General features: G+C 41.5%; 3 protein-coding genes and 1 non-coding gene across 8 annotated transcripts; 3 read left to right on the top strand and 1 right to left on the bottom strand.

The window, feature by feature from the left end:
• Nucleotides 1-78667: 78667 nt before the first annotated feature.
• Nucleotides 78668-188614, top strand: NIPAL2 (NIPA like domain containing 2). Of its 2 annotated transcripts, XM_054499919.2 has the most exons (11): nt 78668-78927; nt 117569-117637; nt 119013-119184; nt 142115-142174; nt 155787-155908; nt 165867-165963; nt 173146-173281; nt 175194-175282; nt 182424-182487; nt 183606-183700; nt 185342-188614. In XM_054499919.2, the coding sequence occupies exons 1-11, from the start codon at nt 78793-78795 to the stop codon at nt 185452-185454; spliced, it is 1152 nt and encodes a 383-aa protein (XP_054355894.1). In that variant the 5' UTR covers nt 78668-78792; the 3' UTR covers nt 185455-188614. The 2 variants fall into 2 exon arrangements, with proteins under 2 accessions (XP_054355894.1, XP_054355895.1); XM_054499920.2 differs by lacking the exon at nt 183606-183700 and having other exon boundaries at nt 78681-78927.
• Nucleotides 186126-186230, top strand: LOC129043271 (U6 spliceosomal RNA). The gene has a single exon (XR_008504370.2). It is a non-coding gene; the product is annotated as a U6 spliceosomal RNA (small nuclear RNA).
• Nucleotides 188615-218546: 29932 nt separating the features above from the next.
• POP1 (POP1 homolog, ribonuclease P/MRP subunit) lies at nt 218547-260910 on the bottom strand. Of its 4 annotated transcripts, none has more exons than XM_054499918.2 (16): nt 260786-260910; nt 254645-254788; nt 250359-250526; nt 249581-249756; nt 247893-248141; nt 244232-244319; nt 243609-243796; nt 241551-241807; nt 241335-241428; nt 238103-238214; nt 237406-237525; nt 231633-231748; nt 229310-229501; nt 227715-227869; nt 221968-222330; nt 218547-220766 (listed from the first exon to the last, which is right to left on the bottom strand). In XM_054499918.2, the coding sequence occupies exons 2-16, from the start codon at nt 254784-254786 to the stop codon at nt 220112-220114; spliced, it is 3075 nt and encodes a 1024-aa protein (XP_054355893.2). In that variant the 5' UTR covers nt 254787-254788; nt 260786-260910; the 3' UTR covers nt 218547-220111. The 4 variants fall into 4 exon arrangements, with proteins under 4 accessions (XP_054355893.2, XP_063525467.1, XP_063525468.1 ...); XM_063669397.1 differs by lacking the exon at nt 260786-260910 and adding an exon at nt 258459-258563; XM_063669398.1 differs by lacking the exon at nt 260786-260910 and adding an exon at nt 258463-258563.
• A 64-nt stretch (nt 260911-260974) lies between these two features.
• On the top strand, nt 260975-276393 carry RIDA (reactive intermediate imine deaminase A homolog). Its single transcript, XM_054499916.2, has 6 exons — nt 260975-261144; nt 269987-270092; nt 272398-272452; nt 272718-272786; nt 274176-274231; nt 275820-276393. Exons 1-6 carry the CDS (start codon nt 261080-261082, stop codon nt 275880-275882), a joined length of 414 nt encoding a protein of 137 aa, XP_054355891.1. The 5' UTR covers nt 260975-261079; the 3' UTR covers nt 275883-276393.
• Nucleotides 276394-280190: the final 3797 nt, after the last annotated feature.

The raw sequence follows: 280190 nt of genomic DNA, 5'->3' as shown, positions 1-280190 counted from the left end.
CATTTTCCCCTGTATTCTCATGAAATACAGTTTACACAGTACTTATTTTACTTAATATATCCTGAGTTCTTCCCACATCCATGGTAGAGAGCTAAATTCTGGGAGAAGGTTTAGTTGCAGCCTTGGATCTGTTTTAGCTGATGTTTTACACACACTGCATGCAAAATTCCTGAGGAAGAAGCATTTGCTCTCCAGGACTGACAGCACCCAAGGGCGGGAAGGATCTATTTACTAAAGTGTTTAGCCAGGTACACAGTGCACATAGTTCACTGCCATATGCAGGGCTAAGCTACTGCCAGAAATCAATGTTCACATTTGAACTAATGTTTCAGACTGCCTGGCTTATCTGGTGAATGTTTGTAGAGTAAATGGGTTGGAAGGGAATTCGGGCACTCTATCTAATGCCTGGGCCTTGGCTGTCCATACTGTAAAGCCACCAGATATGAGTGGTTGGTACCTGGACTGTTGGCTTAGACAGATGGCCTCTTTCCATGGCCAGATCAGTTTAGCTGACCTGTACCCACCCCTCAGTTGTTCAGACCAGACAGCCTGCATCTCTGCCACGCTTCTCCCAGGATGCTTTTACATTCCAGTGCTTGATCTTCACTGATCCTCAACCTTCTGCACTTTCTAAAACCTGTAAAACGTTCCCTTCATCACACTTCTAAAATATAATACAAACGTTTGCTTCACATAAACTCTTGATCAAGCCTTGACATGAATGCTACTGTTTTCACACTTCTCCATTGTGGGTGGGTATCTAGATTTTAGATTCTAGACTGATCATTCCATTTCAGATCTAGAAAAACAGAGGCCTCCATAAATTAGCAATATGCAATGGGAGGAGACAGTGTGGTATGGTAGAAAGACGGAAAGAATATAGGTTTTGGAGTCCAATATTCAAAATCTGGGATCAAATCCCATCTCTGCTACTTACTAGTTGTGTGACTTCGGCAAGTCACTTAGGTTTTCTGATCCTGTTTCCTCATGTGTAAAACTCCTGTGTGGTCATAAGGATGACAGGATAAGTTATATAAGACATTCACAAAAAAAAGGAAAGAAAAAAAGCAGATATTACCTTTTGTGTCTTTGGGCAGAAGGAATTTCTACCACCTTCTTCCAGCGATGAGGCAGCATGGTGAAGCGACATGGTCAGGCAAGCTGACTGCCTGGGTTCAGTCCTGGGTCCATTACAGTGTGACTTGGGGCAAGTTAATTATCTCTCTAGGCCTCGGTTTTTAATCTAAAAACTGCCATGAAAATAGTACCTGCCTTACACAGTTGTGATGATCCAATAAGAACATTTAGCTCAATGCCCAGCACACACATGTTCAATAGACATTATCAGGAATATAAGAGAACAACCCAGACCGTAAGTAAATGTCATGACTGGGGACATTTCATTGGCCAAACCAAGTCATGTAGAAAGCACACTGCCCACGGTGGGAGGAAATGCACTTTACATGGAAAAGAATGTGGATCTAGAATCCTGTTACAGGAGGGTAGAGATTGGGGAAAATATCCAATCATCTGGCTCTGACACAAGGAGATGTTAAGGGCACTGATATGGCTCAGAAACAGAAACTCATAAACAGCAATCACAAAAAAAGCAAGAATAACTGCTATTTATGGAGCACCAACTCTGGTGGGAGGGGCTGTTCTCAAATAATCACAATATAGGCCCAACGAATTTTCTTCCCCTCATCTGACTCTCTCTGTCTTTCCCCTCCTACAGTGCTTTAATTCATGGTGAAATTCCATTTCAGGGAAGTTAATTATAAAGAAGAAATAATAGCAACCATTATGACCATAGTAAGAGTGATAATATTTATCGGTTACTTCATGCACATTATCTCATTCAATTCTCATCATCACCCCAGAGCATGGTGTTATTTTTCTCACATTGTAAATGAGGACACCAGGCTTAGAGACCAAGCGCTTTCCCAAAGCCATGCAGCTGGAAGGGAGCAGCGCTAGACCTTGAATTGTTAGAGTTCATAACCCATGCTCTTCTCATTATCCTGCTCTGCCTCCCCATGGTGCACAGCACAAAGTCTCGAGAGCCTCTGTTCCCCAGACTGAAGCAGAGCCAATGTTCTGGACCCTCTGCCTACAATGTGGAAGTGGATAAATAGTAGCGAGGATGTTGGTGCTTATGTTAACAGAAACTTGTTTGTATTATCTCTCACGTCAGTGAAGGATGTTCAGAGCCAAGAGTTAAGGAATAAAAAATGAAGAAAAAAAAAAAAACCATTGGGTATTCAGGTAGAAAAGCCTAGGAACAATAACAACAAAAAACCCCACTGGGCAGAGCTGTGTTTGGAGCTGAAGTCTGCGTCGTCTCACAAGAGTGGGTGGAGGGGCTGGGGAGCTGTGGCGTCCTGGCTGTTGGAGTCCGCGGGCCTCCCCAGCTGAAGGCTGAGGCATAAGGCTCTGGAACTTGGAGGCTGCCCTGAAGAGCCCTCTGCATTAGTTTCCCAGGGTTCCTTAACAAAGTACTGCAAACTGGGTGGCTTAAAGCAACAGAAATGGATTCTCCCACGGTTATGGAGGCTAAAAGTCTGAAATGAAGGTGTCAGCAGGCCATGTTCCCTCTAAGACCCAGAGTCTGAGACTGTTTCCTTGCCTTTGCCTAGCTTCTGATGGCAGCTGGCAATCCTTCATATTCCATGCCTTGCAACTGCATTACTCCAACCTCTGCCTCTGTCTTCACATGGTGTTCTCCCTGTGTGGGTGTCTGTGTCCACATTTCCCTCATCTTAAAAGGGCACTAGTCATATTCGGTTTAAGGACCCCCCTCCCCGCGATCCCACTCAGTATAACTTTATCTTAACTTGATTAGATCTGCAAAGACCATATTTCCAAATAAGGTCACTTTCCACCGGTGCTGGGGGTTCAGACTTCAACATGCATTTTGGGGAGAGACAATTCAAGCCATAACACCACCATGTCCTATGTCCTAGGACTTGGTATAGGGTAAAAGTACTGTCTCATGTGGCCTTAGAGCCCTCAATGCAACTGAGATGAAGGTTCCAGCAGTGGCCCTTGGACAAGTTAAAAAGCATAATCTTGAGGGGTCAGCCTCTAAAGTTCTGTTCTCCTGCAGGTGTGGGGACTATCCCTAGCTTTGTGACTGAAGACTTGCCAGGTCCTGGAAGCATCTGGGAAGTGTTTTTGTTGAGGAGAGTTGAATGTTTGAAGAAGAAAATATCAGAGTGACATTCCTGCTGCTGGCTCCCCTCTGATGTGCCGCCCTTGTGCTGTCTCCTACCGCACTTGCGATCCAGCAGCCTAGGAGGAACATGTGCTTTCAAATGAAAGCCCTCCTCCAGCACTCACTAGCTAGTTAACCTTAGGAGTATTATTTCAAAGCTCTTGGAGCCTCGGTTTTCCTCATCTGTTAAAATGGGACCATAACTACTTAACTCAGTGTTGTGAGAGTGAAATTACATTATGTACAGGGAAGTACACATAGCAAGTATTTGATATGTGTTAATTTCTTTCTCGTCCTTACTGGATGGGATCAGAGGGATGGATAAACCAGTTACCACTTCACCAGTTCGGCAAATGTTTATTGAGCACCTACTACACAAGTGGCTTTATGCTGGGCCCTGGGGATGCAGTAAATAATAAGATCAAGTCTTGTCCTGCAGGCACAAACAACCATGTAAAAATGTAGTAAGTTTTGTTTCTTTTCTGCCCTGGGTGCTCCTCTGGGACCTTCAACATCCTAAGAACATTTTGGGTCCAGTGGTCTGAGATCTCGCCAGAGCTCCCAATCTCTTTCCTTTCCTAAAATACAGTAAGTGTTAAGTGCCTAGTCTAGGCAAGGTCTTTCACATATAATACCCCTACATTTTACAATATTTTGTATGATCCTAGCATCTGCATTTTTCAGGTGAGGAGTCCTAGCATCTGCATTTTTCAGGTGAGGAAACTGAGACTCAGGTGTAAAGAAAACAACCAAAGATCATCCAGATGGGATTTAACCTGACTTGTTTGGATCCCAAGACCTCATCTCCTTGATACCATTTACAATTTCAAAACTGTGACTCTAAGTAGACAAGCTTACATTTTATCTGGCTCTGAAGCCTTACGCAAAGGGGAGCTGGTTCCAAGAACAAGAGACGTAATGTCAGCATTCCTGGATGATGTGTGGCCCCTGAGGCCAGCTGAGAAGGCTGGCACACATTTGTGCTCACACCCCACTGTGTCTTCATGGTTTTATTCCTACTCATCCTTGGGTTTATGTGCACTTGCTGAGTAGCTGGGATATGATGGTCCTTACCTATGGAGCTACCACCCAGTCCTCTCTAGCATATTTCGGCTTTTCAGGCATAAGATGAGTCTGTTCTGATTAAGATGCCCAGTCATTTCATTATGCAAGACTCTGAAGCTTGGGATCAGTGTTAAAGCCAGTGTTCTCTAAGGATACACACGCACACACACACACACTGCAGAGGTCAGGAGGTCTGTGGAGTTAGGATATATTTTTAACAGGCCTCTCTAGTTCCTAAAAGAATGAAAGTTCCTGGTCCACTGGCCTGAGAATGCTGAAGTCACTTCAGCCCCCACCCAACAAACACTAAAGACCTGGGAGGCCCAGGGTTCCCAGGGGCTACTGGTGTTAGGGAGAGGCTTGATGGGTCTTGGAGACAAACTGGATCTGTTGCTCCTTCCCAGCTTGTAAAAAAAAAAAATCTAAATCCCATTTTTGATGTCTGACTGTGAGGCCCCATCCGTCCCACCCCTTCTGCCCCATATCTGTGCAGGTGGGTGAGAATGCCTGGGCTCACCTTCCTTTAGCACTAGCAGGAATTGAAGCCACACAACACATAAACCTTTGCCCACACCCAGGAACCCTCACCCCATCCCCACCCCCTAGGCACCATGAAAGCCCAAGCCACATTTCAGATGTGCTTGGGAGCTTGCCCTGCTCTCCCTAGAAAACCTCATTACACGAGCAATAAACCTTTATAATACCCTCTTGGTGCATGGGTGGTGTCATCAGTCTTAACATTTGAACAAAATTTTGGGTGGGGGTACATCCCGTCTCCATGGAGTGACTCAACACAGCCTCTTGTTTTAACACTGAGGCCTGCACTGCTCTAACTTGTCTAGAATTCCTTCTGAGTTCTTTATTGGGCCCCTCCTCCTCCCTGCAAGGGAGCTCCCAGTGCAAGGCAGGCCCTCATCACAATTGTAGGGCACATGAAACTTATTTTCTGGAATCCCAGGCCTGCCCTTTGTTTTTTTCCCCTTCAGGACATTCATCTTACATCCTCCAGCTGCTAAACCACCTAGCCTTCTGCCCAACCTTCACACTTACCTCCCCTGAACCCCTGTATTAAAAATACACAAAAAAAGATACAAAAAACTCCTTCCTACCAAGGCCTTAAATGACTGCTGAATCTTAATACATTGCTTTTGTGGGGAGAAGATCCTTAATAGTAAAAGAACTTAGTTGCTAATGGTGGGGTTTTAGGCTTCAGCAATAGGATAGGCATCTATGTAGTTAGGGTCCTAACTCCCAAATATCTTCCCCTTCAACTCACCAGCTGCAATTATGCAATTAGGGCTTCACTCCTTTGGTTCAAAGCTTCATTCTGTTAAAAGGTAATTCTTCCTCCTGCTTTAGTAATCGATACTTAGTGGGCACATAATTATCACATCCTTTCCTGAGGACAGAATCTTAGGGGGAAGGGATGGAGATGAAGAGGATATTTGGCAATCAAGGGAGCAGAAAACTTCCATTGGAGAAGGGTTGTAGGACCCAGCAGGAATAGTGAGAGAGTTGGAAATTCTGGTACATCCTCATTTCCAGGGATCTCAGACATGTCCAGTGATGCAAAGTACAATAGGAGCTTGACCTAGAGAATGTTAGTGATGCCAGTGCCCTTGAGGCCATCAGCCCCAACCTCACTGTTTCACAGATGAAGAGCTCAATGTTCTGAGAAGCCCTACCTAAGGTCACCAAGTTACAGCCAGGACCAGGGCTGGAAATCATGTCTGCTGCCTCCAAGATGGCACCATCAGATGTGATGGCACCATCACAATTCATCTGTGACAAACAATCAAGCATGATAATTGTGAGTTCCCTTGCTGTTACATTACTGAAACTTACCTTCATTCTGACACGCTTTTGTGAATGCAGGAGACACAGGTATGGTTGCAGCTGCCATTCCCTAGATTTGACCTAACCTAACCCTGGACATGTCCATGGAGGTGTGGGTGCATATGCAAGTCACCTGCCATGTGTTAGGGGTTTGTGTGGGAACCTGTGTGCCCCCATGTTAGCATGTCAAGGAAAGGGGGCCCCTTTATGATCCTATAATGAACAGCTTCTCCTTCAAATCTCTGCAATCTTAAATGTGTGTTGGATGTCTCATTCTTCTTAACCATATAGACATGTTATGGGGGCCCAGGGTCCCCACCCAGTTTTGAGAAACTGCAGAGACTGTTTCAGCGAGAAGTCCTGCCCTTTCCAAGTAAGTCAGTTTCCAGAGGACTCCCATGGCAGTGAGCACCTGCCTCCACACCCCAGGCCAGATCCCAGCAAAGGAAGATAGGCTATAGCTCTTTCAGATTTCTCTCTCAGTAACTGATGTAGTTTTCGCCTCTTTTAAAATTCAACATATTGCTTCTTGCAAGACTCAGTCAGGCAGGAGTTCCAAGTCAAACAAGGGAGAGAGTGTGCTGTCCTCCCCACTGCTGTTTTTCTCTGTTATTCTGACCCCTGCAGAGTGCCCTGGGGCCATGGCCAGAGCTGTCAATGACACAGCGCAGATGTGAGTGGTGGAGTCAAAGAAAACCAGCAACCAAAGCATTCAGCCCACTGCTTCTGAAATAGAATCAGTGTGCAAGTCCATACATACATGTGTAGATATGTGTTTGCTTTTCCTACAAAAACTTTAATTAGCAAGAAAATTGCAAGTGGCCATAATCCTCCAGCCTTAAAGGCAGCCTGCATGCTGGTGCTGGATTTTTCAAGTCAGTCGGCTTCCTTCATCAATGTGCTTCCCATTAGCCAGAGAGTTGCCCGGAAAGGCTGTCTTCTTTCACCTGCCTCCTCTGAGGGAGGTCTACAGTTGCCTTGCTGACATGGCAGTCACTAAAGAGAAGGGGACTCTGACTATAGCCTTAGTCCAGGCAGCCCAAACAGGGAGGAAGAAACCCCTCTCCAGCCCTGGGTGCCTAGAGATGTGAAATCTGGGTCGTGATGGCCATTCAATAGTCAGGCTTGCTGTGCAAGTCCAGAACTTCAGAACAGCAGTTGGCCTGCAGCCTCTGAGGTTCAGCAGGGACTCAGTATGATTTCTAAGTGTTTCCCATCCTCATCAGCTTCCCATATTCTGGTCTTCCTGTTGCTCTTGGGAGCCTCTAACCAGAAGAAGAGTGGAAGGGGGAGCGATCCAAAGATTACTTCTATCTCTAGGCACTCACCCCCACTGACTCACTCATCTCCTGCTGGGATTCTAAAGCCAGGATAAATGGGCTGGGGAAAGGTTTGACTTTTTAAGAAAACTTTTAGCAACTGCTGCCTGCTTCTTATTCAAATTTGGCTGATGATTATTGAATACTTATTATGGGCTAGGCATTGTGCTAAATGCTTTCACATATCTAATCTCACACAATTCTTACAACAACCCTGAGAGGGAGGGATGAATATCCCCATTTTACAGATGGACAGATTGTAGAGGTAGAGAATGATGGAAAATGGAACTGGAGGGCCACCAACACTTTGGAGACAGACCTGAGTTCCAGTCTCTACTTTGTCTTTTACTAACTGTGTGGCATGGGAAATTTACTCAATTTCTGAGCCTTGATGTCCTGATTGGCAAAATAGGCATTGACTTACAGGGCAGTGACAAACAAATGAATAATGCATGTGTAGTTGGCATGCTGCCTAGCATGCAGTGGGCATGCAATAAATTAGGCAATGATGACTCTTGGAAAGATAGGTCTAGTAGATGTGTGTGGGGCAAAACTGGGGAGGCTGATGTTGGACATGGGAGTCAGGATAGAAAGCCATGGGTTTTATGCGACAGTCTCAGCTGAAGCCAGGTCGGGGTGGGTGAATCAGGAATAGACAGATCAGTAAAACAGAATGGGAAGCTCAGAAATAGATCCACCATAAAATGGAGCTTAGTTTATGATAAAGGAGGCATTATAAATTAGTGGACAAACTGAACCATTCAATAAGTATGTTGGCTTCCTATGTGGAAAGCAAAACAAAAACATTAGATCCCTACCTCACACCACAATTAAAAATAAACTTCAGATGGCTTAAGGACCTAAATACTCAAGAGAATGTTTTTATGGTACAGAGATAAGACAGTAATGTCAGAAATCATAAAGGAAAATGTTAAAATTTTAAACTTCTGGAAAAGTAAAAAGCAAGTTAAAAAGGATTAATGTTCAAAAAATATAAAGAATTTCCTTAAGTCAATATTTTAAAGGACAAAGATTCCAATAGAAAAATGAAGACTATAAGCCAACAATTCACAGAAGAACCCTGAATGTCCAATATATATATGAAAAGATGTCTGGGCCTCAACAGTAAGTGAGGGTATTTGGTTTAAACAAGGAAATTCAATTGCACATTATTAGCTTGGTAAAAACAGAAAATCACAACAATACAAAGTATTGGTGAAAATATAGGGAAACAGGAATTCAGCAGGTAGGAAAAACCATTTTAAAGAACAATTTTGGTAACATCTAATAAAATTGCAAACACTCATACCCAATGACTGAACTCTCCTCTTCTAGGTTATATCTTAGGGAAATTCCTGTACATGTTTTATAAATACTGCTTATAAAAACAAACAAAAAATGAAAACCACAAAATGCCCACAATTGAGGATATGAGTAAAACAAATAAGTCCATATGATGAATTACTGTACAGCAACTAGAAGGCGTGGAGCCAATCTACACATATCAATATAGCTAGATCTAGAATACACAATTTTGAGCAATAAAAGCAAGTTGCAGAATATTATGTGTAGGATGATACATTTTTGAAACAAATTTAAAATCATGGAACAATGTTATATATTGTTTATCAATACATTCACGTGTGGTGAAAATATAAAGACATGAACTGGGACACATGGAAACCATCATAGGGTTGCTCTGGGGAGGGAGGGAGGGGAACAGGACTTGTGTGAGGACATGAGGTATTTTAATTCTGTAATGTTTTATTTCTTTTTAAAAAGATCTGAAGTAAAAATTTACAAGTAAGCGTGTGTTCATTTGTGGTGGCAGGCACATGGCTTCTTTCAGGGTGTTTTTTCCTTTTAAAAATAAGCATACCTGGGGCCACTCTGTCTCACTCTCTTCTTCTAGAGCCTGGCTCTCCCTCCCTTCTCTTCATCAAGGAGTTGGAATCACGAATGTCATCAATCATGGGAACAACTTCTTGCTGTTCTTGTAGGACCTTTTTATCTTGTCTCCCAGACAGTGTCTTTTCTTCCCCTGGCTTTATCAAGGAATTTAACCTTTCTAGCGTTCGTCTTGAACTTGTAATAAGCGTGATACTAAAAGCAAAGCATCCACTCCAGTGATCTTGGTGGGAAAAAATTACATAATTTCTAAAGTGCTGTGAGTCAAACTCTGAAATGAAAGCTAGAAGACTACTGCATCGGTATGGTCATATTCACCCCAGAAGGCTCAGACACGTACATAAAAAGACTATTTACAGCGGTGTGGGCAGGGTTATGGGAACGCACCGGGATGGTGAGGCTCGGGACCCGCAACAGCGGAAGTCATTACTACCCCAAGGCTAAAGGGAGAAGGAGAAAAACAGTGTAATTGTGGCCCAGTAAAAACGGAAACTCCGGAGGAGGGGATGACTGGTGGCAACTGGAGTCATGCAGGGCAGCACCTAAGACCAGTACATGACACCAAAGCAGGGAGAGGGTGGAAAATCGGTGAGAAGAAATACCGTGAGCTATCTTTCCTCCCAGCTGCTAACCTCTTCTGGGTGCCTCCCATTGGCTAAGTCCAACTGGAAGGCAAGTACGAGGCATTCTGGGAGATGTAGTCCACAGGAGTCATCACGCATCCCCAACCTCCTCCCCCACTAGGAGGGCAGAGAACGAATCTGGCATAGGGGTGGGGGAAGATGGAGAAGCAGCAGCCTAAGAGCTAAAGGAATCCAGGTCCTGGCACTAAGCTAGTGATAGCCACATAATTGCGTTTGGAAGAGCAGAGGGAGAGACCTGGGGCATGCTGCCCTTGGAGAGAGGTCACTGTTAAGGAAATAGAAACCAAAGAAGAGGAATATGGCTTGGAATTGGGGCTCTTACTCAGCCTCCAGGGAAACAGACTGGCAGGCCTCCCGAGACCCAGTGTGACAGGCAAAAGGAGAGGGACAGGGGACTTCAAGATGGGCCCAGAGGGAGTTGGCAGCCAGTGGCTATAAAGCACCATCTGCTTCTTCCAAGTGGGAATTCATAGGTAGCCACGGCTGCTGAGTGCACAGATGTGGAAGGAAGCGGGCGGCTGATGGAAAGCAGGCGAGTAGGAGTGAGAGGCGCTGTATGTGAGACCCAGCATCTGCCGGATCCTAACGCCAAGACGACCCTCCAGGCTGAGGCCTCATGGGAAACTGCTTGTCCCACTACCCAGGCTCCAGGCTGTCTGGAGACGCCTCCAGGAACCCCAGGCTCGCTGCCTCCCACAGTGGCCCTCCAGCAGACAGTGACACCCACCAACTCATTAAGATTTCTCTCAGCTCCGGGCTTCCCAGCTGAGGTCTGTTTGGCCTGACTGTGACAGAGAGAACAGCGCTGGGCAACAGCTCAGGCCAGGGCAGCATCTTGACCAACTGTACTCCCCTCCCGTCCTGCCCGGCACTCTTGAGTGTCTGGGGGGTTTTATGAACTTAGAGGCTCCATACTATAGCAATGGCCAGTGGCAGAAGAAGGGGTCCTCAGGCCCTCCTCTGGCTGTGAAATCTCCGTGGTGACATCACTTCCAACCTGAGACTGCTCAAGTCAGGGAGGGATGAGATGAGACCTGGAGGCTCAGCCTCCTAAATCTCAAAGAGGTGGCTGTCACTCAGCCCCCCTTGGGGCCTCAAGCTCTAACCAAGCAGTACCATGGCTAACCAACTGCAACTAGACTGCGTGTTCCTTGAGGACTGGAGCTGAAATTTGGCTGTTGTTTTCTTTTTTCTTTTTTTCATTCCCACAGCACATTTCCCTTGCACATATCTGGCACTTAGTGATTGTTTAAACTGATCTAGCCCTTTCCTTTCAGAGACAAGGAAACAAAGGCCCCATGATGGTAGGCATGGTCCTTGGGGGAGCACAGTAAAGGCAGAGCCTGTACCGGAACCCAGGCCCCTTCTTCCTTGTGCATTGCTCTTTCTACTCCAGCAGTGTGAGTCTCCTTGTTATTCTGCTAAGTGATTTTCTGGGGGTGCATTTCCACCAGGTGAAGGGCATAGCATTTGGCCTCATAGGTTTCCTGACCACTGGCTCCCTACCAGAGATAGATGGACCTTCTCTGGCATTGAGCTGGGTGCCATGGAAAGCTCTGAACTTGATTTGTTATAGAAAAATGCATGCTGCTAAGTCGGTCTCCCCAGGGGACATTTTAGCTACATGACTCATGGGGTCTTCAAAGACCCTGCTCCATTTAAGGGTGATCTATTTGCAAGCATGTGTAGGCTTTGAGAATTTTACAGTGGTTTGTGAAGAGGGTGGAGTATACATTCAGAATGCATGAGCCTTTCCTGGACTGTAGATAACATTGTATGAATGTGTGTGAGAGAGAGAGACTGATAATGATTGTGTTAAAGCTTTTTAGAAACAGATCACTAACTCTTGTCAGATCTGAAATGATTTTCTGCAAATAGGAATTTGCTGACCCAAATTAGACCTGCAGAATATCTATCCTTTTGGGTTGCTGAGGTGCCCAGCTGTGGGAGCAGACCCAGGGAAGAGGTGTGGCTAAGGAAGTGAAGGGAGCGGCCTCTTCTGCATAGCCCTGGGCTTAGCTGTGACTGTGTGATAGGAATTTAGGTGGAAGCATCATACTTTTGCCCCACTTCACCCCAGCTTCTAAGCCTGTGCTGCAGGAATTTGTTTGAGGTCAAATAAATGGATGCTGTCCTCCCATAAGCAGCCTTTGCCCTAGATCTGGGGAAGGATGGACATTCCTGGCAATCCACCTCGGGAATCAGCTAGGTGCTGGGTGGATGCAGATTTAACTTCAGGGAAAAGTGTCCCCCCACAGTGTCCCCCATCACCCTGGATCTTCTAAAGGGCAGTGGATTTGTCTTGACCTTGGGGAGGGTAGCTTTGACCAATAGAATAATAGAAGCAGGACCAGCAGTGCGGTCACAGCCCCCCTGCTCAACCTGTAAAGGGAGTGTGCAGACAGTGGCACGCGAGCACCCAGTGTCTCAAAAAAAAAGTGTTGGAGCCATTCTTGAGCCCACTCTCTCTTACCCTTCACATCCAAGCCATCAATAAGTGCTGTCAGTGTTTGCTCCAGTGAAGATCCAAACCGGGCATTTCCCTTCTCCCCACTGAGCAAGCTTCACCCAAGCTCGTCTCTACATTCTCTCAAAGGGATCTCTTGACTATTAAAACGAGCCTAACTTCCCCTCTTCCACCCTCTTTTGCTCTCTTCTAGGTACACTTCTTTGTTGGTTAACCTACCTTTCTTCTGGGAGGAAGGAACACTTTTGCACAATCCTCCCCAGAGGGACATTTGCCACCTGGAATCCAACCGAATGGAGTCTGCCAGGAGCTTGTGCAGCATCTGCAAAGCCAGTTCCAGTTTACAGAGGACTCAGGCTGTCAGTGAGGACTCAGCTGAGATCACCAAACCCTTGGGACTGGCTTGAGCTCAAAATGCTAGGTGCCCTGAGCCAAGAAGCAACAGAACTCACTTGTGGCTCCATTGTCCTGAAGCCACAGGGCCACATGCTGAAGGCCTGTCCCTGCAGCTCTCTCCAACCTCATCAGACCAGCAAAACCACCTTGTTCCTAGGTCCTTTCTAGAAGCTGGCATGCCTGGGGTGAAAACATCTAGTGTCCCAATGAAATATATGCCACTTATACAAGGTACGCTGCTTTGTCATTGTTAACACAGAGAGGGGACTGGAGGCAGGCATTTTGAACTCATGGCTTCAAGGCAACCCAAACAGATGTTAAAGCCTGACCATCCTTTTTGTTAAGATCATAAATATAGCTCAGTTTATTGTAATGTTCAGAGGTGTCAGGTACTGTTCTAAGTACTTCATTAACCCTCTCAACAACCATGAGATGTAGATATTATTATTACCCCCGTGCCACAGATGAGGAAACTGAGGCACAGAGAGGTTCAGTAACCCTCAGGTTTACAAAACTATCAAGTGCCAGAACAAACTACAAACTATCAGCCCAGCACCAGAGCCTATGCCTTTAACCACACCATAATATATATATATGGCGGTCATGCCTAGTTTTAAAAAGAAGCGCTGCATCTTTTTCTCTGCAGCTACCACCTCTGGCACCGTGGGCAGGAGGCAAGGCCTGGTCTGCAGAGTGTGTGGGCCTTGAACTCCCAGCATGCAGCTCTTCAGCCTCCAAGGGCGCTGGCCACCTCTGAGCACTCATTAAAGTCAGATGTAATTTCCCTGTCGTCCAGTCTGGTTGGGAAGGGGGGTACTCAGTGTAATCTAATACCTTAGTTTGTACATTCTGCAGGGTTTTGGGTCTACAGGAGTGTGAAAATAGCAGATTATCAGACTGACAAAATCCAATTTTGACCTTGTGATTTTGTGTCCTCTGGAGCTTGGGTGCTATAGATGTGGAAGGTGGAAGAGAGTGAACTGAACATTTAGGGACCCTCTGACACCCCTGGAAAATGTTTTTGCAATCCATGATCTCTATTTGTTTATGGATCATTTTGCATAGAAGTAGCTGAGAGCGTGTAATCACATAGCCTCGGCCCAACTGGCCTGTTAACAAAGCTGTCTAATCACTGGTATGCCAAGCGAGCCACTAGCCTTGACTACTTTACTCTGACATTTAGTTAAACAGAGATGATGCCCTTATGCTTTCCAAAATGGCTGCATCATAAAATATTAAAGTAATGAAAGTGTCTGTGAGTGAGAGCTCTCAAGGAAGGAGGAATATTCCTTACAAGTACAAACAACGGCCAAATGTATCTGACAATGAATGCATCATTTACAGGCCAGCTTGTGGCATCATTAAAAACAGATCTTACTGTTTGTTGGGGGCTTGGGGAAATCAATGAAAAAAAAAAAAAGAAAGAAATTGGCTCAAAAAGACATGGTTGTCTTGGTAGCCTGGGAGAAAGGAATATGATCATTCAGGAAATATTATTGAGCTCCCACAGTATGACAGGCACTGGACTAGGCATGGAGACACAGAGGGAAGAAGGTCCCACCTTTGTGGAGCTCAGTTTACAGGGTGGAGGGGATGGGCAGGTCTGCAGGGAGTTACACACAGTGTGCAAATGGTGCAAGAGAGATAAGCACTGGGCCACGTGGGAGAGAGATACCAGGGGTGTCCCTCCCAGTTTTGAGGAATCAGAATAGGCTTTTCTAATGTAATAATTTCTAATTCAAGATTTGAAGGACAAAATGGAGAGAAAAGGATGAAAGGGGAACCCCCAGGTATTTGCAAAGACCCCGAAGGTAAGTGAAAACCATACAGGGATAGAGCAAAGAGGGGACAGAAGAGACCATATGTCCCAGTTTATGGTGGGCCCTCAAAGATGAGAGTCTTGGCAACTTCCAGCCAAGATAAAGAGAAAGGACACAAGGTACATTACAACGTCCCCGGCACTGTTTACCCTTCCCATGCCCCTGAAAACATGGCACATTCGGGGAGCTACAAGGTCCCCAGGACTGTTTACCCTTCCCATGCCGCTGGAAACATGGCACATTCAGGGAGCTACAGGGTTTCAGAATGATTAGAGCAGAAAGGGCAAGACCAAGAAGTGGCAAGAGATGAGCCTCTGAGATTTCCCCAGAGATGAGAGTCTGGAAGGCCTCATGACTTATATCAAAGATTTGGGGTATGGGAGCCACTGAAGGATTGTAAGCAGATCAGATTAGAAAGATACTCCTGGCTGCTCTATGGAGGCTGAATGGGAGAAGGAAGTCAAGACCAGAGGTAGGCAAACCCATTAGGAGACTATTGCAGTGAGGGAGATCACAATGGCCTGATTCTGGTAGAAAGCATTCAAGAAAACACTCATTTATCCTTTTCTTTCTTTCTTTCTTTTTTTTGAGACAGAATCTGGCTCTGTTGCCCAGGTTGGAGTGCAATGGCATGATCTCAGCTCACTGCAACCTCCGCCTCCCGGGTTCAAGTGATTCTCCTGCCTCAGCCTCCCAAGTAGCTGAGATTACAGGTGCCCACCAGTACACCAGGCTAATTTTTTTTTTTGTATTTTTAGTAGAGACGGGGTTTCACCATGTTAGTCAGGCTGGTCTCGAACTCCTGACCTCAGGTGATCCGCCCGCCTCGGCCTCCCAAAGAGTTGGGATTACAGGCGTGAGCCACTGTGCCTGGCACTCATTTCTCCTTTTCATCACTTCCTCTTGGGTGACTCTGTCTTTTAGAGCTCTCTGAAGTCAAGATATTTGCTTTTGCTATTAATATTCAGCAGAAATAGAGGGATGGTGCCCAGTTCTTGCCCCTGGGAGCTCACGTCTCTTCCCTAGAATGTCGTGACTCTGTTCTTCAGCACAGGAAGGAAATACCATTTCCCCAGCTCTTTCTTCAGAAAAGTCACTCTTGATTTGCTTCTGGGAGATGTTTGTCTCTGGACAGAGCTTGGATTCCATGAGCATGTGCGTGTGTGCGCTGCAGTCCAGCTCAGGGGTGGCTCTGCTTTTCTTGGTTTCCTGGATGCCGGCGAAGTTAAAACAGTGTCGTTTCCTCTTGATGCTTATCTCCACAGCCCTTTCTCAAAATGTCTTGCTCATTAACTTTCTAACAGCACCATTTTTGGTGCCAAGCTTCTTGTTTGAAGGCTTGGAGCTTCACTGCAGCAAAAAACAATAGCATTTCTACCTGTCACTCCCCTCTCACTCCCCTAAACCATGCCTACCTTTCCTCTGAGCCAACACACAAAGCTATGCACTTCTTGAGAAACACCCCTAAGCTTGAGCCTGCCCTGGGTCCCTGGATCATGGATCATGGATCATCACTGTAATGCATTTTAAAAGAAGAGCCGAAAATACAGGGAACACCATCCCTGGAAATGGATTCCTCAAAGAAGTCACAGGCACTGGGCAAGAACGACTGGAAGCCCTGATACAACTCCACACATCTCAGAATCCTTCGTGGCTCCCCATTGCCCTCAGGATAAAGCACAAGCCTACTGGGCATCTGTGGCATCTTTTTTTGGACAGCAGGGTTCAGTTCTGTTCCTGCCTCTTGAAACCGCAGCATGTTTTTATTGGGTAACGGGTGTGTGATTGGACCTGCCATGGCTGCCTGACCCAGGGGAAGAGCTCCCCCTGCTGGTGGGAAGGTCTGCTGCACCTTGGCCCCAATTGCCCGTGTACCTCACTTCACGCATTGTGTTCCTGGGGATTTGCACATTAAACTGAATCATCTGCTGTGTGTTCTTGGGGTGTGCACTTTTAAAAGGAAATCCGTGGCAAATTCTTTTTGTGAGGCGAAAAATCCTTTTTGGAGCAAAACCTGATAGCATCTCTGCCCTTGGAATAATCACTGCCCTTCCCCATCCCCTCGCTTGTTGATGTTCTGAATGTTGGAGTTTATTGAAGGGGGTCTGTTGATGCTGGAGTTCAGGATGAGGACCCTGGGCATGGGTCCTGGGGAGAGGCCACAGTAGCTGAAGCTGAGCCCCAGATGCTTGTACATCTGACATTTCCATGCTTTGCCGAGGCTCCTTATATCATGAAGCTTTTCTCTTAAGGGGTTGATGCGTCTCAAAGTCTGATGAGGGGGTGTTGTTCACAGCTTCAAAGGCCCCCCACTGGCAGATTCAGCTGGACCCACAAACACATTTGGAAATGGGTCAACTCCTGTGGGCCTTGGCTAAATTATCAGGAGGAAGCAGAAACGAGAAGGCAAAGAGAAACATGCCCTCCATTAGAAGGGTATCAACTATGTTACCCAAAGGGTTTGTGCCTATCACAATTAGAGTTGTTTTTCCTCCCTCCAGATGTTGTGTGTTACAGAGTCCTTTATTAGTAAGCACACACGTGGCAGCCTCAGCCACATCCAGTGCCAGTGCCAGCCTTACACCTCCAACCATGGTGGCTGCAGTTAAGCATGAGGTACGGTGTGCTATGCACTGAGGTATGAATCCCGTGCTTCTGGGAGCACCATTCTGTGAAAATGAGACTCCCATTAGAGTCTGGACACTTGGCCCAACAGAATCGAATTAAGCTTCAAGGCTTAATCTCTTTTGAGATTAGAATCCTTGCTATGAGAACCCACCTTCAAGGCCAGCATCCTGGTTTTACCTGGAGACCCAGGCAGGTAAACCCTGGGTCATTTCCAGACTAGGCTCCTTAGGAGTCAAAGTCTGGAGACCCAATCTGCATCTCTATAGTTGGTTGGAGTGCTGGATCCCTGCTAATCCAGTCATCTAATAAGGCCGGAACCCACTGGACTTGAAAATTATGTTCATGGCATCTTAAGCTCAGGGCATGAAGGAAAACCCAGAATAAAAAGCACAAAGACTCTTTCCTTCTTCAATTGAGAGGGCAGACAGGCTACGTGCACTTGAAAATGGTTATAAACACCAGACCCACCAATTACAATTTAGGAGGTCTTATATGTAATCTGCGCAGTTCCAGATACTTTAATTCTATGTTGCAGAGAAGTAAGTGCCAGCTGGCCACAGACCGACCACGCTCAGGGTTCAGTTCTAAACATCACTGTTTGGGAAAAGCTCAATCTAAAACAGACAGCTCTGGATGTGTTTAGGTTTTGCTTTCTTTCCACTTTTAAATATTAAAAATTGACTCCAGCTGTGGGGTTGAAAGTAACGCCTAACCTATAAAAACATTGACAAATAAATCACAATGCAATTTGCCGCGCATTTTTGTAAGGTCTAAACACCAGTTCTTGAAAGGAATTTTCCATTATTCCATCTTGGGAAGATAACTTCTTCATGAAAAATTCATTTGACTTTTGTATTTCGTAAAATCATCACATAGCATTCCCACATTTGGGATCTGCATGTACTGGAGCACCCCCGGCTTTCAGCTTAGCTTTCCAGACTCCTCAGCCTGTCTTCCACGAGTTTTGCAGGAAGGTGGGACAGCATTCGGATCCTTACCTGGTAGTTTAGAGCTAAGCTGTGCCCCCTACCCTGGGCTCTGTCCTTTTGCAAACTAAGCTGAGCCTCAGCTAAGGGACAGCTCTCTCTGAGTCTGATGTGAGCACCAAACTCCCCTAACCAAACTCTGTCCATGTGTCCAGCACACCTCTGGGCACCACCCCTGTCCAAGCAAGAAAGAAACCCCCAACTTTATTGCTTCTTGATGCTTTCACTACTAGGAAATAGCACTTTTCTTTCTGAAGTAGGGACAAGGGATTCAAGGGGGACCAGAACAGGGGAAGGAAAAAGAGTCTGTGTGACAGGCTTGGTTGTGAGTTAGAATCTTTAAGTGTCTTCTTCCAGCAATGCTGCTAACCCCAGCCCAATCTGCATGGTATCGCCCATGACAGGATAGGCAAGCTGCAGTAACAAGCACTCTCAAATCTCAGTGACATCTTTCTGCTTATATTCTGTCCATCACAAGCCCATTGCATTATAATATGTACACTAGGATCCAACTGATGGAGCAACCGCCATCTGAAACATTACCAATGATCACGGAAGAAGGAAAGAACCATCTTGGAAGCCCCTTCACCAGTAATTAAATGCCGTAATGACCAGAACTGGTTACATAGCACCATCTAACCTCAGGGGACCAGGAAATAAAATTCTACCCACCCAGAAAGCAGAGAGCTGGAAAGATTTGGTGATTGGCATTGATGGGTATTACATTCATCTTGTCTACCTACAATATCTGGTGGTCCTTCTGCAGTATCTATACTGGGCAGTGACCCTTCTGGGCCCTGGCCTCAGTAAGATCACAGCCTTGGGAGTATAGCTGTGGGGAACAGGAAGCTAGTATGTATCAACTGCAGTCAAGCTTATAGCAGATGCCCTCTTGGGGTGTCTGCCCAGTTCCTGCACTTCTTCTCTGATTGCTACACCCAAACTTCTCATAGAGGTGCCCCCAGCAGTTGCTATCATGTAGGTACTAAACAGCCCCCCTCAACCCAGTTTATTGGATCAGAGGAATGTACTTAACTAAAGCAGAGCCAGTATCACTCTCAGAAATTTAGAATTGTGGTCCAGAAACAGCTAGTCTGTATAGTGCATGTCAATTGGAGAGCTTGGGCAAAGCCATTTTCTGCCATATGCAAAGAAAGTTGTACAGCAGAGCAAGAAGAATGAGCCAGACGTGCAGAGAGGAGTAGGTATAAGTAACCATGTGGAGAGAGAGAAAATTCCAGCCTCATCTTAGCACACAGACACTTAATACCAGAACAAAATTAACACTTTGTTGGCAAGGGAGAAGGAATGCTGTACAGGCAAATAAAAGTGTCTACCACAGAGGTTAATTACCTATGCCTAGGGCATTGAGTGTCTGGAGGATTCCTATTGAAATACTGACACTCTTGGCAGGTTGCAGTGGCTCACGCCTGTAATCCCAGCACTTTGGGAGGTTGATCCCAGCAGGCGGGTCACCTGAGGTCAGGAGTTTGGGACCAGCCTGGCCAACATGGTGAAACCCCATTTCTACTAAAATACAAAAATTAGCCAGGCTTGGTGGCAGGCAACTGTTATCTCAGCTACTCGGGAGGCTGAGGCAGGAGAATCGCTTGAACCTGGCAGGTGGAGGTTGCATTGAGGCGAGATTGCACCACTGCACTCCAGCCTGGGTGACAGAGCCAGACTTTGCCTCAAAAAAAGAAAAAAGAAATACTCACAGTCCTGCAAAAGTAATACCTGCTGCCGTTACTCACCATAGGGCTCTGTGTTTATCAGTTTAGGCAGCCATTTGGGGATGTCCTTAGGGGAAAGACCCCAGGATTTGCCTATTTTACTAGATTGGAATGTATGGGGGTTATAACAATGAGGAAAATAGTCAATTGCATATAACAGAAAACCTCCAAATAACTGTGGCTTCTTTCTGTTTCACACAAATCTAGAGGTAGGTAGCCTGAGGCCAGCACAGCAAGTCAATGAAATCATCACTGACACTGTTTTGTTCCCCTAGTTCTCTGCTCTGCCTTCCCTTTAAACATCTCATTCTCATTTTCTAAGATGGCTGTAGGAGTCCACCATATTCTTGTTTCTGGAAGCTGGTGAAGGAAGGAGAGGAGGGTGTGTCCTCTTCTTTTAAGACTTCTCAGAAGTCTCATTGGCCAGAGCTTAGTCCTTGGATGAGGAAGGTAGAAAAATCTGCCCAAGAAGCCCTTCCTAAATGGTGCTTCCAGTAAAATTAGCTCGATTATCCTGGCTCCAACTAATTGGACCAGGACTTAGGACCTAAATCAAGACAACCATGGGCAGACCAGACTTGAGGAAAGTTAATCTTGAAAGTAAGTTGATTTGAAATTTCACCTGGTTGAGGTTTTCTTTCCAGTGGGGGCTTTCCATAAATGAATGGTGACATAAAGACCAGAACAGATCCTCCCTTCAAGACACCACACAAAGGGAAGGGGGGCACACAGGCTCAGTCCTGCCCCAGATGGTGCTGAGCTATTGCTCCATAGCTCTATGAGTTCTTTTTTTAAAAAAATATATTATTAGAGTTGAGTCTTGTTATGTTGTCCAGGCTGGAGTGCAGTGGCAGTGGTCACTATTATTTCTGTCTGCCCAGAGAACAACAGAAGTATGTTTTTCCCATACCTCTCCTCCTGGTTCCTTTGGTCTCTATACCCATACCTACTATATCTACCTATACCTATATCTACTACATCTACCTATATTTGTTCATTCATTAGAAACTGCAAGTTGGTGATATCCTAATTTTCATTCATCAGCTGGGAAATGCTTTTATAAAGAGACTATTGCCTTCATCTGCTACATGTTGAATATCCTTCATCTGAAATGGTTAAGACCAGAAGGGTTTCAGATTTCAAAGTTTTTTGGATTTTGAAATATTTGCATATACGTAACGAGATATCTTGGGAATAAGACCCAAGTCTAAACACAAAATTCATTTATGTTTCATATATACCTTACTATTATTATTTTTATTTAGAAACAGGGTCTCACTCTATCACCCAGGCTGGAGTGCAGTGGTGCAATGACAGCCCACTGCAGCCTCGACATCCCTAGCTCAAGTGATCCTCCCGCCTCAGCCTCCCAAGTAGCTGGGACCACAGACATGCACAATCACACCCAGATAATTTTTCTTTCTTTTTTGTTTTTGTTTTTTTGTAGAGATGGGGTCTCCCTATATTGCCCAGGTTGGTCTTGTACTCCTGGGCTCAAGTGATCCTCCTGTCTCTGCCTCCCAAATTGCTAGGATTATAGGCATGAGCTACCACACCCGACCTATGTTTCATATACACCTTATACACATAATCTGAATGTAATTTTATATAACATTTTAAATAATTTTATGCATGAAACAAAATGTGTGTGCATTGAATCATCAGAAAGCAAAGAATCACTATCTCAGCCATCCATATGGACAATCAGTGGTTGCTTGGCATCACCATCATTCCTGACTCTGAATGTATATGCTACCAATAAGCAATCATTTTCCCACACTTATTCATGCATAAATACTTAGCAAAAAGTATATCATTGATACAGTGAAAAAATATGTGTTCGGGGTAACTAAGCAGCACAGTAGCATCACCAGAATACAGGCATCAGCTATGAAACAGCAGTAACAACAAAGGTAGATTTCAGTCTCCACCTAAGACGATGTATTTTGATTAAAAGGTTACTGTACATTTTTTTTTTCTTTTAGGTAAGAAGGAACATCAGAAGTAGCTGAGGGACCAGGATATAGGTCTGCTAGGGATGAGAAAACATTCTGCTGGATGACTTTTTAAAATGTTTCTTCAAGAGTCATCTGCCTCATTAATTACAGTTTTTGTCTTGCAAGTCTCTCTTTGATATTATAAACTGCCTTTATTTCTTGTTCTGTTGTGAATGCACGCTGCTGTAGTCCTTCAATAAGCCCACCACACATTTTAACCATGTCATCCATAGGCATTTTTTCTGCAGTGTTAACAATGCCATCGTCATTCACTTGTTGCATCATGTTGGAGCTCAGAAAGCTTTGGATTCTGGAGTATTTTGGATTTCAGATTTTCAGATTAGGGATGTTCAACCTGTATATGTGCTCACAGGTACAGTTCATATGGGGAAAGCAGGATCAGTCAAGAGCCCACCTCCTCTTTAGATGACTAATTCTTTAAAAAATTTTAAAGATTGTGAATTGTGGATTTAAACATGTGTAATGACTTTCAGTCCCTTTAAATTATTGTTGTTGAAGCTAAAATTTTCCTATCTTTTGTTATGGGATTCTCTACAATTTGACTGTTGAGTCCTTTTGTCAGAACTCCAGTAGTCCTTTTTTTTTTTTTTTTTTTTTTTTTTTTTTTGAGACAGAGTCTTGCTCTGTCGCCCAGGCTGTAGTGCAGTGGCGCGATCTTGGCTCACTACAAGCTCCATCTCCCGGATTCACGCCATTCTCCTGCCTCAGCCTCCTGAGTAGCTGGGACCCGGCTAATTTTTGTATTTTTAGTAGAGACAGGGTTTCACCATGTTAGCCAGGAAGGTCTAGATCTCCTGACCTCGTGATCCGCCCACCACAGCCTCCCAAAGTGCTGGGATTACAGGTGAGAGCCACTGCACCCGGCCAAACCCTAGTAGTCTTTAATAGCTTCCTTGCTGACTGGTGTGACAAATTGTTCCTCTTGGACACTTTCTGACTTGGATTTGGAATTAGCCATTTCTCTAAGGAGATTTGCATCTTTTGAGTAAAAATTGGTATTTCAGAATAAGCCCGAATGCTAGAGGTGTCCATTGCTACTAGGTTGATCATTGTTTCTAGACCTTTTCAGTGAATGGAGCTGGGGGTTGCAGAGGGAATACATGTATATAGTCCCTCCGCAGCCCCCAGCTCTGTTATATAGCAGAGAAAGCATATTTGATGACAGAGCTTTATTAACCTCTTTCATCTGTATATCCTTTCTTCCATGCCAAGAATCCCGTTCTCAAGGACACAGGGGATGATAGAATTAGAATATCCCACAATTACTCATTTGTTTTATCCCATATTGCGTATACAGCAGACTCAGAATAAAATACTAATCCTACCATCATTATTATGACCAAAAACATCTTAAAAGTGTTTTACATATGATCTCTCGATCCACTGCACTTAAAAAAGCTAGTTGTACTATATCTCCATTGTCAGGACATGGAGCCATGATATACTTTATCATTAGCACTCATTTAGTCTTAGTTTCACAAGTAACTGTGTATTTAATGCTCCCCACGAATATCTCTCTACTTATTTTGGTTACCCAAGGTTTGTGCTCTAGAAGACTTCTTAGGAGGGACTTATGGAACCAGTTTCCTTAAGTTGTTGATAAACAGTATGTCTGTACCCTTTATATTGAAAGTCAGTTTTGCCGAATACACAGTTTTGGGCTCACATTTTCTGTCTTGAATACCTTAAACATGTTATTTCATTTTCTTCTGGCAAAAAGTGTGATAATAATCTAATCTTCTTTCTCTTTCATGCCACATACTTTTTTTTTCTAGATGCTCAAAGTATTTTTCTTTTTCTGTAAAGTCCTGCAATTTTATTAGAGTGTATCTTAGAGTTGGTCATTGATACAGTTGTGCTGTGTACTCACTCAAATCTCATTTTGAGTTGTAGCTCTGATAATTCCCACATGTTGTGGGAGGGACCCAGTGGGAGATAACTGAATTATGGGGGCAGTTTCCCCCATACTGTTCTCGTGGTAGTGAATAAGTCTCACAAGATCTGATTATTTTATAAGGGGAAACCCCTTTCATTTGGCTCTCATTCTCTTATCTTGTCTACCATTATGAGATGTGCCTTTCACCTTCTGCCATGATTGTGAGGCTTCCTCATCCACGTGGAACTGTGAGTCCATTAAACCTCTTTCTTTTGTAAATTTCCCAGTCTCAGGTATGTCTTTATCAGCAGTGAAAAAATTGACTAATAAAGTAAATTGGTACCAGTAGAGTGGGGCACTACTGAAAAGATACCCGAAAATGTGGAAGCAACTTTGGAACTGGGTAACAGGCAGAGTCTGGAACAGTTTGGAGGGCGCAGGAGAAGACAGGAAAATGTGAGACAATTTGGAGCTTCCCAGAGACTTTTTGAATGGCTTTGACCAAAATGCTGATAATGATACAGACAATGAAATTCAGTCTGAGATGGTCTCAGATGGAGATGAGGAACTTGTTGGGAACTGGAGCAAAGGTGACTCTTGTTATGTTTTAGCAAAGAGACTGGTGGCATTTTGCCCCTGCCCTAGAGATTTGTGGAACTTTGAACTTGAGAGAGATGATTTAGGGTATCTGGCAGAAGAAATTTCTAAGCACCAAAGCATTCAAGAGGTGACTTGGGTGCTGTTAAAGGCATTCAGTTTTATAAGAGAAGCACAGCATAAAAGTTTGGAAAAATTGCAGCCCGACAATGCAATAGAAAAGAAAATCCCATTTTCTGAGGAGAAATTCAAGCTGGCTGCAGAAATTTGCATAAGTAACATGGAGTCAAATGTCAACCACCAAGACAATGGGGAAAATGTCTCCAGGGCATGTCAGAGATCTTTGTGGCAGCTCCTCCCATCACAGGCCTGGAGGCCTAGGAGAAAAAAATGGTTTCGTGGGTTGGGCCCAGGGTCCCTCTGCTCTGTGCAGTCTAGGGATTTGGTGGCCTGTGTCTCAGCTGCTCCAGCCATGACTAAAAAGGGCCAATGTACAACTCAGGCCGTGGCTTCAGAGGGTGCAAGCCCCAAGCCTTGTGGTGTTGAGCCTGCGGGTCCACAGAAGTCAAGAATTGAGGTTTGGGAACCTCTGCCTAGTTTTCAGAGCATGTATGGAAATGCCTGAATGTCCAGATAGAAGTTTGCTGCTGCGGCGAGGCACTCATGGAGAACCTCTGCTAGGGCAGTGCAGAAAGGAAATGTGGGGTGGGCCCCCCATAAAGAGTCCCCACTGGGGTGCTGCCTAGTGGAGCTGGGAGAAGAGGGCCACCATCCTCCAGAGCCAGAATGGTAGATCCACCAACAGCTTGCACTGTGCACCTGGAAAAGCCATACTCAACACCACCCTGTGAAAGCAGCTGGGAAGGAGGCTGCACCCTGCAGAGTCACAGGGGCAGAGCTGCCCAAGACCATGGGAGCCCACCTCTTGCATCAGCATTACCTGGATATGAGACATGGGGTCAAAGAGTAGTTTCACTGCCCTACAAATCCTCTATACCTCTCCTTTTCATCTCTCAATCTCCCAACCCCTGATGACCACTGATCTTTTTACTGTCTCTGTAGTTCTGCCTTTTCTAGAATGTCATATAGTTGGAATCATAAGTATGCAGCCTGTCAGACAGACTTCTTATAGGAATACACATTTAAGTTCCCTCTATGTGTTTTCATGACTTCATAGCTCATTTCTCTTTAGCACCAAATAATATTCTATTGTCTGGATGTACAACCATTTGTTTATCCATTCACCTACTGAAGGACATCACGGTTGCTTCCAAGTTTGGGCAATTATAAATAAAGCTGCTATAAACATCATGTACAGATTTTTGCATGAACATAAGTTTTCAACTTCTTTGGGTAAATACCAAGGAGCATTATTGCTGTATTGTTTGGTAAGAGTATGTTTAGTTTTGTAAGAAACTGCCAAAATGCCTTCCAAAGTGACTGTACCATTTTACATTTCCACAGCATGAATGAGAGTTCTTGTTGCTCCACATCCTTGTCAGCATTTGGTGTTATCAGTGTCTTGAATTTTCAACATTCTAATCAATGTCTCATTGCTGTTTAAACTTGCAATTCCCTGATGACATATAATGTTGAACATCTTTTCATACACTTATTTGCCATCTGTATATTTTTTATGAGATGCTTGTTCAGATCTGTTGCCCATTTTTAAATCAGGTTGTTTGTTTTCTTAATGTTCAGTTTTAAAATTCTTGGTGTATTTTGGATAACTTCCCTTTATTAAATGTGTCTTTTGCAAATATTTTCTCCCCATCTGTGGTTTGTCTTCTCATTCTCTTGACAATGTCTTTTGCAAAGCAGAACTCTTTAATTTTAGTAAACACCAGTTTATCAATTCTTTCTTTCATAGACTGTGGTTCTGGTGTTGCATCTAAAAGTTATTGCCAAATTCCAGGTCATCTAGATTTTCTTTCTTTCTTTTTCTTTTTTTAATTCTTCTAGTTTTATAGTTTTGGATTTTACATTTAAGCCTATGATCCATTTTGAGCTAATGTTTGTGAAGGGTGTAAAGTCTTTGTATAGATCCACCTTTTTATATATGGATATCCAATTATTCCAGTATCATTTGTTGAAAAGACTGTCTTTTCCTCATTGCATTGCCTTTGCTCATTTGTCAGATTAGTTAACTATATTCACGAGGGTCTATTTATGAGCTCTCTATTCAATTCCATTGTTCTATTTGTTGATTCTCTCACCAATATCAGTCTTGATTATTGTAGATTTATAGTAAGTCTTGAAGTTAAGCAGTATCAGGCTTACTTTTTTCTTGTCTCTCAATATTGTGTTGGCTATTCTGGGTCTTTTGCCTCACCATATAAACTTTAGAATCTCTGTTGATATTACAAAATACCTTGCAGGGACTTTTAATTTTTTTTGAATTGTGATGAATCTTTACAACAAGTTGGAAAGAACGAATATCTTGACAAGACTTTGTCTTTCTATCATCCTTTTACTTTTAATCTATTTGTATCTTAACGTTTAATGTATGTTTCCTATAGGCAACACATAGGTCAGTCTTGCTTTTTTATCCACTCTGACAATCTCTGCCTTTTAATTGAGATTGTTTCAACATTTATATTTAATGTATTGTTGATATGGGTAGACTTCAGTTCATCATTGTATTTTTTTCTATTTGTCCCAGCTGTCCTTTTTTCCATTTTTCTCTATTTCTGCCTTTTTGGATTAATATGTTGTTTTTTTAAAAAATAATTTTATCTTTTTCCTTGGTTTATTAGCTATAACTCTTTGTTTTGTTATTTAGTGGCTGCTATAGGGTTTATAATATACATCTCTAACATTTTACATTCTACCTTCAAGGATATTATAGCATTTTTATGTATAGTATAAAATCCTTTCTTCCTTTTCTCCCTTTATGGGCTTTGTGGTATTGTTAGCATACATTTTGTTTTCACACATATTGTAAACCCTACAATACAATACATCATTATTATTTTTGCTTAAAAATATAATTATATTTTAAAGACATTTAAATGATAAGGAAAAATTTTATACATATATACATGTAGCTACCGTTTCCAATGTTCTTTATTCTGTTGTGTAGACCCACACCTGTATGTAGTATTTTTTTTTTTCTGCCTGAAACTTCCTATAACATTTCTTACAGTGTAGGCCTGCTGGAGATAAATTCTTTCAGATTTTTTGTCTGAAGAAGTTTTTATTTCACTTTTGTTTTTGACAGATAGCTTTGCTGAGTATAGTATTCTAGATTGATACAACTGTCTCACTTGTATTGCTCCCAAGGAGAAATCTGCTGTTATCCTTATCTTTGTCCCTTTGAATGTTGTGGTCTTTTATCTCTGGATGATTTTATGATTTTCTCTTTATCAATGGTTTTTGGAACATTTTATTTTGATGTGCTTTTATGAAATTTTATTTTCATATGCTTTTCTTCATGTTTCTTTTACTTGGTATTCATTGAGCTTCTTGGATATATGAGTTTATAGTATTCATTAAATTTGAAAAAAAAATTTGGACATTATTTCCTCAAATATTTTTTCAAGTCTCCTACTCTCCCTCCTCTCCTTTGGAGCTCCAATGACAGTTATATTAGGCTGTTGGAGTTGTCCCACCACTGATGCTCTGTTAACATTTTTTTCTTTTTTTTTTTGAGACGGAGTCTCGCTCTGTCACCCAGGCTGAAGTGCAATGGCGTGATCTTGGCTCACTGCAACATCTGCCTCCCAGGTTGAAGCAATTCTCCCTCCTCAGCCTCCTGAGTAGCTGAGATTACAGGCACCCATGATCATGCCTGGTTAATTTTTGTATTTTTGTGGAGATGGGGTTTCACCATGTTGGCCAGGCTGGTCTTGAACTCCTGACCTCGGGTGATTAGCCCACCTTGGCCTCCCAAAGTGCTGGGATTACAGGCGTGAGCAGCCACCATGCCCAGACAGCTCTGTTAACTTTTGAAACTATTTGTTCTCTCTGCGTTTCATTTTAGGTAGTTTCTACACCTCGATCTTCAAGTCCAATGAATCTTTTCTCTCCTGAAATGCCTAGTCTGCCATCAATTCCATCCAGTGTATTTTAAACTCAGGCATTGTAGTTTTCATCTCTAGAAATTCAATTTGGATCTTTTACATTTTCCACATTTCTATTTAACTTTTTGAAATATAGAATAACTCAAAATAAAAACTATTTTGGGGTCCCGCTCTGCTAATTCCAACATCTGTGTCAGTCTGGGGATGGTTTCTACTGATTAATTATTTTCCTTATTATAGGTTATGTTTTCCTGCCTCTTTCCATGCCTGGTTCAGAACAGACACTATTTCCAGCCCTACATGAGCACCAGATACTGTTCCTTCTAATATTTTCAGACGATTCTTTCTCCAGCCTTTAGGTGGCTCTTTTCTGGACTGCCTTTCCCTAGATGACATCACTCCAATTTCCTCCAAATCCTGTATCTGGTGTCCAATATTTTGAAAGGGTCTCTTCCTCACTAGCAAAGCCTGAGGCTTACCAAAAGCAGAAAAGGGGAGTAAAAAGTGTGACTCCTACTAGGATGAAATGGAGAAAAGCACTCAATAGTTACCTGATGCCTTCAGTGTATTTGGGAAAGGCAGGTTAAAGAGAGCTGCTTTATTTATTTCTTCTCAATGAATATGGGATCATCTTTCCATGATTAAAGTCAAGAGGACCTGCAGTATTTGGGACATACATTACTAAATTAAGCATACATAGATCTCAAACCACTTCAGGCTCAGTAAATTGCAATCTTTTGTTTTGTTTTAAACTAAAATGGCCTATTTCCACATTCTCAGAGACACCTAGGATTTTCAGCTGTAACATTCTGTGCTTCTAAGGGTCTCAAAATATTTGAAAGCTGTTTTATTTTATATCTCCTTTATAAACTTGGAGACAGAATTCAAGCTTTCACCTGCCTTACAACATTACTATAGGTGACGGGATTAGCACCGCAAGGTGAGAAGTTGGAGAGTCCCATATTTTCTACTCATGCTCTTGTGCTCCAGGCATGTATTGCCTTTTCCATCTGAGTTTGCCCAACCCACTCTAAAAAATAAACCCAGGCCATTTGCCAAGGGGATTAAAAGGCACTGGGCAGCAAGGATGCCTAAACCATGCGGAATGTATTGTCCCCTCTTTCTCCTTCCCGGGCTCTTACGCTTTCCTGGCAGCCTGACTTTGTGGGGATTCTCAGAGTTTTGCTATAGGTAAATGTTTGTATTTATTTTGCATTGCAGATACAGGGAACCAAGGATGGAAGGATTCCAGGTGAGGAGGACTGCAGCATTGAAAAACATGGTAGAATTTAGGTAAAATTTATCTTCAGATGAAAACAGTACCCTCCTAAGGACTTGTCAGATGATGGTTTGCAAAACAATTGTGTTTTCTTCAGTGGCCTGGGGCAATATCCACATGGGGTTTTTATGGTTCTGGAGTTCCACATGGCCCAGTCTCTTTTCAAAATCACATTCAAATAAATGCACTTCAGAAACTAAAAGTAATTTTAGTAACCATCCTTTCATTGTATCTCTTAAATATGGGGAATCCCGTGTATAATCCTAGGCAACATGGTATGTAATAAATAATATAATAATGATAATAAATTTTGACTCCTTTTAAATTCTCTCATACTCCAAAGCTGCCTCATAACATCTACACTTCTCAATCTGTTCTAAAACTTTCCCTGACATTCATTGTGAGGGTCTTTCCTCATCCATGATTCTCTCCAGTATCACTATTTCTTACCTTGCTACCGCAGCAGAGAATGCCATAGGAGTTACCATACCTCCCAGGCTGCACTAGGAAAGCTGGGAGACCTCAAGGCTTCATACTTTCTTTGCTCTCCACAGAGGGAAGCTGGGAGGACCTCTGGGAATTGTATTTTTCCCTTGCTCTGAATGCTTTTCTTGCAAGTCAGTGCAAGAAAGAATTACTAATAATTAAAGCTTTTTTCCCTTATATATTTAATCAATAATGGAAAATGCATTTGAGAAAGCTTCCAAGTGAACCCCTGGGGTCAGCAATAGTGATAAGAAACAGCCTAAGAGGCTGGGTGGGATCATTAATTGCCAGCCCAGTGGGTGGCCAGAACTTCCAAAAGGCAGATCTCTAAGGGAAGACTTGGTGGATGGCTCTGGTCAAGGCAGAAGTAGAAATGTGTGGTCCAGACTCCCTGGTGCCCCTTTAGGAAAATTCAGGCTTGCTTGTAGGTCTCTTACAAATGCTTCAGTGGCACCTGGAGTGGTTCAGACCTAGGGGACAGACAGGACATGTTGATGAGGCATTACACAGTGGCTAGGGATGGACAGATGCTTACAGGTGGGCTGAAGATAGGAGCTTGGAGATCAGAGAGAGGCAGTGTGGATCAGGGAAGCAGACTGTCAGCAATGGGGGCAACTAGTAAGTGGTCATTGTCTATAAATCTAGAAGGTGGCACTGGGGGACTAAGGTCCCAGTAGCTGGGACTTATGGGCAATACTGGAAAGATCAGGGTGAATATTTTGTCCTAGAGGAATGGAGATCCTGGTCATGAGAGGCACCTGATGCAGAGGAATTAGATAAGGATGCAGTTATCAGAAATGAGACCTAAATCAAGGTGACTGGCCACAGGGAACAAGACAGAGCCTTATTGTTAGACTCAAGAGATAAGATCAGTCCTGGACTATCAGAAAACTCAGTGCAAATGAGTCCTTCAAGTACAAAGTATAAGCACCCAAGGTGCCTTTTAGGAGAGGCTGCTGGACACTGGTTAGAGCATGGGGTAAATGAGAATCCTGGCTCTTTCACCTCCCCTCCACCTGTGAAACATTACCTAATCTCTCCCAGTCCAGTTTCCTTATCTCTAAAAGGGTGTCAGTAATTCCTACCTACGGAGTAGTTATAGACATTCTGATACTTGGTAATGCAGAATGGGGTTGGAAAACCTGACAGCTCTTAATACTACGTTTGATACTACCAAGTGGGATTTCATTCTCCAGAGCACTTGATCCTACTGAGCTGGCCTTGATGCTACAGAGCAGGGTCGTAAAACATGTCGGCTCCTCTCCTCCTCATCCCACACTGCCACCGTCATCATCGTGTCTCATCCACCCATTCAGATCGGGAATGGCCCCAGAGCCTGGGTGTGGATTCTGCAGATGAGTGTTGGGGACATGCTGGCATGACATGCACACACATGTACAAACACGATGGCCCCAAATTACTCGCATTTGTTTGTCAGTCGGTCATTTGGCACTGGAAACCCCTGTCCATAAAAGCGATATTATGAACAATGGTTTGGTTGCCAGACTGGCCCACAGTGCCTTTCTTGCTCAGGGTAAAGAGGGTAAGCATAGCGCCACCATGAGGTGGGGACCCCATCTGCATTCTTGCCTTTAGAGCCAACCTTTAGAGGGAGGACTTGATACAGGGAAGTTGTGGGAATCCACCCGGAGCTAAGGGGAGCTCTAAAAGCCACACAAAATCTCTCTCAGGCCCACACCTCTCTTGGTTCCATGCTGTGACCAGCTCCTGGTGAGCTGCAATAAGACCCCCAAAGTGGAAGCCCAGATTTTCCAGGATTGAGAGTGGCGGATAAGGGAGTGTCTGAACCTTGCTTGCTGGTATCCATTATCCTCTCTCTTCTCCACTGCTCCTGCAGAAGCCGCTTCAGTGAGTGAGAGCATCTGTTCCTGCCATTTGCCAGCTGTTGTAAGAGAATTAAAAGTCTCATCTGAGGCTATGATAACAATTTAATGATGAGCCTGTGAATTAGGGCATAACAGCAGAATTGCCGCTTCATTTTCGGGCTTAGATTAGTGGAGCTGACTTTATCCTGCCTGACCACGCAATGAGCCATGCAATGCCCCTCTGTGGATGAGGCAGGTGAAATTCTCCAGGAGGGGGGCAGGAGGAGGAAAAGCAATATCAAACTTGATGAGGTGATACTGAACCAGAGGAGAGGTAACAGAATCTGATGCTCAGATGAAATGGGATCTGCAGCAATATCCAACTCATCACGAGTTGTTGGAGAAAGAGGAGGTTTAAATTAATGGATTTTTTAGACAACTGAAAGCAAATGCTTTTTCCCAAAAATGGAAACTTCTAAAAGCACATTCATCATTGTTCCATGCTGTAATGGAGTTGTGTCCTGAGGAGCTTTTGAGGCATGTAAGGCTATTTGCCCTGGCACTAGATGACCCCCTCCTAATATGTTTTTCTATTTGAGGACTGTTCTCTCTCACTCTCTCGCTGTCTTTTGCTGCCAGCTACCACTTCTCAGTGTGTCATCTCTCAGCATTTCCCCACTCTGCTTGCTTGTCTTTTTAACTCTGCAGGAACTGAAGGTTACCAGGGAAAACCAGAAAATCAACCTGCTAGAGCATAACCTTACATCTCACTGGATTCTAAGGCAATTGAGTTGGATTAAGGTGGATCTTCACCTTTATTTCCCCTATATTTATTTATTTCCCCTCTATTTGCCATCACTGCCACCCATATTCTCAAAACACACAGACACACACACACACACACACACACACACACACACACACACACATTCATTGAAGACCAAGACCCTGACTCATATCCTTTTTCTGCATCTCTAAACCTGTCATTACTACCTTTAGATCTAATCCACCAGGGTTCCTACCCCGGGCCCCATTTTTTAGAGGACCCTGCTCTCTAAGAGACAAGAAATCTAAGGGGCCAAGGGAAGAGTCTCACAGAGAGCCCATGCCCCCTCTTTCAAGACTATGTTCTGGGTACCTAGGACCTTGAAAGTGCCTGCCCATATGGCCCTGAGCCCACTTCCAGGGCCTCCTCCATGGCTCTGTCCTCCAGAGGGTGAGCAGCGCTACTGGTGTGTGCACTCCTAGAAGCATCCAAGTAGCTACTGGTTGGGAAGTTGTGAGTGGAGCTTGGATGTTCAAGCCCATCCCACCTACCCTGTCCTCCTTGTTCCACATCTCAGAATAGATCAGGGGTGGGTGTGGGAAAAGAAGGCAGGCACCTCCATTTGAACTCTTGCAGAGGCCACACAAATCTTAGGGGCGGACTGAATCTCCATTCAATTCTGGGACATGTCAATGCCTCTGTGGATGGTCCATTCAACACAATACCAGCCTTATGAGTTCTTGACTTGCTCAATTCTAAGCACCTTCACCTGCACTCCAGATCTTAGCATTGCACTCCAGAACTTCACAAGTAGTCCTGAATTCACTGGTATTAAGTATATCAAATATAATTTTCTGACTCAGATCATTCCCCTTCCAGCATCTGTCATGTTAGAGACACTAACCTAGGAATCTAGGCCTCTCTTCCTTTCAAAATCTGGACCCTCCCTCTTTTTCCCTCCCATCCCTGTAGCTCTACCCTTTGGGGACACCAGCTGCTCCTTCTGTGATATCCAACTTCACCTCTTTGATGAGCTTAGAGACCTTGAAACCACAAAGGCCTCTATAAGGAATATCTGTAAGATAAGGAATATCTGTAAGATAGCTTCCCTTCTCTACCTAAAATGACACAAAAATCAGAGAGAGAGAGCAGCATAAAGGTAAGGAAGAAATCCTTTTCACATCTCCACAGATCTTTCAAAGGCCACCCAACCACCTGTGGGCTCTCCCTTGTTCAGAGGGTTTCCACTTGTGGTTCAGTCTATTTGGACATCCTGCTCCATTTCTCAGCTCTGCACTACCCACCTTTCATTACTTAGAGCAAGCCTCTGTGACCTCTCTTCTTGAATGTCATGACAGTGCCTCATCTGACCTTTGCTCTTTAAGCCCATGCTTCCTGCTGCACAAGACACAAATCACGTTGCCTCATCCTCTCGCTTAAACCCTTTCTGTGCCCTTCCCATGCAGAAGAAGGCCCCCACTCCCTGGTAGGGGTGTCAGGTCATCCATGACCTGGCCTCTCCATGTCTCCAGCTTTATCTCCCATCATTCCCAGCCCCTGCAACATCAAATCATACATGATGGTCCTTCCATACCAATCATACCAATAAATGCTTTCGTAACTTTGTTCATGCTATTCCTCTGCCTGGACCGTGCTTGCCACCATCCCACCCCTTCAGTTCCCACCCCCTTCACATGCCTACTGTCCCTTGACATAGCTCAAATATTATACCTTCCAACCCTGCTCTCACCTCCTTGCAAAGGCTATGCTGGTGCCTCTCTACTGGGCTCCCACGGAGCTGGTTAAGCCCTTGTGTCTTAGAATGTCCCATATTGCACTGAAATTATCCGCTGAAGTGTTTTTATGTGCCTTTAAGTGCCTTGAGAGTCCCCACTGCACAAAGCACTCAATATATGTCTGCTGAACCAATCTGAACTGAGAAAAGCAGATGTATTTCTGTGATACTTATTTCCTTACTAATGACTCACTCAAGTAAAGATACTCATCTAGAGGTCTATTTGCTTGTTTCTAGGTTTTTCTATGGCTACTGCTTCTACGGCTGAAGTCTAAATGCTAGTTGATCCATCTCAATCAGTTAATCATTATGCATTTATTGAGTATCTACTATGTGCTGAGCATTGTGAACAATTATAATCAGAAGTACAAAACATAGTCCTTGCCTTTAAGGAGATTATAACTTTGACAATTTTCCTGGAAATTAAAAATAATATAATTTGCAACAGAGCATTTTTAATAGGAAGGACATAAAAATTTCTTTTCCTTTTTACTATCTAAAAATGTTTGATTATCAGCTCACCCAAGGTTCCCAACCACAGGGCTCTAGGTTTTGTTCAGCAGCCGTGGTCTGCTTGAGAGGCCTGAGAAAAATCAAATAAAGACAAAGTATTGTAGGGCACTGTATATTTTTGGGCAATAAAAAGGCTCTAGAAGTTAGAAAGCAACTACAGACCAAAGCGGGGAAAGGTGAGGACCTGTTTTTTAGTGTTTTTTTTTTTTTTTTTTTTCAATTTGGATAAAAAACTGGAGTGACCTCCTGGATTATGTGGAACAAGTTTGCTTCCATAGCAGCGAGTTTTGTAGCCCTATGTCATCTGTTCTTAAACAGGGGTGATTTTGTCCCCCAGGGAATATTTGGCAATGCCTGGAGATGTTTTTGGCTGTCACAATCTGGGAGGGGGCATCTGTCCAATGGATGGAGGCCAGGGATGCTGCTAAACATCCTACAATGACCAGGACAGCCCCCATGACAAAGAATCCTTCAGCCCAAAATGCCAATAGGGCCAGTGTTGAGAAACCCTGCCCTGTGTTACAGGATGGGACTGACACTAGCTGCATTCCAGCATCCCACAAAAATAACCAAATGCAATAATGGCTCTTGACAGTCACAAGCTTAACCCCTGGGTGCCTCTGACTCATGCATAAGGACAAAGCTGAGACTTTGACAGAGGCCGGAGCAGAGCACCCTTGGATGATTTTTATGCTATAATTAGTTTTAAAATATTCTTACCTTTCTCTCCCTTCCTTGCTCCCAGCTGCATTTCTTTATTTTAAAAGAAGGAAGTTAAATAAACAAGAACAACTCCCAAAAGACCCTTTATTTTTATCATTGGCATTTTTCCCCTTTTTTCTTTGCCCATGAGGTAAAACACAAAATAATGGAGAAAGAACATCATCAAGGCTGCTGCTAAGATTAGTGGTGGCTCCTGGAGCCTTGCTTAGGCGACCTACTCAGAGAGTCAAACACCTCAAACACAGACGCAGTGCACAGATGGAATATGATCATCATAATTTGTTCATTGTGCTTTCCCCCCAGGGATATTTCTGGGTTATTTATTTATTTAAACACAGTGGTATATGTTTGAAGTAAGAATATCCCAATCCATATTGTTCTCTTTTCCCCTGTGAGGGTCATGTTTCTTCTGTCAATAACATAGGCTCTGTTTTCCTTGAGCCCCAAATTACACTTCCTCGTAAGAAATGAAAATGCCGCAATTTCCTTGAGGTCTTTATTCCACATGATTCTGCTAATGACTAGGGTAAAATTGAGAAGTTCAGGAAAAGGAAATCTCTCCTTCCATCAAAGTGGGTAAACAAACTAAGGGAAAACAAGAAGCTAAATTATGTAGAGGGTTTAAAACATGTCCCATAAATCTGGAGGCTAGCCGAGACCCCCAATGGGACCTCCTTGCCTGTCCACCCAAATAGCCCCACAAGCTACACTCAGCACCTGTTACATGGACCCAGATATATGTGTGTCTGTGTGTGTGTGTGTGTGTGGTGAGGGGATACTGCAGATCAGAGATCAGGAAAATGGTCAAAGGGTTTTGTCAGCATTGCTATGATGACAAAACCTTTTATCTTGGCCACAGCTGCCAAAACGCTTTCACCAGTTTGCTGTGGATTTTGTTTCCCAGCATTGGAAAGATGTAGTGCAAATGTTATCAAGCCTCAGTAGTATCATCTCACCTTGTGTCTCCTTCTTCCCCTGCAGGCTTATCTGTACCCATCTACTTGGGATATTTCACATCAGCACACTAGTTCGCATCTCCAAGCCCTTGTATATAATGTCCCATCTGTCTGAAACACTTTCTATATCTGTCCATCTGGGAGAATGCCTATTGACCTTCAAAACCTTGCTAAGACCACACTTCTATGAACAATTTCCTAATTTACAATACCCTCCCCTTCCCCCACACACATTTCTGTGTCCATTTAACAGGTGTTATTGATGCCTCACTCATATCCCCTGGGACTACCCCAGAAACCATCTGGAGACGAAGTGAGCAATTCCTGTCCCTGTCTATGGCTTCATTTCTCAAGCATTTCTGTCTTGACTTGAGGGCTTTCTCTGACCACAGGAGCATGTCATCTCTACATGGGTTAGGCAAAAGTGCCAGGGAGTTAATGTCTCAGAAGCAACTTTTAACCAATGAGGGACAGGAATTCATTGATAAACACCCCAGCTTCCTTGCTCCACAATGGGACAATTCCGAAGGCTGCCCTCCATGTGTCTCAGAGGGCTGTCAGTGGGACTGAGCCCCAGTTGCCCACAGTGTTCACCTACTGATCAATACACTCCCGATTGGCTTCTCCTTCCTCACTGTTTCACTTTCTCACTCCCTCATTGTGCTTCCTTGGATCACCTCTCAAATAAATGAATAGCATCCACATCCCTATTTCAAGGTCTACTTTTGGGGGAAATCTGTACAATCATCCATGATCTTGTCTTCGCTCTGTGTTGTATCTGCTTCTGTGTGTCTAGGATAGCTCCTTTGAGGATAGGCACTATTTGTTACTCATTTTTATTTATCTCCAGTGCCTAAAACACAGTGTACTCTCTGTAAATGGTTATTGAAGTGAACCAAAGGGGAGACTGAGAAACTTAGGGGACCATCTGCAGAAGACCTGTAGGGGTGAACCATTGAGAACAGGGATGAAGAGGAGAAAGAAGTTATTTAGAGAAACTGTTGTGAGGGGAAACCAGATTAATTAATGGGGATCGAATAACTCTCAGAAACAGCAATTAGAAAATGCATCTGCAGAGGGGAATTTGTCAAAGCAGACAATAGTGTGATAAATGAGTGAAAGGTGGACTGTGGAGTGGGATAGTGTCCACACTGGGATTTCAGTGCCCAAGGAGAGGGGATTTCCAGCTGAACCAAATATGTGGACTGGACTAAACAGAGTCAGGGTAAAGGGGTGACTTGGCTTCTTCTGAGGACAAAACTCCTTGGGATGGTTGAGCCCCAGATTGATGTATTAAATGACACCAAGGTTTAGCCACTCAAGGCTTGCCACCTACTTGCATATACTTACTGCTTAGCACTGAATGTTAACATGGTGGGGGAAAACCCACTATTATTTGCTCTCTAAATGGCTAAGCATATGCTGGGCTTCAGACCCATTGTGAAGGAGTCAGTGGAGACAAGATAGGGGAGAAAGACTATGCTTTGAGACAATGTGCCGCAGGTTCCCCGAGGGAGGAACCAGACAGCCCCAGGAGCAGAAGGCTGGGTGTCTTTCTGGATGTCGTACATTGTTTCATCACAGTGCTACATCTTTCCTAATTTTTCTCTTTGCATCCTTCAATTTCTTCCATTTGTGATGATGTAATCCTAATGAAAAGCCTCAGCTGATGTGAATGGACAGGTGATGTGAAACACAGTATTCAATTCCACAAATGTTTATTGACAGCTTACTAGGGCCAGGCCCTGCACCAAGGACTAAGCTTGAAGTGGGTAAACATAGAATCCTTGCCACTATTTGGTAGGACCATATTTGTAATCCTGCTAAATATACTATCTATCTATCTATCTATCTATCTATCTATCTAATAGCACATTTGCCAGATGAGAAGGGCACTGTTAATTCCACAGAGGGGACAGGACAAGGACAGCTTTAGAGGCAGAATGAGGTTGGAGCCAACTTTTGAAGCAAAGCAGGAATTTCTTCAGGAAGTGAAGACAGAGCAGGCATTCCAGATATTCATTCATTTGTTCATTTGGTCACTTTCTTTACTGGACATTTATTGAGTTGCTATGGTGTGGCAGGTATTGGGGCAACAATAGTGAATGACAGTCCTGCCATTTAGGGAATGCAGAGTCCAGTGTTAGAAGCTGGCAAGAGCCAGGCCATGACCACACAGTGGGACAAGAACAACAATGAGTAGCTGGCATGATGTGTGTGGCCCTCTTTATGGCCGAGCATGCTTCCAGCCTGGAAAACATTTGTAGGGGTGAGTTGAGGATGGTGTCCTAAGGGAGATGACACCCAGCTGAGAACTGAAGGTTGAGTAGGCATTGTCCATGTGAGACTAAAGCAGAATATTCTAGGCAAAAGGGCCTTTTCATGCAAAGGCTGAGGAATGAAGAGGCCCATTTAGGAGGATAGTGAGAGATGAGGCTGGAGAGGTAAGCTGGGATGAGGTCATGAGGGCCGTTTGAAGGAATCTGGACTTTATTCCTATGGCAAGGGGAAATTATTAGAAACCTTAAGCATGGGCATGCCATGTTCAGGCTTGCATTTTAGAAAGATCATTCTGGCTACTGAGCAGAGGATGGTTTGCAGGTGAGAAGGAAGACCAGTTCGAAGGTGGCGGCAGTAATTCAGATGAGAAATGATGAGGGCCTAGGAATGGGTGGTAACAGCAGGCAGGGATGGAGAGAAATGACCCAAGTAGCACCTGCACATGCCCATAGGCACCAGAGAATGCAGTGGAGCTGAGAGATCCCACATAAGGTAGTCATAGCCCAGAGTAGAGAGCAGAAATGGATGAGAACCGAGGCTGGAGCCAAATGTTGGGACCTCCAATGCTACACTAAGAAGTTTGGAATTCACTCCAGAGGCAACAGTAAGCCATTGAAGGCTTGAAGGAAAAGAAGATTATAATTCTGATGTCCCAAAAGGGTAGATTTGCAACAGAAGAAACAGTTGCCATTTTGGTTAATGTAACAGTCTAGATGCAAAACTTGAGCCAAGTTGTTGACTCTTTCTCAGCCTATCAGATGATATCTCTACCTCAACTGTAATGTGGACATAGTAGTCTTTAAAATGGGCAAAATGGGTAAAAACCTATTTTATAAGACTAAAGAGGATTATGAAGATTCATGAGTTAATATGTAAAATGATTAGGATCATGTCTGATACATAGTCTATTAATTAGAGTTCTCTGGAGACACAGAACCAACAGGCTATGTCTATATATGGTCTTGGCTCTATGGAGGCCGAAAACTCTCAAGAGGGACCATCTGCACACTGGAGACCTGGGAAAGTTGGTGGTGTCATTCAAAGGCTTGAAACCTGGAAGGCAGGTGGTGTAGATTCCAGTCCAGACCTGAAGGCCTGAGAACAAAGAGCACTATGTCCCAGCTCAAGCAATCAGGCCAAGAGCATATTTGATCTTCCTCCTTTTTGTTCTATTCAGTCCCTCAACAGGTGAGATGTGACCCACCCACATTAAGGAGGGCCATTTGCTTTACCAATTCAAATGCTCATCTCTTCCACAAACACTCCCTAGATAAATACACCCTGGAATAATGTTTAACTGTGGCCCAGTCTGAGCATCCTGTGGCTCAGTCAAGTTGACGCATAAAATTAACCTTCACACATAGTAAACATTTGGTGTTAGCTTTATTTGTTTACTAGTTGCCATGAGGATTAAATTAAACAGTGTATATAAAATTCTCAGCAGTGATGGTCCATACACATTAATCAATAAATCATAAGTACTGCTATTAGTTTTTTTATTTTGTTATTAGTGTTAAGGTTATGAAGTTGGGCTATGACCCTGGAGAGCCAGAGGAGTGAACCACGTCAGCAATGTCATGCTGAATATAAATCTTGATTTAAAAACACTCCCCAAAAATAAAAGAGAGAGAAGTGTTCTCTTTTCATTATATCAGGGCAGTTGGATGTAAGAAAGCTGGCGAATTTATTCTGAAATATTATGATAAGATTAAGAAAAATGGGCATATGGTGAGAATTATTTGTTAGATTTCAAACATCTCAAATTCCTATATTTGAGTATCCTAAAAAAAATTTTATGCACAGACTGTATTGTCAGTACAAATATTTGCAAAAGTCAGTTACTTCATTCCAGACTAGATTCTTTGTGTTATATGAAAGTTTCAGAGCTTGCCCTTTCTAGGTCAGTGAGATAATAAAATTGGCTGATTTTTTTTTCCTTTACCTACACACAGAAGGGTGTTTACCCTAAAAATCAAACAAAGCAGAAAATGTGCAGTATTTGAAATCTCTGGCTCCACACAGGGAGAGCCTCTGACAGCAGCTCTGCAGCCGGCCTTAGGAATTGCCACCATGCTGTGGAAGTCTGCACCTTCCAGAGTGACGCAAGGACTGTGACCCAGGTTTTGGCATATTCCTCACCAAAGACCATGTTAGAGAAACGAGCCAGGGTAAGCTCTCATCTCCTGCACAAAATATGCAAACGCACAAGAATGAGACCTTCTCTTGCATTGTGTCAGAACAGCAGGAATTTTTACAAGACAATTTTGAAGGCTATAGCTGGGCGCAGTGTTGAAAACCCCCCACAGGACCGATTGCAGAGTGAACACCCTGATCAAGATGGTGTCTTAAACTCCATGAACTTCCCCTGTGGGTAACAAAGCAATAAGTAATACTTGTGCAACCCTGTGAAATTATTTTCCTTTCTACGCTCCCTGGTTACTCGTGTTCTCCGTACACTCGAGAACAAAATGGTGACCGTTAGGCTGTGTTTACTCAGCAAGTGCTGGTGTCCTTAGGAGCCTTTCTAGCCCAATAGTCTGTGATCTTTTGAGAGCTGGCTCCAAACTGGCCCCAGGAAGGATCTTATTACTTTTCCAAAACACTGGGAATCATCATTTGGACACAAAAGTTAGAAGCTGCCTCAATCATCCAGTTAAAAGCAAACAGCTACGTGGTTAGGAAAGGTGTTGATTTCCCATTGCTCCCTCTGTATTGTGGTCTGTACAAGAACTTGGTACCACCTAAATCTATTGAGATCCATGATGAATAAATAGGATGAGTCTTTAAATATGTCAATTTTTTGACCCTAGACTTCTCAATGCAATATCAACCTCACATAACTTGATACTAAGGTTATCTGGGGCTGGGTGCGATGGCTCACGCCTGTAATCCCAGCACTTTGGAAGGCCAAGGCAGGAGGATCCCTTGAGCCCAGTAGTTCAAGACCAGCCTGGGCAACACAGTGAGACCCTGTCTCGATAATAAATAGATAGACAGATGATAGATAGATAGATAGGTAGATAGATAGATAATCTAGGTATATGCACTCTTGTTCCCCCCCCCCCCTTTCTCTTTCTCTTCTGTTTTGGAAATGATGGTTTTGAATTTAAATGAGATAGAGGAAAGATAAGTGAGAACAAGACATTTGGAGTACCCACAACCAACGTGAAGTTTCTGAGTTCATATTCCCTCTTCATGCCCCATTCAGATTGATTCATGAGCACACAGAAGCCTGCTGACCATATCCATGGTGCATCTAAAACCACTTGAATGGCATTTCTTGCTGTGGGTTTGTTTGTCTGTTTGAGACAGGGTCTTGCTCTGTCATTTAAGTTGGAGTGCAGTGGCACAATCACAGCTCACTGCAACCTCGAACTCCTGGACTCAAGAAATCCTCTTGCCCTAGCCTCCCAAAGAAGTAGCTAGGACTACAGGTGCATGCGTCACCATGCCCAGCTAATTTTTGCATTTTTTGTAGAGACGGGTCTCACCATGTTGCCCAGGCTGATCTTGAACTCCTGGCCTCAAGTAATCCACCTGCCTAAGCCTCCCAAAGCACTGGGATTACAGGGTGAGCCATTTCATCTGGCCTGCTCCAATGTCTTTACATTTTGTTTCCTCAGTGATTTATGGACTGAGCCTCTTAGGGTGGCTTACAGGATTCAAGAGAAAGCAAACCTATGATTTAGTTAAGATATTGATTCTGTAGAGTAAATCAGACTGGCAATAAAAGAGAGAAAAAAATGTAGGATGTTGCTGGTTGGTGAGGAGGAGTTGTGCTGTTGGACTTTATTGTGAGGATTCCATTCAAACATACTCAGTGCACTGGCAGTGAGTTTTGTGTCAATTCTATTATCCCTCATCATGTAATTGTGGATAAGTAATTTAAATGGAAACATCTTGGGCTGGACAGAGAATGGTTTTTGGAGTCAGACAGATCTGAGTTTAAATCCTGGCTCTCCTACTTAAGTAGAGAGTGATCTTGGGCAGGTTAATTACCCTCTCTGAGCCAGTTTCCTCATCAGCCAAATGGAGACGGTAATCTTACCTCATACATTTTATGAAGGATAAAAGAGATGATGTATGTGAAATGCCTTTCACTTCCTCCTGTCTTCTTTTTCCAGCTTTGAAAAATCAATTATACCTACCATCTATTTGTCCAACAGCCTCTTGGGAAGATTAGTTATTGCCTAGAAACCAGCTTTAGTGAGTAAAATAAATTAGTTCACAAAATTATGGTGATTAAAAATTAAGTAGTGCAAATGCCCAGGGGCTGAGGAGTGGGTGACAGTCCCTGCATTTTGTGAAATGCATTTTTATAGGGAAGGGTTTGAGGACAAGTAAGATGTGTTTAAGAGTGATTTTTGTAGCACTTGCTTTCAGGTACTAGGTCAAATTTTCTGATTTCTAAGGCTTCACGATTATACGTGAGAGCAGATATTCAAATACAGTAACTTTGGGAAACTGTGTCATAAAACACATATGTTACCAAATTAAAATTTCTTATTTGGCATTATTCCATAGAGAATCCTTAATTATTTGGTTCAATGATCTCTATGTACCAAAGAAACAATACGTGTGCATGTGCATTTTGGGAGAGAGAGAGCTCTGTTTGTAGTGAATTTCACAAATGCCTTAAAATTAGATAAACTTTAAAAAAAATCCAAGTTACCTTTTCACAGACACAATTACAGGTGTACAAATGTTTTAGTAGAGTCCAAGAAATTTTGCAGAACTTTTCTTTCTCTTGTCATCAAGGACCAAGACTGTAACAATTTTTCTTCTACTGAAGATTAATATTTCAAAGGATTTCTCTTCAAGGGTAAAGCTCACAGAAATACCAACTTCTAGGATAAAAGAGGATTCTTTTACTCTGAGGATAAAATGTGCATTCTTCATTATGCAGCAGGAAGCCTGGCTGCCTTGCAATGCTGTCCCCAGGGCCATGCCCAGGATAATCTCCACAGTGAGACTCTAGAATGTGAAGTTCCAACATGGCTCTTGTTTATGCAAAATTTATTTTTCCTGAAAACTAGTAAAGTGCCAGGAACTTTGAAGATTTATAGAGTTTATAGTTCTCAAAATGCACATATACTTCACAATTAAAGGCATACTATTAAATAACATTTTAGATCTTGTCCTTACTACTTCTTAGAAAGCTCCCTGATTTATCCTTTCAACGAATGGATCAGTTGTTGCATAAAACTAACTTAAAATGCAAAATTTTTCCAAGTTTACTAAGACTCAATTTTTAAGACCACTATATCACTTTGTTAATCAAAGTGAAAATTCTAGAAGGCTTGAGAACTCAGTGCTAATAAGCAAGTTTAAATCCTTCCTATTGTCAAAAAGTGGCACACACCAGGCTTTTATACTTTTAAACACGTTAAACTTTTTTTGTCTTATCTTCTTATTGTTTCAGTAGGTATACATCCTAGCACATATCCAGTAAAAGTTATCTCCATTAATAAAAAATTCCACTTATCTAGCTGAAAAGTCCCTTGGGTGAAAGGCCAAATCCAATAAGATATTTCCATAATGGAAAAACAAGGCCAATGGCATCAGCAGATCACAGAATTCGTGGTCTTAGACTAGACCTGCTGAAGCTCTACGCAAGTCAGTGTTCCTCAACATGTTTTAGCTCCACCACCAAGCATCTTTTTCAGAATATGACGTTCTTGCTTTCAAAGCCTCAATGCTGAGATTTATTGGGGAGTTGGGAGTTTGCATCTCAACGAAGGGGGGCCTCTATCATAACAAAACAGTGTTGAGGAATGGGATTTATCATCCCCTAGAGAGCCTTAATTATTTGGCTACAATATCATTTTTATTAACTGGAATGAAAACTCTGGATGTTTTTGAGAACTCAGTAGGAATCATGTAGGATATACTGACATCTGGTGGCATTGATTAAGCAAATCTTACAAATAAATAAGCAGTATTGTAGTTAAAATCATTGACTGAGTTGTTTTTAAATATTCATAAATCTTTTGGCATTTTTCTAATTTCTATTTTAAAAGACTTTCATTTTCCCCCTATAGTATTTAACAGCTAGCCTAGTCCATTCATGTAAGCGTTTGGTAAAAAGTTCTATTTTAACTCGAGTAATTAATCCTAGATTAATAACAATAGCTACAAACTGTTGACTAACTTAGGGCTCCAGTTTTAATAACATGGTCTAAACAATAATCAATTTTTCTGATTTTTAAAGAATTTGTTTTGTTTTCAAGGAACACTTTAACATGGAATAAATGTGATTCTTCTAGTTTCCTGCTTAAAAGCCAAGAGTGGAGAGCTGCCTACAATAAAAATGGGGTGTGGTGTGTACAATTTCATGCTACTAAATCATTTGACTTTTCAAAAATACATCTAATCAAATCTAGGAGAGAATTACCACTGCCTTCTTATTAGCATGACTCCAGAGTTGTCCATCAAGAGAAGTAGAACAATAGTTTCCACCCTGCTTTTCAGAGTGAAAAATGAAGACAGATTTTTTACTTGTCCAAAGTCAGTGTCAAGTCCATGAATAGAATGCGGGAGTTGCTAAATCCTGGTTCTTGCCACCTTTTGATGTGTGTTTCCATTTAAGATGAGTGACATATAGTGAGTTGTCATAGTTTTAAATAGATCTCTGTAAGGTCTGGCTTTTGCATCAAATTCTGGACTAAAATCATGTTTAAATTTTGCTTCCTCTCATCTTTTCCTGGTTTTGATTATTTTTTAAGAGTAGTTGATGGTCGCATGACACGAGCCTTCTCTTTTGTGTTTTGTGTTTTGTGTTTTGAATTTTATGTGAAATTGTGGGCTTGATCTTTGACCCCTGTTTACTCTAATACTGATTTGCCACTAATTTGATAGCAAGCCATAGGGATCTACTGTAAACATGCTGCTCACTTTACATAGCTCTGTTTTACTCTTAAGTGAAGAAATATGTGTGTGGAATATAATTGAGAGGCTCTTGCAGGAGTAATAAAAACCACATAAGTTTTCGACTTCCCAGGTAGCACTCAGATTAATATAATCACTTTCTGTGATGGAAGGACCTAGCAAATTGAGAGGAAGTCATCAATGTAAACAGGTATAACCTAGCATTTAGTTTTAGGTTGGTCAATAAACTCATCCAGAAACACAGAAAAAAGATATAGACCACGCAGCCCTGCCTAAGCTGCCTGGGGCTCTGAACTCAGAACTCTGATTACAGGTGTGGCCAGCATGGGAGGCAAGATCAGGCCTGAATCATTTCATGCCCTAATCCTCGAGGGTCAGGGCAACTGGGAAGGAAATCACAACACAGAGATGTGGTGGGGAGGGAGGGGAAACCATTGGCTGAGTGAGAGTGCAAAAAGAGGGCACCAGGTGGGCTTAGTCAAACCTGCACTGCAAGAGGCACCCAACCTGTGAGGTGATGCATCCCTGAATTTATTTCCCATTGACCAGATCTTCCAAAGGCAACTATGTTTAGTCCTTTTTTTTTTCTTTTTCTTCTTTTTTTTTTTTCTTTTTCTTTTTTTTTTTTTTTTTTTTTGAGACGTAGTTTTGTTCTTGTTGCCCAGGCTGGAGTGCAATGGCGTGATCTCAGCTCACTGCAACTTCTGCCTCCCAGGTTCAAGCGATTCTTCTGCCTTCACCTCCTAAGTAGCTGGGATTACAGGTGCCCACTACCAATCCTGGCTAATTTTTTGCATTTTTAGTAGAGACAGTGCTTCATCAGGTTGTCCAGGCTGATCTCAAACTCTTGACCTCAGGTGATACACCCGCCTCAGCCTCCCAAAGTGCTGGGATTACAGGCATGAGCCACCACACCTGAGCAACTGTGTTTAGTTCTTAATCTCACAGCTGGAGAAATGAGAAGATCTTGGAGACTCTCCAAGGCAGGGTTTGCCTTGTCGCAGATGCAACTTTGGGCACAGGCCAGGGAAATATAGAGCAGTGCTAGCCTTAGGAAGAGAGGATATGGCAAGACCCGTGTTTTGAGAGGAAAACACTGTCTTTCTCTTTCTCCCCATTAGGCCAAATGCCTGGGATTTGGTGGCCTGAGAAGGAAAAGGTACAAAAGGATTCTCTTGTCAATGTATATTCCGTCTTAATTTCTTGTGGGTGGGTTTATGTTATGCCCAGTTTAAGAGCAGTCAGCCTTTATGATTCCGGGCTTCAGCTAAACATGGAGCATCAGTTGTTGCCCTTGGAATACTTCGATTCAATAGAAAAGAATTTGCTATTAAAAACACATTTGTGGTATTCAACTGGTCTCTCTTTTTCAGTTTCATCTCATTTCTCTTAATCATATTCAGAGATTGCATGAGAATGAAATCATTTGTTTGTCCAACAAATGATTATTGAGGCCCTGCCTTCTTTATGCACTATGCAAGGCATCAAAGGAGAAAAGACATATAGAGTACTTAGGTACTCCCTCAAAGAGCGTGCATTTCTGTTGGAGACAAGGAACATACACACATGCAAAGTTCAAAAGCAATTCAAGAGTCTCACTGTGCGACACAAATATCCAGCAGACAGGAGATGCTGCAAAGCGGGTAGGACTCTGAGGAAAAGGAGTGGGGTCAATAAAAAAGATTTCAGAGGAGAAGACGAGCACTAAAGACTGGAGTTCAGGAAAGGTTTGCTAGTAGAGATGGCAATTGAACTAGAAGGGTGGCATTCCATGTAGAGAAGGGGAGACATATTTTGAGAACAAATCTAACTTAGAGGAAAAAGACTCAGGGACTTGTCGTATGGTGCAGGAGACACAAGTTCCAGCCCTGACTCAGTGGCTTGCTGTTGCATGACCTTTAACCAGTCTATTTCATTGGCTGTAACTGAGCTTATGTGTCTATAAAATGGGAACACTAATGCCTCCCCTGACTTGCATGAGCAGTACTGTAAAGATCAGATGAGCTAATAGGCATGAAAATGCTCTGTGATACCAGCATAAGAGACAGATTAAAGAATGCCTGAAATGCCAGTCTGGGTTTGACTTTAATCCTTTAAGTAATAAGAAGTCGCTGAAGATTTTTGAAGGAGGGAGTGAATGACATGATGAACAAGGTGTAAGGAACCGAATTCCCCTCTCCAACTCCCTCCTGTAGCCTGGCAATCAGTCTCTCTTTTCTGCTGACAATTCCCTGTGATGTCAATTCAACATCTCCTGTAGACGCTGGGAAGAAAATCCATCCCAGCCCTGGAGAAGAGCTGTGCACGCCTTGAAGTAATCATACTATGTAAATCAAAGGCCTTGCTACAGCTCAGTCCTCCCATTCACTTAAGCATATCTATTGTTTCTGGAACTTCTTCCAATTTATTCACATTTAAAGATGCCTCATACTGTGTACAGAGCATTCTCGTACTGTATCACCAGAAAGCATCCTTGTTTTATAATGTGCTATCTTTGGCTAGGCAGCCTTAAAAATCATTAGTCCCCTCCCCGTTTTGCTGCTTTGCTGAATTCAAACACACTTCCAAGCCCCTATAATCTTTTAAATATTATCCTAACCTTTTGAAGTCAGTATGTTTCTGAATATATTTACTTTTTCTTATATTTGAATTTTACTTTAATGACTGAGCTACTAAATGTAGAATATTACAGATACTACAGAGCTTAGTTTAGTGATGAATCATTTTGCTGCAACAGGTTGGAAAACCGTGAAATGTTCAAAACCTCCATTGAATGCAGTTTTTTTTAAAAAAGAAAACATATCCAGCTTAGTTTTTTCCCTTGTTTGAAGCAATTGAAAGGTTTAAAGAAAATTTAAAGGCAATATCTACTGTCCTTTTTAACCCCATAAGTGTTTCTAAGTTTTTTTAGTTCCTATTTGTCCAGGCCAATGAATGAATGAATGAATTGAAACAACTGGGTCTGGAACAATGTGTTTATATTATTCATCTAGTTCTGGAGCCAGCAAACTTTTCCATAAAGGGTAGGATAGTAAATATTCTCAGGTTTGTGGTCATATGATCTTTGTCCCAACAATCGACTCTGCCATTGTAGCATGAAGGCAGCCATAGACAATTCAGAAATGATGGGTGGGGATATTCCAGTCAAATGTTATTTACAAAAATAAGCAGCGCTGTGAGAGAGTTTGGCTCTTGGGTTGGTCTAGTTACTTGTTTTCAAATGTTGTTGTGCATCAGAATCACCTGGGCAACTTGTGAGAAAAAAACAAAAAAAACTCAACCCCCAGATTCTGATGCCACAGATTTGAATTGGGGCTGGGGCTGGGGCTCCCCAGATGATTCTGATGGAACAAAATTTGAGAACCTCTGTTCTTTTTCCTCAAGAAATGCAGCTCCAAAGTCTTAATTTAGCTGCCAACATTTTGATAAGGGACTCATGTAAGGCAGGTTTAGACAAGAGAATCAAAGCTGGATCAGTGAAGATAAGCATATTTTAAATGGAAAAAATAAAGCAATTTTTGCATTTATACAAATTTCAGGGCCCAGTAATTTTACTCTATTATTCTACCTAGCATTAATTTTTGTAGTCTAAATGGTGATATTTAAATAAATCATAAAACTATAGCAATAGCCAAATAATATTTTGGATTTTAATGTGTAAATTGAATTTAAATAATCTCAATTGATTTTAAAGGATTTATTAGCCTTCCAACCTGTAAAATAGTTTACTACTACTATTATTAAAACTACCATAACCCCAAAAAATTACTTAATAATAAGAGCTTTACAGCCCATAAAATCCTCCCATTGTTTTAGCATCACATCAGTTGATACTTTATAAATCTGGAATGAGACTTTTTCCAAAAGCTTGTTGAAAGCTACTCAGCAAAGCAACGAAAAAATAGAAAATATTTTTTTCCATATAGAAATTGAGAGGAGCATGGGTCCCGCCCTGTACAAAAGCATTTCTCATACAAAGAAAAGACACTCAAATTATAAACAGATGGACAATCACATGGCAATCAATTAAAATATATCAGGTGAGGTCTGGTTCCAAATTTGAATTCCAGTTTTGTTGGCTAACCCCACAGTTTCCTTAACAGTGAGATGAGCTGCTACGTGGAACTGTAAGCTTCGGTCCTCTCTCTGTCCTCCCCTTCCTGGATGGCAGGGACACAGACTGCTGCATAAGCAGAGAACTTGGCATCTAAGGAGACTTACATTAGTCCCGAGCCCATCTGCCAGCTGGTGGTGATGGATGGAAGAGTGAACTACCGCCCTTCTTGGCTAGTGGATAAGTTTCCATTTGCTGCTCATTTGTGATTCAACTCAAAGCTAATAATTTTTTATTATTTTCCTTCTTCTCTCTTAGCAGTATGCTGCCTGCCTGGCATACTGTACAAATACAGACTAGGTTAAAAAAAATCAGAGCTCAATTCTTGAATTTTAACAGTGGACTGATGAATATATATGTACTTCATATAAACTGCCTCATTTCTCTGAACTTCAAATTTTGATAAATGGGAAAAATAACATTTTTAAATTTACTTAATTACAGGACAATAAACAGGTTAATCTTGGCTGGAAGGCATTTGGCCACTAGAACAGAGGAAATTCAATAATCTGATATTTTAAATTGTTTTTGTAAGTGATACAAAGTGGTTTTAAATATGTGGTTAATGATGCAAGACTTTAATGCCTGTATAATTAAGAAATGATTTTTATATTTGCATTTGGCAAATATAAACTAACTTATGAATGCATACTTAATAACTTAATAACATAATAATAATCCTTGTATGTGTCCAAATCCTCTTAAGACCCAGAGCCCCACTTCCCAATGAAGACATTTAGTACTCCCTGGTTTTTATTTTGAAAAGCTGCTAATCCTCAGCTTGTCCTCACTAATGTGAGTACTGGTGATCTCACCGGTTTCATTAGAAGCAGAGTGAACCACACCAGGACCATTTCTGAAGCCACTGATAATGGCTAACAAAAAAATTCTCGGCAATGAATGAGTCTCTGTCACACACCAAAGCTATTGATCCTGTTCCAATATATGGTCAATAAAGCCCATTGTATTCTGGAACTGATTCTTGGAAGTAAAACTCATAACTGTATTTTCCCAAAAGAGTGGAATAAAATGCCTTTATGCTTGCCTGATTTAATTTTTTTCCCAAAAGAACCAGCATCATGACCCAAGAATGTTGGTTTACTACCAAACTGATATTTATCTTTAAAGTCACGATATTCTAAAACAGTTATATTCCTCCAGATTGTATTCCCTCAGTGTCTCGCTTCATTTTGAAATCAATCCCTGTACTTCTCTCCTATTGCAATCCAGGAAGATACACATTCATATCACATCTAATATATACCTCCCAAATCGCCATGTATGACTTTCACTTTTGTTCTCTAAATTAAATAATGAACTGCTCATTTTTATTCAATACCTCCTACTTATAAAGTGAGGGAATTTTAACATGATTGCTCAACTTTCTACATAAAGTGCTACTAACTTCCTTAAGAATAACCCAAGGAACATCTTTTTGAAAACTTTCAGAGTACATTTCTAAAATGAAAGTGAATAAAGTAAAATAAAGAACAACCTATTCATCCTACAGGAAGACTTTTTATATAAAAGTATGCTTTGTTCCTTCTTTTTCTTCTTACATCAAACATCATACCATATATATATACCATAGTATATCAACATCTCAAATAAATATCTCAACATCTCAAATAAACAAGAAAACAGTTCAAAAACAAGGAAAAAGGGAACAAAGATTCTTTTTCAGGGGAATTTATGTCTTTGATTCTTTTTTCTCCAGATGAGGAATCATCGGTTTTTATGCACCCTCCACTATCGTACCAGCCTAAATCCTATTAATCCTTCTATACCCTACTTGAGTTCTATCCACTTGATAGTATTCTCTAATTTCCTCAAAACAGACAGTTATGCTCTTTCTGACCTGATATAATTCTTGCAGTATATTGCACCAGATTAGACTTCCAGTGTGCTCTAGTGGTTTCATATGTGTATTTTGTGGCTTGCCTAAAGTCATATAGCTAGTAAGCACTTATGAGGAAATGAAAATCCATGACTGCTGGCCCCAAATTCTATGATGTTTCTTTTTCACGTCATGCATCCCTGAGCACTGTTGTCTGTTACTCTTTGCTCAGAAGATGAGAGTTGTCCTTTCCCTAAAGGACTATAACTTTGTATAATATTTCACGTGCTGCCAAATTACTTTGCCTCTGCAAGTTATATTTTTCTAAGTGGTTCTCCTGCTCCTTGGATTTCTCCTTCTGTCTCCTTCATGGGCTCCTCGTCCTCTTACTGTTCTTTGGGCTTTGAAATCTCTCAAATGTAGCCTTAGTTACCTTTTTATTTCACGTGCTCTAAATCAGTGGCTTCATTTATATCCAAGAGTTTAACTCATGCCCTGCATGCTCTCAGCTTCCACTGCAATATATTCTGGTGCCTGGTGAACATCTCCAATATGTTTTAGAAAACAAACTCATCATTTTTCCTGCATGACCTCCTCTTCCTAGCTTATCAATTTCAGCCACAATACATTCTCAGTAATCTTTTTTAACTTCTGCATTGCCAATCCAATCACTAGCTAATTCTTATGGATCTGTCCCCTCTTTTCCATTCCCACTGGCTTCTTCCTAATTAGGGACTCTTCAGCTCTTTTCTGAACAACTGCCATAGATAGCTAACTTTTTCTCACTTTCAACTGCCTCCCTCTGCCATTCCTTCCTACACATCTCTTGAAGCCAGGGCAGTAAGTGAGGCCAAAGCAAAGGAGGCAGGACCAGGCAGGTACTTTGACCTTAAACACAGGGGTGATGTGGTTTGGCTGTGTCCTCAACCAAATCTCATCTTGAATTGTAGTTCCCACAATTCCTACGTGTTATGGGAGGGACCCAGTCGGAGATCACGGAATCGTGCGGGCAGGGCTTTCCCATGACATTCTCATAATAGTGAATAAGTCTCACGAGATCTGATGGTTTTTTAAAGGGAAGTTTTCCTGCACAAACTCTTCTCTTCTCTGCCACCATGTGAGACATCCTTTCACCTTCTGCCATGATTGTGAGACCTCTCAAGCCACATGGAACTGTAAGTCTATTAAACCTCTCTTTCTTTTGTAAATTGCCCAGTCTTGAGTATGTCTTTATCAGCAGCATGAAAATGGAATAATACAGTAAGTTGGTACTGGGAGTGGGGTGCTGCTGAAAAGATACCCAAAAACGTGGAAGTGACTTTGGAACTGGGTAACAGGCAGAGGTTGGAACAGTTTGGAGGGCTCAGAAGACAGGAAAATGTGGGAAAGTTTGGAACTTCCTAGAGAATTGTTGAATGGCTTTACCCAAAATGCTGATAGCAATACGGACAATAAAGTCCAGGCTGAGGTAGTCTTAGATGGAAATGAGGAACTTGTTGGGAACTGGAGCAAAGGTGACTCTTGCTATGTTTTAGCAAAGAGACTGGTGGCATTTTGCGCCTGCCCTAGAGATTTGCGAAACTTTGAACTTGATAGAGGTGATTTAGGGTATCTGGCAGAAGAAATTTCTAAGCAGCAAAGCATTCAAGAGGTGACTTGGGTGCTGTTAAAGGCATTCAGTTTTATAAGGGAAGCAGAACATAAAAGTTCAAAAAATTTGCAGCTTGATGATGCAATAGAAAAGGAAATCCCATTTTCTGAGGAGAAATTCAAGCTGGCTGCTGAAATTTGCATAGTAACAAGGAGCCAAATGTTAATCCCCAAGACAATGGGGAAAATGTCTATAGGGCATGTCAGAGGTCTTCACGGCAGCCCCTTCCATCACAGGCCTGGAGGCCCAGAAGGGAAAAATGGTTTCATGGGCTGGGTCCAGGGTCCTTGTGCTATGTGCAACCTAGGGACTTGGTGACCTGCATCCCAGCCGCTCCAGCCATGGCTAAAAGGGGCCAACGTAGAGCTTGGGCTGTGGCTTCAGAGGGTGGAAGCCCCAAGCCTTGGCAGCTTCCATGTGGTGTTGAGCCTGTGAGTGCACAGAAGTCAAGAACTGAGGTTTGGGAACCTCCAACTAGATTTCAGAGGATGTATGGAAATGCTTGGATGCCCAGGCAGAAGTTTGCTACAGGGATGGGGCCCTCAAGGAGAACCTCTGCTAGGGCAGTGAAGAAGGGAAATGTGGGATCAGAGCCCTGATACAGAACCCCCACTGGGGGACCACCTAGTGGACCTGTGAGAAGAAGGCCACCATCCTCTAGACCCCAGAATGGTAGATCCACTGACAACTTGTACTGTGCACCTGGAAAAGCCATAGACACTCAATGCTAGCCCATGAACGCAGCTGGGAGGGAGGCTGTACCCTGAAAAGCCACAGGGGTGGAGCTGCCCAAGACCATGGGAACCCACCTTTTGCATCAGCATGACCTGCATGTGAGACATGGAGTCAAATGAGATTTGGCACTTTAAGATTTGACTGCCCTGCTGGATTTTGGACTTGCATGGGGCCTTGTAGCCTCTTTGTTGTGGCCAATTTCTCCCATTCAGAATGGCTATATTTACCCAGTGCCTGTACACCCATTGTATCTAGGAAGTAACTAACTTGCTTTTGATTTTACAGGTTCATAGGCAGAAGGGACTTGCCTTGTCCCAGATGAGACTTTGGACTATGTACTTTTGAGTTAATGCTGAAATGAGTTAAGACTTTGAGGGACTGTTGGGAAGGCATGATTGGTTTTGAAATGTGAGGATATGAGATTTGGGAGGGGCCGCGGTGAAATGATATGGTTTGGCTGTGTCCCCACCCAAATCTCATCTTGAATTGTAGCTCCCACAATTCCTATGTGTTGAGGGAGGGACCTGGTGGGAGGTAATTGAATCATGGGGGTGGAGCTTTCCCATGCTATTCTTGTGATAGTGAATAAGGCTCATGAGATCTGATGGCTTTATAATAGGGAAGTTTCCCTGTACAAGCTCATCTCTTGTCTGCTATCATGTGAGACGTGCCTTTCACCTTCTGCCATGATTGTGAGGCCTCCCCAGCCACATGGAACTGTAATTCCGTTAGACTTCTTTCTTTTGTAAATTGCCCAGTCTCTGATATGTCTTTATCAGCAGTGTGAAAACAAACTAATACAAGGGGGTGCAATGATCAAGGCTTTTTAAAAAAGAGATTAAAAAAAATAGCAGGAGAGATGTGGGGGGTGTGGAGAGAGAGAAAGAGAAGGGGAGAGACAGAGAGATCCTGAGAGCCAACTAAGAGAAGCAGGGAGTGATCAAACACTCAAGAGGGAAAAGAAGACATGCATTTATCTCGGATATTCTACTTTCTTACTGCCTCTCTGCTTATATTATCACCAACAAAAAGTAATACTTAACTTTAAAGCAGGAAACCAAAATCGATACTCATTTTATTCTGATTTTTACAATTAGTTGGATCTGAGTAATGATTCTCAAAGGATTGGCAGAGTAGGAAATTAGGGCAGTATCAAATAGAACTCATGGTTGGAGCTGGAGGCCATTATCCTCAGCAAACTAACACAGGAACAGAAAACCAAACACTGTATGTTCTCATTTATGAGTGGGAGGTGAACAATGAGACCACACGGACACAGGGAGGAGAACAACACACACTGGAACCTGGGAGAGGGGGATTAAAAAAAATTAAAAGAAAAAACAAATAGGATACAAACCTAGATCCTGGAAAAGTACTAAGGTGGTTTTTGTTTGTTTGTTTGTTTTGTTTTGTTTTGTTTGTTTTTAAATTAGAGTAATAATTACTATGGTACCAGCCTCAACACAGCCTCCTTAGTAAGGGTTGATTGGATTGTGTCTATTTATCCAACAATGCTGAAGAAAAAGTGTCAGGTTTTAAAAACCTCGGGTAAACATATAGACTTTCTAGAGAAAATAAAATCAAAGACGTATTTCACGTAATAATATACACATTGCATTCTTGAAACTAAGTATTTCTCATTTGACCCACACTCTAAAATCATTTGTAAATGAATCAAGAAATGGCAGAATGGGCAACCGTTAAACAGTCTTGGTTACCTCTGGTTTTAAACCAAAGGCAATCAGCCCTTAGGAGGGTTTATAGTAAGCTTATCAAACCGTGGCCTGTGGGCCACATGCACCCCAGGATGGCTTTGAATGCAGCTCCTCACAAATTGGTAAACTTTCTTAAAACATTACGAGATTGTTTTTAAGCTCATCAGCTATCATTAGTGCTGTGTATTTTTTGTGTGGCCCAAGACAATTCTTAATGTGTCTCAGGGAAGCCAAAAGATTGGACACCCATGGTTTATACATTACAAAATGAAAGCATCTTTATTTAGAGCAATTTTTTTTCTTTCTTTTTTTTTTTTTTACCAACAGTAGTTTCCAACCCATTGGTGAATTGTGAAATCAATTTAGTGGGTCATGACAAATTTTTGTTAAATAAATGAGATAGAATAAAAAAATTTTAAATGTTAGCAGGTATTACAAATTTTAAGGGTATTATTTCATGAAACTTTTATTTCAGTAAATATATCTGTATGTGTATACTGCCTTAATGTAAGAAATGTTTCTTCTTGTGTATTACAGTCAAACCAAACGAGAAACTGATTTAAGGCAGTATAACAGGCTTCCTGCTGCTTAAAATAAAAAAGCCAAACATTTCATTAAATTAGCCTGTCTTACATTGTTCTACCTATAGCTGAAATCACTTCTTTAAAAGGATACCCTGTGTATCAGTTCGTTTTCACACTGCTATAAGGAACTGCCTGAGACTGGGTAATTTATGAAGGAAAGAAAAAGGAAAGACTCACAGTTCAGCATGACTGAGGAGACCTCAGGAAACTTACAATCATGGTGGAAGGCAAAGGGGAAGCAAGGCACCTTCTGCACAAGGCAGCAGGAAGGAAAAAGAATGCAGGAAGAACTACCACACATACAAAACCATCAGATCTCATGAGAACTCACTATCACAAGAGCAGCATGGAGGAAACTGCCCCCATGATTCAATTACCTCCATCTGGCCTCTCCCTTGACCGCATGGTCAAGATGGTAGGGATTATAGGAATTACGAGGATTACAATTCAAGATGAGTTTGAGTGGGGACACAGCCAAACCATATCACCCTGCCTCTCCCCTCTGCCCTACCTTCAGGGCATTTCTTATGCCAGTGATTCTCAAAGTGTCCATGGATCCTTGGACATCCCTGAGACCCTTTCAAGGGAGTCAACAGGTTCAATACTATTTTCATTATAAGGTGGGGCTATTATTTGCTTTTTCACTGTGATGACACTAGCATTGGTAGAGCAATGGCAAAATGAGTAAAACTGCTGGGTAAAATGGGTAGAACTCATCATTCCTGAGGCAGTGGCACCAAATTGTACCGGCAGTCTGTGAATTGTCACTGCCACGTGCTCACAGATTTTTCTTAAAGCACTGATTCATTTAACAATGACCTTGATAAAGCCGTGAAGAGTATTCATTGTATTAAATGTTGGCACTTGTGCACATACCGTTTTAATATTCTGTGTGAGGAAATGAGAAGTTCTCATAAATACTTTGATGCATACCGATTACAATGGTTGACTCAAGTAAAATCATGTGTGTGATTATTTGAGTTGTAAGCTGAACTAGTTGCTTTTTAATGGAATTCCATTTTTACTCAAAAACAAACTATGGTAATTTAGATGTGAGGATTTGGCAGACATTTTCCCTAAAATGAACAAAGTGAGACTATCACTTCAAGCAAAACAACTGAAAGTACTTATTGCCAATAATAAAATGCCAGCTTTCAAGCAAAAATGAGAATTTCTAAAAAAAGTTGGCAGCATACCAATACTTAAAGGATTTATGATAAAATCCGTGGTGATATTAATGAAAGTGATTATTTGATACTGTATAATGAAATGTGTCAACATCAGGAAGATCTACATAACTCAGGGAATCAATGTTTTCCAAATGACCAATGCATAATGCCAATACATGAGAGACCAATGGATTTTAATGCAATGAAGGACAAAAAGTCATTGATATGGTTTCAGAATCTACCAATTCTACCAGATTTAGGAGATCATCCTTGAAGAAACTATCACTTGTTGAGTGTTGATGTCAAATCTAAAAGAAATATCCACAATTATCTAAAAAGGGTGTTAAAATACTCTTTTCTTTTCCAGTTACAGATTCGTGTGAGGCCCAACTTTCTTCATCTACTTCAACCAAAACAATGTATCATATCAGATTGGGTGCAGAAGCAGCTATGGAACCACAGCTGTTTTCTATTAAGCCAGACATTAAAGCAACTTATAAAAATGTGAAACGATGCCACTCTTCTCACTAATATTTTCATTGAAAGTATCTTATTTATATTATTATATAATGGGCTTATTTTAATAAAGAAATAAATTCTTAAAATCTTTCTTAACTTTAATTTCTAATACAATAAACATTAGCTATTAATATAACCCATGAAAACAAAAGCTCTTTGGAGTCCTCAATAATTTTTAAAGAGTATTCATGGGTCCTGAGACCAAAATGTTTGAAAATCATTTCCTTGACCTTGGTTTGATTCCTTTCTAAAAAATCACCAAATCTAAAAATATGAACTACAGAGTTGAACTTGTAAGTCAACAGTCAATTGTACTGCTTAAGAAAATCTTACTAACAGGTATGGATTGGGGATTTTTTGAAGCCACTCTGGGTTTAAAAAAAATGAATTTCTTAACTAAAGACTATTTAACATATATGTCATATAGTAGGCAAGAAAGACCTAGGGCCCAAAAAGGACCCTCAGTGTTTTCTCCCCTGCTGATCTTGATTTTAAAATGTTCACTTCTAGTTACTATACTGTCAAGATGGATGTAATGTACAAACATAACCTTTATTCATCAATAGAGAACACAATTCTAATCTGACACTTTAAATACGTCATCCAGCCTGAGAAGTGTAACACACATGATGCAAAATGCCTACCATCAAGAGCTCTTCTTGAAATGTCAGTGCAGGAGCCCATGTACCCATGCCCCCAGAACATTCCGGAGCAGGCATCATCCTGCAGTGAAGGCCGTACGAAAGCAACATGACTTAATTACATTCATCACACTGAAAATCAAATTCTATGCCAATGACACATGGCACTTGGAGCTTATTTTACAAACATTAACTAATTAATCTGTGAAACATCCCTGAAAGGCAAGACATAATGATATATGAGCTGACAACCTAATTATGTCTAATTATTCCTATTTCCCCCTTCCAAGGGTTTTTTATTGCTAGTTCAGAAAAGTGGGCCTGCTATGTTCTTAAATCAGATACGGAAATCAATTATCTCTTATTCCATCCAGAATTCTCTTGCTACAAGAAGAGAATTCTCTAGCATTCACCTTTCTTTGTGGAACAGATCAACCTGTACCATTTTTCACTGGAATCGTTTATAGAAGCTTGAAAGCACCCAAACTTTAATTTAGTGCTGAACTCACAATTCTACCTCTTAAACTACATTCTTTGCTCCTTTTTCACCTCCAAATAATTTTGATTATTATCCTCAATTGCTTTGACCAATTTTGCTCGCTGTCCTCTTTTCTTTCTATAGTGTCTTCCTGCTGGAAACATACTCACAGGCACAGGCCCTATTATCCATGCAGTTCCTTTTCCCCAAATTTTGTAATCAGAAGGTCAAAGTTGCCTTCTCTGTGCTTTCGTCCCTGTTGTCTCCCTCTTTTGAGACCTTCTTAGCTTTCCTCAGGCTCTCTGCATTCCCTCATTTCTCATTCCATTTAAAATTCAGACAATTTTGTTTCATCTGAGAATTCCACTTTTGCTTCTAAATTTTCTCCTTGGCAGCAAGGTGGGCCTTGAAAGTGAATGGCCCCTATGTTTAAAAACATTGCTAGGCCGGACATGGTGGCTCACACCTGTAATCCCAGCACTTTGGGAGGCTGAGGCAGATGGATCATCTGAGGTCGGGAGATCGAGACCAGCCTGGGCAACATGGTGAAACCCTGTCTCTACTAAAAATACAAAAATTAGCCAGGCACAATGGCATGTGTCTGTAATCCCAGCTACTCGGGAGGCTGAGACAGGAGAATCTCTTGAGCCCAGAAGGTGGAGGTTGCAGTGAGCTGAGATTGTGCCATTGCACTCCAGCCTGGGCGACAGAGTGAGACTCTGTCTCAAACAAAACAAAACAAAAAACAACAACACTGCTAGAAGATGTATTGTTAAAAGGGATGTCACCATTTGTGGAAAAAAAGATATAATTATGTTTTAAAATGCATCAATTATCTCAGGCATTAAAAATAAGTAACAATTCTTATAAGAACCAATTAGAATTCTCCAAAGAAACAGAACCAATAGGATGTGTGTACACACACACACACACACACACACACAGAGAGAGAGAAAGAGAGAGAGAAGGAGGGTTATTTTAGGGAACTGGATCATGTGACTGTGGGCCTGTAAGTCCAAAATTTGCAGAGCAAGCTGAAATTCTGCCCAGAGCTGATGTTGCAGTCTTGGGTTTGAAGGCAGAATGAGGCAGAATGCCCTCTTGCTGGGGGAAACCTCAATCTTTGCTCTTAAGGCCTTCAACTGATGGGATATGGCCTACCCACATTATGGAGGGTAATTTGCTTGACTCAAAGTCTACTGATTGAAATGTTAATCAATTCTAAAAAAAAAAAAAAAAAATACCTTCACAGCAATGTTTAGGCTGGTATTTGACAAACAACTGGGCACCATAGCCTAGACAAGCTGACACATAAAATTGGCCATCACAAGAGCCTACCTTGCTTGAGAAAGTATTTAAGGTGACTATTTTCTCATTGCTGTAATCCTGCCAGCTAACAAAGTGCCTCCTTTGCTAGTGTTCACTTACTCTTCATTCAGTGGCGAAGTCAGTGAATGTGTGTTATGCTTATGTTTCCATTAAGTTGTAAGCTTGAGGAACAATGTTTCTCTTGCATTTCCTGTAGCGATTGCAATTACATAACTAACATTTTCTGGGACAGGAGTGTTTTCAGGTGCTCTGTTTCACTGTCACATCATGTGTCCTGATTTTTAATTTTAGGAAACATTGTCAGCATACTTCTAACATGTAATTGCATGCTGGACATGGTCAGTAAATTTCAATAAATACTTACTGTTTGAAATGGAATTTCCAGCCAGTGGACATTTTGTTTAAAATATGACAAAATACAACTGGAGGAAATTATCATTTCTCTTCTCACTTATTCCTGAGACATACAATGCAATCTGGTTCTTGTGTTTTAAATTTTCCATGTCCAGTTTTCAGGGTGTGGTTATAATGAATTGCCAAACCAATATGAAGTAAGATATTCAGTAATCAAGGACAAGTTCAAACAATGTTGAACTTTTTTTTAGGGTGAGTGAATGTGCAGGTAATGTATCCAGGGAAGGGCTTGTATATAAAAGGAGGGACACAATTAGACAAATAAAAATACCTGTTTATGGTTTCTCTATGCAGATAATAAAACTTTATGACTCCAGGAGGAAGGTGGATGAACTTTATTGTACATAAGAAAATGGCAGAATCTAAGAATAAATAAAACATTGAGAATTTTTTTCCAATAAAAATTACTTGGAGCTTTTCTGGACTGCTGAAATTATTTTTCTACTTTATAATCTGATGCGATTTTTCAAACTGCTGGTTTGTTCCAAACTGATATCTCAAAGGAGTACAAATTATACCGCTTGGAATTTAGATAGGCCTGGTGAAAATTTAAAGCTATTATAGAAAACTGAATGATGAATTATCTTCAGGGAAGCCAGAAAGTGCCTGAACCAAAAGCCTTCAGATACTCAGTCAAAAAATTAGCAAGATTTAGTGACAACTTGGCTACATAGAATGAAGATATGAGAGAGACGAAAGATGTTTTAGTCTAGGTAGGAGACTGGAACTATGCTTATCTCATTATTAGAGACAGAGAGATTAGGACAGATAACCAGTTTGGAATATTTAGTAGTGGAGTGAAGGTGCTGAGTGATTTTGAACACGTGTCGGAGTGAAACATGGAGATGATCCATACACAGCTGGAAGTGCAGAATATGAATGCAGGTGAGAAATCAGAACCAGAGCTGCGTTCCCAGAACCTTTATTACAGAATTTAAATGAAGCCCAAACTATTGACTGTGATTATCTCTTTCACCCCTATGTCTCCCCTAAGCCACAGATTTCCTCTTCCTGGACTCCAGCTAGATGGAGTGATTGGCAGGCCCCCTCCTTGATCTTTGCCCTTCTGGAACATGTGCACACTCTCTCCTCACCTGGAATTCTCTCTCTTTTCCCATCCCACACCTCACAACCCACACCCCAACTTCCACTCAGGTCTCACTTTAGATATGGCTTCTCTGAGTGCCTCCTTATACATACACATGCATGCATGTGCACAAACACATATCTATGTGCAAGTGCACACACACACTCCTCCTGTGTTAGGTTAGTTACCTTCCTATGAGGTTCCAGAACCCGTAGGATTTATTTCCCCCATTACACTATGTTATAAAATTCTGCTCACTCTTCCTCCCAACCAACTTGAGTTTGAGGTTCCCCAGGGCAGGGATTTCATCCTTCCTGCTCGTTATTGTATTTTTAACTCCATAACACACAGTAGACACTCAACAAATTCAATGAATAAATGAATTATCAGAGAGGACTGAATACAGGCAAGATTACAGTGGATAAAGCTCTACAAAAGCATGTGGGGAAAAGAGAAGGGTGATAGTTGCCTACCTCAAATGACAAGCCTGGAAGTGCTTGGAAATGTTAATTACCTGCTGTGTGTATTACCTTATGGAATGACTGAAGAGGTTATGGTGTTGCATTCTGATGTGGTTTTTCTGGTGAGATGTGTAAAGTAAGGCACACCCATGTGTATGGGTGGTAGGCATGTCTTCCAAGAAGCTGGAAGCCATTCTGCAGAGCAGTCACCTGGGAAAGAAAGGTGTTCTCAGACAGGAAGTGAGGTGAAGGGTGGCTTGGGTGGGTGAAAGGACAGGCTTGATCTTGCTCTCTTGGTCTGGAGCTGTGCTTTCCAATAGAGCAGCCACTAGATACATGTGGCTATTGAGCACTTGAAATGTGCTGATCTGGATTGAGATGTGCTCCAAGTATGAAATACACACTAGATTTCAAACTGAGTACAAAAAATATAAGGTATTTTATTAATAGTTTTTATATTGATTGCATGTTGAAATGATATTCTGGGTATGGTGGGTTAAATAAAATCCAATATTGAAATTAATCTCACCTGTTTCTTTTTGCCTTCTTAACGTGGCTACTAAAACATTTAAAATTCTATATATGGCTTGAGTTACATTTCTATTGGACAACGCTGGTCTAGACTTAAGAGGAGATTTGGACATTTCTGAATGTCCTCCTGGGTGTGAGACAGAGCAGAGACTCTTCTTAGGGGACTGCCACCCTGCACCAAGCATGGAAATAAACGAAAATCTGGAGTTCCTTCAAGGGAAATTCCAAACACCTAGCCAGCCCTGAGATGTAAATAAGCAACCTGATAAGCAAGAGGGTAATAATTGCTGAAAACAATAGCAAAGGAAGTTAGAGCCACAAGATGTTCGATTCCCTATAGAAACTAAAGACAGGTCGGGCATGGTGGCTCATGCCTGTAATCCTAACACTTTGGGAGGCTAAGGCAGGAGGATCCCTTGAGCTCAAGGGTTCAAGACCAGCCTGGGCAACATAGGGAGACCTTGTCTCTAAAAAAGAATAACTAAAGATAACATCTTAACATATGTCCCTGAGTTGTTTTTCAGAAACTCACACCCCCCACCAAATGGAAAATGTCGTTCACTGGCACATAGACCTCAGGTAAGGGAGAAGCGAGGACTCAGTGCCATTCTTTGTCCTAAATTTCTTCCTGAGGGGACTTGAAGAGTCACATGCAGAGGCCAGACCTCAACATTCCTTTCTGCTGACCCCATGTTTTTAAGACAAAGCTTTGCTTTCTTAACCAGAGAATCTTTGAATCCCCCAATGACTGGTAAGCCCCTGCTTCAAAATATCCTACCTTTTTAGGCCAAACCAATCTCTAACCTCCATGTGCTGATTTATGATTTCACTTCTGCTTTCCTGAAGTGTACCCCTGCCTTTAAAAACCTTTGCCTGTAAGTCAGCAGGCAGTCTTAAGCACAAGCTGCCCAATTCTTATTCCTTGGTGTCCTGTAAATAAATGCCCTCCTTTCCCTCACTGCAAATCTTGGTGAGGGTGTTTGTCTTTAGTGTGCAGGGTGAGCTGACCCAGGTTTGGCTCAGTAACAGGTGGAGCTATTAAGGCAGCAGTGGAACAAATCTGAAAACCTGAAACGTAAGCATATCTTGTAAAGGTAGAATGATTTATGAGCATCTCTGTCTTGTTTGCACCATTGTAAAGGATTTCTTCCTAGTGCTCTATGTGCTGGACACTGTGCTAGGTGTTGGGGCTACAGGATAAACCAGGCAAAGGTGGTCCTGCCCTCCTCAAGCTTGCTCTCTAGCTACGTGATTCAGTCTCTCCCTTCATCAGGAGAGTTTCTGCTACTGCTGTCCTTGGAGGAGAATGGATAGGGAAGCATGACATTTGATATTTGTTTTTCATCATGATTAAATGTATTGAATGTTTACTCTGTGTCAGCCACTTTTAATTCCTTGTCTCGTGGAATCCTCATTAATCAATCACCCTACAAAGCAGGAACTATTATTATTCCTGTAAAGAGGTGTAAACTGAGGATTGGGAAGTAAAATAACTTGCCCAAAGCCAAACAGCTGGTCAGAAACAGAGCCCAAATTGAAACCCAGATCTGCCTGAATGCAGTGTTCCACAGCTAACCACTATACATATACTACACTGGCTAACTTTCTTTTTTTAGAGAGAGAGGGTGGGGGTGGTGTTGGGGGGCATGGCATGGGTCTCTCACTTTGTTGCCTAGGCTGGTCTTGAACTCCTGGCTTCAAGAGATCCTCCTGCCTTGGCCTCCCAAAGTGCTGGGATTACAGGCGTGAGCCACTGCACCTGGCCTATTGCTATTTTACAACTGAGGAAACTGAATCCCAGAAAAGTGAAATAACCTGGCCAAGATCATGCAGCTACTAAACTGCGGCCACATTATTTGAATCTTAGTCCTCTTACATGTAAAGTTCTTTAAATATTCTATCTCTCTAAAGTTTCCATAAAATATATATTTTAGTGGCACATGCCTGTAATCCCAGCACTTTGGGAGGCCAAAGCAGGCAGATCACTTGAGGCCAGGAGTTTGAGACCTGCCTGGCCAACATGGCAAAACCCCATCTCCATAAAAATGCACACACACAATAATAGCCAGGTGTGGTGGTGTGCTTATAATCTCAGCTACTTGGGAAGCTGAGGCATGAGAATCATTTGAACCTGGGAGGCGGAGGCTGCAGTGAGCCGAGGTTGCACCACTGCACTTCAGCCTGGGCAACAGAACAAGATGCTGTCTCAAAAAAATTAGAATTAAAATTAAAAAAAGGTATATTTTAAACATGTGTGGAAGATAAAAGCTAACCTTCTTAGCTTGGTGTGTTGGTGCACACCTGTAGTCCCCTGTAGTCCCAGCTACTCGAGAGACTGAAGTGAGAGGATCAAGTGAGCCCAGGAGGCTGAGGTTGCAGTGAGCCGTAATTGTGCCGCTATACTCCAGCCTGGGGCACGGAGCAAGCCCCTGTCTCAAAGAAAAGGAGAGGAGAGGAGAGGGGAGAGGGGAAAAGGGAGAGAACAGAGGAAAGGAAGAAAGACAGAGAGAGAGGGAGGCGGAGGGAGGAGGAGAATGAGAGAGAGAGAGAAAGGAAGGAAGGAGAGAAAGATGGAGAAAAAAGAAGGAAAAACTGGGGGGAAAATCTAACCCTCTTTGACTAGAGACTACAAGATATCCCAAGACGTTGTAGGAAGACGGATTAGTACCTTCTAGAGCCATTCTCTCTTCCCCTAAGTAGCCGGGGGTTGAAAAAAAAAACCTGCTATAATGTGAAGAAGATAAAAGTTCTCCTAGACTCGTACTTCAGAGTTGGAAACATTTGGAATGATATAATCCAAACCTCTCATTTCACAGATGAGGCCCAGGGAGATACAGGAACTTGCCCAAGGTCACCCAGCTAGTTGGTGGCAGAACCAGACCTGGAACACGTGCTGCTTTGCACAGTGTATGCCTCTCTTCACAACCCTCCCTGCCCCCAGGAGCACCCAAATGAGGGCCTTGGGGAATTTCAGGGCGGTGTGTGTGTTTGGGGGGGAACTGCTAGGGGGTGCCCTATTGGCTGACAGGAGGCAAAGCTTACTCTGCCTCATCACACATGTAGTTTTCATCACAACCCCAAGGTACTCGTGAAGAACCCAGAGAGGCCACAGCACACAGCAGGGCCCTGCAGAGAGTACTACTGGAGTAGTCCCTGCTTTCCTTATCATCTAAGACACACCAGTGCTGTGGATCCAGATAACAGGACAAATAGTATAAAAACAAGATTCGCCCAGAACCTGGAAACAAGGGGAGGGTTTCGCTTTCCTTGCTTTTCTTCCCTTTAAGCACATGCAAGTCCAGGAGAACAGCTTTTCAGAGGAAGCCTGTATAACTCGGCAGAGCAGCTGTGGGGCTTGACTGGCAAGACAGGTTTAGGAAGCCGTGTTTGGGAGGAGACGCCTGCAGGAGATGCAGATGACACTCCATGCTGATCCTGGAAATTTCACACACAGTAAAAAATTCTAATTAGCAATCTGGGCCAAAAGCTGTTTCTGGGAGTTGCTCTCCAGGCATCAAGCTGTTCCACGGCATGGGTGCCCACCCAGCCACGACTCGCTGTCCCTGCACACATATTTGCACTTCCTACTTCCCTCTGGGTGTTCTATATTCCTGCCATACTCTCTTCTTCTCACACTTGCATCAGCCACACTCTTCTCTAAGCCCTGCTCAAGAACCTCGACCTCCTTGAAGCTTTTCCAGACCCTGTCCAGCCCGAAAATCACTCCTTTTTTTGGAATCCAAGATTCATATCCTCCTGTATTTAGCACTTAGTTATCGAGTTCCTAGTTGATTTATACTTATTTATCTTTTTACGTATATGTTCTGTCTCTTAAACTGGAATTAAGCCACTTACAGCAAGGGACAGATCCAGTTTCCTCCATGAATTCCAAATTCCTTCTTGGTACAGAGCCACGTGAGTGCAGGCACTCCATACACTTTGGATGTTGATGATGACAGTGACATTGATGATGATAATGGTGATGGAGGAGAATGAGGAGAGAAGAAAGAGAGAAAATAAATTTGTCCTAAGGGACAAATTGAATGACTATTGAGATCAAACTCCAGGCAAAGAAAAATCTGAGAAATGCTCAAATTTATGTCTGTGACACTTCTACTTGCCACGTTTGTCACATCTGGTTTCACAGGCCACTGCATCAGTGTTAAATGCAAAGCTGGATTGTCTCTTTCATTCCTTTCCTTGAGGACAGCACTGTGATGGCGACTTTCATGTGTCCACTTGACCGGGCCACAGGGTACCCAGACATTTGGCCAAACATTATTTGGGATGTGGCCGTGCGGGAGTTTCTGGAGGAGCTTCATAGCTGAACTGGTAGACTGGGTACAGCAGACTATGCTCCCTAATGTAGGTGGGCCTCATCAGTTGACTGAAGACCTGAATACAACAAAAAGACTGAGTCAGAGGGAACCTCTGCTGCCTGACGGCTTGAGCTGGAACATGGGTCATTTCCTGCCTTTGAAATCTAACTGAAAAATCAGCTCTTCTTGGGACTCAGACCTGCCCACTTTTGGACTGGAACCTACCCCACTGACTCTCCTGGTTCTCAGGCCTTCAGACTCAGACTGAAACTGCACCATTGGCTCTTTTAGGGTGTTTAGTTTGCCAACTGTAGATCTTGGGACTTCACCTTCATAATCATGTGAGCCAATTCCTCATAATAAGTCTGTGTGCATGTGCATGTGTGTATGCCTATCTCCTATTAGCTCTGTTTCTCTGAAGAGCCCTGATTAGTATATGCTTCTACCTGGACATCTTCATTGAGCAGCAGAAGTCTTGGCTCCACCACAAACCAGCAGTGAACGTTAGGTAAATAATTTAGTTTCTCTAAGCTGAGGTGTTTGCTTTTGCTTTTTAAAAATGCACATTTTCACCAGGCACGGTGGCTCATGCCTGTAATCCAAGCATTTTGGGAGGCCAAGGTGGGTGGATCACTTGAGGCCTGGAGTTCAAGACCAAGCTGGCCAACATAACAAAACCCCATCTCCACTAAAAATTAAAAAACAAAAAAAATTAGCTGGGTGTGGTGGTGCCTGTAATCCCAGCTACTTGGGAGGCTGAAGCATGAGAATTGTTTGAATCTGGGAGGCGGAGGTTGCAGTGAGCCAAGATTTCGCCACTGCACTCCAGCCTGGGCAACAGAGTGAGACTCTGAAAAAAAATTTTTAATTCAAATTTTAATGAAGAGAGGTTGGTTAATAGGTACAAACATACAATTAGGTAGAAGAAATTAGTTCTAACATTGGGTAGGAGAGTAGGGTGACTATAGTTAACAACAATGTATTGTATATTTCAAAATAGCTAGAAGAGAAGAGTTTAAATGTTCCCAATACATAGAAATCATAAAAAATCAGGGTGATGGATACCATAAATGCCCTGACCTGATCATTTCACATTCTATGCATGTAACAAAATATCACATGTACCTCATAAATATATACAAATATTATGTATCAATTAAAAATAAATAAATAAAAATACAAAATACAAACAAAATATAAAAATGCTCTCTAAAAACACAAATGTTCTGCTTACTTTACAGAGCTTTTGAAAGAATCAAATGAAATAATAGAGGTGACAGTATTTGTAAACTATGAACTGGAAGGGAAAGATAATACTATGATGTGGCTGACTACTTCTTTCTTTTTTTTTTTTTTTGAGACAGGGTCTTGCTCTGTTGCCCAGGCTGGAGTGCAGTGGCATGATCATGGCTCACTGCAGCCTCAACCTCCCAGGCTCTAGTCATCTTCCTCTCAGCCTCCCAGGTAGCTGGGACCACAGGCACGTGCCACCACACCCAGCTAATTTTTCTTATTTTGTAGAGACGAGGTCTCACTCTGCTACCCAAGCTGGTCTCCAAACTCCTGGGCTCAAGCAGTCCTCTGACCTTGGCCTCCCAAAGAGCTGGAATTACAGGCATGAGCCACTAAGCCTAGCCCGTAACTACCTCTTGACCTCCGACCTGTGGCCATTTGTCTACCTCTATCTTTCTCACTCCAGGGGATTTTCCATTTACCAATTACATCTAAGATCTGTTGTGTCATCACCCCAAATCAAATATTTTATTTCTAAAATTAAGGTTTTTATCTCATTCCCCTCAATATTTCTCCAATTCACAAGCAGCCTTACCAGTAACAAACCTATTATGTAGTAAGATTTGAGGGGCAATTTTGCCCTTCCCACCTCCATCTACCCAAATTCTTACCATGACTGATATACTCCTTTGGGTTAAGACCTTGTGTTGCCAGAAGAGTCCATTTAGAAAGCAAACAGACACAGAAGATCTATTATGTCCATACCTTGGCATGGATTCATTCTTAGACTCCTCTTTGAAAGTAGAGAGCAAAGGAATGAGAAGTGAGGTGGTATGATTTTAGACAAGGCAGGGGAAGAGATGCTGTCTGTGGCGGACTGACCTGGGTAGGACACAGCCTTGGGAAGTCCTGCACAGCCAGAAGTCAGTAAATGCAGGTGGGATGGGGTATGGAGGGAGGACAGGAGTTGGGGAGGGTTATGGAAAAAGGCTTCACAATAAGTCAAGGAAAGGTCAGTCTTAAAGCAGGGTGGGCACTAGATTAACATTTTGTCCACTGAATACTTTTGTTTAGGGCTGGCTCTGTTCTTGTTTCTCCAGGCCTGAGACCAGATATTCTTATCAGCTCTCTCCTCCCTTGGCCTATTCTACCTCCCTCAAATCATCTCTCACTGCTGTTTTTAAATTCCACGTTGCTTGGATCCTGTCTTTGCGTCTGGTTCCCAAAGATGCAATTCTGCCTCAGGCCCTGAGGGTCACACCAGGACTGTGCAGTCTTGGTACTCCCCTCAATGGGTTTCCCCCACTCTGAGCATTGTCTCCCTTGAGTATGGACTGATCCCAACATCCCTTTCCCAGAAGCCTCCTATGGCTTCAAAGTGATAAAACTCCTGGCTCTCCCCTGATTCCTAACCTCTTCCTTATCTAAGGTTCTTTACAGTAATAACTGACATTCCTATGGTGAATTAGAGTTTTGTGAAATTTTATAGTCAACTATAATCTGACTGTCACCCCAACACTCTACTGAAACTCTCAGGAAAAGATCACCAGTGACCACCTATTATTGTCAAAGCCAATAAACACATTTCATTTTCTGTCTCAGTACCCTTTCTGCAGCTGACGGCTTTATTCAACACACCTTCATTTTTGTAGTTCTCTCCTGTCCAGGTTTCTATAGCACTGCTCTATGCTGGCCTTCCACAATATTGGCAATTGCTTTCATCTGCTCAGCATCTCTTTTCCTCACCTTGGTAATGCCCCATCACCTTGAATAGAGTGGGCATATGATCCAGGTGGGCCAATCATAATACCAAATCCTTCTGTCCTCAGCGATTGGTGCAGGAATGGGTCACATGTCACAAAGCAGACCAATCAGAGATTTTTTCCCTGGACTTTCTAACTGAAGCTGGTTGGGAATACCCTTAATCAATTGGTTTTGCTGCTTAATACATACCTTCAAAATCTCAGTGGTTTTTATCTATCTAAATTTATTTTCTTGCCCAAGAGTCTACAGGTCAGATATGGCTCCATTGAAGACAGCCGGGATTGGCTTCAGGTCCACTTCATAGGTTTCTTTTTCCTCCCTGGACCAGTGGCTACTTGGAGTTCTCTTTTCAGAGAGGAGCACAGGAATGCCTCTAAAAACCTTGGCTTGGAATTGTCACCCTCACCCTATCCACGTTTCTATTGGCCAAAGCAAATCATGTGCCCAAGCCCACCATCAATGGGAAGATGCCTCTGTGGGAGAAATTGTAGTCACTGAGCAATGGGTGGGGATGTACAGGGCAAATATTCCTGTGTCGGGGGCATGAAGAACTGTGTAGTCCAATCTGCCACACTCCCCCTTTCCTTTGTCACTCTAAAGATGGCATCAGGAGCCCCTGTGGCCATAATCTCACCATGTGAAGCTGATCTGAGGATGAAGCCCAGACGGCACAATCAGGTTCCCAGATCCAGTAGTCCAGCTCCAGCCCTGCCTTCCCAGGTTTTAGTTAGGAGTTAATGTATTTCCCTTTGAACTAGAATCCTGTCTCAAATACCGAGAACCCTACAAATCCATGCTCTTACCTCTTAGGCAGTTTTTGTTGGCCTTGTGTTCTGTAATCTATCTGGAATAGGGGTCAGCAAATTGTGGCCTATGGGGCAAATCCAGTGAGCATGCTGTTTTTGTAAATAAAGTTTTATTGGAACACAGTCACATCCATTTATACACATGTTGTCTGTGGCTGCTTTCACGCTGCAATGGCAGAGTTGAGTAGTTGTGACAGAGACCATATGGTCCACAAAACCTAAAATATTTACTATCTAGCCATTTACAGAAAAAGTGTGCTGAGCACTGCTCTAAAAGATATTGGCTACTTGCTAACTATGGCCAGTCTCATCCACCTGTATGCTGGTGAGTCCCAGATCTATTTCCCTGGCCCTGACCTCACCAGCGCACCTTAGAATAAATTCTGTACACCCTTTCCTGCTTGAATATTCTACAAGTTCCTCAAATTCTATGAGTCTTGAAACCAAACTCCGGTTCCCCTACACTGGTTCCTCTTTCCTGTTCCCCACATCAGTGAATGGTGCTGCCTTTTTACTTAGTAGCCCCAACTACAACAATCTTAGACTCTCCCTTCTCCCACCTTTCCCTGCCCCATCAGCAGGTCATGCCAATTTTACTTCTAAACATTTCTTAATCCCTCTCCTTCTCCCCAGCCTTTCTCATATATCCTCATTTGAGCCATAGCAGTCCCTAACTTGTCCCCTATCTTGTGTTTCTCCCTTTAAACCACACCGAGCCACACCTGTGCCTCCAACAAGGGAGATTTTACAGCACTAAGCTTGCCCTGCTGCCTCCTTATCTTAAGCTACTTAGTGGTTCCCCATTAAGAGTCAAGACTGACCTTGATCCTCCAACACACAAAGCCCTCAATTTCCTGGCCCTGTCAGCCTCTCTATCCTTACGTTAGTGTATCACCTAAGGGTAATGTGGAATTGCTTCATGTGGATACATACATACTCTGCTGTCTTTGCCTGTGTTCTGCCTGCTGCAAGCCCTGTTCACCCTCGACCTCCCTTCTTCATGTGGCTAACTCATCTCAGGGCTCTCAATAGTCATCACCTCTTCTAGTTAGCCATCCCAGGCTGCACCTGCCTGCCCAACCTGAGCTGGCTGCTTCTTGTTTGTTTCCTCTCACCCTTGTGCTGAAGTTAACTTGTAACATTGAGCCTATCTATTAGCATGTCTGCCTGCTCACAGCCAGTTAAGCTCCTCATGCCTTATCCAATTTCATGTCCTGGGCTCCTGGCGCAAACTTAAGTATCTGGTGAACTGAGCTGAAATACAGCTCACATTACTTAATGTTCAAAAAGGCCTTTAAGATAAATATTATCATTCCCACTTCATGAATTAGGAAACTGAATCTCAGAGAATTTGCCCAAAGTCATACAGCTGATAAAGGTCAGAAGACCACACTTTAATCCAGGTCTACCAATCTTGAACTTTTCAAACCTGTTACCACAAAACTTCGGTTTTTTTCTGGATGGGTCTTTTTGTGTTAGTTGTAAAATATATTATGGTTATAAAAAAGCACACTTGACATAAGTGTATACCTTTAAGAATAATAGTAGTACAAATGCCCACGTAACACATAACCCAATTTAGAAAATAGAACGTTGCCAAACCTTTCAACCACTATCAGAATTTTTGTGTTTATCATTTTTTGCCCCTTCCTTCCTTCCTTCCTCTCTCTCTCTCTTTCTTTCTTTTTCAGACAAGGTGTCATCCTGTCCCCCAGGACAGAATGCAGTGGAGCCATCATGGCTCACTGTACCTATACAGATCTCACCATGTTGCCCAGGCTCGTCTTGAACTCCTGAGCTCAAATGATCAGCTCACCTCCGCTTCCTAAAATGCTGGGATTACAGGCATGAGCCACAGCACCTGGTCTATCCTTTGCTTTTCATTAGGTCTTCCCACATATAGATAGATGTACTTTTAAACAATATATTGTCTAATTTTGCATGCTTTTGAATAATACTGAATATAATCTTCTATAGATTTGCTATTATTATGTTTGTGGGATTCATCCATGTTGCTGTGGGTATTAGGCGGTTGTCATTCAGGTAATTTCATTGCTGTGTTCCATTATATAAATGTATCAAAATTCATTTGCCCACTATTCCTGCTGATGGACATTTGAGCTGCTTCCAGTTTTTTGTTTGTTTGGTTTTTGTTTTTGTTTTTTTTGCTGTTACAAAGAGTGCTGTTATTCTTATACATCTCTTCTTCTGTCCAGGTATGGAAGTTTCTCTGGGGTATATACGTAAGAGTGAAATTCACATGTACATCTTCATCTTTACCAAATACTGTCAAAGTCTTTCCAATGTCAATAGCATCAGCACTAAATAAGAGTTTCTTTTGCTCCACATCCTTATCAACACTTGGTATGCAAATTAAATTTTTTTTTTTTTTTTGCCAACCAGCAGGTGTAAAATGGTTCTCATTGGAGATATTATTTTGTATTTTTCTGATTACTGGTGAAATGGAAGTATTTTATATCTTTATTAGCCATTTATAGTTTTTCTTATGAAGACTACCTGTTTATATTTTTGCCCATTTTTATACCATGTTGTCTGACTTTTTCTTATTGACCTGAAGGAGTTACTTATATATTCTAGATGTGAATCCTTGGTCAGTCATATGTGTGAGAAATAAAAGTTCTGAGTTTGACTTTTGTTTTGTTTTGTTTTTGAGACAGGGTCTCACTCTATTGCCCAGGCTGGAGTGCAGTGGCATGATCACAGCTCAGGGCAGGCTTGACCTCCCAGGCTCAGGTGATCCTCCTGCCTCAGCCTCCCTAAGTAGCTGAGACTACAGGCACGCGCCACCATGCCTGGCTAGTATTTTTGTATTAAGGTTCTCAGTTTCTGACTTATCTTTTTACACTTTATGGTGCCTATTGATGTATAAAAGTTCTTAGTTTGGCTGGGCATGGTGGCTCATGCCTGTAAACCCACACTTTGGGAGGCCAAAGTAGGCAGATTGCTTGAGCCCTGGAGTTTGCGACCAGCCTGGGCAACATGGTGAAACCCCATTTCTACAAAAAAACCCAAAAATTAGCTGGGCGTCATGGTGTGAGCCTGTAGTCCCAGCTACTCATGAGGCTGAGGTGGGAGGATGGATTGAGCCTGGGAGATCAAGACTTTGTCCTGCCAAAATTGCACCACTACACTCCAGCCTGGGCCACAGAGCAAGATCCTGTCTCAAAAAAAAAAAAAAAAAAAAGTTCTTAGTTTTATTGTAATTGCACTTATGAATCTTTGTCTATGTGGATTGTATTTTTTAATTTGTTTAAGGGATGCTTCCCTATTGTAAGGTTATAGCCGGCACTTATTGAGTACTTTCTATGTTTTGGGTACTCCTTATCATCTCCCTTTTACAGCTGATGAAGACAAGGCTCAGAGAAATTGAGCAACTAGATGAGGTCATACAGCAAATAAGCAGTGGAGTCAGGATTTGAACCCAGACAGTCTGCCTTGTGTTTGCACTTTAACAATTGCCAAACTGTTGTTTATAGAGATGATGTCATATGTTATTCTATAAGATTTAAAGTTTCGCCTCTCTCATCAAAGTGTCTAATCCGGACTTGGCTTATGATGTGAGATACCTGAATTAATCCATACCCTTCTCTACTTTGGCCCCTTAAAAGCTCCTAATTTGAGTAATGCTTATTGTAACACAACTAGTATTGACTGAATTGTGCTAGAGATGAATTTAAAAAAAAAAACAAAACATTTTATTCATGGGAACAATCAACACTGCAGACTACTAGAGAGGGGAGGGAAGGAGGAGGGCATAGGTTGAAAAACTACCTACTGGTACTCTGCTCACTACCTGGTTGCAAGAAACCCATGTAACAAACCTGCACATGTACCCCTGTATCTAAAAAAAAAGTTGAGAGAAAAAAAACTGTTTTGTTAATGCTGCCAGTGACTGATCCCAGGCAAGGTAGGCAAAATCTAACCCTGCTCTCTAAGTAAATGATTTGGCACCAGAGTAGAGTTCTTCAAATTAACTGAGGAAGACAGACCTCCACGTTTCAGCCCTTTTTTTAGCTTTTGGCATCCCGTAAAGTGAACAGGATATCCCCTGAAGAAATCCCACGAGAGGTAGAGGCCGTCACAAAGTACGGAACAATCTGCACAGCTCTGCCTACACTGCTGGGACCAAAATAGTTCACATGGCATTCCTGCCGCCTCCTTGTGAACTGTGTGGGAAGGAACGCTGGTCACGAATTCTTCGTTTCAACCACCCACACACACTAGGACAGCAGCAGCAACAGCAGTGACATCTTGGAATCTAGAGAACAGCACGTGGTAGGCTGTACATCAGATCTTCTCTGCATCATGTACCATCTTCCTCCAAAATTAGAGGTTTTAAACAAATGTAAAGAAATTGAAAATGATTTTTTAAATTAAGAAATAAAATGGGAACAAGTTGAGTATAGCAGAGTATCAACTAAAGGAAAAAAAATCAAGCTTTTAAAGAATTAAACTTAGTTTTATTCAGAAGTCTCACTGAATTGTTAGAGGCCAGGAGTTCTAGACCAGCCTGGGAAATATAATGAGACCCCATCTCTACAAAAAATAAAAATAAAAAAATATTGGCTGGGCGTGATGGCTCACACCTGTAATCCCAGCACTTTGGGAGGCCGAGGTGGGTGGATCACGAGGTCAGGAGATCGAGACCATCCTGGCTAACACAATGAAACCCCAACTCTACTAAAAATACAAAAAATTAACTGGGCATGGTGGCGGGCATCTGTAGTCCCAGCTACTTAGGAGGCTGAGGCAGGAATGGCGTGAACTCGGGAGGCAGAGGTTGCAGTGAGCCGAGATTGTGCCACTGCACTCCAGCCTGGGTGACAGAGCGAGACTCTATCTCAAAAAAAAAAAAAAAAAAAAAAAAAAAATGTGGACTTCATTATGGCAATGGGGAGGCTTCGAGGCATTTTAAACCAGAAAGTAACACAATCCATTAGTATTTTGCTTGTTAGCAACTGTACAACTACTTACAATCTGGCTGATAGAAAAATACTAGAGTGGTTGTACCAGGCTTGACTGGTTCCCCTCCCCCATACCCCCATGGCATTCCCACTCATCCTGGTTGGTAGAGCTCACCTCTCACTAGGCTGGTGATACCCAAGAATCACTTTCCCAGCCTCCCTTGCTGGTAGAACATGGGCATGTGACCCAGCCCAGCCAATGGGATCTGAGGTGAAAGGATGCTGGGAGGATTCTGGAAAAGGCTTTCCTCCCTCAATGGACAAGACCAGTACCTCATGGATAGCAGAGCAGAAAGGTGGAAGTGACGACATAATAGAACCACATAGAGACACATTCCTCTGGAGATAGCAGATACTTATTGTTTAAGCCACTTTTATTTGGATATTCTGTTACTTGCACCCTAAAGCATGTGAAGAGAAAGAAGCATTAATGAAGTCACCAATATCAATGAATGTGATGTTATAGAAAACTTATCAGTCAAGGCATGGCAGCTCACACCTGTAATCCCACCACTTTGGGAGGCCGAGGTGGAACAACTATTTGAGGCCAGGAGTTCTAGACCAGCCTAGGAAAAATAGCGAGACCCTGTCCCTACAAAAAAATAGAAAAACATTAGCCGGGGCCAGGTGTGGTGGCTCACACCTGTAATCCCAGCACTTTGGGAGGCCAAGACAGGGGGATCACTGGAGGTCAGGAGCTTGAGGCCAGCCTGGCCAACACCATGAAACCTTGTCTCTACTAAAAATACAAAAATTAGCCGGGCATGGTGGTGTCCATGTGTAGCCCCAGCTACTCAGGAGGCTGAGGCAGGAGCATTGTTTGAACCCAGGAGGCAGAGGTTGCAGTGAGCTGAGATTGTGCCACTGCACTCCAGCCTGGGCAAGAGAGAGAAACTCTATCTAAAAAAAAAAAAAAAAAAAAAAAAAAAAAAAAAAAAAAAAAAAAAAAAAATTAGCTGGGCATGGTGGCATGCACCTGTATGTAGTCCCAGGTGGGAGGATCACTTGGGCCCAGAAATATGAGGCTAAAGTGAGTCAAGATCACACCACTGCACTCCAGCCTCGGCAACAGAGCAAGACCCTGTCTCAAAAAATAAAATAAAATGTAATATAACAAATAGAGACCTTTTTCCTTCAGATATTTATTTGAAGTAAATCAGCCTGTTAAAATTGGGAATAGTTACCTACAGTTGTTAGCTGTTCACTGAACATCTCGAGTGCTTAAGCAAGAAACTACACAATTTCTGAGACGACATGTCTTGTTTTTTCTGTATGTGAAATGATTTTTTCTCACTCTTTTCTCTCATTTGCACATTTCCCCTAAGAAACACTGAAAACTGTCCCTGCTCCCTTCTAGGCAGCAATTCTCTTTTCTTGAAGGTCTGTCTTTCATGAACTCATGGAAGTCAAAGCACATTATCTAAGAAAAACCTCAGCATTGTGTAAACAAAAGAAGGCAACTATCAGGCTTCAGGCAACAGTATAGAATCATGGTTTTTTTAAAGTGAGAAATACCTTACAGATCATTTGTGGTCACACATTAGAATTTGAATACAGGTAAAACCAGAACATCTCGTTAGAGTTCTTAAGATTAATAACAACATTTATCTTTCATCCTAAATTCATATATACAGTAGCTGGCAATTTTCAGCAATTCCACCTGGTCCTATCTGAAGAAAACCCAATCCAGTCATCGCACACTGGGGTCCTACGGCTACCACATTCCTCATTCAAGGAATATTTACTAAGCATCTATCAAGCACTGGCACTGAGATTTAATCGCCCGGATCTTTTTTTCTCATATTGCTTACAATATTTCTGGGAACTCCTGACTTTTTCACATGCAATCAATTTTTAAAATATCGGTGAGAAACACTACATATGTGATAGAGGACTGGAATTGCCAGGTAGCGATGGGAGATGGTAGCTGCTTTGGGTTAGTCAGTGTCTCCTCCTCTTCCATTGACTTGGGCAAATGTTTACATCGGAGATGATCTGATTCTGGCCCCGACAGGCGCGGGGACCCGTTGCGGACGGCAGCGGGGATTACCCCCTGGGCAGTGCGGCCCCAAGGATGCGGACACTGGCCCGGCAGGAGGAGGGCGCGGTGCAAGCCGGGCGGCCCCGGGAGGCCGCAGACCGCTGGGCTCCCCGCGGACGCCTCTCGCCGGAGGAGGAGAGGAGGCAGCGCCCGGCCAGGCTGGGAGCACCTACGGCCGCGCGGGGGCGGGAGCCAAGTGGCCTCGGCGCGCCAGCCTCGCCCGGGCACCGAGCAGGAAGTGGCGGCGGCGCGGCCCGGGCGCGGCCTCCTCGCGGTGCAACAGGGCGGGGAGGCGGCCGCAGCCCGAGCCGGAGCCCGAGCGCCGGGAGCGAGACCTCATGGCAGCGTTGGCTCCCGCGGGCCCCAGGGACGCCGCCTCGGCCGCCCTGGACGAGCTGTCACTGAATTTCACGTACAGGGCACCAGGCGCCGGCAACGGCTCCCTCTCGGGCGACTGGTACCGCAGGAACCAGGTAAGGGCCGCCCCGCAGCCCCCGCAGCCCGGTGGGGACACGGCCGGGGCGGCTGGCTCCGGGCGCCTCTGCGCCTCGGCCGCTTTCCTGCCAGCTCTCAGGAAGACACCCGGCCTCTCCGAGTGGGAAGAGCTGACATGCGATGTTTCCTGCGTTGACCTAAGTCCGCCTCATCCGGGAGCGCGGGGGTCCACCCAGTCTTCCTCTCCCGGGCACCTGGCACTGGGAGTGGGCGCCCAGGTCTTCGGCCTTGACCTCAGCCACCCGTTCCTGGGCCTCCGGGTCCCGATCCCGCCTCCCCAGCCTGCGTCCGCCCTCTTCTCCCGGAAGGAATCTAGGAATGTGGGGGCAATTCTCCACTCATTTTCACCCCAGGATCCTTTTACAGTTAAAAGAAAAGAAAAAAAAAAAAAAAGTGACACCCTGTTGTCAGAAGCAGAAAACTCATTAAGGGCAGCCTAATGTCACCTCGCGCAGATGCCCTGCGTGTGTCCCTGGTATCTCAACACAGCTCTTCCATTTCCGTGCGAGGAACAAACACATTTGCTCAGGTTGCATTTGCAGGACTCTCATTCTTTCCCACCGGCCCTTTGGGAAAACATTGTTAACGCCAGTTTACACTGGAAATATACATTTAACAAAATCAAAGGGACTTGGAGCCGCCCATTTATTTTTGGCTTGGTTTAAGATGAGGAAGAGCTCTGGCCAGCCCTTCCTCTAGCAGCGTTCATATTGCAACTGAGTTTTATCACGGTGGATTCCACGCTTCCTCCTGTTTTCATTAAATGTGTTACTTTGTTCTTGTTCTTTAACAAAACCATGGATACTTTTACTTTTGCAACAATATAATCAGAAAATATTTGTTGCTGTTGTAAATCGGAGAGTTTAACCAATTATCAAATATCTAGATTCCTTTTATGCCTGAAGTGTTTTAAATATTAATTTCTGAATGCAGAAGACAGTATATTTGTATAAAGAATAAGTAAGATAAATAAGCATGTTCACTTTATTAGTTTTCAAGAGGAGAGAGTATTGCTTTAAGTCATTTCATCATAAAAGATATAAAAATAGGAAAAATGAGGGTACTCAGAGCCTCTTAATCAATGTTTGTAATCCATCCCCATTTCTCCTTTCTTCTACCCACAGGAATTACAAAGAAAAGCATAATTTTTATGGGAACTTGAGTCTATCTGTTATTCTTTTATTAGAAGCATTCCCAATATAAGTTTAAGAATGAGTTATCTATCCCCTCTTGATTAAAAAAAAAAAAAAAAAATAGAGGGTTAGCAGATGTGATCATCCAAAAACAGGACATTGTTTTCACAGTGGAAACCTCTGTAGTCATTAGTTTTCTTTGACATTTCCTGGAATTCTTGATTGTCTTGGCTCTCTGATATCCAAACACAGATTATCATGTGACATAAATGCGAGGCAAATAAATACTGTTTGCAAGGCTTAATTTGCCTTTGACAGTGTGTATTTGTACAGGTTAAAAAGGATGTATCCAGAATGTGCTAATTGAAATTACTGAGCTGACATCTAAACTTTGCTGGTTTGAGATAAGACTGTATCAAGTTTTCTCATTATTGTGCAAATTTAGGCCCTCTTATAAGATGGTGGTATTTTATCTTTTTGGTAATTGCATTTCTGTTAAGCAAAAGTAAAAATTAATTTTTAAAAAGTTCACTCGAGAAGCATTTTATTGAGTGCCTCTGGTGTTGTCCAGGCCAGTAAAAATAAAATTGAGTCTAATTTTTCTTGTCTTTTTTGACACTGAATAGAAATGGCTGAAAATGGGTGTGGCTCCAGAAAAACAAAGTGTGAGATATAAATGTGTCACTCCCACAATCAAAATGAATGTTGGTTGCTAACTAGCCACAGCTTAATGATGCTTATTTGCTTGCCTTCATTGGTTTGATCACAACTAAAATATTTGCACAGTGCGTGTTGGCTGATAGCCTAGTTCTCTGTCCCTTTGTCCCTTCCAAAGTGATTATCATCAAATCTGATCAATTAACCTTACTACATAGAAAAAGACAAACTTCTCTGGAATGCTTTCATGTAATAGATGAATGTTTAACAGTGGCCACTTAGAATCAATGTTGTCTAAGACAAAGGTGTGAGTGCTTCTGGAGGAAGAAACCTCAAAGCAACTTAAGAGTAGCAGTTCAGTGGGGGAAGATGTCTTAGGAGCAGGGAAGTGAAGTCTTTGCCCTTTGCACTACTCAGACACTGTGTGCTTGGTGAAAAGCCTGGCCTATAGAAGTATAGAAGTGATGGAGTTGTGCCAGGTAAACAAAAGGCACTTTATGTTTGATCCACAAGTTTTCAGTAGAGAAGGATAACGTTCCCAAGATGTTTATTGAGCTCCATGCTATGTACAAAGCACTGCAGGGATATTCAATATAGTGCAAGACCCAAACTCTTCCTTCTGTGAATATTATTAGGTGTTTGGGAAAATGAGCTATGTAGGTAATGCCAAAACAAGGCAGTGTGTTGTAAGTGTCATGTGAGTGATATAAAGTCCCATGGAAATTCAGAGCAAAGGGGCATTTGGCTGGGACATCAGGGATGTTTTGTGGAGAGGTGGTATTTGAGCTGGACAGTTAATGATGGACAGGGTTTCATTGACAGGCATGCACAGTGTAGGGCACTGCAGGAAAGGAAAAAGCTTAGGGACCCAGGAGCAGCCCTCATGGCCTGGACTGGTGCCTTTCTGAATATTTTCCTTCCTAGAGTACAATTCAACCATCATTCTGGTTGCGGTGGAAGACGGAGACTGACTATAAGGTGGAAATATGGTTTGGGGTCTTGGATATAGTCATGGGTTGCCTTGAAGGACTGGTGACAAAGTTTGGACTTTGCCTTGCAGACAGTGGGAGCCATTGAAGATTTTTTCAAGCAGAAGTGCAGGAATCAAAGCAAATTAAATAAAAAAAATTTAAATTAAGGCTAGCAGGATTCAGAGTTTTCAAACTGGCCAGCTGTGGACTAAATCCAGCCTACAGATACATCTTGTTTGACTAGCAGAGAGGCTTCAAAGTCTTCAATACATTGCCAACACTTAAAAATGAGAAGATCAAATATAAAATTTCAAGTTTCCATCATCTCTTTAAATATTAGGAGTTCCAGCAATGCTGGGCCTTTTCCCCCACATGATCACTGAGCTGGATCTCATGTTTAAAGCAAGCTGTGCTCCCCGCTGTAGCTCTCTTGGTTCTCTTTTCTTTTACCTACTGAACCCCATATGCATTTATTAAGATTTTTTAATTTTTATGGATACATAATACTTGTACATATTTATGCGGTCCATGTGAAATTTCAAAACATAGGCATTTAATTTGCAACCAGTGCTAGAGTTTGTCACCTCTGCTGTTAACTAGCATACTTGGACAAGTCACTTAATTTCTCTGGATGTCAGTTTCCTTATTGGTAAAAATTAGAGTTGGACCAAAAGATCTCCAGCTTCCCTCCTGCTATGTGGTTGAATAAATAAGAGCCAAACCAGCAAAGTTTGTAGAGAGAATGGACAGAAGAGGGAAAATGTGGGAAATAATGAGAAGGATGATTTTGTTGTTGGTTCTTTAAGTTTATGCATATTGTTAAATGTCTAAATTCACAAGGACATAGTCAGAAAGGTTTATTCTGCATAGGGTGAAATGAAACTTCAGGGTTTTTTATGCCCTTTCGTTGAACTTTTGATTTTCAATGGCTTGGATTTTAAAGTCAACATATTTAAGGGAAAATTGATACAACTTGGCAGGGAGGAGGACAGCGAGGAAGCTGACATTTGTTATGCATTTACTATGTGACACTTTATAGCTGTTATCTCATTTGAGCCCCCCTCAACCTCGTAAGGTATGTATTATCCTCACTGCTCATGTAAGGACACTTGTGTTTAATAACTTGCCCCAAGATCTTCCAGCAGCAAGTGGGTTTAACTGCAAAACTACTTTTATTCCATGCCTGAAGGCCATTGCTAGAAACTAAGGCTTGAAAACAATGTGGTAAGAGTCCATGCGAGGGGAAAATGATTAAGGCTTCTGTCTTGCTGGACTTGAGAAAAATCATGCTGAGTTTTATATTACTCTTTTATTAATTTTGCTTTGCTACCATCTATCTCTTTTCTGCTAGTAGCTGCATATGAGTATCTCTTAAAGAAATAATAGTGCTAAACTTTCAAATAATCAAAGGGCTGAGTAGAGGTTTCTTGCTGGTCCTTTCCATTTCCTTCCTAAGAAAAATCCTTTTTCTATTTTGTTTTGTTTATACTTGATTTTGTTCCCTTCCTTATGTATCCAATGTGACATTTTTTCCTTTATCAGATTTTCTAGGAGATGTATGTATAAGGCAGCAAGAAGCCAAGCATGGTAGCTCGTGCCTGTAGTCCCAGTTACTCAGGAGGCTGAGACAGGAGGATCTCTTGAACCCAAGAGTTCAAGACCAGCCTGAGCAACATAGAACGATGCTGTCCCTTAAAAAGAAAAAAAAAAAAGCAAGAAGAAGGAAGAGGGAGGAAGAAAGAGATTAAGAGATTACCTCAAAGCAACTGTTCAAAACTTTTGTAAATCAATAAATAAGTCCCCGGGGCCCTTGTTAGAGGAACTGAGTTTTAGTATACTTGTACATGTGGCAGACCAGATATTTGCATTTAAATCTACCTGATACCCTCCTTATGGCTTGAGTCATACTACATAGTTATGATATTCGCATTGATGCAATCAGCTGAATCCAGGCTATGGGAAACTGCCAGCTTACAGCATACATGGCCTGGTTTCTTAAAAAATCATTTCTATGAGGAAAAAAAGGGAAAAAATGGATAGTTGGATGACCTATAGATTAAAATAGACCTAAAAGACACAGCAGAAAAAGACACCATTTACTATAGTATTTAGGAGCACACACTTGGGTGATAAAGCTATAAGGAAAAGCAAGAAAGTGATTGCCACAAAGTCAGGCCAGCGATTCCTCTGGGGAAGAGAGAGGGTTGTGATGGGAGGAGGGAAAGGGAGGGTTTGGCTGGGGACCCAATTTCTATTCTTGATCTGGATATTTTCCGTATGACAATTTATTGTAGTAATTTACTCATCAAAATAATTATCTTCACAGTTGTCTATGTAATTTTTAAAACCGTAAAAAAAATACTAGCATTGCTATGACTATTCAACTTGCATGCTTCACCTAGGTAGCATGGGAAATGGTATGTCATATTCATTTTGTTAGCTTATGAGAATTAAACAATTTCTTTTTCCAGTGTTGATGACTGTTCACACTGACATTTGATAACTTACCTTGGAAAGGCTGGCATTCCCCAAAGCTCTCCTTTTTGTTCCTGTATTGTGCTGTCATAAAAGCTTCAGCTCTTTACTGGATGTGTTGCCAAGTTTCTCGATTTCTCCATTTCTCAGCTTTCTCTATATAAATGGAAATAATAATAATACATATGTACCTTATAGAGTTGTTGTAGGCACAAAATAAGATAATGCATGTCAAATAGCAAAATGCCAGACACATAGCAAGTACCCAATAAACACTAGCTATTATTACATTGCAATCAACCTATATTATAGGAAATGTCATAAAAATATATATCTAATAATCAGTAATTTCTGGACTCAGCTCATTGCAAACGGAAATAAGAAAAATTATGTCAGTTATTTAATGTAACTTTGCTTTCTTTAAACCATAACCACTATTTCTCTGCATCTAGTGCCTTCCTCACGCTCTTTGATGTTTGCCTCCCTTTCTTTTTTTTTTATTTATTTTTTTTCTTTTTATTATTATTATTATTATTATTATACTTTACGCTCTATGGTACATGTGCGCAACGTGCAGGTAAGTTACATATGTATACATGTGCCATGCTGGTGCGCTGCACCCACTAACTCGTCATCTAGCATTAGGTATATCTCCCAATGCTATCCCTCCCCCCTCCCCCCACCCCACAACAGTCCCCGAAGTGTGATGTTCCCCTTCCTGTGTCCATGTGTTCTCATTGTTCAATTCCCACCTATGAGTGAGAATATGCAGTGTTTGGTTTTTTGTTCTTGCGATAGTTTACTGAGAATGATGATTTCCAATTTCATCCATGTCCCTACAAAGGATGTGAACTCATCATTTTTTATGGCTGCATAGTATTCCATGGTGTATATGTGCCACATTTTCTTAATCCAGTCTATCATTGTTGGACATTTGGGTTGGTTCCAAGTCTTTGCTATTGTGAATAATGCCGCAGTAAACATACGTATGCATGTGTCTTTATAGCAGCATGATTTATAGTCCTTTGGGTATATACCCAGTAATGGGATGCCTGGGTCAAATGGTATTTCTAGTTCTAGATCCCTGAGGAATCACCACACTGACTTCCACGATGGTTGAACCAGTTTAAAGTCCCACCAACAGTGTAAAAGTGTTCCTATTTCTCCACATCCTCTCCAGCACCTGTCGTTTCCTGACTTTTTAATGATTGCCATTCTAACTGGTGTGAGATGGTATCTCATTGTGGTTTTGATTTGCATTTCTCTGATGGCCAGTGATGGTGAGCATTTTTTCATGTGTTTTTTGGCTGCATAAATGTCTTCTTTTGAGAAGTGTCTGTTCATGTCCTTCGCCCACTTTTTGATGGGGTTGTTTGTTTTTTTCTTGTAAATTTGTTGGAGTTCATTGTAGATTCTGGATATTAGCCCTTTGTCAGATGAGTAGGTTGCGAAAATTTTCTCCCATTTTGTAGGTTGCCTGTTCACTCTGATGGTAGTTTCCTTTGCTGTGCAGAAGCTCTTTAGTTTAATTAGATCCCATTTGTCAATTTTGGCTTTTGTTGCCATTGCTTTTGGTGTTTTAGACATGAAGTCCTTGCCCATGCCTATGTCCTGAATGGTATTGCCTAGGTTTTCTTCTAGGGTTTTTATGGTTTTAGGTCTAACATTTAAGTCTTTAATCCATCTTGAATTGATTTTTGTATAAGGTGTAAGGAAGGGATCCAGTTTCAGCTTTCTACATATGGCTAGCCAGTTTTCCCAGCACCATTTGTTAAATAGGGAATCCTTTCCCCATTGCTTGTTTTTCTCAGGTTTGTCAAAGATCAGATAGTTGTAGATACGTGGCATTATTTCTGACGGCTCTGTTCTGTTCCATTGATCTATATCTCTGTTTTGGTACCAGTACCATGCTGTTTTGGTTACTGTAGCCTTGTAGTATAGTTTGAAGTCAGGTAGCGTGATGCCTCCAGCTTTGTTCTTTTGGCTTAGGATTGACTTGGCGATGTGGGCTCTTTTTTGGTTCCATATGAACTTTAAAGTAGTTTTTTCCAATTCTGTGAAGAAAGTCATTGGTAACTTGATGGGGATGGCATTGAATCTGTAAATTACCTTGGGAAGGATGGCCATTTTCATGATATTGATTCTTCCTACCCATGAGCATGGAATGTTCTTCCATTTGTTTGTATCCTCTTTTATTTCCTTGAGCAGTGGTTTGTAGTTCTCCTTGAAGAGGTCCTTCACGTCCCTTGTAAGTTGGATTCCTAGGTATTTTATTCTCTTTGAAGCAATTGTGAATGGGAGTTCACTCATGATTTGGCTCTCTGTTTCTCTGTTATTGATGTATAAGAATGCTTGTGATTTTTGTACATTGATTTTGTATCCTGAGACTTTGCTGAAGTTGCTTATCAGCTTAAGGAGATTTTGGGCTGAGACAATGGGGTTTTCTAGATATACTATCATGTCATCTGCAAACAGGGACAATTTGACTTCCTCTTTTCCTAATTGAATACCCTTGATTTCCTTCTCTTGCCTGATTGCCCTGGCCAGAACTTCCAACACTATGTTGAATAGAAGTGGTGAGAGAGGGCATCCCTGTCTTGTGCCAGTTTTCAAAGGGAATGCTTCCAGTTTTTGCCCATTCAGTATGATATTGGCTGTGGGTTTGTCATAAATAGCTCTTATTATTTTGAGATACGTCCCATCAATACCTAATTTATTGAGAGTTTTTAGCATGAAGGGTTGTTGAATTTTGTCAAAGGCCTTTTCTGCATCTATTGAGATAATCATGTGGTTTTTGACTTTGGTTCTGTTTATATGCTGGATTACATTTATTGATTTGCGTATATTGAACCAGCCTTGCATCCCAGGGATGAAGCCCACTTGATCATGGTGGATAAGCTTTTTGATGTGCTGCTGGATTCTGTTTGCTAGTATTTCATTGAGGATTTTTGCATCAATGTTCATCAAGGATATTGGTCTAAAATTCTCTTTTTTTGTTGTGTCTCTGCCCGGCTTTGGTATCAGGATGATGCTGGCCTCATAAAATGAGTTAGGGAGGATTCCCTATTTTTCTATTGATTGGAATAGTTTCAGAAGGAATGGTACCAGCTCCTCCTTGTACTTCTGGTAGAATTCGGCTGTGAACCCATCTGGTCCTGGACTTTTTTTGGTTGGTAAGCTATTGATTATTACCACAATTTCAGCTCCTCTTATTGGTCTATTCAGAGATTCAACTTCTTCCTGGTTTAGTCCTGGGAGGGTGTATGTGTTGAGGAATTTATCCATTTCTTCTAGATTTTCTAGTTTATTTGCATAGAGGTGTTTGTAGTATTCTCTGATAGTAGTTTGTATTTCTGTGGGATCGGTGGTGATATCCCCTTTATCATTTTTTATTGCATCTATTTGATTCTTCTCTCTTTTTTTCTTTATTAATCTTGCTAGCGGTCTATCAATTTTGTTGATCCTTTCAAAAAACCAGCTCCTGGATTCATTTATTTTTTGAAGGGTTTTTTGTGTCTCTATTTCCTTCAGTTCTGCTCTGATTTTAGTTATTTCTTGCCTTCTGCTAGCTTTTGAATGTGTTTGCTCTTGCTTTTCTAGTTCTTTTAATTGTGATGTTAGGGTGTCAATTTTGGATCTTTCCTGCTTTCTCTTGTGGGCATTTAGTGCTATAAATTTGCCTCTACACACTGCTTTGAATGCATCCCAGAGATTCTGGTATGTTGTGTCTTGGTTCTCGTTGGTTTCAAAGAACATCTTTATTTCTGCCTTCATTTCGTTATGTACCCAGTAGTCATTCAGGAGCAGGTTGTTCAGTTTCCATGTAGTTGAGCGGTTTTGAGTGAGATTCTTAATCCTGAGTTCTAGCTTGATTGCACTGTGATCTGAGAGATAGTTTGTTATAATTTCTGTTCTTTTACATTTATTGAGGAGAGCTTTACTTCCAAGTATATGGTCAATTTTGGAATAGGTGTGGTGTGGTGCTGAAAAAAATGTATATTCTGTTGATTTGGGGTGGAGAGTTCTGTAGATGTCTATTAGGTCTGCTTGGTGCAGAGCTGAGTTCAATTCCTGGGTATCCTTGTTGACTTTCTGTTTCGTTGCTCTGTCTAATGTTGACAGTGGGGTGTTAAAGTCTCCCATTATTAATGTGTGGGAGTCTAAGTCTCTTTGTGGGTCACTCAGGACTTGCTTTATGAATCTGGGTGCTCCTGTATTGGGTGCATATATATTTAGGATAGTTAGCTCTTCTTGTTGAATTAATCCCTTTACCATTATGTAATGGCCTTGTTTGTCTCTTTTGATCTTTGTTGGTTTAAAGTCTGTTTTATCAGAGACTAGGATTGCAACCCCTGCCTTTTTTTGTTTTCCATTTGCTTGGTAGATCTTCCTCCATCCTTTTATTTTGAGCCTATATGTGTCTCTGCACGTGAGATGGGTTTCCTGAATACAGCACACTGATGGGTCTTGAGACCCATCAGTCTCAAGAGAGTCTTTATCCAATTTGCCAGTCTGTGTCTTTTAATTGGAGTATTTAGTCCATTTACATTTAAAGTTAGTATTGTTATGTGTGAATCTGATCCTGTCATTATGATGTTAGCTGGTTATTTTGCTCGTTAGTTGATGCAGTCTCCTCCTAGTCTCGATGGTCTTTACATTTCGGTATGATTTTGCAGTGGCTGGTACCGGTTGTGCCTTTCCATGTTTAGCGCTTCCTTCAGGAGCTCTTTTAGGGCAGGCCTGGTGGTGACAAAATCTCTCAGCATTTGCTTGTCTGTAAAGTATTTTATTTCTCCTTCACTTCTGAAGCTTAGTTTGGCAGGATATGAAATTCTGGGTTGAAAATTCTTTTCTTTAAGAATGTTGAATATTGGCCCCCACTCTCTTCTGGCTTGTAGAGTTTCTGCCGAGAGATCCACTGTTAGTCTGATGGGCTTCCCTTTGATGGTAACCCGACCTTTCTCTCTGGCTGCCCTTAACATTTTTTCCTTCATTTCAACTTTGGTGAATCTGACAATTATGTGTCTTGGAGTTGCTCTTCTCCAGGAGTATCTTTGTGGCGTTCTCTGTATTTCCTGAATCTGAATGTTGGCCTGCCTTGCTAGATTGGGGAAGTTCTCCTGGATAATATCCTGCAGAGTGTTTTCCAACTTGTTTCCATTCTCCCCGTCACTTTCAGGTACACCAATCAGACGTAGATTTGGTCTTTTCACATAGTCCCACATTTCTTGGAGGCTTTGCTCGTTTCTTTTTATTCTTTTTTCTCTAAACTTCCCTTCTCGCTTCATTTCATTCATTTCATCTTCCAGGGCTGATACCCTTTCTTCCATTTGATCGCATCGGCTCCTGAGGCTTCTGCATTCTTCACATAGTTCTCGAGCCTTGGTTTTCAGCTCCATCAGCTCCTTTAAGCACTTCTCTGTATTGGTTATTCTAGTTATACATTCTTCTAAATTTTTTTCAAAGTTTTCAACTTCTTTGCCTTTGGATTGAATATCCTCCCGTAGCTCGGAGTAATTTGATCGTCTGAAGCCTTCTTCTCTCAGCTCGTCAAAGTCATTCTCCGTCCAGCTTTGTTCCGTTGCTGGTGAGGAACTGCGTTCCTTTGGAGGAGGAGAGGTACTCTGGTTTTTAGAGTTTCCAGTTTTTCTGCTCTGTTTTTTCCCAATCTTTGTGGTTTTATCTACTTTTGGTCTTTGATGATGGTGATGTACAGATGGGTTTCTGGTGTGGATGTCCTTTCTGTTGGTTTTCCTTCTAACAGACAGGACCCTCAGCTGCAGGTCTGTTGGAGTACCTGGCCGGCCGTGTGAGGTGTCAGTCTGCCCCTGCTGGGGGGTGCCTCCCAGTTAGGCTGCTCGGGGGTCAGGGGTCAGGGACCCACTTGAGGAGGCAGTCAGCCCGTTCTCAGATCTCCAGTTGCGTGCTGGGAGAACCACTGCTCTCCTCAAAGCTGTCAGACAGGGACATTTAAGTCTGCAGAGGTTACTGCTGTCTTTTTGTTTGTCTGTGCCCTGCCCCCAGAGGTGGAGCCTACAGAGGCAGGTAGGCCTCCTTGAGCTGTGGTGGGCTCCACCCAGTTCAAGCTTCCAGGCTGCTTTGTTTACCTAAGCAAGCCTGGGCAATGGCGGGCACCCCTCCCCCAGCCTTGCTGCCGACTTGCTGTTTGATCTCAGACTGCTGTGCTAGCAATCAGCGAGACTCCGTGGGCGTAGGACCCTCTGAGCCAGGTGCAGGCTATACTCTCCTGGGGCACCGTTTCCTAAGCCCGTCGGAAAAGCACAGTATTTGGGTGGGAGTGGCCCGATTTTCCAGGTGCCATCTGTCACCCCTGGAAAGGGAACTCCCTGACCCCTTGCGCTTCCCGAGTGAGGCAATGCCTCGCCCCTGCTTCGGCTGGCGCACGGTGCACTCACCCACTGACCTGCGCCCACTGTCTGGCACTCCCTAGTGAGATGAACCCGGTACCTCAGATGGAAATGCAGAAATCACCCGTCTTCTGCGTCGCTCCCGCTGGGAGCTGTAGACCAGAGCTGTTCCTATTCGGCCATCTTGGCTCCTCCCCCCTGTTTGCCTCCCTTTCAGTCACATTTCAGAACACTTCATAATGAGAGTCATTTTCTAATTGGAACACTTGATATCTCGAAGTACTAAGGCAGAGATTCTTCCCATGTCTTCAGCCACTTTCCAGACTTCTAGGTTGGAAAGGTGGTGCGTGTAGCACTGGGAACAGCTGATAGAGGTGTTTGGTGGCAACAGTGTCATCATATTTCATAGACCCTGACTGTAGTTTAACCAACCAGCAGGACCACCACCCTAGCCTAGGAAAGCTCACTTAGTGTTAACATAAGACTTTGTGCCATTTATTTTAGCTTGTTTTTTTTTTCCTGAAAGACCGATATTCCTCTACTCCATTTATAACTTCTGTTAACTAGCCCCTTCCCCATCCTATGTTCCAACAGACTTACATTTTACATAAAGTCAAATCTCTTCACCCAGTCTGTCATGGCCCACCAAAGTGTCCTAATTGCATGAGGCCTGACAGATAGCACTCTACTGCCCCTCCATATAGCTCTCAGGATGTACACACTACACATTTGCCTCACCATGTCACTTTCCCAGCCCTTGGTCACTCTCAACGTGTTTGTTTTTGTTTTTGTTTTTGTTTTTGTTTTTTTTTGATAGAGTCTCACTCTGTCACCCAGGCTGGAGTGCAGTTGCAGTTGTATGATCTCAGCTCACTGCAACCTCTGCCTCCTGGGTTCAAGTGATTCTCCTGCCACAGCCTCCTGAGTAGCTGGGACAACAGCTGTGTACCACCATGCCCAGATAATTTTTGTATTTTTAGTAGAGATGGGGTTTCACCATGTTGGCCAGGCTGGTCTCAAACTCCTGACCTCAGGTGATCCACCTGCCTCGGCCTCCCAAAGTGCTGGGATTACAGCTATGAGCCACCATGCCTGGCCTCAACAAGGTATCTTGCCATCTTTGGCACATATCAGGAGGTGCTGACTGATCCCTAATGTAAATATGGGCTAACATATATTTAGTTATGAGCTCCATGCCTCGCTGAAGATTGCATTTGCCCCAAAATGACTTCTTCAGAGACCCACCCTGAGCTTGGCAGGCCATACCAGGTCTGCATAAGATGAGTGTCTGGCTGCTTGCCTGTGGTCTCAGCACTGGTTCCCTAAATCAGCTTAGTCTTTTTCGAGCTGCTATAATAGTATACCACAGACCGGGTAATTGATAAACAATAGAAGTTTATTCAGCTCATGGTTCAGGAGGCTGAGAAGTCCAAGGTCTAGGGGCTGCATCTGGTAAGGGCCTTCTTGCTATGTCATAACATTAGGGAAAGCATCACATGGTGAAAGAATGTGCAAGAGAAAGCAAGAGATGGCCAAAGTTGCTTTTATGAGAAACCTACTCTAGAAACAAAGACATTGATCTGCTCATGAAGGCAGAGCCCTCGTGACCTAATTACCTCATAAAGGTCACACCCTTCAATACTGTTGCATTGGAGATTAAGTTTCCAACACATGAACTTTGGGGGACACATTTAAACCATTTCATCACTTGACCCCACTTCACCTTCTTTGCAACTCTCAAATTGTTTCCTCCTTCAGGAACTTGGACAATTGGCCTGATTTCTTTAGCTTGCAAGAGGAGTCAGTCTCTCTTCTGGTCTTTGAACTTGGCTTTCCTACCATGAATGTTTTGTAAGTTAAGAGGCTTTAGGTTGCAAGTTACAAAAAAAAAGAAAGAAAGAAACTAACTTTAACTGACTTAAATAAGAAAAGAAAGTAATCCATTTGGATGATGTAAAAGGCCAGAAGAACTCTAGGTTCAGTCAAGCCTCCATCTAGGGAGGCTTTAAAAATATGGTGAATGCTCAGTTCCTCACTCTCATTTTCAACTTTTGTTCTTCAGGGTTGTTGGTTCCACTTTTAGCAGGCTCGCCCCTCTAGGGTACATACTTCCTTTCACCCCCCCGGGAAGAAAGAACTTGACTTTCTCAACCACTAATGAAAAAACATGGGCTTTAGTCTGATTGGATGATGTTAAGACCATGTCCTGTCTCATACCAGTCACCAAGGCTGGAGTTACTTGGCTTAGTGTTCCCAAAGCACATGGGCACCCTTGAGAAGGACTGGACACCCACCTGAAATAGGAGTCCTGTAACCAAGAGAAAGGGCACTGTATGCCCCAACAGCAATGTCCCCACAGGTGGGCTCAAGTCCTCCTCCTATGGATTTTTGTCTTCATGGGACAACCTTGGGCTAACACCACTCCCAGCTCACCCAGGACCTTTCAGTTCTGTGTCCTGGCTCACATGAGCGGCTCCCCAGAATAACCCACTTACTCTGCCTTGTCTTTGTTGGTGGGACCTGAACAGTAATCTCCTTAGAAGCTTAGATTATAGGTTTAATTTCTGAAATATTTTCAAAAGCATCATCCCTAAGCAGTGACTATTTCCAAGTTCTAAATATATCTCTCCTTACCCCAAGGAATTCTAGAAAGGCCTCTACTCATTCCTATTGATAGAAAAATTAAAGGGAATAAATGGCAAAGGCAGTGTCCTCTGCTTGGTCTCTATCTTGCTTCTTGCTTGGCAATTTCTTATCAGCAAACACCTCTTCAGTAGGTAGGACAAGTTTAGTGCATTTAGCTGACTTAGGTTATGGTGTGCAAATATAATACTGTATAGATCCCTAGGGGTCATGTTAGCGTTGTGAATATCTCATTCAAGTTTGAGGTGAATCCTGTGAATTCTGGGGATCTTTATTTCCTCTTCAGCCTCTGGACTTGCAGGGCTCTGATCATTCCAGGGCTGTTTTGGGGGCTGTCTGCATTGTGTTCCCTCTTATCACAGCCCACATTAGGCTGAGTCAGTGAAACAATGAGGGTCCAAAATGTAACCAACATTCCATTCAAGAAAAACTGTAAGCAGAGAGGCCTTCTCTATAAGGCAGTGTTACCAAAGAGTCAGAAAACATGGACTATGACCTCAAAAAGTAGCTGCATTTTTTGTAATATACATTGTGTGTGTGTGTGTGTGTGAGAGAGAGAGAGACAGAGAGAGAGAGAGAGAGAGACAGAGAGAGAGAGAATGCCTTAGAAATACTTGAAAAGCATTTGAAAGAGTGGTTAGAAGTCACCCTCCTTATATAACCTGGTGAGTTATTTACATTAAACTTCCAGAACTAACCTGGTACTGTTTTGTGATTGTGAATAAGAGAGCCAAAGCAGAAGAGGAAACATTGTGATATACATTTGGATATGGCTGCTGGAGTCACAACGGTAGAGAAATGGGCAGTTCGACCCAAATGACAATTGCCATCAGTGAATCCTGTGGGTGTCATATGAACATTGACCATGAGGTGTGTTGGGACCTGGCTGCTGTGCCAGTGGGATATGAGGTTTTTGCCAGGAATAGTGGGCTTGGGGATGTGGAAATTAGCCTGGCTGTGAGGATTGGCCCTTTAGAGGTTGTGAAGAGCCCAAGTCACAATGTCTAAGGGGTATAGCAAACTTGAACTTGATTGTCTGCCTCGATTTCAGAAAGGTCTAATCTGGTGGGTGGTGAGGGCCTCAGGAGTCTCTGGCAGAGATCAGTGAGTAAGTGGCAACATCATCTCAATCCCTCCCCATATCAAGGCAGAAACTCACCCAGTGGCTAATACTTGATATAGGGCTGTAGAGTTTAGTCTTTGGGGAAAGATGCTGACAAAATACTGTTGGAGTTCAAGGCAGGCATTGCTCCCAAATAGAGTATGCACTCCGGAAACCCAGGCAGGTGTGGGGTAGAGCGTTGCAGCTGACAGAGGTCACAGCATCCAGCTTTTGCAGAGGACGCCTTGTTCCAAACCTGGGCTGGGCTTGCAAAAGGTGGCCTGCAATCCTGCTTCTTTGGAAACAAAGGATTATGGGTTGTTAAAACTATTATAATAAACATGTTGTTGTAAAACATGAAAGTTATAAGGCCCTATATTGACCTGGACATAGACAGTGGCATTCTTTTTGTTCAGCATGTCTGCTTTTGTTTCAAAAATTTCCTGCCCAATATTACACAGGATTAAGCTGTTTTGTAATAGAACCAAGTTTAAGACTTCCTTAACTGGAATCTTACCTTTTCTTGACTATTGTTGCTCTCCATTTAACAAAGTGTTAAAAGCCCTCAAAGGGTGTGTTATTAAATGTATTGCTTTTTCCATAAATTTGCTCTGCTGAGACTTACATTTCTCAGAAATGAAAAAACATGGTGGCTTCTTAGTAAAACTCAGGCTTATTTTTAATGAAATTTTGTTTTTAAAAGCAAAGAATGTACAATTATATAAATAAATGTGTTCCCTAGTAAAAGACAAATGTAATCGTTCTTAATTGCATGGGAAGGCAATATGTTGGGGTTTTCTGCCTAGGCTTTAAGGTTGATTAAAAATTGGCATGAAACAGCTTGTAGAATAGCAACGATGTACTGTGTTATGTAACCCTGAGCCTTTATGTTGGCTTTTAAATAACCCGATTTGGATCTGGTGTTGTACAGCTTTCTCAGGATAGGAACACAACAACCCAATAGCATACAATAACCAAGATAACAAATTAAAAATCTGCTCCTGACTGAAAATTTTTTTCTTCTTTTTCACATATAGGATTATAGTTTTAACTCGGTTTGTGTTATTATTGCAGACAACTCAATTATCTACAAGAACAAAGGAGATTAGTGGTAAAAATAGCACAACCCACCCAGTAATCTAAAAAGCATTACCGTAGTTCAGGTTGTTTCCAATGTTTGCTGCTATGAATATTGTTTCTTTTTTCTTTTCTTTTTTGTTTTTAGAGACTGGGTCTCACTCTGTTGCCCAGGCTGGATGCAGTGGTACAATCATAGCTCACTGCAGCCTCAAACTCCTGGGCTGAAGTGATCTTCCCACCTCAGCCTCCTGAGTAGCCGGGACTACAGGTGCATGCCACCACGCCCAGCTGGTATTGTTTCTTTAGGACACTGTTTTAATTAACTATCCTCATTGCCCCTACTTCTTGTCTGAACTCCTAGATCTATCTCCTGCTTGGTCTTCCTGTTCCCTGGTCTCCTTGCCAGTCCATCCTCCACACTGCAGCTAGGATGAGTCTTCCAAAAGCCAAATCTGGACTTATCCTTCTCTAGTTTGTGTCTTTGTGTTCTTTGAGTTCTTTGTGTCTTAGCACCGCCTACGGATCTGTGGCACAAAACGTCTCCTGCTTGCCTCTCCAGACCAGCTATACTGCAGTCCTCTGCTTTCAGGCCTGCAGGGTCCCTTGTTTGCTGCATCTTGGGCCCCTGTACTTGCCCTGCCCTTTGCCAGCATGCACTCACCCTGGTGAGATATCACCCTGCGAGGCTTCCCTAACTCCATCACTGGAGTAGGCTGAACAAAGATCCCCCAGCAAAAGATATCTGCATCTAGATCCCAAAGTCTTCTTTGAATGTTACCTTGCATGGCAAAAAGAGGGCTTTGCAGATGTGATTCAAGTAAGGATCTTGAGATGGAAATCTCATTCACCCAGGTGGGCCTAAATGTCATCACAGGTATCCTCCTGACTCTTTGATTTCAGCCCAACGAAGTTGAATTTGGACTTCTAGCCTCCAGAACTCTGAGAGAATAAATTGTGTTATGTTAAGCCACCATATTTTGTGGTAATTTGGTACAATGGCCACAGCAAACAAGTACAGTCCCTACCCTAGACAGATTTGTACTCTGTCTTCTCTGTTCCCTGGGGTTTTGCGGAGCACACCTCTATTAGAGATTGAACAGGCTGTGCTCTGCTTGTTAGTGGTTGCTTTCTCTACTTCTTCTCAGCTTCCCTTTTAAAATTTTTTAATTTTTAATTTTTGTGGGTACCTATTAGGTACACATATTTATGGGGTACATGAGATGTCTTGATACAGGCATGCAATGTTTAATAATCACATCATGGAGAATGGGGAATCCATCCCCTCAAGCTTTTATAATTGTGTTACAAACAATCCAATTATACTCTTTTAGTTGTTTTTAAATGCACATTTAAGTTATTATTGGCTGTAGTCACCCTGTTGTGCTATCAAATAGTTGGTCTTACTCATTCTTCCTGTTTTTTTGTACCCATTAACCATCCCCACCTCACCGCCCCCTACCCCAGTACCCTTCCCAGCATCTGGTAACATCCTTCTACTCCTTCTGAGCTTCTTGGGGGTACTTTGCATCCTTGATTCCTGACATAGGACCTAACATTTAGCAGCTGCTGAATGAATACCAAATGGATGCATGACTGAATGGATAACATCCTGATGTGAGCTTGCTGAAGTTGTCTGTCCCCTACATCTCTCCTCTTCTCTCTGATCACTTTCATTTCATGTCCTTTCCCTCTACATAGTGTGTTTTTCTCAAGCGGTGCCTACATGTGGTTTTCAGTTGCGCAATGGTTTTATTTTTCTCCTTAACATCTTTTCTTGGTTCTGCCAGCTTCCTTTTCATTTCTTCTCTTGTTATCATCTCCTCTTAACTCTATTTTTAAATAAATCCATCTTCTCCTTAATTTCACTGAGCCTGCAAAGGAGGGTGTATTTAAAATTTTTTAGCTTGGAAAATTTTAAACCTATAGAAAAGTAAAAAAGAGTAGTACAATAAATACCATATGTCCCTCACCTGGAGATTCACCAAGTGTTAACATTGTGAAATATTTGTTTCTCTCTCTCTCTCTTTCTCTCTCTCTCTCTCTCTCTCTCTATATATATATATATATAGATAGATAGATAGATAGATAGATAGATAGATAGATAGATAGATAGTAATGGACTATTTGAAAGTCAGAGGCACATGTTATAAATCTTTACCCCTAAATACTTAAAGATGTATCTCTAAGAGTTTGGATGTCTTCTTGTCCTGTCCTAACTGTCCTGGAGATATATCATGTGCCTACCTGTCTACTGGGTACAAATGCAAAACAACTCCAGCTCATTCCTAAGAGTTCACCATGAAATGGGGTGAGCTGAACACCCATGTCTCAGACATGTCCCCTGGTGTGTACAGGGCATTACGGTCATTTCTGCAGTAATTAGTTGATCTAAATCACTCAACCTGTACTATTGCTGATACAAGACACTAGATCTCATTTCCAGTTCATGCATGTTTTATTGCCAGGAACAAGAGATAGCATTATTCCAGTTGTGAGTTGCATACAAAGCATTATTCCAGTTGTGAATTGCATACAACCATTACTGTGTTCAAAACGAGCTCAGAATCTGTGGTGCTTTTCTGCCATGTACTAGCTCCACTGGGATCTGATTTTGAATTTATGTTTTGAAGACAGAGCCAGGAATATGGTTGAGTTCAAAGCTAGAGCTGTGACAGATCACCAATTCCACACACCCCTGTATTACCATATCCTGTCTCCATACGGCCAAATCACTGCTTTCGCTCCACAATGGATTACAGGTCAATAACACAATACTACAGGTCAATTTGAAGTATCTAAAGAACATTCTGGCTAATAAAAGTAGGATAGAAAATTGTTATTCCAAATACAATTAAAATATCTTAATACTTATCAATGCCGCTATTTTGAACCTCATTCTATATAAATTGTATGCTGTGGCCGCCACCATGTATTTGCCAAGACATCCTGGAAAAGCCAGAAATTACGCTGCAGTGGTGACAACAGTGAGCACTGCAGACATTAATTAAAGGCATCTTCCTGTGTTTCTGGCCTCTACTTGTAACTACATTATTAAGATGTGGAACAACCTTTCCTCCTAACTACTGTCATTGCTTTATTTCATTTGTATTGAGAAAAAGAAACAAATTCTGCTAATTAAAAACTTGTGGTACATTGACATTGACTAGCCAAAAAGTTATCTATTGCATGCTACAGATAAATAGTGATTCAGACTTGACCTGGGTGCCTTGGGCTCAAAATTTGGCTGCTATCTAGCTGTGTGACTTTGCGTAAGACACTTTCCTTCTCTGGCTCTGTTCTCTTCCCTGACCAGTAAAAGGACAGGGAAGCGGGGGAGTAGAAGAAAGAGAAAACAAGAGAAAGAGACATTTAAACTTCCATTAGTTCTAAAATGTTAGAAAAAGAGATAACGTGCTAAATAAGTAATGATGTAAACTAGACATTTTTAATCTAATGTAATGGGAAGTTTCTAAGGACCTGCTCAATGTATGCAAATGATACTTCTGATTGCAGGAGTTTGTAGTCATTAAAGTACATTTACCAGAGCTTGTAATTGGAAGCAGTATTTAGTAATGGTTACCTCAAGTTACTGTGTGTCTTTGAAGGTAATCAAACCACCATCTTTCAAAAGCATTGCAAATTTGAAGTTTTCCTTCCCAATAATTAGGGGAGTTAATGAGGATTTACTGTGTTACTACCATTCAAAGGAATGTATTAAATAAATTTAATAAGCATGCAATCAACCTTGAATAATTAGACAAAATTTCAGAAAAAATATAGAATAAGATGTATCAGTTTATACAGAGTATTATCAGGAAACTGTTTCTGACAGCTGCTTTATACCAATATGTTTCTTATTTTTTTAGTATAATTCAAATTCACTAGATTTTAAAAGTCAGCAAGTAGCTTTTTACTACACTTTTAATTGTTGAAATCTGAACTCTGGGACAAATTTTGCTCTCACAGAAACTGCGTGTTTGGTATATTCAAACCTCAGTTATTATAAAATAGTTACTCACTGAGATCCTTCTAGTGCCAAAGGTCAAAATTTCCTATTTCTAGACAGTTTATATTTGATCCGATAATTCAGTTCAAATGGTATTTAATAAACAATGTCTCTGTGCCAGGTCTGTACTAGTCATTAGGGTTTAAAAGATGAGTTGGTGTGTAAGTCACAGCTCTGCCTTCAAGGAGCTTATAGTCTAGTGGAGAAATGGCCTTGTAAAAATTAATTGCAGTATTGTATAATACATGTCCTGATAGAAATATATAAGACTTAATTCAGAAGAGGGAAGTCAGGAAAGGTAAACTGGAAGACGGATCTGAGGAAATTATCCAGAATTCAGTACAAAGGGATAAAGAGTTGGAAAATATAGAAGAGATCTTAGGAAACAAGGGGTTAGAATGAAAGGCCTAATGTATGAGTAAGAGGAGTTCCATATGGAGAAGAAAGAGAGAACAAAGGGTAGATGACATTTAAAGGGATAATGGTGGAGAGCTTAACAGAATTAGTGAAGACATGAATCCTCAAATTGAGGAAGCATGAGTCCCAAACAAAACCTAAATCACATATACAGAAATTGTAGTAAAATTGCAAAAACAAAACAAACAAACAACAACAACAAAAAAACCATGAAAAAGAAAATCTTAAAAGCATTCTGAGAAAAATAACAGATTGTCTACAAAGGAGCAACAATTAGACTAACAACCTACTTATCAACAACAACAATAAGGGCCAAAAGTCAATAGAATAATATCATCAAAGTGCTGAGTAAAATTACTGTCAGCCTATACTTCTCTATTCAAGAGGAAAGATGAAGATATTTGCAAAGTGACAGAGAGTTTGCAATTCAAAGAATTTTATTGAAAGAGCTACTAAAGTTTTCTTCAGGAAGAAGGACACTGAAGCCAGAAGAAAAAAAATAAGATGCAAGAACGTAATATCCAAAACATGAAAACAACCCAAATATCTATCAACTGATGAATAAATAAAATGTATTTTATTTATTCTGATGAATAAATAAAATGTATTTTATTTATTCTGATGGATAAATAAAATGTATTTTATTTATTCTGATGGATAAATAAAATGTAGTATGTAGTATGTAGTATGTAGTATTTTAACTGATGGATAAATAAAATGTAGTATGTTCATGCAATGGAATATTACATAGCCATAAAAAGAAATAATACATGCTCTAGAAGTGATACATACTGGTACACGCTACAATGTGATGAGCCTCGAAAACATTATGCTAAGTAAAAGAAACCAGGCATAAAAGGCCACATACTGTATGAGTCCATTTATATAAAATGTCCAGAATAGGCAAATTCATACAGACAGAATGTAAATTGATGGTTGCCATGGACTGTGGGGAGGAGGGAATGGGAAATGTCTGCTAATGGCTATGGAGTTTCTTTTTGAGGTGATGAAAATATTCTTTTTTGGTTTTTTTTGAGACAGAGTCTCACTCTGTCGCTCAGGCTGGAGTGCAGTGGTGCAACCTCAGCTCACTGCAACCTCAGCTTCCCAGGTTCAAGCGATTGTCCCACCTCAGCCTCCCAAGTAGCTGGGACTATAGACATGTGCCACCATGCCCAGCTAATTTTTTGTATTTTTTATTAATAGTAGAGACAGAGTTTCATCATGTTGGCCAGGCTGGTCTGGAACTCCTGACCTTAAGTGATCCACCCACCACAGCCTCCCAAAGTCCTGCAATTACAGGCATGAGCCACTGTGTCCGGCCAAGTGATGAAAATATTCTGAAATTAGATCGCGGTAATGGCTGCACAACTATATGGGTATATTAAAAACTATTGAGTTGTACATTTTAAGAGGCTGAACATTACGGAATATAAATTATATCTCAATAAAGCTGTTATTTAAAATAAGAACAGCGGTGAGCAAGAAATAGGTAAACATGGGCTGGGTGTAGTGGCTCACGCCTGTAATCCCAGCACTTTGGGAGGCCAAGGCGAGCAGATCACTTCAGGTCAGGAGTTCAAGACCAGCCTGGCCAACGTGGTGAAACCCCATCTCTACTAAAAATACAAAAATTAGCCGAGCATGGTGGCATGCACTAGTTCCAGCTATTCAGGAGGCAAGGCAGGAGAATTGGTTGAGCCCAGGAGGTGAAGGTTGCAGTGAGCCGAGATCGCGCAACTGCACTTCAGCCTGAGCAACAGAGTGAGACTGTCTCAAAAAAAAAAAAAAAGAAAGAAAGAAAGAAGGAAAGAAAGAAAGAAAGAAATGGGTAAACATGGACAAGTAAGGAGGCAAGTACTGACTGTATGGAACAATAATAATGACTAGGAGCTTATTCATTGCTAGTGGGAATGCAGGTATAGCCGCTTTGGAAGACAGTTTGGCAGTTTCCTACAAAACTAAACATTCTCTTACCAGGAAATTCAGCAACCTTGGTATTTACCCACACGCATTGAAAACTTATGTCTGCAGAAAAGCCTGCACATGGATGTTTATAGCAGCTTTATTCATATTACCAAAATTTGGAAGCAACCAAGGTGTCCTTCAGTAGCTGAATAGATAAACTGTGGTATATCCAGATAATGGAATATTATCAAGCCATGAAAAGACATAGAAGTTGAAATGCATATTACTAAGCGAAAAAAGTGAATCTGAAAAGGTTACATACTATATGATTCCAACTATATAATATTTTAGAAAAGACAAAACTATGGAGTCAGTAAAAAGATCAGTGGTTGCTAGGTGTTGTGGGTAGGAAGGGATGAATAGGCGAGCACAGAGGATTTTTAGGGCAGTGAAACTATTCTGTATGATATTATAATGGTGGATACAAGTCATTGTACATTTACCAAAACCCATAGAGCATAAAAAACTAACAGTGAACCCTAATGTGAACTATGAACTTCGGGTGATGATGATGTTTCAATGTAGGCTCATGAAATGTAACAAATGTATTACTCTTGATTCATGAGAATGGGAAAGGCTGTGCATGTGTGGAGGCAGGGAGGAAATGGGAAATCTGTACCTTCCTCTCAATTTTGCTGTGAACCTAAAACTGCTCTAAAAAATAATACTGGTTAAAAAATAATAATCATCATAACTAGTTTGAGGATATAAATACAAGATAGAACTGATACACTAGTCAACAACATATGAGATAGGACAGAAGAAAGATTGTAGTTAAAACAAATGGAAGCTTGTATAATGCTCAGGAGGCTGGAAATATTGATTAACTTTAGAATTTATGTCAAGAATGGAGATAAATTAGTGGAGAAACTGGATCACTCATATATTTCTGATGGGAAAGTAAAATTGTACAGCTCTGAAAAATAGTTTGGCAGTTCCTTTCAAAACTAAAAATGGACTTACCACACAAACCAGCAATTACACTTTCAGGCATTTATCCCAGAAAATGAAGATTTATTTTCATGTAGAATTTGTACACGAACGTTTATAGAAGCTTTATTTAAAACAGCCCCAAACTGGAAACTACTCAAAAGTCATTCAATGAGTGAATAATTAAACAAACTGTGGCATATCCATACCATGGAATACTACTCAGCAATGAGAAGGAATGACCCAACAACTTAGATGAGACTCAGGGAAATTATGCTTAGTGAAAAAAGGCAACTTCAAAAGTACACATACTTCTAGATTCCAGGTATGTAACAATATTTTTGAAATAACATAGAAATGGAGAACGGATTGGATTGTGGTTGGTAGGGGTTAGGAATGGTGAGGGAAAGAGGATATATCTATAAAGGGGTAATACAAGGGAGTCTTATGGTGATGGTACAGATGCATATGGTGATTGTGGTGGTGGTTACACACACACACACACACACACACCACAAATGGGTTCATATATAGTTGGTGAAATCTAATAAGGTATTTACCAATGCCAGTTTCTTGGTTTTGATATTTTACTGTAGTTGTGTAAGATGTAAACATTTAGGGAGGGCAGTTAGAGGAAATATGCCTAGGAACCCCCTATACATTTATTTGCAACCTACTATGAATCCATAATTATTTCAAAATTAAAGGTTTAAAAAAATAGCAGTACTTACTAAAATAATAGAAATAAGATGTATAACTTCCTAACCAGAAGAGTGAGAGCAGAGGGGGGATAAAGAACACTCAACCAATTCTAACAGGATATAGGAAATAAGAAATTGGGATGCAAAGGAAAAGCAAGATAACTACAAATACACACACACACACACACACACACACACACACAAAGATAGTAGAAACAAATGAAACTATGTTGACAATCACAATAAGTGTAAATGGACTAAATTTCCCACTTGACAGAAAATCTCAGTTTAAAAACTCCAGTTATTTTCTATATATAGGAGATCCAACTAAAATGTAATGACACAGAAATGTTGAAAGTAAAGTGATGGAGGAAGAGGAACTATCAAAAGAAAGTGATTATATTAATATCAGATAAAATAGACTTTAAAACAAAAACATTATTGAGATTAAAGAGTCATACTGATAAAAAGAACAATTAACTGAGAAGATAAAATAATCTTGAACTTGTATACACCTAACAGTATAGCCTTAAAATATGTAATTCAAAATTCAGCAGATTTAAAAGGAAAAAAATGTCTAAATCCATATTTGTGGTAGATATTTAATATATCTCACTTGGCAACTGATAGACAAAGCAGTCCAAAATTTAGTAAGATTGTTGAAGATTTGAGCAATGTATTCATGGAGATAGATGAGATGGATGGGTGGATGAATGGATAGATGGATAGATAGATAGATAGACAGATAGACAGACAGACAGATAGATAGAATATGTAGAATATATATATATGTATATATAAAATGTTAACAACTAAATACTTTCTTTTCAAGCATACATGGAACACTTACAAAACTTGACCACATGCTACCTGGTCACAAGACAAATTTCTGTTTCTACCATGTATTAGGTCATAAAGCAAATGTTGATTCACATGCAGCACATTTCTGACCCCAACTCAATAAATTAGAAATAATTTAATAAAATTAGAAATAATTAAAGTGGTAACCAACTTCACTTGGTTGATAACCAACTACCTCAATCACTTAGAAACTTTTTCAGAAAACATACTTTTGAATAATATTGAGGCTCAGATGAAAATCATGAGATAATTAGAAACTATTTAGAACTAAATGACAATGACTATGTATGTCCAAACTACACATGAAGCTGAGACAGTGTACTTAGAGGGAAATGTATAGTAGTACTTTCATATATTACTAGATACGAAGAAAGGGAAAAAGCTAATGAGTTAAGAGTCCAAATGAACAAGGTGAAAACAGAAAAATTGAGTTAACAAAATAAAGATAATAAAAATCTAAGGAAGAAATATATTTATTAAATATATCAACCTCAGAAAATTACTTATCTCTGAGAGGGAGAAGAGACTGAAATAGCAATAGCTACATTTGTAGTATCTTGTTTCTTTGGACAAATATCTGTATCTACCTATAGTGTTTTTTAAAGTATTTTATTTTCAGTAACAACTTTATTGAAATGTAATTCACATACCATAAAATTCACTTATTTAAAGTGTACAATTTGTTGGTTTTTAGTATATCACAAAGTTATGCAACTATCACCACAATTAATTTTAGAACATTTTATCACCTCAAAAAGAAACCCCCTCACCCTTTAGCTGTCATCCCCAAGCCCCTCATTCATCCCAGCCCTAAGAAAACCCCTGATTTATTTTCTGTCTCTACAGATTTGTTATTCTGGACATTTAATATTAACAGAATCATATAATTTGTGATCTTTTGTTACTGAATTCTTCCACTTAGCATAAACTTTTCAAAGTTCACCTAGGTTGTAGCATGTACCAGTACTTCACTCCCTTTTATGGCTGAATAATCTTCCATTATAAAAAATGTATCACATTTGTTTATTCATTCATCAGCCAATAGACATTTGGTCATTTCCACTTTGGGGCACTAGGGATAATAGTGCTATGGATATTTGTGTACAAGTTTTTATGTTAACATGTGCTTTATTTCTCTTGGATCATTTCTTCTCTGTAATGATAACCTTTTTATGGACACTTTCAATTCTTTGTTTATCCCAAATATCACTGTGAAGTTTTGTAGTGGTAGTTAATATCACAACGATGTTGAGCATTATTGAAATATTCCTGGAAAAAATAAGCATTTCCTTGGTTTTCAGACTTCATAAGTTTATGACTCTATTTCAAGTGGTTTTTTGATTCTATAGAATTATGTAAGATAGCACACAGTTATAAAATATTGGCCAGGCATGGTGCCACGCATCTGTAATCACAGTTACTCGGAAGCCTGAGGCAGGAGAATTGTTTGAACCCGGGAGGTGGAGATTGCAGTGAGCCGAGATTGTGCCACTGCACTCCAACCTGCGTGACAGAGTGAGACTCGGTCTCAAAAAAAAAAAAAAAAAAGGTAGCACACACTGTGATGCTTTTTCTAAACTGGTGTTAAGAACAAATGCATTAATTGTATTGAAACTGTTTCTTAATACATTACATTAACCAGTAATAATATTTTAAATAATAGTCCATTTCTAATAGTCTAAAATATTTATGCATTTAATCAAATGAAATTAAACAAGTTAACTGGTATTCAATAAATCTCCCTTCCTTTTCCCATACTTCAGTCTATGATTATACATTTAATCACAATTTTTCGCAGCACAGTCTTATCCAGTTCCATTATTGGGGATGCAAAGATGAATAAGGAATGAAAACAGGACAAAACCTCGGCTCTTGATGACTTTCATTTAGCCAGAGAGAAGTAAGAAAAGAGTTAACATCAATCATGAGGTCCTGGAAGGAAGATAAGCTCTGAAGTCAAATAGACACGGGATCCACCAGTAATGGTGGAAATTTAGAAGGTAACTTAAACCTCTCAGATTCAGTTTCCTCATCTATAGGAAGGGAATACAAATCATTACAAATACTAGCAAACGGAATCCAGCAGCACATCATAAAATTAATTCACAATGATCAAATGGGCTTTATTCCTGGGATGCAAGTTTGGTTCAACATACTCAAATCAATAAATGTGATTCACCACATAAGCAGCATTAAAAACAAAACACGCATGATCATCTCAATAGATGTACAATAAGCTTTTGATAAAATTTAACATCATTTCATGATAAAAAACCCTCAACAAACTAGGCACCAAAGGAACATACCTCAAAATAATAAGAGCCATCTATGACAAACCCACAGCCAATATCATACTAAATGGGCAAAAACTGGAAGCATTCCCCTTAAGAACTGGAACAAGACAGAAATGCCCACTCTAACCACTCCTATTCAACATAAAAGTCCTATCCAGAGCAATTAGGCAAGAGAAAGAAATAAAAGGCCTCCAAATAGGAAAAGAGGAAGTTAAATTATCTCTCTTCACTGACGATATGATTCTATACTCAGAAAACCCTAAAGACTCTGCCAAAAGGCTCCTTGACCTGATAAATGACTTCAGTAGAGTTTCCAGATACAAAATTCACAAAAAATCATAGCATTTCTGTACACCAACAATGTTCAAGCTAAGAGCTAAATCAGGAACACAATCTTATTTACAATAACCACACACAATAATAAAATACCTAGGAATACATCTAACTAAGGAGATGAAAGATCTCTACAAGGAGAACTACAAAATACTGCTGAAAGAAACCAGAGATGACCCAAATAAATGGAAAAATATTCCATGTTCATGGATTGGAAGAACCAACATCGTTGAAATGTCTAAACTGGCCAAAGCAATCTAAAGATTCTATACTATTCCTATAAAATTACTAATGTCATTTTTCACAGAATTAGAAAAAACTGTTCTAAAATTTGTACGGTACCAAAAAAGAGCCTGAATAGCCAAAGCAATCTTTAGCAAAAAGAACAAAGCCAGAAGCATCACCTTACCCAACTTCAAACTATACTAGAAGGCTATAGTAACAAAAACAGCATGGTACTGGTACAAAATAGACATATAGACCAATGGAACAGAATAAAGAGCCCAGAAGTAAAGCAGCATACCTACAACCAACTGATCTTTGACAAAGTTGACAAAAGCAATGGAGAAAAGACTTCCTACTCAATAAATGGTTCTGGAAAAACTGGCTAACCAAATGCAAAAGAATAAATGGCTAACCAAATGCAGAAGAATAAATGGCTAACCAAATGCAGAAGAATAAAACCAAATGCAGAAGAATAAAACTCTCCCTCTCACCATATAAACAAATTACCTCAAGATGCTCACCATATAAACAAATTACCTCAAGATGGATTAAATATTTAAATGTAAGACCTCTCAAACTATAAAAATCACCTAGAAGAAAACCTAGGAAATACCCTTCTGGAAATCAGCCTAGGCAAAGAATTTTGACTGAGTCTTCAACAGCAACTACAACAGAAACAAAAATTGACAGATGGGACCTAATTAAGCTAAAGAGCTTCTGCACATCCAAAGAGACTATCAACAGAATAAAAAACCTACAGAAAGAAAAAGTACTTGCAAACTATGCATCTGACAAAGATGTATTAGTCTAGAGATTTCTAACTAATATCCAAAATCTATAAGGAACGTAAACAAGTCAACAAGCAAAAATCAAATAATCCCACTGAAAAGTGGGCAAAGAATATAACAGACACTTCTCAAAAGAAGACACAGAAGTGGCTAACAAACATATGGAAAAAATGCTGAACATCACTAATCATCAGGGAAATGCAAATCAAAACCACAATGAGATACCATCTCATACCAGTCAGAATGGCTATTATTAAAAAGTAAAAAAACAACAGATGCTGGTGAGGCTGTGGAGAAGAATGAACACTTATATATGGTTAGTGGGGATGTAAATTGTTCAGCCCCTGTGAAAAGCAGTTTGGAGATTTCTCAAAAAACTAAAACTAGAACTACCATTTGACCCAGCAATCCCATTACTGGGTATATACCCAAAGGAAAATAAATTGTTCTACCAAAAAGATGCATGCACTCACATGTTCATTGCAGCACTATTCACAATAGCAAAGACATGGAATCAGCCTAGGTGCCCATCAACAGTGGACTGGATGAAGAAAATTTGGTGCATACACCATAGAATAGTATGCAGCCATAAAAAAGAATGAAATCATGTCCTTTGCAGCAGAATGGATTCAGCTGGACGCTGTTATCCTAAGCAAATTAACACAAACAGAAAACCAAATATTGCATGTTCTCACTTGTAAGTGGGAGCTAAAATCTTGGGTATACATGGACATATAGTTGGAAACAATAGACACTGGGAACTCTGGAGGAGGGAGAGGGCAAGAGTTAAAAAAAACTGCCTATTGAGTACTATATTCACTGTCTAGGTGACAGGATCAATACAAGCCCAAATCTCAGCATCTTGCAAACATACCCTTCTAACAAATCTGCACATGTACCCCCTGAATCTAAAAGAAAAATGGAAATAAATAAATAAAGCTACAGTAACCAACAATAGCAACAAAAACAATAACCAAAAATAACAATAATCTACTTTGCCTTTACTCCAGAAATGGAACATCTAAGCCTGGATGACAACGCATCTGTTTATGGCATGGTTTACTTAATATTTTAAACCCACCGTTGAGATCTACTGCTCAGAAAAAGAGATTCCTCTGAAAATATTACTGCTCATTGACAATGCATCTGGTCACCCAAGAGCTCTTATGGAGATGTACAAGGAGATGAATGTTGTTTTCATGCCCACTAACACAACATCCATTCTGCAGCCTATGGATCAATGAGTAGTTTTGACTTTCAAGTCATATTATTTAAAAAAATAAATTTTGTAAGACTATAGCTGCCATAAATAGTGTTTCCTCTGAAGGATCTAGCCAAAGTAAATCCTGGAAAGGGTTCACCATTCCATATGCCTTTAAAAACATTTGTAATTCATGGGAGGAAGTCAAAATATCCACCTTCACAGGAATTTGAAAGAAGTTGATTCCAACACTCGTGGTTGACTTGGAAGGGTCCAAGACTTAGTGGAGGAAGTAACTGCAGATGTGGTGGAAATAGCAGGAGAGCTACAAGTGGACCCTGAAGATGTCATTGAATTGCTGCCATCTCATGATCAAACTTGAATGGAGGAGGAGTTGCTTTTTATCGATGAGCAAACAAACCGGTTCCTTAAGATGGAAACTTCTTCTTGTGAAGATGCTGGGAATATTGTAGAAATGACTCGCTGTAGGTTCAGATGATAATTAGCGTTTTTGGTAATAAAGTATTTTTTAATTAAAGTATGTCTAACTTTTTTAAATGTAATGCTATTGCAGTATGTTTATTAAGTATAGGTTACACTATACTTAATAAACTACAGTGTAGTGTAAACACGACTTTTGTATGCACTGGGAAACCAAAGAGTTTGTGTGACTCACTTTATTGTGGTGGTCTGGAACCAAACCTGCAATATCTCTGAGGTATGCCTGTATAATTTTGCTCATTCCTACTTTATTTTGTGGGGATTTTTTTCTTTCTTCTTTTTTTTTTTTCTTTGAGACAGTCTTGCTCTGTTGCCCAGGCTGGGGTGCAGTGGTGTGATTTTGGCTCACTGCAACCTCCACCTCCCGGGTCCAAGCAATTCTCCTGCCTCAGCCTCCCAAGTAGCTGGGACTAAAGACTTGCACCACCATACCCAGCTAATTTTTATATATTTAGTAGAGACGGGGTTTCACCATGTTGGCCAGGCTTGTCTTGAACCCCTGACCTCAAGTGATCTGCCCACCTCAGCCTCCCAAAGTGCTGGGATTACAGGCATGAGCCACCACACCCGGCCTTGACCCTACTTTGAATTCGTGGTAATTATTAGACCTGCCACCAGACATTGTTTCTATTGTGTTAGTAAAGACACACATATATTACCAAAAAAAATGCATCATAAGTATTCAAGGAGAAATAGTATAGGGTATCCTTTGATAGATGAGAAGGGCTAGGAAAGACTCAACTAAGGTGATATCTACCTTCAGCATTCTTTATGAAAAGAAATTATGTATATTCAATTATCTCTGCCCACTTGTTTCTGCTCAGTAATTTAAAAACATGTGATTCACTCAGGTACAGTTTACGGTTGTTCCTACCTCTGTTAATTATTGTATAATATTCAGAACTAGACTTGGACTGAAGAAAGGACAATCTTCTTTTCGTGGTTTCTTAGGATGTGAAGTTGAACTCCCACATGATTTTGACAACTATTATTTAATTGTGGGGAATGTGTATATGGCTAATTTTAAATCTCTACATTTTTGCCTCATGTAGGTTCCAGAGGGTGGGGAACAAACTTCAAAGTTAATTCTAACTTCAGGAACTATAAAGTAAGTTTTATATTCAGGTCATTTTGAAATATGAGTAAATTTTATAATAACCCATAAGCTTATAGGGAAATGGTAAGAAAGGAAATATTACAAGATGAGCTCTTTTAACCTTATAATGATGGCTTAAAAAGTTAAAATAATAAAATAGTATGATTGGCATTACGGATTAGAAAAATATAGAATATTGGCCACGTGCAGTGGCTCATGCCTATAATGCTAACACTTTAGGAGGCTGAGGCAGGAAGATCGCTGGAGCCCAGGTGTTTGAGACCAGCCTGGGAAACATAATGAGACCCCATCTCTACAAAAATAGAAAAATTAGGTGGGTGTGGTGGCACACCTGTAGTCCCAGCTACTTGGGAAGATGAGGTGGAAGGATTGCTTGAACCCAGGAGGTCAAAGCTGCAGTGAGCTGTCATCATACCACTGAACCCCAGCTTGGGCAACAAAGTGAGACCCTGTTTCAAAAAAAAAAAAAAGGAAAATAGAATATCCCCTCTAGTTGTACCTATATCTGTAAGTCAAGTCGTTTTCTGAGAAAAATAAATAAAATGCTACATATTTTTATCTCTGGTTCTATAGCATTAAAAAAAATTATAATTGGTAGTTTCTACCATCCCTCTATTAAGGAAACCAAAATATCACCTACATCTTATAAATATTTTCTATATTCATTAGATTTGGAAGACATTATTGAAAACAAAATGAATGTTGCAATAACATATCATAAAGTTGGTGCATACACCCTGAGGCAAAAAAAATGGGGAATAGAGAAACAGCAAAACTTTCATTTACTATGTCTGCCAAGCAACAGGTTGGCAGTTTTTTTTTTAAAGGAACCATTTATATGATTGCTTTGTCATTTTAGATACAGATAAAGAAAATAAAGCTTTATTATTACCTCTTAGTATCACCTTAGCCTATCACTTTGGATTACTAACATGTTGTGTCATACTTTCATAAGCGGACCTCATTCATTTAGGTCTCCAAACTCCTTATGGTATTGTTTTCATCTTACAATTGAGAAAACTGAGAGTCAAAGAAGATAATGGCTTTGCAGGGGTCACTTATAGTGAATCCTGACTTTTGGAACAGCGCCGTTTGGTCTGACTTTTAAAATAGCTTGCTGCCTCTATGCCATGGTAACCCTCAGCAAAATATCTCACCTTTTTTTGTACCCCCTTCTTCTCACTGTAAGTGATCCACAATATCTGCCTCCACTCTCTCATCTTCTTAGTCAACCTTAGTCTATTATTTCTTGTTGTGTAATAAATTCATCCTAAAGTTTTGTGGTTAAAAATTGCAACCATCAATGAGTGCTTTGGAATCAATTGGTCAGCTGGGGGTTCATTGATATGGGTCAGACTTGGCTGAGTCCACCTGGGTTCATTCATGCCTCTGCAGCCAGTTGGTATGTCAGCTGGGGGCTGGCTGCTCTAGGGATGGCCCCCCTGTGGGGTTGGACATTAACTGACTATTGATTAAGGCCACAGACACGAGCACAGCAGGCTTGTGTGTGTCCCCATCTGTCATCACCCAGCAGGCTAGCCTGGGCTTGTTCTCAAAATATTTCATAACCAGGGGCGTGCAATACTTTTTGAGGCCTAGTCTTGGAACTAGCATACTTTCACTGCATTTGTAGCCTGAATTCAAGGGATAGGGAAATAGACTGTTCTTCCTAACAGGAGGAGGTACAAGACTACCTAGCCAAGGGCACGGATATAGGGAGGAGTAAGGAATTGTGTCCATTTTTGCAATCTGCCATACTCTGATTACTTTCAAATAACTTGTCTGATACATTAAGATATTAATAATGTAATAGTTTATACCTTTCCAGGAATACCTGCTTTGGGCAAAAATAAACCTGTGATAAGAATATTTAAAGGAACAGCAGCATAATGCTGTCTTGATGAAGAAGTATGTATTTTTTTATTTTGTGGCCTGTGCATTTGGTGTCATAGCCGAGAAATTATTGCCAAATCCTGCCACCATTTTTTTTAATACCCAGACTTTTAAAAGAAAAACTTCAGCTGAATTGAATTTAAAGGAGCTTAATTAAGTAACAAATGATTCAGGAGTCGGGCAGCCCCCAGAATCACAGCAGATTCAAAGAATCTCCAGGGATGCCTCGTGGTCAGAACAAATTTATAGACAAAAAAAAGGGAAGTGGCATATAGAAATCAGAGGTGAGATAGAGAAACAGCTGAATTGGTTACAGGTTGTCATTTACCTTATTTGAACAGAGTTTGAACACTCAGAAGCGTATGACTGGTTGAAGTATGGCTTCTGGCATTGGCCAAGACTCACCTATTATTACAGGCACATACTCCTAAGTTCGGGTTTCAGTCTTGTTACCCACTAAGTTGGGTTGCAGTTCATCCACAAGGACTCAAATGTAGAAGTTACGGAGTCCTTCTCAGGCCATATTTAGTTGGCTTTAACACTGTTGACCCTGGGCCAGGGAGCTATTCTGCAGCAGATGAGTTTTTCCTTACTTCTCCAGGTCAAAGCACATTCTGACTTACTTCACCACCAATTTTGTGTTGTTATAAAATATAAGTAATATAAAATTTTACCATTTTAGCTATTTGTAAGTGTACACTTCTGTGGCACTAAGCACATTGTCATTGATGTGCAGCTGTCATCATATCCACCTCCAGAATTTTTTCATCTATCCCAGCTTTATACCCATTAAACACAAACTCCCAATTCTTCCCTCCCCCAACTCGGGCAACCACCATTCTACTTTCTATCTTCATGAATTTGACTATCTTAGATACCTCATGTAAGTGGAATCACACAAGATTTGTTTTTTTGTGACTGGCTGATTTCACTTAGCATTATGTCCTCAAGGTTGTAGACAAAAGTAGTCAAACTCTGTAAAATATTTGAGGAGATTTATTCTGAGCCAAATATGAGTGCCCAATGGCCTATGGCACAGCTCCAGGACATTATGAGAACATGTGCCCAAGTGGTCAGGCCACAGTTTGGTTTTATATATTTTAGGGAGATATAAGACATCAATCAATACACATAAGGTGTGCATTGGTTCCGTCTGGAAAGGCTTAACAACTGGAATTGGGGGCTTCCAGGTCATGGGTGAATTCAAGCTTTTCTGATTGGCAATTAGTTGAAAGAGTTATTATCTAAAGACCTGGAATCAATAGAAAGGAATATCTGGGTTGTGGAGACCATGGTTCTATTATGCAGATGAAGCCTCTGGGTAGCAGGCTTCAGAGCTCTCATCAGACCTAAAAAGGTGCCTGAGTCTTAGTAAATTCTCTCCTGGATCAGGGAAAAGACCTGGAAAAGGATGGAGATTCTCTACAGGACGTTAATTTTCCCCATAAGAGACAGCTTTGCAGGGCCATTTCAAAATATGTCAAAGAAATAGGCCAGGTGTGGTGGCTCACACCCGTAATCCCAGCACTTAGGTAGGCCAAGGCGGGCGGATCATGAGGTCAGGAGATCGAGACCATCCTGGCCAACATGGTGAAACCCTGTCTCTACTAAAAATACAAAAATTAGCCACTGAGATCATGCCACTGTATTCCAGCCTGGTGACAGAGCGAGACTCCATCTCAAAGAAAAAAAAAAAAAAAAGAAAAGAAAGAAAAAATATATATAGGGGGTAAAATACTTTGATTCCTTACAGGGCCTGCTATCTGTCATGTGATGCTATACTAGAGTCAGGCTGGAATTTGGTGTCTTATTGCTATTAAAAAGTCTGTTTTGTCAGTCTTCAGATCTTTGTTTTAATGTTAATGCTGGTCAGCTGTACCCTAATTCTAAAGGCAGGAGGGTATAATGAGGTATGTCCCAACCCCCACTTCCCATCATGGCCTAAATTAGTTTTTCAGGTTACCTTTGGAATGCCTTTGGCCTAGGGGAGGGTCCACCAGTCAGTTGAGGGGCTTAGAATTTTATTTTTGGTTTCTAAGGTTCATCCATGTGTGTAGTGTATATTGAAATTTCCTTCCTTTTTAAGGCTGAATAATATTCCATTATACATATATACTCTATGTTGTTTATGCATTCATCCATTGAGGGACACAGGTATTTTCCACCTTTTGGCTATTATGAATAATGCTGCTATTATTGAATGTAAGTGTACAAATATCTGTTCAAATCCCTGTTTTGAGTTCTTTTGGATATGTACCCAAAAGTGGAATTGCTAGACCATATTGTAATCCTGTGTTTAATTTTTTGAGGAATTTCCACGCCATTTTCCACAGTGGCTGCAGCATTTTACATTCCCACCAGCAATGCACAAGTGTTCCAATTTCTCCCCATCTTTGCTAACACTTCTTTTCTCTTTTTTTTTTTTAATTATAGCCATCCTACTGGATGTGAAGTAGTGACTCATTGTGGTTTTGATTTGCATTTTCCTAATGATTAGTGATGCTGAGAATCTTTTCATGTGTTTATTGGCCATTTGTGTGTCTTCTTGGAGAAACAGCTATTCAAGTCCTTTGCCCATTTTTTAATCAGGATGTTTTTGTTGTTGAATTGTAGGCATTCTTTAAATATTCTGGATCTCAATCCAGATATATGATTTGCAAATATTTTCTCTCATTCCATGGGTTGCCTTTTACTCTATTGATAGTGTGTGTTGACGCAAAAAGTTTTTAATCTCAGCCAGGCATGGTGGCTCATGCCTGTAATCCCAGCACTTTGGGAGCTGAGGCAGGCAGATCACTTGAAGTCAGGAATTCGAGACCAGCCTGGCCAACATGGCGAAACACAGTCTCTACTAAAAATACAAAAATTAGCTGGGTGTGGTGGTGCACGCCTGTGGTTCCAGCTACTCGGGAGGCTGAGGCACGAGAACCGCTTGAACCTCTACCTCTAGGAGGCAGAGACTGCAGTGAGCCGAGGTTATGCCACTGCACTCTGGCCTGGGTGACAGAGCAAGATTCTGTCTCAAAAAAAAAAAAATAAGTTTTTAATCTTGATGAAGTACAATTTATCTATTTTTTTCAATGCCTATGCTTTGGTGTCATATCCAAGAAATTATTGCCAAATCCTGCCATCAATTTTTAAATACCCAGCCTGAAGCCATTTAAACTGCTCAGTGAATGACTTAACGAATTTTAAAGTAAATTATTTCTATTCAACAATGTACTTTTATAATTATGGGAGATGTTAATAAATATCCATTCATGGCCAAATTTTTTTCTCAGTCTTCATTTTCCTGATTAATGCCAAGTACATTAGATGTAAATAGGAAGCATGGAAATAGTACATTGCATTGTGCCTCGATTGTTTCCCCATGAGGGATAGTGATCAAAATTATTACCAAGTGCCTCTATTAGGAAAAGAAAATTCTTAACTGATTAAAGAACATGGATATTATATATCAACTATATAATGAGTTTTCCACTTTTTACTTCATTTAAAAAATACTAAGTTTCATTTCTAAATACTAAATTTCATGCTATACTTGAGTCAGGCTGGAATTTGGTGTCTTATTGCTACAAAAATCACATATAATAAAGCTCTAAAACTTCAAAGACATTTTGCATTCTGAAAAGGGTTCTTTGTGGTTACAATGCTCATTTGAAATTCAAATAACTTCTTGGAATTTGAAGCTAGCTAGAAGTTATGTACTGTAGAATAAGAGGGAGATGATCCTTTGTATCATTGCTAATCTACACTAATAGAAGATACTATACTTGTGGACCTAGATGGGAGCAACAAATGCATCTTTTGAAATCATTAAATAATACATGAGCTATCTATGATAAACATCTTGGGCAATGTGTAAGAACTTACCTTTTAACCTCTGTAGTTCTTGTGTTACACGATTACATATTTTTTCAAGCAAGTGTTTATTAAATCTTCAATTTTATATAGCAGTAGATGATGCAGAAGACCCAATAGAAAGAAGCATAAGACTTGGTTCCTTTCCCTCAGAGAATCTGAGCAAACATGATAATATAAAAGAGTAAATAAGGGAAGCTTACCATTTAGAATCTGAGAAAGTCAAGGTGGGCCGAGGTGGTCTGAGGATGTCTCAAGGAGATGGACCTCTGCAGGCCAGGAGGGCGATGTTTGGTTGGAGTGAGTGAGAGGTGTACCTGCATGACCTAGGAGAGCAGTGGCACGAGAAAGTGTCACATCTGGCTAGAGGATGGCGCGTGCCACATACCTGAGATAGAGGAAGCACATTAAAAGTAAGTCATGGACAGAGGCCTGGGTGAGGACTAATTGTGGTGAGCTGGTATAGCAGTTTATTGTTTGATATAGTAGACTGTAGACTGTAGAGAATCATTGTAGGTTTTTGACCAGGGGAGTAGCAGGAAAATTTAGCCCATCTCCAGTGGAGATCATAGAACCTTAGAAGTAAGGGATTTCTGGAAACATCTTATCCAATATCTCATTTTTACTTAGGCCAGAGAAGTGAAATAACTTGCTCAGAAGGTCACCTAGTTAGAAAAGAGCAAATCTGTGTCTCAGATTTATCCTTTACCTTGTAGTCCGATGATCTTTCTTTCATATCACAGTCCTCCAAAAGATATTAGAGAAAAGAAAATAAAAAGAAAGGATACGTAAGAAGCAGCATCTTGATTGGAAAAACCCAAATAACTATTTAACTATTTTATTTATTTTAGTAAATGAGGCAGAAAAATATCTAGAGAATTCATAAAGGACCAAGTGATTTCTTAAACATAGTGTTAGAAAAAAGTGAAAAACTAATTCTAATTACATCCTATTAATATCCCAACCCTACCCTGGGAAATGGGTGCTAAGCTAAAGCTGAATTACTGAACAAATGAATGAATACCTAAATTTGTCTTTTTTCTTCCAGTAAATATCTTAAAAGTATTATTTAAGGAAAACATTTTCTTTTACAGATTCACCTTTTTGGAGTTTTGCTGGCTATTTTAGGAAACTTGGTGATCAGCGTTTCTCTAAATATTCAGGTAAGAAAAAAGCTTATTTTTCTAACACTATAGATTGATCCAGGGACACATTATGACTCTCATGGGCCTTGGGCACTTTTGTCTTTGTGGCTCTTTTCTCCATAAAAATTATAAAAAATATATATTTTATGACCTCACTGGTATAAAGACAAATATAATCCAGGCTGGAGTGCATTCATTTTTCCTCTTCTTCTTCTAATTTTAAAAGAAATTAATTTTCGGAGTGGAGTCATCTCTGACAGTATTGTAGACCCTAGGTAAAGGGCTGACGGTGTCTAATGGATAAATAGCACTGGTTTGATTTGCAGTACTTTGATTTCTTTCATAGCCTTCACCCCAGATGGGATTCGGATACTTTTTAGAAGCAGTTCATGAAAGTACAGATTATAGGGTTTTTTTCCCCTTTCTTTAAAATACCGTTAAATATGCCACTATAGACTAATAGTCTTGAGGAAAGAATGTAGAATACAAAATAGGAACTATAACTGAACATGAATTAGAAACCTGAATAAGTCGCTGATTTGCTAAACTGCAAACTGAATGAAATATGAATTTTTAACCAAATCATGAATTAAATAAAAAATTTTAAATCATTTAATGAATCAGTTTGAAATAGAATCAAATTAGTGCAGTCTCTAAAACGATTTGAATCAAAATAAACCTGAGCATCAAAATATCTCCCAGAATGTTATATGGTAATTCCCTCATCCTCAGGGAATGCATTGCAAGACTCCCAGTGGATGTCTGAAACTAGAGCTAATACTGAACCCTATTCAGTATATACTATGTTTTTCCTATACATACATACCTATGATCACATTTAATTTATAACTTAGGCACAGTAAAAGATTAACAACAATAACTAATAATAAAATAGAACAAGTAAGTAAAATAAGGGTTACTTGAACACAAGCACTGTGCTACTGCAACAGCTGATCTGATAACCGAGAGGGCCACTGAATGACTAAGGGACAGGGAGCATCTGCAGCATGGATATGTTGGACAAAGGGAGGATTCACATACCAAGGAGGACAGCAAGAGATTTCACCCTGCTACTTAGAAAAGCATGCAATTTAAAATGTATGAAATGTTTATTTCTGGAATTTTCCATCTAATATTTTCTGACCATGGGTAACTGAAACCACGGAAAATGAATCCGTGGATCGGGGGGTAACTACTATGTTTGTTTATACAAATCTTTGCTAGAAAATTACCTAATGTAATTTTCAATAATTTACCAAAAATGTATTCGTTCTTAAAAAATACAAAAATAAATTAGTGTTCTTATAAAAAGAATTAAAGGAATACAAAAGAAAAAAAGTGGCATTCCCCTCATAGCTCAGAATGTTTTATTTGTCTTCTGATTTACTTTCAGAAATATTCTCACCTTCAGCTGGCACAACAAGAGCACCCAAGGCCGTACTTCAAGAGTGTGCTGTGGTGGGGTGGTGTCCTGCTGATGGCCGTGGGAGAGATGGGGAACTTTGCAGCCTATGGATTTGCTCCCATTACTCTGATTGCTCCGCTAGGCTGTGTGTCTGTTACAGGTAAGCCATTCTGTGTTTTGACAAACAGAAACTTAAAGAGCAGAATAATCAGAGAAAAACACACAACTGAAACAACAAATGCAAGAAGGAAGAAAGTCTATTGGCTGGTTTCTTATCACGTTAACATGGAACAATTATTCTGCTAATTTCAGCGATCCATTGTCATGCTGTCACATTAACCACGAAGAAACTTGCATTTTGTGACTCTAACACTTATGTGTGAAAGCCTGATGCCTGAGTCTTAATAAATTAACGGCTACAGAAAATGTTATACTGTGCTTGTAATCATTAATGAATTACCTAAAAGCATTTGTAATGCAATGTTTTATTCATATGTTAAACTGATAATGCCTATAGTTAGAGTCTTTGATGCCTGGTCTTGACTTCATAGTTTAGTATCTCTTTGACATTAAGAATTAAATATTGGTTAGTCTACATTACTATAAGAATGTGTGTAATTTTACAGTAATGTCGCAAATATCTACTTTGAAATTTTATGTAATTTACTAAATACATTTAGAAAAGAAAAAATGAGATGTGAAAGACTAAAAAAAAAAGAGCAAAAATCATTGCTAAAAAGGAGAACAAATTCTCTAAGCCCTGTTAAAATCAATAAAATCTTTTTGGTTTTACTCTTTATCTGCTGCTATGGAAACAGAATGTTTCTAAATTTGCGTGAATTTAGAAACTTCACTGAAATAGAAACAACTTGATAGTCATTATCTGTTAACAACTAGATCAAGCATATCACATGTTTACATATCCCAATTTAAATGTTCCTCCTAAACAACTATATGATATTCTTAAAGAAAACATCATTTAAACTGAAATGATGTAGATTCAAAGAGAATTTTATTTTATTTTGTAAGTCATTTATCTCAATCATTTAAAATATTTTATTTAAAATACTTTAATGAGGTATAATAGAATATTTAGCAAAAAACACTTACTTTGCTTTCTAGAAATTGCCTACTTAAAAGAGCCATCCTCTTACTACTCCGAAGAGGCACACAATTTATATAATCATTTACTGTTTTTAACATTCCAATAGAATAAGCAAATTGGGTAAACCTCACTTTCTATTTAGTAAACCACTAACATGTACATAGACATTTTAGACGTTTTATGTTTTCAAAATCTGAGAAATAACAGATAAAAGATCTAGTTATATGATGAACTTGGGATCCCTCCAGACTCCTGCTGTCTTGAAAATGTTGTTTTATTCTCCAGAATGACTGTGTATGTCATGCTGATCTTTAGTTTTGTTCCTTACTTTATGCTGTTTCCATGAAATAGCCAGAGAAAAATGTGTCCAGGCATATTAGATAGATAACTGGGGAAGGCAGGTGGTGAGTACACCATATCGTATTGAAATTCTCCATTTATCTCATGTGTCCTGGTCCTGGGAAACCTTTTGCGGGAGTGGGGTATAAGAAAAAGGGTGCTACCCCGGGTGGTTCAAACAAAGGGGAAATATTGTAAAGATCAGAGATTTCACAGAAATGCGATATAGCCAGACCTCATGGGGCCTGAAGTGAGAATGGGGCAGTTTTCAGGACTTCAGGGTCAGCAGTGGCACCCTTCCTAGACCTTCAGTGAATCTGCCTGTGAGTCTGCCCATCTTGGCAAGACTTGATCCAAGCTCTCATTAAAAGCTGAAAGCTGAAGCTTTCCAATCTTCCACTCAGAAAGAGTGTCCTATTCTCCCCAAGCCCCCTGTGAGCCAGTCCACCCACCTTAAAACTCTGAGCCCACTGCCTTGACAGATGGGCTTTTTCTTCATGCTACAGATTATTTTTCTTTGTGTGCTGTTAGCCCCAATTAATGTTTCAGCTTCAGAACATTTTTAGCTACCTCCCTCTCTGTCCATCTGAAATGATTCAAAGATGTGAACTTACAGCCTCAAACACAATTCATTTCCTACTTTACAATCTTTGCACACAGTAATGTATGTTCATAAATAGTATTCCCACAGCAGTCCTGAGCTGGATTTAAGTCATTGTAAAGCTTTGTGGGTGGGTGAGGGACTGCTGGTGATGGAGGATTTTCCCTAGAACAAACCCCTGCTACCCTGAGATTCTTTATAAAGATTCTAGAAACTCTAGAGAATTTGAAGGAAAAGGGAAAGTATAAACCAGATGTCTCTTATGTCTGTGTCTACAGATGAAGCAGAAAATCCACACTTTTCTATGTTAAAACTTTTTTTCTGTATCATTTCTTGGGAGCTTTAAGAAATCAAATCTCCCATTGAATTTTAATAAAAAATAAAACCTATTGCAGTGTTGCTTGGGAAATTGCATATTCTTTTCTGATTTTTCTTCTGTCTTCTGTTGCTTTTCTAAGAGTAGGAGACAGAGAGAGAGAGACTATTAAAATCCAGAACACTTACAATAGTTTTAGTCCTTAAGTCCAGGTGTGTTAAGTCCCTTAAGTCTTTCATCTTCCTGCCTCTCCTTAGACAGTCTGGTTCACACCAACACATTGCGCTCCATTTTTCCTTTCCAGAAGCAGGGAGAGACTGTGCGGGTAAACATATGGACTAGTTTTACTACACTGATGATTGCTAATATACCAGACTTGCTATTTTGTCTCACATAATCAAAATTCCTGCTTCTTTTGTATACTTTGAGTATAATATGTATTTGTATACTTTAATTGAGTATAATATATTCAATTATATATTATATGTAATTATATTAAATATATGATATTTAATATATTTGTATTAAATAATATAATATAATTTTATTGATTATATTTAATATATTCAATATAATTGTATTAATTATATTTAATATAATTATATTGATTATATTTAATACATAATATTTAATATATTGATTAATATAATTATATTAAATTTTATTATGTTATACATTTAATATATATTAAATATAGTTATATATTAATAGATAATATAGTAATTGAACAGGTATTCAATTAAAGTATACATGTCATATGATTGACATGTCTATATGTATGACATATATGACGTATGTCATATATGACATACGTCTGACATATATACTAGTCATATATAGGACTCATTTGTAAGAAGCACCACAGTTAGCAATATAGGCATTTCAACTTGCCCTCTACCTATGTGTTCCTTTCTTGAAGCATCTTTCTTCTGTGCTTTCTTTCCCTCTCTCTGTGTGTCCTGCTGTTCCTCACCGACATGCTCAGCTTCAGGCAGCATTTGTCCAACATTAGTTTTACAGGTAGATTCATAGGTGTCCTAAGAAACAAAGAATTCCATAATCAAACAGGATTCTGCAATTTGGGGTTTTAAAGGCGACACAGGTTTCATTAGTGTAGAGCTTCTTGGGGCCCTAAAACAGGCCTATGCACACTATGAATCTTTGAGAGGCAGATGCAGTACACCAGGTCTCCAAAACATACTGAACACATCTGAGAGTCCCTTGATTGTATCTCAAGGGACAGCAGTTCTGCAGAAAGCCCTTTAGGGAATTCTTAAGGCAAAGCTCACAGGCAGTCACATTGTGCTAGAGACTCAGCCTAAATAACCTGTCTATGCTTCACTGTGAAGACGGCACAATGGGGAATGATCTCAGTGCACAGGGGTGCCCAGGCCTGGGTCCAGCTTTTTGAGAGAGTCAGAACCTTTGTATCCTTGTGTCGTCTTTTAATTTTACTTTATTTTTCTCACTGGAAGTCTTTCTCAGTGAATAATAGGTCCAAAATCTGTTCTGACTAAAATGCTAGTTTTACTAGCAGTGTGGTTAATTCTAGATGTGGATTTGTGTTTCCATTAATTCACAAAGCTTAATTAATGATTTTCAATTTCACCTAGAGGCTTGGTTCAATACTCGCCCTAATAAACCAGGGCAGCAGAAAGGTCAAGAGCTCTAGGGCCACACTGCCAGGGTTCAAATCTCAGTTCTGCCATTGGCAAACTCTGTGACCTTAGGCAAATTATTAAAACCAATTTATGCCTCAGAGCCCTAGCCTGTAAAGTGAGAATGAAAGTAGTTCCCATATTAGAGGTCATTGTGCGGAAGAACTGAGTAAACTCAAACATCTAAGGACAGTGTTGGTATTGGTTAGATAGTATTTGACATAATGACAACACTGGCTATTGTCACTGTGATTTGTAATTATTATTGTGTAGAAAAATAAAATATCTTATTCTTTATAATGGAGCATACTTCCATGCCTCCAAAGATGGCTGATGGTTAAATTGTCTAAAATGGAGAAACCAATTCAAGAAAGGCTTTTTATTGTTCTCATCCATGCAGTGGTTAAATTTACAGAGAGCAGAAAAGTAGGATCCTCACAGCTCATTTTTCATCTAATTAAGTAGCAATTACCCTTCAACTCCTTCGCATATTCCCTAACAAAACACAGTGGAAAATAGAAGAATTTCCAAATAACCTACCAAGACGAAATACATTTTAAAAACCAATACAGGAGTTTGCCAGAGGAAATGCTTAGCAAGCTAGATGTATACAGAGCTTTCCATCTTCTTGCTCTGGCTTCAAAGCACTTGTGTTCTCTTGTTCATTAACTACAGAGAGGCCGAAAGGCAGATTCCTTTCAGATCAACTGCGATTTGAGGATATGTTTTCTGGGAAACTATTATTATACCAGAAATCCAGTACAAATAAATAGGTTAAATATTCTGTGGAGTTTGTAATAAAATTTCAAACTACTGCTAATCCTCCTTGTCTCAGGTAAACCCTTGCTCAAGAGGCCTTCCCTGGCTTTCAGACTAAGGTAATTAGACTTATTCTCTGCTCTCTTCACACCCTATGCAGGCCCTCCTCTCATCTGTGTGGTGACGTTTTGTGAATTAGAAAAAGGGAGCCCTTTCTCAAAATACTTTATTTCTCTCTGCCTGCAAATGATTGTAATAGATTAATTTTGTTAGAGCAGGACACTCTGGGACCATCTGTCAGAGAATTGTGCTGAGAAATACACAAATCAACAAGGTGTGAGATGCGGGTGGTGCCACCTCAGATGTGGAGACTCTCTGCATTGCAAAACTTACACAGCCCGCCCAAACACACACAGCGACCCTGCCCTACACTTGCCCTTTGGCACCTCTCAGCATGCTCACAATGACCTGTTTCATGTCCTTCCTCACCATTTAACTGAGACCCAGGGGACTGGTGACTGACTGTGTGTCTCATTGCTTGACATTTGCCCTTCCTGGGAGAGCACAGCACGGGGAAATCACACAAAGCAGCCTGCAGAACTGGTTCAAATTTGAATTTTGACAAAACGAGGATAGAATGTTCCGTTCTAGGGTGTTGGAAGAGATAAATGCTTGCTTAAAAGATTTCAATTCCTAATGAAGCACGGTGGTTAAATGGTTCATTGCAAGAGACTCATGAATATTCATGCTTGTGAACACTCATAGGTCTACAAGCCTGTCCTTTGGGGATTGAGTTCAGTTATTTGTGCATCTCCAAAGCGTGGGCTTACATTTAATGTTTTCCTTTTTCTGTTTATCCCCATGACTGTGACCTGTGCTATGCCTAAACATTTAGAGATGATTAAAAACAATGAAGTTATCAACAATCCAAAGAATTGAAGCCACATCGAATTAAATAGCTTCATGCAGACTTCTCTCAGTATAAAATTAACTTGTCTATGGGGCGGCAAGGAAGTGGGATATGGACAGAGGTCGTTGCAGGGGCAAGGAGGGAAGGAGGGAGAAATAGAATGTGATGGAAGCACCGGTGACATTTTTCAGTTCTATGCCTCTGAGTATACTGATTAAAAGTAACCAGAGAAGAGTGCAAGAACCTATCAGCTTTTTCCAAGTTACATTCAGGCAATACTTTAGACAGAGTTATAAAGGTAAGAAACTAATATTGAATGAGCATCCACTATGCCGGGTATGAGACACATAAACTCATTACCTCAATCATTGCCCAGCTAAATGGAAATGAGTAATAAATAGATTGACTTTGGGATAAATTATATTAAATTAAGCACTTGAAATTTTGTATGGAAGGATAATAGCAGCAAGATCTCCATGGCCCTAGAGTAAGTTCCTAAGAGAAGTAGTTGCTCTGTTACTGAGCTAATTTGTATTAAGGTTGGAGAGCTAGCTGCACTGAGAAAATGAGGAGAGCATGAGTCTTGTAAGTCTTTTCCATCTCTCATTTTCCCCAATATGCTGGTTTTTGCTCAAATCAAAATTCATGATGTGGAATACATGTTGTTTTGTGTATTTCTGTGGTGCTGTTATGAAGCCCTAAACTGAAATGTATCTGTAATCCATTAGACGACGGTCATAGCAGAGCCAGGAAGCCCTGGTGAGGCCTTTTGGAATTCCAAAGAAATCATGTCAAGCAGAAATTTTGGTCTCCAAGATTTTTATTAGAAACAAATGAAAGGAAACATAAACAGACCAATGAGCAAGTGACCCATAGCGTTACACAAACCTAGATGCTGCGAATTCTCTTTGTCCCTTAGAGCAGTGTGCTTAGTGCCAGCCTGGATGAAGTCACCGGAACTCTAAAACCTCACAGGATGCCTGTGATAGTGTCACTTCACACGGACATTGATTTTAATGTTCAAGATATGCAGAAAATAGCACTTTTCTTAGTGGCTTGCTGAGTTATCTGCTTTTACATGTTTGTCCAAAAACCAGCCTACATAAAATGTGTGAAATAAAACTCTGAAGTTTTAATCTATGTCTGCTCATACACTCTCAGCAGAAAGCATTCCTAAAGCCTAAACACTTTATTTGAAACATCTTTTCCACTCACCCTTATTTTTTCAGCATGCCACAAAGTATTTCTAGAGAGGCTGCTAATGATGAAGTAACACACAATTAAATTTGTAATACAGAATTAATCTAGTCAGTGGTAGTATTTTTACTTTTTTGGAGTCTTTTCAACTTTAACATTAACGCATGCCAAGAAAAATGTAGAAAAGAAAGGATTATTGTTCTTAATCCAGGTAAGTTCCCTCGTTTGAAATTACGCAAATTGTCTGTGAAACGACAGTTCCTTCTTCATTATCTTCAGTAAATGACAGTAGCAATTTTTTTAATCAACATGAATTACTTGACACTTTCCTTCCTGCCAACATGAATGGTAGAACTTTTCCCTCTGTAAGATGACATTTTTCAAACTGTCATATCCTCAGATATTCAAATCTTAATTCCATGGAATACATTGTAATTGACATACCTGTTTTCCTAAAGTTCTACAACTAATGGGGAATGATAATTATGTAGCAGTACCTCAATATGGTTAGAGTTGACTCAGCCTGTGAGCACGCTCAGTGTGTCCATGTGTTTGAAGCTTGATTGTGACTGACATGAAAGTGTTTTTGTGGTTTGCTTTTTAGCGGTACAATAAAGTTGCCATTATAAGTGGTCAGAAACCACAAGCCAGATATTTACATGTGAGGTTCTGTTTGTAGCATTATTATGGAAATATGTTCTTTTCATGTCATGGGTTTTTTTTTTTTTTTTTATAAGAGAGAGTTTTCCTTAGTGTTTTATCTTCTAGTTTCCTATATTATAAATATACATCCTGGTTTCTCTTTATATCACAGAGGTGACATAATAAATTGAATGTCCAGGAAATGAAAATGGATGCAATTTTTATTTGTAGGCTAGATCAGAGTTCACAAACTTGCCCATAGACCAGAGTTGGCCCATGTTTTGACTGGCTCAAACAATGCTTTTAAAGAATACTAAATTTTACCCATAGGAATATGGGTAAAAATTAGACAGTAACACACACACAAAACTGAATTTTTGGCTAAAGAATCAGATTTGGTAGTGCTGGATTTGCAGTTGGCTAAGGCTGATTCAGGAGAGCCACCTTTCACTGATCTTGAATAGTTCACCACGGCCCCACAGCCCATCACCACCATGGCCAGCACTCCCCATCACCACAGCCCACCCTCTCATCAACACAGCCACACCCCTTATCACAGCCCACCCTCTCATCACCACAGCCCACCCCCCTTATCACAGCCCACCCTCTCATCAACACAGCTCACCCCCCTCATCATTACAGCCTGCCCCCCATCACCACAGCCCACCCTCTCATCAACACAGCCACACCCCTTATCACAGCCCACCCTCTCATCACCACAGCCCACCCCCCTTATCACAGCCCACCCTCTCATCAACACAGCTCACCCCCCTCATCATTACAGCCTGCCCCCCATCACCACAGCCCACCCTCTCATCAACACAGCCACACCCCTTATCACAGCCCACCCTCTCATCACCACAGCCCACCCCCCTTATCACAGCCCACCCTCTCATCAACACAGCTCACCCCCCTCATCATTACAGCCTGCCCCCCATCACCACAGCCCACCCTCTCATCAACACAGCCACACCCCTTATCACAGCCCACCCTCTCATCATCACAGCTCACCCACCTTATCACAGCCCACCCTCTCATCACCACAGCCCACCCGCCTTATCACAGCCCACCCTCTCATCATCACAGCCCACCCGCCTTATCACAGCCCACCCTCTCATCAACACAGCTCACCCCCCTTATCACAGCCCACCCCCCTTATCACAGCCCACCCTCTCATCACCACAGCCCACCCCCCTTATCACAGCCCACCCTCTCATCACCACAGCCCACCCCCTCATCATTACAGACTACCCTCATCACTGCGCCCACGCTCTTCATCACCAGAGCCCATCCCCCTTATTACTGTGGCCCACCCCCGCTCATTTTTTTTTTGTCTTCAGAGGATTACCTTAAAGGCCCTTATAGGCATTTGAGTTTGTAACCTGTCAACCAAATGTTCTTTTTCTCCCCAACTGAATCAGGTAAGAATATCATATCCATAATCACATTTGAGTAAAGTATAATTAATTGATTGTCTTAGCTTTGGGTTAGATTTGTCTTTAAGAAGTGATAATAAAGGGTAAAAAAACAGAGATAAATAAACAAAGTGAACAAAATCATTTAAAAATAGCCATGCCCTAAACATTGAAACAGTTATTGAACAGTCTTCTGTACCATTAAGCTTTTAATAAAAAATTATTATTTTAGGGGAAGAGAGTTTAAATAAAAAGCACACATATGTCTTAATGTTACAAATTTAAAAAGGGAATGCTCATTTACCTATTATTCTACAGACACAGGGTTCTAAACTGACATGTAAAAATCTGCCCTTGAGCTAAATTGCTAACAGAGAAGTTTGGCATTTAACTTCTCATTTATTAATCCTCATTAGTAGCTATTACAGAAGAACCTCAAACCAAGTATTTACAACTTTTCTGAATACTCATGCATCAGGTTAATTTATGGTTGGCTTTTTCTCTCTCGTGGCCTGCTATGGGTCTTAGAGCATCAAATAACTCTTCCATAATAACAGCTGGTCTTGGACCGAGTCTCATAAACTGAAGGATATCAGAGAGTAGATGAATGAAGGAAAAACCGAGGGTTGATTCCTAAGTAAATCAAGAAGCACAAGGAAGCGCAACACCAAGACACATACCTCGCTCTGGGACTGGCACCCTCCCCCACATCTAGACATGATTTGCAAGGCACCAGAAGCTTGCTTGGGCTTTATTTTATCTATTTTCATCTGGAAACCTGAATCCAAATGCCCATGTGTAGGTTTCCTTATGTGAACCTTGAACAGAATGAATCTCCATTTTGATTGCCAACCTAAGTGACACCTAATAGCCAAAAGGAGAACAGTTGACTCACCAATAGGAGTCAGTCCACAGTCAGCAGTCAGCAATTGCTGCTGAAAAGCTTCCTTAAAGCATTAGAGCTTCAAGGGCAACTGGATACATTAAATACATTAGACTGCTCCATGGAGGTACCATTTTGCACCAAAGGAAACACTAGAAGAAGGTTGTATGTCCTTTCCCCTTACAGATAGTATTCCTGCTGTCTTCCTCCGCCCTGCCCCCCATGACTCCTACAGAACCACCCTTTGGGTTTTGGTATATTATCTTTTCAAAATTTTTTATTTTTTAATGTAATTTTTAAAATTGTTTTAATTGACAAATAATTTTATATGTTTATGGGGTACAGTATGGTGTTTTGATAGATGTATACACTGTAGAAACATTACATCAGGCTAATTAACATATTTATCATCTCATCTACTTCTCATTTTGTATGGTTAAGAATATTTAGGCAAAAGACCGGGCGCAGTGGCTCACTCCTGTAATCCTAGCACTTTGTGAGGCCAAGGCGGGAGGATCACGAGGTTAGGAGCTCAAAACCAGCCTGGCCAACATAGTGAAACCCCATCTCTACTAAAAATACAAAAATTAGCCGGGCATGGTGGTGGGCTCCTATAGCCCCAGCTACTCAGGAGGCTGAGGCAGGAGAATCGCTTGAACTTGGGAAGCGGAAGTTGCAGTGAGCCGAGATCGCCAATGCACTCCAGCCTGGGTGACAGAGCCAGGCTCAGTTTAAAAAAAAAAAAAAAAAAAAAAAAATCAGTCAGGTGCAGTGGCTTTTGCCTGTAATCTCAGCACTTTGGAAGGCCAAAGTAGGAGAATCAATTGAGCCTAGATGTTTGAGACCAGCCTGGGCAACATAGTGAGACTCTGTCTCTACAAAAAAAATTAAAAATTAGCCAGGCGTGTTAGTATCCGGTATTGCCTATAGTCCCAGCTCCTTGGGAGGCTGAGGTGGGAGAATCACGTGAGCTCAGGAGGTTGAGGCTGCAGCGAGCCATGGTTGCGCCACTGCACTCCAGCCTGGGCAACAGAAGGAGACCCTGTCTCAAAAAAAAGAACTTTTAAAATCTACTCTTTTAGGAATTTTGAAATATGTATCACTATTAACTTGGTCACCATGCTGTGCAATAGATCGCTAAAACTTATTCCTCGTGTCTCAGTGAAATTTGATAAATTGGTATATTATCAACGGTACATTACCTTTTGCCTTTTATACCATGGTATACCAATGGTGTATTACCTTTCACCTTTTATTTTTTTAATGCATTATGGCCATTGTGGTCTAGTGCCTGACTCTGGAGTCACTGTGTGACATTGTGTAATAAACTTAAACTCTCCAAGCCTCAGCTTTTTTATCTGTAAAATGAGTATAACAATGCCAACTATCTCACTGAGATGCTGGGAGGATAGAAAGAGTTAATTATTCCGTGTCAAACCCTTAATAAGTAGAATATTCAGCCACCGTTATTGTGTATATATTTTCCTGTCATAATCATTGTATAAATATAATTTTCTACCTCTTTTAACATAATAGCATAAAATTTTCAATATCACTATGTAATTTTCCATAATAATTTCTATTAGCTGCATAATATTCTACTGATTATTGCTGAACGTTTAGATTATTCCAGTTTTCCACTATGAAAAATAATTTTGCAATTGACACCTTTAGGCTTGAGACTCTCCATTTTTTGGAATACTTCCTTAGGACAGATTCACAGATGCAGAATTACTAGATCAAAGAATTTGAATAGTTTGATGCTGTTGATAGATATTGTAAAATCACTCATCAGAAAGTTTCTATCAATTTACAATGACTCTAGCAATGTGAGGGAGTATGGACTTTACTTCTTCCTTGTCAATACTCAGCCTTAAAATTGTGTGTGGAAAAGAGCACCTGGCTCTAAATTATCTTTATTACTGATGATTTGGACTTTCCCCTATGTGTTTGTCTACTCTCATTTGTGAATTACTTGTATTCCTGTCCATTCATTTATCCACTGGGGTTGTGTTTCTTTGTGTACTGGTGGGTATACCTGTTCACACATATCATCACTAAGTAAAGAAAAGATGCTGTGTCAAATCTTGGTGTTTTCAGTTATACCTGCACACATAGACCATGGTCATCTTGGAAAACAAAGGACCTGTCTCTTTTCCCTCAAATACTCAAAGCCACCTGGGAAAACACAAAGAGCACAGCTTGATCCATGCACTCTTATTTCTAATAACTGACTGTTTATAAAATGTTCAAGCAAGGAGAATAATTAGAAAGGACGAAGCACAAATGCTTCCTTTCACTGGTTGAGGAAATAAAACTGAGGCTAGCACACTAACATGTGCTGTATTCCATAGCTGGTTCTGGACAGAGCAACACTCAAACCCAGGTGTTCTACATCCCAGCCCAGCACCCGACCACCTAGGCAGTGTTGTGGAACTTCAGTTCTTCAACAGGACCTTCTTCTTTTCACCTGGAGTGATACTCTGAGCAACAAAACAGTAGGGAAGTCTTTGGCTAATTCCTGTCTGTATTCCACTTCCCAGCATTCTCATGAATCAGCCTCAGCCTTTCCAATAGAGCATTTCTTTAAGGATAATGAAGTAAGAATGAGTTGAAGACAGCTCAGCTCAGATTAGACCCCCTTTTGCAAATTTTATATATCGGCCCCAAGATAAGATGATTCTTGGGCAACTGCAATAGCACCATCCGCCATCAATTGTTGATAAGCTTGTGGGGAAAGGGTGTCACATTTTATAAACATTTCCCACCTGCCAAGAATAACAGTTCACTGACTATGGGCAGTGAGTTTTGGCTGGGAAAATAGCCTGTCTGAATCAGGGACATTTTATTAACCTGCTAGGACTATTGTGTACTTAGGAGAGCCCGCATCTTCCTCCTGGTTTTTCTTACATCAGTTTTCCCCCCGAAAATGTACTTTTTAATAAAGCACCAAGATCAGTGAGCACTCTCTGTAGACCCGTGTCTTCTGAAGGCCAGAGGGAAAAGCATTCATGAGTCTCTGCCCAAACATGTCTCAAAACAAAAATGTACACATAATTGATTGCTTAAGTAAATATCCAGTCATAACTGTGGTTTAACCATAACTAGTACAAATCTGTTTAATTTACAGCTATGTTCTGTTTTAATGCTTTTTAAATGATTAATCTTGAAATGCTCTATTTTTGAATATTAAATTTTACTATAGGAATAAAAGTATAATAGATTTCCCCCTTTTCTAGGCGTTCATTAGGCAATGGTTATTATGATAGCAACTACTAGAAAGTGTTGGTCTTGATAGACCTCTGATTACAAACATATATGAGAGTACTTCAGTTTATGTTTTTCTCATTTGAAAAATGTACTACTCTACTTAAAAGTCATGTTATTAGCTGTTGCTCAATACTGCCTTTTTGCTCAGCACAGCTCTCATTTTCGCATATTTTGCAAGATAAATGAGTTGAAAGTAAATGTATCTTAATAGAATGTTCTTTTTTATTGCCTTTTTTACTAGATAAATCAAACTAAAAAAATCTTCTTGTTCTATTACCTAAAAATTTTGTAGAAAATCTCATGTTCTCTTAAAACAGAAAAAAAAAATGTTATTGGCTGAATGTGGAAGTGCATTAGACTTCTATTATCTTTCAGAAAGGAAGAGTAGCATACTTATGTTTCATAAAATTCTGACAATTGTTTTATAGCAATTGATATAATTTGATACAAGTAGTGTATTTCCAGTTTTTTATTACCAATCATGTCCCTTTTACTTTTAGCAATGAAATTATTTCCCATATAACATTTTCCCCTCTTCCTTCTGAACGTAAATGTATTTATGAAACTGTGGCTTGGCAACAAGAAAAGTAAAATGATGTGTTTTCTTACTTCAAGGGAGCCAATGGGGTATAGTGTACTAGAAAGAGCTCTGGACTGAGAGCAAGGAAATATGAGTGCCAGTTCCATCTCTGCTGTAATGTAAATGTGTTTTAAATGGATGGATCAGTGAATAGACAAACAAATTCTTTGGACCTCAGTTTCCCAATTATCAAGTTTAGAACCTGGAGTAGATTATGTCTATGTCTCCTACTACCTTAAAATCTCCTCATTCCATGTAAGCAATGTTTCCCTTCTTACTATAATCCTTTGTAGTGAAATGGTCATCTCAAGGATTGTTATAATGGAACACATTTGGTATGTGTTAATGTAGCGACACTTCACCTATGTTTTATTGCTAATCGATCTCCTACTTAGAAACATCCCTTACTTAATTACACAGGAAGTCTGTGATTGGAGGGTAGGGTAGGGGTTTGGGTTTTTAATACCTTTTCTCATGCTCTACCATGTGAAATTAGTTTCCCTGGATTATTTTGGTCCAAATCTGAAATAGAAAATGTGCATACACTTTTATACCTATCCCAAATTCATTTCTTACTTTAATGAGCCATGTAGTCATGCATTAGTTTATCTACAGAAAACCTTGCTTTAATGTTTTAAAACCACAACACTCAAACTCATGTTTGATGAGCATTTCCCATGCCTGGTTTACTCTGTGTGAAACTTCCATTCCTGTAAGTAACCTGCCCAGGAAAAGGTTTTTTTTTTTTTTTAATAATATATTAAAGGCATTATTTTTTTTCTATTATACTTTAAGTTTTAGAGTACATGTGCACAATGTGCAGGTTAGTTACATATGTATACATGTGCCATGTTGGTGTGCTGCACCCATTAACTCATCATTTAGCATTAGGTATATCTCCTAATGCTATCCCTCCCCCCTCCCCCCACCCCACAACTGTCCCCAGAGTGTGATGTTCCCCTTCCTGTGTCCATGTGTTCTCATTGTTCAATTCCCATCTATGAGTGAGAACATGCGGTGTTTGGTTTTTTGTCCTTGTGATAGTTTACTGAGAATGATGATTTCCCATTTCATCCATGTCCCTACAAAGGACATGAACTCATCATTTTTTATGGCTGCATAGTATTCCATGGTGTATATGTGCCACATTTTCTTAATCCAGTCTATCATTGTTGGACATTTGGATGGTTCCAAGTCTTTGCTATTGTGAATAGTGCCACAATAAACATACGTATGCATGTGTCTTTATAGCAGCATGATTTATAGTCCTTTGGGTATATACCCAGTAATGGGATGCCTGGGTCAAATGGTATTTCTAGTTCTAGATCCCTGAGGAATCGCCACACTGACTTCCACAATGGTTGAACTAGTTTACAGTCCCACCAACAGTGTAAAAGTGTTCCTATTTCTCCACATCCTCTCCAGCACCTGTTGTTTCCTGACTTTTTAATGATTGCCATTCTAACTGGTGTGAGATGGTATCTCATTGTGGTTTTGATTTGCATTTCTCTGATGGCCAGTGATGATGAGCATTTTTTCACGTGTCTTTTGGCTGCATAAATGTCTTCTTTTGAGAAGTGTCTGTTCATATCCTTTGCCCACTTTTTGATGGGGTTGTTTGTTTTTTTCTTGTAAATTTGTTTGAGTTCATTGTAGATTCTGGATATTAGCCCTTTGTCAGATGAGTAGGTTGCGAAAATTTTCTCCCATTTTGTAGGTTGCCTGTTCACTCTGATGGTAGTTTCTTTTGCTGTGCAGAAGCTCTTTAGTTTAATTAGATCCCATTTGTCAATTTTGGCTTTTGTTGCCATTGCTTTTGGTGTTTTAGACATGAAGTCCTTGCCCATGCCTATGTCCTGAATGGTAATGCCTAGGTTTTCTTCTAGGGTTTTTATGGTTTTAGGTCTAATGTTTAAGTCTTTAATCCATCTTGAATTAATTTTTGTATAAGGTGTAAGGAAGGGATCCAGTTTCAGCTTTCTACATATGGCTAGCCAGTTTTCCCAGCACCATTTATTAAATAGGGAATCCTTTCCCCATTGCTTCTTTTTCTCAGGTTTGTCAAAGATCAGATAGTTGTAGATATGCGACATTATTTCTGAGGGCTCTGTTCTGTTCCATTGATCTATGTCTCTGTTTTGGTACCAGTACCATGCTGTTTTGGTTACTGTAGCCTTGTAGTATAGTTTGAAGTCAGGTAGCGTGATGCCTCCAGCTTTGTTCTTTTGGCTTAGGATTGACTTGGCGATGTGGGATCTTTTTTGGTTCCATATGAACTTTAAAGTAGTTTTTTCCAATTCTGTGAAGAAACTCATTGGTAGCTTCATGGGGATGGCATTGAATCTATAAATTACCTTGGGCAGTATGGCCATTTTCACGATATTGATTCTTCCTACCCATGAGCATGGAATGTTCTTCCATTTGTTTGTATCCTCTTTTATTCCCTTGAGCAGTGGTTTGTAGTTCTCCTTGAAGAGGTCCTTCACGTCCCTTGTAAGTTGGATTCCTAAGTATTTTATTCTCTTTGAAGTGATTGTGAATGGGAGTTCACTCATGATTTGGCTCTCTGTTACTGGTGTATAAGAATGCTTGTGATTTTTGTACATTGATTTTGTATCCTGAGACTTTGCTGAAGTTGCTTATCAGCTTAAGGAGATTTTGGGCTGAGACAATGGGGTTTTCTAGATATACAATCATGTCGTCTGCAAACAGGGACAATTTGACTTCCTCTTTTCCTAATTGAATACCCTTTATTTCCTTCTCCTGCCTAATTGCCCTGGCCAGAACCTCCAACACTATGTTGAATAGGAGTGGTGAGAGAGGGCATCCCTGTCTTGTACCGGTTTTCAAAGGGAATGCTTCCAGTTTTTGCCCATTCAGTATGATATTGGCTGTGGGTTTGTCATAGATAGCTCTTATTATTTTGAGATACGTCCCATCAATACCTAATTTATTGAGAGTTTTTAGCATGAAGCATTGTTGAATTTTGTCAAAGGCCTTTTCTGCATCTATTGAGATAATCATGTGGTTTTTGTCTTTGGTTCTGTTTATATGCTGGATTACATTTATTGATTTGCGTATATTGAATCAGCCTTGCATCCCAGGGATGAAGCCCATTTGATCATAGTGGATAAGCTTTTTGATGTCCTGCTGGATTCGGTTTGCCAGTATTTTATTGAGGATTTTTGCATCAATGTTCATCAAGGATATTGGTCTAAAATTCTCTTTTTTGGTTGTGTCTCTGCCAGTCTTTGGTATCAGGATGATGCTGGCCTCATAAAATGAGTTAGGGAGGATTCCCTCTTTTTCTATTGATTGGAATAGTTTCAGAAGGAATGGTACCAGTTCCTCCTTGTACCTCTGGTAGAATTCAGCTGTGAATCCATCTGGTCCTGGACTCTTTTTGGTTGGTAAGCTATTGATTATTGCCACAATTTCAGATCCTGTTATTGGTCTATTCAGAGATTCAGTTTCTTCCTGGTTTAGTCTTGGGAGAGTGTATGTGTCAAGGAATTTATCCATTTCTTCTAGATTTTCTAGTTTATTTGCGTAGAGGTGTTTATAGTATTCTCTGATGGTAGTTTGTATTTCTGTGGGATTGGTGGTGATATCCCCTTTGTCATTTTTTATTGCGTCTATTTGATTCTTCTCTCTTTTTTTCTTTATTAGTCTTGCTAGCGGTCTATCAATTTTGTTGATCCTTTCAAAAAGCCAGCTCCTGGATTCATTAATTTTTTGAAGGGTTTTTTTGGTCTCTATTTCCTTCAATTCTGCTCTGATTTTAGTTATTTCTTGCCTTCTGCTAGCTTTCGAATGTGTTTGCTCTTGCTTTTCTAGTTCTTTTAATTGTGATGTTAGGGTGTCAATTTTGGATCTTTCATGCTTTCTCTTGTGGGCATTTAGTGCTATAAATTTCCCTCTACGCACTGCTTTGAATGTGTCCCAGAGATTCTGATATGTTGTGTCTTTGTTCTCATTGGTTTCAAAGAACATCTTTATTTCTTCCTTCATTTCGTTATGTACCCAGTAGTCATTCAGGAGCAGGTTGTTCAGTTTCCATGTAGTTGAGCAGTTTTGAGTGAGTTTCTTAATCCTGAGTTCTAGTTTGATTGCACTGTGGTCTGAGAGACAGTTTGTTATAATTTCAGTTCTTTTACATTTGCTGAGGAGAGCTTTACTTCCAACTATGTGGTCAATTTTGGAATAGGTGTGGTGTGGTGCTGAAAAAAATGTGTATTCTGTTGATTTGGGGTGGAGAGTTCTGTATATGTCTATTAGGTCTGCTTGGTGCAGAGCTGAGTTCAAGTCCTGGATATCCTTGTTAATTTTCTGTCTCGTTGATCTGTCTAATGTTGACAGTGGGGTGTTAAAGTCTCCCATTATTATTGTGTGGGAGTCTAAGTCTCTTTGTAGGTCACTCAGGACTTGCTTTATGAATCTGGGTGCTCCTGTATTGGGTGCATATATATTTAGGATAGTTAGCTCTTCTTGTTGAATTGATCCCTTTACCATTATGTAATGGCCTTCTTTGTCTCTTTTGATCTTTGTTGGTTTAAAGTCTGTTTTATCAGAGACTAGGATTGCAACCCCTGCCTTTTTTTGCTTTCCATTTGCTTGGTAGATCTTCCTCCATCCTTTTATTTTGAGCCTATGTGTGTCTCTGCACGTGAGATGGGTTTACTGAATACAGCACACTGATGGATCTTGACTCTTTATCCAATTTGCCAGTCTGTGTCTCTTAATTGGAGCATTTAGTCCATTTACATTTAAAGTTAATATTGTTATGTGTGAATCTGATCCTGTCATTATGATGTTAGCTGGTTATTTTGCTCGTTAGTTGATGCAGTTTCTTCCTAGTCTCGATGGTCTTTACATTTTGGCATGATTTTGCAGCAGCTGGTACCGGTTGTGCCTTTCCATGTTTAGTGCTTCCTTCAGGAGCTCTTTTAGGGTAGGCCTGGTGGTGACAAAATCTCTCAGCATTTGCTTGTCTGTAAAGTATTTTATTTCTCCTTCACTTATGAAGCTTAGTTTGGCTGGATATGAAATTCTGGGTTGAAAATTCTTTTCTTTAAGAATGTTGAATATTGGCCCCCAGTCTCTTCTGGCTTGTAGAGTTTCTGCCAAGAGATCCACTGTTAGTCTGATGGGCTTCCCTTTGTGGGTAACCCGACCTTTCTCTCTGGCAGCCCTTAACATTTTTTCCTTCATTTCAACTTTGGTGAATCTGACAATTACGTGTCTTGGAGTTGCTCTTCTCGAGGAGTATCTTTGTGGTGTTCTCTGTATTTCCTGAATCTGAATGTTGGCCTGCCTTGCTAGATTGGGGAAATTCTCCTGGTTAATATCCTGCAGAGTGTTTTCCAACTTGGTTCCATTCTCCCCGTCACTTTCAGGTACACGAATCAGACGCAGATTTGGTCTTTTCACATAGTCCCATATTTCTTGGAGGCTTTGTTCGTTTCTTTTTATTCTTTTTTCTCTAAACTTCCCTTCTCGCTTCATTTCATTTATTTCATCTTCCAGGGCTGATACCCTTTCTTCCATTTGATCGCATCAGCTCCCGAGGCTTCTGCATTCTTCACGTAGTTCTCAAGCCTTGGCTTTCAGCTCCATCAGCTCCTTTAAGCACTTCTCTGTATTGGTTATTCTAGTTATACATTTGTCTAAAGTTTTTTCAAAGTTTTCAACTTCTTTGCCTTTGGTTTGAATTTCCTCCTGTAGCTCAGAGTAGTTTGATCGTCTGAAGCCTTCTCTCAACTCGTCAAAGTCATTCTCCGTCCAGCTTTGTTCCGTTGCTGGTGAGGAACTGCGTTCTTTTGGAGGAGGAGAGGCGCTCTGCTTTTTAGAGTTTCCAGTTTTTCTGCTCTGTTTTTTCCCCATCTTTGTGGTTTTATCTACTTTTGGTCTTTGATGATGGTAATGTACAGATGGGTTTTTGGTGTGGATGTCCTTTCTGTTTGTTAGTTTTCCTTCTAACAGACAGGACCCTCAGCTGCAGGTCTGTTGGAGTTTGCTAGAGGTCCACTCACGACCCTGTTTGCCTGGGTATCAGCAGCGATGGCTGCAGAACAGTGGTGGCTGTAGAACAGCGGTGGCTGTAGAACAGCGGATCTTGGTGAACCGCAAATGTTGCTGCCTGATCGTTCCTCTGGAAGTTTTGTCTCAGAGGAGTACCCAGCCGTGTGTGGTGTCAGTCTGCCCCTACTTGGGGGTGCCTCCCAGTTAGGCTGCTTGGGGGTCAGGGGTCAGGGACCCACTTGAGGAGGCAGTCTGCCCAATCTCAGATCTCCAGCTATGTGTTGGGAGAACCACTGCTCTCCTCAAAACTGTCAGACAGGGACATTTAAGTCTGCAGAGGTTACTGCTGTCTTTTTGTTTGTCTATGCCCTGCCCCCAGAGGTGGAGCCTACAGAAGCAGGCAGGCCTCCTTGAGCTGTGGTGGGCTCCACCCAGTTCAAGCTTCCGGGCTGCTTTGTTTACCTAAGCCAGCCCGGGCAATGGCGGGCGCCCCTCCCCCAGCCTCGCTGCCACCTTGCAGTTTGATCTCAGACTGCTGTGCTAGCAATCAGCGAGACTCCGTGGGCGTAGGACCCTCCGAGCCAGGTGCGGGCTATAATCTCCTGGTGCCCCGTTTCCTAAGCCCGTCGGAAAAGCACAGTATTTGGGTGGGAGTGGCCCGATTTTCCAGGTGCCGTCTGTCACCCCTTTCCTTGACCAGGAAAGGGAACTCCCTGACCCCTTGCACTTCCTGAGTGAGGCAATGCCTCGCCCTGCTTCGGCTGGCGCACGGTGCGCTGCACCTACTGTCCTGCGCCCACTGTCTGGCACTCCCTAGTGAGATGAACCCGGTACCTCAGATGGAAATGCAGAAATCACCCATCTACTGCATTGCTCACGCTGGGAGCTGTAGACTGGAGCTGTTCCTATTCGGCCATCTTGGCTCCTCCCTCCCCAGGAAAAGTTTTGAAGGACAAAGATCAACCAGAATGAGAAAAAGCTAAGTTGAGAGAAAAAAAAAAAAAAAGGAAACAAATAGCATCTCATCTTATCCTACAAGAGGGTTTCTGGTGTGGACTTATTTTGTTTTCAATAAATTGCCAGAATATCAGATATAGTCACATTCAAATTTAACCACAGCATCTGTTTAATGGATTATTATACCAACATTAAAATTATGTCTATGAAGAATTCTTGATGACATGGCAAATTGTAATGTGTTAACTGAGGAAACTGAGAAAGCAAATTTGATATTAAAGTTTGATCTCAACTGAAGAGAAATAAAAACACCAATATATTAACTGTAATTTTCTTTACAGGATGATATTATTTTATGATAATTTTTCTTTCCTGTACTTTTAAAAAACAACCAGCAAATAGTTTTTGTTAAAAATTTACAGCATATATTATGTTGTGTATCTTTTTGCATTATTGCAATTTTGGATTTCCCACGCCTATTCTCATAGAGAAATGGCCCCATAAGAGGGACAACTCGGAGAGGTTCAGTTTAACCCTGGTACCTGAGGCGACAGTAGCAGACCATGGCTCGACTGTGAGGGAGACAGTCCAGTAGTGTCACTAATGGGAAAGAGAACAACTGCAAGGCTGAGATCCCACACTCTTTCATTTCATTCAATGAGCATTTACTGAACACCTTTTATGTGCTAGATACAGCTACTCACTGAAGATCTTAGAAGAATAAGAAGACATATCTCAGATTAAAAGGAACTGATGGTCTTTTGGGGGAAAACAGGCAAATAAATCTTAGGTGTAGTGAAAAAGCTATACACAGGGGTAATCAGAGCATAAGGGTGGTGGGATCAGCTCGGCCCAGGGGAATCCAGAGATGACACTTGAGTCTAGAGCTGGTCACAAGGACAGGGGCAGAGCTGGACATGTAAAAGCCATTAAGCATGAACTGCATGGTGGATTCTGGGAATTATAATTACTTCAGTAAGGGTAGGCTACAGATTATCAAATAAAGACAAATGTGGTAACCAAAGCATCAGAAGCAAAATCATAGCTCTTTGAGTGTTCTGCTTGGTAGTGTGGCCTTTGTCCTGTAGACCAGCCACTTAGGGGTTTGAAAGCAGTGGATTTACATTAGATTTGCATTTTAGAGCGATTACTCTGGTGGTGGTATGGGGAAAGGGGAAAAGGGGGAAATGGGAGGTCAGAGGGAAGCTAAAGGTCTAAGCCAGAGGAAAAGCTGCCCTGAGCTTGGGATAGGGCTGGTGATCACAGGAATGAAGAGTCGGGAACAGACCTAACAAAGAGTGAAATAAGGCTGGTTGCGGTGGATTACACCTGTAATCCCAATACTTTGGGAGGTCGAGGCAGGAGGATCACTTGAGCCCAGGAGTTTGACACCAGCCTGGGCAACATAGTGAGACCCCATTTCTACAAAAAAAAATTTTAATTAGCTGGGCATGGTGGCTTGAGCCTGTGGTCCCAGCTACTCGAGAGGATCACTTGAGCCTAGGAGTCCAATGTTGCAGTGAGTTATGATCTTGCCACTGCACTCCAGCCTGGGCAACAGCACAAAACCCTGTCTCAAAAAAAAGAAAAAAATGGAGTGGACTATAGACTTAGACCCAGTGACCTATTGGATGTGGATCGTCAAATAGAAGAGAAATAGGAGGAGTCCTGGGATTCTGGTGTTAATAAGTAGATACAGGAATTGTTGGAACAGGAATTATGGGAGGAGATGCTGGGAAATCATGAGTTTCAATTTAGCACATATTTAAAGTTCTTCCTGTCCTTTGTTTTTGTTTTTTTTTTTTTCTGAGACAGGATCTCCTTCTGTCACTGAGGCTGTAGTACAATGGTGCCATCATGGCTCACTGCAGCCTCAACCACCCAGGCTCAAGAAATCCACCCACCTCAGCCTCCCCAGTAGCTAGGACTACAGGCCCACGCCACCACGCCCCACTAATTTTTTGTATTTTAAGTAGAAATGGGGTGTTTCACTATGTTGCCCAGGCTTATCTTGAACTCCTGGACTCAAGTGGTCCTCCCAAAGTGCTGAGGCTTACAGGCGTGAGCCACTGCACCCTGCCCCATCCTTCTTTCTTTCCTTCCTTTCTATCTCTTCCTGTCTTTCTATCCCTTCCTGCTCTTTCTGCCTTTCTTCTTTCTTTCCATTCATTTGTTCTGTCATTTAGTAAACTTTTATTAAGCCTTCGCTATATACAAGACACTGTGTCAGCCACATCCATTGTAAACAACACCAATTTCCACATGTCCTCAGCCACAGAGAGAAGAAAGGCCTTTTTATAGCCACAACTGCTGAATGTCTCTGATCAGGACACAGCTCATCAGGCATAAGGCACAAATTGCTTAACTTCTTTCAAATGGCATTGCGTAATAGACACTTTCATATTGAAACTACCACTAATGGCCATTTTCTTTATAGGTAGTGCCATTATTTCTGTTACATTTCTGAAAGACAATTTGAGAGCCTCAGACTTACTAGGTAAGTAATTATTTAATTCATGTAATTGTAGCATTGCTTGATCAGGAAATAAATAATACAATCTAAAAAATATGTGCGATAAAAACTGGAAACAAATTACTGAAATGGGTGTAAGTCTCATTTAGAGTCAAGCATTATTCTGTCTTGGAGCTGCCATCTCTTCTCGCATAAAATATTTCCATTTCTATTGTGACTACTGCTAAACGTGATCAATTTTTGCTATAGCAAATTATTAATTAATAATTATGAATTATTATAAAATAATTTATAATGGATTATTATAACATTAATCAATTGAAGAGATGATATTATTATAATGCATTGAATCATAATTTCATAACATTTTATTATTATAATAACCCATTAAAATACAAATACTTTAGGCACTTTAAATAAAACAATGCCTCCCCTCTTCCAGGGAGATCATATTTTTTTAAAAAATTGAGCTCTAAATGTGACACTAGTGTTGGTATGTTGAGCATTTGTATATTTTATAATGGGTTATTATAATAATATTAATGTTATAAAATTTTATGAACACAATAAAATTCAATGAAAACATCTGTGTTACCTAATAGACTATTACACTCCAAAGGATATATTTGTTATATTGTTACACGAAAGTATTGCATAAAAATGAAAACCACAAAAAATTTGATGCACCAACTAACTAAAATTTATATTTGGCTTTTCCCAAAAGTAGCACAGAACATTGTTCTTAAATATTTTATTTGGAAATACAGTTATTAATGGAAAATGACAGTAGCCCTCCTGGCTGTAAGAAACATTTCTGATGTATGGCAAAGCCATCATTTATGTATTGAATTTTCCAGCTATTGTTGGACATATCATTGGTGAGAAGAATTATAGAGATTCATATTTTCTTCCGTGACAAAATCCTGTTTGAATTGCTGCTGACATATGATAATGAATACAAATACTTTAGGCACTTTAAATAAAACAATGCCTACCCTCTTCCAGGGAGATCATATTTTTTTAAAATTTTCAGCTCTAAATGTGACACCAGTGTTGGTATGTTGAGCATTTGTTTTCCCTGATCATGTTTCCCTTGAGCATAATGTCTTGAAAATGTTTTCTCTTTTTCTTTTCCTCCTTGGTTTGATTCTGCTAGCAGAGTTTTTAGTCAACATTGTCAAATTTTTCATGGTTAAATGTTTTTCTAAATGCATTCACATGCGGATTCTATCTCTTCCAACATATTATTTTTCTATACCCTTTTTTATATATTGTGGTTTGTAGAATCATTTGGGGAAGTTGTATGGACTCAGAAATAAGAATGGCCAATGCCTGATGCAGTGGCTGATGCCTATAATCCCAGCACTTTGGGAGGCCGAGGCAGATGGATTGCTTGAGTCCAGGAGTTCGAGATCAGCTTCAGCAACATGGCAAAACCCCGTCTCTACTAAAAATAAAACCACAAAAAAATAGCCTGGTATGGTGGCATGCACTTGTAGTCCCAGCTACTTGGGAGGCTGAGGCAGGAGGATCACCAGAGCCTGGGAGGACGAGGCTGCAGTGAACCAAGATTGCACCACTGCACTCCAGCCTGGGCAACCGGAGTGAGACTCTATCTCAAAAAGCAAAAAAAAATGACCAATACCTGATTTATAAACTAAAAATTAGGTCCTAGATATATTATTTTTCTCATTTATCAAGTGGCTTAAGGGAACTTTAAATACTTTTATCTAATATCTGTCATCTTTTATAGTTAATGGTTGAATAATAATCAAGTTAATCTAAGGTATTTAATGACAGAATGCAGATATAAAGGGGGATTTGCTAACTAATCTTGAATATTAGTGATAAACGATGATTAAGACAGAATCCCCATCCTCAAATAATTTATAGTCCATGATAAAATATATTCATAAATAAGTTTTTTTTAAGTAGAAAAGAATATGTGCCATAATGTCATGAGTCTTTAGTTTAGAAGTGTTTCTGAATCAGCACTGCTGACATTTTGGTCCAGATCATTCTTCATTGTAGGGGCTGCCCTGTGCACTGTAGGATCATTAAGATCCCTCCTGACCTTTACCCACTAGATCCCTCTAACATCCTTCCACTCAGTTATGACAACCAAAAATGTCTCCAAACATTCCAAAATGTCCCCTAGGGGACAAAATTACTCAGGTTTAGCTCTGTTCTTCTCTAGCTGAGAAGATCAGAGAGAATTTTTTACAGTGGAGATAACATTTGAATTGGTTCTGACAGCTGGGCAGGACAGGCATAGGCTACATCCAATAATTTGGAGGAGGACATACAGAGGGAATAACATGAGAAATGTTAACAAAGATACAAAAAGATAAAGTAAGTTTCTATTTCATACTGCACCGTAACTCCTGCCTGTAAGGCTTAGGAAAAAATAAATGCAAGTTGTAACTATGGAAAGGAAGAAATAAAAATATCAATATGTACAGTTTATTTTATTATATACTTAGAGAACGCATGACCAACCAAACATTACCAGAAGCAATAAACCAGCTCTCAACATTAAAGGATCTAAATTAAACTGACTCTCATAACTTCAGATCTGGATTCAACTCTGGCTATCAACTGTACAGGCAACCTAGTATTACTTAACTTCTCTAAGGCTCACTTTTCTGGCAAATATGTAAGACAGTTTTGAAGATCAATTTAAGTAATTCATATATAAGTACTTTGAAAAATGCAAAGCTTTGTCAATATAATTGTCGTAATTTCTATTACCACCTTCATTGCTGAGAGATTCCTAAGAGGTAATACTAAAAATGTAATATAAGGAAGGGGGAAACACACACACACACAAACACACACACACACATCAAGAAAACAAACTAACAAAATAAAACCTTTAATTAATTATTTGGGATTCTTTGCTAATTCCTCACCTTTTTTTTTTCTTTTGAGAAGGAGTCTCGCTCTGTTGCCCAGGCTGGAGTGTAATAGCGTGATCTCAGCTTACTGCAACCTCCACCTCCTAGGTTCAAGCAGTTCTCCTGCCTCAGCCTCCAAGTAGCTGGGATTACAGGCACGTGCCACCATGCCCGGCTAAATTTTGTATTTTTAGTAGAGACAGGGTTCCACCATGTTGTCTAGGCTTGTGTCTAACTCCTGACCTCATGACCCATACACCTCTGCTTCCCAAAGTGCTGGGATTACAGGCATGAGCTATCACGCCTGGCCTAATTCCTCATCTTTTAAAAGCAGCTAAAATTTATTAAACATTTACTCTTGCCAAATACTATGTTAAGTGTTTTGTACAGATTATCTCATTTGAATGTAGGAACCATCCATTTACAGAAGCAAAATCTGATACTTAACGAGGTTAAGTAACCTGCCCAAGGTCATATAACTAGTACGTGATAGACCAGTATCCTAACAATGGCAATCTGGTATAGCTATAGTATAAAGTTAGGGTGAGTCTTTAGTATCAGAAAGCTATTATGTAACCTTATATAACCTTTCTCTTTTTTCTTTTTTAAGACCACACTAGAAGAACCTTATGTAACCTTTGCAAAGTTATATAAATAAGCTTTTTAAGCCTCAATTTCCTAATCTTTAAAATAAAGATGATATTACATACCTCACAGGATTAAATGAGTTCATATATGTAAAACTCTAACAACAGGGCCTATCACATAATATGTTCAATAATATTAGCTATAATTGTCATTATTACACTACCACCATCACCCACCACTGTACTCTACTAATTAATCAGAGGAAACCTAGATTAGGACATTTTTGCAAACTTTAGTAATCCAGGTAACCTTTCCCACAACTCTGATTGGGTGCTCTGTTTTGTTTTTTCCTACCTAACTTGATGCTTTTGGAGTAGGGCTATGTAACTCATAAGTCACATTTATTTCATACCATAGTTAAACATGACCAATTTTTGCCTTTAGTCTAGTGTCATAGGAATGAGAAAAGGATTTAGTCACCTATTCTATACACTTGCCTCCAACAAGAGATATCCTAAGATTATCATTATCTGAGATGTAGTAACCCACTTCATACTTAGGGAAGTCCAAGGAAGGACTTTTCCCCAACCCCCCTCAGAAATGTGTCAAGTCACATGTATTTTCTTTGAGCCTTTGTTGCCGTTGCCTTGAGAAAATGTAGCTTTTTCTGTTAAAAGCAAAAAAATATTTTTTAAAAAAAAGCATCTTTTTCTTTATAGGGACTAAAACCAAACAGGTAAAAGAGTAGTTAGTGGTGTTTTTTAAAGATTAACATATGAACATGCTAAAAATTAAATTATCAAAATGTGTAAAGGAAAATCATTCATTTTTCCCTGTTGCAAGCAAATGAAAGTTTGTTTTTCATGATGGAACAAATGAAGATTTGGGGACCATGTGGAAACAAGCTGAACTAATTTATTGCCAAATGTTACTCTGTGACTATGAAGCTTTTCACCACTATTCTCAAGAAATGACCTCACAAAGCTATGTCTGAAAGCAATGGCCAAGTATTATTAAGTCAATGACAGGTTTTGGACTGTGCTCTGATTCTTAGTGGATTAATTATTTTAATGATTATTTTTCCTTTAAAAAAAAGCACCAGATTTCTCTCCCCTTCAATCAGCTGAAAACTATAGAATTTTTTTCTCTCTTCTCCCTTAGACGTCAAAAGCACCAAATCATCTGTGAGATCCTAGTTGATTTAAGACCAGATAGAGTCATCATGGAAATAAAAATAACAGTCAACTCATCAGCACTTTCCAGACCAGTAATTTGATTACTTCAAGTCACCTAGAAAGGGTTTCCCTAAATAGAATATCAGGAGATTAATAGTGAGAGGAGGGCCATTTCCTTCCTTCCATTTCCCACACCAGAAGTCAGCTTGATTTGGAGCCAATATCTAGAATACTAAACTAGCTAAATGACCCGTCGTCTCTGGTTGAGAAGACAGATTGACTGTTTTGGTTGCAGAGCTGCCTCAAGAAAGGAAGCCTTTCTGATGGAAGGTCCAGGACTACTTGAATTCACCACATCATTGAGATTTTCAATCAAGGGCTCCTTCAAGGTTTAGCTACCATAAGCCTGAGGAATCCAGAGAGGTTGTACTTATGGGAGGGTATTCCCAAATGGTTTGATGTTAAGGAGTCCAATTTATTCTTTGACTCCTGTTATCCCACAAAAGCAATAATTGGACTCCCACTGACCAGGAGACATACTGCAGGGACCAAAGGGATTAGACTGCAGTCTTGGTTGCAGTCAGGTTAGCTGAATAAGAAAAACTCTTAAGGCTCCTAAAAGTCAGGTCAGACCAGATTCCAGAAATCAGCAAATGGGCAGTTAATATTAAGTAGCATCCAGCTGGAAAGTGGACAAAATTCAAGATTTCAGGTTTTAGTTCAGGGAAAGAGGAGCTTGGGAACCAGGATATCTGTTGTGGAAGAACTGTGCAAGTACATCTTAGATTCTAAGACTCTACCGGCCAGAGGTGCCAGTGAACAGAAGCTTCAGAAGGAGCCTGATTCTGGGGTGTTTTCCTCCAACCACATTCTTGGTGCACAGGTGTCTGGTATCTATAGAAGACTTTTGCAACGGAACACTAGTAGCCTCCTGAAACAAAGGCATGCTCACAGCTGGATCCAGTTAAATGTCAAGTATTTCCCAAAATACAAAATATTCCCCCGAAACACTACTTCAGTACAATATAAATGGTCAAATACGTTTAGAAAATATGACAACCATATCCTCCTCTGGGAGATTTACAGCGAATGCTAATACGTTAGGATCTGAGAGGTTTTCCAGTAAAAGAATGATTTACGTTTGTTTAATTCATCTCTTCTCAAATACATTTGCCTTGGGACCTTTTTTGGTGGAGCATCTGTCTTATGAAACTGGTTCCAGGGAATCCCAGTTTGAGAGTGCTCTCCTAAAGAAAACTTAGGGCCAGAAAAATTACCTGAGACCAGTCAAGGACCCCAGGGTCCTCTGCCAGGAACAATCAATTCCTTTTATCCCCAATGAGGATGCTGCATACGGCCTCAGGTTGTGCTCTGTACAGCTCCTAGGGGTGCCACTCATACAGACTTCAATGCAAATGACAGCCCTGAGCTGTCCATTCAGTGGCCTTAATTCTTAATGCAAATAAGAGGCAGTGGAGTATAATAGTTAAGAAAATAGACTACCTAGGTTCCAATCCCAGCTCTCCTCTTCTTAGCTGGAAAATCCCAGGCAAAATAATTATTTCTTCTGTGGCTCAATTTCCTCATTTGTCAAATGTAGATGGTAACAGTTTAAGAGTATACATTATATAGTATTCATATTATATGTCATATACTGTACAACTTATGTATAGTATAAGTTGTAACAGTGTAATAACACAAAGGTAAATCATGTTCACAGATTTGTTGTAAGGATTAAATTAGTTATGTATAAAGCATTTAGAACTGTGCTTACAAGTATTAGTTATTACTATTATAGTTATCATTATATCATATTTTAGCATGATGCTGATTATACCATAACTCTCATGTCAGCCATACATGTCTAAGAACTCAATAATTTTAAGAACATCACCTAAAAAAAATTATTGCTGGCCGGGCATAGTGGCTCACACATGTAATTCCAGCACTTTAGGAGTCCAAGGTGGGAGGATCACTTGAGACCAGGAGTTCGAGACCAGCTTGGGCAACATGGCCAGACCCTATCTCTACACAAATAAAAATTTAAAAATTAGCCAGTCATGGTGGCACATGCCTGTAGTTCCAGCTACTCGGGAGGCCAAGATGAAAGGATCACTTGAGCCCAGGAATTCGAGGCTGCAGTGAGCTATGATTGCATCACTATACTCCAGCGTGGGTAACAGAGTGAGACTGTGTCTCTATTTAAAACAAAAAAGATTACGTTCCCTTGGCATATGCTCTCCCAGTATAACTAGTGTATCTATTATAAAAGGCAGGGATTTGCTTGTTTACCTGTTTTGCACAAATATCAAGTTTATAGGGAGAGTTTTTATTTAATATTTGTGTATGTTATCAAGCTAAATCTAAGATTCCCACCAGACCATTATAGACTTCTAAGTGACTTGAGTTGTATTTGATGACAAAAAGGTATTTGCTGCAGATTTGGGCATGAGGGCAGAGGATGGCATCCCATGCCTGTATTGTGGGTAGCATCTAGCATCTAGACATTGGCTCTTACCTGCAGCTTACCCACAGCTGTCTAGCTGTCTGGCTGCTGTTTTATGTCCCCTCCAATATCCAGATCTTGGGAATCTATGCACTAGTTTCCTGAGGCTAGCTGTGGGTAGCAAACATAGGACTGCTAATTTTTCCTTCTTCTTTGTTATGTCTGTTAGTTATGCCATGTCCTTCTTTCTGTTTTCTTTGAAAACCAACAGTGAGAATTCTTTGCTAGGCATTGAGAAAACACCAGCCAATTCCTTCCTGCTCATTCCTTCCATTCTCAAATTGGGTTATCTCTTTAGAGACAGCCCCAATGATGGTCCCTGATCATCCCAAGGCTATAATATTAGAGACATAATTTTGGACTGATTTTCAATCTTAACTCAGATGGCCATTGGCTCATGGCAGGCAGTCAGCATCCTGAGATGGATCTATCCAGGGTCCGCTGTCACATCAGGCCTCTCAGTGGGCTTTGAAGCATATTCAGTTCCCTAGACTGGCCTCTTGCAGAGCCAAATTCCTGGGATTTTGCAAGTATGATGACTTAATTTGTACCTAGAGATGAGGAAACTGAGTCACAATGGAGTAAATAACTTGCCTAAGCTCTTCCAGGTAGCAAGTAGCAGTGAAATGTGAATTTTGTGGGGGCAGTTTCAGCTTGGATTAGGCTTCTGGGATCCAAGTCTTGACCTAAAATGTAACATTTCCCTGGGTGAGGAACATGTTGGTGATACCCTACTTCCTTTTGGATCTTACACGTCCAGACAAAGGAAGTGGAGCAAGATGGCTGAACAGAAGCCTCTACCAATCGTCCTCCCTGCAGGAACACCAAATTTTACAGGTATCTACACAAGAAAAAAGCACCTTCATAAGAACCAAAACTCAGGTGAGCAATCACAGTACCTGGTGTTAACTTCATATTGCTGAAAGAGGCACTGAAGAGGGTAGGAAGGACGGTCTTGAATCACCAACACCACCTCTCCCACATCCTCCAGCAGTGGCCAAGTGGCACAGAGAATCTGCGCACTTGGGGAAGAAGAACACAGTGATTACTTTGCACTGGAACTCCATGCTGCCAACACTGGGTAGAGCTCAGCTGATGGCCACAGAGGGAGCATTTAGACCAGCTCTATCCAGAGAGGAATCAACCACCCCAGAGGTGTGAACTTGAGTTTTGGCAAGCCTTGCCACCGCGGACTAAAAGGCTCTGGGGTCCTAAATAAACTTGAAAGTCTGTCCAGGCCACAAGAACTGCAACTCCTAGGCAAGTCCTGGTGCTGTGCTAGGATTAGAACCAGTGGACTTGAGGGGCATGTGATCCAGTGAGACACCAGCTGGGCAGCCAAGGGAGTGCAGGTGCCATTCCTCCCCCAGCCCCAGGCAGCTCAGCTCACAGCTCTGGGAGAGGAGAGAGAATAAAGAGGACTTTGTCTTGCAACTTGGATACCAGCTCAGCCACAGTAGGATAGGGCATCAGGCAGAGTCCTGAGGCCCCCATTCCAGGCCCTAGCTCCTGGATGACATTTCTCAACACACCCTGTGCCAGAAAGGAAGCCACTGCCTTGAAGGGAGGACCTAGTCCTGGCAGGATTCATCACCTGCTGACTAAAGAGTATTTGGGCCCTGAATAATCAGCAGTGGTAGCCAGACGGTACTTACCATGAGGCTTGGTATACTTGGTAGACTTACCATAAGCCTTGGAGACTCAGAGACGTATTAGCTTTGGGTGTGGCCCAGCATATTGACAGCTGTGGTGGCTATGGGGAGGAACTCCTTCTGCTTAAGAAAAGGAGATGAATGAATAAAAAGGATATTGTCTTGCAGCTTAGGTACCAGCTTGGCCATAGGAGGGTAGAGCACCAAGCGGGCTCTTGGGGTCCCTGATTCCAGGTTTTGGCTCTTGGATGGCATTTCTGGACCTATCCTGAGCCACAGGAGAGCCCACTTCCCTGAAGGGTAGTGGCAGGCCTGGCAGCATTCACCATCAGCTGACTGAAGAGCCTTTGGGTCTTATGTGACTACTGGCAGTACCCTGGCAGTACCTGAGGGTGGTGGACAGAGGAAGGACTCCTCTGCCTAGGGAAAAGGGAGGGACAAATAGAAAGGACTTTGTCTTGTGGTTTTGGTGTCAGCCTAACTGCAGTAGAATAGAACACCAGGTAAATTTCTAAGGTTTCTGACTCCAGGCCTGACTCCTGGACAGCATCTCTGGACCCACCCGGGGCCTAGGGGAACTTGTCACCCTGAAGGGAAGGAAACAAGCCTGGCTGGCTTTGCCACCTGCTGATTGTAGAGCCCTAGGGCCTTAAGCGAACATAGGCAGTAGCCGGGCAGTGGATACAGCAGGCCTTGAGTAAGACCCAGTGCTGTGCTGGCTTCAGGTCTGACCTAGCGCGGTCCCAGTGGGAATGGCCACAGGGGTGCTTGTGTCATTCCACCCCTCGCCCCCAACTCCAGGCAATTCAGGACAGAGAGAGAGAGAGAGAAAGAGAGGGAGAAAGAGAGAGAGACTGTTCATTTGGGAGAAAGTAAGAGAAGAGAACAAGAGTCTCTGTCTGTTAATCCAGGTAATTCATCCAGATCTTATCCAAGACCACCAACATGGTACCTCTACAAATCTGCAAGAACTACAGCATTACTGGGCTTGGAATGCCCCCTAATGTAGATATGGCCACAGTGACCCAAAACTTAGATCACAACACCCAAGTTCACTAAAATACCCAGAAAGCCTTCCAAAGAAGGATGGGTACAAACAAGCTCTGACTGCAAAGACTACAATAAATATCTAACTCCTCAATGCCCAGACACTAACAAACATTCACAAGCATCAAGACCATCCAGGAAAACATGACCTCACCAAACAAACTAAATAAGGCACCAGAGGCCAATCCTGGAGAGGCAAGGTTATGTAACCTTTCAGACAGATAATTCAAATAGCTGTTTTGAGGAAACTCAAATAAATTCAAGATAACCCAGAAAAGGAATTCAGAATACTGTCAGATAAATTTAACAAAGAAATTGAAATAATTCAAAAGAATCAAGCAGAAATTCTGGAGTTGAAAAATGCAACTGACATACCAAAGAATGCATCAGAGTCTCTTAACAGCAGAAATGATCAAGCAGAAGAAAGAATTAGTGAGCTTGAAAACAGGCTATTTGAAAATACAGTCAGAGGAGAAAAAAAAAGAATAAAAAGGAATGGAACACGCTTACAAGATCTAGGAAATAGCCTCAAAAGAACAAATCTAAGAGTTATTGGCCTTAAAGAGGAGGCAGAGGGAGAGATAGGATTAGAAAGTTTATACAAAGGGATAATAACAGAGAATTTCTCAAACCTAGAGAAAGACATCAATATTCATGTACAAGAAGGTTATAGAACACTGAGCATATTTAACCCAAAGAAGACTACCCCAAGGCATTTAATCATCACACTCCCAAACGTCAAGGATAAAGAAAGAATCCTAAAAGCAGCAAGAGAAAACAAACAACATACAAAAGAGCTCCAATACATCTGGCAGCAGACTTTTCAGAGGATCTTACATGTCCAGATTACTCCTTTCGGCAAATGGGCCAGCAGAAGGTAAACTAACAAGTTTCCTAAGTCAGAAATCTGCATCTTTCAAAAGAAGGAATATATATAGCTTTACTGAAATAAAAATAGCAGGAACTGATGTCTTATACCACTTTTAGAAAAAGGTGGAATACAAATAAATTTAAAAGGAATTTATTTAAGGAAGTGCAAATGACTAACACTTTTAAACACTTATGAAAAATGTGCATACAACTTATAAAGGGGACAGTAAATCACATAAATATAAATGACACCAAATAAACAAGCATGCAACTGGTGGCAGCTACCCAGCACTGCCTTTGTAATTATTGCAGATAGCTGAAATAAAAATTATTAAGAAGAAAGAATGCGTGACCTGCTGAACTATCATAAAGTTACATAGCAGATGCACAGTGATGTGAGGCCCGAATGAAATAATATATGTGAAAGGGGCTTAGAAAGTATAATTGCAGCCGGGCACGGTGGCTCACTCCTGTAATCCCAGAACTTTGAGTGGCAGAGGCGGGCAGATCACCTGAGGTCAAGAGTTCGAGACCACCCTGGCCACCATGGTGAAACCCTATCTCTACTAAAAATACAAAAATTAGCTGGGCGTGGTGGCACGTGCTTGTAGTCCTAGCTACTCGGGAGGCTAACAGGAGAATCACTTGAACCCAGGAGATGGAGGCTGCAGTAAGCTGAGTTCGCACCACTGCACTCCAGCCTGGGTGACAGGGCAAGACTCTGTTTCAAAAAAAAGAAAGAAAGAAAGTATAACTGCAAAAGCATCGGCCATTTTATATTTTTAAAAAGTTTTGAAATGCAGTGAAATATACCCCATAAATATATACACCTCCTACGTACCCACAAAAATTACAAAATTTAGAAAGAAATGCAACGAAGATATACATTGATAGGGACAGTCATGGAAGGCAAATGCAGACATGGATGTGAAGTAGGGAGGGATACGTCAGGATGTGAAACAGGGACAATATTGGAAAGTTGTTCAGTAAACAATACTACCTCCATGAGGCAGAATACCAGTAGACTTAAAAAGAATGAAGCCACCCTGCATTTACTGATGTGAAATGTGCTCCAAAATGTTCCAAGTAGAAAAAAAAGCAAGATACAAAAAAGTTTATATAATACGCAATTATTTATGTAAAAAAAAAACCTCATGCACACTTATACACACATGCATAAAACATCTCTGAAAAGAAAACCTCAGGAACTAGTGGTGGTAGTTAACTTTGAGGAGGAAAACTAGTGAACCACCAGGGTGCATGAGATTTAGCTTTCCACCAATCACCCTTGTGTATTGTTGGAATTTTGACATATACATGTGTTGCCTACTCAAAACTAAATTTAAATACAAGAAAGTTAATAGAATTAGATACTATTAGAAGAGATAAAGGAGTGTCTGACAAAGGAGCTTGATATAACTAGAAATTTGGATTTCACAAAAGAAACAGAAGTATCTGAGACATCTTAAAGTAATATGCTACTTTACCATACCAAGTTTAGAAAACAGTTTTTTTGAATCTCTTCCTCCTAGGGACCTACTTTTGAACAATTATGTAATTTTTTTTCCAAAGAAAAGACATGACTGACCAATAATTTTCTCCCAAGTTCTTATATACGGTTTTATTATTTGCTTTTATTATAGTGTTTAATAATGTATATTTTTTGTTTTTAAAGTTCTTATTAGAAATAGCTTTAAAGATTGCATATAATCTGTCTTCACAAAGTATTACAGAATAAATTGTTACATTATAGGAAACTTCCTTGTAGCTCTACAATACCCTGAATTGCTGTTGTCTAGCTTTTGCGAAAAATCAAATGCTATTTGTTTCCAGGAACTAGAGTTCAAAACCTAAGTCATTTGCATAAGAGGAACAGGAAATTGGTGCCTTCAAATTGTGAGACTTTGTAGACAAACCAAATTGTTTCAGGTTGGAGTCTATGTTGGTTATAAATTATATCCACAATAGCACTGACCTCAGAGATGAAGCAAGTTGAATTATGTTTTCAAGTGTGCTATCTAAAATATGCTACTTATACCGGGGTGTTTTTTCAGACTGCTAATTATATATAAATAAGCAGTTTTCAACATTATTTGGAAGGGCAAGTCCTCCCTTCACCCCTTCTTCGGTGGCCTCACCCCCTAACCCCCCTACACACATTCCCTTCTGTCATTTTAAGTAATGCTAAACCAACGGCAGTAACACGCTCCTTACATAGGTTTATGACGTGGTTTCTATTTTATTTTTATTTTACTAAGCTAACCTTGGAATTCTATATTCTAGACTGGATTAATTAAACTCCTACAGCAAAGCCAGCATTCAGCTTTGTTATTGCTGCTAAAAGGACTCCAATAAATGGCAGTGATTAAAGGTGCTCATTACCAGAGTTTCAAATTGTTACATCACCTGAGGGTGCTTCAAGGGATGAGGCCCCAGGGATGAGTGAGTGTAGAGCAGATCATCATGTGATAGACTTCCCTGTCCTCTGGACTGTGCCATCTAGATCTAGACAGATCGAGATGTGTCTAGATCCATCATGCACTTACTGGCCCATGAGGAAAGAGTCACCTTAGGAGGTGTTTTCACATCTTCATAGCACATATTCTGATCTTCCCGATCATTGGGGAAAGCTTCCCTGAAGATGCCGGGATTTATCCAGAACAATAGAGAAAAATTGGAAGTTATGTCCTGCCCCATCCATGCCCCTGCTCTATTCCCCTGTGAAGGGAATGCCTTCAGGTGAATGTGGATGCTATCCAAGGATGGTTTGATGAAACGGAGTATAATAGGGAGGGGTGACTGGCACTTTTACAAGTAATGCGCAGTCTCTAGGCAATGTCTGCATCAACAAAAGCTTTAGGTTGGTTTCAATTTGGTTTTTCTTTTCAATTTTATTTAAAGGTACGACACTGGCATTTGCAGGAACATATCTACTGGTGAACTTTGCTCCAAATATAACTCAGGCAATCTCAGCAAGAACAGTACAGTATTACCTTGTCGGATGGCAGTTCCTGATCTATGTGGTAAGAATTCTAAATATTTTACTATCCCTGAAGCTATATTATCCAGACCACTGGTACATGCAGATATTAGAGAATATAATCTTTTCCTTACTAGCACTAATATCTTATTAAAATCTAAATGTATTTGACCAATACCAAGTATTTGAAATACTAAGTCAGCAATAGAAGCACCCTTAGTTTCCCAGGTATCCTTTTCTGGAACAATTTCCGCATCGATTAATCCAGCAAGTTCCAGAGCAACATGTTTTAGGACAACTCAGAGTAAAAAAAAACATTCCCTTCCAAGTTGAAGGGACAATACTTGAGGACACATTTTGCTTTACTGAACTTTATTCAAAATAGGGGTTCTCTTCAAAAAAGTCCTTGTTTTTTATGGCTGCATAGTATTCCATGGCGTATATGTGTCACATTTTCTTTATCCAGTCTATCACTGATGGACATTTGGGTTGGTTCCAAGTCTTTGCTATTGTGAACAGTGCCGCAATAAACACATGTGTGCATGTGTCTTTATAGTAGAATGGTTTATAATCCTTTGGGTAAGTACCCAGTAATGAGATTGCTGGCTCAAATGGTATTTCTAGTTATAGACCCTTGAGGAATCGCCACACTGTCTTCCACAATGGTTGAACTAATTTACACTCCCACCAACAGTGTTCCTGTTTCTCCACATCCTCTCCAGCATCTGTTGTTTCCTGACTTTTTAATGATCGCCATTCTAACTGGCGTGAGATGGTATCTCATTGTGGTTTTGATTTGCATTTCTCTAATGACCAGTGATGATAAGCATGAGGGATAGCATTAGGAGAAATACCTAATGTAGGTGACAGGTTGATGGGTGCAGCAAATCACCATGGCACATGTATACCTATGTAACAAAACCGTACATTCTGCACATGTATCCCAGAACTTAAAGTATAATTAAAAAAAAAACTTGATAGATGTAGACAAACTGCCCTCCAAAATTTCCATATTCATTTATATTCCCATTAGTACTCTCAACCAATACAAAATACTTAAGCTTGTGTATTTTTCTCTTTTATTATATTTTAAATTTTATATCTTTAATTTTTCCAGTAAAAAAGATTAAAGTGATTTATTTTAAAAAAAAAAGTCCTTGTTGAGATCAATGCCACAGACTGTCTGAGAGGAGCACACAACAGTACTACAATGCCAAGAGATGTATAAAAGACTGAAATGAGGCTGGGCACAGTGGCTCACGCCCGTAATCCCAGCACTTTGGGAGGCCGAGGGGGGCAGATCACTTGAGGTCAGGAGTCTGAAACCAGCCTGGCCAACATGGTGAAACCCCATCTCTACTAAAAATACAAAAATTAGCCAGGAGTGGTAGTACACACCTGTAAACCCAGCTACTCGGGAGGCTGAGGCAGGAGAATCGCTTGGACCTGGGAGGCAGAGGCTACCGTGAGCCAAGATCGTGCCATTGCACTCCAGCCTGGGCGACAAGAGCAAAACTCTGTCAAAAAAAAAAAAAGAATGAAATGACCTGATAGAGAAATATGAAGGCGTTAACCAGGTTATCTCGTTTGATGCAGTGGCTGTATCTGTAGATATAAAAAAAGAGAATATCATTGAAAGGGCTGATATGTAACTTGTCACAGAAGTTAGTATAGATTGGGGAATAATAATATTCTAGGAAGGGTATGTAATAAGAAGAAAGCTGGGATAGTCTAGCTGAGCATTTAACCAAGAACTGGTTTGGTAAAATAGTTGTGAAGTCAATAAAAAGAATTAGGCTGGGCGTGGTGGTGTACGTCTGCAACCCAACACTTCAGGAAGCCAAGGTGGGAGAATCACTTGAGCCCAGGAGTTTGAGACCAGTCTGGCAACATGACAAGACCTCAACTCTACAGATAATTTTAAAAATTAGCCAGGCATGGTAGTATGCACCTGCAGTCCCAGCTACTTGGGAGGTTGAGATGAGAGGATCTTGAGCCCAGGAGGTCAAAGTTGCAGTGAGCCATGATTGCAGCTCTGCACTCCAGCCTGGGTGACAGAGTGAGACCCTGTCTCAAGATTAAAAAAAAAAAAAAAAAAATCAAAGCACACAAATTATACATTTTTAGAATTAGAAGTGACCTCAAAAGCTAACTGGTCTAGCCTTCTGCCATTAAAACAGGTAAAATAGTATGATTCTACTTTATATGCCTAGTATTGAAAAGTGTGACATTGGCATTTACAGGGACATGTCTACTGAGGAAATTTTGCTCTAAGTACAGGACCGAAGCAGTTCCTAGTGTATATGACAAGAATTCTATATATCCTGCCATTTCTGATATGTATTCTGACCACTAGAACACAAATACTTACAGATCTTTTCACTTTCATTTCCTTTGTTTCCTTTTCTACTCCTTTCTCTTGCCCTACAAAGATACTTGTGTCTCTGTTTAAAAAAAAAAATTCTCATACACTACACACCCTTTTAATAAACTGTCCAATATCCCTCCTGCCATTTATACCAAGAATGTCTTCAAATAGTCTACTCTTGCTGGCCCTGTCCACTTCCTCAGCTCCCACTAACTCTTCACTCACTCCAATCTGTGGATGGGGCTGTGGGTCAAAGGAGGTAGGGGACTTTGCTAGCAGAGCGAACAGCAGACAGATACAACAGCATTGCGTTATGTGGCTGGAGGGGGCTCACCGGTCAGATTTGTTTATTAGGAGGAGCTTGTACCCACAGTGTTGATGATGAACAGTGGGGGAGGCAGCCTTGTTAAGAGGTTGCTGACACAGTCCAAGCAAGAGATGATGGAAGCCTGAATTAATGCAACGGGAATGGGAATGTAGAAAAGGACCAAGTTCTAGAGGCTTTACATTCCCAACAGAAAGGGGGCTAGGAGTGACGAATGAGGGTGTAGGAGAAGTCTGGAGAAGTAAATTCCTCTCCATGAATTGCCAAAGGAATTGCTTTTTTTGGTCCTGATTCTTCTCGAACCTTATGCAGCATTTACTCCCTGGCCCATCATCTTCTGGAACCTCTGTCCTCCTTGCTTCCTCCAGATGTTTTCCCTGTTTCTCTTCTTCCTCTCTGACTAATCCATGCCAGGCTCTTGAGCACTTCCTCCTCCTCTGCCTCGCTTCTATTGATGCTGCACACTCTTCCAGGGTCTTCTAAAAGAATCCCATTGCCCACCCACCAGCATCCTTTTGAAAGACTTCCTAATCCAGATCTACCTCTCCTTCCCAGGCTCCTCCTGAGCTCCAGATCTATATTCTCATCTGTCCACTTATTACTCATCCCTGGATGTTCCATAGTCTCCTTAAATGTAACATATCAAAAACCAAACTATCTTCTCCCCCAAACTCTCTCTTCTCTTCCATGTCAGCCTCCCATACTGGAAACCTAAACTACACATGACTTCTCCTTCACCCTCATTCCTCACTCCTACCCCTGATCCTGTTGGAAATGTAAAGTCTCTTGGACTTGACCCCTTTTTCACATTCCCATTCCTGTTGCATTAATTCAGGCTTCCACCATCTCTTGTTTGGACTGTGTCAGCAGCCTCTTAATAAGGCTGCCTCCCCCTGCTGTTCATCATCAACACTGGTACAAGCTCCTCCTAATAAACAAACCTGACCAGTGAGCCCCCTCCAGCCACATAATGCAGTGCTGTTGTACCTGTCTGCCTCCCCTACCTCCTTTGACCCACAGCCCCATTTCCTTATGACCCCTGAAAACTCACCCTCATGGGCATGGCTCAGATTGGACCTCTTTATCTATTTACCTGCCTGTCTTATTCCAGAAGACCCTGCACTTCTTCAGGATATGAACTTGTATTGGTTGATCAATGAATCACTCAGGCCATCAGTCATAGTGCCCTGCCTATTTAAATCCCTGATCCTCATATGTTATGGCCCTGAAATCCATTTTCATAGGCCTTATTTCTACCCTAGTGCTGTCACTTCCTAGCTCTTCCCCTCACCCCTGCCCTCCTTCAGCCTTTAAGATTGGGCTTCCCAACTCAGATCACCTGTCTCGGGTCTGTCGTACTTTGTGCCACCCCTCTGCCCCATTTATCTTCCTACTTGTATGCCACAGTCAGTTCTTTAATTATCACAGCTTTCATCAGTCCATGATAAGCACTAGGAGTTCTAATCTCTGTGATTTACTTCTGTTTTTTATACTTTACAGAAAATTTCATGATAGTCCAGACTTGAAGCCTTACGAACAAATTATTACTCTTTGCCTGCAGGCAAAATAAATTCTTTATCTAGTTAAGAAAAGGGTCACATAGCCTGAAACCAGAAAATTAATGGTGTGGGTTAAATCCTTTGTATATTAAAGCTGCATCAAGACTTATTTCCTGGAATAAACAGCATTGTTTAATGATGTTCTATCTTGTATTGTTTTAACACTAGAGAAAACATTTGAAGAGATCCAAACTACTTTTTATTAAACTGTATATTTCCACAAAAAGTACTGAGATTAATTGCAGTTTGCCATTTTTCCAGAATCAACTCTTAAAATAAATTTATTCATTAATTTATTCACATATCCATTAAGTGGTGATTAGACACCAAGTTTAGAGAGAGGAATTCCCGTAGCAGGAATTTTACAGCTCTGGGAGAAACCCATATATCTGAAAAATCATATTAAGATAAAGAAAGTATACTTGAAAGTAAATGCCACAGAGAAAAATGTAAATAATTTCAGGTATTTATAACATGGCATAAAATAAACCTTTAATAAAGTCACTTTTGAATAACACTGTTGGCATTAGACTCTAAGGAGAATAGATCTATAGTATATTCATTTGTAATCTAATTCATTATATAATTGCATCTCTAAAGACTCTAGAAGTGATGAATTTTATACTAAGATCATGAGCTGAAATTTGGTTTGAATCTGTTAAACACCTAAGTAATATTTAATCCTCAGATGTGGCAAATTCTGTGCTTTTCTGCAAGCCCTGACTGCAAAGATAATAATTACAGTAATTAAGACTATTCTTTGACATATCATTCATCTAACTCTATGTATTATACCAAGTATAAATAAGAGCACCTGAATTGGCTTTCGGGACTGATCAAATAACTTCTAAAATATTTATAAGCCTGAATACATTTTATATTTCTCACAAAAGGAATTATAATATTGCAGCACCCACTGGCTCACATCAACCCCTTGTCTTGTGTGTTTGCGTGCCCCAGACAGATGTCTGTTTTTCCTTCAAGACTTACATTAAATGGAAGCCTCACAGAGACAAGGCTCAGGAGCTTTTCCTCTGATCTGGTACAGAAAAGAAAGGAAGGAAGATTTGAGAAGCCCAGGGTATACCAGCCAGAGAAGAATAAAGTGCACTCACTAAAACAGCCTTTCCCAGCCTGTCTGCCGCAGACGAGCAATCCCCATCCTTGCCAAAACACAAAGAGGAGTGGGGTTTTCAAGGTCAAACTAGGTGAGAAAGATTCTGCATAACATGGCCTGTCTGAGAAATTCATCATCTCTGTTACCATGTTAAAAGCTAGAAGTCCTGTAAGAATGAGAAAGGTTTGATTTTGTTAATCCTACATGCCCCAGGCTTATTTGACCATGAGACCCTTTTCTTGGAAGGACCTTTTGTTGAGTAATACCTATGAGCAAACATGTTCTGCAAAAACCATGTTAGAAAATGCAGCCCCAATTCTCAATTACTTCATGTTCTTTGGCAGGCTTGGTCATGGCTATTTTGCTCACCCAGATTTTCCAAAAGATTATTCAAATGGAAACCTCTTTTGTGAACATAAAATCCTTCAGAAAATAATCTGCACATTGCTCATTTTCTCTCAGACAAAAAAATTAAATCAGCAGATGCTGGGGCCAAGCCTGTCATTTGGTGTCATTCTGTACCCTAAACCTAATTATTAAGTCAGCCTTTCTGGCAAAGCTGCGACAAAACCTACCATCAGGTATTAGAAACCTAAGGGAGAAAACTGTATGTTTTTATAGGACATCAATATCTATGGCATAATGTTATTTGCTTTATTGTCTGAATGCAAATAGCACTTGTGTGTCCACACAAGGGTCCACTTCTTCGGTAGCAGAGTGGCTGAGCCCTATGTCTAGCTCAGACTACATTCTGTTCTTTACCTGCACAATGGCTGTATACATGGGGCACTGTTATCCTCTGCATCTGATGGACGGGGAAGTTGAGGCTGGGGAAGGCCCAGGAACTTGTTTAAGGTCACGTAAGTACTAAGTGATAAAGCCAGAACTCAAAACCAGTTTGTCCACTTCTGGGGTGCACATGCCAATACACCTCACTCAATGCCTCTCTGCAGAATTAATAAACTGACTACCAAGGATCAGATCTTTGTCCAAACATGGCCTTAGAGAGAACCTTTGCAGAGCTCATTTGTTTTGGACAGAGAAGCCATACGCTATGGCCATAGGCTATGCGTTTGAGAACTTGGTGAGGGAAGATGAGGTCAAATCGGGCTCAGATATTGGTACTGGCAGTGGGGCATCCAGTGCTAAAATTTTGTCTGTCTCTTTTGCCACACACCCCTTCAGCTGCCAGTGCTCTTTGTATTAAGTTGGTGCAAAATTAATTGAGGTTTTTCCCATTGAAAGTAACTACTTTGACAAATTGAAAATTGTCTATTTTTGTCTATTTTTCCTTCAAGGCTTACATCAAATGGAAACCTCACAGGTACAAGGCCCAGGAACTTTTCCTCCGATCTGGTACACAAAACAAAGGAAGGAAGGATTGCACCAACCCACCAACCTAATACAAAACTCCTTTGCTATGTAAAGCAACATCTTCACAGCTTCTAGAGATTAGACCAGGGACTCCTATGGGGGCCATTATGCTGCCTATCAGAGCTGCATCATTTAGCCCCTCTGAGCCTCAGTTTCCTCACCTGTAAACTGATGATAACACCTACCTCCTAAGTGGTTGTGAGGATTCAACAAATTCGTAACAGGAAGCTCTGAGAACAGTGCACAGGGTGTGGGGGACACACAGTAAGTGCTGTTACTTTTTCTAACCTGTGAGATTGCAATCAATAATGCAGCCTCTTCCTGGAGCACCGCAACCTGCAGAAATCACAGCTTCTTTAATATTGATGCTTTCAGGGAGAAAAAAAAATGTTGCTAGAAAAAAATCAGCATTAATTCATACTGCTTTAATATTTTATTCCTAGGAGCTGTGTGACTTCTTGCCACGAGGCAGAACCAGGGCAACTATAGTTATTCTGTGAATAATGGGAACTCATGTTTTATTTATCTGAAGCCACAGAGATGGAATTTGCCCACACATGAAAAAAGTTATACATGGTTTCTAGAACTGATAACAAATAACTGCAAAAATTAATAATCAGCATGAGAGTCGATTTACCTAATAGGCTCTGTGTGTTAACACAGGAAGAGCTTTCTTTTCTCCAGCAACAAATACAGCGGCCCGAACACTGCTGTGAATTGTCTATAACTGTTTCATGTGAGAAATGGAAGCCTGTGGTTGAGGGGAGACTGGGCCCAGAGGGATATTTCTGTTAACAATTGGTGAAATGCACAGAAATTAGGACACCCAATGTTTTGATGGCCGTTTTAGGGAAGGCAAAGAGATACAAGTTTAATAGCTTTTGTAGCACTACTCAATTAAATCAAAGGTCTGGCAAATAAGTCCCATAAGAAACAGTTAAAATAATTGGTTTAATTTACCAGGAGAAGAAAAGACAAAGGGATGAGTTCATCTTCCATATTAGATGAAAAGGTTTTTAAATGAGGAAGATAAGGGCCTGCTGTTTCCCATGCCCACAAAGGATTAGAGAAAAAAACAAACCCACAAGCAAGCCCTTGAATGGAAACAAATTTAGGTTGACTTAGAGAGGGCGTTGTAGGTAGAATGCATTCCTCAAAATAGTGAAGTCCTTAACTCCTGTGGTTAAGAAAAGAAAAAAAGAAAAAAAATTAATGATGGTACTGTTAGCTGTTAGAAAAGTAAACATTCATACTTACAAATTCAGCCCAAGAATACCATCTCGTCAAAAATAATAGCCTGGGACGGACGCAGTAGCTCATGCCTGTAATCCCAGCACTTCGGGAGGCCAAGGCAGGTGGGTCATTTGAGGTCAGGAGTTCAAGACCAACCTGGACAACATGGCAAAACCCTGTCTCTACTAAAAATACAAAAATTAGCCGGGCATGGTGGCGGGCACCCGTAATCCCAGCTACTTGGGAGGCTGAGGCAAGAGAATCACTTGAACCCAAGAGGGAGAGGTTTAAGTGATCTGAGATTGAGCCATTACACTCTAGCCTGGGGAACAGAGTGAGACTCCATCTCAAAAAAAAAAAAAAAAAAAGATGTTAAAAATAAAACTGAGAACTCAAAATTACACTAAAGTTCTTAAGGACAGGAAAATTTTAGACTTTCAGTCAATTAATATTTATTGAACAGTTTATTAGATATTAGGTCTTTTTTGGCAACTTATTCATAATAAATTCGAGGTGTGATTTACTCATTAATTCCATCAGTACTCATTGAGTGACCGACTGTGTGCCAGGCACCAGAGATTGCGTGGCAAAAAGAGTAGGTAAGATTCCTGTTCTAGGGCTGGCATTCTAGTAGGGAAGACAGACAAGAAACACATAAACATATGAACAAGAAATGATGATGGCAAAATGCTCCACAGCAACCTGAAGCTGGGGGTGTGACAGGATAATGAGTGGCTCTGTTAGATCAGAAGAGTCAGAGAAGAACTCTCAGAGAGGTGGCATTTGACCTGTGAGCTGAGTGACTTGGAGGAGCCATTGTGCAAAGATCAGTGAAAGAGCATTCCAGGCACAGCGAACAGTCAGTGCAAAGGCCCACAGGCAGGAGCAATCTGAAGACTGCAAAGAACTAGGGAAAAAAAAAAGAATTTTTAAAAATTGCCATGAGGCTGGCACAGAGTGGACCATCCAGGAGTGAGCGGTACAAAATTAGGTCCAGGGAGTTGCCTATGACTTTATGATCCAGGAGGGAGTTTGGATTTTATTCTAAATGTGATAGGAAACCACAGGAGGTTTCAGCAAAGGAATGAATGGGTCTAGTTTATATTTTTACCACATGCATCATACTGGAAGAATGTCACAAATATAATACATGGTGAAAAAAAGCAAGCAAGTGAAAGCAAGTATGATTCCACTTGTATGAAGTCCAAACATGCAAAAATAAACTGGGTACCATTTAGGGACATATAAAAATGCGATAAACTATAAAGAAAGTGAATGATAAACACAGATTTTCAGTGTAGTGGTTCCTGGGGAGGTTGAAGGAGGAGGGGAGTGCAGCTGGAGAGGGGCACATGAGAGACTTCAGAGGTGTCGGTACATTCTGTTTCTTAGGTTGGGTAGAGAGTCTGTGAGTGCCTGTCATATTACTCTAAATCCCTTTGATGTGCGTCATATATGTTCTCTATGAATAAAATATTTCATTATCCAAATTGTTTTTAAATGATTCCTCTGGCCGTGGAATGGCTTGATTACAGAGAGGCAAGAGTAAAATCAGAGATGAGTTAGAAGCAAATGCAGCTGTCTAGAGGAAGGCAGAGAGTGGGGGAAAGGGGTTTGGGGTTTGTGCAACACGGAGTGTGGCAATGCCACTAACTGGCAGGCAAAGGCCCTGGAGGAACAAGCTGGGAAGGTAGGGAATCTAGTGGGAGGTGTTACCCACATTACTGTGGCATGTCTATTAAACATGCATGTGGAAATGTCTCGTAGATACTTGGGGAAATGAGGCTGAACTCCCAGGGAGGTTAGGACTGGAGATCTAGATTTGGGCATCACTGGCAGAGAGGGGTGTTCGAGCTCTGGGTCTGGAGGGCCGAGGTGCTTATACCGCTCTCCTGTGTCATCCCTAGGAACCTCAGTCACCCTTAATTCTCATATGAGAACTGCTGCAAAATCAAAATGAGAAGTGTGACATTTTGAAGACTTTGCATAGAATAACTTACTCTTTTCCATCTTTTTCATTTCTAGATTTTAGAAATATTAATTTTCTGCATTCTCCTGTATTTGTATAAAAGAAAAGGAATGAAGCACATGGTGATTCTGCTAACCCTGGTGGCAATTCTAGGTAAAGGCATATTTTGTTTTCTTATTCTTTAATTGAGCTGTGCTGAGTCATAAATGAGGTTTGAAGGAAAATACTTAAGCATTCTACTCCTTTCTCATTGTTTATATTTTTCAGCTCTGATCTATAGGAAGAAACTGAGTCTAAATTATAAAAATTATATGTTGCCTGTCCATTACTGCAATTGATATATACTTAATTTTTAAAAAAATACATTTAAGGATTTTTTGCTTCTTGATAACTTTATTTGCTCCCTGATAATTTGAAGATATTTTGTTAACAAGTAATTGAAAATCTTAAAAGAGAAACAAATTAATGATCCCAATTAAAACTCTTGTGTCAGGAATTGGTTAACAAGACCTATACTATTTATATTTTCTTTAAAAACTTTATAATATGACTAATAGGAAACATAGATGTAAGTAAGCAGTATGATTTTCTTAAATATCACATTTCTTTCATTCATTGTTTACCAACCCATTTACTTTGTTTTTCCAGAGGCACCTTGTTAGAGTTGAAAATGAGTGCTTAGATAAGCCCAGTATGTATTTTTAATGTATCTTCCCTCCCTTCTCCTTTTCTGTCTCTTTCTGTCTCTCTGTCTCTGTCTCTTTCTTTCTCTCTCTCTCTCTTTCCCCCACCCCTACACACACACACACATACACACACACTCTTTCTCTCTCTCTCACTCATAAATACCAACACTAGGAGATCTCACTAATTATTTAGGAAATTCCCTTTAAAAAATGTATTTGTAAATCTTCCTTCATTTCCTCTTAGCCAGTCAGATGGCCCACACATCACGCGCGGTTTGCCATGACTCAGAAGGCTGTACTAATACCCCTGGGGCAGCATGCAGCCTCCATGTTAATGAGGTGCTGGGTTTTCATGTTCCTATCTCATCAACTAGTTCTCTCCTTTGTACTAGAAAATTTGTGTTTTTGATAGTTACTTACAGAAACAAATGTACTCTGTGCTATATTCAGGTATGCTGTAGATCAAGAGAACAGAAAGAGAACTTTATATTTGTTTCTTTCCAAATTACCAAGTAGGGAAAACAAAAGCAGACAACTAAGAAACAAAATGTACCTTATATAAGAAAATAATGAAAATGAAGCCAACTTTAAATAGGAATGTAAGATAACAGAATTAAGATAATGCATAACAGTTATGATAATAAATGTAAATGGAATACGTTTACCTAGTAAAAAAAAAAAGAAAGAAATATTCTCAAATTGGACATCATGGAAACTTCCAGACTGATTTTGAAAATGATTCTGAAATTGGATTCAGCCAATTTGCACTAGTACAGCTGTAAGCGTTATTCAAATAGCAGCCACCATGCTTCTTTCCCCTATTATCTCCTCCTCTCAACCCCAGCCCCATCATGATAAATACTAAGACAGGGGTTCTCCAGGACCCTCTTCCAGCAGTGCCACGGCCAGCACCCTTTCTGACTGGCCCTTGCAGGTTGCGAAGTGTTTTGGCTACATGCATAAATTTTCATCTAAAACAAGGTAAATCAGCCTGAAAGTAAAACAAAGCAGGAGGTCATGATATTACTAAATGAAAATTAAGGCAGAAAATATTAAGTGAGATAAAAGGGGTAATTTATCCTGACAAAAAGAGCACAATCCACAAAATATCATATCCAATATGCAATAGAAAATCTGCAGAAAATGCAAAACTACACTAACAGAAATATAAGGGAGTTAGGAGACTTCTCTCAGTTCATGGAAGATAATTAGACAGAAAACCATATAAAGACAGAAGATCTGAATAATTAATCATGAACTTGTACCTCTAATATTGAACTCTAAATCCTGAAAACAGAGAATAAACTTTCTTTCAAGTGCCTGTGTAACGTTTACAAAAGTTGATCATATAATTGGCCATGAAGAAATCCTTGATAAATTCCAGGAAGTTGAAAGAATACAGACCACATCCTCAGATCACAGTGAAATAAAAACAGAAAAATACTAACAAAAATAGAAACCAGTAAAACCCTACCACCTGGAAATGTTAACACTACCCTTAAACTGCAGCTGTGCAAAGGAGAAACCAAGATTTAATTGCAGCATATTTTTAAATTATTATTAAAGCACTTAATATTAAACCTAGAGTTTATGACTAATGCTGTATTCAGAGAAATTGATTGCTTTAAATGTAAGTCAATTAAGCATTCAACTCAAGAAATTAGAAAAAATACTGAAATAAAGCTAAGGAAAGCAGAAAGAATTAATTAAAATTAATTAAAAAGGCAAAAATTAATGAAATAGAAAAGAGAAAAGTAATGGATTTATAACTAAACGCAACAATGTGTTCTTAAAAGACAACTGATAAAATAGATCCTCCATCAGAAAAAAAGAAAAACCACAAATACCCCAAAATAGAAATGACAGATAGATGTGCATGTATATAAATTTGAATGAATTGCTTATTTCTTAATGAAAATAACTATGGAGGAAATAAAGGAGTTGTTAAAAAGCTATATCTTAAAAAACAACCAGGCCTAGAGAGTTCCAAAGGTAATATCTTCAAATCCTTAAGGAATAGATTATTCTGATGTTGTTGCAACTATTTGAGGACATAAGAAGAAAGCTTTTACTTTTTAGAAAACATAATCAGATAAGACTCACCTCCCAAAATGGGAAACAAAATAGGAGAAACAAAAAACACTATGAACTAATATCACTGCTAAATATTGATACAAAAATCCAAAAAAAAATTAGCAAACAAAACACAGAGCAAATCATATGCAGTGACAAAGTGGTCTTTGTTTTGTTTTGAGACAGAGCCTTGCTCTGTCACCCAGGCTGGAGTGTAGTGGCACAATCATAGCTCACTGTGGCTTCAAACTCCCAGGTTCGAGTGATCTTCCTACCTCAGCCTCCTGAGTAGCTGGGACTACAGATGCGTGGCATCATGCCTGGCTAATTTTTTTTTTTTTTTTTTTTTTTTTTTTTTTGGAGAGACAGGGTATTCCCATGTTGCCCAGGCTGGTCGCAAACTCCTAGGCTCAAGCAATCCTCCTGCCTCACTTTCCCAAAGTGCTAGGATTACAGGCATGGGCAACCGTGCCTGGCCCAAGTGGTCATAATAAAACTGGTTCTTCTCTGTAACACTTACAACAATTTGCACTTACATATTCTACTTATATGTTTATATGCTGTTATGAGCCCCTCTTCCTGGCCAGATTAGAGCATGTCTATTATTTACAGTATATATTCTTTAAGTAGAATTGAGCACAGTAATCACACAGTAAACATTTGAATTTAATTAACTATGGGAATGAAAGAGGGATTCTTTAAGAAATTCATTAATATAGTTCATCAAGTTTCATATGCACTCCTAATAAAGAACTTGTTGGTGAAATACCAGAAGTGTTCTCATTACAGCAAGAAATGAGAACCAAAGTGCTCACTCTGCACTGTGTGCTCATCTTGAATATTGTACAATGAGCATTAGTACGTTTTAAAAAAGTGATTATGAAAGTCATGTTGTATCCATGAAAGGTAGCAAAATACATGATATTGCTTGTGTGACTGATAAAAAATGGAATTAAAAAAAAGAAAATAGCAAGTGAGGGTAGTCAGAAGAAAGAAACCTGGCTTCTGGTGAGTGGCCCACTTTGCCAGTAGTGGTGATCATTCTTAAAGGACTCCAGACCTGGTGTGATGGCTCACGCCTGTAATCCCAGCACTTTGGGAGGCCATGGCAGGTGGATCACCTAAGGTCAGGAGTTTGAGACCAGCCTGGCCAACATGGTGAAACCCCAGCTCTACTAAAAAGACAAAAATTAGCTGGGTGTGGTTGTGGGTGCCTGTAATCTCAGCTACTCAGGAGGCTGAGGCAGGACAATTATTTGAACCCACGAGGCGGAGATTGCAGTGAGCCAAGATCGCACCATTGCACTCCAGCCTGGGCCACAAGAGCGAAACTCCATATCAAAAAAAAAAGTACTCTAAAGCCTCTGGGTCGATCAGGAAACCAGGAAGGCCAGGAAGTCCTTCTCTATCCATGGAATGCTTTGGTTATCAGAGACAAATTAATAAATAAAATGTTTATGGCTCTCATAAGGAAATGTTGATGGCAACCTAGGAAAATTTTTGAAAGGAGGTATATTGATGAAAATCTAAGAGGGAATTGAGAGGGTCAAACTTCAAAAACAGGTCAGCACAAGTTTAGAAAAAATAGTGTTGTTCTAATGATGAAAGTATATATGGTAATTATTGATAATTAAGAAAATAGACAAAGATACAAAGAAAAATATAAAAATCTGTGTAACTGAGCACTGTACAACAGAGTGTGACTGGTACTCTCTGGAAGGCAGTTTGCTAGTATATTTGACAAGCCTTCACAGTGGCTGTAGTCAGGAATTCCCCTTTAGGTGGTTTTCCTAAGGAAATAGGCAGAGTGATAAACAAAGACTTATGTTCAAGAATATTCATCACAGCCCCGCTTTTAATAGTTAAAAAAAATGAATACAATCTAAATATCCAAAAATAGGGAATTGCCAAAATAAATTCATACAAATTCATGCTTTAGAAAAATACTTAATGGAATAGAAAATACTTCAGGTAAACAGGTTCCTAAGTGGTATGTACTTGGAAAATAAGCTCCTAAGTAGCATATACCTTATGATTCACGTGTTGTAACCTATTCCTTATAGATAGGAAAATAACAACATGTCCAAATGTCAAAAATGATTTGAGGTGAGTGCTGAAACTACAGGTGATTTTAATTTTCCTTTCCAGGCTTTTCCACTTTTCCAAAACTTTTTAAATGGATGTGTTTACTTTTGTAGCTTTTTAAAAATGAATTTAAAGTTAATTCATTATCCCAGTGCTAGAGATAACCACTGACAATATCTTGATGTAGTTTATTCTCATCTTTTTTTTCTGTGCTTACCTAAGTACTTTCTATTTTTAAGTATAACTTTAGAAGAACACTGCATTACAATTATGTATTTCCACCTATCCTCATCAACCACCTCCCAGAAATACTTAGAAGTACTCAACACCAGCCTAGAAATAACTTACAGGTTAAAATAGTGATTAATCAGTTGACAATTGTGCATGCTTTGAAAATATCATGATTGGCTACAGAAATTGATAGTTTGTTTAGCTATCAATAACAGAGAATTCTAGTTCTGTCTTTGTCTTGGGTTTAAGTATAATATAAAATCAGATGGTGGTTAAATCAGATGACCTTTAAGGTCCTTTGCAATTCTGAGGTTCTGAGGCTAATGGAACAGTATGTTCAACTACTTCTCCATTAATTGTCCCGTTGGGAAACCTGGCTGTTCAGACCACAAGATCATAATCACATTGTGTTCTAATTTCAGGTAGTGTTTAGAAGGAAATCAAGGTCCCTCAAGAGCTAACCTACAAACTTAAACCATCAAGTGACACACAGATCTCTATAGATATTTAAAATGCCTAGGTTAGCTAAGATGTGACTATTGGCATAATCAGTAGGAAATATGTAAAAGAATCAGGTCAAAAGACATCTTAAGATGGAGAAAGGCCTGATTGTAAGGGCCTCTTTGTTGAGAATTGGGGTTTGTTTTTAGAATTTATCACCTGATCTCCTCTGTCAATTATGATTTTTTTTTTCCTTTATTTATTTATTTTTTTTGAGACAGAGTCTCGCTCCATCGCCCAGACTGGAGTGCAGTGGCCTGATCTTGGCTCACTGCAAACTCCGCCTCCCGGGTTCACGCCATTCTCCTGCCTCAGCCTCCTGAGTAGCTGGGAATACAGGCATCCGCCACCACGCCTGGCTAATTTTTTGTATTTTTAGTAGAGACAGGGTTTCACTGTGCTAGCCAGGATGGTCTCAATCTCCTGACCTCATGATCCACCCGCCTCGGCCTCCCAAAGTGCTGGGATTACAGGTGTGAGCCACCGCACCCAGCCAATTATGATTTTTAACTAAAAGAAAATGCCTAGTTTGGAAGTGTGCCCTAGTACCCTTCAAGTTAAAGTATATTTTCAGTTTTTGGAAAAGGATATTATGGGTGGCCTCTTGGTGGGAGGCCACCACTTGCTGTTTTAAATATATATATATTTCAAATACATACGTGTGTGTGTATATATATATATATATATACACACACATACATAAAATACCTTTTCAAATAAAATGAAGAAAACTCAGATATATTATGACCAAGTAGATCAACAGCAACAAAAGGAGTATTTCTCCTTCACATTGCCTTTGACTTATAGTTTTTTTATTTCATGTAAAAATTATTTTTGAACTTTCAGTGAGTTTTAGCTAAATTATGGAATTATTTGCAACAGTAACTTCGAGGGACATAAGACAGAAAGCATTCTTTTCTTCCTTACAGAAAGATGATGTTGCCAGAAAATGCTCCATTACTTTCATAGTAATATAACCTTATCAAGTTACTTTTTCTTAATTGCTGTTTGGAACCTATGAAAAGTTTGTTCTCATAAGGGATGAGTTCCTCTTTAGCATAGAACATAAATAGCTATTGCTTATGTAAACCTTAAATTGATGGTCCACCCTGAGAAATGAATACTCGACTCTGGTCCTGCTTCCAATTATTGTCATTGTGAAAAATATTCTTAATGAAACTTCTAGGTGTCTCCTAACAAAAGGGCTTATATATAGACTTAGTACAACTCACTTGATTTTAGCCAAAAGGCTGAGAAGCAATGACTTAGTACAACTCTAAGTAAACTCAAGAAGTGAGCTGCATTTCACTTTCCAGTCTTCTCATCTATTTGGTTTTTAAATTTTCAGTATAGTTTAATAGTTATTTTTTCATTAATGTCACATGGACAATCTGACTTTTCTTATCTCCTCCCTCCATTGTTTTTGCCTTTCCCATCTACTAGTAATTATAACCTCCACAGAATTCTTTCAACAGTTAGGGATGGAAAAGAAGCATCTTGCTCCACAGATTAAAAAAAAAAAAAAAACAGTCACACAGCAGATCTTTAGCTGATTTACGCAAATTTGATATCCAGCACAGCTCAAGCAACAAGGCCACTGCTTACTAATGTCACATCCCTTCCTATACCTCTCACAACCGTGTTCATTCTTAAACCATAATTGGTATATTTGCTACTCTACCACATAAGCTTAAGATATTTATTTGTTAATTCAATCTCAAATATGTTCTTTATTTGTGTTTCTTGTTTTCTTTTTCAGCCTCGTTGACTGTTATTTCAGTAAAGGCCGTCTCAGGCATGATCACTTTTTCTATGATGGATAAAATGCAACTAACTTACCCCATTTTCTATATCATGTTTATCATCATGATAGCATCTTGTGTTTTCCAAGTCAAGTAAGTTAGCTTCTGCATACTCACTAATCTTTCAATATTCCTGTGCTTCTCTGGGCATTAATCTTCACTGGCTTCAGATGATAATTAAAATAAGATACAACTGATTTCTAAGGGTGAAGGGCCTGTAGCTTGTCCTCAGCCAACATGCCTTGCTTCCTCCTTTTCATCCAATAATGAGTTTTTATGAAGCGTTGCCTTCATGTCTTGTGAGTTCTAAAGCGCAGCCTTAATCCAGCTAAGTGCACTTTGATACTTTCCTGATGCTCTTCTGCTTGTAATTAATATCCATGGTACACAGGTTGTCATTAGCAATAAATCAAAGGGGCAGGTCCACATCCAGGCTTTCATTCTAAATATAGGACACACATGAACCCTTCACCTTCATTTCTTAGCTCATGCTCACTAATTGCCCAGAGATGGACGAAACCAGACATTTGGCCGGGAGGGAAATCCTTTCCCCAAAATTTTGCATCTTTGGCCAGAATTTCCTTTGTATCCATGGGATTTCGGAATGATTGTTTTATGTTTCTCTTGAGGCCTAATAGTGGTGACATGGAACGTTTTTAATTTCTGCTCTTCCCTGCCCCCACCTCCATCGACTCTAATCACTTCCCCTCCATCTCTCACATTGGGATTGTGCCTTTGCCTGCTGGGCTTTCTTGAGTTGACCTGAAAGTTTTCTGTTCATCCCAAAATGCTATGCAAAAGCACCATCCCAGATAAGAAATCAGAGCTCAAAATCAGTACAAGAGTGGTTCCTTCTGTAGGTGCGAGAAATACCGTCTAATTGTTATGGGCTGAAGATAGGCCCTGTTACAAGGTCTGTGGAGAATTACTGGAGAAACCCAATGTTTTATCACTGGTTTGTCATCTCCTTATAAGCCTGTGTTTCTAATACTTGCATTTGCTATTTCATTTATCTGTTTCTTCTGAATTAATTGGTACTGCCACAGTATCTTTTGGGATTAGTGGCATTATCTTCATACCATACTTTGTAAATTTGACAAGCAGACACAATTGTGGGTAAACTGCATCCTGTCACCCTTGTCTCAGTCTCCTGCACCTATCACACTGTACAACTGTGGTTCTCAGCCCTGGTTGCCCATTAAAATGACCTGGTTTTTGTACATATATATGTACATGCATGTATATGACCTGGCTTTCGTACGTATATGTACTTGCATGCATACATGCACATACATGCATTTATGTATACCTACATATGTGTATGTACACACACACACACACACACACACACACACACAGGCTCTACCCACAAAGTACTTTTTTCAATTTCTCTAGAGTAGGACCTAAGCATTAGTGCTTTTTAAAAGCACCCCAGTGATAGTGCAATTCACTGCTTCAAAAAACAATCTAGTCCCTAGCAGGGCAGCACAGCACAGTTGTGGGAACTGCATTTGTGTTGGTGGCCAGAATGAGAAGCTGAGCTCCCACATGTGCTCTGCAGCTGGAGCGCTGAGCATTGTTTTTGAAACCTTAAACATTCCTTTACTTCATCTTCTTTCTTGGCACGTGGCATGTCAATGGATAGCTCTACTATTCCCCAGATATGATATTTAACAGATTCTAGGGTCTATCCTAATGAATCAGGCCCAGTGTGATACTGGTCCAGCAGCTTGAATCGCTTCCAACTCAAACTTCTGTGGCCTCGGAATATGATTAATTGCTTTTCATTGTTACTGTTGTTGGTTTAAACAGACCATAAAACCTGACATCTGATCTCATACATCAGATGCATATAAGCTATGACTGCTGATTGGAAATGCCCTTTCACTGCACCTCCTTTCCCTTTGTAGTTGTAGCTAAAAAACACGTGTTTCTTGAAGTTATTGTTAACTTATTGCTGAATGTCTCTTAAAGCCAAAACTCCAGTAAGTGCCTTCTGCCCTAGGTTCCTGAATCAAGCCACGAAACTCTACAATACAACAACAGTGGTGCCAGTTAATCATATTTTCTTTACAATCAGTGCCATGATTGCAGGTGAGTTTTGGTTTTCTATACATAGGTGATTCCACGCATAAATGAAGTTTCTCCCAGAGTAAATGAGAGAATCCAGAAATCTTTAGGTTGTAAGGATCTGTGTTGCCTCCACCTGGTGTCTGAATTTCTCCTATGACAATCCTTCAGGAGAGATTCCTCTACTTTGTGTGAATGCTCTCTGCCTCCTGGGTCAGCTCAGTCCTGCTTTGGATCACTCTCATTCTCTGGAGATTTCTAAGTAGAAAGTGTTTTCTTATATTGGAGCTGAAATGAGTTTCCTTGCAAATTCAAGACATTCATCTTTGTTCTTGTTGGAGTCTTTCCCTTGCCAGCCCTTGGATTAGTCCATTTTGTGTGGCTATAAAGGAATACCTGAGACTGGGTAATTTATTTTTAAAAGAGGTTTATTTGCCTCATGGTTCTGCAGACTGTACAGAAGCATGGTGCCAGCATCTGCTTCTTGTCAGGACCTTAGGAAGCTTTTACTCATGGTAGAAGGCAAAGGGAGAACAGACATGTCACATAGCAAGAGATGGGGCGAGGGAGAGGGGTAGGTCCCAGTCTCTTTAACAACCAGATCTCATATGAACTCAGTACTGACAAAGGACACCAAGCCATTCGTGAAGGATCCACCCCCAGGACCCAAACACCTTCCTCTAGGCCCCACCTCCAGCATTTGGGGATCACATTTCAACATATGATTTGGAGGGGACAGATATCCAAGCTATATCAGCCCTTCTGATCATCAAAGCAACTGAAAGGTCCTCTTGAGTCTTGTCTCTGGGCCATACATGCCCAATTCTACTAACTCTTCCCTATATGCCCCTCACCAGCTTGATCAGAGAGTACAATCCAAAACTGAGTTCAACGTTCCAGGGAAAGCCTGAGAGACAAGAATAGAAACTACTGCCTTTGCTATTCTGGCCTCTATTTTTCTACTGTTGCAGTTCTTTTATTAGTATGGACCATTTTTTAAAATATGACAGGCATGATAGCATTAAAACTAAAAGTATAAATTTGAAACTCGGTCCAAACCAAAAACAGTTGATTCGAGTATACCATTTCTATATTTATATTCTATACTCGAATATAAATGGTATATTCGAGTATACCATTTATATACTGGTATGCCCTCATTCATTGGCTTATTTGATGTATTTACCACCTTCTTGATCTTGAGAGTTCATTTCTCAATGTAAAGTTTACGTATTTGGGGGAGTAATTGAGGATTGTCTGTTTCCTAACTGGCACATTTTTTTTTCATTTTATGGAAAACAATGTGACTGTCAGTGGGTAGTTCTTTAAAGTAATTAATGCATTTTCTGTTTCCCAAAATTGAAACTTAATATTTAAAGAAAATATTCTATCCCATGACATCTAATTTTTTAGTATTTTAAGCTAGTTAATAAATTAAGAAAAGATTGCATATTGATGTGTCTTAGAATTATTGGAAAAGGAAAATAGGCCAAAAAGAGTCATAGAAATGACATAAGCCTGATAGTTAATATTAATGTGCATAAAGAATATAGTTTCCCTGATCGGAAGATTTTCTGCAGCCTGGGAACATAGCAAGATGTCATCTCCAACAAATTAGGGGGAAAATCAGCCAGGTATGGTGGCACGTACCTGTATTCCCAGCTACTCAGGAGGATAAGACAGGAGGATCACTTGAACCCAGAAGTTTGAGGTTACAGTGAGCTATAGTCACACTGCTGCTCTCAAGCCTGGGTGACACAGCAGGACCCCATCTCTAAAAAAATAAAAGTTAAAAATAAATAAATAGAGATTTTCTAGGAGGACCAACAGGGCTGGGTCTTAATACTCAGCATATAGAGTAATCGATGAGTCGGGGGGATGGCAAGACCTTTTGGGAGTCATAAGAGTCCCTCTGATGTTACTGGTGAGTGGAATGGTGGTGGAGCTTGCCAAATACTTCTCCTCCCTGCCTCCATGAGAAAGCATAGTTTACAATTAAGATGAGACCATCTTTTGCCTACTAATTAGTCAAGTTTTGTTTGTTCTTTTTATTGCAATATCCAATGCTGATAAGGCTACAGTATCACAGGCACTCTTATGGGCTAGGTAACATGCTGCCACCCTCCTAGAACTGAGTTTTGTAGTTTTAATCAAAAGCCTTAACAATATTTCTACCCTTTGATTCTACAAGTCAACAACAAAAACCCAAATAACCTGATTTTAAAATGGGAAAAGAACTTGAATAGATGTTTTTGAAAAGAAGATACACAAATGGCCAAAAGATGTGAAAAGATGTTCAACACTTCTAATCATAAGGGAAATGCAAATCAAAACCATAATGAGATATAATCTCACACCCAATAGGATGGCTGCTATTTACAAGAGAAAACAACAAATGGTGGTGAGGATGTGGATCAACTGGAACTTTTGTATACCATTGGTGGGGATGTAAATGGTGCAGCCATTATGGAAAACAGTGTGGCAGTTCCTCAAAAAATTAAAAATGGAATTACCATATGATCTAGTAATTTCACTTCTAGGCAAGAGAATTAAAAGCAAGGTCTTGAAAAGACATTTGTATATGTATGTTCATAGCAGCATTATTCACAATAGACAGAAGGTAGAAGCAACCCAGATGTCCATCAACAGATGAATAAATAAACAAAATGTGGTATATATATACAATGGAATATATTCAGCTTTTAAAAGGAAGGAAATTATAACACATGCTACAACATAGATGAACCTTGAGAACATTATGGTGAGTGAAATAAGCCAGTCACAAAAATAAAAATATTCTATGATTCCACTTATATGTGATATCTAGAGTAGTGAGATTTATGGAAACAAAAGTAGAATGATGGCTGCGGGGAGGAGGAAAATGAGTTGTATAATGGGAATAGAATTTTAGTTTTGCAAGATGAAAAAGTTCTGGAAATTGTTTGCAAAACAGTATGAACCTACTTATCACTACTGAACTATACACTGAAAACAAAAGATTGAGATGGTAAATTTTATGTTATGTATATTTTACTACAACATTTTTAAATTGGGAAAAAAATAGCCAGGTGTGGCAGTGCACACCTGTAGTCCCAGCTACTCAGGAGGCTGAGGTGGTAGGATTGCTTGACCTAGAAGTTCAAGGTTACAGCGAGCTATAATCACACCACTACTCTCCAGCCTGGGTGATGGAGCAGGACCCTATCTCTAAATAAATAAAAGTTAAAAATAAATAAATAAAGATTTTCTTGGAGGACAAAGAAAATCTCTAGAAACAGAAATTCCACTTCTAAAAACCCCCATAAAAATTCATAAAATACCTGGGAAAATGTGTTGATGAGACATACCTCATTTTATTGTGCTCTGCGGATATTGCATTTTTTACAAATTGAAGGTTTGTGACAATCCTGCATCGAACAAGTCTGTTGGAATCATTTTTCCAACAGCATGTGCTCACTTCATATCTCTGTGTCATGTTTTGGTAATTCTTGCATTATTTCAAATTTGTTATTATTATATCTGTTATGGTGATCTGTGATCAGTGATCTTTAACGCTACTACCATAATTGTTTTGAGACACCACAAACTGCACCTGTGTAAGACTGCCAACTTATCAATAAATGTATGTGTTCTGATGCTCCACTGACCAGTTGTTCCCACATCTCTCTCCTTCCCCTTGGGCCACCTTATTCCCTGAGACACAATAATATTGAAATCTGGCTATTTAATAATCCTACAATGGCCTGTAACTGTTCAGATGAAAGGAAGCATCCCACAATCCTTCCCTTAAGTCAAAAGCTAGAAACGATTAAGCTTAGTGAAGAAGGCATGTCAAAAGCCAAGATAGGCTGAAAGGTAGACCTTCTGCACCAAACAGTTAGCCAAGTTGTGAATGCAAAAGAAAAAAGTTTTTGGGCTGGGCGCAGTGTCTCATGTCTGTAATCCCAGCACTTTGGGAGGCGGAGGCGGGTGGATCACCTGAGGTTGGGAGTTCGAGACCAGCCTGACCAACACAGAGAAACCCTGTCTCTACTAAAAATACAAAATTAGCCGGGCATGGTGGCACATGCCTGTAATCCCAGCTACTTGGGAGGCTGAGGCAGGAGAATTGCTTGAACTGGGACCTGGGAAGTGGAGGTTGCAGTGAGCCAAGATGGCACCATTGCATTCCAGCCTGGGCAACAAGAGTGAAACTCTGTCTCAAAAAAAAAAAAGAAAAAGAAAAAGAAAAAAACTTTTTGAAGGAAATTTAACATGCTACTCCAGTGATCACATGAATGATAAGAAAGTAAAGCAACCTTATCACTGATATAAAGGAAGTTTGAGTGGTCTGGATAGATCAAACCAGTCACAACATTCCCTTAAGCCAACTCCTAAACCAGAGCAAGGCCGTAACTCTTTTCAATTCTATGAAGGCTAAGAGAGGTGAAGAAATGACAGAAGAAAAGTTTGAAGCTATCAGAGGTTGGTTGATGAGGTTTAAGGAAAAAAGCCATCCTCATATCATAAATACAAGATGAAGCAGCAAGTGCTGGTGTGAAAGCTGCAGCAAGTTGTCCAGAACATCTAGCTAAGATCATTGATGAAGGTGGCTACACTAAAATACAGATTTTCAATGTAGACAAAACCACCTTCTATTAGAAGAAGACACCATCTAGGACTTTCATGGCTAAAGAGGAGAAGCAATGGTCTGATTTCAAAGCTTCAAAGGACAGGCTGATTCTCTTGTGAGGACTAATGCAGCTGGTCACTTTAATTTGAAGCCAATGCTTATTAACCATTCTGAAAACCATAGGGCCCTTAAGAATTATGCTAAATCTACTCTGCCTGCACTCTCTAAATGAAACAACTAAGCCTAGATAACAACACATCTGTTTATGGCATGGGTTACTGAATATTTTAAACCCACTGTTGAGACCTACTGACCAGGAAAAAGATTCCTTTCAAAATATTACTGCTTAGTGGCAATGAACCTGATCACCCAAGAGCTCTTGTGGAGATGTACAAGGAGATGAATATTGTTTTCATACCTGCTAACACAACATTCATTCTGCAGCCCATGGATCAATGAGTAATTTTGACTTTCAACTCTTATTATTTAAGAAATACATTTTGTAAGGCTATAGCTGTCATAGATAGTGATTCTGCCGATTGATCTTAGCAAAGTAAATTGAAAACTTTCTGATTTTCTTGATGTCATTAAGAACCTTTGTGATTCATGGGAGGAGGCTAAAATATGCACATTAACAGGAGTTTGGAAGAAGTCTATTCTAACCCTCCTGGATGATTTTGGAAGGTTCAAGACTTCAGAGAAGGCAGTAACTGCAGATGTGATGGAAATAGGAAAAGAACTAGAATTAGAAGTGGAGCCTGAAGATGTGACTGAATTGCTACAACTTCATAATCAAACTTTAATGGATGAGGAGTTGCTTTTTATAAAAGAGCAAAGAAAGTGGTTTCTTGAAGTGGAAACTACTCTTGGTGAAGATGCTAGGAACATTGTTGAAATGGAAACAAAGGATTTAGAATATTTCAGTAACTTAGTTGATAAAGCAGCAGCTGTGTTTGAGAAGATTAAGTAGAGATTTTGAAAGAATTTCTACTGCAAGTCAAATGCTATCAAACAGCATGGTGTGCTACAAAGAAATCTTTCATGGAAGAGTTAATCAATGTGGCAAACTTCATTATTGTCTTATCTTAAGAAGTTGCCACAGCCACCCCAACCTTCAGCAACCACCACCCTGATCAATCAACAACCATCAACACTGAGGCAAGTCCCTACAACTAGCAAAAAGATAGGACTCTCTGCAGGCTCAGATGATCATTAGCATTTTTAGCAATAAAGTATTTTAATTAAGGTATGTACTTTTTTTTAGACATAATGCTATTGCACATTTGATAAACTATAGTATAGTGTAAACATAACTTTTATGTACACTGGGAAACCAAAAATTTAGTGTGACTTGCTTTATTGAGAGATTAGCTTTATTGTGATGTGGTCTGGAACCAAACCCACGTATCTCCAAGATACACCTGTACAAAGAAGTACATTGCTGCTTTGCTGAAGAAAAAAAATTGAAAAAAAAAAGAGAAAAAAGATGTAGAACCTACTTGAAATGCACTTAGAGCAATGAATATTATGGTATATCAGTTTAAAATAACATGAAAACATTAAAATGATTATAAGGAAGTATGTAATAACCTGGAGTGTGCTTCAGAAAGTTTCATTCATTCAACAAATATTCATTAGAACTGGACATGGCTTCTTCCTGTAAGAAGTTCATTCCCTAGGTAAGGAGATAAGGTGAAGAATGAGAAAGCTCCTTGAGGATAGGTCTCTGTCTTGTCATTTCTCCAAGACCTAGAGCAGTGGCTGACACACAGCAGATGTTCAATAAATATTTGTTGGCTGGCTAGCAAGGATAACACCACACACACAAAAAATTAATTCCAGGCAACATATAACTTAAAGATATCTTAACAAAAATTCTATGAAGGCTTTGGAACTTTACAGAAGAAATCATTGAGACCAACAGGGAGAGAAGCAAAATTCATCAAAGTAGATGATGCATGCTTGTTTACCTTTGGAAGACCAGAAGAAGATGAGAGGGGGCTTGGCAGTGGGAAGTAGAGCTAAGGTAGCACTTCAGCTGCTAGAGTGTGCTTCGGCACTTGAGTCGCCATGTGGCCAGACCAACAGATCACTGGGCATCGCCACGAGTGACAGCATGGGTGGCAGCAGCTGGCCTGAGGTGGACCTGCCATGTCAGAGGCCCCAGAGTCTACCCAGACTCTCAGGCCAGGCTGGCTGACCCCTGACCTAAAACTGCAGGTGGGGAATAGTTGCGAGAGTGTTGTTTTCTTGTATGTTCCAGTTGGGCAATCCTGGGCTGGATGAGAAATTTCTGTTTGCAAATATATGTCTATTATGTTTATTTTATAATAATGATAATTATATCAGGTCTACAAATCTATGTTCTTTTTGGAATAATTCAGAATGTGTGGCATGCAAATTTTCTTAAACTAAACTGCTGAATGTGCATTTTAAGGATGACTAAATTTACTTTGAAAAAATAACATATTAACATAATTTTACAAACAATATTTAGCTATTATAAATAACCTAACTTCAAAATCAATTTTGTCTTCTCTTCCTGTGTTACAGGTATCATATTTTATCAGGAATTCCTTGGTGCTGCTTTTCTCACTGTATTTATATATCTTTTTGGGTGAGTAAATGTCTCAGAGGTAAAGCACGTGAAATTCTATTACTTTTACATAGGATTTTTGGCATTGTACTGGAGGTATAGAAAATTGGAAAATAATATAAGAAACATCAGTTTCCTGAGCTCCTAAAAGAAACATATTTTTTAACTTAAGGCCCTACACAGGGCTCAGTGTCTTTGGCTTTGTGACTTAGGTATCCCTCTGCAGTTCTGAAACACTGGGGATTTTCAATTCCAGGCCAAAGACAAGATACATCCACTGGCCCTTGTAGTTACTCCATGACCTTTCTGTACTGTATCAGACCTGCTTCGCTCTTGGGAACCCCTAGATTAGATCTAAATTAGAGAATCATGATCCTCTAGGGTCGCCCAAAATAAAAGGTCAAGATGGGCAGAACCCTTGCTTTAGTCATGATAATATCAGGTTGGTAGCATCCCTTTCTTGTGTTAGAGTGTGCAGCTTGAGCTCTCCCTAGAGATTTGGTGGGCGTCATTGCTAGCATTGCTTGCAAACAGAGAGCAGAACTTTGACAATATATCGCCAGTGTATAGGAGCTTCCATGACTCCATGAGGCACTTCATTAAATGTTTATCTGCTCTTTGATCTAGTAGTCAGCATGATCATTGTTATGCAAACTTGAGCCTAGGCTATTTTCGATGTAGGAAGCCATCTATCTTGAAAATTCAATTTCATAAGATAATTGGGCAAGGCCAAACTTCTGAGGTCTGGAAATTATGACTACTCTTATAGCCAAGGACAACTAGATTTCTTAGAAAATTAAAGAATAAATTATTTTTTCTCTCGTGTCACATGCCAGAAATGGATCTGGGTGTGCATGGGCAGAAAATGAGACAGGGTGTCCCAAAGGGTTTTGAGCCTGAATTAGCCCCCAGATGGTAAAAACCTGGGGCAGAGATCTACTGGAATCTGCCCAAGTCTTGGTTCTGGGTAGAACTATTGGCTGTGCTAATTAAGACAAGTACTAGGAAGCTTGCCATGAGAAACTGGATGAACAAAACCAATGGGATTTATGTCATTATGTAGAATATGGAGCTCAGTTATTTAATACCATGAGTCTGTTTCAGTGTTCTTGTATTCTTTATTAATATTATCCTTACAGGTGTTTTCTGTCATTCCTTGGTGTATTTTTGGTCACAAGAAATCGAGAAAAGGAACATCTGCAACAGTCTTATATTGATTTTGGAAATATTCCTGGTAAAATCATATATTCTTTATAGTGGAAAATTTGATCCTTATAAACGAATAATTATTGGTATTATTTTGGGTGGTAAGTTAATATAAAACATAATGCTTACCCTAAAAAATGTACATTTAATAATGAAACCGAAGGTGCTATTTTCAGTGTAAATGTTACTAATAATTTATTGAATGTCAGTTTTGCACAGAACTGGGGATATAAAATAACTGACCATGTTTCCTCGATTTGGGTGATTTGGAGGATTTCCTTTTGGGGTTTCCTTAAATTGGAAAAGGGTAGAGAAAAGAGTAGCAATGACTACCAGCAGCAGCAGACCCCTGCCACTTTGAGAGCCTTGAAGGAACATCCAAGGACAAAGGGTAGGCAGCTAAGGAACATGTCCTGGGGGAAGCCTGGGGTGGCCTGTGCACTGTGGCTCAGGACAGTCACCAAAACATGAGCAGTTTCTTCCCCCTTCCTCAACCCGCCTACCCAGAGAGCAAACACTCTTTCCCATTCTCACTCTCACTGAGAAATAACTCGCCTAGTCATGTAGACAACAAAAGCCAAGTCCAGGACAAAGGAAACTGTCTGCTGTGTCACCTCCTCCCCTGTCCACCCGCCCTCAGCACCCTCCAGCCTTACTGGGGATGTAGGGGGACCTATAGGTTTCCAGGCAGGAGTGGAGATATTCTCACAGCTTTCTCCACCATTCTGTTAGCATCATGCCTGTGAAGCAAAAACTAGGGAAGCCTCATCCCTAAGACTGAGAAATATGGCCCCATGCAATGAATTCTGTGTTCTCTTTGCCATTCGAGCCATCTTATCTGCTGGGAGTGGTCAATGAAAGAATTGGCATCAGTGGCAAAGGTGCGTGTGATAGAAGCCTCATATGGTTAGAGGTTCTTTGATAGGAAATAAAGTTTGACTTTTTTTTTTTTTTTTTTGAGATGGAGTCTTGCTCTGTTGCCCAGGCTGGAGTGCAGTGGCACAGTCTCAGCTTACTGCAGCCTCCCCCTCCCGGGTTCAAGTGATTCTCGTGTCTCAGCCTTCCAAGTAGGCACCACCATGCCCAGCTAATTTTTGTATTTTTAGCAGAGACGGGTTTTCACCATGTTGGCCAGGCTGGTCTCGAACTCCTGACCTCAACTGATTCGCCTGCCTCGGCCTCCCAATGTGCTGGGATTATACGTGTGAGCCACTGCGCCCAGCCTGATTATTTTTAACTCTATTTTTTATTTCACAAAGCCCGGTGCATAGGCTCCGTAGTAGCTTTAGATGTCACTATCAAAGGCTGTTTTTCTATGTTGTTATATGCATTCGACATGGAAAAGAAGACACAACCCCAAAGAGAAAGGCTTGAGATGAGTGGATGCTTCATGTGAATCTCCAGACTAAACCCACCTGATTTCCATGCCCAGCATGTAGATCCTGTGGGGTGGGGATAGTGGCTCTGACACAGACAGCTCGCTATCACATAGCTAGAGACATGGCGTTCCAAGGGCCTTTTCTTCCTTGATATTCATCTCTTCTCTTTAGAGAGTGCCCACATAGTATAAAAGAGAGGTGATAAAATGTGGCCTAGATTGAGGAGAAATTATTAAGACTTATTTTTCTGTAAGACCTCAAAAGATTCTCTATGATTATTATCTCCACAGGGAAACAAATGTTGGACAAAATACAACCAGATTCAAACAGCTTATCTTATGGAACTTTGCCTGACGGAAGTGACTCAACAAAGAGCCAAAGTGGAGAGAAGAAAGAGGTCTAAATGCTGAGAGGGATGGCTGTTGGCCTGTTATTCGATACCACCTTTTTAAAAAATTGCACATGTTCAATTTGTGTCAGCAGCTCTTTTATAAGCTGACATGTGCTAGCATTCATTTCAGTCCTTTCCCCCACCTCAGCGTCTATGGACAATCGGGGACTTCCTAAGCTCTGACAATCTAATATTTCCATGGAATGTGATTTGGAGTGTTCTCCACACCCTGGACCTCTCCCTAGTGATTATCTAGCCAGCTACACCTTACTCAGAGCCCGGCTGCTCTAGCAGGAATGTTGCACAGAAACATACATTTGCGGTTTGGCCACAGGTCGCATAGGTGGCTTCTCCCACGGGTAGTGTCAGTTGCTTCACTTTAAAAAGTCACTTCAGCCCCACAACCTGACTCCCAAAAGAAAGGTTTGAGAGCGCTCATTTTTTTTCTAAGACACCTTTTATAAGCCTCCCTATAAAAATCTCACCTTTCAAGTCCTAAATTAGAATTGCAAGTCATCTTTTCTGAAAACTAATGCTATCAAAGTCCTCCTTTGAAAATTAAGGGTCTCTTTAAAATTAGAATTTATAAATGGCATTCAGTGATGATGTATACCAAAATTAAAAGACCTTGACTGGTGGGCTTTTTAAATGTAAGAAAGAGGAAGTTTAAGAAGTAGGACTCTGCTTGTTTCAGTAGCCCATGTACTAAAATAGGAACAATGCAGAGAACATCAGCACAGCCCCCGCACAAGGCTGACACATAAATTCATGAAGCATTAGAGACAAAAAGTAGGACCAATGTTTGTTTATTTTTTAATAAAAATATAGAATGGTGATGTTTTCTTCAGCTGTATGATTCTATCATACTTGAAACTGAAGAAAAATTTAATATCCTATGTCTGTGTTTTTATAAATTTTATAATTTATCAAGTGGATTTATATGTCTTATTCTCCATATAAGTCTAAAAAATCACATTTAAATTCTTAGTGATAGTTTCACTACACATCATTTCTTCCCAAAGTCATTATCTCAAGCTTTGTAAATTCTTCTAGATAAAAGGAGAGTTGTGATTAGAGAACTGAATTTCAGCCATTTAAATCTGTAGACATAGAAAACAAGCCAGTGGTCAAACCTGAGCTTCAAGAGGAAGCCCAAGTCCTCCTGTTTCCTGAATGGCTTTTCCACTCCAATTCATCACATATCTGCTAAGACACATTGGCAGGTAGAATCCATAATAATATCTGTTATTTATGATCTACCTATATTTAAAGGAGAAGAAAAGAGGTAGCCTTCGTTGTAGCCTTCGTTGTAGCCTTTGTTGTAGCCAACATCCAACAATAAGTCCCACCCTTAATGACATTTCAAAGCCTTCAGATCACTTCTGACATGTCTGTCCAATATCATTCCAATCAATAGTCTTGCATTTAAATAGGTTGTTTAACTCGGTGGTATTGAGACTGTAACCTTAAAGGCTCAGGTCTTTTAGCTTTGTTCTTTGTCATAATCTGCGCTCCTGGCCAGACTGACCAAACCTGGCTGCAAAAGAAAGAGATTTGAATTGATCACCAATGTATGAAAAATACAGAACCCATGTCTGGCTCCTAAACTCCTGGTAATAATTCCCACCGTTGTAGCAAGTGTCCCATGCATTCAGATAAAGCAGTGATAATTTATGGTGTATTTTACCGAATTGGTCCAGCATATTGGTACCACAAGGCTCAGCCAAGAAATGTATCTGGTGCCTTAAACTACAGATTTCTGGTGACTCTTAAAACTGGTTTCAAAGATTGAGAAAACAATTAGATTGAAGAGTTTTGCTTCAAGTAGACCTGCATTCACAGCTAGAGTGCATGAGGTTTTCAGCACTGTAGAATTTCACATAGGCACAAGCATAACACCAGTACTTTAGCAGCCGTCAACAGTTGCATCTATTAAACATTTTGAGAAATGACATTGACTTATGCACATTTAAGCAATCAACAATGTTTTAGAAGTCCAAGTAACATATAAAATATATTCAGACCTAGTTTTACTTTCCATATTGTTGCTCCAAAGTAAGGTAAATAGGAGTTTTAGTTGTACTGGCTTGTAAGATTTTTTAAATTACACAGTGCATGACAACAACTAAAGCCAACTCAGTCCTTCTCTTGGCATTGTGAGTTGAGGACCTCTAGCCAACTGTTAGCTCATCTGACTATTTGTCTAGACCAAGGGTCGACAAAGTTTTCAGTAAAGACCCACAGAGTACATATTTTGGAGTTTGTGTTGTCTGTCCCAACAGACAGACATGGTGTCTGTCCCAACTACCCAACTCTGCCATTGTAGCACTAAAGCAGCCATAGACAAGATGTAAACAGAAGAGCATGGCTGTGTTCCAGTAAAACTTTATTTACAGGCCAAGCATGGTGGCTCATGCCTGTAATCCGAGCACTGGGAAGCTGAGGCCGACAGATCATCTGAGGTTAGGAGTTTGGGACCAGCCTGGTCAACATAGTGAAACCCCATCTCTACTAAAAGTACAAAAATTAGCCAGGTGTGAGGTGGGTGCCTGGAGTCCCAGCTACTTGGGAGGCTGAGGCAGGAGAATCACTTGAACCCAGGAGGTGGAGGTTGCAGTGAGCCAAGATCATGCCATTGCACTCCAGCCTGGGCGACAGAGTAAGACTGTCTCAAAAAAAAAAAAAAAACAAGTGGCCAGTCTATGAGCTATAGTTCCCAACACCTGGTCTAGGCTCTTCTGCCCTTGCTCTGCAGCTTCTTTCCTGTTGATTGCATTCAGGGAAGGAGTTTAAAAAGTGACACTCATGGCTCATGACAAATGAGATACTTTGGGAGTGTGGAACCATGGCTTGATATTTGCCTTCAGATATTTTTGTTTATATAAGTTCTAAATGGAAGTGATAAGTTCATTCTTAGGGTCCAAGTTGAAAGGCAGTGGTTCTTTTGTGAACACCACTAACTACATTCGAAAAGCCTCTCCAATTCCACATTCCAAGTCTATAACAGCTTTGGAAATGAGTAACAATGACCTCTCATGTAGTAGATTAAAGCAGGGGCCTTTGCCATATGATTGCTTTTTGGCTTAAATGTTTGCTTGCCCTGTAACTGTAATACTTTGGTTACCAGAATCACTTGAAAACAAATACAATAAAAAAATTTCTCAAGCAGTGACCCAGAATGTATTCTTCCCCCTCTTCAATACCCCACACACTCCTAGAGATTCTGTTCTGTGGCAACATAAGAAAGAGAAAGGCAGATTTCACAGATGAGTACAATTTCAGTGCTATGAAAGAGTAATGGTGGTAATGTGTAAGTTTGGCTCCGAAGGACGCAGGTGTAATGGTGGACATGACTCAAAGAGATAGAAATGTTGAGCCAAGTTCCCTAAGCCAAACACCCTCTTTGTGCTCCTGTTTCCAAGCACGCAACTCATCCAGGAATGGTGAGTGTACACACTCAGCCACGCTGAAGGCTGCCTCAGTGCTTGCCAATTTAAAACAGTGATATGATGGACATAAATATAGCAGTTACTAACATGAACCTTCCCAACACTCTTCCAGACTGCTTTACTTAAACTCTGTGGCTGGTTATAGAGGCAGTCTTTGCACTGGGCGGCTGCAAGGCTAATGCACATGTTTGGCACCAGTGAATGTGAGTCCTTCAGTGAGGTTGCTAGATAAACACCACACATTTTGAACAATTAGAATAAAATCTCAAAATTGAACCCAACGTGATTGTATGGGGAATTTAGAGGCTGCTTCTAATCGTTAGACTCATCAACAGTCTGGCTCTTATTATGACCATCTTGAAGTAAAAAAAAAAATAAAATTCCACACATACACAGTTTCCATGCAAATATAGACCAGCCTTGAGCTATTAAACCTAGCGTTTTAGCAATTGTGGTAAATGCAGGGAAGAGCCTTCCCACCCAGGAATTTTTGAGTCTGTTCCCTTTTTCACCAGCCTCAGGGTACCACACAACATGATGTCCTGTGCCAGGAGAGCAAATCAGTTACAGGAGCTGTGGCCCATCCAAGGAAGCTTTTTTTTTTTTCCTGAGAGGGAGGAAACTCCTCCTTTAATGTTGGTCCTTATTGAGAGTTAATGAGTCCCAACCACAATGTAAAAGAGAAATATCAATCCCAATATTAAATAAATGTGGTGTTTTGGGGTACACCCTGCTGGGCCAGGTGCTGCCAAGAGTTTCATGGAGTTCCAGACAAGATGTAAGATAGTCTCCATGTTCCAGGAAAGAATCTCCTTCCCAGGGAGCTGACAAGTGCATAGCCAAGAAAAAGCCCTCCATTCCTGTTGGGACCAGCATGCATGGACCGAAGCCACTTTGCACATTTGAGCTGCTGCTATCCAAACATGAACAAATCCGTCCAGTGTGCACACATCCCACTTTCAAGCCTTCCCCTCATGGTTCTAATTTGAAAACCAACCTCAGAAATGTTCTGAGGCTTGGGCTCTACTCCCTCTATCCAAAGCACCTCACCTAAACCTTCTAAACACTGTGCATGAACAAGGAGATGAATCAACTCAAGAACTCTTAATCCAGGGACTCAAAGCCTGGGTTATTTGCCTGATTATAGACTACTAGCTCAATTACCACACGCCTGAATCTTAGCAAATGTTCATTAATTCACTCAAACATAATTGATCACCTACAATTTTCAATGTAATGTGCATTTTTTTAATAGACTTTATTTTGTAGAGCAGCTTTAGGCCACAGCAAAATTGAGCAGAAGGTACAGAGAATTGCCATCTGCTTCCTGCCCCTTCACATGCACAGCCTCTCCTATTAGCAACATCCCCCACCAGAGTGGTACATTTGTTACAATCAATGAGCCTACATTGGCATGTCATTATCACCCAAACTCCCTAGTTTACATTAGGGTTCACTCTTGCTGTTATACATTCTACGGGTTTGGACAAGTGTGTGATGACATGTACCCATCATTATAGTATCATACAGATCAGTTTCAAAAACCCTCTGTGCTCTGCCTAGTCATCCCTCCGTCTCTGCAGGCCCTGGCAACCACTGATGTTTTTACTGTCTCCAAAGTTTTGCCTTTTCCAGAATGTCATATGTTGAAATCATATAGTATGTAGCTTTTTCAAATTGGCTTATTTCACTTAGTAACATGGATTTAAGGTTCCTCCATGGCTATTTACACTTAGTTGCCCATTTCTTTTGAGTGCTGAATAGTATTCCATTGCCTGGATGTACCACAGTTTATTCGCCTATTCATCTACTTGGTTGGACAAGTAGATAAACAGATGTCATCTTGGAAGGACATCTTGCAATTGCAAAAAGCTTCCAAGTTTTTGCAATGTAAAGTTATTGGGAATATGATGATGAATTAGACCAGCTCTTTGGGAGTTGTCTGTCTAGTTAGAGAAACCATAGCTATCATTTATTGAGCCCTTACTGCTAATCTTTTACTTGTGTTACTCATTTAATCCTTAAAATTCTCTATTAGAGAGGTCCTGATCCCCACTTTACAGATTAGAAAACCATGATAAGAGGCAGGGCAGGGACTAGGGTAAGTCAAGAGAGGCCCAAGGCACACAATTTAATGAAGCTTATGAAAATCTGACTTGCGGGGTGATGAGAGGACCCTGAGAGTGAGTGCCTCTTTAAATGTTGTGCCCTACATGCCTCACTGTATCCCAGTCCTGGCAAAAGGAGTTAAGTGACTTGACCAGTATCATTCAGCTGGCAAGTGGCGGAGCTGGGATTTGAACCCAGGACATCTAGCTCTGTAACCCACACTCTTAGCACAAGTGGCCAAAGTACAAGAGCACAAGTGGCCAAAGTACAAGAGCAAAGTACAAGAGCAAAGTACAAGAGCAAAGTACAAAGCAAAGTACAAGAGCACAAGTGGCCAAAGTACCCACACTGTGCAATTGAATGTCAAAAATGCCTTAAGAGACTTAAAGGGCATGGGAGCCCAGGGGAGAGAAAGGTCTAGGGCACAGTCTTCAAAGGGATTCAGGATTGTAGTGGGTTAAATGGTGGCCCCTGAAACAATATGTCCATGTCCTAAACTCTGCAACCTGTGAATGTGTCCATATTTGGAAATAAGTTCTTTGCAAAAGAAATTCAGGATCTTGAGATGAAAGCAACCGGGATTACCTGGGTGGCACCTAAATCCATTGACAAGTGTCCTTAGACAGAAGAAAAGGCAAAACACAGAGAGGGCCCTGTGAAGATAGAAGCAGAGACTGGAGTCCTGAAATCACAAGCCAAAGCAGACCTAGAGCCATCAGAAACCAGAGGAGACAGGGCAGGACTCGCCCCTAGCGCCTTCCGAGGGAGCACAGCCCTGATTACTCCTTGATTTCAGACTTCTGACCTCCTTAGTGGTGATTTATTGTGGAAACTCTAGGAAACTAAAACAGGGATTGACCTGGTCTTTGAAGTGCATGTAGAATTTGGACATAAGGGGAAGCCCCATGAGCAAAGAAGAAACTGAATAGTTCAAGCCTGGTAAACATCTATAACATGGGGTCACACGAAGAGGAAGGCAACTCGGTAAGGCTAGAAAAGCAAGTAAGAAGGCCCTGAGTGGCCAGCTATAACACAGATTTAAGAGTTCAGGCTTGATTTGAGAGGTAAACGATTGTATTAACTTCATTTCCAGGGATGCAGACTGAACTTAACGAACATAATCAGTATCTTTCCAAAAACTCACCTATCCATGCACACTGGCAAATAACACTCAAAAACAACAATAAAACTCACCTATCAGAATTTAAGGGCCGGGCGTGGTGGCTCACGCCTGTAATCCCAGCATTCTGGGAGGCCGAGGCATGCGCATCACGAGGTCAGGAGATCGAGACCATCCTGGCTAACACGGTGAAACCCCGTCTCTACTAAAAATACAAAAAATAAGCCGGGCGTGGTGGTGGGCGCCTGTAGTTCCAGCTACTCGGGAGGCTGAGGCAGGAGAGTGGCGTGAACTTGGGAAGCAGAGCTTGCAGTGAGCTGAGCTGGTACCACTGTACTCCAGCCTGGGCGACAGAGCGAGACTCCATCTGAAAAAAAAAAAAAGAATTTAAGGACATTCCTCCATATCTTCCTTAGGCAGTCACTCTCAGTATAAGATGGCATAAAAGATATTCAAGAAATAATGACTGAACTCTACTTTTGCATTTGTGGCTCATCACATCCTACCAGAAATGATCAAGCATAAGGAGGCCATGAGCTGGACAGTGACCTCTGAGTTGGCCTCGAGCAAAACAGCTGTCTCCAGAGAAGAATGAGCTGGGCCATCCAGAATCTCACTCTCCAGAACTTGGGTTGAGAGGCATGGAGACAGTCAAGGAGGTAGGAGCGGGAGCTGATACTGGAAGGCTTTCCAGAGAGATATAAAGGTACAAGGGGACCACAGAGGGCCTTGGCAAGCCAAGGTTACTAGTATACAAGGAAGAGGGAATCATGAGACTAAATGAGCTAAGAGCCAAATCTGTTGGCAGAGATGGGGAAGTAAGAAAATACTGCAAGGAAAACAAAGACTCTGAGAGAGGTGACAAGGAGAGCAAAGCCCAGGACCTGTGGCAGGTGTATAAAGTTCATGGCACACTCACAGTAACAGCCAACTCCCTCCAGCTGGCTGGAGAGACTCTTCCGAGCCACCAAAGGGCCTGAGTTCCATGGGAATCATTGGGTTTCCAGAAGACAATAGATAGATCAGGCTGTTGGCACCAGAGAGGGAAGGGATTAGTTCATTTGAGAAATACTTCATGAAAACCAGGAGGCCATCATTTCCAGTATTCACACTATGGTGCAGGACTGTTCAGTGAGAGTCCATAGTGGTAGGGGACAACCTTCGGATAGAAGATGGAAGAAAGTGGGCCCAAGAAAATGATCAGGACTCCCTGGTGGTTCCCAGGCCCAATCTTAATGAGCAGTATACCCTTATTTTTTAAAGGTATGTAGCGTAATCTCAATGCATGGTCACTGGATGACGGCTGAGGCATCTGCTGAGTGAGTGTTTGTGTGTGTGTGTGTGTGTGTGCGTGTGTGTGTGTGTGTTGGGAGTGTGATGCGATGATGCATAAAAAGACGTTGAGGGAGCAGGGGACATACTGGGAACCGTTTTCAGTGTGGAGAGAAAGGTCAACTCCCTCAGTCACAGACAGGATAAAAACGGAGAGCACAACAGCAAAAGAGCCCTTTAAACACCTCCTTCCTTGACTCTCTGTCCACCTAAGAATGCAAATCTGAGCAGGTGGCTCTTAGGGCAAAACCAGAGAAATGAACCGGGTCGCAGGAGGAGAGGCGCCTCCAAGTAGCACAGCCCCATCCCCCGGGCTCTCACCACCCCCAAGCTAGGAACTCCTGCACCAGGTTGTGGCTCCACTGCTGTGCCTCGGAACAGGGTGAGCACCCCCATGGAGCCTGGTACGCAGTGGCCACCTTTCTCCTTTGGCTTGGGGGTCTCGGGGTGGCAACCTGGGACACTGCTGTCCGGAACATGTCCACCCTGCTTCTCAGTCACTAACAGGAAAACAGGATTCTGCAGGGGAGGACAGAAATCTGTCACCTGGGGCACAGGGCTTGCCTTGCTGGCCTTTCCACGGGCCTTCTCTAAAGCAAACCACCTGTTTCCTGCCCAGCATGGGCCTGAGCCTTCCAAGATGTCCGCAAAAAAGAAACGTGTCCAAACCACTGCTGAGGAATGACAGTCTTGGCACTGCCTCCGGTTATATTTGTTGTTCACTAAGGAGTTTTGTGGAATCCAGACTCATTTTCCACTGAAACAAGGGAAAGTAAAGACGGCACCAAATAAAAATAGCTTCCCGGTGTTTCCTGTTTACTCTGCTCTGCGGGCTTCCCACGGCCTGGGGGCTTCACTGGACATCTGCACAGAAAGCCCCTCTCCAAAGAACACCGCAAGTGACGATTTGCTTTCTTCTTCTGTGTTTCTATCTCTCTTCCTTGTGTTCCATGGAAGTTTAGTTTGGGGGTCTGTTGGGTTAACTCCCAAGTCTCCTTTTTCTAGCCCTTTTTAGAGGGAGACAAGGTTGCAGGGTGTTTCTCTGCTTTCTACGGCCCTGTTCTCTCACAAAGTAAAGCTAACTATGTCCGGCCTGCTGGGCCTCAGAAGGAAGATGTAGCAGAAAGAGTAGGTGACACAAATATAAAAGGACTGTGGAGAGAGGGGACCTGGCCAGGCACAGTGGCTCATGCCTGTAATCCCAGCACTTTTGGAGACCAAGGTAGGAGGATCACTTGAGCCAAGGAGTTCCAGACCAGCCGGAGCAACACAGGGAGACCCCGTTTGTGCAAAAAAAAAAAAAAAATTAATTAGCCAGGTATGGTGGCACGTGTGTGCCTGTGGTCCCAGCTACTTAGGAGGCTGAGGTGGGAGGATCCCTTAAGCCTGGGAGGTCGAGGCTGCAGAGAGCTATGATCTCGCCACTGCACTCCAGCCTGGGCAACAAAGCAAGATCGTGTCTCAAAAAACAAAACACAACAAAAAAAAGAAGGCGTTTAGGCCTGGCACAAAGATTTCACATCCTCCTTCAGAATACTGTTCAGGAGAGAACAGAATTGACAGCAAAGACACAGGTGACAAGACAGGAAAAGCTCGTCCAACAGAAGAGCAGAGGTGTCCCAGACATTGAGCCTAACGGAGCTGTGTGTGACTCTAAGCTTCTGCTTAAAACCACGGAAACATCAAACATGTTTGGGGAGAGTTCCGTCTGAGGAGCAAGCAACTCCTGGGAGGGCCAGGAGTGACAGGTCTGTGCTGCAAATTGGTGTTTGGCCCCTGTACACAGCCCACGTGCTGAACATGTTTTTTCGGTCCAAAAGCAATGGGAGCAGCCTCACTTTCCCTACTGATTTTTGCACCACAACAATAAAGTTAATAATGGAAAAAACATATCCCACGGCCAGGAACGCTCTCAGTGAGCACAGCAGAGTATTGGATCTACCATCTATCAACAGAAACTGCTGAGAGCAAACCAAAGCTTGTTAACTGATTTTTATGAATGATCGAAACGCAAAGCAGATTTATTTGATTTCCATCATATAAAAATTGACAGTTACATAAATATATCTCTAAAACTATCAGGATGAAAACCATTCTGTTCCTGACAGGAAGCGAAGTCACAAAAAAAGCTAAACTGACACTGCTGTTGGGGACCTCTTGTGGATTGAATTGTGGCTCCCACCCAAAATAAACATTAAAGTCCTAACCCCCACTACCTCAGAATGTGACATTATTTGGAAACAGAGTCTTTACAGAGGTAAGCAAGTTAAAAATGAGGCCATTAGGGACTGAGCCCTGACCAGTTCAGCTGGTGTCCACAGAAAACGGGGAAACATGCTCACAGAGACACACAGAGTGAAGCCAAGGCGAAGACACGGTGAGACACCATCAACAAGCCCAAGGGACAGCTGTGACCACCTGAAGCCAGCAGAGGCATGAAACACAATCTTCTTCGCAGACCTCAAAAGGAACCAACCCTACCAACATCTTGATTTTGGACATCTAGGCTCCAGACTGTGAGACAATACATTTCTGTTAAGTCCCCCAGTTGATGGTACTTCGTTACAGCGGATGTAGCAAACTCATACAAGGACTTTCATCTCCTTTGCTCCCAGAGGCTGATGCTCTGCCCTGTTCGGAGAATCTGCCATGGTGCAAACCTTGCTGGGAAGCAGAGCCAGCCCGCACCTCGCTATAAAAGCTGAAAGCCAAGATTTCCCTCTCCCCAACCCCTGGCAGACGATGCTCCGTTCCAGGGCACTGGGGCTAGAGTACTGGGCAGTTTAGAATGGATTCTTCCATTGCCTGCAGTAGTGGCTCCTAACCTCCAGTTGTAATGATGCCAGGATGCCACCCAGCATTTGCCAGAAACCTGACCTTGGCCGTTCGTCCGGACATTTGGTTTCACTTGGTTCCTTCCCCTTTTCCAAGCCCAATCCTGCAGACTTCCCATGGATTCTGTAAGCACCTCAGCAAACGAGGACATCAGTGCAGATTAATAAAAAGCCAAGCATCCCACACAACTTGTCTGGCATTTTCCACCCCTGCTTGACCATGGCCTGTGAGACATCCTAATCTCAGTGCAAACAAAGGCAAACTCCTCACATTTACCCTCCGTCTTTTCTCCAGCTGTCACCAAACTACCTCTGTTCACAGCACCCCTGTGCTCCCCTGACCACCATGAGATAGGTCCCATACAACACATGCTTCACCTTTTTCCCAGGCTCCCAGCAGCCACCCTCATGTCAGGTCCTCCCACCTGAAACACCACCCCAGCCCACACACTGGTCTGAGCCATTGTCTGCATCTCAGATTCCCATGCATGCTGGTGGGTGCAATGAGTCCTGGAGAGAGAGAAAGACCTGATCCTACCCCCAGCATGCATTTCCCCTGCTACTGCTCCTGGCCTCATCATCTGCTCACCTGCACTCCACTGGAGTCCAGCCCTCCTTCAAAGCCCGTCTCTAATACGGACAAAGAGTTTTATAATTTTTCCTCTTGAAACAAGATCTGGCCCTGTCACCCAGGTTGGAGTGCAGTGTCACAATCTCGGCCCACTCCAGCCTCAACCTCCTGGGCTCAAGCGATCCTCCCACTTCAGCCTCCCAAGCAGCTGAGACCACAGGTGAAGGCCACCGTGTTCTGCTAATCTTTGTATTTTTTTGTAGAGATGGGGTTTTGCCATTTTTCCCAGGCTGGTCTCAAACTCTTGGGCTCAAGCAATCCACCTGCCTTGGCCTCCCAAGGTGCTGGGATTACAGGTGTGAGCTACTATGCCTGGCCAGTTTTATGATCCTTATCAGCCAGAGGTGCTCCTTCCCACCCTCAAATCCCCTTTACATTCTTGGACACAACTCAGTGTCTTCCACGTTGTGTTACGGCCATCTACATGCTCATCTGGTTCCTGCTATTCAATTGTCACTATCTATGGGACAGGATTTGCCCTGGACTCCTCCCTCCAGCTCCACCACCACCACTGTCACTTCTCAGTGATGATCACTCACAGCCCCCTAACTGATCATTCAGCAGAAAAGCCCCAGTCAAAAGACTAGACGTGATCCAACCTCCATGACCTCTCTGCCCAGAAGGCCTCCTCCTTGCTCCATCCTTCCCTACTCGCCAGCTTCACTGCTTCCTCCCTGTTCGCTGAACACACCGGGCACACTCCTGCCTCAGGGCCTTTGCACAGGGTAAGTCCCTCAGCTTCTTTAAGTTTTTGCCCAAATGTCACCTTCTTGAGGAGGTCAGCCCTGACCTCCTTATTTATAATCTTGCAACCCACCCCACCTCCACCCGGTACCCTTAGTCCTGTTGCCCTGCTTTCTTTCTCTCTGTAGCAGAGATCACTTCCTAGAATAATGAATAATTTTGTATTATGTTTATTGATCACTGTCTGCCTCTCCATCCCCACCTGCCACAAAGTGAGCCCCTCAAGAACAGGGATCTTGATCTGTTATGCTCGCTGACGTATCCTGGGTGCCTGGTACGTGGGAGAGACCCAATAAATATTTGTTACATAAACAAATCTCTGAATTCTGCATACTCCTGACTATGACAGTCACTGGGTTCCCAAATCATGCTACTTTTCTTTTTAAGCCTAGCTGCCTGGTTGCTTGGCTGCTCTTCCCTGTGCTGCCATGGAAACCAACAGCCTAGGGACAGGTTGCTTTTCATGAAGTCAGGCAACGTGCATCACACCCCGCAAAACACACGGACCTGCACCATGTCCTCCACAGCCAGAGGACGGGACGCTCCGGCCAGTCAGCTGGAAGTGTAGGGGTGCAAATGGCCCTGGGGCCAGCACCACCCCAGCTCAGGCAGTCTCGGGTCCCCAAGCAGTGAGCGGTGGAGGCTTCCCAGGAGGACTCACCCCTGACTGATGGATGCCCACACAGACCACACATTCTGTTCTCAGGAGAGGCTCAAGTCAGAATGTTCTCATTGCCACCCACAGGCACTTTCTATCCTCAATAATAGCAGGTATTTATGGGGCACCTACTATGGACGAGGCACTTTGCATATATTACCTCCAATCCTGCTGACACTGAAAATTCATAGTTATTATGACTTTCACACTTGAGGGAACTGAGGCTCAGGGAGAGACTAATCAGCTTTGCCTTGGGTCACAGCAAGTCAGTGAAGGAGGTAGATTGGAATCCAGGCACCGAAATGTGTAGCCTCTTCCCATGCAACGAGCTCCCACCTGCGCTGCTGTCTGCAGGCTCCTCTGCTGTGATTGTCTCAGACCCTGTGCCTGAAGAAGGGCGGATAGAGAGCAAGTGGTGGGGGCAGAAATCACTGTAGAAACCCAGTGTGTACACATCACATGCATGCACACACACACACACACACACACACACGTGCACACACACAGATCAATGACATGGCCCCAGCAACATTGTAACAACAGAGTAGGTTTCTGAAGGAGGGGGAGCTCTAAGCTCTCTCTGGAGGCCTTTAAAAAATAACAACAAATAAAAGATAATTCCATCTCATTGGAATGACATAGGTGTGGTCGTGTCTAAAAGCAGAGATCAGCTGACTCCTAACAGTCCCATTTAGCTTTATGACTATGATAAACCATTACTGAGCAGGCAGACTAACTACTTGGAGCATTGCTAAATCTGTTTTTAATAATGTCACCATCCCAGGACCAAACCCTGCCCTGTCGCTGCAATAAAGGTTCATCATCGCTGGAGAAAGAGCACTGGGTCACAGAGGGCAGAGGCGGGGAAGAGGGGCCAGCCTGTTTGTTCTCAAGCATGGGGCTTCATGAGTCATAGGCTCGCTCAGGCGGTGGGGGAAGAGCTTAAAGATTTATCTCAGCTGAGGTCTGAAGAATAAAGATGAAAACAATAGCAAGGAGACCATGTCGGAGCAGCAAGGACAACAGCCCTGCTTGAAAACTGCTCAGCAACGGGACATGGGGGCTTTGTCGGTGTTGGCATGCACACAACTGTGTAACGTGCACATTGCAAACACACGAAGACACCCCTCGAAGGTGTCTAAGATTGTCACGCAACATTTGTCTCAGGCTGTCTCCAGAAGTGGCCAAGCACCTACTACGTGACTCAGGTGGTAAACATTTCATTGAAGTGCCATCAAAGGCAAAAACTCTGGTCAGCGCTGGAGAAGCAGAAGGGGCCTGCAAAGGAGAAGAGGGCCTGGCAGCCACCCGCAAGGAGTTGCCAAACTAAACGTGGTGACATGAGAAGTGACCAGAGGAGATGAGTGTGAAGGGATCTCAGAAAGCAGTGACACCAGTGTCCAAATGTGAGCATCCTAGGCATTTGGCCACCTGGCCCGGGCCCACAGATCCTACTAGTGTTGACAGCTTTCATCACCTTCTGCACCCACCAGAATCCAGGCCTTTCTGTATCACATGACAAGGGTGGAGTTCATGCTGGGCAAAAGAATAGAGAGAATGAGCAGGGGACGCCCTGGCTTCTGTGCCTGCATGGGCTCACAGGTGGATGAGAGCCATCTCTGGAGGTGCTTCTTGGTGGAAAGATGGGGTTAGCTGGGTCCCACAGCAGTGTCCATGGGCACAGAGGTTACACAGGTGTCCCAGAGATGGGGGGAGATGGTCTCTTTGCTGCCCCTGCACACAGAATCTACACTTTGCCAGCTCCCTGGGAGAAGGCGACTTAGGAGCACCCACATGGGTGCTCCCACAAGGGGCCCCAGCAGTGAGGCCCTGGTAAGGCTGCTCCATATGGCTCTCAGAGAATGGATGTCAGGGATTAGAGAGGCCCAACCTGGCACACCTGCACATCTGAATGCCCACACACTTGCATATCTGCTACCTGCAACCCTTGCCAAGGGCCTACTATAAAAATACACCTGAGACTCCATGGGCAGGGGAAGGGTGGAAGGCCCTGCATGAGCAGATGGGAACTGGAACTTTAGGTCCCTGTCTGCATCTAACAGGAGACATTAGGGTAAACAAGACACAGGCAGAATGTGCTCTGCCACAAAACACTGCTGCCAAGACTCTACATGGCTCCCAGCTCACTGCGAGTAAACACCCACATACCACATCTTACATCCCCGCCCTGTGACCCCAGCCCCTGCTACTCTGGCACTCGCTCACAGGGCTCCAGCCACAGAGGCCTTTCACCAGCTCTGGAAAACTTCTGGGTGCTCCCACCGCAGGGCTTCTGCATGAACTGCTCCTCTGCCTGGATTCCCTCAGGAATCACAGGACTTTCAGGCCTCACCTCGGTCAGCCTGTCCTCGATGTCACCTGCTCAAAGAGGACTTCCCGGCTGACTCACTAACACAGCAGCCACCCCCTGACACTTGCTCTCCACCTTCTCTTCTTTATTTTTCTTCACAGTATGCTTTGCCAGCAAATATTCAACTTGAGTATATTTTACTTATTTTTTTGTCTATTGAAGTTCCCCAAAGGCAGAAATTATTAGCTGTTGCTGTCTCTCCAGTGTTTATCATTGTGCCTGATAGCTAGTACTTGCATGCACATTGTTGAATGAATGAATGAATGAATGAGCGAATGAATGAACAGGTAGACAAATGAGTGAACGAATGAGAGAAAGGAAGAAGAAACACAGTGCCTGCCCTCAAGGCCTTTGCTCTCTGGTCGAGTATGTCTTTTTGCTTAGAATAACTTAGGAGCAAAATAAGTTCATTGGTCATATAAGATTTAAAAAATTTTTCAGCATTTTCAGCTTTTCTTCCTTCCAGATTCTAGCAGGAAATTATGCCTAACATGGTTCTTTTTTTTTTTTTTTTCCAAAACAATCATGGAAACTGTGACTTAGAATCTGAAGGGATTCGGGAGGAAACTCATCTGTTGCATTGTGGTCCTCACCCAAACCAGCCTGGCCTGGGGGCTAGGAAGAATGTTGTCAGCAAGCGGAGCCGACCATGCTGACAGTGCCAAGTGCTGGGGCAGGGCCTCAGGAATCCAGGCACAGGGAGTGGGGAGCAATGCCAAGGCTGCCGAAGCAGGGCGCAGGCAGGGGGGCACCAACACAGAGCACGTACAGCAGCAAGATGACTGTAGCCCACTCTCAGACCACACAGCCCCTGCCTTACTCTGGAAGTGGGCAGTTCGATTCTGGGAAGGGTCTCTATATCTGAAATTCTACTATTAGAGTTCCTGTCTGTCTTAGCTAATGTTGCATAACAAATCACACCAATATTCAGAGACTTACACAATAACCACTGATGATCTCTCATGATTTCTGTAGGTCAGGAATTCAGGGACAGCTTGGCTGGGCAGTTCTGGCTCAAAGTCACTCATTAAGTTGTAGTTGGATGTCAGTTGAGGTTGCAGTCATCTGAAGGCTGGACCAGGACTGGAGGTTCCCCTCCCAAGGTGTCTCACTCATGGCTGGCAGATTGGTGCCGGCTGTTGATCCGTGCCTGGTGTCCCTGGGGCCCCTCCACAGGGCTACTTGAGCATCCTCATGGGATGGCAGCTGGCTTCCCGCAGAGCAGCTGATCCAAGGGCCATGTCAGAAGCTGCAATGCCTTTTTGACTTCGCCTTGGAGGTCACCACTTTCACTTCCATCATATTCTATTCATCACACAGGCCAGCCCAGATTCCATGTGGAAAGGGGCTACATGGGGTGTGAATCCCCAGAAGTGAGGATCACTGGGAAAGTGTGTGTATGGGGGCCCATTACCACACACTGTCTTTTGTGACATCAAGTCACTGACACAGTTGGGGTGCAAGGGCCTCTGGGAGACGTAGCTGCTAAATCTTATCAATCCAATTCATATCTTATTGGGACTGACTTCATGACACCATCCTTTCCAACTAGGTTTTGCCTCCCTTCCCCCATCCCACTCCAGCCCCCAATCCCTTACCCCGACCCCCACCCCCACCACAGGCAGCAGAGGAAATCAAAGGGGAGAGTGAAATGACATAGCAGTGAGAGTGAGGTGGGGGCTGGGAAGGGAAGTGAGAGGAAAAGCCAAACGAGGGTCTTCTTCCCTCCATACTCAGGACCCCCTGTTGAATTCACCTATTGAATACACATTAATTTCATCAACAACGTGCTAGGGACCCAGTAGTAACCCAGACTTCCCACGCAAAATTGATTCTGTATGGCATATGTCCTCATGGAGGTATGTTCTAAGGTCCGCCAGGAGCACAGAGGAAGAAGCGCATGACGTCTGTGCTGGGGAAGATTGGGAGGGCTTCACAGAGGTGTCACTCCACACACCCATGAAGTCAAGCTTCCCAGCCCTTGTACAGTCAGAGAGACAGAAAGAGGCTGAATATCTTATTCCTCATCACAGGTAGGAGCATCACAGCCTGATCTTCTGCCCTCAGTGCCCAAACAGCACATCCCACAGACTATCACGTTCGACACAGCTCTCATGCTGTAGCAAGGAGACGAGGCTGGAGCTGCGTGGCCACCACCGCCATTTACCAACATTAGGCCCAGGACTACGGGCTGGCGGCTTTCTATCCTACCACAAAAATAACCAGGGAGAGAAACCCTGGCAGTATGCTCACCCAACTTTGTCTAGGCAAGCAGCCCTCACTCACAGGAAATCCTCCCAAAGGCTCGAGTCCAGTCTCTCTGGCTAGATGTTCAAAGCGGTTCCTCTTACCATGAGAATTCTAAGAGTTATTACACAGTGTTTGTCTTTTTGACCGGCTTATTTCATCTTGACTTACATCCTCCAGGTTCATGCATGTGGCAGCAGGCATCAGAATGTTCTTTCTTTTTAAAGTCAAGTAATATTCTATTACATGTATACACCACATTTTGCTTCTCCATCAATCTATCAGACGGACACGTGAGTTATTTTCACCTGTTGGCTATTGAAAATAATGCTATGAACATGGGTATACAAATACCTCTTTGAGACTCTGCTTCCAATTCTTTTGAGTTATACCCAGAAATGGAATTGCTGGATCAGATGATAATTCTGTTTCTACTTTTTCGAAGGACCGCCATACTGTTTTCTGTAATCGTTATTATATAATAGTTATTAAGAATTTAATGATTAGTGAACAGTAGCCATCCTGCAAAGCCCTGTCACTCATTCCAGGTCTTTCTCATCCAATCTCATTGTCTAAGGCAATACCCCAACAGACAGTCTTCGTTTGCTGGCACTCAGTGTTGTTGTTACACATTAACCTTCCCAAATTACGCATATTTCACAGATGAAAATCCTGAGTTGCACTGATGAAAGGGAACTTGCCAAGGGCAACAGAGTGAAATGTCAGAACTCCAGACTTGAATTCAAGCAGCCAAGCTTCTCATCTCCCCCCCAGGAGGCGTGTTTCAAAGCCTGGGATGGAACTGGGGCTTGCAGGCCAGGTGTGGTGGCTCACGCCCATAATCCCAACACTTTAGGAGGCCGAGGTGGGCGGATCACCTGAAGTCAGGAGTTCAAGACCAGCCTGGCCAATATGGTGAAACCCCATCCCTACTAAAAATACAAAATTACCCAGGCATGGTGGTGGGTGCCTGTAGTCTTAGCTACTTGGGAGGCTGAGGCAGGAGAATTGCCTGAACCTGGGAGGTAGAGGTGGCAGTGAGCCAAGATCATGCCACTGCACTCCAGCCTAGGTGACAGAGCAAGACTCCATCTCAAAAAAAAAAAAAAAGAATTGTGATTTGGATACCTGTGTCACCTATATCATGTGACTTAAACTCCCTTTGCCTCAGTTTCTTATCTTGAATATGGGTCTAATGATGATGATCTGGGAGTCATTTAAGGATTGAGTTAGGTAACTGCCAGTCGGCCTGGGATGCCATAATTAAATACCACAGGCTGGGTGGCTTAAACAAAAGAAATTTATTTCTCACAGTTCTGGAGGCTGAGAAGTCCAAGATTAAGATCAAGGTGTCGGCAAGGTAGTTTCATTCCGAGGCCTCTTCCCTTGGCTTGCAGGAGGCCACCATCTGGCTATGTGCTCACATGACCTTTTCTTTGTGCTTACATTGGGGGTGGGGGACACAGCAAGCTCTCTGGTGTCTTTTCTTATAAGGGCACTAATCCCATCATGAGGGCCCCACCCTTACGATATCATCTAACCCTACTGCCCTCTCTAAGGCCCTACCTCCAAATACAAATACCATCACATTGGGAGCTGGGCTTCCTATGAATTCTTGGGGGCATACTGAGTCCACAACAGTCCATAACTTACCAAAGGAGTCTCCACGTGCCAGACTATGCTAACTGCTTTACCCCCAGCCCAGGCTCACAGGGCAGCGTTAAGGAGCAGAGCTTTGTGGCTAATAGCACAGGCTCAGAAACCAACTGCCTGACATATGGTAAGTGTTTAACGAACAGTTGCTATTACTTGCTCCACTTTGCAGATGAAGAAACTGAGCCTTAAAAACATCAAGAAACTTGCTGGAGGGGTAAGCTGGGCTCCCTGATTCTCGGCTCCCTTGAGAGAGCCTTTGGTACAGTTCCTCACACAAGGTAGACACTCTGAGGGGCAAGGCTGGCTGCTGCTGACAGTCATGATGTTTCCTTCTCTTTCAAGCAGCTGCCCCTGCTGCTGCTGCCTGGATTCCAAGGGAAGACCCCAGAGGGATAAACCCCTGTCCCCATCTCTCCCCTCCCCCCCGCAGCCACACCCACCTCCCCTCTTAAATTCTTGTCTCAGCTTCTGATCCTTCCTCGCTCCAGTCAGCCATGGCCCCACTACAAGATGCAGCTTCCTAAACAGCTGATGTGGGGGCTTCTGATGGTACAGGGGACGTCGAATGTCATGGCAGGCAGAGCCACCAAGGTGTGGCTCCAGCCTCCCTCTCAACCTTTTCATTGACTTCTGGAGTCCGCTGCACCCTGCAGCACTCCCTGGACAACTCCTGGATGCCTTCATGTATGTTCTTCTCAGGTCCAGAGGAGTAAATCCTACCCCCTTTCCCAGACCTCCCTTGGAGACCTCTGAATCACTCCCCATTAACTCCACCTCCCCCCGCCCATCTCTGCAGAATTCCCCACTTTTTTCCGGCTTACAGATATTAAAGCACATGTGTTCTTTCTCTTGCCAAACCGCAAGCTCCCTGCAGGCAGAAACTACAAGAACACTGGGGGCTGAGCACCCAGAGAGGTACCAGGCCCACAGGAGTCACTCCATGAATATTGATCAAATTGGGTTGAACTGTTGAAGTGAAATCCAAAACTCCCAGGGAACCTCATTCTCCCTGAGCAGGACCAGAAATGCTCCAGCAAAAGAATGCCTTTGTCCCCCACACTCACTCTAGATCTCCTGGAGAGAGAGAACGCGAGATCAATCAATGCCAGGGGCTGCCAATCTTTGCTGTTTTTCCCCTTCTTTCAAGTCATGTTTATTGATATAATTGGTCCAAATATTTTAATTCCCACACAAATGTGTCACCTCCAGTCTCCACAATGTCAAAATGTCATCAAGTAACCTCCCCAAAGTCGCGTTTAACCTCTGTGGCGGCATCAACACCCACACAGCTGCGGCGCCACAAAGCAGCGGTGAGGCAGTGGGTGTATCATCCCCTCTGCCTGCCTCTCTTGTTTCTATATATATATGCCAAATAGTTATAAGAAATAAAACAATTGTCTCTGGCTCTCAAGCTAAATCTTGCAAAGATTATGTCTTGCTGCTCTCTATGTGAACCGCCCAAGAACTGCTTGCCTCCAGAACTCTATTATCCTCAAAGACAGAGAGAACATTATCATCTCTTCTTTGTTGCCATTGCTTTTGCCTGCCGTTCTTTAAGTTTTCTCCCAAAACATCTTTTTTTTTCAGTCCTAAGCATACAACTTCACCAATAATGGTGAGAAAAAAATCTTATTTAAGAAATGCAGCCCTTCTCACATGGGGATTATTTTGCATGTGCTTTTTCTTGGACACATGATGTTCTGCAGGCTCCGTGTGTCTATGTAGGTCATTGTAATATTTCTTACCTGTGTTCGGGCATGATTGATAGGTATGTACCCTTGTGTATGCATATGTACATGGATATGTGTGCATTTGTGGATATGCGCAGGTATGCACAGGTGTGTGTGGCTTCGTGGCAGAGTTGGATGGCACCCACCCACTATGCCTGTGCTTCTTATGTTTCTCAGCCCCCCGGTCTTTATATTGGGACAGTATGGCTAGTTTCGGCCAATGAATTGTGAACAGAAGTGACTTCTGGCAGGGCAACTTAGTGTCCACATGCCCTTGTAGTGGCAGCTGTCATGAACTAAATGTTTGTGTCCCCTAAGATTCACACACTGAAGCCCTGACCTGCAATGTGATGGTATTTGGAGGTGGGGCCTTTGGAAGGTAATTAGGTATAGATGAGTTCATGAGGGTAGGGCCCCATGATGAGATTAGTGGGTAGGGCCCATGACGGGATTAGTACCCTTGTAAGACGAGAAAGAGAGACTAGTCTTCTCTCATTCAGCCATGTGAGGACACATGCAACCCAGGAAGAGGGCCCTCACTAGCAATTAAATTTACTGGCACCTTGATCTTGGACTTCCCAGCCTCCAGAACTGTGAGAAATAAATGTCTGTTGTTTAAGCCACCCAGTCCATAGTATTTTGTTACAGCAGCTCAGGCAGACTAAACCAGGAGCCTTGGAGACATGCATGCTAGATGAATTAGCATGAAGATGGAAGAAGGTGCCCAACTCACGCAGGCTGTGATGTGAGATAGAACCTCTGAGTGTGTTAAGCCATTGAGATTTCAGGCTTTCTCTTTTGCAGCAACTAGCATTGCCTCATCTACAAAATAATGCAGATAATCTTCCAGGATTACAAAAATAGTAATAGTAATATAGATAATACCAAGTACATAGGGTTTTTGTTAGAACTGAATTAGGTAATAACTTAAAAATCATGTGTGCATTCTCCAAGTAGTGTGGGGTAACTGCAGTAAACAACAATGTACTCTATATTTATTTCAAAAGAGCTAGAAGTAAGGACTTGAAATGTTCTCAACACATTGAAATGATAAATACTCGAGGTGATGGATAGCCCAGATACCCCGACTTGATCATTACACATTCTATGCGTGTAGCAAAATAGCATATGTATCCCATAAATACGCAAAAATACTATGTATCAATTTTTAAAATTGGACAAGTGCCTAATAAGCACGCTCTACTGGCCTGGCCCTGTGCCAGGTGCTGGGGATACAAGCCCAGGGACCCTGTCCTCAGGGACATTTTATTCTTGCAGGGCAGATGTGGAAACTGACCTACATGGTAAATGCGCAATTCCGGGAGCGGGAGCATATACAACACCAAGGAGGCAGCAGTTCATTCCGAAGGATTCAGGAAACGCAACACTATAAAAGGGTGGGATGAGCAGCATTTTGAGGAAGAAGTAGAGCTTGCCAGGTTAAATGAGCCAGGGTACCCCAGGGGAGATGGGGAGAATTGGGTATGAATGGTGGGATGTGTGTAGCAGGGCCCTTTGCTGGTTTTTAGAACCTTCAAGGAAGACCTGGGATTCTCAGATGCCACATTCTGTTGAGGCTGGGTCACTCCGAGTGGCTCCAGGGATAGGGTGAGGGTCTGGGAAAGCGTGAAGGTGTCATTTACTCTCGGTACAGAAAATGCGAGCTTTCTTTTCTTTTTTAAGGCTATGGCAAAACGCCCTGCTTTCTTCGTATTCATCTAGAAGGGAGCGTGTGTGGGGGCGTCTGCCACCGTCCCCCAAGCGAATGTGCGCTCCTAGACGCAGAAACAGACCTGGTCATGTAGCCCCCTGGGTTCCCTGAGCCGAGGGCCTGGGGTGCGCGTGGAGCCCCCACAAACGCCTGTTGGATGGAAAGGAACATAGGTCTCATGCTGGGCTGCAGTTTGGAACAAACAAAACTGAATGCCCACCCCAGGGTGGCATCCACGTCAGTCCCAGGGCTGCACGGAGGTTTCTCTCCAGGGAAGTCTGCAAGCGCCGGCATCGGCGCCGGTGGACCGCGCCACCCCGCGGTCACACCTGGGAACTGCACCTTCCCGGACTGCACCGGGGAGCCCCGCTCTCCCGCCATTGTCACCCCTTCTGGGGCTGGCATCCTCAGCCGACCTCCTTCCCTCTATAAAGTCTCCGACAATGTTCAGGCACTGCTTCACCACGGTTATTAGGGTCCTGACATCCTAAGCTCCACTTGTCAGATTATAAGTGGGAGGTGACAATGAGAATTCAAGGCACATGTGAGAGAAAGGGACAAAGACAGGATGTGGTAATCCCTTACCGAAGAGCATGCTGGTAAAGAATGCTGGCAGAGGGGTTTGAGCCCAACCCAACCACTCCCTAGCTCGGACCCTGCAGAGCTACTTCACCTCGCCGGGCCTCAGTCTCCCTCTCTATAAAATGGGGATGATAGAACCCAGAATCGCTGTATTAAAAGACACAATTCATATAAAATAAGCTAAGGCTCCATGGCTGGCACATAGCAAGTGTTCAACAAATGCAAATTCAAAGCACCTATGCTTCTGTTACTCCATCAGAGTCTTACTTCAGGTTAGTGAGGTGAACATTAATATTTCCATTTTATTGACAAGTACACTGAGGCTCAGAGAGTGGAAGGGACTGGCCCGAGGTCTTTCAGCCAGGGAATGATGGGCTTGAAGCCGTGCCTTTTTGTGCTTGCCAACATTCCAGGAGCCCCCTGAAAGAAGATGCAGAGGGCAGAATGCTGAAGGAAAGCTGGGAAGGTCAAAAGAGAGAAGAGAGAGGAGACACAGTGTAAGTCCAAGACAGCAAACTGCTCTTTTCCCTTATGGATGTTAGACCCTCTTTCTGGGGGAAAAAAAAATGCTTTATTCAAAAAGTTCAGCCAGGCATAGTGGGAGGCTGAGGGTGGGAGAATCCCTTGAGCCCCAGGAGTTGGTGACCAGCCTGGACAACATAGCAAGACCCCCATCTCTACAAACAACAAAAAAAACCCTAAAAAACATGGTGAAACCCCATCTCCACTAAAAATACAAAAATTAGCTGAGTGTGGTGGCGCTAGCCTGTAATCCTAGCTATTCAGGAGGCTGAGACATGAGAATTGCATGAACCCAGGAGATAGAGGTTGCAGTGAGCCAAGACTGTGCCACTCCCCTCCAGCTTGGGCAACAGAGTGAGACTCTGTCTCAAGAAAACAAACAAACAAACAACAACAAAAAAAAAACTAAAAAGACAAAAAGTTTGTCCTGAGAAGCACCCAGCACTGTTAGGAGGCCTGGGCTCTGGTCCTGGCCCTGCTACTAAGCAGTGGTGTGACTGGGTGACTTTGGACACATGATACCCCCTCTCTGGGGCTCAGTTTCCTCCTTGACAAAACGAGGGAGAGGGTGGGTCAAGACGCCTGCTCCGGGGCCTTTCAGCCACACACTGGTCCCTCCCCATGCTTTTCAGTTGCCCTGTGGGGAAGCTGCCCACTGCCACTCTGTGGACGTCCATGGCCAAGGGGTGTCACCATTTGCCCTCAGAGACCTCTGAGGAGGAAGAAAGGACCCAGAACTGTGCCCCGGGGCATGACAGATGGAAAGAATAACTCTTAACTGGATCATATGAACAGGAGATTAGCATTAATCCCCAGGGGGGACTGAATCACTGTGCCCAAAACGCTGCACGCAGGGCCAGGAGCTCGGCAGGCGCAGAGCACAGCAGGCGGGGAGCCGGGCCGTTCACTAGCCAGATTAAAAGAATTCAACCTGCAGAGGGTCCAAAGGCCAACCCAGGGCAGGGCGGGAGGAGAGGTCACTGCTCCCTGCCACCTCTCAGCTGAGAGGAGATCGCCGTGTGGTGTACCCACGCCTTTCTGGGTGCGGGACGGCTGTGTGCCTATGTTTCATTGTTTTGCTTTTGGCTGATGTTTCAAACAAGAGCAGGCCAATTGGTAGACGTAATCATGGGCCTTTCATAGCTGCCTAACTAGGCAAAGATGAATGGCTTGGGTGGTGCTCTAGTCGAAAATAACAGCAGCATATCAGGGCAGAATTAAAGAGAGAGAAAAACAAATGAAATAAATCTATCAGGACTCCAGGGCCATCTTTCCGAGGAAAATGTCAGGATGAGAAAGACCAGATTCCTGTGCCAGACCAGGGGTCAAAATCCTCGACACTCTACACATGGCCTTGAAGCAGGGAGTTGTTGTTGCCCTTGAGCTGCCTGAGGACAAGTCGGAGCCTGTGTAGGGAAGACTCAGTCAGCGTCCCTGTCTTCTATTCCTAATGACGGATTAAAGCCATTGAAAATGTTAAAAGCCATTCCAAATGCCACGCTGGTGGAACAACTGTGTTTTCTTCACACTCAGGGAGATGGAGGCTGAGGAAGCACTGGTGACTATGAGGAAGGGGGTCTCATGCTGGCGTTTGGGGAACCCTAGCTGTCCCTGTTCCCAGCTTGACTCTGTGGTCACCACAGTAGGGACAGACACTCCCCTCCAACCACTCCCCAATGCCCTCCAGACTTAGGGGAGGGTCCGCAGATTCTGCTTGGGAGCGCGGTGGAGGCCCAGACCGCAGCCACCCCTGCCCCTGGCCTCGGGGTGGAGGGGCAGAGCCAGGCAGCTCTGTGAGTGATGTTGGCCCCATGCTGAAGGCCAACTTCCCCTTGCCGGCCACTTGCTTCGCCTTGGAGGGTGCCCCTGAGCCAGTGACAAGTGTTTGCAGGAGCCACGCTCTGCCCTGGGTGAGAAGAAATTTCTACCTTTTCTCTCTGCTCCACAAAGAGAGCTCTACAGCCCCTCACAGGCAGAAAACAATTAGCGACTCAAAAAGGAAATGTATGGGATGAGACACTTAGGCTTTGCAGGGGACCCGCCACTTCAGAAGGACCTTCTAAGGAAGGCTTTCTATTGGTTTGGAGCCTCCGATACATTCTAACACCTCAGCTTGGTGGGCGTGCCCTTGAAGTCTTCATCCTCTCTCTGCTCACCTGGAAGTGCCCTGTGCTCCCTGGGGCCAGTCAGTGCCCCATCCGGCAGGTTTTTCTCCCCTCATGATGCCCAGCCATGGGGGGTGCCTCCAGATGCCCCAGCCAAGGCTCCCAGGTCAAAGGATCGAGGTTACTTTCTCGAAGGTCACTCAGGCTTGTGTGGGGTGACGCAGCAGGACAGGAATGACTCCAAGATGCCAAGACCAGAAGAAAACACACTCTGACCGCCCTCTGCAGTTCCCTCAGGCCTCATCTCTCAACAGCCACACGGAGAGTCAGGACAGGGTGTCTCAGAAACATCCCCTCCAGTGTCTAGCAGCTGAACAAGGGCAGCAAAATGGATCCCAGGCTCCACCAGAACTTATATGTCCCCGCAGAAGTGTGATGCCGTGGGAGCTTACGAGGCATGGTGAAATACCCAGAAGTTACGTAAAGGGGCAGCTGCTAGATGTTAGAAGAAAGACAAGTTCCTGGCCAGAATATTCAATCTTCAGCAACCAGAAGCTAGGCCTCACTTTTTAAAAAAAAGAAAAGGAAAGGAAAGAAAGAGAGAAAGAAGGAAAAGGCCTACAGTGATCCAGATCTCAATGTTAAAAAAAAAAAAATTTAAACCTTTGTGCCCTAATTCATAACACCCAAAAAGAGTGACATTCAAATTTGTGAACAGTCAATTCTAGCAAAAATATCAGAATCTTACAAGTGGAAAAAAAATTCAAAAGATTATCTTTCCTGGTGATTCTCAAACATGATCCCATGAAATCACATTGGGAGCCTAATAAAAATCACAGATTTCAGGGCCACCCTACAGACCTAGTCGGGCTGGAATCTCTCGGGGCTGATGCTAAGATATTTGTGTGTTTAGCAAGCTCCCCAGATGCTCTGATGATAATGAGGTTTGGAAAGCACTGGTGGCCCACTGCTCCTGAACCTTTCCTGTGCATGCAAACCACCTGGTGATCTTGTTCAAATGCAGATTCTATTCCAGGTCTGAGTGGAGCCTGGGATTCTGCATTTCTGTTGCTGATGCTGCTGGTCCTAAAGCCATACTTGAAGTATCCAGACTGTTCTCCAACCTCCCTCACTTGACTGAGAAACAGATAAACTGAGTAGCAGATATAAGGGAAGCTGAGAGGAGAACTGCTGAGTTAAAAGAGAAAAAAATGACGTGGGTGGGAACTGAGCCGAAAGGAAGCTGCAAGCTAATTAATCAAGAATGATAGTAATCTCAGCACTTTGGAGGGAGGCCAAGGCAAGAGGATTACTTGAATTAGGAGTTTGAGACTAGCCTGGGCAACATGGCAAAACCCTATCTCTACAAAAAATAAAAATATTAGCCAGGCATAGTGGCTCACGCCTACGGTCCCAGCCACTCAGGAGGCTGACACAAGAAGACTCCTTGAGCCCAGGAGGCAGAGGTTACAGTAAGCCAAGATGGTGTCACTGCTGCAGCCTGGGTGACAGAGCAAGACCCTCCCCCCAACCCAAAAAAAAAAAAAAGAATAATGGTAAAGCTGGTTTCAAAGCCAGCCCCAGAATCTCCACTTGGTCATTTTCTTACCAGACAACAGTCTTGGGGCTTGTTTCCTAGTGATCATTGCAGATGTACAATGGGAACTAGAACTCTGCACGGGCCCCTGGGACTGAGGGCTTGCTGTGCAGCTGAACCATAACTGCCCCACTCTTTGGCAAGATCAACTTTAGAGTCTACATGCCAACCTCTGGCATGTGTTCCAGGGTGCTCATCAGGCACTCCCTGACACCCCCCCACACCCTGTGTATACAAGTGTGCACGTGCACACACGCACAGAAATGTGGCTCCAGACATCCCTCCACCCGGTGTATACAGTGCGCACATGCACATGCTTCACAAGTTGCAACAGGAAATAATCACCCTGTCTTCTGAGGGCCTTGTGCTGGACATCTATCCTGTCTCTCATTCCCTTGAACCACTTTGTGCTCAGCCCTTGCTGCAGCAACTGGCTGGGCACAGGTGTAGGCCAAGGGCACCTTGCCTTAGCCACCCCTAGTCTTCTGCCCCTGGGGCTTCTTGGCCTGCCTTCCGTGAGATGCTCACTGAGCAGGCCAAGCCATTCTAGCACCTGTGCAAACCTGGCGGAAATGAACAGTCCCTGGGGGAACTGTGCATTTAGGCAATAGAAATGGGAGCTGGTAAATAAAGATTTTCCTCTCCCGGGCCTCATGTAGACAAAGCATTCCATTCATCAGACTGTCCCCAGAGGGATGGAGCCCCAGTTGCCTCCAAGGGTAACCAGCTCACAATGCACACTTGGATTGGCTTTCCTCCTTTCCTAGTTCACTTTCCCAGCCTCCCTAAAATAAACTCCCTACATGAAAGCCATGCCAGGCTCTGTTTTAGAGAAAAACCTGACTAACCCATGCCCTCCAGTGGTAGTGGCTAAATCATGCAGAACAAGGAAGGAGGCTGCAGACTTCAGAGAGGGCTGGCCCACAGTGACCCCAGAACACCAGAGGCTCTCCCTAAAGCCACAGCCCCTGCCTGAGGCTCACTGCAGCTGTGCAGGTTTCTAAGAACAAATTATGTTGAGTCCAAAAAATAATTTAAGGTCCTCTGTGCGACGTTGGAAACAAGAGAAGGAAAGCTAAAGAAACAAGGCTTGTTTAGCCTGGAGAAAAGGTTAATAGCCAACTTCATAAAAATAAATGGGTGCTTCTCAATGTTAGCTGATTTAAGAATGCAGGGAGATAGGACTGACCTGGAGCTGAAGGGCCATTTCACCCGTCGGTATGCTGCCAAAGTGGAGATGGCATCTCCTGGTGAAGTAATGAGCTCCCCATCATCGGAGGCATTCAGCTTGTGATGGAGAGGGGTAGACTTACTGGGGATAATGTGGATGGGATTCATTCTTTGGATAAAGCTTTTAAAGTTATTCCTTTTTTTTTTTTTCTTTTTAAGATGGAGTCTCACTCTGTCACCCAGGCTGGAGTGCAGTGGCACAATCTCGGCTCACTGCAACCTCCGCTTCCCAGGTTCAAGCGATTCTCTTGCCTCAGCCTCCTGATTAGCGGGGATTACAGGTGTGAGCCACCACGCCCAGCCTAAAGTTACTCCTTTTCTAGGCACCTCTTTAAAAATCACGGATCCTTTTCAAACTAGGATTCCGTTGGTATGAATCTGCCCCAAAAAGGGGGAATGTTGATTGATAAGTGACCTCACAAACTCCCCCAGTCCAAGGACGTTGAATTGTGCTTTCCCGCTGTTTTTCCTGAGTGGGCTGTTTACTCATGAGGTCTTGGCACCACCTAGTGGGCCCTTTTGTTCATTACAACATGTGCCTGGCCAACAAGAGTATTAACTGTCAAGTTTAATACATACACCCTTTTTGATTAAAGCATCAATTCAACAAAAATGTATTAAATACAAGTTATGGGTTAAGCATTGTGCTATCACCTGGGGTGCAACACTAATCAAACAAGACACGGTCTCACCTTCATGAGGCTCATATTCTAATGGACTAGACAATAAACATGTAAACAACAAAAGAATTAATTGTTATACATTGTGATGTCAGGAAATAAACCCATTCTGTGATATAGAGTAATGTAAGCAGGAAGAGGCTATTTTAAGTCGGATTGGCAAGGCCAGTGCGGTGGCTCACATCTATAATCCCAACACTTTGGGAGCCTCAGGTGGGCGAATTACTTGAGGTCAGGAGTTCAAGACCAGCCCGGGCAACATACTGAGATGCCTGTCTCTACAAAAAATATAAAAATTAGCAAAGTATGGTGGCACCTGCCTGTAATTCCAGCTACTCAGGAGGCTGAGGTTGGAGGATCACTTGAACCCAGGAGGCGGAGGCTGCAGTGAGCCGAGATCATGCCACTGCACTCTAGCCTGGGCAACAAAGCGAGACTGTCTCAAAAAAAAAAAAAAAAAAAAAAAACAAAAATTACCTGGGTGTAGTGGCATGCATGTGTGGCTCCCAGATACTTAGGAGGCTGAGGCAGGAGGATCGCTTGAGCCTGGGAGGTCAAGGCAACAGTACGCCATGTTCACGCCACTGCACTCCAGCCTGGGAGACCTAGAAAGACCCTGTCTCAAAAAATCAAAAATAAAATAAAATAAATGGTGGGCAGAGAAAGCCTCTCCACGTGGACAATCGTGGAGGAGCCAAGAGCTTGGCCATTCAAGGAGCTGAGGCCAGCATGTTCAGAGCCCAGTGGGTGAGCCCAGAGGGGCGCAATGGGACTGGAGAGAGAAACGAGGGGAGTTCCATGTTTGTAAACATTTCCTCAAGTGAAAGCACACAAATGGTTAGGGTGGGCTCCTCCAGAACAATATCTAATTAAATTTAAATTTTTAAAACATGGGGAGAGGGAAAAATGCCTTGCCATGAACTTGGCCACGTGCCCAAGTCCAGCAGGCCCCTACCAGGGCCATGGGTCACAGCTGTGTGCCCCACTCAAGACAGCTGCCTCTGCTCCCCACACCCTGCTTCAGGGTCCCCATTACTGATAAGCTGCATCTTTGATTACTTATTTTGGAACCTCATTTTTAAAGTCTGGAAGAGTGGTTCTCAACCTTGGCTGCAAATCACCTGGGAGCTGTTAAAACCCCCAAAGTCTAGCTCACACCCTTGACCAGTTAAAGCTTCATCCCAGGAGGGTAGGCCCTGGGCACCAGTGCTTTGAAAGCCTGCAGGTGATTCCCATGTGCAGCCAAGGCTGAGAACAGCTGGTCTGGAAGTATACTCACCAAAAGAAAAACAAGAGACCTCATTTGATACTCTCAAGTAGAGAAGGCTACAGAAGTAATGAGGCTGTTTTCTTTTTCACTACCAGGCCTCTTCCCCAGGTGGAAGCCCTGACTCTGGGCCACCCAGCCCTCGACACTATGCTCTCATTACGTTCCCACCTGGACGCTTCACCATGCAGTTAACAGACCCTGTGAGCTGACTTTGCAGACATGTACTTTTCCGTAATGGCAAGCAGGCCTGCTACAGGCACAGGAGTTCTTGGGTTTCCATGGCCTTGTTACTCAGTCACACTTCCCCAAGGTGCAGAGGGTCCAAGAGCCAGACCTCCTAAAGCGGCGATTCTCAGCTGAGCAGCACATCACAATGGACTGGTGAGCTCATAAATACTGATCCTTGGGCCCAGCCCAAGATTGATTTCTGGGCTGCGGCTTGGGCTGTTGGGTGATTCTAAAATGCAGCCAAAGGCCAGGCACAATGGCTCACACTTGAAACTCAGCACTTTGGGAGGCCGAGGTGGACAGATCACTTGAGGTCAGGAGTTCGAGACCAGCCTGGCCAACATAGTGAAACCCCGTCTCTACTAAAAAATACAAAAGTTAGCCAGGTATGGTGGCGTGTACCTGTAATCCCAGCTACTCGGGAGGCTGAGGCAGAAGAATCGCATGAGCCCGGGAGACAGAGGTTGCAGTGAGCCAAGATCGTGCCACTGCACTCCAGACTGGGCAGACAGAGTGAGACTCTGTAGGAGAGAAGGGGAGGGGAGGAGAGGGGAAGGGGAGGAAAGGAAAGGAAAGGAGAGGGGAAGGGGTGGGGAAGGAGAGGGGAAGGGAAGGGAGCCAAGACTGGAAGCTGCTGTTGCCAAAGAAAAGGCAGCGCTTGTATTCCTCTGTGTCCTCAGGAGGCCTGTAATAACCAGAACCGCTGTGAAACGGGTTGAAGCTTGAGTGGCCCACAGTTGCTACAGGCTTTGTATTCTCTGCTAAACAGCTCAATCCTGGACCTATCTCTGTGCTCCCCAGGCCTCAGATCGGCTGGCTACGAGTAGACCAGTTAAGACTACGAGGGAGTCCATATAGCTTGTCAACCGCCCCCCTCACCTCCCACTGGCTGGGAAGAAAGAACTCACGCAAGGCATGTGGCCGCCAAGACAGCAATGCTACATTTAGTACATGATGGGTGGTTACATACTAACTTCCCATTTAAAAAAAAAAAAAAGGAGTATTATCCTTAAAGCTCTTGCCAGTCAAGCACCAACAAAAAAACTGATAACATGCACTTTGCTGCACTTGTATGGTATAGCTCTTTATATAAGCAATGGCTTATGTTAGTAAAAGAAAATTACCCACATACATCTTAATGTGTAGGATACATACCAGAAGGTAACTAGTTACATTGGATGGTGAAAATCCAGGTGATTTAAATTTTGTTATTGTTGCTTATCTTCATTTTCTAATTGTTTTATGATGAATATGGATGACTGATATGAACAATATTAATAGAGCATAAACACCAAAAAGAATCCATTGTTTCTTACAGAACTCAAGTGCATAGCTGGTCTGTAAGTGTTCAGCTCACAATGCTGCCTTTTTTCTTTTCTTTTCTTTTTTTGGAATGGAGTTTTGCTCTTGTTACCCAGGCTGGAGTGCAATGGTGCGATCTCGGCTCGTTGCAACCTCCGCCTCCCGGGTTCAAGCAATTCTCCTGCCTCAGCCTCTCAAGCAGGCATGCACCACCATGCCTGGCTAATTTTGTGTTTTTGGTAGAGACAGGGTTTCACCATGTTGGTCAGGATACTTCAAGAACCCTAAAAGCATTGCTCCCTCAACAAGAGGACAAGGGCCACATTGTACTTATTTGGCAGCTATGTGGCTCTAGTACAGCATGGCAGGCACTTGGAAGGATCAAGATCAACATGCTAATCAATTCAACTGCCAGAAAGTAAGCCATTCCCCTATCAGTCTTTTTCATAAGGAACATGGATTCTTTACTGCCTCTGCAGAGTCTGTTAGTTTTTCAAAGTATCTTCTGTGAAACTAGTGTTCTCTGGACAATAGGTATGCAAAAACCAAAAAAGGTACGTGTGTGGGAGTCTGAAAGACAGATTTCTTTCCTAAAGAGCTTTGCAGAGCTTTGACTCTGCAATTATTCATTGTGAATCGCAATAGGAGGATACCATATATAGCTTTTCCCAAATTTATTTAGCCATAGAACACTTTTCTCCAGGAATAGCTGCAAGGACTAGTACTCCCAGGAATACATTTTGGGAAATGCTAGTCTATCTTTCTGGTGCACAGCTCTTTGACCTACCACCCACAAGGCAGAGTGGCTGCAAGTGTGCCCTGTCCCCTATAATGAGGGCAGGGCAGCAGGCCCCAGGCAGGGCTGTACGGAATGAGGTTAGGTGACCACGCAGCACACTCAGACTTCTGTCATCGAGTGAGCTCAGCCACAAATGAGGTGACTGAGAGCCCAGAAAACAAATAAGGAATGGTCCAATAAATATTCACAACTGAACATCAGGTGACATTTTCATTTATTCTGTTTACAGATGCCACTTAGTTACACTGTTTTTTTTTTTTCAGTCTCATCTGGGTTGGATCCAAAGACATTCAGAGGCATGGTGAGAGGCAAAGCATCAGACATCTCATTGGTGGCAGGTACTTCCTGACTACTGTACCACCTGCCATATCCTTCCCCACCTCATCACCCCCAAAGCCATTTACTGCCAAACGCTACAGTAAAAACCCAATGCGTTTACATAAAATAATGCCTAACTGCACAATTACATTTTTTAGAAAAAAAATCCCACTTAAGCTCTTCTAGAAAGTTATGGCAGGAAAGGTAAGGACCAAGGCTATGAGCGAGCCATATGTGGAAACTTAAAGTAGATGAGCACTGAGTTTCTCCATACGTGGAAAAAAACCACACTGAGCCCACTCTTCCTGTGGGGCAAGATGAGACCTTCCTTTTATACCCTGTTGAGAATCTCAGGTGGACAACGTGACTGCATGAGTGTTGAAAGGCAGCCTGCCGGCTTAGTTATCACCTTGCAGAGGTAGCTATGCACTACACAGCCACGCTGCCCAAAGCGCGTTCCTAAGAACACTGGTCCTACAAAGGGCTCCTTGTAAGAGAACTTTAGGAATCACGAGTATTTAGAATATACTATACACTATCATTTCCCTCCTAGAGATCCACAGTGCACATTATCACATGGAAGTTTCCAGAAGTCCTTTCATAAAGAAATGCTTAACTTTATTTAACCCAGAGTGTCCATATCAACCTGACCTTGGAATCTCTTATTTTTTTAGGTGACACATATCATAGAACCTATTCTGAGAAATGCTCCTCTATGGCTTTGAGAAATTCTTTGTAGAAAACAAATAATAATAATTTTTTTACTTAAAAAAATTAAGTAACTAGTAGGATCATGTGTTGGTCAACAACAAAGAGATCAAAGAGTCAGGAAGTCCACGTCATAGACCCCCCTTTCTAATTTCAGCCTAGCACTGACGCTATAAACTGTGCCTGCCTGAAAACAGGCAGCAATCAGTTGTCGGTGATTTCTCTCTTTAAGGCTTGAGTTGTTCGGCATGGTAATCACAGTACAGAATTGAATGTGGTCCATCAGGAGCCCATATTTCATGTACAGAGGCCAAGCGTCTTGTCTTGTCTTCTGCTATAACAGTGAAATCATTAAACATCCATAGTTGCTTATCACATGACTACGAGGCTTTTCAAGTAGACTTGACAAGCCCTTTGTTTCTAATAAAATAAGGGGATGATAACTCGTAGAGCTTCTCATTATTTTCAGCCACAACTACACAGACCAAGAGATCATAATACAAAGCTTTTGGCCAAATAATTTAAAAGTATTACAGCAAGGACAGGGAAAGATGAAAATCAGTGACATTACTGGAATGATGTAAACATTTCATCATCTGCATAATACATAATTTTTTATTCTTGTTTCCAAGGAGTTTCACATGATATTTTAAAGCAGAAGCAGATTCTCCACATGTAGAACTTGGCAGACAATAATAACGTATTATCTATGCCCTGCCGGGATATAAGCACGCATTCACACCTCAATAGCAACCCTCGCAAATCGATACTGCAGAGAGGCGGGAGGCCTCAGTAGCACTAAGCCCCTCTGCGCTGCAGGCTGGCTGGACAGCATATCCAGCAAGCCTGTCAAGCTAACAAACCCCAGGGCTTCTCCACACCCAACAGCCATGGAAAAATCTCCCTGAGTCACAAAGCCTAGGAGAGTTCTGGAGCAGTGCAACGTCACACGTGGCAGAGGGCCTGACCACAGCCCCAGAGTCAGAGCTTCCTGCCCAGCCACGGGCTCTTCCCCTGCCGGGCCATCAGAAGAGGCACGTCCTGGCTTCTGCCTCTTCTCCCTTTTCTTCTTCTCTTTCTGTTTCAGGATCTTGCTCCTGAATGGGTCACTGTGTTTGGATTCCTGGGGCCCACAGTAATGCCAGTCCTCACAGAGCTGGAGGAAGTCCTCCTTGGCTGGGATGCAGATCATGGTGTGAGGCTCGGGGCTGCCCTTGCTGAGCAGGGACAGGCTGACCCAAACCAGGGCCCTGGGGAAGTGGCCCAAGATGGACAGGCAGGACTCTCTGGTCAATCCTTGCTGGCCTCTGCCGGGAGCTCGCCGGGCTCCCCGGCTGTCCTCAGAACTAGGCCCACACCAGGCTGACAGTTGCTTCAGTAATTTTCTACTCCTACATGAAGTTGGAGACATAGTTTTGAGGATATTTTGTTCCAGAAAAAAATATGCAATCAGAAGATTAGACACTGCTAGAATTAATTTGATTCTTTTATACTATATAAGAATCAAAACTACAATTTTTTAAAAATTAGAAATACACTGTAGTACATTTTAGTACTGATATTTTTCTTTTTATGTGTTTGCCATTCTGAAACTCAGGGACTAAAGATTTAAGAAGTTGAAGGCAGGGAAAACAAGACAGTGAGATAGAATCTAGGATTGTAATCACAGTGAGGGTGAAAATAAAGAGCCACTAAGATTTCAATGAGTAAAGGAACTGTAAGGGACAGTTACCTGTAAAGTAAGAAAGAATGATGGGAAATTATGAGGCTACTATACGGAAAAGTAAGCACAAGGCTAGAGGGATAAGCAATTTTTAAAAATCAAAGCACAGACCGGGCACAGTGGCTTACATCTGTAATCCTAGCACTTTGGGAGGCTGAGGTGGGCGAGTCACCTGAGGTCAGGAGTTCGAGACCAGCCTGGCCAACATGGTGAAAATTAGCCAGGCGTGGTGGCATGCACCTGTAGTCCCAGCTACTTGGGAAGTTGAGGCAGGAGAATTGCTTGAACCCAGGAGGTAGAGGTTGCAGTGAGCCAAGATCACACCATTGCACTCCCGCCTGGGCGACAGAGCAAGACTCCATCTCAAAAAAAAAAAAAAAAAATCAGAGCAAAGCACAGAATGCAGGGTCGCTGATAAGCAGAACCCGGCCCGCAGCAATACTGAGAGGAGAACATAGTGTATCCGGTAGCCTCTCTGGCTAGGACTATATTATATCTAATGGGTTGCTGCTCTAACACAAATCCATATAATTCAAAAGGAACTAGAAGAAATCTAATTTGGTGATTTAAAGCAAAGAATCCTTGCTCAAACTGCATAAAATATATCAGAAAAAAACTGCCTTGGCTTAGATCTATTGATGACAATATTGTAAATCATTTCATCAATTAGCATCATGCCTTACATCAAATATTATTAAGCTGTTTCCCTGAGCCCTCTATGAAATATAAAAGACTGGCTTTCCCTTCCAGAAAGTCTATAAATTCACTTGGATTTTGCATAAAGAAACAGTGATGATGCTTACATCCTGTAGCCTCTTCAATATTAAAATAAATAATCCAAAATGTACCCAGAAGTCACCGACACTTACCTGAGAACACAGAGTTGACTCCCCATGGCAGCAACATGGTTTTCACTGGCCTCCTGGTCTGTGATGCTCTCAGGCCCTGTGGATTCTTGACACCCTGCATCCATTACCTCCTCTGCCTCCCTGGGGTGCTCTATGGATGTGCCCACTTCATCAGATGGCTGATGAGTTTTTTTAGGCATGGGAGCACCAGGCACCTCAGATCTTCTTAGGCCACTCTCCTTACCACTTGGAGATGAAGCTACAGAAGGTTCTTCGTGGGCCTGGCCTCTTGACTCCCAGTCTTGAGTTAACTGCTCCCAGGGACAGCAGAAAGGTGCCAGAGTGCCAAGCTTAACGTAGTTGGGCCGTTTTGCAGGAGGGCGTCTAAAGAAAAACATAGAGGAGAACCAATGTTGAACAATTTAGAATTGGAAAACTAAAATAATTATAACCATTATAATGCATCTCTATTTTAAAACACACACACACACACACACACAAAAAAAAAGCTTTCCAAGAAACATATGATAAAGAATAATAGGCTGGGCTCAGTGGCTCATGCCTGTAATCCCAGCACTTTAGGAGGCCGAGGCGGGCAGATCACCTGAGGTCAGGAGTTCGAGACCAGCCTGGCCAACATGGTGAAAGCTCTACTAAAAATACAAAAATTAGCCGGGCATTGTGGAGGGTGCCTATAATCCCAGCTACTTGGGAGGCTGAGGCAGACGAATCACTTAAACCCAGGAGGCAGAGGCTGCAGTGAGCTGAGATCACGCCATTGCACTCCAGCCTGGGCAACAGAGCGAGATTCCGTCTCAAAAAATAATAATAGGCCAGTCATGGTGGCTCATGCTTGTAATCCCAGCACTTTGGGAGGCCCAGGCGGATGGATCACCTGACTTCAGGAGTTCGAGACCAGCCAACATGGTGAAACCCTGTCTCTACTAAAAATACAAAAAAATTAGCCAGGTGTGGTGGCACGTCCCTGTAATCCCAGCTACTAGGGAGGCTGAGGCAGAAGAATCGCTTGAACCCAGGAGGCAGAGGTTGCAGTGAGCTGAGATCATGCCACTGCACTCTATCGTGACAAGAGCGAAACTCCATCTCCAAAAAAAAAAATAAATAAAATAATAATAATAACCAACTCTCCTGGCCAAGCTTTTTTGTTTTCTTTGGTCTTCGATAAACAATGTAGCCCCATGTGGCCACTGAACCACACCAGGGGGTCCATTCCTGAAAGCTACAAGGAACTGGTGCCCCTGGAGTTGTGCCACGATTTTCCTGTACACTTACGAGGTTCTAAGCTCAAGGCTACATGAAGTTTCTGTCTTACTCTTGACCTCTAGTGACCCAGCTATCCTCCACAAAGGTAATAAATATCATTATCAGTTTCTTACATAGCCTTCCAGAGACATTTTATGTACACACAAGCAGATATGTACATATTTCTTTCTTTTTATTTTTATACAAATAGCAGCATACTAGGTACAGTACTTTTTGCTTAACTTCACTTTTTTCATTTAACAAAATATCTTGATTACTTTATACCAGTACTGAAAGCTCCCTCAATTCTTTCTTTTTAAAAGGCTGTGTATCTTGTATCTTATTCTACTGAATGAATATGCCCTAATTGATTTAGACAGTCCTCTATTAAAGGACATTTTGATTGTCTTCAAGCTTTTGTTCCTCCAAACAAGGCTGCAATTAATGATCTTGACGGTCACACTGCCTTCCCCTGCGCCACCATGACTCTTGTTGTCACTCCCTGTGGCTTCAGCATCTGCCTAAACCATCCTTCCAATAACCCACCAGTCACCTTCCCACCCTCACTTCGCATGTCTTACTTCACCCCACCTCAAGCACCCACTCCCTGCTCATACCTTAGGTGTGGTCACTGCCAACACGTGCTCCAGCTTCAAACCGCAATGTCAGTATCCTGCTCTCAGAGCCATGCCTCCTGTTTTCCACCCACTTACACTCCCACAACAATGCCCCAACCATCCATTTACACTAGCACCTCCCTGCGGCTCGCAGCAGCTGCCTCGCTCTTCATCAGCCTAGACTCCATGGCTCACACCACCGTCCCTCCCCTACAAATGCCCCCACTCCCTCTACTGGAAAGCTGACCTGGGCGCAGCCAACTCTCCAATGACCCCATGCCAGCCCGAGTGGCAGAGCACAGCGTAGGAAGAACTCACGATGGTTCTTAACGGTCTTCCTTTATAAACACAAATCTCAAGTAGGCGCCCTCTACATCTTACAGATTCCATGTTTCTCCTCTCAATTCCATCTTCCACTCTCCCAGAAACTGCTTACAATTCTTCTCTCCTCAAATCTCCAACAGCCTCTCTCCCCTTCTTACTGCTGGCTGATAGCTGTGCCTCTTTTTTCATGAAGACAGTCACAATCAGGAGTGTGCTACTTAATCCCCCCACCACAGAATCTAACCTAGCTAAATAAATCCATATTCAGATTTCAGCGGCAGTCTAACAGCCTTATATTAATTTTTCTGAAGAAGAACTAGCCAACTTAAGAATTACAGAAAGAAAGTGGTTTGGAAAATAGGATTAAGAGCCAGGGCCGGGCATGGTGACTCACACCTGTAATCCCAGCACTTTGGGAGGCCGAGACAGGCAGATCACAAGGTCAAGAGATCGAGACCATCCTGGCCCAACATGGTGAAACCTGGTTTCTACTAAAAATACAAAAATTAGCTGGGCATGGTGGCGGGCACCTGTAATCCTAGCTACTCGGGAGGCTGAGGCAGAAGAATCGCTTGAAACTGGGAGGTGGAGGTTGCAATGAGCCGAGATCACGCCACTGCACTCCAGCCTGGCGACAGAGCAAGACTCCGTCTCAAAAAAAAAAAAGAGTCAGAACTGTTTGTAAATCTAGTTGGAAGATAGCCAAAGAAATAAAAGCAGATTAAACTGTATCAGTGGCAGTCTAACAGTCTTATATTCAGAAGAACTGAACTCAATCCCAACAGATGCTGCCTCCTCCACATGTGCCCTGAATCCCACCCCTTCTTCCTTGTCCAAGGACTTAGCTCTTACATTTTAGCCTCCCTCCCCTCTCCTGGGTACCCCCAACCAGCCTAGAAACTTGTGCCTCCATCAAGAACATAAGCTACATGGCCAAGTATAGTGGCTCATTCCTGTAATCCCAGCATTTTGGGAGGCTGAGATGGGAGGACTGCTTGAGGCCAGGAGTTCAAGACCAGCCTGGGCAACAAAGCGAGACCCTGTCTTTACGAAAAATTTACAAATTAGCCAGGAGTTGTGGTGCATACCTACAGTCCCAGCTACTCAGGAAGCTGAGATGGGAGGATTGCTTGAGCCCAGGAGTTGGAGGCTGCAGTAAGCTATGATCGTACCACTGCACTCCAGCCTGGGTGACAGAGCGAGACCCTGTCTCAAAAAATAAAAGAAGAATATAAGCTCCATGAAGGCAGAGACAGACTCGTCTGCCTTGTCCCTGCTGTCACCCCACCACCTACAATGGTGTTTGACACACAGTAGGCTCTAAAGAAATGTATGTCAAATGAAGGAATAAATGAGACAAATATATAAAGATGCACACAAGAAGATGTTCACAGAAACACACAGCAAAAAGTCAGAAATAACCTCAAAAGCCACTGATAAATTACAGGACATCCACAATGCAATTGCATGTGACCATTCAAAGTGACATTCTGAGCAAAGCTGGCAGGCTGACTCACAAGCCAAATGTGGCCTGCTGTCTGTTTTTGTACGACCCATGAGCTAAGAATCGTTTCTACATTTTTAAATGGTTGAAAAAGCAAAAGAATAATATTTCATGACACATGAAAATTATAGGAAATTCAAATCCAAGTGTCCATATATAAAGCATGATTGGAACACAGCCGTGCTCGTTCTCTTACATGTCATCTGCAGCTGGTTTGGAGCCACAATGGCAGAGTTGAGTAGTTGCCATGAAGACCGAGGGCTCCACAAAGTCAAAAATATTTATCATCTGGCCCTCTACCAAAAAAGTTTGTCAACACTTGGTTTAGAGTCATATTTTTTGATATGGTAAAACTATACATACCATATTGTTAAACGAAAAAGACAGGTTTCAAAATAATGTATGTAATGCCATTCTTTAAAAAAATATGTATATCTATGGAAAATTTCCATGCATAAAAAGCTCTGAAGAGTATGAAATAAGTATTATTTTCAACTATTATTTAACAAACACATAGAAGCCTCTCAACTACGTACTATGGGAGGCACAAGGATGTATAACATGTGATTGCTGCCCTCGGAGAGCTGGTAAGCTAGCAATCCAGGAATGTATCACTAGTCACTCATTCATCCACCACTCAGCAAATAGTTTGAAACGCAGGCACAGGCCAGGCAGGGTGGCTCACACCTGTAACCCTAGCACTTTGGGAGGCCAAAGCAGGTGGATCACTTGAGCCCAGGAGTTCAAGAACACCTTGGCAAAACCTCATCTCTACAGAAATTAGCCAGGCGTGGTGGCAGGTGCCTGTAGTCCCAGCTACTCAGGAGGCTGAGGTGGGAGGATCACCTGGGTCTGGGAGGTAGAGGCTGTGGTCAGCCATGATCATGCCACTGTACTCCAGCCTGGGTGACAGAGTGAGATCCTGCCTCAAAAAAAAAGCAAGCTAGGCAGACTGCCTGTCTCTACAGTTATGGTTGCAGCAATGAACAAGAAAACACAATTCTGCCCTCATGAAGCTCACCATCAAGGAACTACAATATTCAACCAGTCATTCATCAGACAACAAATAAAGGTTATTAAGACCTACTGTGCACCAGGCACTGGCTAGACACTGCAAATGCCACAATAAAGAGAGACAGCTTCTGTGCTTCTGGGAGCCTACAATTTAGGGGGCAACAAATTCCCAATGTTAGAATATACTTTGCAATATAAAGGAAATCATGACTCTCATTGGCCACACTTCGAATGAAAAAAGAAAAGTCTAAATGGATAGGTACTAAGATATAAAAACAGTGCTTGGCCAGGCACAGTGGCTCAAACCTATAATCCTGGCACTTTGAGAGGCTAAGGCTGGTGGATCTATGGAAAATTGGTATTGAGACCAGCCTGGGCAACATGGTGAAACCCCGTCTCTACAGAAAATACAGGAGTTAGCCAGGCACAATGGCAGATGCCTTTACTCTCAGCTACACGGGTGAGGTGAAAGAATCGCTTGAGCCCAGGAGGCAGAGGTTTCAGGGAGGCAGAGGTTTCAGTGAGCCAAGATCACGCCACTGAACTCCAGCCTGGGCAACAGAGCAAGACCACCATCTCAAAAAACAAACAAACAAACAAACAGTACTTATCTCTCTGGATGGCAGGACTATACCAATTTATCTTTTTATATATTTTCATAGTTTAATTAAATTTTGATAACTATATATTACTTCTATAATAAGTTTTAAAAACACAATTTCCATTTTGGAGGGAGAGAGGGGTTGGTAGTAGAAATCTATTAACAAGTGTCTGAGACTCATGTCCAAGTTTAAGTGTACATCATTATTGATAGAAATAAATAACAAACAGAAGGGTTTATAACCAAAATGGGCCTATAAAAGCCAAACAGATATAAGACTATCTCCTCACTTAAGTAATATCTTCTTAATTATTTCTCAGTAATGCTGAACTCACTGAAAAGTCTATGAAATTACCAAAGCCATCTTAATGTTTGGGATACCAATATAAGCAGGCACTTCTCTTCTCCTTAATACATTATCAAACTAGAGAAGCCAGTTTCTTACCTTTTGTACTTTTCAAGAAGATTCTTAGCTTGCTCTTCCGCAAACAGCATCCCGGCAGGGCAGTCTGGAAAATCGCCTGGGACATTAGGCGACCTCTTATACTGAGAATGCACTGCAGACTCTTTCAACCCTCCAACTCTCACACCTCGATAAATCTAAAAGAAATGTCAAAAAGATACTGTCAGTCTACCAACTTAAAGTGAATTGCTTAATGTTTATATGGGGGAAAATGGGAACAACCTAAATGCCCCTCAAAAGGAGAACGGATAGAAATACACACAATGGATTACCATGCAATAGTAAAAATGAATGAAATCGAGCTTCCTCGTGCTTCATTAACCAATATGGAAAAGAATCTCAATGCCAAGTGAATACAGCAAGTTGCAAAATCATATATACGGTAAGGTATATACTTTAAAAACATGTTGAGTCTAAATCGTTATTTTATTGTGGGATACAAACATACTTTAATAAAGCTATAAAAATATGCATGGTAGTAGCAAACACCGAAATCAGCGGAGTGATTATTTTAAAAGGAGGGAGGGAAATGAAACTGGAGAGAGGTACACAACGTGCATCGATGCATCTGTAATGTTATATTTCTTAAGCCGGATGGCAGGTAAATGGCACACAGGCATTCACTATATCAGCATCTATTCTTTTTTGTATGCTTGAAAGCATCTCATAGTAAAAAATTAAGTAGGATTATTTTTAAATATTCCTACTCCTGAATGATTAACTGGATGTCCCTTGCACTAGGCATGCTAAAAATTAATTACCGGCATGAATCTGAAAGTCTCACATGCCTTTTACACTCTCTAGAATTATTTTTATTTATTTATTTTTTTCGAGACAGAGTCTCACTCTGTCGCCCAGGCTGGAGTGCAGTGGTATGATCTCAGCTCACTGAAACTCCGCCTGCCAGGTTCAAGGGATTCTTATGCCTCAGCCTCCCAAGGAGTTGGGATTACAGGTACGCACCACCACACCCAGCTAGTTTTTGTATTTTTAGTAGAGATGGGGTTTCACCATGTTGGCCAGGCTGGCCTCAAACTTCTGACCTCAAGTGATCTGCCCACCTCGGCCTCCCAAAGTGCTGGGATTACAGGAGTGAGACACCACACCCAGCCTTCAAAGTCATATTTAAAATAACCAGGAAAAAAAAGACATTCGATTCTAATAAAATTTTTAGCTGCAGTTGATAAATAGGAGTATACGGTTATAGTTAACATTTCAAAAACAAACAAAAAAAAGTATTCTATCCATCTGTTAAAGTTAAGTCCTTTGCTTTTAAACTTATAACAAATTTCTTCAAATCAAATACCTCAACATTTTTGTTGCCACTACTATTCGAAAATCAGGCCACTTTAAAAACCTCAACAATTGATGATATGTCAGCACAGGTCCTATGAGAACCTGGCTCCAGGGACTATATGTATGAAGTATCTTGTATCCAGGACTATAGCTCTAAGGGCAAAAATATACCACTCAGTTCCTCCTAAGTTGTACATAAAGTCTGGAACATTTTGAGTACTTAGCGTTTATTAGGAATGTATTTTAAATATTGCAACTGTTAGAATCAAAAAGTAACTTACAAATGGAATCCAGAAAGCCATGCCCCAGCCCTTTGGGAGTAGGACATCCCAGCCACTTCCCCAGCCTAGTCGATCTTCACCAGTCACTTTTCCTGGCTGCTGAATCAAAAGTATAGGTATCTTGGATTCATGGGGACCTAAAATAAGCTGTGACCCAGGCACCAGCAATTCACTCCTCATCCGGTTTAAATCCTAAAGTGGAAGAAAATAATTCAAGACAAACAGCCCTAGTCTTCTGGGAGATCCTCCCGGGTCTCCCTATAAGCAGCTTTAGAAAGTTAAATGCTCTTTTAAAAAAGCCAGAGAAAAACGTTCTAAATAAATAAATGTGAGCCATTTTAAGTATAAGGTATTCCTCCTACAGATATTTTCCTCTATACAAGTGCTTAGGTAGAAATGCAAAATTATCTTATATCATTCATTATCAGTATTCATTCTGCTGATCTCTTATATCAAGATTAATCTTGTATGTTGATATTCTGTCCTTACATTGATTTTGATTAAGATTTGGTGTCGTGAAGTAAAAAAGGTATAAACAATTAAGTGACACCTTCTCAAGGATGGGCAACTAGAGAAATGCACTGGCTCTTGAGAAAATTGCTCATCAGATCTTAAAGAATTAAAATAGAAGATGTTTAAAATTATTGTTAAGGGGACTGTAGGGGGTGGATAACATCCTTTCAGACTTTTCTTGGAGCTGTAAAAAGAGATTAACAGGTAGGTAAGAGGGCTATCACTCAGTTTAGAAAAACTATGCAAGAGACTGCCTCCAGGCCACAGTCTAACTGCTACCTCATGAATGCTCTTCAAGCCAGGTCCAATCCTGATTCTTCTTTTTCACTTTCAGAGTTTCCACTACCATCTATGTGTTAGTAATTCCAAACTATATCTCTTTAGCCCCAACTTTTCCTCCCGGGATCGAAACCTGTCTCCTGGACCTCTGCTCTTGGCAAGTCCCACAGCCCCTCAAGCTCAAGATTGAACTCATCACCCTTCCCACTGTATTTGCTCTCTTCCTATATTCCCCACCTAGCTGAATGACACCACAATTCACACACTCCATTAATTCAGCCATTCAAATATTTACTGAGCACTTCTATGTGCCACACACTTTTCTAGAACCTGGAAATACATCAGTGAGCAAGTAAGACATGGTTCTGGCTCTCTTTTAGCTGAAATCTTAAATCCAAGCTAGAATATGAGGACCTAATCGACACCCCTCCTCCTTTCTTACTTCCCATCTTCCAGCCAACCACCAAGCCTTGTCAATTTCACCTTCCAGGAATATGCGTTAAACATCACCCTCTCCACTCCAGCCACACTGCCACAATTCAGGCCCCCATTATGTCATATCTAGAATATTTCAAGGGTCTTTTTAAGGCCATCCAACTCACAGTCTCTCTCCATCTCCCTCACTCCCCATCTCCAACCCCACACTGCTGCCAGAGTGAAATCTCATCATGTCATGGCCAACCTTAAAACCTTCAAGGGTGTCCCACATCTCCAGTCCAAATCCTGAAAAGGCTTCAAGGTCTTTCATGCTGTAGCCCCATTTGTGTCTTCAGCTTCCTCTCTCACCCCATTCCTGATTCCTAGCTCCTGATCCACTTGTAGAGTCTTCCTGGCTTTTGCCTGGGCTCCTGCACATGCTTTTCTCACTTCTTGCAATCTTATCTTCACTGAAACCTTGACCCCGCCCCCAAGAAGTCTGGTGACTTCTGGCTCCCATCTGAGAGTCAGTTCAAATGCCTGCTCTTCCATCAGGAGGCTGGCCTCATTCTCATCTGAGCTCAGTACCCCTTCTAGAGGTTTCCTGAGTGCCCTGTACTTCTTTGACCACATCTAAGTCATCTATCCCAGCATCTCACACAATGTCTGGCCCTGGAAGGTCCCCAATCATAGTAAAATTAAAGACAGAGAACATTTAAGGGAAAAGAAAACAATAAAAGAAAAACATATTTAAACCATGAGATCATCATTTCAAGAAAAAGTCTTTGTATTAACATTTTCTAGAGATTATTCTTACTTTATCTCTAAGAACAGAAAAAAATCACAGTATGTATCTTTATTCTCAGATTCTTATCCTTGGATAATAGACAAGATCCTTATCTTATTCTTAGATCCCTATCCTTATTCTTAGATTATCCCTAAGAACAGAAGAAAATCACAGTACATATCATGAGTCAGGGATCAACAACTTGTTTGAAAACAAAAGAAAGTCTATGGAATTCTATGAGGTATGAATAACTTTTTATGGTCTCTAGAATGATATATTTAACCTGTCATTCATGACTTTATCAATAATCCTTACACTATTAGTTACCTGATCCGAGATTTTATTCTCTGTGACACTCTTACAGATATCTTGGTTCCAGATAAAGCTATGCGTACATTCCACAGGCACACCCTCCAGAAGCAGCTGTCTAACTTTCTCATTATCTAAGAGGGAAAAGAAATAGCCTTCAAATCACATCCTTCAGATCAATCAAGTCAAACTCCAAACGTTGGCAGTAGGCCTTTTGTTACAAAACAATATTTCATAGGCATTTACTTAACTTAGAAGAATTCACTTGACAAGAAATTAAGTTATTCTTATAGTCGGTTTTACAGTCTATGACATAGCAAGGCTCCTAAGCAGTTTTCTTTGGTATTGATTTTTCATGTATAAGATGCAAATATCACAATATTAAATTGCCTCCAAATAACTGTCTAATTCCACATGCAAGATAATCAAATTCTAGGAGCCACTGCCAAGGCAAATAATATGGCACATTAAGCCAGGCATGGTGGTGCACACCTGTAATTCCAGCCACTTGGGAGGCTAAGGGGGGAGGGTGACTTAAGCCCAGGAGTTTAAGTCCAGCCTGGGCAACATAGCAAGACCCCATCTCTAAACAACAATATGCCATATTATAAATACATGTCATATTTCAACTACTGGCTTCAGGGCTTTGTGTATCATTCCTCATCCAATGGTGGTGAGCCAACAGATATCATCATCTTCTCTTCTGTCCATTATTTTAAGTCTCTGATAACCTATTTATATTGAACTATTTATTCGTTTCTGTAAAATGTATTTTTTCATCCTTTTTTTTTTCTTTGAGACAGTCTTGCTCTGTCACCCAGGCTGGAGTGCAGTGGTGCAATCTTGGTTCACTGCAACCTCCACCTCCCAGGTTCATGTAATTCTCCTGCCTCAGCCTCCCAAGTAAGTGGGATTACAGGCGCATGCCACCATGCCTGGATAATTTTGATATTTTTAGTAGAGACAGTATTTCGCCATGTTGGCCAGGCTGGTCTTAAACTCGTGACCTCAAGTGATCCACCTGCCTCGGCCTCCCAAAGTGCTGGGATTATAGGTGTGAGCCACCGTGCCCAGCCTCATCCCTTTAAAATAAACATATTTTCAGTGATACATAGTGTTTTATCCCTTTAAATAAGCTGTACCATGCTAGAAAGTACTCAAGCAGGAAGGGGAACAAACTTTATCAGTGACAAACTTCTATATTGATAGAAGAAACTTTCTACATGCAGTCATTTAATCCTCAGGGAAAAACATCTCCCAAATCTTATTTTGTTGAACTGAAGAATTTTCATTAGAAAAAAAGACAATTTGTGAGTTTGGGTTATGGTTCTAAACTGTCCACACAGAAACATCACTCAAAGGCACATACCTGCCTGCTGGGTCTGATGGCTAGGAAAGAATAAGTTGGAAGCAATTGGGCCATAGTGTGACAGATTTTAGGGGAGAATGAAGTTAGAAAAAATTAAGTTGATGAAAAGATCTGAGATTAAAACTGTTTAAAAGCCACAGCAGGCCTGGTGCAATGGCTCGTGTCTATAATTCCAGCACTTTGGGAGGCAAGGCGGGCAGATTGCTTCAGCTCAGGAGTTCAAGACCAGCCTGGGCAATATGGCGAAACCCTGTCTCTACAGGAAAATACAAAAATTAGCTGGGCGTGGTGGTGTGTGCCTGTTGTCCCAGCTACTTGAGAGGCTGAGGTAGGAGGATGGCTTGAGCCCAGGAGGCAGAAGTTGCAGTGAGCTGAGATCACGCCATTCCACTCCAGCCTGGGTGACAGAGCCAGACCCTGTCTCAAAAAAATAAAGTAAAATAAAAAATTTTTAAAAGCCACAGCAGCTTCATTACACTGCTCTTCTCACGGAGATAACCACCATCAGATCCTCAAGCCACAGTGCTGGGTGCTGCATGTTCACATGGCCTGTCTAGGGGCAGTCAAGCTCCACTTCCAACAGCCTGGGTACCCAGAGCGCTTTCCTGTGGAGCACTGCCATGAATTTCGGGGACATGATTGGGATTTTAGTCAGACTAAGCTGCAGACAAAAGAGATGGTTGATACTTACGGTGTAAAGACACAGGAAAGTACTACCTCATCTTCAAATATTCTAAAAGATAATAATAGATAGGTCTGGCAAAAGTGGCTCATGCCTGTAATCCTAGCGCTTTGGGAGGCTGAGATGGGAGGATCACTTGAGCCTAGGAGTTTGAGACCAGCCTAGGCAATTTAGTGAGACCCTGTCTCTACAAAAAGTTAAAAATTAGCCAGGCATAGTGGTACGTGCCTGTAATCCCAGCTATTTGGGGGGCTGAGGTGGGAGGATCGCTTGAGCCTGGGAGGTCAAGGCTGCAGTGAGCCATGATTGTGCCACTGCACTCGGGTCTGGGCAACAGAGTGAGACTCTGTCTCAAAAATAAATAAAATAATATTAATAATAATAGATAAAACAACATAGACAGTATGTCCAGACAAAGGAGCATTATTGAGCTAAAAAGAAATGTGCTATTGAGCCATGAGAAGACACAAAGGAAATTTTTGTTTTTTTTTTTTAGATGGAGTCTTGCTCAACTGTTGCCCAGACTGGAATGCGGTGGTGCGATCTCAGCTCACTGCAGCCTCTACCTCCCAGGTTCAAGCTATTCTTCTGCCTTGGCCTCCCGAGTAGCTGGGATTATAGACACCCACCACCATGCCAAGCTAATTTTTTTTTTTTTTAGTAGAGGCAGGGTTTCACCCTGTTGGCCAAGCTGGTCTCGAACTCCTGACCACAGGTGATCTGCCTGCCTCAGCCTCCCAAAGTGCTGGGATTACAGGCGTGAGCCACCATGCCTGGCCTACATAGAGGAAATGTAAGTGCATATTACTAAGTGAAAGAAGCCTATCTGAAAAGGCTATGTATTGTATGATTCCAATTATATAATATTCTAAAAAACACAAAACTATGGAGGTAGTAAAAAGATCAGTGGTTACCGGAAGTTGGGGGAAAAGAGGGATGAACAGGCAGAGCACAGAGGATTTGGGGGGCAGTGAACCTATTCTGTATGATGCTATTATGGTGAATATGTCATTACACCTTTGTCAAAATCGATAGAGTATATATACCACCAAGAGTGAACCCTAATACAAACTCAGAGTATACATACCACCAAGAGCAAACCCTAATACAAACTAAGGACTTTAGGTGATAACGTGTGTTAATGTCGGTTCATGGATTGTAACAAACGTACCACTCTAGTAAGGACATGGACTGTATGGTGGCGGTGCATGGAAGGGGATGGAGGTTCATGGGATCTCGGTACTTTATGCTCTATTTTGCTGTGAATCTAAAGCTGTGCTAAAAAATAAAGTCTATTTACAACAAAGTGGAGTACGTCTGAAGGCTAAGGGGAAGGCCCTTTTAGATTAATAGTCTTTACTGGGAAGAGAAAAAGAATATCCCCAGCTGAGTCAGCACACACATCAGTGTGCCTAGAATGACCGCCTCTTCTGAATGTAATTCTAAGTCCCTCCCCCAGACTCAAAGCATGTTTTCTTTCATACACAGACAAAAGTTCTTGAATTGATTATATTAACTCCAGAATGTGACTTGAAGACTGAAGGGAGGAGCTTGCTTTCTCCTTTCTTAAACGTATTTAAAGATCACCAAATGTTAAATTAAACTTTCTTTTAATGAGTTTTACTCAGAGAAGCAAAGGTAACCAGTAAAAGGCTTTCTCATTTGAAAATCAAATAAAACCAAAGTTACAGCCTTCAGATTAAACTATTTTAAATAAAATATGCAAAACAGTTCAAAGGGCCCAGGGGAAGCAGAGAACATGACTGCTAACTCGGCACTGCTCAAGTCCACTGCAGATCAGTGCTCTCAAAGTGCTTGCAAGAACTATAAAATATCAAGGGATGACCTCTAACCTATCACTCTAAAGGCAGCTGTCCTCCTTCCATGTTTTGGGTAGTATGGGAAAGTCATACTACCAAAGAGTGTTTAAAGGGAAAGATCATAAGCCCACGAGCACAACGTAAATTCAGTATTTCCTAAAGGAAATTGATCTCTCACAGATAAGAACTAATCAAAATAATCCATCAAAGCAAATTGGCAAATACTAAGGATAGCAAATAAAATAACAGCTAGTACGGCAGAAACTATATTTTTAAATCTCATCTAGAAAACCAGTTACTTATATAGTGAAATATTGTGTTAATAAAGTTGAAAAGATTTGCAAAAACACATTATTAATATTTAATTCAAATTCTAGAACCAGCTATCAAGTAAACTTTTTCAAAGCATCTAAGAATATGCATTATCGCTTCAAGTTCTTCATGTACCTTCCCTTTTAAAAGCTCTCTAGCTGGGAATGGTGGCTCACGCCTGTAATCCCAGCACTTTGGGAGGCCAAGGCAGAAGGATTGCTTCACTTCAGGAGTCAAAATAAATCACGTTTTTCAAGATAGACTTTAATTTTCCTTGAGCTGATTCATATTAAAACAAAAGCCTTAGAGAGGATTTAATAATCATCTCATTCCAAAAAAGGATTTGAGGTAGCAAGAGAAACTAAGTAGAGTTTATAGCTTTAAGGTGATTATAATAGTCAACATTTAATGGTGTAGTAAATGCTGCAACTTTTACGTTGCACCAGACCACATTGGTATTAAAAAAGAAAAGAAAAGAAAGAGGCAATGACTCATTGAGTAAAGTCTTAGGCTTCATAATTAACTAACTTGCCTATATATCTTCAAACTCCTCTCTCATCCAATCCACCTTTTATGTGAAGTTCTGACAAAGTAATTTATTGCCCCCTCAATAAGCTATCTAACTACATTAAAAAAAATTCTGGGCCAGGCGTGGTGGTTCATGCCTGTAATCCCAGAACTTTGGGAGGCTGAAGTGGGTGGATCACCTGAGGTCAGGAGTTTGAGATCAGCCTAGCCAACATGGTGAAACCCCACCTCTACCAAAAATACAAAAAAAAAAAATTAGCCAGGCGTTGTGGTGGATGCCTCTAATCCCAGCTACTCGGGAGACTGAGGCAGGAGAATCACTTGAACCCAGGAGGTGGAGGTTGCAGTGATCACGCCATTGCACTACAGCCTGGGTGACAAGAGCGAGACTCCATCTCAAAAAAAAAAAAAATTCTGAAGTCGTTACAACACAAACCTGTACTTTATCTCCAAAGACTCACATGCTAATTTTAATTATTCTTCCAATTAATCATGTTTAAATGATAGTAAATACAATGAGACATTACCAAAATTGCTGCCAATCTCAGATCAAAACAAAATTTTAGCCAGCCCCTTACCCACCTCCTGTGCCACCCCAGCCAAACAACTTTCTCAGGCCACTCTACTTAGTCTAAACCAAGACATCTTACACTTCAGCACCTGGGATGGCCTTGCCAGGATTCGAACCTGGATCATCTGTATGGTCAGACAGAGGCTTCCACTGAGCACAAGACCAGCTTCGGGTGCAGATCCCTTCCTCACAATTAACATTCTGAAACGCCAGACATTTTCAGAGAACGTAGTTTGCAGAGAGACAGGTTTTACTAGCTACTAAAAAAAGAGAACTTGGAAAATAAAATGAACATAAGTATCAGGCTACGTGTTTTACAGCTAGAAGACACTTCCACACATACCATTTCCTCCGATCATAATCAGTTTGTAAAGTAGGCAGGTAAGAAGACTGCCCTAATTTTTTACAGGTGAAGTTACTGGAGAGGTGTCAGAGAAAGAACTCTTCTTCTAGTAAGACTGGACTGCTCGAAATCGTAAGGAAAACCTGGGGTGTTTTTAGAACTTTACCTTGGCATTTTTCTGGATTGGGCAAAGCTTTGGACTTCTTTTGGGGCAAATTTATTCGAGGATCCCCAACTGTCAGTCCCAGAATAGTACCTGCCGGAATTTCTGCTGGTGATGTTATTCCTTTAAAAACAACAAAAAGAAGTTTACAGAAAGTCATTCATAATACATCTGTATTTGCTTGTATTTTTAAATCTTTCAGATTTCCTAATGAAACGTTTTTCTTGGACTAATAACTTAAAAACATGTATTCCCTCTCTTCCCATTGATACTTTTAGAGAATAAGTTAACATTCATAAAGAATGAGGTTTCTTGCAAAAAACGAGGCCAACATAAAAAAAGGTTCTTTTATGAAATGAACACATATGCTTCTATCAGTGATAACTACAGCAGCTAGGAGCAAAAATGCAGTTGTGTGCAGGTAAGCATAGAGTTTAGGTCAGTACCTGGCATATGCATTTATTGCCACTATCAGAATGCCAGTTACTTAGAATATGAACATCTCATTTGTTTGTTGTTTCATAACCAGGCATGAATATAGTGTTTATTCACTGAGTTCAGTCCCTCTCTTTCTTGGTTCTCTTGCTGTGTCACAATAGCAGCAGGTTAAAAAGCAATACTACATGTTGGAGGCCCAACTGCAAAAGCCTCTTTTAGCCCCCTTCCCTCCCCAACACAACCCAGTCTTCCCTTTGTATACCTCCCAACAACTCGAAAATGGCTTCTTGTCTGCAATGAAGGGAAATGCTGTCAGGTTTCTTACAGGTTTCTATCCACCAGCGGTGAGGTGTCTCCTCTGTGTCCTCTCCCACCTGAAAAATAACAGCTACCATTCATTGGACGAACAATGAATCCACCTTCATAATTTTGTCATGGTTCTGATATCAGCCCCCACTCTTTCTTCTTCTATGTGTGGAAATGAATGTGTTATGGGGTGAACCAGGGAAGTTGCCACTATACTTAACATAGTAATTAATACCAGACTAACTACTCTTTGAATTAGCAGCAAGGATATAGTATTGTACTTCTCTCAAGATTTCACATATGAGGAAAATCATCTATGGTTTTCATAGACTAACTCACTAAGATACTTCACACTCAAAGTCTCTCCAGAGCACAGTACCAGCAAAGGAGGTCTCGCTCCTCTCCCTTTTTTTTTTTGACACAGTCTCACTGTCACCCAGGCTGGAGTGCAGTGGCCCGCCACGGCTCACTGCAGCCTCAATCTCCCAGGCTCAAATGATCCTCCCACTTCAGCCTCTCAAGTCGCTGGGAGATGGAACTACAGTCACATGCCACCATGCCCAGCTAATTTTTTTTAACTTATTTTTTGTAGATATATGGTCTCACTATGGTGCCCAGGCTGGTCTTGAATTCCTGGGCTGAAGCAATCAACCCACCTCAGCCTCCCAAAGAGCTGGGATTTCAGGTGTGAGCCACCGCGCCTGGTCCTCTTCCACTAGAGCTAACTTCATCATCTCCAATGTAAGCAATAAAATGTTCTTCACCAAAGGAAAATCAAACCAGTACCTTTTGAAGAACTTTCCAGATAAAAGATATACTACTACTACAGTATTCCTAGAAATGTGTATTTTTTCCACATGGAACTAGGAATTGAGGAAGATTTCAAAAAGCCCTTCAAGTATCACATGCATGGCAAGAAGGGAATCTATAGCCACAACTCATGCTGAAGTTCATTGAAGTAGGATGTGCACTTACAGATCCTAAAGAAGCAATCATGGCCGGGTGCAGTGGCTCACGCCTGTAATGCCAGCATTTTGGGAGGCCAAGGCAGGCGGGTCACTTGAGGCCAGGAGTTTGAGACCAGCCTGGCCAACATGGTGAAACCGCTACTAAAAATACAAAAAATATTAGCCGGGTGTGTTGGCTGGCGCCTGTAATCCCAGCTACTCGGGAGGCTGAGGTATGAGAATTGCTTGAACCTGAGAGGTGGAGATTGCAGTGAGCTGAGATTGCGCCACTGCACTCCAGCCTGGGTGACAGAGTAAGGCTCTGTCTCAAAAAAAAAAAAAAAAAAAACAAAAAGCAGCAATCGTAACAAAGGTACCATTTACTCACAGAAACTCAGGTAGCACAGCTTAGTGGTTTACAGTACAGGCTCTGGAACCAAACTTCGTAGGTTCAAATCTTTGCTTCACAACTTACTAGCTACTACGGGGCACCCTCTCTGTGCCAGGCATTGTGCTAAGCACTGGGGAGAGAGTAAAAAAACAGGACCAACTCTATCCTCACCCTTATGAAGCTCACAGTCTCATGAGAGACATGGACATTACATAAATACACAAATCTATATATATAAATTGAGGAAATTTGCAAGATGCTCTCTCTGAAAACAGGAGGGATCTAGTTTAACTTGGGGGATCAGGAAAGGATGCTAGAGGGAAATGCTAGAGACTGAAATCTGAAGAATGAGGAAGGTTCAGCCAAGTAAAGAGTGGCGGAGGCAGAATGCTCAGTAGTTGGAAGGAAAAACAGGTGCAAAGGCTCTAAGGAAGACAAGAACTGACATTCTAGAACCTGAAAGACGGTCAGGGTGGCTGAAGTGTAGAAGGTGAGGAGAAATGAGGCCTCAGAGGCAAGAAGGCACAAGATTATATGGGTCACATTGAGCACTTTGGATTTTATCTTAATTACAATGAGAAGCTATTCAAAAACTTTTCATCAGGAAGCAACAAGAGGTGAATAAATTATCAAAAAATCACTCTGCCTCCTGTGTGGGGGCTGAAAAGGAGGAAGGATGGAGGAAACTTAAGGTTCCCTCTAGAATCCTTTCCTGATCCCCCAATTGTGCAGGCAAGAGACAACACTGGTTGAGCGTACAGCAGAAGCAGTGAAGACGGAAAAAAGTAGCTTTTGTACTTTAAAGCATCTTTCTTCTAAAAACTCAGAATCTGTTCAGCTCTATCATCATATTTGACCACGTCAAGTCAGTGAGAGGCACAGGCATTGAAAAGTTAATTGCACTAAGACCAGAAAACAAACAGGATCTGAACCCAGGGTGCGGATTCCTAATCTAGTCTCTATGCTAGCCACTTGCCAATAGAGCTACTCAAATTTAATTTTTAGTTAATTAAAGTTAAGTAAAGGTATGAATTCAGTTCCTCAGTCACTCCAGCCATAATTCAAGTATTCAACTGCCACATGTGGCTAATGGCTATCGTATTGCACAGCACAAAGGAACATCATCCTCACAGAAAGCTCTACTGGAAGTGCTGCCCTAGACATAGTGCTCTTAACCTTTTTGGGGATTCTAGACCCCTAAAACTAGCCCCAGAAAACCAGCCAGGCACAGTGACTCACGCCTGTAATCCCAGCATTTTGGGAGGCCAAGGTGGGCGGATCACCTGAGGTCAGGAGTTCGAGACCAGCCTGGCCAACATGGTGAAACCCTGTCTCTACTAGCTGGGCCTGGTGGTGTGCACCTATAGTCTCAGCTACTCAGGGGGCTGAGGCAGGAGAATCACTTGAACCCGGGAGGCAGAAGGTGCAGTGAACCAAGATCACACTGCACTCCAGCCTGGGTGACAGAATGAGACTCCATCTCAGAAAAAAAAAAAGAAAAGAAAACCTACATGGCACAAGCACACATGCACAAAATCTGGCACACAATTTCAGGGATTTTAGAGACTCCCTACCTATGAAGCAGAAGTTAAGACCCTCTACAAGACTCACAGATACAAGAGCAGTCTGTATTTAAATAAGAACAGTCAGTTTACTGATCATATCCATTTAGTTGTGGTCTTCTAGGAGAAGTGAAAGATAACAAACTCTTTGATAATAAGCACAATAAGTAGGGAAATAAACATCTTAAAGCCATGGCCCAAAATGTTACCAAATTATATATTAGGTTTCACAAATTTGACAGGAAAAACATGATTAGAATAAAACACTACAGTCACTTTTACTCTTACAGTGTGAACAGAAGCAGCTTTTATTGCTTCAGTTAGGATGGAGTGGGAAAGTGGCCCAATCAGCCGGAATCTGTTCATCTCCATCGTCAAATCACTGAAAAAGAAAGAAGATCTTAAAATGGAAACTTCCATCACACAACATCTGTGCCACTGACAAAAACGGAGCAGGTCTTCACTGAAAATGTTCAGCAGGTTCAAAGCAAATTCAACTCATACCTGATTATAATGCCTGTGGTTGGAGAGATCCAAGAGTACGGTAGACATGGATCTCTAGTTGCATCACCGATAATTTTTTTAATTGGTTTAGCATTTTCTCCATCGTCTTTCCTTTTTCTTTTCTTGCCAATTTTCTCATCAGGCAATTCAGTTTGGCTTTTTTCTTGGGATGGTGTTGGAAGTGGGTTAGCGATGCAGACAGCTGATTTGATGGGTTCCACACACTGGCACGCTGCTTTTATTTCCTCTAAGATATCCTAAAAATATATTTAAACATTCACTTTAAAATCTTGAAATTTAAATATATTATAACAAATTTAATTGGGTTATGGTTTTATCTCTTTAAAAATTAACATTTTTGGCCAGGCACGGTGGCTCATACCTGTAATCCCAGCACTTTGGGAGGCTGAGGCGGGTAGATCACCTGAGATCAGGAGTTCGAGACCAGCCTGACCAACATGGCAAAACTCCATCTCTACTAAAAAATACAAAAAATAGTTGGGTGGCAGGCACCTATAATCTCAGCTACTCAGGAGGCTAAGGCAGGAGAATCACTTGAACCTGGGAGGCAGAGGTTGCAGTGAGCTGAGATCGTGCCATCACACTCCAGCCTGGGCAACAGAGCGAGACTCTGTCTCAAAAAAAAAAAAAATTCACATTTTTATCCCTTCACAAATTAACTTAAATTAAATTTATCATCAAAAAGCTTTTCTCGGCCAGGTGTGGTGGCTCACGTCTGTAATCCCAGCACTTTGGGAAGCTGAGGCAGGAGGATGGCTTCAGCCCAGGAGTTTGAGACCACCCTGGGCAACATAGGGAGACCTTGTTTCTAAACAAAATAAAAAAATAATTAGCTGGACATGGTGGCGCACCCCTGTAGTCTAAGCTACTCAGGAGGCTGAGGTAGGAGGATCATTTGAGCCTGGGAAGTAGAGGCTGCAGTGGGCTATGACTGCACCACTGCACTCAAGTCTCAATGACAGAGCAAAACCTTGTCTCGAAAAAAAACTTTTTTTTTAATTTTAATTTTTGAAAAAAGCTTTTTTGGGTGTTCTGAGTAGTGTATGCCACTTTAAACAAAAAAAAATTTTGAAATTTAAAATTTCAAATGGGTTAGGGCTGGGGTTAGGGGTAGGGTTAGTCAAATATTATGAAAACAACATGATCACTCTGACTACATTTTTTTTAAGTAGTGAGTATGCTAAAGAAGGGAAGCTAAGCTAAATTCAGTGTGAAAAATCATTAGAATTACTCAAAAATAGCTTTTCATTACCAAATAGCACCTAGATACTAGTGAACTACTTCAGTCATGGTAGAAACATTAGTTCAAATTGAACATTTCAAATAATTAGCACAAGGCTGGTTTTTATCTCTACTTCTGCTTGTGACTTACTAAAAATATGAGAGGTCAAGATTAGTTTCTTTTTTTTTTTTTTTTTTTCGAGACAGGGTCTCACTGTCACCCAGGCTGGAGTGCAATAGCACGATTTCATCTCACTGCAACTCTGCCTCCTGGACTCAAAATGATCCTCCCGCCTCAGCCTCCCAAGTAGCTGAGACTACAGGCGCATGTTACCAATCCTAGCTAATTTTTGTCTTTTTTGCAGAGACGGGGTTTCACCATGTTGCCCAGCCTAGTCTCAAACTCTTGGATTCAAGCGATCCAATTGCTTCAGCCTCCCAAAGTGGTGGGATTACAGGCATGAGAAACCATGCCCCGCCCTGACTTCATTATATTTGATGAACAAGTTCTGGGGATATAATGCACAGCATGGGTGGTGATGGATGTGTTATCTGATTGTGGTATACAACATGTATATCAAATCATCATATTATATACTTCGAATATATTTGCTTTTTGTCAATTAGACATTTTTAAATACAAATTTTTAATGTTTTTTAAAAATTCACTTCATTCAATATTCATAGAGCCCCCCATATACAAATATCAGACTATCAGACAAACCTTTACACTATTTACATTTCAACAGTATTGACTTCCAGCAGTAATTAAAAATGCAGTTTCAGAATGATGGGAGATAACCTGAAGGATTATACCTGTTTAAGGGTTGGATGCAGCCAGATCCACAGCTGCCTGCTCTCAGAAGTGTCACCCAGGGTCCTCTGGGACTTCCAGATAAACGTAACAGGCCCAAGCATTTCTCTGGGATATTTATTTGCCCGATAAAGCACAAGGCTCCCTTGGCGCTTTCCAGACAAGCAGTGAACTGCTGCAAACGTCAGCCCTGACATCAACAAAAGCAAAATTTCATAATTCCGGGTATTGAGACTGCAGTCCTATTTCCTGATAACCACACTGTCATTTACTGTCTGCCTCCATGAGAGGTGAAGTTCTGGTTGTGAGGATTGCTCAAATCAAAGCCTGGCACACAATAAGTTCTCAACAAATATGTGTTAAATGAATAATGAGAGCTTCAAGTTTCTTTCTGTCAAGTTCACTCCACCAGAAAAATGACTCTATCACTTTACACTTGACAATGTTAGAAATGATTTAAAAGCCAAGCCAACTGTTTTTAAATTAACATTTTCATCAGGAATGATTAGTGTGTCACACATTTTTCTATATGTTTGAATTCCAAAATGCTTACAGTAGACACTTCTTTATGAAATGAATAAATATACAAAGACTAAAATAGAACTCAGCTTTAAAACAAGTTTACCTGTGTCTATGCTACACATTCCAGAAAGTGCCTTTAGTATTTCTTCCTCTTTGCCTTTCAATTCCAAACAACAGTAGTAGGATAAATCCTGCACAAAGTGGGAGACACAATTAAGTACTTAGGAATTTACACAGGCAAAACTGCTAAGAAGCCAAAAGCCATATCACAAAACCTTTAGAGGCCTAAGATACAAAACAAATTGCTAAAGCTATGTTCTCATAAGTCAAAATCTAACCTTCCCCTGCCCGATGGTTTAGGGGAAAAAATATCTAAACCTGTCCATTCCTGTTACCTTAACAAATATTTTTAAACCAATCCGAACCAAAATAAAAATGAATCTCCATTTAAAATGTAAGTTACGGTATCCTACTTTTTAGATAATCTACGTTTTATCCCATATTCATAGACAGGTTCTATGGAGGGTATATAACTGTTGCTTCTAAGTAAAGAACCATTCACCCCCAAAATCTACCTAAGGTAAGAAACCAGAGTAAAATAAGCAAAACAGTAATGAATTCTGCAAAATTATGCTCAGGTTGCTCAATTTGGTTAGCTAATTCAGGACCTCAAGATTACTTAACACTAAGCCTAGAGACACAATATTGCAATTAATCCATCCCATATTTCTCCCATGCTCAATCTTGACCATGATATGCATGGGATATTTTACTTTCTTTACAAAGAAAGTAAAAGTAATAACACACAATTTCAAGTAAGATGAAGAGAGATCAGACTAAGCTAATGAAATCAATGTTAAAAGTTTCAATAGTTATAGTATCCATAATAATAATTACAATAATAGTTATAATTGTTTTGTTTTGTTTTTGAGACAGGGTCTCACTCTGTTGCCAATGCTAGAGTACAGAGGCACAATTACAGCTCACAGAAGTCTCAACTTCTTGGGCTCAAGCAATCCCCCTGCCTCAGCCTCCCAAGCAGCTGGGACTACAGGCAGGAGCCACCACACCCAGCTTTTTTTTTTTTTTTTTTTTTTTTGCAGAGACAGAGTCTCACTATGTTGCCCAGACTGGTCTTGAACCCCAGGGGCTCAAGCAATCCTCCTGCCTCAGCCTCCCAAAGTGCTGTGATTCTAAGCGTGAGCTGCCATGCCTGGCCTGTAATAGTTAATAATCGTTGAAGGGCCAGCAATGAGTTAACTCCTTATATGAACTGTCATTTAGTCTTCTTGACAACCAGATGTACCTAGTATGGTTATCTTATCTGATAGACAAGGACACTGTGACACGGAGATTGTTACTTGAACAAAGACACAGTCATTAAGTGGAGAAGCCAGCATTCTAATCAGGCTTGGTGACCCGCCAAACCAATCCTTCTGCTATAGCATCTTTAAGCAATTTCAGTGCACTCAGTAACTAGAACTAAAAGGCAAATTATAGCTATGATTCTGACAACACACATCAATCAATATGATCACTCACACAAAGAAATCTTCCCATCCAGTGACCAGCTCTCAGCTGTCAGTGGCCAGAGGAACCTCACCCAAACAAGTGACAGCAGAGAATAATGGTTCAGAGTGTGGAACCCTGGAGTCAGGCAACTGGGCTGAAATCTGAACCTCAACACTCATTCGCCATACGATCATGGGTAAATTACCTAACCTCTCTATACCTCAGTTTCCCCATCTGTAAAATGGAAATAATGGTAACTCCTTACCTCGTACTATTGTGAGGATTAAATGAGTAAACACATGCAAAGCATTTAAAACAGGGTAAGGCATATATTAAGCACTCCCTAATATTTGTTATTATTAGCTATTAGTTTTATTACTTAGGGCTGATCAAATTTTAGAGAAAATATCTGATAACTTCACAAAAATTCTGCCCAAAATGAAAAGTAACTCATTGGCAGAGGACAGTGGAAAAAGCACAAGCCAGGGGAATCAGCCACCCAAGTGCTATGTAGGCCACCAACAAGCTGTGTGAGCCCGGGCAAGTCACTTCATCTCTCCAGAACTCAGCTTCCTCAATGTGAATGAGGAACTTGATTATTATCTATGATTTCTGCTGCTGAGTTCTCAAATCAAAGACTCCTCAAAGGTCCTCTTATTCACTTCACACTCATTAGAATGACTGTGATCAAATAAATAAATAAAGTAACAAGTACTGACAAGGATGAGGAGAAACTGGAACCCTTGTGTATTGCTGGTGGGAATGTAAAATGATACAGTTGCTATGGAAAATGGTAAGGCAGTACCTCAAAAAATTAAACATAAAATTAACACAGAATTATCATATGATCCAGCAATTAACACTCCTGGGGATATATTCAAAAGGACTGAAAGCAGGGATTGTAATGATATTTGCATATCCACGTTCACAGCAGCATTATTTACAACAGCCAAAAGGTGGAAGTAAGCCAAATGTCCACTGAGAGATAAATGGATAATCAAGATACGGTATATACCTACAATGGAATACATCTTCAGCCTTAAAAGGGAAGGGAATTCTGACACATGCTACAACATGGATGAATTTTAAGACATTAGGCTAAATGAAATAAGCCAGTCACAAAAAGACAAATATTGTATGATTTCACCCCTATGAAAGCACTTATAGGATCAAATTATTGGATAGACAGTAGAAGGGCAGCTGCCAGGGGCTGAAGGAATGGGGAGTTAGTGTTTAATGAGTCCAGAGTTTCAGTTTGGGAGGATAAAAAAGTTCTGGAAATGAATGGTGGTACTGATTACACAATGTAAACGTACTTAATGCCACAGAACTGTACACTTAAAATGGTCAAATGGTTTTGTTATGTATATTTGACCACAGTTTTTTAAAAAGATTCTTGTATTGCTTATTCTACCACATTACTCTCAAGGGGTATCAAAGGACACCAATAGTAATGGCTTTCAAAATTTGGCCAAGGCCATTCTGCCACTGAAAGATAGGCCCTTCTGCAAAGAACAAATGTCTAAGTATGTATTGGAAGAAAACAGAAAGCAACTGAATTAGCTACTGAGAGGAGGGAGCAGTCAGACAAATACTATTAAGAGGCTCTAAAATAATCTGTCCTCTCAAAGCGTTTAAAATTTAAAACATCCTTCCCAGCATCCCACTGACCCATAAACACCTAGACCAGCATTTTGAACCCTGTTCAGGGTACACAGTAGATTCTCAAATATCTGTTATTGATGAATGACTGTTAACCTATAGTGAATAAAGCTTAACACGATCAACAAGACCTGCACGACCTGGTTCCTACTCTTTTCTCTAGCCTAACCTCGCCCTGATGTTGCCTTGCTCTCCTTCTCTTCATCTCTGTCACACAGAATTGATTCCAGTTCTTCTCGCTCACCTGGCTTCCTTCTGCCTTCCCCCTCTCCCATCTCATCCCTGAGAGCTCAGCTCAAGCAGCACTTCTGGGGGACACCTTCCAGTCAAGTTAGAAATGCTCATCATACTGTATGCTTTTCCCTTACAATCACATATCTGGTAAATCGTTTGATTAATGTCAGTCACCCCCCTAACTTTAGGCTGCCTGGTCTCCAGCATCTGGCAAAGGACACGGGCTTCATGCTCAGGAATCATTTTTAAAATGAATAACCACATAAACGGGGCTTGGCATACCATAAACTACTCTAAAGGTCTCTATGGAAAAGGATCAAACAAAAATAACAAGAAAGCTCACTGGAAAAGCTCACCTGCAGGAGGCACCGGTTCGTCATGGCTCGATAGCAGGCTCTGTGGCTCTTGACTGTTGGCCTCTCCCCAAGGCAGTAGCCCCACTTCTTGACCATGTGAAACCGCTTGGCGTGCCAGATGTGAGTTTCTAACCAAATGTTCTTCTTTTGTCTACGGTTAAATTCTAGCGTCCGGTTCATGTGACATCTTCGAGCTTTATGGCATTTATTTTTTGAATGTTCTTTTTTCTGATGTACGGCTTTCTCCGCCTATAGTTTCAAGAGGGACATATCCCAGTTTGTAAGAATCTCAAAACAGAGTTAATGGTCAGGAATGCAAACAAATAACTTTAGATTAAGTGGAATATTTTATAGATCCCATTAGTTTGCTTAAATTGTTAACTTAGTTTCTTCAATGTAAGTAGAGAAGGAAGACAATGGAAAGAGTGAATGTTTTAGAGCTAGGAGACCTAGGAAGGAGGCACAGTTCCATTACTCACTAGCTGGGCAAGTTTCATGGAATATGAAGATCAGAATACTTATAAAATGTTCAACACAGTAACACAAGCTTAATATGGCTATTAGTATTAGAGGGCAAGAAAGAAGAAATTAAATGCTAGCTTCTTGTTGTCATTTTAACCTGTAGAATTGTAACTAAAACCAAAAACTTAAGACCAAAAATAATACAAGTGAGGAAAACCCACACATTTCATCTCAGTTAAGCTACAGACAGACACTTGCTGAATGCTATCACTGGGAAACAGATTTTACATTAAATCTAGAAAGTATAAAATTCCTTGTTAGTTTTCCCTCTTGAACTCAAACCCCACCACCAGCATAGCAATGGTACATAGAAGGCTGCTCAATAAATAGGTTTTAAACCAATTAGTAAAGACATGGGCTTAATCTTAGAATGTTCAAGTCTAGAATTCTGGTGAAGCCAAAATACAATTAGACTTGTACAAAAATTAAAACCCAGTTCAAGTTTTCAACTTTGAAAAAGTCAGAAAGCAAATGCTAAGCATTGACGTTGCTTTTTTTTAACCTTCCTACCCCAAGCTGGCCACACCCCAAAAACACAGATCCAAAACCACTCGGTAAGAGGGTCAGAGTTTTTTTTAACATCTGGGAAGAGAACATCAACTATTCAACACCCTTACAAGAGAGGAGTATCAAATGCTATATTTAAAAGCACCCATAATATAGCCAATTGCCTGTTAATTTGGCTTGGAGGTAAGAAGTTTGGATAATGATTAAATCAAATATATGCAAAACAAAAACAAAAACCATAAGGGTGTTGTTTTCTGAGTTTTTTTTTTTTTTCTTTTTAGACAAGGTCTCACTGTCACCCAGGCTGGAGTACAGTAGCGTGATCACAGCTCATTGCAGCCTCAACCTCCCCTGGCTCAGGGGACCCTCCCATCTCAGTTTCCAAGTAGCTGGGACTACAGGCACACATGCACCACCACGCCCAGCTAATTTTGGGATTTTTTTGTAGAGACGAGGTTTCGCCATGTTGCCCAGGCTGGTCTTGAACTCCCGGGCTCAAGCAATCTGCCCACCTCAGCCTCTCAAAGTGCTGGGATTACAGGAGTAAGCCACCATGCCCAGCCTTGGTTTTCATTTTTAATAAATTCTATTAGGTCAATACTTCTCAATTTCTTCTAGGAGCTACTAATCTAAACATTTACACTAAGTGGAACTCCTACCTCTTTCTGGGCAATCTCCTGTAACCGTCTGGGAAGGCGTTTGACGTTGTGGCTCATGGCTCTTCGTCGCATGTGCCGTGGCAGAGTCTGAAAAACCAGTGAATTCGAAGACTTCTGGGTCACAGCTTTTAACATAGCACTGATTTCAGCAGCTCGTGCTTGAGCAAAAGTAGAAGCTGTTGAAGGAGATGACAACGTCATTAAACACCAATCTTGAATTAACATTGGAGAATAAACAGGCTGCTGGGGAAACTTAACTGAATTCCTCCACCAAGAAGGCGTAAAGAGAGACCAGAAAGCATATCGAAGGTATAGGTACAAGGTACAAGGAATATAGGGTTTAATTGTGGTAGTGTGGATGGGGATCATAGGGTGAAGAATAGAAGAGGCTGGAAAGGGCCTGGAGACAGGCCCTTTAAATAAAGGTTTGGTTGCCATTTGTGCGTACTCAATTTTCCATCCTTGGAGAATGCTGTGCTGAGTGTGGATGGCATATTTAAAACAAGAGGGGCATGGGGGCTAAGACAAAGAGGAACAGTTCACAAAGACTTGTAAGAAGACGAGTAAGAGACAGGGAGAGAAACTGAAGAAGGGAGCGCCATCAAGCCCAAGGAAGCTCTGGCCAAAGTCCAGGCTAGAGGCGAGAAGCGTCTAAAGTAGGAGGAGGAGAGGAGAGGTAGGGGAGGCAGAGCCAGGACCACAAAGAGGGCAGTTTGTTGCTGCACTAGACACGAGAGCTCAAAATACAAGCAAACTGCACCTCTTTATGAGTACCCACCAGTTATATACTTGGGGATCTCCTGAGACGTGCCCTCAGGACCTGCTTTCCATCCTCCCTTTTTTCTAAACATCCCTTTGGAGGAAGACTGCTCATTCACTTCAGGGTCAGGCAGAGAATGGGGGTTGACTCTGGTTTGCCGCTGCCGTGAAGTTCCAGGATGAGGCTCTAGTATATTTTCAAAAAAAAAATGTCACCTTTATCAGAGACAAAAATTATAGTGGAGAACTAATATTTGTTGGGTGGCAACATTGACCATGTTTTTAATCCTATAGTCACCCTGTAAGGTGGCTATTACTACTTATTTTTAAAGAGGAATCTTACATAGGAAGGTGAATTAACTTGCTCGAGGTCACAAAGCTAGTAGGTAGCACACAAGGTAATCATGTCAGGATGACATATAAAGGACCTTGGATATAACAGATACAGGTGAAATTTTCTCCTATAAACAGTACAACATGAATTTCAAATCTAAGCTCCCCGCTATGGTCTGAATGCTTATGTCCCCCAAAATTCCAGTGTTGAAATCCTAACCCCCGAGGTGATGGTATTAAGAGGTGGGGCCTTTAGGAGGCGATTAGGTCATGAGGGTAGAGCCTTCATGAATGAGATTAGTATCCTTATAAAGGAGTGCTCACAGAGACCCTCACTCCTTCCACCACGTGAGAATCCCATAAAAAGGTGCTGTATAGGAACCAGAAGGCAGGCCCACACCAGTCACCAAACCTGCCCGCTCCTTCATCTTGGACTTTTCAGCCCTCAGAACTGTGACAAATACATTTGTTATTTATAAGCTACCCAATAAGATACGGGTTGTGTATCCCTCATCTGAAATAACTGGGACCAGAAGTGTTTCAAATTCCAATTTTTTTGGATTTTGGAATATTCGTATATATATAAAATGAGATATCTTGAGGATAGAACACAAGTCTAAAGACAAAATTCAATTATGCTTCTTTCACCTTATCATACATAGCCTGAAGGTAATTTTATACAATATTTTTAATAATTTGTGCATGAAACTTTTTGCACATTGTATACTTGAACCATCAGAAAGCAAAGGTGCCACTATCTCAGCCACCCTATGGACAATCTGTGGTTGGCTAGCATCAGCATCCTTCCTGACTCTGAATCTATATGCTACTGATAAGCAATCACTTTCTTACACTTATTCACATGTAAGTATTTAACAGTAAAAAATTACATGCATTTTATTTGTCTTTGTGGGTGTGCTTAGGTGGTGAAATCTGGAGTGCTTGGAAATATTTATATCACAGCTGAAGGGGGCTGGGAACATCTTTTTTGCCATGGGAATGCTGAATAAACTGTGTGTTATATGCCTTCATTCTGACTGTGACCCATCACATGAGGTTGGATGTGCAATTTTCCACCTGTTATGTCATGTCAGCGCTCAAAACGTTTTGGATTTTGGAGCATTTCAGACTTCAGATTTTTGGATTAGGAATGCTCAACCTGTATTTTGTTACAGCAGCCCAAACGACACTCCCTTAATACTATAATCCACATGATTGTGTACAGTCTTTTATCCTAATTCTCTGCCACACTCAAATTGAGAGCCACTATACTAAATAAATAAATACAAGCAAAGTTCCAGGATGGATGTGGTGGCTCACACCTCTAATCCCAGAACTTTGAGAGGCCAAGGTGGGCGGATCACTTGAGTCCAGGAGTTTGAGACTAACTGGTCAACGTGGCAAAACCCTGTCTCTACAAAAAAAAAAAAAAAAAATTAGCTGGGCATCATGGCACACGCTTGCAGCCCCAGCTACTCGGGAAGCTGACGTGGGAGGATCACCTGAGCCCAGGAGGTCAAGGGTGCAGTGAGCCACGACTGTGCCATTCCCCTCCAGCATGGGTGACAGAGTGGGACCCTGTCTTAAAAATTTAAAAAGCAAAATTTCCAGCCAGGCACAGTAGCTCACGCCTGTAATCCCAGCACTTTGGGAGGCCGAGGTGGGTGGATTGCCTGAGCTCAGGAGTTCAAGACCAGCCTGGGCAACACGGTAAAACCCCGTCTCTACTAAATACAAAAAATTAGCTGGGTGTGGCAGCATGTGACTGTAGTCCCAGGTACTCCGGAGGCTAAGGCAGGATAACTGCTTGAACCTGGGAGGCAGAGGTTGCAGTGGGCCAAGATCGCGCCACTGCACTCCAGCCCAGGCAACAGAGCAAGACTCCGTCTCCAAAAACAAAGGCAACATTTCCATATAAGTGTCTGGGCATTATGACTATAAGACAACATTAAATATCTGTCTGTGGCCGGGTACAGTGGCTCACGCCTGTAATCCCAGCACTTTGGGAGGCCGAAGCAGGTGGATCACTTGAGGTTAGGAGTTTGAGACCAGCCTGGCCAATATGGTGAAACCCTGTCTCTACTAAAAATACAAAAATTAGCCGAGAGTGGCACACACCTGTAGTCTCAGCTACTCAGGAGGCTGAGGCAGGAGAATCGCTTGAACCCAGGAGGTGGAGGTTGCAGTGAGCCGAGATCACACCATTGCACTCCAGCCTGGGTGACAGAGCAAGACTGCCGCAAAAAAAAAAAAAAAAAAAAAAAAAAGTCTGTAAATTAAGGGAGAGATCAGTAGAGAATTTTATAGTGTTTCTGCTTATTTCAATTGTGGTGTTAATTATTAAGCCACTGTAAATCTTAGAATATTGTGAGGTTTAAATGAGATAAAAAATGTGAAAGCCTTATCATATGGCATGGTAGGTATCAACTGTAGGATCTGAATCTAGACCTTATGAACTTGACTCTAAAATTTACTTAATCAGACCCAATGCAGTTTTTTAAAGCATTCCAAACAAGTTCTTGGCCACTTGCTTTTGCTGTCTTCCTAAATTAGCACTTTCTACCGCTGCCCTAATGAACAACTGTGATCTTCCTATCACTTCATAAGGTTCTAAAAGCAGCACACCAGTGAAATACAGATATGATGACTATACTGCACTTCTCTTAGGAAATACAGAAGTGTAATAATCATTGATGTTAAGGTAGAAATAAAATATACCAGCTCTAAAATATGCATAGCCAATTTTCATTATTTATAGTAGTCATGTTTCATACAGTCACTGAATTATGTCAATGAATTAGTGAATACTGAACCATTCCTCCTAGTGGGGATACATATATATCTTCATCTCACATAGATTATAATCTCTTTTTTTTTTCCTTTTTTTTTGAGACAGTCTCACTCTGTCACACAGGCTGGAGTGCAGTGGCACGATCTTGGCTCACTGCAACCTCCACCTCCCGGTTCAAGCGATTCTCCTGCCTCAGCCTCCCAAGTGGCTGGGACTACAGGCACGCACCACCATGCCTGGCTAATTTTTGTATTTTTAGTAGAGACAGAGTTTCGCCATGTTGGCCACTCTGGTCTCGAACTCCTAACTTCAGGTGATCCGCCCGCCTCAGCCTCCGAGAGTGCTGGGATTACAGGTGTGAGCCACCACCCCTGGCCATATTATAATCTTAAATCCAAAAAACAACTCCTCCTGGTAGAGTCTATTTCCTTTATTTTACAAAAGACAAAATGAAGTCTAGAAATGCTAAGTGACCTGCATGAGGCTGCCCCAGGGCTGAGATTCAAACCCCAGTAGAGCTGGAGCTTCCTGCACTGTACTGCCCTGCCCCTGTACTGCCTCCATCCTCCGCCCGTTTTTTGTAGCTGGGAAGCTCGGCTGGGAACGTAAACACAGGGCAACTTAAATTTTTCCTGCTCTATGTATGTTCACAAATGATAGCCAAAGCTCCATGGGTATTAATATTGGTGTTACAAATAAGCTTTGGCAAGTAGGCAAACTTGCAAATAGGAAATTCAAAAATAATAAGGGTCTACTGTATCTGTTTTTAATTCAGCTCATTTACTATTTAGATAATGACTATCAAAAGAGCTGACAAAAGCAATTTGATCAAAATGGGAGTGGAGAGAGCATGATGTGTATCTTTTTTTTTTTTTTTTTTTTTTTGAGACGGAGTCTCGCTCTGTCTTCAGGCTGGAGTGCAGTGTCACGATCTCGGCTCACTGTAACCTCCACCTCCCAGGTTCAAGTGATTCTCCTGCCTCAGCCTCCTGAGTAGCTGGGACTACAGGCACGCACCACCACACCCAGTTAATTTTTGTATTTTTAGTAGAGACGGGGTTTCACCATGTTGGCCAGGATGGTCTTCATGTCTTGACCTCATGAACCACCCACTTCAGCCTCCCAAAGTGCTGGGATTACAGGCCTGAGCCACCATGCCTGGTCCATTATGTGTATTTTACCTTGTTTTTGAGCTTGGAAAGGTTTTTCACCTCCATTGTGGTGCTTTACGCCTCTGTCAGCCACAAAGCCAGAGGACAGAGTCACATTGGTGGGCTGGTTTCTCATTTTCTTGGCGTGTTTTCTTTCTTTTGCATTAGACATTTCTGGAAAGGAAGTAATACATTTAATACAGGGAAAGGAAACTTCCACTCAAAAATAAAAATAAATTTAATGAGTAAATATTCATGTGATTCAAAATAAGTCTACTGATGGAAGAGACCGTATTAGTACATTCCAGTTTGCACTGTCAAATAATTAAATCATATACAACTGTTGATACCACATAAAGTCTGTTAGAAGAATGAAAAATGAGATAAGATTGCTATGGATGATAAAAAAGTTAATTAGTTCAAATACTTTATCTTGACTCTTAGATGAAAAAAGAGCCACCTGAATCAATGAAATATAGAACACCCTATCCCAAAAGGAGAAACTCTATTGAAAACAACACAAATTACTGATGCTTTCATTTCTGCTACTCAGATGAGGCCAGCTATATATTTAATTTATAATAGCAATAGATAATGATTTCAATTTGAAGCAAGATAAAGGACAGAAACAGTGGGACCCCGACTGATTTACCACTCAGCAGTTCCCAACTCTCAAACTCAACATCCCCTACTTTTACTGATTCAGTTTGAAGCAGCTGTTTTCTATTTTTAAATGAAATGAATGTTATAACCTATTAGACACATATCAAGACATACCCTACAATAGATGCCCTAAATGTAACATAAAGGAGACCTAAGAAGTAATTTTAATAAAATAATATGTATTTCTGCATGTAACTATTTCACCACAACTACACTAGATAATATTATGAATAGATTTTGAACCCAGGGAATAATAACAACCACACAGGCACCAGCACAGGCATTGGCACAATCCATAAAGCTGGAGGATGGTCCTGGAAGCCCTTCAACCCCAAGGTACCAGTGATTAACTCTTTCATTGCTAACTGCAGGAAATCTGAAGGGCCCCTTTCATTGCTAACTGCAGGAAATCTGAAGGGCCCTATACATGGACACACTAGGAGGTAGGGCAGCTCAGAGCAGCTGGTATTTACCAAGCTGTTCTCAAAGCAGTTCAGTATTTTAATACCAGTCTTTACTTCTACCTATACATAAAATTACCATGAATTCAACAGCTACAAAGGCAAAGCAGCACAGGTGTGTTGTACCAGTGCCTCGAAGAGAAGGTAGCAATGCCACTAATGAGGTAATTTTCCAAATTGGTCAACACTCCTTAGTAAACTACCCCCCCGCCCCGCCACCCTGCCAACAAAAGTACAAACTTGCTTTGATTTACTGCATTACTGGAAAATTCAGTGCATATTAAAACTGTGTAACCAGGCCAGGTGCGGTGGCTCATGCCTATAATCCCAGCAGTTAGGGAGGCTGAGGCAGGCGGATCACTTGAGGTCAGGAGTCCGAGACCAACCTGGCCACCATGGCGAAACCCCATCTCTACTAGAAATACAAAAATTAGTTGGGTTGGCCGGGCGCGGTGGCTCACACCTGTAATCCCAGCGCTTTGGGAGGCTGAGGCGGGCGGATCATGAGGTCAGGAGATCGAGACCATCTTGGCTAACACAGTGAAACCCCGTCTCTACAAAAAAAATACAAAAAAATTAGCCAGGCATGGTGGCAGGCGCCTGTAGTCCCAGCTACTCAGGAGGCTGAGGCAGAAGAAAGGCATGAACCCAGGAGGTGGAGCTTACAGTGAGCCCAGATCGTGCCACTGCACTCCAGCCTGGGCAACAGAGCAAGACTCCGTCTCAAAAAAAAAAAAAATTAGTTGGGTGCAGTGGCGCACACCTGTAGTCCCAGCTACTCAGGAGGCTGAGACAGGAGAATCACTTGAACCCGGGAGGTGGAGGTTGCATTGAGCCGAGATGATCACACCACTGTACTCCAAGCCGGGCAATAGAGCGAGTCTCCATCTCGGAAAAAAAAAAAAAAAACCCGTGTAACCAATAATTTTATATGAATTAGGTACTGGGCTACTGTGGGGCTTTTCTGCACATAGCAGGCTGTCTAACATCCCTGGTCCCTGCCCAATAAATGCCAGCAATGTTAGCCCAATTATGCCAACCAAAACACCTGCACAAACTTCCAAAATGCCAGCCACATCAGAATTTGCCCACTTCTACTGAGAGCCACTAAATTACCCCCCATTCACTTACTTCCTTTTCCAATGCAAGACCTCACACAAAATTAAGACTTGCCTATGTGGTATAGTGTTTAAGGGCTTTCACTATGGAGTTTGAAAGATGTGGGTTCAAATTCCTTCTTTACACTTTTTAGTTACATAATGTTAGGAAAATTGCTTTCTCACTTTCAGCCTCAGCCTCTTCCTCTACAAGTTGCTGTGAGAATTAAACATTATATACAGGCCAGGTGGGATGGCTTATGCCTGTAATCCCAGCACTATGGGAGGCCAAGGCGAGTGGATCACTTGAGGCCAGGAGTTCAAGACCAGCCTGGCAAACATGGTGAAATCCCATCTCTACTAAAAAATACAAAAATGAGGCCAGGCGCGGTGGCTCACGCCTGTAATCCCAGCACTTTGGAAGGCCGAGGCGGCAGGATCACAAGGTCAGGAGATCAAGACCATCCTGGCTAACGCAGTGAAACCCCATCTCTACTAAAAATACAAAAAATTAGCCGGGCGTGGTGGCAGGCGCCTGTAGTCCCAGCTACTTGGGAGGCTGAGGCAGGAGAATGGCATGAACCCGGGAGGCGGAGCTTGCAGTGATCCGAGACCGCACCACTGCACTCCAGCCTGGGCGACGGAGTGAGACTCCGTCTCAAAAAATAATAATAATAATACAAAAATGAGCCACGTGTGATGGCATGCACTTGTAATCCCAGCTGCTTGGGAGGCTGAGGCACGAGCATCCTTTGAACCCAGGAGGCAGAGATTGTGGTGAGCCAAGATCACGCCACTGCACTCCAGCCTGGGCGATAGAGTGAGACTCTGTCTCAAAATAAAAAAATGAACAAACATATACACACCGTATATGGTTTTGGCTTTGCAAAATGCATATACACAACTTACTTAGCATGGGGCTTTATGCTAACTAAATGCTCAGTTTATGGTAGCTATTATTCTTAAATAATAAATGAAACAGCAGAGATTGATGCCATTTCACCGTCTCACTCCACTAATTTCAATTAAATGAAAGACAACTATATCTACACGCAAAAACATTTTTCAAATTAAACAGTATGAAGGAAGTAAATGGAGTTCTGCAGAACTGGCTGGCTAGTGAAGCACATGATTCAGATCGGTCTGCATTAAAAGCCATTCCAAATATTTTACAAAACAACTTAGTTAACCTACTTACTGTTACCTGGTTGAATCAGAACTCACCAGCAAGACTAGACAAGAACACCATAGGAACTCTGGCTCCCCTCAGTATTAGAATGGTCCAAGAAAAGGTTGGTGCTGGAGGATTAGGATAACCTTGGGAACATCCCTGAGCTTTGGGTCCAGACTGAAATATGAGGAAATCAAACTAGCAGTGGTCCTCTAACAGTGGAAGGGAATGAATATAGGATGCATCTTTACGAAGTCCGAGGATTTAGTTTAAAAGTTTCCAGATGCCGGGTGTGGTGGTTCACACCTATAATCCCAGCACTTTGGGAGGCCAAGGCAGGAGGACTGCTTGAGCTCAGGAGTTCAAAACCAACCTGAGCAACATAGTGAGAACTCATCCCTACAAAGAAATCAAAAAATAAGCTAGGCATAGTTATGTGCTTGTGGTCCCACCTACTCGGGAGGCTGAAGTGGGAAGATCGCTTCAGACAGGAAGGTCAAGACTGCAGTGAGTGAGCCTTGATCATACTACTGCACTCCAGCCTGGGTGACAGAGCAAGACCCTGTCTCAAAAAAAAAAAAAAGTTTTCAGAAGGAATCTTAACTCTTACCTTCACCTTCAAGTCAGTTTTGTCAAACTTTAATAAGCACTAAATATGTGCTGCCTTTATCAAAATATTTTCCCCAAATCTTCAAATAAAATGGATACGTTATATTTTCTGATACAGCTTAGTATCCTCTGGCCAGACACCACCTTTGGTGTTAGTTAGTTCTCAGTTTGAGAACCTGGGAACTAACTAGATGATGTCTATTTTCTTCCAGATCTAAAAAGTTGGTGATTCAGACTTGATATAAAATCTGCCTTAAGAATAAAGGTACCTTGTTTCACAAGAAATATTTTACACAAGTTGAATCATTTGTAATGCTCCAAGATAGCTTCTTATTTAAAAACTTAAATGGTTAATTATTTTGTAAATAAAAACATGTCTTAATTATCTAGTTTAATCAAATTTAATAAACTTTTGGGCACCTACTATGTACCCAATAGTTTCAGGCTGTGGATAACTCCAAAGTAGAATAAGAATTTTGTCATCTTAGGCAGCATTGAGAACTTGATGTGGCAGGCACTATTCTACATGACTTATTCATTTAATTCTCACAACTCTGTGGTCACTAGTAATATTCTCATCTTATAAATGAAGAAATCGAAGCACAGAAATTTTATATACCAGTCCAAGGCTACTAAGCTTGTGATTGTGCTGAGATTCAAACCAGGCAGTCTGACTCTATCCACTATTCTTTTTTTTTTTTTCCGCCCCTTCCCTCTCCAATCCACTATTCTTGAAACACATAACAATTAGAAAATAGGACCTCATATAATAAAATACTAAATTATGCGGTACAGCACAATAGGAAACAGGACAAGGGAAAGAAAAAAAATGAGGCCGGGCATGATGGTTACACCTGTAATTCCTGCACTTTGGGAGGCTGAGGTGGGAGAATTGCTTGAGCCCAGGAGTTGGAGACCAGCCTGGCCAATATGAAGAAGCCCCGTCTCTACAGAAAATACAAAAATTAGCCGGGCGTGCTGGTGTGCACCTGTAATCCCAACTACTTGAGATGCTCAGGCTAGAGGATTGCTTCAGCCCAGGAGGTCAAGGTTTCAGTGAGCCAAGATCATGCCACTGTACTCCAGCCGGGGTGACAGAGTGAGAACCTGTCTTGAAAGAAAGAAAACAAAGAAAAAGAAAAGGAAAGGAAGGAAAGAAGAAAAAGAAAAAAATGTGAATTGGTAGGAAAAGTCAAAGAGAAAACAGATTTTCAGTTAGCTGGAATTTGCACAGATAAGGAAGAAAGTATTCAGGAATCTACTGTGTGAATACAGGAGGACTCTAGTGGGAAAAGGGAGTAGATGACAATGAAACTTGAATAGGCAAGGGGAGGCCAGACTGAAAGGTTTTTTATTCCAGGCCCCAAACCAATGAAAAAGATCAGAAGGTTCCTGAGCCGGAAGTAGGAAGGCCAAAACCTTAGCAGTATGTAGGACAAAATGAGAGGGAATAAAGCAGATTTTCTTATATTATCTTTAGGAAGCAGGGAAGGCAGAGATTTTACTTTTTTTTTTTTTTTAACTGTTGCATTCCTCCTAGCATCTAGCAGAGTGCCTTACACAAAGTAGGGACTCATATATCTGTGAGTGCCCGCATAAGTGAAGAAACGAAGCGTACTTACAATGCAAATATTAACAGGATAAGAAATATTTAGCCAAGTACCCATCCCTTCTGACACAGCAGAATACTCACAAGGGATCTGGGCCATTCCAGATCACTATCTTTCTTTCTGAAATGATATCCCAATCACTAGGGCTCTGTTCAGACAGTGACCTTGTAAAGCCCAAGGAGCACCCTAGAAAGGGAACACAGGAGGAGCAGGAAAGGGAACATGGGAGGACCAACGCCCACATCTCAGCGTGGTCGCCTGAATGAACCATCTTAGTCCTTTGGGGATGCAGAAGAGGGGATGCAAGCCCATTCCCAGGACGGCCTCCGCCCGGCGGGGCAACGAAGGGAAATGACTGACGTAGGGGGCTCGAGCGCAGGGGCCGAAGGAGATGCGACACCAGGGAGAGGGGCCCCGGGCACAGGCAGCAAGGAAAGAAGAGGTCAGCGGAGTTTGAGAGAGAAAAGATGAAGAGGGGAGACGGGCGCCAGGAGGGGGGCCGCCACATACAGTCCCCCCGACACTCGCAGCCTGGAAGGCACCAGCCCCTCAAGACCAACCTGCCAGACGCTGTGAGGACTCCCCGGGTCAAAATGACAAGCCTCCGCGACAGTACCCACCGAGCCAAAGCGCCTGGAGAGCGCGCTGGAGAGCGCATGCGCCAGACCGGGCCCTTCCTCCACGTGGCCTGGAGCGTCGCCGAAACTACAGTTCCCAGAATGCCGCGTGAGCCCGCCCCCAGCGGGAGCTGTGGCGCAGAGGCGCTGCTGTGGTTGGTCAGTCCAGTAAGAAGCCAGCAGGGCTGGTGCTGGGGCTTCTTCTCCTGAAGGGGCTGGAAGAGGGAAGGCTTAGCCATGTCGTCCTTGATCAGAAGGGTGATCAGCACCGCGAAAGCCCCAGGGGCCATTGGACCCTACAGGTAACGTGGCTGGTGGAAGCAGTGTCGGACCCAGAGCGTGCGGGTTCGGGGATTCGGGGTTGGGGCCACTCCGGGCCTGAGCCCCAGCTAACACGCAAGGAAATTGAGCCTGGAAAGTGAGCAACGCGCCCGAAGACCCACAGAGAGTTGGGAGCCACGATGGGACCAGGAACCTGCACTCCATGGGACTTTGCTCGTTCTGGGGCTGCCTCGCTGCGGAGCCCAGCCTGCCAGAAAGCTCTCCCCAGTTAGAAGCCTTCAGACCCTGTGTTTTGTTTGGGGGAGGGGGTCGTTTTTGTTTTCTTGGTAACAGCTTTATTGAGATAGAATTCACGTACCGTAAGATTCACCCGCTTTAACATGTACAATTCAGTGGTTTTGACCATACTCAGAGAGTTGTGCAGCCATCACCACTTTCTTCAGAACATTTACATCACCCCAAAAATAAATCCCATCGCCATTAGCATTCTTTCCCCATTCTCCTCTCCCCCTGGCCCCTGACAATCTACTTGCATCTTCATGGATTTGCTTGTTGTGGACATTTCCTATAAATTGAATCATAAAACATGCAGCCCTTTATGACCAACTTCTTTCATTCGCTTCATACTTGGTCTGCCCCTCTCTCAACTGAAAAGAGCCCCATCAACAGCTCCCTCCTTTAAACCTACTGCTGTGAGTAAAGGCACTGAGATGTGGCAGAACAGGAATTATTGTAGAAAACTTGGAAATAAATAAAATGCAGTGGAAGTGAGAGGGCAAGTGGGGTAGGGAGTAAAGGAGAAAAAAGACAAATTGATTTTAACTTGGGGTGGAAGAGGAAAAAGAAGATTTAGGAAGGTTCCTTGTGAGAGGTAGTCCTTTGGTTTTGAAGGTTGGTTTTGTCATTTATAGTAGTGTTGTAAAGTTTGATTTTTAAATTAATTTATTAAGGATTTCAACAGGAAGTCATTGAGTGACGGGCATGCAGGTGGAAGTCAGGTAGAGGGAATGGCTGAGTGACGGGCATGCAGGTGGAAGTCGGGTAGAGGGAATGGCTGAGTGACGGGCATGCAGGTGGAAGTCGGGTAGAGGGAATGGCTGAGTGACGGGCATGCAGGTGGAAGTCGGGTAGAGGGAATGGCTGAGTGACGGGCATGCAGGTGGAAGTCGGGTAGAGGGAATGGCTGAGTGACGGGCATGCAGGTGGAAGTCGGGTAGAGGGAATGGCTGAGTGACGGGCATGCAGGTGGAAGTCGGGTAGAGGGAATGGCTGAGTGACGGGCATGCAGGTGGAAGTCGGGTAGAGGGAATGGCTGAGTGACGGGCATGCAGGTGGAAGTCGGGTAGAGGGAATGGCTGAGTGACGGGCATGCAGGTGGAAGTCGGGTAGAGGGAATGGCTGAGTGACGGGCATGCAGGTGGAAGTCGGGTAGAGGGAATGGCTGAGTGACGGGCATGCAGGTGGAAGTCGGGTAGAGGGAATGGCTGAGTGACGGGCATGCAGGTGGAAGTCGGGTAGAGGGAATGGCTGAGTGACGGGCATGCAGGTGGAAGTCGGGTAGAGGGAATGGCTGAGTGACGGGCATGGAAGTAGAAGAATGCATGGTATAAAGATTTTGGGGAGAAAGTTTTCATAATTCAAGTGCTACTTCTATCTTTTTTGTTTGTTTGCCTAATCTGTATATCACTCATAATTTACTTAACCTATTTCTTTGAGATGGCTCACTTCATTTTATTTAACAAGTTAATTGAAAAAGGAAACTTTACAACAGTACACTAAATAGAAAACGATTCAATAGAAAGTAATAGTAAAAAATAAACTCAATTAAAAAAAGGTATTAAATTTTAGCTAGATATTGCAGTTGGCTCAAAACCTGAGGCCTGCTCTCTCTTTGTTAAGAGTGATGTTTCTTTAGCTAGGCACTGTGGTTCACGCCTGTAATCCCAGCACTGTGGGAGGCCGAGGTAAGAGGATTGCTTGAGGTCAGGAGTTCAAGACCAGCCTGGGCAACATAGTGAGACCCCATTTCTACTTTAAAAAAAAAAAGTTTAATTAAAAACTTTCAAGTGATGTTTTAATTTGTTTTCTAAAGATGATTTTTTTTTCTCCTTAATGTAATCAAACGGGGTAGAGTCATCATTGCTAACATTTACTGATGCTTACTCAGCAGCATCGGGCACTATCCTTTTTTTTTTTTTTTTTTTGTTGAGACAGAGTCTCGCTCTGTTGCCCAGGCTAGAGTGCAGTGGCGCAGTCTCAGCTCACTGCAACCTCCACCCCACAGATTCAAGTGATTCTCATGTCTCAGCCTCCCAAGTAACTGGGATTACAGGCAGGTGCCACCACACCCGGCTAATTTTTGTATTTTTAGTAGAGACAGGGTTTCACTGTGTTGGTCAGGCTGGTATTGAACACCTGACCTAAAGCGATCCACCTACCTCGGCTTCCCAAAGTGCTGGGATTACAGGTGTCAGCCACCACGCCTGGCCAGCACCAGGCACTGTTCTAAGTGATTTATGTGCATGGTTATATTATAGTCCCCATTTTTCAGATGAAGAAACTGATGTGTGCAAAATTAAATAATTTGCCAAAAGTTACACCACTAAAAAGTGATGTAACAAAATTTGAATTTAGGAAATGGGTACTAGAGCCTAGTCTTAATCATTTACTTTGTTGTCCCTGGTATAGATTGAAAAAAAAATTGGAAAAGGAATCATTTTCTGACTATGTTTTACTGTGTATGACTGACTCCTTTGAGAAATACTGATTAAGAGTTGGACTTTGGATTTGAATTTTTGTTTTGCCTCTTTTTAATTATATGATCTTGCAGAGTGACTTAACCTCTCTTAGTTTGCTTCTTTGTCTTCTAAATGGGCATAAATAATATCACTTGATAAGATTATTGTGGGAATTAAATAAAAGTGACCAATAAAAATTAGATTTTGGCCAGGCGCAGTGGCTCACGCCTGTAATCCCAGCACTTTGGGAGGCCAAGGCAGGTGGATCACAAGGTCAGGAGTTCAAGACCAGCCTGGCCAAGATGGTGAAACCCCGTCTCTACTAAAAATACAAAAAAAAAAAAAAAAAATTAGCCGGGCATAGTGGTGTATGCCTGTAATCCCAGCTACTCAGGAGGCTAAGGCAGTGAATTTCTTGAACCTGGAAGGCAGAGGTTGCGGTGAGCCAAGATCGCACCACTGCACCCCAGCCTGGGCTACAGAGCGAGACTCTGTCTCAAAAAAAAAAAAAGAAGATTTTAGCAGGGTACAGGTTGTGGTGGTTTCCAATACTAAATGGAAGAATATAAACTTTATTTTGTATATAATGAGGAACAATCAAATGTGTTTTTTTTCTTGTGGTTGTTGTGATTGTGTGTTTGTATGTGTGTATATTGAGACAGTGTTTCGCTGTGTCACCCAGGCTGGAGCCGGAATCACGGCTTATTGCCGCCTCAACCTCCCGGGCTCAAGCCATCCTCCCACCTCAGCTTCCCAAGTAGCTGGGACTACAGGCTCAGGCCACCATGCCCAGATAATTTTTGTATTTTTTATAGAGCTGGGGTTTTACCATGTTGCCCAGGATAAATGTTTTTAAGCAGGGTGGAACATGATCAGATCTTTTAAAAAGAATTCTGATAGTAATTCTGATAGAAATTTGGAGGTAAAGAAAGTGAGAATAGTTAGGGGATATTATAAGTAAAAATTTGTGATTTTTTTTCTCCTTCTGCCCTAATGTCTTTCTCTCAATCACACAGTGGTAGCATTTAGAAAAACACTTTTACCTCCAAACAAGAGGGACACAACCAAATCAAAATGATTATTAGAGACACTTTGTCCTGGAGCCTGCTAAAGAGCATACCCCTTCCTTGACCTATTTAGAGATACTCTGTGGACTTTGTTCAAGAAAGAAAGCATAACAGTAATGTTCCTGGTTGACTTGAAGGTAGGTGGGAGTCAACTGTCTTTATAAAGCTGAAAGCAAAAAAGAGGGGAATCATCATATGAATGTGCCAGTATGACAAGAAAAAAAAGCCACCAGCCAGCTTCATGGTGTGGAGACTTCCAGGACATTGTGCCTCTTGTGCACTAGGTGACTAGAAATGGTGCTTATTTTCAATAGTTAATGTTTAAGGAAAAAAAACAGACTGCCACTAACTACTTATATTCTGATAAAGTTAATTGGACATGTTTTAGGAATCTTTTGGAAACAAGAGTTTTTGTGTGTGGAGTGTGTAGTGAGTACACTTTTTGAAAATCCTGGGTCCTCTCCAGGAAGAATTCAAATGTGTTGAACTTTCAGTCCCTGGCATTGGGATGGATGGGGTGTTGTCACTAATTAGCCAATCAGCTCAGCACATTTCAGGAATACTTCCAGACAGAACCTTGAAAGATTTCAACATCGCATTGCTTTGCATTGCGCATTTTGCACACCGTCCTCATAATTATAAATTTTTGAAGCGGTAGCCCGTGTGGTATAGACTATGATTTGAGAATTATTAGAATGCTTTTGAAAGTGTGATTACCCTTTAACCTGGTAGTAGAACAGTGCACTTTTAAATTTTCGGAAGTCCAACCACTTGTCTTTGGATAGTAGGATTCTTATGCTCAGAAAGTGTCAACTAGCCAATTATTCTTATGAACAAACCTCTTTAGATCTATAAGAGATAACTCACATAGCTCAGATGGTCTCAGCTCCAGTGCTTGCTTTTTATATTTTGAAAATAAGAGTTTCTTTTTACTATCATGAAGTTTCTGATAAATAATAATGCATATGGTCTTAAAGTGTGTTTCAGATATGGGGAAAGCTGAAGGCACTTTGCACAGGACCTAGGGCAGACACCCTAATTCTACATAGGACAGTTAATAAAAAACAGTGTTACTGATGGTATTATTTAACCTGAGAAAAGATTACAAGTTAACAAACTCAGTAGTTATCTATTTGTGGGCCAGTATGAAAGCCAGATAGTTGAGAAGACTTTCTAGTCTTTCTGAGTCATGTTACCAAGTTTAAACATACCTCATTAGCTCTCTCCAAAGCATTTGGTATAAGTCAACAGGTCCTGCTAAAAAGAGATTCACTGACAACCAAAATTGTTTATGCTACTAAGTGGTTAAAGAGCAAAACATCAGCAAGTAGTTATAGTGTGCCTACTGTATGCAAGGAATCACCTACACCCTACACAGCTACAGAGACATGGTAAGACATTACCCCAACCTCAAAGAGTTTAGAGTCTAAGATACCTTGGGAGACAGGATAATAACAGGATGAGTTACAACACGAGGCAGGATCCTGTACATAGTATAAGGAAGATACAACCAAAGCACTCCTGGGATCCAGGGGAAACAAAAGCTTAGTTACTTAGGGAAAGTGTGTGTGTGTGTGTGTGTGTGTGTGTGTGTGTGTGTGTGTGTGTGTGTTTAGTGTAGTTTTATTTATGATAACAAAATATCAGAAGCAATGGTGACTCATTAAATAAAGCACATTCATATTGTAAAACATATGTAGCTGTTAAAAAAAATGAGGAAGCACTCTACATATACTTATGGAAAGATCTTCATGATATTCTGTTGAGTGAAAAAAACAAAGTGTACAAGAATGTTTAATATACCATATTTTATGTAAAAGAAGAGAGAAATATATATTTGTTTTAGTTATTTGTTCATTAAAGAAACTGGATGAATACATAAAGAAGAACAATGGTTCTGGGCTGGGAACTGAGCAAATAGGGAATAAGAATGGAAGAAAGACTTTTCACTGCAATTCTTTGTATATTTTCTGGATTTTTGAACCATGTGAACTATTCAAAAATAAATTATAAAGAAAAAAAAATGTGGTCAAGAAGACCAGGGAAAACTTCATGAAATAAAAGAGGAAAGTTTGGAGCATGTTGGAAAATGGAAGAATAGGGAACTAAAAGAAGATGATTAAAATGAGACTATCTTAAATTTATAAATAAGCATAGAAATTTTAAAACAAATTTCACTTTTTTTTTTTTTTTTGGACACAGAGTCTTGCTCTGTCACCCAGGCTGGAGTACAGTAATGTGATCTTGGCTTACTACAACCTCCACCTCCCAGGTTCAAGTGATTCTCATGCCTCAGCCTCCCAAGTAGCTGGAATTACAGGTGTGCACCACCACTGGCTAATTCTTGTGCTTTTTAGTAGAGACAGGATTTCCCCATGTTGGCAAGACTGGCCTTGAACTCCTGGCCTCAAGTGATCTGCCTGCCTCAGCCTCCCAAAGTGCTGGGATTATAGGCATGAGCCACCATGCCCTGCCACATTTCACTTCTAAATTAAAATTACATTAAGGCTTCTTTCTTCAACATCTTAAAAAAACAGGCTTTCTTCATCCCAAAACTAATATGATTCCTATAAAAAGTAGACTTGTTTGGCTTTTTTTCAGGTATCAATGTATTGTATTCTTTTTCCTGTGATTTTATCCTACTTCTGAAATTTAGCATCCTCATAACAGAAAAAGTCAGTTACAGAAGTAAGCACTTTGCAGAAATGAAGTTGTATTAGTTCGTTTTCACACTGCTATAAAGATATAACCCGAGTATTTATAAAGAAAAGAGGCTTCATTGACTCACTGTTCCACATGGCTGGGGAGGCCTCAAGAAACTTACAATAATGGCGGAAGGGGAAGAGGCACATCGTATATGATGGCAAGCAAGAGAGAGTGTGCACGTGTAGGAGGAACTGTCAGACACTTATAAAACTGTTAGATCACGTGAGAACTCACTATCACGAGAACAGCATGGGGGAATCTGCCCCCATGGTCCAGTCTCCTCCCACCAGGTCCTACTCTCAACATGTGGGGACTATGGGTATTACAATTCGAGATGAGGTTTGGGCAAGGGCACAGCCAAGCCATATCAGAAGTGGACCCTCAAAAGTACATCCTTAATTGATCCTTCAGTAAGCAGTGACTAATCTTGTCAGAGGATGACTACTTATGTTTTTAAAAGTGCTCTTGAAATTGCATTTTTTTGCTTTACAGCTATATTGAGGTATAAGTTACTTATAAAAGTTACCCATTTTAATGGCTGGGTGTGGTGGCCCATGACTGTAATCCCAGCACTTTGGGAAGCCGAGGCAGGCGGATCACCTGAGGTCAGGAGTTAAAGACCAGGCTGGCCAACATGGCAAAACCCCATCTCTACTAAAAATGCAAAAATTAGCTGGGCATGGTGACTCACACCTGTAATCCCAGCTACTTGGGAGGCTGAGGCAGGAGAATTGTTTGAACCCGGGAGGCGGAGGTTGCAGTGAGCCAAGATTGTGCCACTGCACTCCAGCCTGGGCGACAGAGTGAGACTCCATCTCAAAAAAACAAGTTGCCTATTTTAATTAAGTATAGTGTTCCATGAGTTTTGGTAAATGTATAGAATCATGCATCCACTATAACAGTCAAATTTTAGAATATTTCCATCACTCCCAAAAAATTCCCTTGTACCCATTTATGATCACCCCTGGCCCTAGACAACAATTAATCATCTGCTGCTGCTATTGTCTTTTCTAAGGTTTCATTTAAGTGAAATAAGACAATATATAGTCCTTTGTTGGATCTATCAGTGGGTGCATGTGTGTGCGTCTTGCTTTTTTGCTATAAATAATGCTATTCTGAACATTCACGTAAAGTCTTTGGACATATGTTTTCATTTCTCTTGGATAGTTGCCTAGGAAAGAAATTGCTGAGTTGAGGCTCAAGCCTGTAATCCCAGCACTTTGGGAGGCCAAGGCAGGAGGATCACTTGAGTCCAGGAGTTTGAGACCAGCCTAGGCCACATAGCAAGACCTCATCTCTACAAAAAATAAAAATAAATAAATATTAAAATAAAAAATTAGTGAGGCATGTTGGTGCACACCTTTAGTCCCAGCTACTTAGGAGGCTGAGATGGGAGGATCGCTTGGGCCTGGGAGGTCAAGGCTTCAGTGAGCCAACATCCTACCACTGCACTCCAGCCTGGGTGACAGAGCAAGACCCTGTCTCTAAAAGAAGAGTTTGCTGGGTTGTATGTTAAATATATGTTTAAATTTTTAAAGAAACTGCCAAACTATTTTCTAAAGTGGCTGTACCATTTTGCATTACTACCAACAATGTATGAGGGTTGCTCCCCACCCATTGCCAATGCTTGCTTTATTAGTGATGTCTTAGTGTGTGGTTTTGCTTTGCATTTCTCTAATGACTACTAATGTTGAGCAAATTTAATGTACTCTAACTCTTTGTATATTTTCTTTTGTGAAGTATCATTTGCTCATATTTTATTGGGTTTGTCTTCACATTATTGACTTTAAGAGTTCTTCTTATATTCTGGATATAGGTACTTTATTAGGTATATGTTTTGCAAATATTTTTCTCCCAATCTATGACTTGCCTTTTCTTCCCCCAACCGCTTTTTTTATTTTGGGTTTCTCTCTGTTACCCAGTGCCACTGAGGCTGGAGCGCAGTGGTATACTCATGGCTCACTTCAGCCTTCAACTCCTGGGCCCAAGCAATTCAATCACCCTAGCCTCCTGAGTAGCTGGGACTACGGGTGTGCGTCACCATGCTTGGCTATTTTTTTATTGTTTTTTGTAGAGACTGAGTGGTTGCCCAGGCTGGTCTCAAACTCCTGGTCCCAAGCGATCCTCCTGCTTCACCCTCCCAAAGCACTAGGATTACAGCACCCAGCCCCTTTTCATTTTCTTAAAGATGTCTTTGATAAACAAAAGTTTTTAATTTTCATGAAGTCCAATGTATCTTTTTTTTTTTTTTTTTTACTATTTATACTTCTCTGTCCTATCAAAAAAGTCTTCTAGCATTGAATTTTATGTTTTATACTTACATAAATACACTAGCTTTCTGTTTATTGCAGTCAAGCTGTATTAGTCGACAGGACCATTTACATTTCAGGACAGATAGGCATGGACCCTTCAAGTGGACAGCTTGTGTCGGGAGGGGTAGCAGAAGAAGCTAAACAAGTAAGTCGTTTTCCACATTTGAGGTTCCCTTTTCTACTACCTTTTTAATGTTGAAGAGTATTAAGAATCCACTTGCCTGATTTGTTTTATAGAGATTAACAGATAAATGTTTTTTAAACTACTTACTGCTTGATTTAACATAGTTTTTGATCTAAGAGTTGGAAATTTGATTGATCGTGAATCATCTAACAACCAAAAGAGAGATTCCACTTCCTTAACACTAAAGTGACCTTAAACCTGAATCATTGACGTCAGATGACATGTTGCCACTTCCACATGGATTGGGAAATTTTCTTGTCAGGGCCACTGACCTGCCCTTCTTCAAAAAAAAAAAAAAAAAAAAAAAACCACCACAGAAGTAAAAAGTCAACATTCTTAAAAATAAGAATGGGGAATGTAATTTTAATCCAATAAATATAATTAAACCATAATTTAGACCAGGCACAGTGTGGCTCACGTCTGTAATCCCAGCACTTTGGGAGGCCGAGGCTGGCAGATCACTTGAGGTCAGGAGTTCAAGACTAGCCTGGACAACATGGTGAAACCCCATCTCTACTAAAAATACAAAAATTAGCGGGGGGAGGCCAGGCACAATGGCTCACACCTGTAATCCCAGCACTTTGGGAGGCCGAGGCGGGCAGATCACCTGAGGTCAGGAGTTCGAGACCAGCCTGGCCAACATGGTGAAACCCCGTCTCTACTGAAAATACAAAAATTAGCCAGGTGTGGTGGCATGTGCCTGTAGTCCCAGCTACTCAGGAGGCTAAGGCATGAGAATCGTTTGAACCCGGAAGGCGGAGGTTGCAGTGAGCTGAGATCGCACCACTCCACTCCAACCTGGGCGACAGAGCGAGATCCCGTCTCAAAAAAAAAAACAAAAAGAAAAGTAACCCAGTCAGGTGGCACATGCCTGTAGTCCCAGTTACTCAGGAGGCTGATGCATGAGAATTGCTTAAACCTGGGAGATGGAAGTTGCAGGAAGCCGAGATCACACCACTGCACTCCAGCCTGGGACACAGAGCAAGACACTGTCTCAAAAAATAAAATAAAATAAAACAATATAATTTAATGCATTTACTGAGTCATACAATGCTGAAAGTTTGTTTTGTTTTGTTTCTTGAGACAGCCTTGCTCTGTTGCCCAGGCTGGTGTGCAGTGGCATGATCTCAGCTCACTGCAACCTCTGTCTTCCGGGTTCAAGCAATTCTCTTGCCTCAGCCTCCCGAGTAACTGGGACTACAGGCACGTGCCACCACACCTGGCTTATTTTTTATATTTTTAGTAGAGACGGGGTTTTACTGTGTTAGCCAGGATGGTCTTGATCTCCTGACCTCATGATCCACCCACCTCAGCCTCCCAAAGTGCTGAGATTACAGGCATGAGCCACCGCACCCGGCCTAGCTGAAAGATTTTTAAAAACCTAAATATCCACTCATAAAGAACTGGTTGAATAAATTATGCTAGATCAATACAACTAAAGTAATGTGGAAAGATCTCCGAGGTAAATTGTTCCATGGTAATAAATCCAAGATGCAGAACAACATGCACAGTATGCTACCATGTGTTTAAAAATATGTAACATAAGCATTGACTGTACCTAGAAGGATATACAATAAATCAGGAACAGTGGTTACCTCTGAGGAGGGAAACTTGGGAGAGGGAGAGAGGGGTGAGAGATATCTTTACACTGTATATGCTTTTTTAATACCTTTTGAGTTTTTTGTTGTTGTTGTTGCCATATCCATGTATTACCTATTTAGAAGATTATTTTAAAAGACATAAGAATATAGTGAAATATTACATTGTGACCAGCAAAGTGGGAAGGAAGAGTGAATCCAAAAAAAGATAAATGTTTTTCCAGAAGCCAGTGTCTCCAACTGTTATATAATTTACTAATATTGTTTTTTGAGAGAAAGGAAAAAGAACCCTTTGAAGTCAAATATTGCTTTAAAAGAAAACATGTTTTAATGCTTACTAGCTCATCCTTATCCTTGAAGTGATATCAAATGAAGAACCCAGAAATTATTTCTGTGGACATTGGCTGAACAATTAACACATTTTAGCACTGAAGAAGGAACTTCAACCTAGTCTTTTTACACACAAAAGGAGACAACCTTTTCACCATATTTCAGAAAGACTCATTCTATTAAAGGAAAGCCAAGAAACACACTTGTAAGCGAGTAGGGAGGATTTTTCTGCAACATAAGCTATTTAAAGAGGTATTAGTAAAAGATGATTAATTGAATTTAATTAAAGTTTTAAATCTAACATCAGTGACTTAGGCCTTTCTTGGCTTGGTTCACAGGCTCTTAAAAACATGGGTGAAATTCTGAAAGCTGCAGGCTGTGACTTCACTAATGGTGAGCAATTTGATATTATTTCACATTTCTTTTTGATATTTCTTCGGTCTTTTTGAAAAATACATGGCATCCAGTAAGATGCCGTGCCGTATCTTTGTTGCTATTTAAAAGCTGTTTTAAATAGCAGCTGTTCTACTTCACTTCTTTGGTCCCATTTCAGTCCCATTTTAATCAAGACAGTCTCAGAATCATACACCCTTTTTCTAAGTAATGTTTTGGGTCCGACCAAATAACTAAACCTAATGACAATGTTTCTGTCTTCTAGTGGTGAAAACAACTGTTCTTCTGGCTGACATAAATGACTTCAATACTGTCAATGAAATCTACAAACAGTGTAAGTAATTTGGCTTTATTCCTATTTTCCATTTTTAAAAAGAAATAAATCTGGTCACATTAATGAATGTGCATTATGAATTAAGAGTGGTAGGAGATGCTAAAGAAATGGTCATAGATCTTAAAAGAATTAATAATCTGATTGGAAATATGTTGTATACCCCCCATGAAAAAGTTCTAAGACATTTCTATTGCATTCTCTAAAACAATATACTGAAACCCTACATATCCATTTTTCAAAAGCTTAATTTCATTAAATCCTTCTCAGGCTTTTTAAACTCTCCTAAAAAGTTTTTTACACATAGATTTTATTTACTGTTGCTGTATGGTCCAGCCACCATCTTTATCCTGGCTCTCTCAGACTCATTAGTTAGTTACTTAATATTTCTATGCCTTGGTTTTCTCATATGCAAAATGGAGATAATATACTGCTACCTTATAGGGTTGGTGGAATGATTAAATGAGTCAGTACAACATGTAAAGCACTTAGATGCTGGTGTGTTACAAGCACTGAGTAAATGTTAGCTATTATTAACATTGATGTCATAGTAGGGAAAATTGGTGTCCCCAACACCTAGTGGGATGAGGCAAAGGTATAACATGGAAAAAGCATCATTACTTATTCTCTCCTGAAGAAATGACTAGAAAAGACCAAAGTTGGCAGAGGAAGTACTTGCCAAAATTGCTGGAGATGGGCACTTGTTCCCTATTTAGATAAATAGTTTATAAATATCACTTTAAAAACAAAACTCCATTCACATCAAACAAGATCAAAATGTTAGAGTAGAGTATGTATTTCTTTTTTTTTTTTGCCAGAAAGCTAAGAGATTTTAAAAAGTATTAACTATTAAAGGAATCATATGGCAAAATATTTTATCAAACAAATCTGATAGTGAGCCTCTTTTTTAAAATGTTGCTTAAGGCCGGGCACACTGGCTCACACCTGTAATCCCAGCACTTTGGGAGGCTGAGGTGTGTGGATCACTTGACATCAGGAGTTTGAGACCAGTCTGGCCAACATGGTGAAGCCCCGTCTCTACTAAAAATACAAAAATGAGCCAGGCGTGGTGGTGCACGCCTGTAATCCCAGCTACTCGGGAGGCTGAGGCAGGAGAATCTCTTGAACGTGGGAGACAGAGGTTGTAGCAAGTCGAGATCACACCACTTCACTCCAGCCCTGGGCAACAGAGCAAGACTCTGTTTCAAAAAAATAAAAATAAAATGGTGCTTATATCTAAGAAATGACTAGTATGTGAAGCATTTGCCAGATTATTAATTGTAGAGTATTGAATAACAATAGAATATCTGAAAACTAAAATAAAATTTTTCACTTGATCTTTATTTTTTCAACTCTTGTCTATTAAAAAAAATGAAATTCTTTTAAATTCAGATTTCAAGAGTAATTTTCCTGCTAGAGCTGCTTACCAAGTTGCTGCTTTACCCAAAGTAAGTACACTTTAAATGACTAATGTACACAGTTTTCAATTTCTACATTGTTTTCGTTCTATAAGTAAACTAAGCACTGTGAAAGGAAACTTAAAAGAAGTAGCCTGGGCAGGGTGGCTTACCCCTGTAATCCCAGTGCTTTGAGAGGCCAACACAGGAGGATCGCTTGAGGCCAGGAGTTCTAAACCAGCCTGGGCAACATAGCAAGACAGCCATCCCTACAAAAAAAATTTAAAATTAGCCATGCATGGTGGTGGTGCAAACCTATAGTCCCAGCTACTTGGGAGGCTGAGGTGAGAGGAACACTTGAACCCAGGAGTTCAAGGCTGCAGAGAGCTATAATCAAACCACTGTGCTGCAGCCTGGTTAACAGTGAGAACTTGTCTCTAAAAAAAAAAAAAGAAAGAAAGAAAAGAAATAGACCCTGCTTCCCCAGAGACTTAAAGTCTGAAAGGAAATACCCATATTACATGCATGAAAAAAAAATTAAGAAACCTTTTAAGACAACACATGAACATAGAATCAAAATCAGAATACTTAAATTGTGAGAAAAGGCCAGGCGAGGTGGCTCACGCCTGTAATCCCAGCACTTTCGGAGGCCGAGGCAGGCGGATCACGAGGTCAGGAGATCGAGACCATCCTGGCTCACACGGTGAAACCCCATCTCTACTAGAAATACAAAAAAAAATTAGCCGGACATGGTGGTGGGCGCCTGTAGTCCCAGCTACCCGGGAAGCTGAGGCAGGAGAATGGCGTGAACCCGAGAGGCGGAGCTTGCAGTGAGCCGAGATCGCGCCACTGCGCTCCAGCCTGGGCAACAGAGTGAGACTCCGTCTCAAAAAAAAAAAAAATTTGTGAGAAAAAATAAAAAGCAGCTGTACTCTTGTAATGTTACTTACGGGACTATAAATTTGAGCCAGGTTTGTTTGTGAGTTCTGCAGTAAAAATTTCACCTGGATATTGTACAATTAAAAATCTAAGCCTTCCACTAGAAAAATAATCTCTAAACCAGGGGCACACATATTTCTCACCATTTTGATTTTGCTACTTTTAACTCGAAGCTTAGCAGCACAATATTCCTACCTATAAAAAAGCAGCTCTTACTGACTTCCACTTGCACTTTCTACTAAAGAAAATTTATGTTTTAAGGGTGTCATTTGTATTGCTTTAATTAGTTGTTACTTGGAATGATCATTATCAAACCTATTAAGGTACTGGGTGTAGTAGAAAGAGCTCTGAACTTGGAATCACAAGACAAGGGTTCAACCTCTGCTATCTAGCTTGTGACTTGGGATGACTTAATTACTCCTTCTACACTTCGGCATATCATTCTGTGAATTGAGGGGAAAATACCTCTCTAATAGGGCTTCTGTGAGAATCATATAAGCTAATATAGTATATGAATATACCTAGCATGGTAACCTGGTCTATTATAGGTTCTTGGTGAATATTTCCTTCTCCTTTCCTTCCTTGAAATGTTTAATGTTAAAAATGTTATATTGCTGTTGGTTGCATGTTTTTAGTAGGTATTATAGAGTTTGCAATTTATACAAAATGATTACAACAAATTCTTTCATTTTCCTCACAGGGCAGCCGAATTGAAATTGAAGCAGTAGCTGTCCAAGGGCCACTGACAACAGCATCACTATAAGTGGGCCCAGTGCTGTGTAGTCTGGAATTGTTAACATTTTCATTTTTACAATTGATGTAACATCTTAATTAACCTTTTAATTTTCACAATTGATGACAGTGTGAGTTTAATGAAAATATCTGAAGCTATTATGGAAACACCATATAATAGGGAGAGTTGAACATGAATTGAAGATTAGAGAAGGAATCCAGTTACTGTTTTAAATTACACCCGTGTGCACCTGTATTACCAAATATAGGAAAGAGATACCCATTACATAGTTACTCAATAAATAAAAGAGAAATACCAGGTAGGAAAGAAGAGTTATTATTCCTGTATTCCTGAGAAATAATCAAGAACATATCTAACTCAGACTAATGTGAACTATTTAGTTTTGATGTCAGTTATGTGATTCTGCTTTTACTTGAGTAAAATTAAAGTGTTTAAATTTGAGGTCAAGGAGAAGAAAGTGGACCAAAATTTTATATAGATAATATTTTTCTAATGGAAATAAAATAGACATGCAGATTTCCTTTGGTGTGATTTTGTTCACTTATTTCTTAACAGTTTAGACATTAAAACGTATTGCCTAGTGGGGGTGGGTAAAGTTCAAATCTCCAACTATTTCATTTCTCAAAGCCTACTTCTGACTTCATACACTTTTTTTTAGTTTGTGTTTGTTTTTGTTTTTTGTTTTTGAGATGGAGTCTCGCTCTGTCTTCCAGGCTGGAGTGCAGTGGCGTGATCTTGGCTCACTGCAAGCTTCGCCTCCCAGGTTCACACCATTCTCCTGCCTCAACCTCCCGAGTAGCTGGGACTACAGGCGCCCGCCACCACGCCCGACTAATTTTTTTTTTTATATTTTTAGTAGAGACAGGATTTCACCGAGTTAGCCAGGATGGTCTCGATCTCCTGACCTCATGATCCGTCCACCTCGGCCTCCCAAAGTGCTGGGATTACAGGTGTGAGCCACCGCACCCAGCTGACTTCATACACTTTTATACAGTTTATTTTTTTCAACAGTTTTGGCCAACTATTACATGAAACCTCATTTAAACTTTCTAGTCTTCAGCAGTTTTGGCCATTTACAGTGTTGCAGAATTTGCATGTAAATTTTCACATTTGTAGACATCTTTTTAATCTTTGCTATATCTGTCCCCCCTTTTCATCTCTGATATGATTTATTTGGGCTTCTTTTTTTTTTCTTTATCAGTCTTTGCCAGAAGTTTATTAATTTTATTAATCTTTTTAAAGAACCACTTTTTGGCTTTGTTGATCCTTTCTATTATGTCTTTCTTTTCTTTATCATTATTTCTGCTCTTATATTTATTATTTTCTCCAGCTCATTGATAGTCACTTTTTTTCTACTTTTAATATTAAGAGTCTTTTATTAGTAAGTTACAGAAACCCAACTCAAACTAGTATTAAGTGGAGAAAAGAGATAAATGCATAGGCTTAGGTCACAGAGGCCAGAGTACAGCTGGCTTTAGGCACATGTAGCCCAGAAACCTCATGGCTCCATCTGTCTCTTGGGGGAAGATGCTGCAGACCCCAGATACAGGCTATGATTGCACTAACCCCAGCAGAAAGATAACCATTTCCTGATCTCTCTGGCAGAAGAATCTCAGGGAAGCCTCTGATTGGTCCAGCTCAGCTTAAGTTCCTGTTCCTAAGCCAAAGCCAGGAAATTAGACACGCTGGCCAGGTTGGGTCTAGGGGGAATAGTTGTATATAGGTCATGACTTCAAAATCAAACTCTAGAATGAAAGAGCTGGAAATAAGATGCTGGTACCCACGTTAATTAATTAGTTAGTGGCTGGGTCTTGGCTTGGAGCCTTTCTTTCCACACTGAAGGAGAATCACTAGAATTTGTTAAATTTTTGTGGGGGAGTGGGGAACATTGCATGTTGGTCTTTTTATTTTTTTTATTTTTTGAGATGCTCTCACTCTGTCACCCAGGCTGGAGTGCAGTAGCACAATGATGTCTCACGGCAGCCTCAATCTCCTGGCTGAAGCATTCCTCCCACTTCAGCCTCCTGAGTAGCTGGGATTACAGACACATACCACCACACCCGGCTAATATTTTTATGTTTTTGAAAAGACAGGGTCTCATTAAGTTGCCCAGGTTAGTCTTGAACTCCTGGCCTCAAGCAACCCTCCCACCTCAGCCTCCCAAGATTAATTTAAAGTCTGCTTTTTTTTCTAAAGAACACAACAAATCAAAAGAAATGGTTTCTGTAAAACAATTCAGATAAAAAACACAGCAAGATAAACTTTTTAACACTTTTTATTAGTTCTAATAACATATTTATTGAATCAAAAGTATAAATGTTGACCCAGCAGTATGAATAATTTCATTAAAATTTTGGCCATAATTTCCCATAAAGTGAATTATTTTTAGTTATAAGGAAATTGCCATGATTACATAAGAATAAAGAGCATTTGTTACCAACAAATACTTATAGAATGACAAATTTGTACTAGACTTAGGGGAGGAGAATGAAGTTTGAACTAACTTTCCTTCCCTCAGAAGAGCTTACAATTTTTCTCACTTCTGCCATGTGTTTAGCAATTGGAAAGCATGAAAAATCCAAATAAAGGATTCCACTTCATCTAGCACAAATCATAAATTGTGGTCAGCTAAGCATTAATGTACTTAGGCAGAGTTGCTTACTCTGCAGCACTAATCAATGTTTATGAATATAGCAAGAATTACCGGAACATTCTCTATAACCTATTATCTCCAATGGATTAAGTGCTGGCTCATTGACTCAACAGACTCAAAGTTCTATTGATAGTTGTGCTTTGACTAACTTGTTATTGCAACAAGTTTTGCAATTAAAAAAATAATCCCTCATATACATCAACATACTAACAGTGATCATCTTTGATGAATTATGAGTAACATTTCATCTTTTAAAGTTTATATTTTCTGAAGTTTCTACAATGAACATGTATTGTTTTATACTAAGAAAAAAGTAATTATTTTAATAACATCCTTCTTTTGTAATTATTGCCTAAAATAGTCATTCTGTTACATATAAGTACCTAGGCAGAAAGTGTTATTTCTACCCCCACCAAGAAAACCAAAAAAATGTTGTTTAAAAACTCTTATATCCAGAAACTTGAAGATAATCTATACTGATCCACTAAATAACTGCTATTTGAAATCACTATTACTTTGTTCTCCACTGAACTGCTAGGGGTGTGCTGGTGGTTGGAAAAGTCACCATTGGGCCTCGTGACTTCCTAGTGAGGTGCTGGGCCCCAAACCCTCTCTCCAACCCAAAGCTACTCTACAACAGTACAGCTGCCATGGAAAGCCTCTTCTCTTGTCATTGAATGACTCTTTTTTTTTTTTTTTTTTAATTGGAGTCTCACCCTGTCGCCCAGGCTGGAGTGCAGTGGCGCATCTCAGCTCACTGCAACCTCCGCCTCCTGGGTTCAAACGATTCTCCGGCCTCAGCCTCCCAATACAGGTGCCCGACATCACACCCAGCTAATTTTTGTATTTTTAGTAGAGACGGGGTTTCACCATGTTGGCCAGGCTGGTCTGGGATTACAGGCATGAGCCACCGCGCCTGGCCAAAATGATTCTTTTAAAAGTGTTTAGAGGCTGTAATCCCAGCTACTCAAGAGGCTGAGGCAGCAGAATCGCTTGAACCCGGGAGGCGGAGGTTGCAGTGAGCCGAGATCGCACCACTGCACTCCAGCCTGGGTGACAAGGGCGAAACTCCGTCTCAAAAAAAAAAAAGAATCAGGGCCGGGTGTGGTGGCTCATGCCTGTAATCCCAGCACTTTGGGAGGCCAAGGCGGGCGGATCACCTGAAGTTGGGAGTCCAAGACCAGCCTGGCCAGCATGGTGAGACCACATCTCTACTAAAAATACAAAAATTAGGTGGGTGTAGTGGTGTGCACCTGTAGTCCCAGCTACTCGGGAGGCTGAGGCAGGAGAATGGCTTGAACTCAGGCGGCAGAAGTTGCAGTGAGACGAGATCACGCCACTGCACTCCAGCCTGGGTGACAGAGTGGGACTCTGTCTTAAAAAAAAAAAAAAAAAAAAAAAGTGTTTAGAATCAGGGTCACACAAATCAGTTCAATACAACATGCATCATTTTAAATTTATATGATAGTATGAATCGCTATACTTACTTTTATTAAGAAATTTTAAGGCCAGGTGTGGTGTCTTATGCCTGAAACCCCAGCACTTTGGGAGGCTGAGGCAGGCAGATCACTCGAGGTCAGGATTTTGAGACCAGCCTGGCCAACATGGTGAAACCCCTCTCTACTAAAAATACAAAAATTAATCGGGCCTGGTGGCACATGCCT

The sequence above is a fragment of the Pongo pygmaeus genome, chromosome 7, assembly GCF_028885625.2.
Source record: "Pongo pygmaeus isolate AG05252 chromosome 7, NHGRI_mPonPyg2-v2.0_pri, whole genome shotgun sequence".
Taxonomy (NCBI): domain Eukaryota; kingdom Metazoa; phylum Chordata; class Mammalia; order Primates; family Hominidae; genus Pongo; species Pongo pygmaeus.
The sequence above is the reverse complement of the archived record's forward strand: the minus strand, read 5'-3'. Positions and strand labels throughout refer to the sequence as shown.

Bases quoted from the DNA above. Each gene is read 5' to 3' on its own strand.
- NIPAL2 (XM_054499919.2), top strand. From the start codon at position 78,793: ATGGCAGCGTTGGCTCCCGCGGGCCCCAGGGACGCCGCCTCGGCCGCC. The intron at 117,638-119,012 runs GTAAGAAAAAAG...ATTTACTTTCAG, and splicing joins GCGTTTCTCTAAATATTCAG to AAATATTCTCACCTTCAGCT. The intron at 183,701-185,341 runs GTAAAATCATAT...TTATCTCCACAG, and splicing joins TGATTTTGGAAATATTCCTG to GGAAACAAATGTTGGACAAA.
- POP1 (XM_054499918.2), bottom strand. From the start codon at position 254,786: ATGTCTAATGCAAAAGAAAGAAAACACGCCAAGAAAATGAGAAACCAG. The intron at 250,527-254,644 runs GTAAAATACACA...AAAATATACTAG, and splicing joins TTTCCAAGCTCAAAAACAAG to AGCCTCATCCTGGAACTTCA. The intron at 249,757-250,358 runs GTGGGTACTCAT...CTCCTTCAACAG, and splicing joins GATCCCCAAGTATATAACTG to CTTCTACTTTTGCTCAAGCA.
- RIDA (XM_054499916.2), top strand. From the start codon at position 261,080: ATGTCGTCCTTGATCAGAAGGGTGATCAGCACCGCGAAAGCCCCAGGG. The intron at 270,093-272,397 runs GTAAGTCGTTTT...CTTGGTTCACAG, and splicing joins TAGCAGAAGAAGCTAAACAA to GCTCTTAAAAACATGGGTGA. The intron at 274,232-275,819 runs GTAAGTACACTT...TTTTCCTCACAG, and splicing joins AAGTTGCTGCTTTACCCAAA to GGCAGCCGAATTGAAATTGA.